This window comes from Chrysemys picta, chromosome 1 (assembly GCF_011386835.1).
Source record: "Chrysemys picta bellii isolate R12L10 chromosome 1, ASM1138683v2, whole genome shotgun sequence".
In the NCBI taxonomy this organism is placed as follows: domain Eukaryota; kingdom Metazoa; phylum Chordata; order Testudines; family Emydidae; genus Chrysemys; species Chrysemys picta.
Window position 1 is genome coordinate 334,631,705 of NC_088791.1, and position 288,358 is coordinate 334,920,062.

Below are 288,358 nucleotides of genomic sequence, written 5' to 3' on the forward strand. Positions count from 1 at the left end.
TCTCACTTATTTAGACTAGTCTACATTCACATTATCTACACAAGGTTGCAACAACTTCTCACACAGTTCTTTCCCATTCCCTTCACACAATCCTCGCTTCTACAAATCTCGCGTTATTAGGGTTAAAGTTAGCCTGACTCTTGCTAACAGAAAAGACTGTTTGCATTGAAATCCCCTTTCAATCCCTGTCAGGCCTTGCTCTACTTCCACAATCCCGACGGGGGTGAAGAGTTGCCCAGACCTCCCTCGCGCCCAGTCCTATCCTTTCCTTTGTGGGAGGTTGGAGACCGACCTAGCACCATCTTTTGGGGCTTCTTGGTCAGAGTCACAGATGGGGACCGGTGCCAGCCAGTGGATGGTCCGGGTGGGGTACTGCGTACCGAGGTCACGGTGCTTGGCACCAAGTTGGAGCACTGCTCCAGTGCCAGGGTGAGAGCTGACTCCGTAAGTAGCACTCCAACGAGTATCGCGCTCCTTAGTCCTTGGTTTGAAGGACTTGCAAATTTTGCACTTTTCACTAATGTGCCCTTTGCCCAAGCAACACAGACAACTGCTGTGTGGATCACTAATGGGCATGGGCCTCTTGCAGCAATCACAGGGCTTAAAGCCTGAGGATCGGGGCATGTCCCGTTCGGGACCTATAAAGCCTCTAACTATAGCTAAGGGATTTACAAATACTAACAGAAAACTATATACACTATAATACAAGAATTAACTAGTTCGTACGAACGAGCAACAACAGCACTAGCTGAAGCAGCAATGGTTCCAGCACTGTCACTGGCCGCAAGAAGGAACTGAGGGTAGGGGGAGTTGGCGGCGCCCTATATACCGTGGCATGTGCGCACCACTCCAGGGGGCGCTGGAGCCGGTCCCCTATGAATACTGCTGTGGGAAAAACTTCCAGCACCGGTGCATGTGATGAGCACACCCAAGTTGAATGGACATGAGCAAGCACTCAAAGAAGAAATTGGATTTATTTAGTCTGGAAAAGAGAAGATAGAGGGGACATGATAACAGTTCTCAAATATGTGAACGGTTGTTACAAGGAAGATGAAGAAAAAAAATTCTCTTAACCTCTGAGGATAGGACAAGAAGCAATGGGCTTAAATTGCAGCAAGGGAGGTTTAGGTTGGGCATTAGGAAAAACTTCCGGTCAGGGTGGTTAAGCACTGGAATAAATTGCGCACGTTGGTTGTGGAATCTTCATCATTGGAGATTTTTAAGAGCAGGTTAGACAAACACAGTCAGGAATAGTCTAAATAATTAGTCCTGCCACAAGTGCAGGGAACTGGACTAGATGACCTCTCAAGGTCCCTTCCAGTCCTATGATTCTATGATTACCCCAAAGCCCCTCATGAAATAAAGAGATTCAAACTCAAATATGCTTCATTCTTTCTATTTATTACATGTTAGAAATATTAACATCTCAAGGTATCCGGTTTATCATCTAAATCCAGTCATAACCAACAAAAGAAAAATGTTAACCATGTTTCAAAATGAGCACTCTTACATTCATTTTCTCCCCTGTAACTTAAAGAAAAAATTGTTCAGCTGTACTAAATTCTTACGTTTGACTATTTGAAAAAAGGCATTAAAAATCTGCTTTAACAAGCAATTATACTGGTTTGTTAATCAAATGTATGTTGGCAGTTGTAACCACGATCCAGCCCACAGGTTGTTTTACTAATTTTCCCTTCTATCCAAAACTGTCTTTTTGGTTACTTTTATTTTTATATCTGGATATGTATGCAAGTTTGTTCATCTAAATTTAATAAGAAAAGAAATTTAGGGTTTGCTGTTTGAGAAAGTTCCTGCATTGTTTTCCTTATAACCCTCCTATGAATCCAAATAACTTCCTTCAGTTATAATTCAGAATCCTACGTAGCTAGAAGTCTAAATTGAGGTCTCTGTTTAATTCCACTTAAGCTGAAAAAGGTACAGAAACTCTTCATTCGATGGTGTGCATAAATATTACACTCCATATATAGCAAAAATATCTTTTATTTATAATTTACATTTCCACAAGTGAAAATTGTACATTTTTTTTACATATACAATTCCATTCCGTTAAATTTGCACGCATCTACAGAACTTTCACACAATCGACACCTGAAACTGTGCAGGCAATAAGAAATTCAAATACAAAAATGTATTTATTAACCAAATAATAGCTGGGGCCCTGCCCCATGAGAACATTTTATTTATATAAAAAGTATTTGCCTTCTAGAGTCAACACAGCAGCTCTTCTGTTCTGTAAAAAAATCATACCTCTCAGTTTAGTTAAACTGGTTCACCCTTATCAGTTTCTGTTTTAATATCTGTAGACGCAGGTGTGCTCTCTTCCATACAAGTAGCAGGGGTGTCGACAGGTTCTTCTTTGACTTTAGGACTGTTACAGGGCTCCTGTATTTCTTGTTTGACAATGTTCAACATAATATTTAGTGGGTTTTCCACAGGGGTCTTGCTGGGGGATGGTGTACAATCAAATGATGATGTCTGCCAAATGAAAATTAACAATAAATATACAGTTTACATATCACTAAGACAGTTATTTCCTTTGTGACTAAAGGGGAGGGAGAAAAGTTATAAATGTTGCTTCACAGGATGTGTTAATTTTGGTATTGAAAATGCAAGTTTCCCCCCTCACCAAGATTCTTAGAGAGCTGGTTTGTTCTGTAACATTCTTACCTTAGCAAATATAGTTTAAAAACAAACCTAATGCTCCCTAAATTAAAATTATTACGTCAAACAAATACGGGACAAATATGTAGTACAGTGGTTTTCAGCCAGGGATCCGCAGACTATGTCTAATGGGTCTAAAAAAGATTGTCATTACCATATAACAGTGGTTTTCAACCTGTAATAAGCAGACCTCTGGGGTTCATAGACTATGTCTAAGATTTCCAAAGGGGTTCGCACATCCATTTGAAATTTTTTTCAGGACTCCAAACGAAAAAAGGTTGAAAGCCACTGATGTAGTATATTGCCATAAAGCACAGTATACTCCTCACTAACCCCAACACAACAATTTGATTTCCTATATTCATTCACAGTAAACAGCTAATGGAAGTTAGAAACTAAAAACACATCAGTATTAATTTACTCCAGCAAATTCTTCATATTTAAAAGCTTTAACCCCATATACTTGACCTATATATTCTACTTATGGCTTCTATTTACTGCTGTTTGACATGTAAGATGATATGTTATGGCACAACATCAGAGATAAGCAATAAGCTTCCCAGTTAGTTCTGAATTATAAATTTGCTATTACCATAATTCTTGCAGTTCCTTGTCTAGTCACATGTGACAGAAATGGGTAGCATGCTCTGAATACATTCTCTAGTACAAAACTATAAATCTCTCAACACAAAAATCAACTTCACAATAAAATATTTGAGCAGAAATAAAAATAGAGATGCACTTGCCTTTTGGTAATCTTCATAACATGATGGATGGTAAATCTAAAAAAAGAAAAACCATGTGACTTCTCTACATATTTGAATACACAAATGCATATTTTATAGCGGTTGCACAGGTTATGAAATTAGGTTTGCAGAACAGTTTTGATTATGCACTTCATTGTCTCATCCCCTCGCTTCCCTAAATATTCACTTCTGAACTAAAGTCTTCCATGCTTAGCTTCTAATGCCCAAAGGTAATCTGAGCAAAATATATTTTGTCCTTAATGATGACCATAAATCTAATTTTTCAACCAAAACTTAATGGTAAAGTTATTAGACTGCATGTTCCACCAACGTAAGGCATAAAGGGCAAGGAATGCAGTTTAAGCAGTTAATTCTCAAGACCCCAACTTCACTTATTAGCACCCCTTCTCCACCTCAATTATCTCCCTTCCCCCATCCAGAGACTGGGATAGTTATAATGATTAATATAGGGTTGTGGTGTGACTTTCATAGGTTCTAACTACATATAAATATAACTTAAGAACGGCCATACTGGGTCACGCTAAAGGTCCATCTAGCCCAGAATCCTGTCTTCCAACAGTGGCCAATGCCAGGTGCTTCGGAGGAAATGAACCGAACAGGTAATCATCAAGTGATTCCCTGTCATCCATTCCCAGCTTCTGGCAAAGAGGCTCAGGACACCATCCCTGCCCATCCGGGCTAATAGCCATTGATGGACCTATCCTCCAGGAACTTGTCTAGTTCTTTTTTGAACCGTTATAGTCTTGGCCTTCACAACATCCTTTGACAAAGAGTTCCGCTGACTGTGCAATGTGTGAAGAAATACATCCTTTTGTTTGTTTTAAACCTGCTGCCTATTAATTTCATTTGAAGACCCCTATATTTCTTGTGTTATGAGTAAATAACACTTCATTATTTACTTTCTCCACACCAGTCAGGATTTTATACTCTCTTAGTCGTCTCTATTCCAAGCTGAAAACTCCCAGTCTTATTAATCTCTCCTCATATGGAAGCTGTTCCATACCCCCAATTATTTTTATTGCCCTTTTCTGTTCCTTTTCCAATTCTAATATATCTTTTTTGAGATGGGGCGAGCAGATCTGCACCTTGTATTAAAGATGAGAGCATACATTGGATTTATATAGAGGCAATATAATTTTCTGTCTTATTATCTCTCTCTCTTTCCTAATGATTCCCAACATTTTATTAGCTTTTTTGACTGCCGCTCCACACTGAGTGGATGTTTTCAGAGAACTATCCACAATGACCCCAAGATCTCTTTCTTGAGTGCTATCATTTTATATGTATAGTTGGGATTATGTTTTCCAATGTGCATTACTTTGTATTTATCAACATTGGATTTCATCTGCCATTTTGTTGCCCAGTCACCCAGTTTTGTGAGATCCCTTTGTATCTCTTCGCAGTCTGCTTTGGACTTAACTATCTTGAACAGTTTTGTATCATCTGCAAATTTTGCCACCTCACTGTTTACCCCCTTTTTCCAGATCATTTATGAATACGTTGAACAGTTCTGGACATGGATTTATATCCTGGTGTAAGTGAGGTATGGTGTCAAAATATAAATGTTGACTATGGATTTTTTTCATAATGTTAAGGAAAAATTATATAAAGAGCTGAACTATGTTAGTGGTTATTGTAAACTGGTTAAATAATTGTATGTATAAGTTACTGAACTTATATCTACATGTATTTTATTTATGGTGCTGCTGCATGGTGTGCTGAAGTCAAGTATATCTGTGCTAACATATCAGCTCTTTAAGGGTACCCCCTATGGTGCTGACGTTTTGGTGCACCATGGAACCTAAAAAGCAGCAGAGTAAACTCTTCAAGAGTGAAGACAGACTGGCTGCCCTCCACCACATGCCCCTTTGCACAGTCATGCTATTTCCTCATCTACCCTGGCATTTAGTAACCCCAAATGTCACACATACAGAAGTAATATGCTCCGCATACCTTTTCCTCTACTCTAATAGCATTCTTTAGATGCCACTCTTCCTCTTCCTCGTCCCAGTATTGTTCAAATTGCTCTTGGCAAATTTCACAGCTCTGAAAGATGGAAAAGACACAGCTATGTAAATTTACAAACATTTATATAACACTTTTGTGCTTACCAGTTTCTAGAGAAGCAGCTAACTACAGTTTACTAAGAAAGGGGGACTTTTTGACAATCAAGGTAAATATACTGGAATACCCTGCATTCCTATGTATGCACTGTAGAGTTAAAAGGGTAACATAAATGGACACTAATTACTTATTTAATTGCAATTTGTGAACTATGGACTAATTGTAATGGACAACTAGATTCCACATTCTCGATTAACTGTTAGCATCGCATGAAGTTACTACGTTTTCTAAATTAAAAAATGAAATCTCCAAGTTTAGAGAGGCTTTCATTCAGGGAAGGGATAGCCATCACAACAGTTTTCTGCAAATCCTGTATGTAGCCGGTAGCCAACTGTTATGAAATTCAAAAGTATTAGCTAATCCAGGTAACAAACTATTGTCCATCTTGCTATTTTGCTAATAAAAACAGCTCATATTTGATTACATAACTTCCCTCCCTAAATAGAATTCAGAGGTCTGTCATGATTTCTCAAAAACCAGTGGGAGAACACTTTAACCTGTCTGGTCATTCAGTGACAGACCTGCGGGTGGCTATATTACAACAGAAAAACTTCAAAAACAGACTCCAACGAGAGACTGCTGAGCTAGAATTGATATGCAAACTAGACACAATCAACTCCGGTTTGAATAAGGACTGGGAATGGCTGAGCCATTACAAACATTGAATCTATCTCCCCTTGTAAGTATTCTCACACTTCTTAACTGTCTGTACTGGGCTAGCTTGATTATCACTTCAAAAGTTTTTTTTCTCTTAATTAATTGGCCTCTCAGAGTTGGTAAGACAACTCCCACCTGTTTATGCTCTCTGTATGTGTGTATATATATCTCCTCAATATATGTTCCATTCTATATGCATCCGAAGAAGTGGGCTGTAGTCCACGAAAGCTTATGCTCTAATAAATTTGTTAGTCTCTAAGGTGCCACAAGTACTCCTGTTCTTCTTTTTGCGGATACAGACTAACACGGCTGTTACTCTGAAACCTGTCATGATTTTGTTGCTATTCGGTTAACCACTTAGGTACTTAATTCTTACTCAGCCCTTAATAAAGCCTATTTCTATTGGCCTCAATGGGAATTTCTCTGAGCAAGGCCTGAACGAAAACACAAGTTAGAGAGCTTGTGATCTGGCCGACAAAGAATTTTTTCAGTTTGTTTGCCTCTATCATCTTTCCTACAGCAAGTCTGCTAAATACAAGCTTCAACTTCCACACAGGTACATTTCTAACCTGCATTTGTTAGATACAAGGATGAAACTCTACAGTTTACATAAAATACTTAGGGATTAAAAAAAACCTGTAAGATTGCTCAGAAATTAAACCATGCCCCCTACATAAGCTAATTAAATGTGTAAATTTACCTCATCCACTCCAGCTGGTCCAGCAGGAACACTTTGAAACTCTTTTTCTTTAGCAGCTTCTTGTGTCTTCAATACAACTTCTTCATGTACTTTTTCAAAGAACTGGCTCTTTGCACGTTCCTCTAGATCAGCTATTTCTTCAAATTCTATCCAGTCCTAAGGAAGTTAACAAAAATAACATTCAAACCATCTTTTCATTAATCATAACTTTTACGCATTTAAAAATACAGTTCCCCAAATTTGATATCTGAGAAGGTGTGAGAGCATTTTTAATAAAAGATGTCAGTTTGACTGGACTGAAAACTGAAGCTCTCTCATTACAGATACAGCATGACAAGTAGCAATGCAAGTTTCCCAACACTGCTCCATTGTGCTTCAAGTCTGTTCTAAAGGGACCACTCTTCGGAGCAACAATGTAGTGTAACATCCATCCCCATTTTAATCATTGCTCTTCACTGAGACTATCAAAAAAGGTGTCAATGGTCTTAGACTATATTAGTTCCCCCTATACCTTTCTTTTATGTTTTTATAGCCAGTGTCAGAAAAAAAGAGGAGGGAGAAATCTGAGAGGATTAATTACCAAAGGCCGAATTCTGTGCTGATTTACATTCCATGCAACAGAACTGAATTCAGTGCAATTGCACAGGGAATAATTTTCCTTCTATTCGTTCAGGCACATACAGAGAAAGATGATATTGCATTACTTACTGTTAAACTGTAGTACCACCTTCTGTGAGTAACTTTTCTGCTAATGTCCTTTTCAGTGCGATTTTGTCGGTAATGCCAGTCCAAATGATCTGCATATACATCAGTCTGTGAAGTTGTAAACCTCATTCCACAGGAGTAACACTGAATACCAGTGTACAATCGATTTATAACACTATCATAACGCCTACAAGAGAAAAAAATTGTAAAGTCTTAACATTTACCAGAAAGTTTGTGACAGACCTAAAATGGATTCAAATTGCAAAACAATGATCTCTAGGTAACAATACATGAAAAGCATACTAGCACATAACGTTAGCCATTTTAGATCTACTGGCTCCAGTGAGCTAAAAGCAAATTGATGTGAATGCTAAACATATTGGGCCCAAATCTGCAAACCTTTGTGCACACTGACAGTTCCATTGACTTCTATGTGCAATTAAAAAAATATGCATCTTGTCTAAGAATTAAATGTTTATAAATGTATTTCACACGGAAAGGTTTTTATGCAAATGATATGACATTAATGAATACAATGATGAAACTGACAGTTGTATCCCTTCTCCCTCCTTACTCTATTGCAGGGGTAGGCAACCTAGGGCACGCGTGCCAAAAGCAGCACGCGAGCTGATTTTCAGTGGCACTTACACTGCCTGGATCCTGGCCACCAGTCTCCATTTCAATTTAATTTTAAATGAAGCTTCTTAAACATTTTAAAAGCCTGATTTACTTCACCTTCAATAATAGTTTAGTTATATATTATAGACTTATAGAAAGAGACCTTCTAAAAACATTAAAATGTATTACTGGCATGGGAAACCTTAAATTAGAGTGAATAAATGAAGATTCGATACACCACTTCTGAAAAGTTGCCGACCCCTGCTCTATCGTGGTGTCTCACAATCTTCTACAATTAAGTTCTCAAGTTGTCTTGAAACAAAAACAATTAAACTACCAATATATTAGTGTCTTGATTACCCATAGTGCACACTGAGCCCACATTAGTACACGTACTGTTTTAGTTCTTCAACTGTAAAGTTAGTGAGGTCTGGGATGTCTTGATCCTCACTCTGCTCTTGGTCATCCTCCTCCTCTTCAGGAGCTGGCTGGGTAGAAGTTTCATTCACTTCTAGAAAGCATAAATGGAAAACTGTCAGTTTCCCAAGATGCATTCTGAAACAGTTCCACTTATTCAAACAATAAAATGAACATAACGCCAAATACAGCATTAACCAATTCAATTTGGTGCTTTAACAGCTTAAAACAAAGGTACACATTTTAATAACTAGGTCAACAATTTGAATTTGGGCAAGTGGTTTTTAACTGACTTCTCTAACTCATCCAAACCCTTGGTTTGGAAAGTAATCTATGAAAGACACAAGCTAAAGCAATTTCAAACACTGACACATTTTTAAAAAATTGTTTTGATTAAAACAAACAACTTGGGGATGGCACCAAAGATAGACTGACTGATTTATTTGCAAGTCTGACTATATTAGTCAGCTAAAATCTACAAACTAAACTATTCAATAGTGGAAGTTTTAAAAGGAAGTTACCAAACATAACTCACTTCATCATGTGCACCAAGATGGTCACTCCCAACTTATGGGACATCATAAAAACAAAAGCAAGTTCTTGGTTTTATATGCCATAAGAAAATCATTAAAACACATATTACATAGAAAATTAGAGTACTTGTATAGCAAGATTTTTACTGGGAGTTTTTCACTGCACTCTTGTGTTAAAATGGACAGTAAGAGCATAAATGCTGTACATACGTGCTGAAGTGGAATCAGTAGTTTTTGACACTTTGAGGATTCCTGTTGAAAGCAGTTTAGAGAACAACTCATTTACATCAAGCTGGCCAAGGTGATTATCAGGATATGAAAGTGGAAGGGACCCTGAAGGAAGAAAAACAGCAACGATCCAATATTTCTGATGCATTCAAGAAAATCAAGCCTTAATATACGTCATCCTGTTTATTTTAATGATACTCCTTTAAAATAATTTTTTTGAAAGAAGTCAATGCTTTAAAGAAAATAGAAGTTGCTAAATACAGTTCTCGGTTGTTCATTTCTTACTCAACTATATTCCATTCTATACATCACCACCAAGAATATTTATCACCCATGCCACATGCTGGGAGAAAAGAGTAGCCCTCAGACAGAAGCACCTCTATTTTGCCATTCTATTTATCTCATCTTTTTCCCTCCCCTCACTGCTCCCCCCATTTTTCAGCTTTTCATTTACAGAATTGTTTCCCTGTCTCTTCTCCTTTTGTTTTGTGCCTTCTTGGTCTTTTTTGTTAGTCAGCTTCCCTTTGCAGTCCCCTCCCTCCCCTCATAGTATTAAGATTTCAAAATGCTGATCTGTCTGCCACCCAAGGTACAACCAGCCATACTTGCTCTACAGGTTTTTGGAATGTGTTATTTTCTTAGTCTGACTCTAGTAAATATTTACGCTTAATTATTTGACTTTGTTCACTTATTACATTCTGGAAACCTTTAATTTTGGGCTCGGATGTGCAGGGATGAATTGCATAACTTGGCATATGCAAATCAGCCCTACTGTGTCTCCATTTGTCTTCTCATACCCACACAAAAGCAAACCATTTTCAGCATCATAGCATACCAAAAAACATGTGGTTACATAAACTAATCAGGACCAGGCCTGATTGATACTTGAATGGGAGACCTCCAAAAGAAATTCAAGTATTAAAGAAATTGTATTTATTAACAATTAAATGGCAATCTTTCTTGAGTTAGTACTGAATCAGGGCCACAGAATAGTGCTAAGTGGCAACATGCTGTTGAAAGTACTGTGGATTACCTGAGTAGCTAAATTCTGTGGTTTCTGATTAACAAAGTTTGAACACTAGTTTAAAATAGCCAGCACAAACTCTGTGTATATACCTGCTGGATTCTGAACAAAGCTTCCAGGATTTTGTGCAAGTACTGGTAAATACGTTTGTCCTTGACTGTAAGGTCCAGGTTGAGAAGATACAGATAGACCAGGAACCTGTAAAAGTAAAAAGTTATGTACTTATCTCATAGCTATTTGAATTACAAAATCTTCTTACATTTTACTCTTAACTACTAAAGTGTCCCCAGTATAGAGCCTTAGAAATGTAGGACTGGAAAGGACCTCGAGAGGTCATGTAGTCCAGTTCCCTGCCCTGAGGAAGGACTAAGTATTATCTAGACCATCCCTGACAGGTGTTTGTCTAACCTGTTCTTAAAAACATCCAATGACAGAGATTCCACAACCTCCCCACATAACTTGTTCCAGTGTTCAACGACCTGGATAATTTGGAAGTTTTTCATAATGTTTCAACTTAAATCTCCTTTGCTGCAATTTAAGCCCATTATGCCAGTGGTCCCCAAACTTTCTACCTCACGCCCCACTCTTACCCGTTTGTGTCCCTCCTCCCCCCGAGCTGGGAGCAGGAGCGAGACCATGGCTCCAGGAGGGGGGGACACGGACAGGACTAAGGGGGCTGAGGTTGGGGCCACAGCTGGGGGCGAGGCCAGAGCTGGCAGCCAGGGCGTGGGGCTGGCAGCCGGGGCCAGGAGCGGAGTTCAGTGGCACTCCCTCCCCGCACCCCATAGGGGCTGGCCCAGACCCCAGCTGCATCCCCCCGAACATTCTGCTCCACAGTTTGGGATCCTCTGCATTTACCTATTTATATCCATGAAGGGGGAATGTCGCGTACATTTTTGAAGGCTCCTTATAAATTGACAGCACAGTATTTCAAACTATATTTTTATTGCCAAGCATTGGAGGTGGGGGTGGGGGAGGACCTCCTAATGAAATGCACAAGTCCTTCCATGCTTACTTATTTAATAAGGGATATTTGTTTCTTTTAGCCATCAGGCCTGCACATTTTAAATTCATTTTCCAATACTGACACACCATTGCTTCTTTTAAATTGTTCCTTTTCACCCAAATTGGACTTTAAAATACAGGTGTTTGCCTACCCATCTCATTTTCAAGTAAACTTCAATATGAAGTAAATATACTCAGATTTTTAGCTGAAAATGTAAATTGTACTAGTTATACCAAAAAATAATGGAATCCAGGAGGTCTCCAAAAAAAGCAATAAATGCTAGTGAATTTCAAAGGGGAAAGTAATTTTTATAATTACTTCTGCTATAACTGCTTTCTGCGAACTGATTAGTAAATTCTTTCAGCATATATTTCTGGATTTATGCTTGCTGGCTTTGATGTTCTTCTTTAAAATTTTACCACTGTAAGTGGTAAGAGGACACCTAACTACTTGTATTCATTTAATTAGTAATTCTTCATGTCACATTCAACTTATACCCAGAGAATGAAGAATGTTTGTAGAATTCAAATTTTTTAATCAACTGGCTTTGTTATAGAAGTTTGACACCAACTCCACCTACTGAAAAGAATTTTTGCAAGACAATCATCAATACCGAAGCCAACTGACCTCACCCATGGATGAAAGATGTCTGCTAAACGGGCACTTTTTGTCCAACAAATAGTTTGAGTGTGCTAAAATCCCCCATTTCCTAACAACCTTCCTCCCTCATGAGGGCACTAAATTTTACAGCTCTAACAGGACTAGCTGAAATAACCCTGTGTGCACTACATGCCCTACACATATCCACACCAGCTTTGTCCTACTTGTTAGGTAGCATTTGGCCTTTACTTCTCTTGCAGAAAGATCAGGAGTGTTTATATGTACCTAAGTTTAACGTTTTCCATGGAATTCATTTTGTGCAAAGGGTAGTTAAAATACTGCACATGATTTATAACTCCAATCACAGCTATATTTGCATTCAAGTGGGTAGTGGAAATAGACGAGTTTCATTATTGTTTTAATCAGGTTACACTTTCAGGTGTACACACTGCAGGGGAACTTTTAAAACATGCTTGGAAATACCTGAACCTATTAAAAAAAAAAAACTTAATTTTTCTTAATAGATTAGGATGTTTCTCTAAAAAAACTTCAATTTGGAACCAAAATTCTCAGACTATGTCCCTTTAAAATTACGATTGTAGACAATTACTGATATATTCAAATTAAGACTTTTTAAATTTGAAACCATCTGTAGGGGTGCTGTGTCCTCAGCCCTCATAAAGTCATAAAATTTTGCTATACAGATGTAGTCAAGTTTAATACTAAACAATCTTACCTGCTGTGATTGCTGAGTATTTCCTACTGACATAGAATTAGGCATGGTATTGAAATTTCCATATTGAGGACCCTGAAGATTCTTGTCATCAAAATAATGTCCAGATGCTCTGTTAAGTGGATTGGGAAAGTTCTGTGCTCCAGGGCCAGGTGGCCCATTAAAATTTGGTCCTTGAGAGGCATCAAACATTTCAGGTCTCTGGAACTGCATACCATGGGATGGTCCATTGTAAGTCTGATTGGGATGTTCACTGTATGGACCAGTTTGCCCGTAAGATACTGTTTCCAGCCTTGAGGCAGGAGGGTTAGCTACATTTTCAAACCTTGGACCTTGAAGACCAAGGGGCATTGCAAACCTTGAACCTGGCTGGTGTTGAGGACCATCAAACCTTTGAGGTACTGGTGTATCAAATCGTGGCTGCTGACCAGGTGGTCCATCAAACCGAGGAGGAGTCTGTTGACCAGGTGCCCTTTCAAATCTTGGGCCAGGTTGTCCATGTAATCCATCAAATCTTTGCAAAAGGGATAGCTGACCAGGTTGACTATCAAATCTGGACGAATGACAGCCATCGAATCTTGGACCAGTCTGACCCAAAGGCCCTTCAAATCTAAGTCCACCCCCCGTCTGGACCGATGGACCCTCAAACCTAGGACCAAGCCCTGGCTGGACATGTGGACCTTCAAACCTGAGACCACCCCCTCCCTGGACATGTGGCCCTACAGACTGACCATGGGGCCCCTCAAAACGCAGACCTCCTCCCGGTTGACCATGTGGCCCCACAGGCTGACCATGTGGCCCCTCAAAACGGAGACCACTCCCTGGTTGACCATGGGGCCCCATTGGCTGGATATGTGGCCCCTCAAACCTGAGACCACTCCCTGGTTGACCACGAGGTCCCATAGGCTGACCATGGGGTCCCTCAAATCTGAGTCCACCCCCTGGTTGGCCATGAGGCCCCATAGGTTGACCATGGGGTCCCTCAAACCTGAGACCACCCGATGGCTGACCATGAGGCCCCTCAAATCTGAGACCGCCCATAGTCTGGCCTGCAGGCCCTTCTAACCTGCGACCACCCACAGGCCCCTCAAACCTTAAAGCACCCCCTACTTGCCCCAGCGGGCTTTCAAACCTTAGTGCACCCCCTGCACCTACTTGCCCAAGGGGCCCCTCAAACCTGAGGGTGCCTATCTGCCCTGGTGGCCCATCAAACCTCAGGGCACCCCCTCCCCCTGCCTGTCCTAGTGGCCCATCAAACTGAGAGGTAGCTCCTCCTCCCACCTGACCTAGTGGCCCCTCAAACCTCATAGAAGCTTGTACAGGTGGCCCTTCAATTCTAGGGCTTGAATTATTAGAAGGCCCATCAACAAAATGACCAGCTTGTCCATCTCCCCCTCCCCTTGCAGCAGGCTGTCTAGGTGAGCCATCAAATAGCGGTCTGTCTTCCATGAGTGCACTTAATCTCTGCTTTACGTCAATGCCCCCAAATCTTGATCCTGGACTCTCTATAAATGATGTTTTCTCTGGATCTTCATATCTAGGTCTCTTGAAACGTTCACTGAATGGGGATCTCGGTTCCTCTCGAACACCTAAAATTTAAAAAAATAGTTACTTACTGAAATTCTGCAAGATACCTAATCTCAAGAATATAAAAATAAAATATGTACCACTCTGTCCAACCATCTGTCTTTCTTCACGATTATCAAATTTGCAGAATCCATCTCCATCAATTTTTTGAAACTCTGGTGCACTTTTCCCTTGTTGCCTGAGTGCATCTCTAAATTCATCTGATTCTCCCCAGCTATCATAAGGATCGAAGTTTTTAGAACTTCTTGTTCCTTTGGAAGAATTTTGCTCATCATGTCTTCGCCGGCTCTCGAGTGGTGAAAGATCATCAGCATAAGGTCTACTGCCACTTATAGGAGAATGCCGTCTTGACCTTTCTCCAAATTGCTCTTTTCTGTCAAATTGTCCTCCACGTTTACCTTTTGTTTGCTCACATTCTATTCCAGAAAGCAATGCATCAGTCAAATCATACCCTAAAATATCATCAGGATCTAACAGATCAAGTCTTGGAAATGAATGCTGAACTTGTGTTCTTTTCAGTTTAGCTTTATGTTCATAATACGTTAATTCAGCATCAGACAGAAGGGGTTTTTTCTTCATACCACATTTTTCTTCTGTAGGACTATCCCACACATTGCATCTGTGCTTTCCTTCCTGATATTGGAACAGTTGACGAATCTGATGAGCCACAACAAGAAACTCATCTTGTGTTATTTCCCCAGATGTCAGACGTTCATTTGCCTATGTACAAAAAATGTAAACAAATTTTAGATTGATATCCAACACTCAACACCTGGTAATACCCAGACACCTGCGGGAAAAGAAATATGACAAACACAAAATTTCCAATAAGTTCTTGGAATGTCTTGGAATTAATTTCAGAAAGTAAGGCAAGTAACCAAGGGGACAGCCATTTTAGACTTAATAGTGACCAGAAGAATATGAATATGAAGGTGGTAGGCAATGCGTGTGAAAGTGATCATAAAATAACAGATCCAGAGAAAAGAAGGCACGAGAGCAGCAGAAAAAGGACAATGGACTTAAAAAAAAAAAATCAAACTTTAACAAACTCAGAGAACTGGTAGATAAGGTCCCAAGGGAAGAAAATCTAAGGGGAAAAGTTGTTCAGGAGAGCTGGCAGTTTCTTAGAAACAATACAGGTGCAACAGCAAACTATCCCAATGAGAAGAAAAGATAGGAAGAATATTAAGGAGTCAATAAGGCTCCATCTGGAGCTCTTTAATTATCTAAAAATCAAAAGGAATCCTACAAAATGTGGACACACGGACAAATTGCTACGGAGGAATACAAAAGAATAGAACAGGCATGTAAGGACAAAAACAAAAAGGCTAAGGCCATTTATACACTACTGGCTAAATCAGCACTGCTTCAATCAATGCAGTGGTGTCAATTTAGCGGGTATGATGAAGACATGCTCAATCAGTGGGAGAGTGCTCTCCTATGAATTTGTGCACTTCACCTCCCTGAGAAGCATAAGGGAAGTCGACGGGAGATCGTCTCCCATCAACACAGCACAGGGTAGACACCACAGTAAGTGGCTCTAGCTACGTCGACTTCAGTTATGTTATTCACGTAACTGAAATAGCGTAACTTAGATCAATTTACCCCGGTAGTGTAGACCAGTCCTAAGTCACAAAATGAGTCACATGTAGCAAGGGACATAAAAAATAGTAAGAAGAGGACCTCTGACAAGCTCTCTCACCAAAGGCTCTAAAGCAAAGTAAGCAGTCCTGGGATAAGAGGGAAGGTCCCTCATGGATCAGTAACTGGTTAAAAGATAGGAAACAAATGATAGGAATAAATGGTGTTTTCAGAATGGACAGACGTAAATAGCGGTGTCCCCCAGGGGTCTGTATTGGAACCAGTACTAATCAACATATTCATAAATGATCTGGAAAAAGGGATTAATAGGGAGGTGGCAAAATTTGCAGATGATACAAAAGTACTCAATATAGTTAAGTCCAAAGCAGACTGTGAAGAGTTACAAAGGGACCTCCAAAACTGGGTGACGGCAACAAAAGGGCAGATGAAATTCAATTTTGATAAATACAAAGTAATACACAGTGGAAAACATAATCCCAACTATACATATAAAAATTATGGGGTCTAAATTAGCTGTTATCACTCAAGAAAGAGATCTTAGAGTCATTATGGATAGTTCTCTGAAAACATCCACTCAATGCGCAGCAGCAGTCAAAAAAGCTAACAGAAAGTTGGGAATGATTAGATAATAAGACAGAAAATATCATATTGCTTCTATATACATTCATGGTACGCCCACATCTTGAATACTGCACGCAGATGTGGTTGCCCCATCTCAAAAAAGATATACTGGAATTGAAAAGGTACAGAAAAGGGCTACAAAAATTATTGGGGTATGGAACAGCTTCCATATGGGGAGAGATAAGTAAGACTGGGAGTTTTCAGTTTGGAAAAGATAATGACTAAGGAGGGATATGACAGAGGTCTATAAAATCATGACTGGTGTGGAGAAAGTAAATAAGGAAGTGTTATTTACTCCTGTTCATAATACAAGAACCAGGGGTTACCCAATGAAATTAATAAGCAGCAGGTTTAAAACAAACCAAAGGAAGTATTTCTTCACACAACACACAGTCAACCTGTGGAACTCCTTGCCAGGGGATGTTGTGAAGGCCAAGACTATAACAGGGTTAAAAAAAAAAAACTAGATAAGTTCCTGGAGAATAGGTCAAGCAATGGCTATTAACCCGGATGGGCAGGGATGGTGTCCCGATCCTTTGTCTGGGCTAGATGGAGCTTTGGTCTGACCCAGTATGGCCGTTTTTAAGAGGTTCCTAAAATATATTAGAAGAAAGAGAAAGATGAAGGAAAGTGCAGGTCCTCTACTTAGCGGGGAAGGAAAACTAATAACTGGTGACATCAAGAAGGCTGAGATGTTTAATGCCTATTTTGCTTCAGTGTTCACTGAAAAGATTAATGGTGACCAGATACTCAACACAATTAATATTAACAAGAGAGAAGGAACACAAGCCAAAATAGGGAACGAATGAATTCAAGAATTTTAGAGAAGTTAGATGTATTCAAGTCAGCACAGCCTGATGGAATTCATCATGGGGTACTTAAGGAACTAGCTGAAAAACTCAGAAATGTTAGCTATTATCTTCAAGAATTCATGGAAGATGATTGAGGTTCCAAATCACCAGAGAAAGGCAAACATAACATCTATCTTTAAAAAGGGGAACAGACAGGACCCTGGGAATTATAGACCAGTCAGCCTAACTTAGATACCTAGAAAAATACTGGAACAAAGTATTAAACAATCAATTTGTAAGCACCTAGAAGATAATAGGGTTATAAAGAAAAGCCAGCATTGCTTTGTCAAGAATAAATCATTCCAAACCAGCCTAATTTCCTTCTCTGACAGGTCTAATGGCCTAGCTAGTGGATGGGGGGGAAGGAGGGGGAAGCAGCAGGTGTGCTATATCTTGATTTTAGTAAGGCTTTTTTTAACAGTCCCACATGACAGTCTCATAAACCAACTAGGGACACGTGACTTAAATGAAATTACTATAAAGTGGGTGTACAACTACTTGAATGACAATACTCCAAGAGTAGTTATCAATGGCTCGCTGGCAACCTGGGAGGGTATATCAAGTGGGGTTGCACAGGGATAAGTCCTGGATCCGGTACTATTTAATATTTTCATTAATAACTTGGATTACGGAGTGGAGAGAATACTTCTAAAACGTGCAGATGATAAACTGGGAGGGGGTTGAAAGCACTTCGGAGGACAGGATTAGAATTCAAAACAACCTTGACAAATTGGAGAATTGGTCTGAAATCAACAAGATGAAATTCAATAAAGAAAAATGCAAAGTACAACACTTAGCAAGGAAAAAATCAAATGCAAAACTACAAAAGGGGGAATAATTGAGTAGCTTATAGTATTGCAGGAAAGGATTTGGGGATTATATTGGATCACTAATTGAAAAGGAGTAACAATGTGATGCAGTTCCAAAAAAAGGCTAGTATCTGGAATGTATTAATAGGAGTGTTATATGAAAGACAAGGGAAGTAACTGTTCCACCTTTATTTGGCACTGGCGAGGCCTCAGCTGGATTACCAAATCCAGTTTTGGGCACTGCATTTTAAGAAAGATATGAACAAACTGGAGAGAGTCCAAAGGAGAGTAACAAAAATTATAAAAGGTTTAGAAAACCTGACCTATTAGGAAAATGTTAAAAAACAGAGAAAATTTAGTCCTGAGAAAAGATGACCAAGGAGGAACCTGAAAACAGTCTTCAAATAACTGTTACAAAGAGTACAAGGATCAATTGTTCTCCATGTTCACGAAGGTAGGACAAGAAGTAATAAACTTAATCTGCGGCAACGAAAATTAGAAACACCTCTACCCCAATATAACGCGACCCGATAGAACACGAATTTGGATATAATGCGGTAAAGCAGCGCTCCGGGGGGGGGCTGCGCGCTCCGGCGGATCAAAGCAAGTTCGATATAACGCGGTTTCACCTATAACACGGTAAGATTTTTTGGCTCCCGAGGACAGCATTATATTGGTGTAGAGGTGTATTAGAAAAAAATTCTAACTAAGGTTAGTTAAGCTCTAGAATAGGCCTCCAGGGGAGGTTGTGGAATCCCCATCATTGGAGATTTTCAAGAATTGATTGGACAAATGAGTTTACTTGGTCCTGGCTCAGCATGGAGGGCGGGACTTAATCTGTTACGGTCCTTCCAGCCCTACATATGATACTAATTATAACATTACCTTTTTAAGTAGCTCTCGCTTGCTTGCAGAAGTCAGTTCTTTGGGAATCTGCAAATTGGCATCCACACTTAATCGATGCTGTTGCTTTGGGGCTCGAGGTGACAAAATTCCTTTACTGGCCGCCCAGATCTCCCTGTGCCTCTGATGAGGAGATTTACTAGGTCCTTGATGTTCGTCATTCTGTTGTGAACTGAAAATAATAAAATCAGGTTAAAATATACATTGTTTCTTTATACAAGAAACATTATTTACTACATTCACATTAGAATTGATTCCATCTAGATCTCATGTGCTGCTGCAACAATGGAAACTGAGCATCAATGATTAAACATTTTGACTGGCAAACTAGTGTAAAGGACAATCCCCTGTTGCTTTGATATCTGAATACTGCACACCAATCCTGCTCCTACTAGAGTCAATAGCAAAACTCCCACTGATTTCATCAGCAGGATCAAGCTCAAAATAACTTACTTTTTACTTTCCTCCCAACCAGATTTCCATCTTTTGCTTGATTTGGAACCTTGCCAATTTTCCACGTTCTCCTTTGGTTCTGGAGTGGACTTTGTAGAATGCTGATTTGCGGTTTCCTGTGGTCTGTCTTCCTGAGTTTTTTTCAGTCTCCTTGGATCTCGTGCATCCTGTTTAAGGTTCCTCTTATTAGAATTTCTTTCTTCCCTTGTAGTTAGTGTAAATTCTTCAACATGAGATTGCTTAGGCCCTGACTGGCGGAGCTTTCCAATTTTAGGAGTCGAGGAAGTAGGAGACAAACTCCTCAGTCTTCTTTTGGGTGATCTCCTCTCTCTTCTCTTTGGTGAATGGGTAGATGGTGATCGAGACTTAGGAGAGCGTGATCGGGACCTTTTTCTATTACTTGACCTCCCAAGTTTTCCACTCTGTTTTTCTGACTCTTCTGTAATAGAGTCCTGTTTTTGAACAATGCCATTAATTACTTTATTTCTGCTGCCAACAGGTCTGTGTTCAGATGTCTTATGTTCCTCTTTTTCTTTTCTCTCCATACTTTTTCTCTTTTCTTTTGTGTCATCATCTTTACCATCTGGCTTCTCCTGAAGATGCTTTTTTAATCTTGGATCTCTTTTACTAATTTCAGATACTTTCATACTCTCACATTCTTGGCTTTTAGCATCTTTAGTATGGGATAACTTGCTTTTCAAAGGGGATGGTGATTTAGATTTTGCATCTAACTGATCAAGTTCTTTCTTCTGTGTTTTCTCACTTGATTTTAACTTTTCTTGCTTTGACAAATTTTGTTTTTCAGCCTGCACTGTTTTGTTTGCCTTGATATCAGATTGACTTGTGGAAGATAGAAATTCTTTCCTATGACTTTGATCTTTAGCATGAGAAGAATGTTGAGCCATCCTATTAAGACGAGGATCTCTGTTTACTACTTTGACATCATGAAACTGAGAAGATGGAGATGGTCTGTTTTTTTCAGATTGCACAGAAGCCTGGTGAGGAGCTTTGACTGTCATATGAGGAGTCTGTGAAACATGTTGTTTGGAAGGTGCTTGAACTGAACCCATGGTGGTTGCCCCTTGTTGAACACTAAGAGAAACTGCCTAAAATGGGAGGGGAAAAGAGTTACCATGTAAAATATAAGCTCTACACCAGTGTTACTCAGCTGCACTGAATCTTGAAAATCAACTACAGAAGAAAAAGCTTTGAAAGTTAATGATTAAACTAGTTTAATTCAAAATAATCAAGCCTAGGACCAGTCCTCTAAGCACTTGTTCTGAAATGCAGTAGCATTACAGAAAACAGAAATGAAGATCAAGTGGAAAAACAATGCAATATCAATGCTACATAAAAGACTACTTAAAATATATATATATAATCTTTCAAAACATGAAGATTCTCATGATTGTATTTCAGGGTTTTTCCATATGATCCCAAGAAATCACGAAAAAGTAGAAATTCAGGATATGAACACATGATAGGCATGGTGATACTGACACATTTGAGTTTTGGGAAACAAACCTGACATGACTTGAAAATATTTATATAGGCTTCCTGCTCCAGTCTCTCTATGTTAGAAACAAATGTTTTGTTTTCAAAGAATGACTGGAATAAAGACTGCTGAAAATGCATGATTTATGTGCTTTTAACATGTATACAGTATAGTGACTACTACAAAAGATGGGAAGGTTAGCGCTGTGTTGCTAGACATACATCACTTTGGGAAAGCAAAACAACAAAAGCTGTAAATTGTAATAAAAAGTAAAGTTGCAATAAAAAGTCTTCCATCACTCCAGTTTTGAATTAAAAAACACTAAGATATTTTGAAGTAATACATATTTAATCCTAAAGCCCCTAATTTTACAATTAGCTCCACGTTGGAAAATACCACTGCAGGAGCAGGGCCTTATTCTAAGACAACTTGGATTTCCCAAAAGGGAGAAAACTGCCATACTCCACTACATACATAGCGAACAGCGCAGCCAAGATACTGTTTTATAAATAATTCAAAAAACAAAATATTTCCATTTGTCTTGTTCAAAATAAAATCCTCCATGTATGACAAAAATCTATAACTCCCTACTCACCAACTGTGCTTTAGTCTGTTCTAGCTCCAGCTCTAATTTTTTCTGTTGAAGTTCTAACAACTGTTTTTGCTTTGCCAGCAGTTGTTGTCTTATTAGTTGCTCTTGGGTCAAATTCTTTTGTATTTCAGGAACAGCTGGAGGAGTTGAGGTACCAGATGAACTGACTGTAGAAGCAGGTGCAGGAGATTCCTCAGGCTACAAAGAAAAATAATTTTAAGGACATTACAACTCTTGGCGGGAGAAACAAGTGGAAGAGGTTCAAAATTGTAACTGAATCTCATTTAACTGCTGAATGGATACTTTATTTAATCTGTATTACAATTTACCGACTATAAATTAGTTTTTAAGTTTCATGAAAAAATTCAGTAGAACATTTAAAAATGTTGCACAATTCAAATTTTCAAACAGTGATTGCTTAAAAAATATTATTTAATACAATTTATAAATAGGCAATGAATATTCAGCGTTTTAGTTAAACTCCAATTTTGACATGTGAAAGATAAACCCAATTAATCTTTAAATAATTGAGAACTTTGTCTTACCTGTCTGCCTATACAGATCATCTACTTCTTCAAAATTCTTTAATAATGGCTTAAAGTGTCAGCAAAATGGGACACATAAACAATAAAAACTGTGCATCACCATCTGCTCATGCAGAAATCATATTAAAACTTACCGATTTATTTAAAAACTTAGGATTCACATGGATGCTAGAAGTATTCACATTTGGGGGTAGAGGTTTAATTGGCCAAGCAGGATCTAATGAGTTGACTCTGACATCAAGGGCATACAGTTTCTTCAAAGGGAAAATTTCATCCCATGTGGAGCGTAATTTAAATAAACTTTTCCTAGTATTTTCATCCACCTAAAAACAACAGAACAATTCTATGGCTTGTTAAGTTAATATAAAACAACTTTAGCACATGTATAAAAAAATTTATAATTTCAGATATTTTATTCTATACCTGCACTAACTTGGAAACTTTATACTTTCGTTAAATCTTTAATGAACACAGCTGAATATTTAGAACTAGGCAAATTGTTCTAAGAAACATACAGATATACCAACAGGACCAAGTACAGCACCAGTCCAATGTAGGTTTTAACTGAAGAGCATATGTCAGTTATTCTATGAAAACCTTAAAATAGCACAAATGTGTATGTGGATATGCTGCTTGAAAGGCATTTGAGGGTTTCATAGCATATTACCATCCTCCTTAACAGGCTTTTCATTTTGTATATCAAAATGTTCAAATTTCTTAATTTTGCCCAATTTGTGTAAAAAAAAATTTAAATACTGACAGCCAAAAAAAACTATACAATATATAAATCTAAAGATATTTACAAAGTGGAAACTTTTAGCAAATCAGAGAACAGCCTTCTAAATATTCTGATTTACTGAGCTTTCAAGTCATTATTTAGACATTGGGCTTCTACATCACAATGTTTTGACACTGTTTTTGCTCAATAACATATCATTGGAAAACTATTTGAATAAATGTAGCAAAAATAAAATTACCTAGAAGTCAATTAAAGTTTTTGTTTAATTGTATAAGGACATGGATCCATAAACTATAGAGTGCTAAATCTCTAGTGTATCTAATCTTTTTATAAGCTCTTTCAATAGTTTCAAATATCCTACCATGAGGTGAATTAGAAATTTGTATTAAAAACATTCAACTGGTAAGTTATTTGTTTAATTAATAAATGTTTATAATATAAAGACCCTTAATTCAATGTACCACAACAGCTGTCCCATAGTCCATATGTTATTTAAGCCAATACATTTTTGCTTTTTAGACAATTTTTACTGCAGTGCTAAATTTTTCAAGAAAAATTGATACAAGACATAATTTGGAAGGTTGTTTTAAGTTTCAAACTAAATTGAAGCATTACAAAGAATTCCCATCAATAGTGTACTCTGTAATCCTTAAAGGAAAGATCTACCTATTTTTTCTTCAAAACAGTAGTTTGAAATTCACAGCAAAAATAGCTGCAAGGACTGAACTGAAAATCTGACTTCTCTTGCTAGTGACCATCTTACTAATAAGCAACGTTTATAACAATGTCAACACTGGAATCCAAGACAGTATCAACTGGCTTCTATCCATTTTAATGCAAATTTAACTACTAAATGTGATATCCATTTATTATTTAGGTATTAAATAAGCATTAAAACAGAATATAGTTGGAAGTGGTTCAAAGTAAAGGATGGTAAACCTATGAAGCTCAGAAATGTCAATTATAATCCACAGTTCTAGATTCTGTTGCACTGGAAAAGCATAGACAGCGCTTTTACTGGTGACCTATCATCATGGTTTAACTCACAAGACTTTACAGAACTTGGAAATGTTCCTTTAAATAGTCTACATTCATCAATGCAATCTATTCAACTATTCACACACAAAGTAAAAATTAACACTTAAAAGAAACATTGAGATCCTCAATGGGATGTAAAACCTGAACAGAAAATGCTAAATATCCACCAAAATGTTTGTTTAATTTTATCTGCTAAATTTATGGGATGCTATTTTATCTTGATATGCCAAAAATTACATAAGGTAACCACCTAATTTCCAGTTCAGTTTAAATCCATTAAGACCCAGTTCTTCAAAAACTTTACTCAGGTTTGCCTTTCTTCCTTGGGAGAATAGTCTCAATTATTTCTCGTGATTAAGGATGACAAACATGAACAAAGAGTTTGCAGCATTGGACCCATAACTTGGTCACAACATTGACTGAAACAAAACACTCATTTGTAACATAGTAGTTTTACTTTCTTAGAAAGCCTTTCACCATAGGCCACTAAAAAATGTCAATGTGTCACTGACTTGCATTCTTCATAGTTAAGCACTCATTTTTGCCACTCCAGGTGCAAAAAAATTAAAATGAACAATAAAGTCAACTTCAGCTACAAAAGGCAAAAATAATCGCCCTCTTTAAAAAGAAAAAAAAAGTGAGAATAATGTTGTCCAAGTACTTTCTTTGCATAAAGGGCATTCACTATCTTTAAAAAAACAAAACAAAAAGAATCAAATCAACTTGTACCACAGCAATAGATCTTACCAGATGTTATATTACATGACAGAATAAATGCTAATATGAACTTCTCTAGTGAGATATACCACAGAAGTATGTTCATTTAGCAAAACTTCACTTGATAATCACCATGAGCTGATAACCTCTATCTTAGGTACTTCTAACAGCTTTTCTTTTATGATACATAACAGTATAGTAGACAAATTTAAAAACATTCATTGTTATACTTCACCATGCAAGAAAACCCAACACTGAAAGGCAAATATTTATTTATACAGGAGACAACTTTGATTAGACTACAGAACTTTTCTGAAAGCATATGTACCTTTTCAAATACACAAATAAATGTTGCAACTAGGTTTTTAGTAAATGCAGTAAGATACTCTCTTCCAACGTTCTTGACAATGGAATCCATAAGGTACATAACAGGAAGCTTCTCTGTAGAAGGAGCCTGAAGTAATAAGAAGAAACTGAGAAGTTTAGTATAACAAACACATTTGACGTTTTTAAGATTAAAGGATAACCAATCCCAAAAATACAGGTCTCTATTTCTGGCTGACACTACAAATAAAAGGATTATTTTGTACACACTGAACTTGGAAAGTTTATTATCAACAAGTACCATGCTGTGTGTCTACCAAACAAAAACCCAAACAGTTTAGTTATTTGTTTTAAGTTTGTGTATGAAATGACTTGGGCAAAAAAAAAAAAAAATTAGCACACCAGACAGTGCTACTATTAAGTGTTTTGAATGTAACTGTTTCAGGTACATTTGATAGATTTTAAATTAACATGAAACCACTATTAGCTAGTGCTGGAACTTCTAATAATTATGACTTGTATCAACTTAAAGCTGTTTATCTAGATTTCATGTTAACGGAATTCAGACTTCTAGCAGAAAGGCCCCAAAAATTTAACTCTGTAGATGTAGATTATATGTTGAATACGACAGTCTTTTTGTAACCTACATTTGGAATAGACTAAAGTTACTTCACTGCAATCCAAACGAACATGAGGAGTCTCAGCCTTCTATAGCAGTTGTAGTTATTCAGTCGGCTTTTCGAGCTGTATGCAAAACATGCAGCTAAAACAAGAAGTTCTAAACCCAAACAAAATTCAGCTATGAGGCTGGTCATGGGAGTACGGATGAGCTTGTCTGGAAACCAAGATTTTCACTGAAGGTAGTCTTCAAACTCTGGACTCTCCATTGTCAAAGGAGCAGGAATTTTATTTTTAAGTTCATACACAAGATTGGTACCGACTTTGTGCAGTAGGACTAGTGTGGTGGTGTTGAGATTGGTACAGCAACTTCCAAAGCAAATGAAGCCTTGTTGGCCTAACCCCCAAAAATTAATTTTAATGTCTACCATTGGCTTTCACAAGCAGAAGGCACAGCAAACTTCCAGAAAGCATCAGCAGGTACACAGACTTGTTGAAAGGACAACATAAAAGGCATGTGTTGTGTTAACTGTGCTCCTCTTCCACAGGAACTTCCATTGACAAAACTTTTCCCATCTGCCATCCCACAAGTCCAGGTATAAAAGTCAGTATATATTTACTCATAGCTAAGTTTAGACTGGGTTGTCCAATGGGTCCATAAATCATTAATGACACCTCACTTCACAAAACCCATTGTCCAGACAAGCGTGTGGAAGTGCTCTTGCTTTACAGTTTTATATTTAGTACCTTTCCCGTTAGAGTGGCTTAAGAAAACTGCAGACAAAATTAATATAGGTCTACAAGTCTTGTATATGGGTAAATCAGAGCCAAACTATGTTGTGTTTTCACTCTTAAATGTATTTTTATTTACATTTTCAAACCATTCCACTACCATGACCTGAAGCTTGCTCAAAGAGGCAAATAGGGGGTAATTTCTTATTAAACATAGGTAAATATTCAATGTGGTAGCAGGCTACGCTAATTTGTATACATAGTGGAAAATTAAATTAGTAGATGGCATGTCTTAATATGTATTAGGAAGGTGCAGTTAAAACATAAAAACTAACTGTGGTAAATGCACAATATGGCTTACATCATCAGTACACTCCCTAATCTGGGTATTGAAAATGTGCATATTTTAACACTATCTGAACTTTAAATATGAGCTAATACAATATTGTGTGAAACAGATACACCTCTGGCCTTAGTAAGCCAAAGACTATGTGTCCAATGCTGCTTGATATTAAAATGGCTGGGATGGTTTCTTCTTAAGGTGGCTTGTTAAAAAAACTTTTTTAATTGTTTAAAAAGAAAACAGGAAGATTATAATCAAAGTCAGATTTCAGTGAAACACACACAGCTGTCTGACCAGCCCTTATTCCCAAGAGCTACTTATACAGTAGGAGCTATACATTTTTCCATTTCATCACTGAGTGTGTTTGCACACAGTCTCAATATACTCAGCTACGCTTAAAGTCCGAGATCTTCTGGATCCATTTAAACTAGTAGCAAAGTCATTTTAAAAAGTGTTTTAACGGTCACTTGCATTACACACCAGGTGTGAAGTAATCGCACGTGGAAGTACTTCAATCTGGTAAGGAAGTCAGCCTCTTTTACCATTGACTCGTAATTTAGAAGAGTTATATAGCAAACCCAACGCTGAATACTTCAGTCATTCAGGTATTACATTTTAAGAACCAGGGCTTAGATAAGGCTGGAATTTTTAAGTCTTCATTTCCGGAAGTGTTTATTAGGTCAATATAGTTATCAAGTACTCCATTAACCACAAAAGTGAATCCTAGTTTGGCATGAACTTTGGTTTTCAGATGCCAATACAGTTAGAATACAGCACAGAACTCTTTCTACTAGCTGAAAGATACCACAAGACACTACCCAAAAGCCCGGGGAGCTCAGCATAATAACCAGAACATTGAAGGATACTAACTATAAACTTGTTTGCATAGGGGGGTTTGGCCTTCATCAGAGAATGCTTGCTGTTCTCTTTCAATTAAATGTATGAAATTTGTTGCTGAAGATGTCCGTCTCTGTGGGTTTTTTTTTTTTAATTAGTTTTCTGAAGGATATGAACCTTAAACTCATTTTGATATCTGAACCCCCAGTCATGTCACTTTTAAACACTTAACAAATAACCATGTAAATAATAATGATTTTGGAAACAGATTCTGCACTAAACAATGGTAAATAAAAAGACAAATACATATTTCATACTTTTATTTACAAATTTTATAATACCAGTCACACAGTTCAAAACCATTTATTAAAATGTAAAGCAAACCACTCAGTTTTACACTGAACAGAAACTGTCTCCAGGCAACACTTTTTTTTTTCTTTTTTTTTTTAAAGTGGCTTAGTAAAGGAGGTCAATTTCCCAGGAAGAACTAAAAACTTGCCTTATATAACCAGAGTCACTAACAGTAACTAGGCAAAACTAACCAAAGATACAGGATTTAAAACATGTTTAAAAAAACAGGGAGGCTCTAAAACCACCCAAAAATGAAAAAAATTCACAGCATTGGTATTTATGACAAATCATTTAATATGCACATCCATTGCCCCCGTATTAGATATTATGATGAAATCTATTAGATTGTGAAATCACCTCCCCAAAGAAAAGGCAAAGCCCAGCCCCTGAAGACATTTAGAACTAGTCTGGACAAGGGGCTGGAGAACCCACTGAAGGAAGCCATCCTGCTCTGACTGAAAGACAGATTAAATATAAATAACTTTAGAGGCCTTTCCCTCCCCATCTAAATGTTACAATTTTCCCTATGCTAAACCTCAATTTAAAGCCACAATACAAAAGCCCTAGACCACCTAATAGTGGAAGGAACAGGGGAGAAAGAGGGTGTTGTGTTGATTGGGGTGGGGATGAAAAGGAGCTATTTTACTGGAATTAAATTCAGGGCTAGTTAAAATCCTCTGCTAAAAAAAAAAAATGTAAAAACCCAATGTGCCCATGGCTGACTGATGTCAGCAACTGCCTGGGTTGGGCTTTGAGGGAGCATCCTTTTTCCCCTTTGTATCATGTGCTCTCAGGCGCCATGTTAGGATCCTACAAGCTGCATTTCTTCTCCTCTGCCCTGACCAATAAGCTTCTCTAACCAAGTTAGATTACACCCACCCACCACACTAAGCTTCCAGTCAGAGCAGATAGTCTATAGCCTGAACAGACTCCCCACACCAAAATAAACTTCTCTAAGGAAACAACCCCATTACCACCACACAAACTTCTCTAACCAGAACAGATGTGCCTCTGCTTAAATAAACTTTTCTTTATCAGGGCAGATTCCCTCCTCCCCCTCCCCTGATGTCTTAAAAAGAAAAAGGGGGAATCTCCCTGGGTTTCAAACTATGAGGGAGCTGCATTTAGCATCCAAGAAACGGGAAATCTTTGTTTTTTTCAAAATTCCGATCTATTTTTACTTAAACTACCCAGAAAAAAAGCTACATTGTATTGTCCCCCGCCCCAGAACGTCGTTCTAATTACACTACAAATGACTGAACTGATGGGTTTAAGCGTCAAAACAGAGACACTGAGAGTATCATCCCCACGGCCAGGGGACCCCGGCTGCAGGGCGAGGTGGTCCTACCGCCCAGTCACTGCCAGGCCGCCATGTTGTGCCTCGGATTTACACGGGCCTTCACTCCCATTCTCCATACTCCGCTCGGGGCGGCTGCGTGGGGGGCGATTCCCGACCCCTCCCCGGACGTCAGGTTCCCTGTCACGATTACCCCCCGGCTCGGCCGCACGCTAGTGTCGTGGGGCTGCTCCTCCGCGGCCTGGAAGGGGCCTAGACTTCGTGTGGAGAGAATGAGCCCCCGGGGGTCTTGCTCCCTGTCAGCGTCTGGCATGGTGGCTCCCCGCCTGCCTCCTCCGGGCCCTTCGTCCCCTGATGCTGGCCCCGGACCCCCGCCCCAGACTCCCCGAAGCCGCCCGCCCCACGCCCCTCCTCGAGTCCTGTCTCCTCCGATCCGTCCCTTCCTCAAACCCCCAGTCCTCCTCCTGTCCTGCTCCCCGACCCCCATTGGCAGTCACCTGTCTCCAGCGCCCCCCCGCCCCATCTCCATTCCTGCTATCCCCGCCTCCTGCCTTCGCCTAGTCCCCCTCCCCCACCACCCAGCCCCCGCCCCGGGTTTCCCTGTCTCCCCTCCACACACACACGCTACCCCCCGCCCGCAGCCTGCCTGCCTCGCCCCTGCCCGGCCTGTCCCCCCAGCAGTATAGGTAGGAGTAGTAGTCGGTGGAATATAAAAACCTTGGCGATTTGCGCCTCGATCAGGGAGACGATGTCCTTGGCGAAGGGCACGTTCTCCTCGGCCAGGATGGTCAGCATGTTGATGTGCGGCTTGCTGTTGAACGTCAGGTCCTCCAGCGACGACTGGTAATCGCGGCACGCGTCCTCGCGGGCCTCGGCGCCGGCAGCGCTGCTCTCCGGGCCCGACATCCTCCTCGGACCGGGGCCCGCGCCAGGACCCGACCCACCGACCGAGAGCCCCCTCCCCGCGATCCCCCGCCGCTGCCGCCGCCGCCGAGCGATGCCGCCCCTCGCCGATGCCTTCGCGATCTTCTACCGCATCCTCCGGGCCGGGGCTCCCGCTGCTGATGGTGCCGCCGCCGCTGGTACTACTGCCGCCTCCCCAGCCGCCGCCGTCTCAGTCTCGCACACACAAAATGGCGGCGGCTGCGACTCGCGAACTTCTTCTTCCTCCAACCGTTGCGTCATGTGAAATTGTTCTAAGGGGAGGGGGGCGGGCGCTTAGGAAGCCCCTTTTGTTCCCTTACTGTGTTCTGGTTGGCTCACTCTTAGTCCTCGCTTTTTCTGATTGGCTCCCTATCGCCGTAACTACTTGTGATTGGTTACTTCTTCTCCTGATTGGTCCTCGCACTAAAACCAGGGTCCGGCGCTCTGAGTTATAATTGGTTGGTTTCTTTCTTCGCTCCCTCCTGATTCGTTGTGGTTTTTAATCCCGCCTCTCTTTACTGGTTTTCATTTTGATTGGTTCTCCTTTGTAAGCCCGCCTTTTCCCGAATTTCTAAATTATGATTGCTCCTTCCACGTAACTGCTCCGCCTACACCCCTAGTTTTCTTCAACTGCCTCGTCAAGCGCTGTGTACGATCCGAGACCTAGTTTCCTATTGGCTTGTCCATTCGCTCAGCTGTTGGCATAGCAACTCGGGCTGGTCTGAGGCCTACTTAACCACCCTCAAGCCTAGTGGCATGCAAATAACACCAATAAAGACAGCCAAGTGTGTGCTAGACGCGCTGTTATCCTAACAACATCCTGCGTGGTGTCAGTCGCCAGTTATGCGGGAGACACAGACTATACAGCCTGCTCTGCCCTATTGTTCTTTCATAGCTCAAGCAGGTTGGGATGGCGCCTACACTGCTTCCATGTGGCACTAATCACAACTCCTTCTTCCATCCTCATTCCTACCTTCCCAACAGGCCCGCAGGCTGGCCAGAGGTGCTGCACACGCCCTGCAGTTGGCCCTGTTTCAGTTGAACAATCTCTCTTTTCCAGATCGCCTTTTACTGTAATAACAGCACTGTAAATGATTGTAAAGAAACTGCGAGAACAGCCCATAAGGAAATCAATTTTCATACAACTCTTGCCCCTCTCATTTTGAACATAGTTTTGATCTACAGTAGTAAAGTCATACAGCTATATCTTGCACTGTGTCTATGCGAGCAATATACTGTAATGAGGTGGGTGAAACCATGTTATGGGTTGAGTTAAACCTTCTTCAGGGTCAGGCAGATGCGTGAACGAATCCTCCATTAAGATAATTGTAAGAGACAGTTACAAACATAAGAATGACCATACTGGGTCAGACGAATAGTCCAGCTAGCCCAGTATCCTGTCTTCCGCAGTGGCCAATGCCAGATTCTTCAAAGGGAATGAACAGAACAGGTCAATTATTATGTGATCAATCCCCTGTCGTCCACTCCGAGCTTCTGGCAGTCAGAGGCTAGGGACACCCAGAGCATGGGGTTGCATCACTCATGGACCTAAACAAAGCCTAATAGAGACGGCTCAGAAACTAGCATCATAGGAGTAGACTCAGGGTTCAATTGTGTATTGTGACCAGGAGGGTGTGGGTATGTGAGAGAACACACAAAAAAGAAACTGGGAACACACAAGACTGTCTGGGAGAGTTAAAAAGGCAAGAAAGCCAAGCACTAGCATGTGAGTATGGTGTGACCCTGGAAAAAGCCAGAGACTGAGGGCTTGTCTACACTTGAAATGCTACAGTGGCACAGCTGCGCTCTAGTGCTTCAATGTAGACACTACCTTTGCTGATGGGAGGGGGTTCTCCCATCGACGTAGGTAATCCACCCCAGAAGGCGGTAACTAGATTTTGAAAAAATTCTTCTGTCGATTTACCATTGTGTACACTGGGGATTAGGTTGACTTAATTACGGCAGTCAGTGGTTGTGGATTTTTCACACTCCTGAGCAATGTAGCTGGGTCAACCTAACTTTTTAACGTAGACCAGGCCTGAGAGAGCTTTTGGGTCTGGTGCTGGTTAAAGAGGCTTGGGCGGTTGGGGGGACTGGAAAAGCTGAGAAACTTCCTTTTTATTCTTGGCTCCCCTGCCTTCAGAGACACAAAACTTTTAACATTCCTTGTAAATAAACAAGATTGTGCATAAGGAAATACCAGACTCCATCAATTTCTGCTTCCAACTGGAACATTTCTATGGCCCCAAACTTTGACTAGCCACTCAGGTCAAAAGGGGCAATAATACTATACCAACAAAACACTCCTAGTGTGGATGCAGCTTATACTGGCAAAATTGCACTTTTACTGGTGTAGCTTATTCCACCACCCTGAGTGAAACAAGCTATGCTTTTGCCAATATAACTGCACCTACACTAGGGACTTCGGATGGGACACTATGTTGGTCAGGGATCACACTTCTTCACACCCCATCGCGACACAGCTATTCCCACAGAAATCTGTAGGGTAGACATGGCCATAGGCCGTTTAATACTTTTGTCGATATAGTAATGTTGGTTAGGGGTGTGACTTTTTAGTTATATCGTTACACCTATATAAATTATATGGATTTTTTATAATATTTTATATCAACAAAAGCTCTAGTGTAGATGCAGTTATATTAGCAAAAACTGCTTTTGCCAATATAGCCTATTTCATTTATGGAACTAGTATAAACTATATTGGCAAAAGCATTCTTTTGTCGATACAGAGCTGCGTCTATACTAAGGCCTGATCTACCCTTAAAACTTAGAGTGGTATAACTTTTCAGCTAGGAGTGTGATTGTTTTACTGACTCATAGCTATGTTGATATAAGACCTAAGACATATCTACACTACAAACTTTGATTGACGCAAGTTACATCAGTATTCAGCCACCAGTTAGTATATTGTTTGTGTGCATGCATACTTGGTTGCTTGCGTTGGTGCTACATGTACTCACCAGGAGTGCTTGTGTTGATGCAAAGTGCAGTACACCATGGGTAGGTATCCCAGGTCTAGTGTACACTATAAAGTTAGGTTGACATAAGCTACCACCTACCCAAGTGGCATTGAGCCTGCATAGCTTCTTCTCCCCACAGGTACAGGAGATCCAGTATCTCCTGTCTACTCTAGGCCAGAGCATGTCTTGACCAAGTAGCCAGCAGGGCTGGCTCGGCAGTTGCACACAACAATGGAGATCTGCTAAGAGTGCTTGCCAAGCTGGACTATCAGGAAAAGGTATTTCAAAAATCTGTGAAGTTTCAAAGGGGAGTGGGGGGCGCCTTCCAGTCTCCATGATACCTAGGCAGTGGAGTTCACAATTATGACCAAAGCAGTCAGTGTCAGGCATTGTGGAACAGCTCCTGGAAGATGATTAGGATCAACATAGGTAATGCAGTGACTGCACTCACGCCGTGTCGACCTCAGTACATCAGCCTTGGCTCAATGCCGCTCGGGGACATGATGTTACTGTGTCACCATAACAGGGTGTGTGCATTGGAAGGAAACAAATTTAAGTATAAAAACATATATACCTAGGACAATGGAAGACCGTTTATGTCAACCTAGCTTTGCAGTGTATACCATGTCAGAGAATACACCAATACTTAAATAGCTAAAGAAGTGTTGATGGGTGGTACAGATGTTACAGCACCACACATGCAATACTACTATACTTATGGATGAGAAGTCCCTGATCTTAGGCTATGTCTACCACTACACTTAGGTAAGTCAACCTAAGCTACGCAACTCCAGCTACATTATTCATGTAACTGGAGTCGACATACCTTAGGTCGAGTTACCGTGGGGTCTACACCGTGGGGGGTCAACGGGAGAAACTCTCCCATTGACTTACCTTACTCTTGTTGGGGGTAGAGTACAGAGGTCAACTGGAGAGCAATCTTCTATCGGTTTGGTGGGTCTTTACTAGACCCGCTAAATCAACCGCTGGTGGATCGATCTCAGAGCGTTGATCCTGGCTGTAGTGTAGACCTGCCGTTAGATGCTTCTGAAATGTTTACATACTGTGGTTGAAATTTCTCACCTTTTATGCCTGAGTTTAATTTTCTTGGGAAGTTTAGTAAAATTATTTTGGTCTGTTTTGCACATAGGCAAGTGAATAAATGGTGATCCATATGCATTCAGAAATAATCCTGTTCTTGTTTTTCAGTCAGGTAACTCTTAATTGGTTAAGTGTTAAAACATCATTGAAGATAAATAATGTGTTTGACATATTTGAAGAAGTGTGATGTAGAAGTAACAAACTTTACTGCATGAACTAGATTTAAAAAAAACTGGTTCAGAGAGGTGCTCATTACCTCTCTCCCTATGCCAGTTAAGCCCCGTGCTCTGGAGTGGAATTCTCCCTAAGGGAGGCAGATAGTGTTTCCCCCACTGCTTTCTCTTGGAGTTCCTACCAAGAGGGGGGAAAGCTTTAAACTCATATCAAGATTCTATTGAAGCCTCACATTCCTTAGTGGCCTGACTATATCCCCTGCCAGCCGGGCCACTTTGCAGCTTCCTTCACATTTATTCCCTTTTAGCTTTTGTGCCTCTGATGACCCTTGACCTGGCTCTATACGTTTGAAACTGATTACATTAAATTCAAGCAACAACAAACTCACATAACTAAATTATCTCACTTTTAGATCTAAGCACCTGATTTAATTTGAATGAAACTCATACAATGAGTATGCAATGAGTAAATACTGTTTTCATAATCACAGCTGTTTGTATTTGGGGTTGACAGTGTCAGTTATTTCAATACTCAAAAGCCTGACTAACGGTACGGTGCACTGCACTATGGTTAGTGCCCTGCACTGCTATGCAAGAAACATGGGTTTTGCCTCTTGACCTGGTCTGTGACTCCATCAGGTCAGCAGGACCTAGGAGCACTGTGAGGCAGTCTAATCGGTTTTGGGGGGAAAGTATCTCATGGTCCTTTGATGTAACTTGTAGCCAAGCAAAAAGCAGAGATGAGGGGAATCCCATCCAGTTTTCTAGGGCTGCTGAGGAAATGTAACTCTAGAGGCAAGATTAGTGTGGATGGGTGGCTTGTTCTGGGGAATAGAGGAGCTTTTTGGGAGAAGTGCTGGTGGATTTGTGGGTGAATAGTAGTGTTTCAGCATTTTGAGCAGAGTTTGATTTGTGGGCTTCTCCTGAGACCTGACTGAGGGTTTTGGTAGCTGGAGGATCCCATAAACACTGACCCCAGCTCTGTGACAGGTCTACAACCTTTTGTAATTTGCAGTCTTATTCAAGTGACTGTGAATAGACCATCCATTAGCTGAATGTTTCTGCTTTTATATAAAAGACATTTAAATTGACATAATGAATAGGATGTTCATTGAGATGAATAAGGTAGTTCACACCCTCTGATTGTCTGCAAAGTTAGTAAGGACTTGTCTCCAGAGCTGTTTTAAATCAATTTAATTACATCAGTGCAAACCCCTACTAAGTTTGATAAATCAGTGGAAGCTAAACCAATATATAAATAAATGGAGATATCCTATCTCCTAGAAGGGACCTTGAAAGGTCATTAAGTCCAGCCCCCTGCCTTCACTAGCAGGACCAAGTACTGATTTTTGCCCCCAATCCCTAAGTGGTCCTCTCAAAGATTGAATTTATAACCCTGGGTTTAGTAGGCCAAAGCTCAAACCAATGAGCTATCCCTCCCCAACCCCTATTTATAAACAAGTACCTGGGGACACTCAGGAAGATTAATCTGAATTAATGAAAGGGCTTGTCTACACGGTGGGGTAATGCGCTCTAAGGGGGAGTATTTTCGAAAGTACACTAATGTGTTGTACATTAATTTGTCCTTGTAGTAGACCATACTGCTGTGCTATTTGACACAATGGGCTTGTCTACACTTAAATCACTACAGCAGTGACACTGCAGCTGTGCTGCTGTAGTCAGTGGCACTGGAATAGAGGGGTCAGGGGGCCATGGCCCTCCCACTTTTTGAAAGTGAACAAGCCTGGCCCATCCAATTTTCAGCAGGGGCCACACCCCCGCCCTTCCTCTTTCCCCCGAGACCCCATTTCCCCCAGCCAGGCCGGCAGCTGGAGCCTGGCTGGGGAGTCCGGGCAGCTGTGAGGCACCACGCCGCGGACCCTCCACTTGCCTGGGGTTCAGGGGTCAAGAGCAGCTCCCGGCCCAGGGCCCTCCCCCACCCCACACCCAGGGCAGGAGAGTCTGCAGCTCCCCCAGCTGCCCATGCGCCACACATGACTCTTACCTGGACCCGGCTCCAATTAGGGGGCCGCAGCCCGGCCATAGTAAGCCATGCAGGCAGCTATGGGGAGTCGTGGACTCTCCACCTGCCCTGAGCAGGGGGCCTGCGGGGCGGGGAGATGGGCCAGGGGCTGCTCTTGACCCCCCCACCCCAAGCAGGTGGAGGGTCCGTGGCTCCCAGCCCGCTCCGGCTTCTAGCTTGGCCAGGGGGCGGGGCCTTGGCCAGAAGAGGAGGGGTGACGGGCCCTGCTCCCCCCCAACACTTTTGGGCAGGCTCTGCCGCCCTTGGCTGTAGTACTTAAGTATAGACACTACCTACGCTGAGCAGTAGCGTAGCTAGAGGGGTACAGGGGAAGTAGCCGCTTCCCCTCAGCACATTTTTCAAAAGCGGCGCCTGCTGGGCCGGCGCTGGGCTCCTGCAGGCAAGGGGGGGCAGCACGCCCGGAGGAGCCATGGGCGCGGCTGGAGGAGCGAAGGGGCCAGCTCCTCGGCCATCGCGCCCCACGCTCAGTACGGCCCCAACATCGCCGCAGCTGCCTCCTGCGGAGGCTCAGGGCTCGGCGGCCGAGCACTCCTGGCTCCTGGATGCGGCAGCAGCAGCATCTCCCGGCAGCGGCTCGCGGCCACCAGCCCCGCCACGCCGTAGGTCAAGCCCAGGCCAAGAGAAGCAGGACGCTGCCGGAGAGAGGGGGGGATTTGCCCGCCCACCAGTTGCTGCCCTCCCCACTGCTCCGCTGCCCCCAACCCCCGGGAGAAATGAGCAGCACCCGCCCGCCACCCCTTCCCCGTACCGGCAGCCTCCAGCCTGGCCTCAGGGCAGGGGGCAGCCCGCACCGCCTGGAGCTTCCCGCGAGCCTCTCCCCTCCCCCTCCTGCAGCGGCCGCCCAGCGCAGTGTCATGGCTTCCTCAAAGTCTGAGGTGGAAACTTTCTCGCCTCTTCTCCCCCCGCTTCTCCGACTGCACTCCGACTGCCACTCCATGCCCGGCCCGCTCCCCCCGGACCGAGCCCCTCCAAGGGGGGGCGCAGCATGGCCGCAGCGTGGACGGAGGAGCCGGGGGGAGAGGGGGATGCGGCGCGGCTGGAGGAGCCAGCCAATGTGGGGGGGGCGTGGAGCAGCCGGAGGTAGAAGCCAAGGGGGGGCGTGGCCAGAGGAGGAGCCAAGGGGGGGCGCCTTTTTTTATGTTTGCTCCCCCTGCACTTAGAACCTGGCTACGCCACTGATGCTGAGGGGAGAGTTTCTCTCATTGGCATAGGTAATCCACCTCCCCAGGAGGTGGTAGCTAGGTCATTGGAAGAATTCTACGTGGGAACTTAGGTTATTTTAACTATAGCGCTCAGGGGTGTGGATTTTTCTATGGATTTTTCACCCGGCCAACATAGTTAAACCAACCTAATTTTCTAGTGTTGAACAGGCCAGTATTACATTAAAGTTCACTGAGGCTACGTCTTATGTCTGTATAACCACTTATGTCTGTATAACTTATGTTGCTCAGAGGTATAAATAAGCCATCCTCTGAACGACATAAGTTACACTGACCTAAGCGCTGGTGTGTACAGCGTTATGTCAACTTCTTCCGCCGACATAGCTACCGCCGCTCATTGGGGGTGGATTAATTAAGTCAATGGGAGAGCTCTCTCCCATCAGCTTAGAGCGGCTACACTGGAGAGTTTGCATCGGTGCAGCTGTGGTGTTGTAAACACTCCAGTGTAGCCATTGCCTAGGAACCTTTAGTACTCAAAGGCACGTGGAGGAGGGGGTGGTGAATTTAAAGTGGATTAATTAAACCTCATTAAACCCCTGCGTGGATGCTATTATTCAGAATTAAAGTGACCTTAATTTGATTTATCTTAATTCACTGTTAAATCAAATTAAGGCCTAAAGGGCCCTGAATAACAGCATCCACATAGAAGTTTAATGTAGTTTAACTAATCCAATTTAAAAATTAGCTTGTATTAATTTTCCTGACTGTCCTATGTAGTGTAGACAAGCAAGTGTGTCAACACTAGGGAGTAGCAAACTGATCCAAAATCGGTGTGCTGACTAGTTCTGTGAGAGCACTGCATTGGTTCCTTCATAGTCTGAAGTTCAGCTTTGCAAGCAGATGTATTAGACAGTTATTTTTAAAAAGAAAACTAACATTCTGTAGGAAACATCAGAGATACCAAAAACTAAATCTTCAGACTGCAAAGAAATTGCTGATTTCTGATTATGAATGATTCGTCTTTACAAGAAGAGGCAGACAGATTGCCATGGCCCAAGGTTGAAGGCTAACAAAATCCCAGATGGGAAAACATCTGTTGGATTCACTTGTCCATACTCTTGTCAGTCCAGAATTGTCAGTATATTCTCTTCTCCAATCTCAGAACACTTAACATCCCTTCTTATTATTTCTGTCTTCACTGCTATGAGTTATATCTCTCAATTTAGCACCATCTGTTTGTTTAATTACTGTGCTATTTGCAGTGTCATCCAGATTGTTAATAGAAATATTTAATAAAATATGGTCTGAAAGTGATCTCTGTAATACCTCACTGTACATCTTCTTTCTTGAATCCAAAGCAGCCCATCATTCATCTTTGATAACTTTTTTTTGGCTCTTGAGAGGATGGGGAGGGGGTCAAGCCAACATACTTTTCCCCTTGGGACTTCTATGGAACTCCCAGCTGTGCATGTAAATATTTTTGGCTTTTCTGCATTACCTATAACCAGTCAGATGACGTTTTGCTGGGCAAGGATCTGTGTTGCTACAGAAACTGTCAGTACAAATCCATTCGATCAAACGAGGCTCTACTAACATCACTCATGCTTTCAGCAAGAAGGCATAAATAATTCACATTTTCCCTGGGCAGCTGTTCTCTTCACATTGAGGTTAAAGGCTTAGAGGAAAACACCAGTGGTTAGATGGGCACGGGACAGAACAGATAGGCACCACAGTAGTCTATCCTGTATTTATAGATGATGCTTTTAGTTCAGTTTCTAATTATGAGACTGCAAACTTCAAAACAGTGCTTTGGGGCACAGGAATCCAGGGGGCCTTGAATGAGCTATTGCTGTTGCAAGGGAAAGAGTTGTCCTCCAAGATGTGAGGAAGGGCCATCAGGAGTGGAGAGGGTGTTAGATTGGGAATGAATAGATATTTTGGGTGGATTGAAAAAAGGGCCACATTGGAAGCATCTCAAAATTACATAGATGGAACCCCATTTTGAATTTGTGCTTTGGGGGACCTTTGAATGTTGAGTATGCTACTGAGTCAAAATTGAAAGGTATTAAGTTTGTAAAAAATTTTGCAGGGAAATAGTCAAAAGGTTCCATTTTCCCACTCATTTTTATAATGTTGAAACATTTAGTGTTGATAAGGTAAAAAAATGTTGTTTCAGCTTAATTCTTTAGATCATTTTCATTTCTACTTTTACACCATATTAAAATATATTAATACATTATGCTTATTTTATATAATACATTATATGTAATATTTTACATTGTAACATTTCAATATTAATGAAACAAAACATTTTTACAATAATGTAAAAATGTTTTGTTTCATTAATATTGAAATGTAAAGATTTGACACTGAAACAAAATCTTTAATTAGAAAATTTAACATTTCAACTTTCCCATGGAACAGAAATTCCATTTTCTGATCATCTCTAGTCATTACCTTTTTCTTATTTCTATCTATCATAGGCTGGCTAGCCCTTTAAGGCATGCCTATTAATTTAATCAGGTGATCTCTGGTTATGTGAAAGGGTAAATCACACTTCCCTATTCACTTTACTTTCTCCATAATATTCATGATTGTATAGACCTCTATCATATAACCCCTTAGTCATCTCTTTTCTAAGCTGAACAGTCCCGTTCTTTTTAATTTCTCCTCATATGGAAGCTGTTCCCTACCCCATATAATTTCTGTTGCCCTTCTCCATACCTTTTCCAATTCTAATGTATCTTTTTGAGATGTGGCAACCAGAACTACATCTAGTATTCCAGGCATGGGCATACTATGGATTTATATAGTGGCATTATGATATTTTCTGTTTTATTATCTATCCCTTTCTGAATGGTTCCTAAAAGTCTGTTAGCTTTTTTGATTGTCACTGCCCATTGAGTGGATGTTTTCAGAAACCTATCCATGATATCTACCAGATCTCCTTCTTGAATGGTAACAGCTAATTTAGACCCCATTATTTTGTATGTGTAGTTGGGATTATTTTTTCCAATGTGCATTACTTTGCACTTCGCAGATGAATATCAATGCTGATATTTTGTGGCCCAGTCACCCAGTTTTGTGAGATCATTTGTAATTCTTTGCAGTCAGCTTTGGACTTCACTATTTTGTGTATTTTTGTAGTCTGCAAATTTTGCCACTTTACTGTTTGCCCTCTTTTCCAGATCATTTATGAATATGCTGAACAGCACAGGTCCAAGTAGAGATCTTTGGGGGACCCAGCTATTTACCTCTCTCTAGTCAGAGCTTTGTGGAATCAGGGCTCTGTGTAATTTCATGATGTATAGCTGACGAGCAACTACTTTCCATGTCATGCTCCCTTTCAGAACCTTTGGATATCCAAGCAGACATCTATGCCTAATGTTAATGCTCCTAGGAGCAACTTTAACTTAGGGCTTGTCTACACTTACATTTTATAGCGCTCTAACTTGCTGGCTCAGGGGGGTGATTTTTCACCCCCCTGAGTGCAGAAAGTCTGAGCGCTTTAAAGCGCTAGTGTAAACAGGCTCCGAGCACTGGGAGCCGCGCTGCCAGCGCTCAGCGCTAATCCCCTCGTGGAGGTGGATTACCAGGAGCGCTGGGAGAGCTCTTTCACGTGCGACCACACTCACTTCAAAGCGCTGCCAGGGGAGCGTTCGCACGACAGCGCTTTGAAGTTTCCAGTGTAGCGATGCCCTTAGTCTATGTGTCTACACCCTGCCCTTTCGGAGAATAGAGTTTTATACAGGCCTGGTGTGGGTGGCTAATGGGAAAGAGGTCAGGTTATGGCCAACGGGAGGAGAGGAGCCAATGCAGGCCTTTCCCACAGACCTCCAGTATTCTGTAACATTGGCAAGCCACACCTCCTAAATTTACTGTCTTTCAATTAGTTTAGAATGAAACTATGAGGAGAACCTGATATTCTCGCATGGACATTTCTGTGGGAAGGTACACTATGGCTCTTGGTTAGACATTCTTCCTGTCAGTGCATGTACTCCTGGGAGAGCTAATTTCAGGGTCCCGTCTACACTACTGAAATAACCATATCTATATGAGATGGTGAAACATGTTTGTGAGTGTGCTGTATTCTAAGAACTTTTAACCCTGTTAGAACAGAATCTGTTGTAAGCATGGTAGAGGACTGTATTTTAACCCTCATTTACCTCACATGGTTATAGCACACTTTCTTTCCTGTCCACACAGACAGGAAAAACCCATGCTTGGGCCATAACCATGGGTTATGACACTGTTGAAACATGGTTATTTTTGTAGAAGCCTGTGTCTGTCTAGGAATTAAGCAAACTGTTTATTATCTCAGTAGTGAGAGCTTCTAAGAAACCTGATCCCTTATTGGGCCTACTTCTCTGCCAAGACTCATGATGATTCAAATTCTGCTATTATTTACACGTGGGTCACCCTACTTAAGGTACAGGTGTAACTGAAGGCAGAATTTCTCTGTGCTGTCCCTCCCCTTGTTTTCCAGGATGGGATACTTACTTACTCATTCTTCAAAACAAGATTTTCCTGTTACACGTCACTGCCCATGCTGGAGGATTTAAGCACAGTCTGACTCTTCCTATTGCTATGATTGCAATCGGCTATCATGGATGCAGAGACATACTTTTTCCAGATGAAACAGGATCAGACTCAATGGCTTCCATGGAACCAATGGTCTTATTCCAGGTCCTAGTCGACAAGCGGCCATATTACAAAAAAATCACTATACTAAAAAACATTTTTGACTCAAGTATATTTTGGATCTTTTAAGAAGATTTAAAAAGTCAAAGAGAAAGGAGCTGGACTTTATCTGAAATGGTGAAATAATCTGTGACCTTCTTAGTAATAGGCTTGCGGCATATAACTTAGTCTTCATAGAATCACAGAAAGTAGAAACATCAAGTAATGATAACTGGCCAAGCTTACAAGGGCTTACCCTCAACTCAATGGCATTTCTCTGTCTGTCTGTCTGTGTGTAATGAAATAACTTTTCCTTGCTGCACTGATCAGTTCCAAAATTTCAGGGAATGTTCTAGGCACCAATGGCCAGAACCCTATTGATTTTGGGGGACAATTGGATCATTGACAAAGGTAAAATGGGGGACACCTGGAGCCACTATCATCTGTTGATGGTGCCCATTCACACCTTGCAGCATAACAATACCCCCGCTCATCCTCCCAATAGAATGTAACAGGATGACACTCTGAATGATCCAAGAAAAATAATTGCTCTCCCTAATGGGATCCTTGGGGCAATTACTCACTATCAGGAGCAGCCAGAGGGAGAGGAGAGAGAAGCTTAATGTATTCCTTCTTCTTTCCTAACATCCTGTTTTCTTAAAGCCTGCTCTAGCTGGGGAAGAGAGTGCACCAGCCACCCATCCTTTCCAATCTGGGGAGAAGAAAAGTGCTTTGGTGGAGGGTGGAGGAAGAATGTACACCACCTTTGGCATGCCGTGGGGAACTGGGGACACTAGTGTGCGGGGAAGAGAAATGTGAGAGGAACAAAGCCTCTGGCATGACATGGAGAATGGGGGACCCTGCTGTGAAGAGAGGAGGGAAGTGTGAGGAACAGAGCCCTTGGTATGATGAGTAGAAAATAGGACCCTGACATGCAGGGAGAAGGGCATCCAAAACTGGCAGTGTGAGTTGAGGGGCCCTAGTATAGGGGATGGGGAAAGAGGGGCATGTGAGGCACCTCTGGTGGTGGTGGGAACTGGGGACCCTGGAAGTGGAGATTGGGGGCATACAGAACCCCTGGTAGGGAGTGGAGATTGAGGAGAGTTCCAGGGAGCCTCTGAAATAGAGGGCAATGGGAACATTGTACACAGGGAGCTGGTGGGGTGGAATGGAGGAATGCAAGCAGCCCTGGGTGTGTTCAGTAAATTCAGCAGCCTGCAGAAACTATGAAGTATACACCTGCCTGTTAATAATCCCTAGTATGATGAATTATAGAATTGCTTTAATTATATGAGGCTCATTGGATAAATCTGAATATATTATTATAATCATAGTATGAATACATTCTAAATGAGATGGGATCTGGATACATTCCTAGCCGGATCCTGACTATTTGTTACTTTGAGTAGGTAGGGTTTATACTTGACCATATTTTATTTAGGTAGTTTGGGATAACTTTTAATGTACTTGAGTGAAGGATGAAATGGGAATTCCATCTGGTCTCTAATGAACCACTTCAGTGCTGTGGAACTTGCTAGGAGCAGTCCATTGGAGCAAAATCTACCCCCCATTGATACCACATGCACATTGCTACTGAAGAGCTTTTGGAGGATTTTTGGTGCTTTAAAAAATGATGCTTTCTTGTGTTGCAGAACAGGAACTGCAGTGGAACTCATCAGCAAAGCAGTCACATTACTATATTGTTAAAATTTAATCCCTTCATGTTGTCTATAGCTGGCTCTTCCTTTTGGTTTACAGAAACTCTTGATTCTCCTTTTTACACTTTTTATTTTTACCTGTTTCTATTTTGATGCTGCCAGACAGAGGTAAGCAAGTGTAGATATTTGGTCCACCCACACTATGTGGAACAGGCAAAAGTGAGGTACAAATACATTAGTAAATACCAGGGGCGGCTCTAGACTAGCTGCCAGCAACTGGTGCCCTAGGCAAACCATGCAATCGGCGCCCCCTCAACCCCAAACCCCAAGGGCAGATCTAGGCTGAAGTTTTTGGTAAACTGGGAAATATTTTGCCCCTTTTTTCCTTTTAATGTTTTTTAAGCATTTTTTTAAAACAGAGGCTTAATTATTTGGTTTGTGCATCGGTCCATCTGTCCAACCAATGTTTCTGAGATCAGATAAAATAGAGACACAAAATTTTCAGAATAGATTTGTACACGACAGCTAGATGATATTTCAGTCCGATTCAAATAAAAATGCATTAAAATTTTTAATTTTTATTATTATAAATCCAAAATCATCCATTATGCTATCCTGCTTTAACTGCCATTACCACCACATCCAATATAGAAAGAAATAAGAAAACTCTTCAATGAACTTTAACCTGTATTTACAAAACACTCTGAATAAAAAACACTCTGTGCTCTTAAAACATGACTTTTCTTGCTTTAAGTTTTGAAAATTCAGTCACTAGTTCTTTTAGATCTTTTTAGTTTTCCAGCTATTTCATGCTCTATTGACATTGTGGCAAGTCCAACAAGTCTCCCTTGCACCATTGTTGAACGCAGATGTTTTTATCAATTTTAACTTTGAGAAGCTACGTTGCCCACTAGCTACGGAAACTGGCAAAGTTAAAAGAATGCGTAGAGCTATAAAAATGTTTGGAAAACTGTGTTTATTTTCACAAATAAACTTCAGCACTTCTTCAGGAGTGGAATGTTTCCTAAGTTGTCTTGAAAAAGCCTGAAGCTCACTTCACAAATCTGTAGCATCAATGTCTTTTGAATTTTCATGAGTCAACGCTGACTCCAGTTTTATACAAAATTCTCTTATCTGTTTTGCTGTTTTCTTTTGCAAGCTGTGGATATCATATAGAAAGCTAAATACTGACTCTAGCTGCTGCATCTGTTGAAATCTTTTGTCAACTGAGTGAATAGCAGTATCAAGGACTGTGAAGTAGAAATTCACTCTGAACCTTTGTTTTGGGTTCTGAATGGGTGTCTCTCATCCTTCATACGAAAACTAATGTTTCTTTTGCTGAATGCAAACTGGCTCAACTTCTGTCAGAAAGTCTATTTCTTCAGCAAGCTCGAGAGAATGTACCAGTGTTCTTTTGAACCCCCCCTCCTTTTTTTTTTTCCTTTTCTCCAATGGAGATATCCTATCTCATAGAGCTGGAAGGGACCCTGAAAGGTCATTGAGTCCAGCCCCCTGCCTTTACTAGCAGGACCAAGTACTGATTTTGCCCCAGATCCCTAAGTGGCCCTCTCAAGGATTGAACTCACAACCCTGGATTTAGCAGGCCAATGCTCAAACCACTGAGCTATCCCTCCCCTTCATCACTTCTTAATTCCTCCAGAATATTTTTAGTTTGCTGAAGTTTTTGAATAGCAGAATGTATGTTCAAGTTCTTTTCCTGAAGCTGCTTACTGGTGAGGTTAATCTCAAATAGGATATTATACCACTAAATGAGTGAAGTCACAAATTTGGACTTGGAAAGGCCATTTGCAGAGCTTCTGCATCTGAACATGCCGTATTGCCAGATGATCCAGTAAAGGTAGTATCATCAGAAATTTCAATTAGGGCATCATAAATGTTTGCAAGTTCATAGCGAAGAGGCTTCAAAGCATCAATGCAACTCTCCCATCTTGTCTGACTAAGTGATTTTACAGTTAGAGAATTCACATGGCGAGTCAGAATCTCCCAACGGCGTGTTGAGCCTGAGAAAAACACATAAACATGTTGCACCAGGTCAAAGAAACTGCTTACCTCCAAACAGCATCTAGCAGCATCATTGACAACCAAATTCAGAGAATGTGCACTGCAAGGAACGAAAAAGACCCTAGGATTGATTTCCATCATTCTCCTTTGCACACCATTGTGTTTACCCTTCATATTACTCCCATTATCATAGCCTTGGCCACGTACATTTTCAACAGATAATGACATTGTTTCAAGCTCTTGTAGAATAGTTTCTGTCATAAATGCTCCAGTCGGCTCCTTCAGTGGTACAAAACCCAAAAAATGTTCCTTCATGAGCACTTCAACATTATCTTCATCTGCAGACTTTTCCATATCCACAAAACGAATGATCGTTATTTGTTCAACATGACTCACATCTGGTGTACAGTCCAGTATTATTGAAAAGTATTTTGCAGAATGGGCAGCTTCTACAATTTTCTTTTTAACGGCATTTGCTAGGATTTGAATCAGTTCATTCTGCATATTTTTTCCTAAGTAATGAACCTGTTTCATCCTCACTTATTTTACATAGATGCTCTTTCATGACTGGATCAAACAAAGCTAAGTATTCAACAAATTTGAAAAAGTTTCCATTACCTGGAGTATATAATTTTTCAGTTCTACCGCGGTCGCGGAATGCTAAATTTTGCCCACTGAGAACTCTCAGTTGTTGGGGAAGAGTTGCTCCACAGGAACCGGGCACTGGCATTGGGCTGAGAATCCTGAAAGATGAGATCGTTCTGCGTCTGTATAAGATCACCACTGTTCCAGGACTTGTATATGTGTGTAAATAAAACAAATTACACTTAGAGCATATCCAAACTCCATGTGACTGATTTCTCCTCCACTTGGAAGCCAATCTGCAAGGCCCCTCACATCTGCTAATGTTCATTATATGGGAAACTATATTTTAGATGTGTTTGTCATGTCACTATGTGTTTTTTCTCTCCTTTATTTTAGCAACTTTCATATGTGTATTGGTTGTTTTGCCCAAAGTCTATAACAGCTGAAAAGATCTATTGTAGAAGAGTAAATGAAAATCAGTTAATAACAAGTGATCACTAGAATACTGAGAGACAAGGTGGATGAAGTAATATCTGTTATTGGACCAACTTCTGTTGTTGAAAGAGATAAGCTTTCTAGCTACACAGAGCTCTTTGTCAGGTGACCTGTGTTAACCTGAAAGCTTGTCTCTTACACCAAAAAAAGTTGGTCCAATAAAAGTTATCATCTCACCCACCTTGTCTCTCTAATACCATGGAACCAACATGGCTAAAACAACACTGCAAACATTAGAATCCTGGTTTGTTCTATTGGATGTTTTAGCCCTGCAATATAAAATTATTGGATTATAAAATGTACACCCATAAGACATTTCTGGTTTGGTAAATCCTCATGTGAAAGGCCAAGAAAAAGAGAAACATCTTAATTTTGAGAAAAAGGCATTAGCAGAGAGCGTGAGAGAAGGATAAAACTTGTTTTGGGGTTAATGTGGATAACAAATTTATTTTCTAAGCAGAACTAGCCCCTCCAAAATTCTATTCTACTATGTCATAAATCCTCTATTGCTAAAGCTCACTTTTATGACTCCTTCCTCACTGACTTTGACAGCAAGTTCCTCCAATCAAGTAAGGTCCTGCTGTGAAAGTTGAATGTGGCTTTTAAAAGGAAAAAGCAGCATATCATATGCCTATTTCCCCTTGTCAACAACGCTGAAAACTTCCACATTTCAATAAAACAATTGTGAATTGTCAGCATCTCTAATGCAACCCATTCAGCTTAGTGAAAATCTCGAGCTGCATGGAAAATTGCTGGCTCTTCCCTTCCAGTGATGTCACACTTTCCCCATTCCATCGTCTTTCATTTTTCCTGTGGGAGCAGCTCCTGGAGCCTTTATGGAGGCTACATCTCATAACTGGCATCTGGATTATTCTTGAATTCGTATAGTATCAGCTACATACACTCCAATGATCAGCAAGACAACTGGTTTAATCATGGTATCATTCAAGAGATGAATCAGAAGGTTGTCCCGTGACAGCAAGAAATTAACAACCACATGTCTGGCATTGGGTCTCCAATGATTGCGTCAGTTTGCGAATCAACCTTGCTGCCTGTGTTCACACTCTAAATGCAGCCCTAGAACCAGGGCACTACAGAAATCATGATTTTTGCAGTGTTTAAGGTAAGCTGAAATAGGCCATTCTTGAACACAGATGAGTATCCACACAGGGTTTGCACCTGTTTTGTTAAACCAGTGTAAATGTGTTTGAAGATAAAAGATACAATTTTCAAAAGAGCATAAGAGTGATTTAGGAGCTTAAATCCCATTTCAGAAGTCACTTAGGCGCTTATCACTGATTTTGAATGAAAGTTTGGCTCCTAAGTGCTTCTTGAAAATGGGACTTTGGTGCTTTTGCAAATATTACCCAAGGCCTTAATCTGCTAAAAAATGGATTTAGCTAAAATGACCTAAAAGCGTTTACATGCAAACTTGCACCCAGTTAATGTGTAATTAAACCAGTGCAAAACCCTAGGTAGACACTAGTATTTTGTTTTTACAGTGGCTTATATAGAGTTAGCTTAAGTCAAACCTTTACCAATATGAACTAAACTAAACTAATAAACTGAAATAAATGAATCTACATAGGGTTTTGCACAAGTTTAACTAAACTTTTTTAAAGCTATTTAATTAAACTGTTGCAACTTCCTCATGTAGACAAGTCCTTAGGCTTGCTCCAAATTGGTTTATATTAGATGACATGATGCTGACAACTGTCAGTGGCTGATGACTGTACTTCCCGTGTCGCTAATAGTGGTGCAGCTGATATCAACTATCAGTGTTATCAACTATAGGAATTTTTTCAGATGTTTCCCTGGTGCAGACAAGGCCTTAGTGGAATGAAAGCCATATACAAGGATCTGAAGTCATTTGGAACTTGCATCCCATTTTCCCTTTATCCAAATTAATCATTAGTTATGGGTTCCACAGGATTCAAATATGGGCATAATAAACTGTCCCTGGAAATGAGATAGTGTGACGTCCTGCACACTGCCGGGAGATCTAAGTAAATGACTGAAGCGATCTTTCCAGGTGCTACTCACTGGGATGCAGGTCTCCACAGGTGAATTGTCTATGTTGAATAGAAGGATCAAGATTTACACTGCATTATAAAACAATTCAGTTTGTCTATGCAAATGGTACAAAGTCACGTTATAAACATGTTTTAGGGTTGGGTTTCAATCCTAACAGCAAGTTCATCCTTGATATAACTCCATTGATTTGAATAAGTTTAGTCCTAATCTTTACAGGACCTGTCTACCTAGCCAAGACAATCTGTTCTAACATGATTGAGGTGCTAGAACACAATTCCCTGATACGCTCAATCTGGCTGTGTAGAGGGATCTATGATTCCATGACAAAACTAAAACAACATCTGTAAACAAGAGTCTGCCTCCTGAAAAAAAGGGGAAAAGATAAAACAGTGGTATCATTTAACTTTGCTTGGAAAACTAAAGACCAGAGCTCGTAATGAACGCAAGTAATTAGTCACAAGAATTTAGTAATTCAGACCACACAGCTTGTTTCTAAGCAATTTATTATAGTTAAAATCAACAGTAGTGTAACCCAAACAATTTTTCCCTGGGAAAAGGCAATAATTCATTCCAAATTCATAACGTTGTGGCTTATTCAAGGAAAAATTTGTGGCCCAACATCATTGAATCAAATGTTATAGGTCTTAACGTATATAAGGAACAACCTGAACAGGGAGGACTAAAGGGTTCATAACTGATCATATACTTCACTTCATAATTGCCAATGAAAAACAGGAATTTTATAAATCACAGACCAGGTCAATAACTTGAAAGTTGATGTATATTAACAAGTCATCAGGGCAAGGGCACACAGAAAATATCCTCCAGTTTATGAACAGGGAACAAAAACAAAGTGCAGAACCAGTTAAAATATTAAACGAATACTGTAAACACTGCTGCTTATTTTCCATAGGTCTCTTTGGAAAACAATTCTGGAGGCGTCATTGCAAATTTGGATGTAAATTATACCCAGTGTAACCCCGTCACACGCACTTGTCTCTACTATAACCTTGATCTCCTGTCCCCTGCTCCTCTCATTTGTCTATTTATTCACATTTTGTATTTTGTTGTCTAAATCTTTGATTGTGAGCTTTGTGGAGTGGGTCTGTCTTTGTGTAATTTATTTCGTACAAGGAGGCCCTAACCACTGATTGGGGTCACTACTACAACAGAAATGAGTGATCAGCCAGTTATTTTCTAGCTTACCTCTGCTCCCCATGTGACCATCTGTATCCCTATGTTCACCCTTTTTACAAGACTATGATACATTTTGTACAACGTGTGCCTTGTGAGGTATCATGTGAAAACTCATCATTTGCTGATCATTATTGTCCTGGTAAAATATGTGTGGCAACACTGTATGTAAAGTTATAAAATACTGTTGTATAACATTATTGAGACATGCTCCTAGTTTAGAAAAGCAGCCATAAACCATTCCTTTAGAGACAAAAGGCAAATTGACATCTCAGCCAGTCAACAAAATCAAATGGATCATCACCTTGTTAAGCAGCCATTTGTTGGCAGGAAAAACAGTCTAAGTAAGAACTCTACATTTTGGCACAGAAAAAGCTGGCAGTTTCCATCCTCACAAACTTGCTGTCTCCTGAGCCCCAGCTGGAGATGATTCTCAGAAAAGAGGAAAGGATATACGAATGTAGAACAGATGCCCCAAATCACTCCTCCCTTTCTCTCTGCTCAGTGCTCACACCGTCAAAAACATCAGAAGGACAAGGAAATTAACACCGAATTGTGGGAGGGATCCTGGCTGAAAGGGGTACAGACAGTAAGACTGCTAGAGCATGTGGTGAGATAAACCTTTTCTTTGAATTCATTTAACTTGTTAAGTTAGATATAAATTGCATTTTATCTTTTATTTTCTAGTAACCAATTCTGACTTCTATGCCTTATTACTTGTAATCACTTAAAATCTATCTTTCTGTAGTTAATAAACTTGTTCTATTATTTTCTCTAAACCAGTATGCATTTGGATTGAAGTGTTTGGGAAACTTCATTTGGGATAACAAGATTTGTGCATATCATTTTCTATTAATGAAATGACAGACTTTATATGAGTTTGAATTGTCCAGGAGGGTGCTAGGCACTATAAGATGCACATTTCTGGGCAACAGTCTAGGACTGGGAGTTTGCTGGTGTTGTCTAGCAGTGTAATTCATGGCTGGCTGGCTATCGCACTATAGAATAGAGCTGGGAGTGATTTACATGCTGAATGCTGGGGTGTGTGTGAGCTGACCAGGAGTGGTTGCTCTCACAGTGAAGCAGTGTAAAAGGCACCCCAAATGGGAGAATTGAGGGGATACAGCTGTTCAACAGTCCAGATTGTACCTTGGGGACTGTCACACCCCACAATCCAAAATTGTGGTCCACTAACCACTGGCAGCTTGTGGAGCATTCACTGGTGGTTGGCAGAGAACTAGGTAGTCATATGGGGCTGCCTTCTCCTCCTTGTTTCAGCTGTTTTTACAGGTGTCCACTCTCTTTAGTACAAAGACATCCCTGAGAAGAATGCAGGTCTTACCTGCACTATTTCTACCTGGTGCGCTCTGTCTGTACAGATCTTCAACTTGCATATGTACCAGCAGTAGAAAGCAAGCAGATCAAATGGGCTGCTGAAAAGATACAGCGCAGGATGGCAGGTAGTGGAATGAAATGGAGAGCTAGTGGGAGATTATTTCCAGTTACTGTGAATGAGATGCTGCCAGTGCACAGAAGCAATGGGAAACTAGGTGCAAAGGGGTAGAAATCCACAGAAGAGGGAAATCAGTGACTCCATAGCTTGCTATCTTTGAAATCTCATCCTTGTATAAGCAGTTGATGCTCCTCATGCTTTGTGGAATGCAGAGCCAGAGCACATCTGCTGGGTGCAACCAATGTGGAGGGGGCATTGTAGTCTCCAGTATGGTGCCTGAACGCTCTGTGTTGACAGACCTATTCCTGACATGAACACGGTACGAATGTGATCTGCTACAGCAAGTTTAATGTTAAGGGCCAATTTCTGCTATTATTACAACTGAGTCCGTACTAGTTGCCCACAATGGGAACCACTGGATGCTCAGCGCTTTTGAAAATTAGGCTGATTATTTAGATACCTAAATATGGATTTAGGAGCCAACTTCTGGTATGAAGTTTTGAACACCTTGGCCTCAGCTTTTTGGGTAAGCATGGCCAATCTTACAGCTTCTTGTGCCCCCAATTATAATGGATTTTAATGACCACAGTTGGCATCTAGTATGGAAAATTTAGCAAATTTATTGCCCCTTCCATGCTGGTGACTGGTAACTAAAGTGAAATGTGGCATAGGCATCTTTGAATCTTTGCCTGAACTTTATTAAAAGACTTAAATTTTGTGGAAAAAAATCCTCAGTGGAACATAATACATTATACTCTTTATGATAGTATGTGATAAATTCTCCAGCAATGTTTCCTAATGCAAAATGCTTTAAAACAGAAAAGCCAACTTTCTAACAGCTCACTAGCCATGAGGAGCCGAATCCTGCAAACAGGTACTCATGCATGTGCAGTTACTTACTTGTGGAATCCCACTGATTTCAAAGGTGAATAATAGCAATATGTGCATGAGTAACTATATGCAGGACTGGGCCCCTGCATGATAAATCTGGCCTCAGAAGATGATTTTAACAGTACTTCCTCTTGGACTACAGTAACAATGAAAAAGTGTTTATGGAGATAATCACCCAATATTATTGATATTATAGAAGGGCTGTGTGTATAAATGATTTAATAATAAAGTACTAGTATCTAAGTTTCATTTCCTTATGAGCTGGAATACTGAAGATTGATTTCCTTGTTACATGGACATATATCATGCAGTTATGTTAGCCCTGCAATAAAGTAACTGATGAACTATATCACTGATCTCTCAACAGTCTCTTCTTAAATTTTTAAGTCTAAAATGTTTAACTTGAGAAGTTTCTATTCTTAGCTTAAAATGTCACTGTAACCGCAAAGTCAAAAGTAACATAAACATTAGAAAAAATAAACACTAGGAATGTTACACTTAGAAATACTTAATCTTTTAAAGGAAAAAAATTAACGTAATGTACATAAACTTCACACCTCCTTACAGCTCCGCTCTGACAATCATCCTCTGGTGTAAAGTCCCAAAGGGACCATACTCTCTCTAGTGGTGTAAGTTACAGAAACCACTAGACTATTCTAATGTCAGGGCTGGCTTAGGCTAACTCAGATGTAGGAAAGAAACTAGCACCATCAGTTTTAAAACCTAATGACACATCTCTGAGAAGTGCTTTAGCCTGGGGAGTTGTAAAGCTCTATGGGAAGATATTAAAAAGAAGATTTATGACTCTTAAAATGATCCATGTTCTCTTTGCTCTGTGAGGCTGGAGCTGGTTCCTTGCCACTCTTTAAGCAAAACAATTTGAATAGTAAATAACAGCCCCGGCCTTAGAGCACTGGCCTTGTAAACTAGCGGTCACGAGGTCAAACCTTCATCTTATTTGAAAATGCATCACCAGCGTCCCTAGCTTTAAAATGTCAGGGTATATTTTGTGAATCTGACTGCATCTTTTTAAGGCCCTGGATTTAACAATGGTGTGAAGCTATGCTATGCCTGTTCTCATATTCAAAGTGACATCCATAGTCATTGTCCATAGAAGATGAATTTTATGGGTTGTGTCCTGTGTCTCAATTGTTGGTCAACTTTTTATTTTGGTGAGGAAAAACACCATTGATCAAATTCACCCCAGGGCAGTTTGTCCATTGACCTCCCTGTAGTCACCCAAGGGGTGAATTTGGCTCTGGGAGGACTTGAGCTGACTAATGAAGATGTTGACAATTGAGAGAAAGATGATACAACAATTTTAAGAGCTTGAAAAAGCAAACACTATGTCTGTAGTGGTGCCACAAGCCCCCTCTGAAAATAGATCTCTGGCTATTGAAACTATGACATTATAGGAAAGTCCATACAGTACAATTCTTATTTGGGGGAATGGGATTGCTTCCATGATAAACTTTGAATAAAAGGACAAGCTGTAGTCATGTACGCTCATTAGTGCATTATGATAATACCCAGTCATTCTATTATTTTAATTCCCTTCTTTTGGCAAATTATTTGAAAACATTTGTAAGGACTGCAGTTGTGTATGCACAATGCTGTATGCCTGAGCCCACATTAAAGAGAAGCAACTATTGAAAGCAAGGCAGAGTTTGTACAGTCTAGTGAAAACTGATGCACTGCATTGCAACATCTATGGTTGGTGAGTTCCCAGCAAAGGTAGTTATAGTGGATCTTGACATTATAAACAAAGGTTTGCAAACCCTTTTTAATCAAGGATATGTAATATGTCATCTTCTTTCCTTTTTGAGGTTGGAGGAGCAGGAGTGCGTAGAATAGAATTTTGATCTTGCCATGTGTTTTAGTGGCATATTCATGCTCCATCTTTGATAGAAAACCAGGCATCCAAAAACTAAAGTTGAAATAATTACTCCCATTGTGTCAAAGAAACCCCACCCAGACCCTATTCATCAAAGGTTGCCTCAGCATAGCTGTATAAAAAGAACATCTAAATCTCTATAAACTGCCACTGATGATCAAGCGTGAAACTAGCTCTGAAATATAAGACCAATTAAAATTCTCATGGTCTATGCAGAGAAAAGAAGCCAAGTGAACATTAGGCAAGACACATTGTCTTCTAGAAAAGTGGGAGAATGATTCCAAATGACTGGGCACTACTGCATAAATACCTGAAGTATTTATAGTGGATGTGTTATGCCTCTGGACACTGGAGTGATTGTTCTACTTTGTGTTTGTCTATCTTTACATGAAGCATTTGAAACAAACGGCACCTGAGTTCTATTTAACGTCAAGAAAACAAGCTGCTTCTCCTCACACAGGTATCTCCAGTTAAGGAGCTGGAGATGCCACTACGGAATGTTTTTGATAGCCCAATACCAAAGATGCAAGGACTTAAGATACTCAAGTCCTGGTCTACACTACAAACCTATGTTGGTATAACTACGTCACTTAGGAGGCATGGATTTTCCACACCCCTGAGCAACGCAGTTATACTGTCCAAACTCCAAGTGTAGACACACAATGTCAACGGGAGGGCTTTTCCCATCGACGTAGCTACCATCTCTTGGAGAGCTGGAGTACCTACACTGATGGGAGGTTTCCCATCGATGTAGGTAGCATCTTCACTAAGCCCTACAGTAGCAGAGCTGCACTGTAAGTGTAGACAAGCCCTTCGCACATACATAGCACTTTTCATCTCCAAGTGTTTTTTCAAAGATGTTTAAGCATTATTAGATCCAGTTTACAGAGAGGGTTAATGAAACCCAGAGGCCAAATTCTTCCATTAAAGAGACGGGTGCAAACTTGGAATAAAACAACTGAGTTCAACAGAGTAACTCTGGCTTTGCATTGGTGTCACCAAGAGCAAAATTTGACCCAGCAAGGTTTAAAGGACTTGCCCATTGTTAGTCTATGACAGTTGGGAATTGAATCCAGCTCTGATTACTCTCAGCTTTGCACTTCACTGCTCCTGCAATGGCAACATTCAGTATCCAATCAGCCCTGGTCAATACTACAAATTTATGTTAGTATAACATAGCTCAGGCATGTGGAAAACCCACAACCTTGAGCAATGCAGTTATACCAACCGAACTCTCAAGTGTAGACTGCGCTATGTTGATGGGAGGGCTTCTCCTCCACCATCTTGGGGAGGTGGAGTACCTACACTAATGGGAGCTCTTCCATTGACATAGGTAGCATCTTCACTAAGCGCTACAGTGGCACTGCAAGTGTAGACAAGCCCTTACTCTTCACCTATCTAATGTGGATACACTTAGCTGTGATATAGAACATGAAAGGAAAATGACTAACTACTCAAAAAATTGAAAACATTATACAAATCTATTTGCATGAAAATAGTCATGTGGCAGGGTGGACCAGGCCATGAGGGCCCCTGCTGGTGGCCTTGAGGCCCTGCCAGACCCTACTCCAGAAAAGGGCCGTGGAGAGGGTCTTCCAAGCTGCCTAGAGAGGCTTTGTGGGACACAGCCAATCAGAAAGGGGCTGCAAGGAGCAACCAGTAAGGGCCTAGCTGGCCTCTATAAAAGGAGCTGCAGGGGCTGTTTGAGATCAGTTCCATACTAGAGCTAAAGGAGTGTGGATGGTGTGCCTGACTGGCTGAGGGAGCCAAAGGTCCTCAGACAGAGCAGTGCTGGCAGAGATTGGAGGGAGCAAGGAGCTCTGGGCTGGGACTCAACCAGGACAAGGACCTGAGGTAAGGATGAAGAACTTGCTAGGGCTGTGGGATAGTGGCCCAGGAAATCATAGCAGCAATGCAGCTCGGTTAAATTAACATGATGGCTGCTATCTTTAGGGACCCTGGGCTTGGACCTGGAGTAGAGGGTGGGCCCAGGTCCTGTCCCTCCGACCTCTGGGAAAGTGACCTGAATTTGGATGCACCCCAGAAACAGAACAGAACTTTTAGTGGCCCAGCAGGACAGCTGGGGCTTGAAAGGGCCAGAGAGGATGAGGACATTAGCTCCAGGGAGGGAGTCCTGGAGTATTGCTCAGTACCAGGGCTGAGGCTATTTTAAAGCCTGCCAGACTAATTAAGGGCCTGAGCCCAGGGGAGGGCTACAGGGAAAGAAAGGCCAACTGAGGGGTACTGGGATAGGCCCCCGGTCAGACTGTTTCCTTGGAAGAAATTTTTATTTCACATACAGAGTGTGGCTCAACTGGAGATCTGAGTCACTGAAGACCCATCACAGACAGACAGTGCAGGCAGGTGCACACACTCTGTCAGGGGGTGCTTGTGAGAGGTGAGTGTGACCCTATTACAGGTTATAATATATTTGTAGAGCATGTAGAATTTATAACCCTTATAACTATTATAGACTATAGGATTCCCTTGGAGGAAATTAATTAGCTAAACGTTGGGAAATTTATGTTCATTTAAAAATAAAAAAAGTCTGGACATGAGTCAAAACCAACACCCCTTTGGGGACACTTGAATCCCAACTGAGATTCAAGCTCATTTCTGGCTTATTTGTTGTCTAGTTTCACAAAGCGCTATCTAATCAGAGTCTTGTTATGACACAGGAATTAAACACCCCAGGTTTGCTATGGTTGGAACTATTTTGGGAATTTTATTGTCACTTGTTGCTATTATTCAAGAGTCTAGCAATTTAAGACTTTCTTCCACCAGTCAAGCATTGGTTAGTAAAAGGAACTACTGAATGTTTATTGGATTTGTCTTACACAATGCCCCTCCCCCAACACAAAGTCTACTTACAAGGAAAACTACACCCATTTTATCTAGCACTGTACGTCTTAAAGTTCATATAGTTAAGAATCAGTGTGTGCTGTGTTCATATTTAATTACACATGAAGGCAAAAGGCCTGATTGTTACAGCCCTTACATCAATGTAAAATAGGGATAACTCACCTGAACAAACCAGATGAATCAGGCTCAATTCTTTTAAATTACAATTGGCATCCATGCCCTTTAACCTCTGGAGACTAAGGGCAGATTTACCCTACAAATAACCATACCCCTAACCAACATGTCCATGCTGGTGCAAAAAAACAAAACAAACCCTGTTTAGATTCAGCTATACCAGCAACACAGCTAGGGTGACCAGATGTCCTGATTTTATAGGGACAGTCCTGATATTTGGGATTTTATCTTATATAGGCTCTTATTACCCCCTAAACACAGCCTTGTGCCAGCATAGTTTGTTATACTGGGGAGGTGGTTTAACTACATCCGCAAAATAACTTGTTTTGCCAGTACATGTTGCGTCTTCGCTAGAGGGCTTTGGCTGTCTGGCTATACTGGAATAGCTGTACCAGCAAAACCTTTGTAGTGTAGATTAGCTCTAGCGCTCATATCCCACTTCAGACAAGAGGGAAGCTCTTCTGGTTGGTCTGGGTCTTGTCCTCGGTCTACATTTTTCTGTCACAGAACTACCCCACAATTTGGCACAATTGTCAGTCTCTTCCTGTTTTGGATTGGGACTTAATAAATTTGAGTGTGGGGAAGCTTACACAACACAAGCCTGCTTGAACTACAACTTTGTCCAGTACCCATTTGTTAACTTTTTAAAGATGTATTTGTTCCTAAATGGAAGCCTTTTCACAACCCAGTCATTTAGCAGAGAAGTAAAATGCACAGTAAAATTGGATTATCCTGTTACCTTCAGAACAATGTTAAATGATGTGTAGTCAAAATACATAAAGCGACTAACACCTTAATTCCACTACCTGGCAACACTTCAGTCTCTTAAGAGACACATTATTCTGAATCAGAGTCACGAGCTCCAGCTGGCAATCAGATCTTGAGGGGCCAATACTTTTTTTATCCAAGACCTGGTGGCAAGCATTTTTGGAGTAGACTTTCACAGCTTTTCTTTTACAAGAAGAAGTAAAAAGTGGACAGTGGCCCTTTGTTCACAACTTTACTAGACAATGGGGAGAAACAGGTGAAGAGAAATAATACTTCTCAAACTCAGGTCAACTAACCCTTTCCATTCTTGGCCTTTCTGTGCCTGGCTTTTACCTTATAAATTCCTTGGGGAAGCGACTGTGTTAATAACCTATGCCATCACTTAACACAATGACAATATGCTGCAAACTTAAGTTTTAATAGTGTGCTTCAAATGAATCAGTTTGTAACTTAGCTAGGTCTAAACTTGGTCCAAATGATGTTATAAATGCATTAAGGAACTACGCTGTAGTGGTATGCATTTATAACCCAGTTTGGTCCCATCATCTACAAACGCAATCCATGTTATAAGATGGCAGCAGCACTGCCATCGTTAAATACAGTACCATTTAGCATAGATGGGGCATAAGAATGCATGAAGATATTTCTTAGGGCCTGTCCACCCTAATGTCTTTGCAACCAGTTTATGGCATACTCATCTGACCCAAGTTACAACAGGCACAATTTTGAACACATGGCAGGTTTTTCCATAGCACAGTCATGTAACACACCTAATCAGGTAGTGCACAGGGACTGGCCTAGGATCTCAAGGCATGCACCACTGCCTGAGCTCAAGGATCCGGTCCATTAGCACAGAGCCAGTAGCAAACTCAAACTTCTCTATGTGGCCTAGTTACAAGAGAAGGACAAAAAGCTACGCTGATAGTGTGGATTACATGTGCACAAACCAATTTTGTGAGTTTGTAGCCCCTGGGTGAATGTTATACATCCTCTTTGTGCCCAATTCACAGAGGATATGAGTAATTAAAAGCCCCTAATTACAGAACTTTAGCTCTATCTGGAGCAGCTCATGCTCTTAGTGCTGAAGCTCCCTGGTTCCATGCCTGGTATGTCAGCCAAGAGGGCAACCATCACATGGCCACAATTACATTGCTGCCGAACTATGTTTCTATCCATGCATTGAGGAAAAATGCACTGGGGTGGGGGTGGAGCCAATTCCATGCTTCCTCTCCAGCTACCTAGTTGCAGCAGGTTGTGTCTGAGACATAATGCCTCAGAAAGGTACAGACTGCCTGGAGGACATGCCCTCAAAGCAGCATCAACAGCATATGGTTCAATGGATTCCGGGAAGGCCTGCTGCACACAGAGTTGTGAGGAAAGGGGACTAGGCAAACTGGTTACACAAGAATAATGAGGGGGTCCAATCTGTACCGCAAATTAACAGTATTATGAACTAGTTTCAGGAAGATAATCCTGTTCTAGCCCAGGACTCTAGAGAAAGGGATGCCACGTAGCTACCATGGTAGTAATGGAGTATTCACCATGTTGCATGTGAATCCAAACGTATTACAAGCTTAGTAGTGTAGACAGAACCTAAGTAGTTCAGACCTAAATTGCATTTGGAGCTAGACTGTAACTTTACAATCTGTCCGGAATAAAGGGTAGGGTGTAGCTGCTCTGCCGCAGGAGCGGACCTGCGAACAAACCATGATTCATGATTTCTCCCCTCCCCCCTTGCTCTGGGGAAGGAGTAAGCTAATTCAATTTTTCATAGAGCCCTTGGTTCCTCCCGAGCTGCCTGAGTAGTAAAGGGTTGGGGAATGGGGGTGGAGCTAACTCCATGCTTCCTCCTCTCCAGCTACCTATTTGCAGCAGGTTGTGTCACACCGGTAGCCAGGGTGCTCCCCGGAGAGTCACAATTTGAGCAGGCTTAAACAAGAGATTGAGAAGGGCCTTATGCCATTTTGCTCCCCTGAGAGGTCTAGTAAGGGCTGTGACCACATAACCTTTGGTGCACAGGTACTCTAACTGATGCTCTCTAAATTAGTAAAAGCAATTCCAAAGAATTTTGTTTCATTCTGAAGCTGAAGATAGCCAAAGATCTGTATTTTCTTAGCACACTTGTTTTGCCAGACAGCCTCATTAGTTTCAGAGTAGCAGCCGTGTTAGTCTGTATCCGCAAAAAGAAGAACAGGAGGACTTGTGGCACCTTAGAGGCTAACAAATTTATTAGAGCATAAGCTTTCGTGGACTACAGCCCACTTCTTCGGATGCATATGCATCCGAAGAAGTGGGCTGTAGTCCACGAAAGCTTATGCTCTAATAAATTTGTTAGCCTCATTAGAGCAGTCTTCAAAACCTACCAATGTTAGAACCTGGGGGAGGCAAAATATTTGCATTGTGAGTTCACAGGTAGAATCTTTCACACACAGATGTAGCCCTTTGTCCATCTTTCTTTACATGTGACATTTCTTCTCCCACCCCCACACTTGTGCAAATTCACTTTCTCATCAGGTGGGAAAGTTACAGTTGGACAGAACCTAGAGGGGAAAAAAATACATAAAACTCTACTCTGAGACCACAACACCTACACTCTACCTCACTCATTCTGTAGCTCTCTGGGCATACATACACTGCAGCCCTAAGCTGACCAGTGGTAGGTTGACTTACAGCCACCACAGTAAGTGATGTCCACGCTACCCTCCGTCCGTCAGTGGTGCGCATCCTCACCAGGAGTGCTTCCACTGACTGAAGAGGGGCAGTGCCGAGGGCTGAGAGCCAGGCCTCTCAGCTCCACGCTGGGAGCCCATCTGCCCCCTGGCTTTCGCCTCTCCTGCCGACAGCACTGTCCCCATCAGCGTTTTTGTTGGTGAAACTTATGTTGGTCAGGGAGGTGGTGGTGGTGTCCCCCCCACCCCAACTGACAAGTTTTACTGAAAAAAGTGCTAGTGTAGACCAAGGGTTCTAAAACTGGGGATCTCAGGGGGTTGCAAGGTTATTATGTGTGGGTCACGAGTACATGCCACCCAGCTAGTTAGCAAGTCTGCTGTGAAAAGTGGTATCAACAAATCTGTTAAATATAAAGAAGTTTAATTTATAAACAGAGGTGTGCTGTGTGAAAGGGGCTGCCAGTACAAAAATTCTGAGAACCACTGGTGTAGACAAAGCCTTAAGTAATGGAGTGTCTACACACTGCATTCCCCTCATTACATTGACATAAGCCCTACAACTCTCATGGAGGTGGTGGAGTTATGTCTGTGTAGTAAGACACTCAGAGCAGGTCCACACTACTCGTCTGAATTGGCGGGTAGAAATTGATCTCTCGGGGATCGAATTATTGCATCTTGGCGGGATGCGACAATCGATCCCTGAATTGACACTTGTACTCCACGAGCGGAGGTAGGAGTAAGCACCGTCGACGGGGGAGCCACGGAGGTCGATTTGCCGCTGTCCTCACAGCGGGGTAAGTTGGCTCCGATACATCAAATTCAGCTACGCGAATAGCGTAGCTGACTTTGTGTATCTTAAATCGACCCCTCCCCCCGTGAGGACATAGCCTCACATCCGTGGGATAAGGGTGTATTGTACACTAACCTAATTAAGTAGAAGTAAGTTGCCTCAGGTCAACTTGTGTAGTGTAGACCAGGCCTCAGACACCTTAATTTGGTAATGAAGTGCCCACAAGTTTTCACCTAGTGATCTGCCTTGAATAGAGCTGTAGCCAACAGCCTCCAATGCTGTTAGGAGACTCAATTTTTCAAAGTATAATTGCAGGCTTGAAGACCACCAGCTGGAAAAATACTGAACAGTCCACTGGCTCATGAGTCAGATTTACAAGATGAGCATTAAAAAGACCCAAGGATGGGTAGAATGTTACCTAGGGTAGGGCAAGCTCTTCTTCACTCCTTCTCCACAGAGAGGTTTCTAAGGCCTGTTCTAAACTAGAAAATTAGGTTGGTTTAACTGTCCACTGGACTGTGAAAAATCCGTAATTAAGCTGACCTAAATCCCTGTGTAGACAGCGTTGTTGATGGAAAAACTCTTCTGTCAAACTAGCTCCCACCTCTTCAGTGTAGATAATCTACCTCCTCAAGTGCTACAGCAGCACATTTTAAGTGTAGACAAACCCTAAGTAAATATTCATCAGCATAACCCTACAAAGCAGCCGACTTCAGTAGCTGTTCGTGTTTGTTCATGTAAAGGAGGCTGTCATGGGTACAAAACAGCATTGATTTTGCTGTAACCAAAAATCCATATACCACACAAAAATAGGGTTGTGAGAATTACATACAACCTTGAATAAGCACATGGAAAAATAGCCATTTAGCTCTCTGCTCAAACTGTTAGGGTTATTTCTTACAGTGAAAAAATCCCCCACTAATGTTGATCAAAATGCTAGTGCTCTAAGCCATATTTTTTTTCACTTCTGAAAGTTTTTTTTTTTAAATTGCACACAGTTTAAGAGTGTCTCAAGGCTTTGCTCTTTTTAAAAAATGGTATGTTTGCTAAAGAGCAGAACAGAAATAAATGACTCTTGTGCCTCAAAACACTGAGAATAGACACCCCACAGTATGAAAGCCTAGCCAAACCAGTTGAGAATCAACCCACATCATTGGCCTCCCTAGTGTACACAGCCAACTCCTTCTCTCCCAAGGGAGGAGAGAATTGAGGATTTCTAAATCCCCTGCTGCAATGAGGTGTGTATATATAGCTCCTGGCTGCCATCCGGGCCTGATTTAAAGCTCATTGCAAAGACTCCCATTCATTTTAATGCACTTTGGACCCAATACTTAGAGTTGGAGGAATAGCATGATTCAGAAAATTCTGGGTCCTGCTGCTTAAGTGTGGGACTATAGGCTCACCTTAGATCTGGGTGAACTATGGCTTTAAAATGGAGCTGGGCTATTGGCATGAGTAGGCCCAAAGCATGTGACCAGAAAGACCAGGAGAGCGTTAAACTTGTGTCCCTCCAGAATTCCAGTGTTATCTATCTTGAGGTTTGGCCTGAAGTAACAAATAAGTTAATTGGATACCCTGTGCAATAAACAACTCTAATAAACTCCATCTGATCTTAGCTAACACCTGATACTGGCAATTAAATTACTTGACTGTTTAAAGGATATAAAAAAGTAAACTCTCAAATAATTCATTGCTAGCACTGACCTGATCAAGTTGGAGCTGACCAAAACAGGTCTAAGCGGCCATGACTTTAGTTAGTTTAAATATCCTGATCAAATGCTACTGTTTAGAGGTAATAAATTAATTCTTTGCCTTTTAGGGATATTTAGAGCAATTATATAAATAACCATGAACTCCTTTATTAAATCCAAAGGCTAAATGGTAAACTAGTGTCATGGTAATACCCTGCATAAATAATTCCAACACCAAGAGGTGGGGTAAATAAGCAAACTGGTTACTTCTCCCCCCGTTTTTTCAAATCTGTGCAAAGGCAGAACAGTAGCCCTTCTACATAAGGAGGCAGTGCAAACTGAAATAAACTACTGTAAGAGTAACCACTGGATAATGATCCCTGTTATGTGATAGCAGCACAACCACCTGTAAAACTGACTGAAGTGAACTGTTGCCAGGAATTAGCCTCTTATTCACACTCCTCTAGGTTACATGCTATTACATGGTATAATACTGCCAAATGAAACCACCTGAACTACTTAGCCTGTAAGGGAAGCTGGCAGAGAACCTGAGGTAGTGTCAGCAGTGCTTCCAAGCTTTCCTGGAAGCAAGGTTTTTATAAAGAAAGCACAAACAGGGGTGTGCAAAGAATCAAACAAGGGAATGGAAGCAGAAGTGGAATGGTGGGAAATAAGAGGTGCACAAAAGTAGAGACAAAGACATGAGTCATAGAAGTGATGTCTTCCTAGTCCCCTATAATGCAGAACACTAGGAGACAGTAAACAGAAGGGATGCACAGGACCAGCTATTATGTGAAAATTTCCCCCCCCCCCCAATTCCTTCCACTAGCTAGCTTCCACTCTTACACACCTCCCACAGATTTACTAAAGCCTGCCAGAAACCCACCTAATTTATACAGTCTTACCTTTAGGGAGGGTTTTTTGGGCAATTAAAAAACATCACTCAATATATTTTTTTAAATTAATGGCCTGACTTTCACAGGTGCTAGGATTCTGCAGCTCCCATGGTCATTAGTGGGATCTGAGGGCAGTCAGGACCTCTGTAAATCAGGCCATAAATGTGTAGTAAAGGTACATAATCTTATCAGAGTTACGTGTTTTTTCTCAGTGTAATGTGCTGGTGGAGTTGAGCAACAGCAGATAGGTGTTATGTAATGTTTTGATTTATGGTATTTTATATAAGTGTATGGAGAGTATGCAAGTTTAAAGCTAGTGTATAGCAAGAAGCATCTGCAGTTTAGTGGATTTTTTTTTAAAATATGTTGAGACCTGTGGCCTTAATCCTACAACTGGATCTGACAAGGCAGAGCAATATGGAAGCTAAGGGAACTTTGGCAGAGCCTGTGCTCTCCTAATATAGATAAGGGACTGTTGGAATATATTGAAAATGAATCCCTTGACTAGAATAGGATTTAGCTTTTGCCTTTTGTATACAGCTATTTGCCCCTTTACATGGATATCTTTGCAAATTTCAAGGAGTTAAGTTCAGTGGGCAGCAGAGGAAGACTTGCACAATAGCAGTGAAATGACTAGATCTCTTAACAGTTCGTTTGCAGACTATAACAATTGGGCTTACTTGAAGTTGCACAGGGGAAAAAAATAGAGGGGAGTTGTTAACTGGAGTTCCATGGGTTATTTTCAACCTTCTTCAAAATAGCTTTATGCTTAGCAATTTTGGACTTGAAAATAGTTCTTAGCATATCAAAACCATGGAATAGTTGCAATGTGCTAGCTCAGGATGTATCCATACCATCTTGTGTGGTCAGCCTACTAGATTAAAAGAGATCTGGAGAGTAACACTAGATCACTACTTGACTAGGGGACCTTTCTAGACCACAGTCAACTCGAAGTAATGTTGACAAGTCAGCATTTGGCACTCTTCCCGCTGCTTCAAATCATCTGTCTTGGAATTAAGGGAGGTAGAGTATAGATAAAGATTAGGCATGGGCCATGTACTGCTATTTTTTCCTAAGGGCAAGTGTTAACTGATGTTTAAAAGTTACATATCGCCTGTATCACTCTCCCTGAAGTTTCTATTGGAAAACATTGTAATGAGCTGACTTGCAAGTGTTCTGTCTGCTAGAAGGAAAAGAGCTTCACTATACAAGATAATCCCTCTACTACAAACATTCTCATCTAGCTAAAGTGAGAGGGGCTTGAGTTCTAGATCAGGAAGATCTCAGTTGTATCCCCACTGCTGCCAGGAAGTTCCTAGTAAGGGTCCACTGCAGCAGCAATAGCCATTAAGTTCCTAGAAATCCTAAGATTTGCAGTATATTTTACTTCCTGTTCTGTCACAACTGGTTTTGAACTGAGGAGAAAGACACATCCATGCTCCATGAAGAGAGATTCTTCTGTAGTTAAAGCACTGTGGTATCCTTAAGCTGAAAGAAACAAGATAATTAGTTCAATTCTAGCAGCTGACAACTATATTGAAAAATTTTAAACATAAGAGTTTTCCCATGCAAGATAATTATAGCTAGTCAAGTATCTGAGGGGTAGCCATGTTAGTCTGGATCGGTAAAAAATGACAGTCCTGTGGCACCTAATAAACTAACAGACTTATTGGAGCATAAACTTTCGTGGGTGAATACCCACTTCATCAGATGCATGTCAGAAACCAAAGCTTTTTCTGAAGTTTTACTTCCAAAATTGCCATTTTTCATTTTGACTTAATGTCAGTTCCATTTTTTTGGGCGTGTGTGTTTTCAGTATTCCCTTCTCCCCCACTAGAAAGAGGGCAGGGAAGAGGCAGTAGCTAAAGAATTTTGTTAAAATACTCCTCAGTTTTACAACTGGTAAAGTAGTGTTGGATTTGTTCTCCTCTTCCCTGCCTTTCAGTTTTCAAAAACCAAACTGCCGGCTCAGGTTGATTTAAAACTTTGTTTCAAAATTTCCTGCTGAGAAAACTGACATTGTCCCTTGGACATTTTCCGACAAAAAAAGTTATGGAAAAAATTGAGCAGCTCTAACTCCAAATTCTATGTTCCTTTGATATCTGGGATAAAAGACTCTGCACTTTAGACTTGGCACACAAATGAGCTGATTGTGTGTGGGTTTTTTAAAGTAGCTGTACCTGTAATTTAAAAAAAAAAATCTTTATATACCTAACAGCTGCATCTACCATGGCCAAGTTACAATTTGAGTAGGAACCACATCTCTGAATTTTCTATTTTTGTGCACATAAAGTCTCATCTGGGAGCTACCAAGTTACATTGGGTGTGGATTTGCTTCCATTACATGAGCCTGCAGTGAATTGTTAACAATTCACAAACAAGAATTTCCTGAAAGACAATAAGATTTTCATGCTGAAGAGCTGCAGTCTCATACTTGCATTTTTACAGATGAACTTGGTTATGTAGATTTCTGCTTACATTTTCATCTTAACCTAAATACTGCAAAGCCAGGAAGGAAGCAATTATACCTGTCCAAATGCCTTTGTTTCCTTCCCAGAAAGGCTCTACCTCCACACAGACCATTTTGTTCCATTTTTAGTCTATTAAGAACAGAGTATGCTTACCAGAAAGTTGAAGTTTTATTTTCAAGTACACTTTCTTCAGCTGCTCAGACAGTCAGATGAAAGATATGGACTACCACAGTGGTTTCCAAAGTTTGGTCGCAACTCAGTACTAGGTCACGGAATGCAAGGCACTGGATCACCTTGTTCAGCACCCAGGGACCCTGGTGGCCAGCCAGTAAAAACTAGTAGTCCTTACCTGTTCCGATACCGTGCTGCGCCCTGGAAGTAACCAGCAGGCCCAGCTCATAGGCAGGTGGGCCATGGAGCTCCACGTGCTTCCCCCACCCAGAGCACCAGCTCCACACTCCCATTGGCCGATTCCCAGAGCTGGGGGGGGGCGGGGGGGGGGGGGGGAGGCGTGAAGTGCCTGCAGGTGAGAGCTGGGAAGAACTGCTTGTGCGCCTCTGCCTAGAAGCTGGACTTGCTGGCCACTTCGAGGGTACAGTGTGGTCTGCATTGCCAGGACAGGTGGGAAGCCTACCTCTGCACCCCAGCTGTGCCGCTGAGTGGGAGCTGCCAGAGGTAAGCCCGCATCCCAAACCTAGAGCCCCTCATCCCCAGGCCAGAGCCCTGACCCCCTCATCCCCAGTCCCATCTGAGCCTGCACCACCAGCCCTGACCCCCTTCCTGCACCCCAACCCTCTGCCCCAGCCCTAAGCTCCCTCATGCCCAAACACCTCATCCCCAGCTCCATTGGGTCGTAGGCATCAATTTTCTTCAACTGGGTCGCCAGAAAAAAAGTTTGAAAGCCACTGGACTACAGTCACTTTAACAATTGTGACAGTCTAAAGTGTCTTCCCATCATAAAAGGTTAGATTACACTAACAGTGCAAGTACAGGCAAACATAATGGGGACTGAGGTGTTGTACAGACACTGGAATGAGTTTACTGACAAAAGCAGTATTAGAATAGACAGGATTCACCTACTTATTTTGAGAAGTGTCAAGCTCAGTCTTCAACTACAGAACCACTTAAACTTTTACCATGTTATCCAAAGTAACAGCACTTCCACTACTGCAGCACCATCTCCTGCTACACTACAGAGCACTAGTGTGAGCATGTTGTGTAACTTGGAACTATATCCTTAATGATTTAAAACATAGAAATTCTAGAAAATCACTTTACAGATCCAGTGTGACATGTATAAGTGAAACTTCTGAAGGCTATGGCAAATTGTGATTAATGAACATCACCAGATGGCTGCAGACTGACAGTAACAAAGATTGGAAAGTTCCACACTGGTGGGGGGAAAAAGTGAATTATGTAATATAGAATAGATTTTGTTGTATCACTTTTCATGCACCAGACTTACAAGGCAACTTGATATTGCAATTGCCCCCTGCTTTGTTTAAATTGGCCTTCCCTGGCAACTGCTGTGACCAGCATCAACCTTCTATGTCTTCGTAGGAAGAGGAAACCTATTTTCTTTAGGCAAAGAAAACATTGGAATCAAAGTAAATTGTATATTCCTAAAAATAGGGGACAGCAGTGAAGGTGTACAAAGCAGGCTTCCCACACATCATCCATTGAAGAAAGTTGTTTCTAGAATCTGCCCACCACACTTCGCTGTTTGCTGGTCAGGAAGTCTGTCGTAAAGATGAAAAAGCAGGCTGATTCATCTCTGACATGTTAGCAGATAACAAAGAACAGTCTTTCACAGAAGGAAAATCAAACATTATTTAAGTACTCCATCAAAATACTTACCACTTTTGCTTAATATGAAGAGGTTCCAGCTGCACAGATCTAGGCCAGATTTAATTTGAAGAGTTTAGACAGCTGTTCTTCTGCAATTCTATATCCCCAACCATCTCAAAAAACAAAACAAAACCCTCATTTCTCCTCCTTAGCACAAATTATTCCAGCAGATACTGACTCAGGCAGTGAAGAAACTAGGAAAAGAATGCGGCACTTGGTAAAACTGCTTTTTGTAACATCTGCATTCCTCTGAAAGAGGAACCATGAGGGGTAAGACATTTTTGCCATTTTGATCCAACAACGTACACCACATCATTTACCTTTTCTTCAGTTACCAACATGGCAATATTTTTATTTGACTCCAGCTAAAATTAAGGCCGGAAGTGCACCCCCTACATCAATCCCAACTGGTAGTTTTGTAGGAGGAGGGAGAAGGCAGAGTGTTGGCTCAATTCTGAGCATGGGTACCTGCAGCTTAAAAAAACGAGAGGCAGGGGAGGGACAGTTGCATTCCATTTCCTCAGCATCAGTATATCCTGAAAGAGAACAAATTTAATAAGTGCCTGATAAAGTTACCCAAGAAATCCATGTTCTGTACAAAGACTTCTCACCATACCCAGTCCCTCCCGCTGTAGCGCTCACACTATGGCAAACAGACAGGATAAAACTACCAGCTGCTATGAGGAAGGCCTATCTTGAACAGATGCCTTGGAAGTAGATACAGTACAAGGTTTTTTTTTTCCCCTTCCCCCATTTTTTTTTTTAAAACACCGACACCACTTTACATGGCTTGGCATGCCAACCCAATAAGGGATTATGAATGATTTACAGGGGACCTCTGCAACGGCTTCCCCCACTTGCTGTGAGAAAGCAGAGAGATCACCTGCATCCCTGATGCCCTCTTTAGCCACCAAGAAGCTGAGAGCAGGACCCAAAGCAACTATTGCCCCTTTGAGGAATTTGACAATCACAGGAGTCCAAGTGCAGGCAGGGCCACCTTCCTGCATGGTAAAAACAAACACCACTCTGGACCCCTAACTAACAGATGCTATGAACACTGCCTTTGATGAGGGGAACTAGCACCGTTTGCCCTAAAGCATGCAACAGTGGGACAAATATTAGAAGGAACCTGTGCTTGAAGCAGGAAGTCTCACAAATTACTACCCTACATCTAACTTCCCTTTCCTAAGCAAGCTAATAAAGAAGTCTCCCTAAAATGCTCAACTGCAATCACCACCTGGATGAAGAACATCTAATTAAAGCTGAATCCAGTCAAGCCTGAGAACGCTGGAAAGAAGAGGGAAAAAGTCTTCAGGGAACTGATCCCATGCACAGCATAGGGACCCTCTGCCCTCCGATGACGACGTTGTCCATTGCCTAGGTGTCTTTAGGGGCTACTAAATGCCCAAACAGGTACGGTGGGAAAAACACCTACTTCCATCGATGAAGGGCAGGAACATTGCACCATCTCGTACAGGACAGAGGCCTAGCCACGCATCTGTGAAACCCAAGCTCCATTAGTGCAACTCATTATAGGGCAATGAAGCCCCGCACGCGGAAGAAGCGAGGCGCAGCACCGAATACAGCAGCTTTGAATCACCGCTTGCCGTGCGCCTCCCCCGCTCCCCACCCAACCCTGTCAGCTCGAGGTTTCTACCCCCCCCCCCCGTGGCCAAAGCGGTACGGTCACGCGAGCTGGGCGAAAGCCTGGGCCTGCCCCGCGCCGGAGCCTCCCCCCCGCAGCGACCCACGCGAAGCTCGCGCCTCGCCCCCCCCCCAGCAAACCGGCCATTACGGCTCCTCCCGCTGGGCCTGCAGACGCCGAGGCTGGACCCCCCCGGCACTGCGCCACGCGGGCACCGCAGCCCCCGCGCCCTCTATCGCGGCGGGCTCCTGGGTGCCCCCGTACGCCACGCCACCCTCCCGCCCGGCCAGCCCCGCCCAGCGGGGGCAGCCATGGAGCGAGGCGCCGGGCTGTCTCCCCCGCTCGCTCACCCGCGGGCGTCGCTCTGGTGGGCCAGAGGCCTCGGGCCGCTGCCGTCCGTGGGGCAGATGGAGCCGGTCGCTGCTAGGGCTCCGGCGGGGCCTTTCCGCGCACGGTTCTACTCAGCAACCCCCCGCCCCCCCCTTCACCAAGGTTGACCCCTCCGCAGGGAGGACTTAGCACGTCGCACCGTCAACGCTGGGGGAGGGGGTGATAACCGAACGCACTGCGGGGTCTATTGGCCGCCGCGCCCACCCGTCCGTCTGGCGGGAGAAGAGACGCGACCCCCCCTCCCTGTTTCCTCCCTTTCCTTACTCGCCCCTGAGTATTCAGCTCCCGCCCTCCCCTTGCCGACATTTTAATCCGATTTCCCGGCCGCTCCTCCGAGCTAACGGCGAACCCACACCACCAACATGGCCGCCGAGCGCACCCTCTCCGTCCCCCTCCCACACCCGGTTTTCTCTGCGGCTGCGCGGCGCGGAACCTTATAGGAGTTGTAGTTCTCCATGCACCTGGGGCTTGCTGCTAGACGTGGGAGCGAACTACAAATTCCAGAATGCCGCTCCGCCGATCTTAAGGGGCCAATGGGAGGCTTCCCTCCTCCTCCCTCCCCCCCCGGCCATAGGGATGATGTCATTGCAAAACAGGCAGGGGAGGTTTCTGCACTGCAATTCATTGTGCTACGCTACAGCCTCCTCCCCCTGCTGCTGAAGCACTAGGGCAGTGACTAAATCTCAAGCAAAGGGGAGGGGGGACCATATAGACATCCCAAGGGAGCTGTAAGCCCTACCCCATGTCTAGGTGATTGAATCCCACGTTGTGTCTTGTTTTATGGTCTCGCAAGGGAAGGGGGAAAATCCCAAATCCAGGTGAGTTCTGTGATTTCTTCCAATCAACTTGTCTGTAATATGTATTTTTAAGTCAGAAAAGTGCAATTGATGGGGGGAGGTTCTGTGCAGGGCTATTTGTGGGGGCATGGGTACCATTGCAAAAAAAAAAAAAACCTCAGTTTTTTTCTGTGCACTGAGTTGTCTATAAGCTTGATTATTATTTGTTGGAGGGGCGGTTGCGTGTGAAAAATCCTTACAGAGCTAGACTTGACTGCAGAACGATTATCAGACAGTGTTGATTCCCCTTCATATACAGATGTTGGAGGGGGTGTGTGTCTGGTGTGGAGGGGAAGAAGCAACTGAGATGTGGATTTATTCTAGTTTGGTGCCTTTTGAAAAAAAATGCTTGATGCATTTCAAAAGAGCTGATTTATAGGGGAATAAGATAGTGACTTAATTTAGTTGTTTTGGAATACTTTATTGCCTTTTTTTCTTGTGTTTAAAAGAACAAATGGATGATATATTTTAAATAGCCGACTTACTACATATGTGAAATGCTTTCTTTTCCTTTCCCTATACCTTCAGGATAGCATATTAGAAATAACCACCGTAGTAGGCTCAATCATGTTATAATATGTGTGTAAAAATAAAAATAAATGCACAACACACATTTCACATTTCTATGTCAGTATTCTTTTTAGCCAGTCACAGGATGTTTAAGTCTGATTTTATTAAGAATATTCTCTTTTTTAAATATGGTTAATTCTGAGTGTCACTGAGTTGTCTGAAAAAGTGAACATCTGTAGATCTTTTTTAAAAACTCCATTGCAACTTTCAGCACACAGTAACAAATAATAAGTAGTAATTTGATTGTACTTCCCTGGGATACAGTATTCAGTAACAAATAACTGGAGGGAATCCTGGTCCAATTTGCCATCTCAATGATGAAAATAACAGCAAATGTGATTGACCTTAATTTGCTATTGCTTAATGATGCCAAGGTGCTATGAGATAGGAGTGTTTCTGGCTGGTGAGAGAGATCTGGGACTGGTGATGGAAAAGGGAAAACATAATTTTTTGGGGGGCCAGGGCTATTGTGTGTATTGTGGGTTTTTATTAGATCACTTCCTTACCTCTTTCAGGGGAAAAAGTGACTTGAATTGTGTAACTGGCTCTTAGCTATTTCAACTATTTCAGATTTATTTTTGATTAGTGTGAATGAACATATACTTTTAAACCAACAGCTGGACTAAATGCTATAGACAGATATACCCAATCTTAACTATTGAGATATCTTTTTGTGATCCACTTGGTTTTTCTGTTGTCATAAATAGAAGAAATGTGGGTGTTTTTAAAATTAACTCTGGAATCCAACACAGCTTCACAATGCAGTCCTCATTTTCTTTGGAGACAGTGCAGAGGGTCCTTTTCCCAGTTCTCTCCTTAGCTCTGTGGGGAAAGTCACTTGCTTCAGTTTCCTAATCTGTAAAATGGGGATAATGCCTGCTTTTGTTAAGTGCTTTGAGATGTTTGCATGAATAGTGCTACCATAACAAGCTGCAAAATATTATTTATTCTTTTCTAAAACTATATCATCACTGCAATTACAAGTATACTCCAGAGAAATCTACTTTCTGTTATATAATACGAGCTTAGCAGCACACACACAGCTTTGTTTCACTGCAGAATTTGTAGCGTCTCCCATCTGGGTCCCTTCAAAGTTTATCTACTCCAAGGACTGAATCTCTTTGGGGCACAGGAAGTGTGTGTGCAGCTGAGCTCATTTTTTCCCCCACTGCTGCATATTTGCTTCTGCGTTACTCTTGTGTAACTGAGACTGTTTTGTCCTCTGGCAGACTTTCCTTGGAATTGCAGTGCTAAGGGATGTGTGACATGAGTGCAATGTGGACAATGAAACTCCCTGTTTCTTTTGATTAAAGTGTTTGTAAACAGTAACACAATGGTTGTGGAGTCAGTGTGTAATGCAGAGAGCATTTTATGTGATCTTATCTTGCAACTAAATTCCTGAGGGGTAAACATTCCTCAGCTAAATCTCCTCGTATTTTTTTATCTCTTCTTTTTCCTTCCTTCCTTGTTGTTGCTAAGTTAAAGGAGAGGAACAGCAGTGCATGCAGTCCAGTTGCCCTTTGTTTTTTAGACTTTTATTTCCTGGAATGGCGTCCCTCTCCCCCTCTTTTTTCGGTCAAGGGAGTGAGTGCGTAATTTAATATACGGCTTCTCCTGTTGGCTATAAGAGAGGAACCTTTACAGCAATGATTTTGTAGGCTATGAAGAGCAAGCGCTGGAACTGCAGTGATAGTTTGAAAGTATATTCTGTAAATTAATGATATGTAAGTTATGCGAAACCTATATACCAGGGGATTTTGGTGTGTGTATGTACTACAGTTCCTTATCTAAATACCGTGCCTGTATATTTATTTTATGTATGCTTGTTTAATCATGTTGCTGTTTTAATGAATTTCTCTAAATAGTAATGAGTTTGTCCAAAGTGTTCGCACTCTGGTGCTATACAATAATATAGCAATAATTAGAGTTAAAATGCACTTCAGAAATTCAGACACCAAGTAGCATGCAGACAAATGCAATATTCACTAGGATGTGTTGCAGTTTTTCCCTTGCAGTGGCAGAAATGTAAAAAGATTTGAAAGTTGGGCATTCAGGAGGTCATCTGTCACCATATATGAGAAACAAGGTGGGTGAGGTAATATCTTTTATTGGACCAACTTCTGTTGGCGAGAGAGACAAGCTTTCGAGCTTGATCTAGTAAAAGACATTACCTCACTCACCTTGTCTCTCTAATATCCTGGGACTGACACTATTACAACTACACTGCATACAACCATGAATGAGCAAAGTCAAGAACTATCAGGTCATTTCTCCTAAATAGCTGGTTTGTAGAAACTTACTTATGTCCCGATCCCACAAAGACTTAGGCATGTGCATTTACTCATGCAAATAATCCCACTAGGTTTAATGGGACTATTTGTGTGAACAGAATTATGCACAAGTCCACATGACTGCAAGATCAAGGCCTTATTTGCTAAGCATCAGCAATGAGGTATACACTGTATTGGAGGCAAAGTAAGATGGTCCTTAACTGCAACTGGGATCTACTAGCATGCACACATTCTGAATCCTACCCTGATGAGGAATTGGGGTCTAAATACAGAGACAAATAAGAAAAAGCGGACTTGGAGACCCGAGCAAAGTGCTGACATAGATTTGTTTCAAGTTTTGCTCTTTCTGTCTTCTCCTCTGCTACAGTGCTGTGTGAGAGAAGTTATTTGACTCACTTAGGCTAGTGTGGGGGGGGGGGGACTTGTGGGAGAAATGAGCCTTTAGGAAAGATTTGAATGAAGAGAACTTGGTGCACTGGGACGTAAGTGGTTATTCATATAGGGGCCACTTGGAAGAAGATGAGAAAAATGAAGAGGGTGCTGAGTCTGGCATACCTGGTGTGCCTCTTTCTATTGTTCCTCGCATGAAACAGGTTTTTCCTCCATTTTTTTTTTTGACCAATGTAACTCACTTGTGAGTGTGTATTACCTGCCCCATTCCCCAGCCCCCTCTCCCCCCCACTAGTGCATGTGAAATGAGTCATGTACAGCTTGAGTGAGGGAGTCTTGCCTCTTTAACTGAAGCTGTAGCAACTCTTGTTTTTTGTTCTGGAAGTCCCCAGTTCAGTCTTAAGTGTGTTTAGTCAAGATGGCATCTGTCATTGGGAACTTCAGTCATCTGGTGTAACTGTAAGTTATGGTCTGTCTTATGCAGATTTATCTGCAGCTGTATTGTTTGTGTGCCAGGGGACCACTTACTTTTATTTTATGAGAAAAAATAAATAAATGAACAGTTACAATAGGCCTGATTCCACAGTGGAGATTTGGGTACAATCATTTTTGTTTTTAGTGGAAGATTTGCTTTTTTAGTAAATGGGTCCTAAAATATGAAAGCAAATGTTGCTGCTAATAGTTGCAGAAATGGCAGTCAGAAAATGTGTCTGAACCTACCTGGCTCACACAGGTGTGGTTTGTTTTTATGTGTGTGTCCAGATTACACGGATGTATGTGGCAATGTGAAAGTTAGAGAAAATATGCATCATAATATAAGTGTATTGATTATAGTACAACAGGAATTGCATAGGATGGTACAAGATCGGTTAAAACTGGGAGTAATGGGATAACATCTAAATCAGGGAAAATTGGGGCTGGATATCAGGCAAAACCTCTGAGAGTGATACTTACTTTTTGAGATTATTCCATTCTCATAAGTGGTGACAGCTCCATTACTAAATCACTAACTCAGTTGGAGAAAGCGTGAAAAGTAGATTATAGGAACCATTCTGCATTGATTGGGGGGGGAATGGACTAGATGACCTAAAAGTTCCTTTTTAGTGTCCAATTTCTATTATATCATCCTGCAGTAAATAAGTTAGTCAATTATTGACATAATTGGTGAGAGAAATTGTGCTGGTGTTTTAATGCATGTTTTATACTATGAAAAATTGTTCTGTCATGTTTGTGATCTAAACATTTCCTGGACTATGATGCCTTTCAATTGGACCATGCTTTAAGTTTAAGTGAAATCGAACAAATCGAGGCAAATACATCCCTGATATAACTCCATTTAATTCATTACAATTACACAAGCGATCAGTTTGGCCCATTAAAACCAATGTTACTATTTAAATATAATTAGGCTTGGAAGGATTTGACTTTTATTGGTAAATGTTGGTAGATGTAGATTTCACACACGCGCACACAGGAAAAAACATTTCCATTGATAAGTAAAATTTACAAATAGGCAAAATAAGAAAAATGGTGCTTGCGAACTTAGAGTTTGATTTTAAGGCTGTTTTCTTTGTATAGTGTGATGTGATGTTGACAATTTGTGTTTTTTCATGGTTATTTAATGTTATCGTCTTGAATCTCAGTGTCTACTGTCATGAAATAATTATCTGACCCCTTCTATTGTCTGATCCCTCCATAATTGTGAACATTTATATTGATAAAAATCAACATAAATGAATGCTTAAAAATAAACATTGATATTATCCATCAAATTTTATTTAAAAAAAATCACATTCTGCCAAGCCCAAATGTAACTGAGAGCAAACTGAAGTGTATCATTACTTCAGTTGGTTCTTCACTGCGCCTCATGTAGGCTACTAAAAACGGTCTATACGGCGTGTCTACACTGGAGCTGAAGATGTGATTTCCAGCTGGGATAAACATATCCACACTAGCTGTGATCGAGCTGGCATACTAAAAATAGAAGTGCATCCGTGGCAGCAGGATGAGCAGGTGGCCCTGAGTATGTGCCTATGGTTTCATACTCGAACAGCTAGCCCAGTGGTTCTCAAATTTTGTACTGGTGACCCCTTTCACACAGCAAGCCTCTGAGTGCGACCCCTCTTTATCAATTAAACACTTTTTTATATATTTAACCCCATTATGAATGCTGGAGGCAAAGCAGGGTTTGGAGTGGAGGCTGATAGCTCGTGACCCCCCCATGTAATAACCTTGTGACCCCCTGAGGGGTCCCAACCCCCAGTTTCAGAACCCCTGAACTAGCCTATCCTGCTGCTTGTTTTGCCATGGTTATGCTTCTTCTTTTCCATGTGAGCTCAATCAGAGCTAGCACGGATATGTCTATCTGAGCTGGAGATTATACCTCCAGCCATGGCTGGCTCCAGGGTTTTTGCCGCCCCAAGGAGAGAGGGGGGGGGGGGGGGAAAGCCGTGATCGGAGGCACTTCGGCGGGAGCCCCACCGCGCCGCTTCATAATTCAGCGGCAGGTCCTTCCCTCCCGACCCACCACCGAATTGCCACCGAATTGCCGCTCCCTTCCTTGGGCCGCCCCAAGCACCAGCTTGCTGCGGTGGTGCCTGGAGCCGGCCCTGCCTCCAACTGGAGATTATACCTCCAGCTCCAGTGTAGACAGAGCCACATGAAGGGCCTGTGCAAACTAAGTGTGTGGGGATTGTTTTGTATCGTGACTTGGTCTTGCCTGTGTAGGTGGGACCACCTGGTGGGATTAACAGTGAACCATGTTACTCAGTCATGCTTCGGTCCTGTTAAAGATGGGGGTAGCATACATCCAGTTCGTGTACTTTGCCTGTGGCAGAAATATTTTCCTGTAGCTTATTGTATTTAGTCCTATTAAATGCAACAATACGTTTCTTGTACTGAGACCCCTTTTTTTGGAATTTGAGGGGATTGGGGAAGGCTATGTTGGCTTGGAAAGAAATGATCTTGCGTGTGGCTTTTCAAGGGACTGTCTGTCTCCCACAGAATGAGCACTGCAGGTAAAAAATAGCATCTTAGACACAAACATGTACAAGAGTCAAATAGTCCTCCAGTAACTCTGTCCTAATTAAAGACACAATAGCAGAATGGAGTATTGATGCAAGCCCCTAGTAGTTGGACCCACCGATGAACATGTTTTAATAACAGTCACAGTCCCCTTCAGGAAAACTAAATTTGCTTTTTAAAGTCCTTGTTAGTGCAGAATATGTACTATGCAAAAATGTCACTAATCCAAAGTGCAATGTGCATATATAAAAAGGGAGCAGAGTTTCTCAATGTGAATTCATCTCTCCTGCATGGAAGCACCAAGGAGTCCCAAGACCCTATGGAATAGTAATAGGCCTTGACTTAACTTTATTTGTGAACACTGAAGAAAATCTTGTCTTATGTATTTACCACCCCCACCTGATATGGGAGAGGGATGACTGTGTAACAACCTCCTGTATGAACATTCAGTGAAGCTTGAAACTCAGACCTTCAGAGCCATAGAACAGACATTTATCACTTGAGCTAAAGGAGTTAACTCCATTAACTGGTAGCAATAGCAAGGTGTTTATTGACCAGCCACAGGGTGGGGATGTGACACATGCTCTGCCATTCTGTTTCTCTACCTTGCTTTGCAGTAAAGAAGCGCTTTCCTATTTTTCTCTTAAATATTAAAATTCAAGTAGCCAGTACATTTAAAATGTACTGAGGACTATGTTACAGAATCCTGAGAGAGGTCATGGAGAGGGACTTCTGGTTGAATATGTTTGAGTTAGGAATGAGGATTGTGACAAAAATATACCATTTTAATCCCTCACCCCCCTGGAAATACTGCTATTGAACCATATTGCTGCACTAATCTGGGGTGCAGTGAGGCAGCTGCCTGGGGTAATCAGACTGTCATGTAGGCTGCCACATCTGAGGAGTCACTGTTGGAACAGCATCGTTCATAATAGCTGAGAGGTATCAAACTGCTCCCTCCCTGTTGTGGAGTTTTACCTTCGTGATTCTTTCTTGTTTCCATTCTACTATAGTGCCCTTGTTTTTTTATATATATATATATATATATATATATATATATATATATATATATATATATATATATATATATATATATAAAACAATATAGTGATGTGCAGCAAGCTCCTTTGGGGCCTCAGATACTCGGGTGCAAATGATTCTGTGTAATGTTAGGAAATAGATGAGTATAAATGGAGACATCAGTTTGGAGGTAGAAGTAACACCAATAGGGAATAGGGTGGGTTGCTGGAAAGAAGGAAATAATGTCTGACCAAAGATCCAGTGCACCTATGCCCTGCCCTATTGGTAATTACATTAAGGCATAATGTCTTGGCAGGCACTCTGTTCCTGCTGTCGAACTCTGTTGGACTCTACAGAAATATGGAGGAGATCCTTATTCAGGTGTTAGACTAGCAACTACAATTTAAATTGTAGACTAGCAACTACAATTTAAAGGTGAATTCCTGTCTTCAAATCGACACATGTTCAAAGAGTTAGTGATAGAGACCCTGTCAGGTTAAAAATCATGATTTTATTTAAAAGCAGATTCTCTTAAAACCTAGGTTCTAAATAACCCCTTGGATTATAAAATTGGAAAATTAATAAAGAAAATTTACACTTCATTACATTATATAATTTATCCATTTCTGAGCTTGAATAATGAAACAAATCATTAGTTTAATATTTTGTTTTATGGTAAAGTGTATATGTGAAGCAAAATTTATTTTATAGCACAAAACCAGTTTCAGTCCTAACTTGGGACAGGGTCAGACTCAGGGCTCTCTCTAGTGGTACTCAGCATTTGGGTTCTGGTACGCAGTGTTATAACTAGGTTGTGAAGATATTTACTTAAAATATCTACTTAAATTTAAAGGTGTGTGTGTGTGGAGAAGTAAGGCAAAAATTCTGTGGGTCTTATTATAAAAGTTTTCTTAGAATTATAGAATATCAGGGTTGGAAGGGACCTCAGGAGGTCATCTAGTGACAGTCCAACCCCCTGTTCAAAGCAGGACCAATCACCAGACAGATTTTTGCCCCAGATCCCCTAAATGGGTCCCTTAAGGATTGAACTCAAAATCCTGGGTTTAGCAAGCCAATGCTCAAACCACTGAGCTGTCCCTCCCCCCCGAGTTCTGGGATAGTGACCTAATGGAATCCCTTTGTAGGCCTCCTGCAAAGAATAAAATATTGGGTTTACCGTCTTTTGCTGCTTTCTATTGGGTGAAGAGAGGTTTAAATTCAATTTATTTTTTCACACTAGAAATCCAGGCTTTGTCTACCCTGAAACACTGTAGATGACAGGAGAACTAATAGGATTGTGACATCTCACGTGTCCTAAAATCTCTTTAATCTGAATAATCAACAGGTGAAATGACTTTTTTCTTCAGATGGTTTAAAATTGTATCTTGTGTGGGTTTTTTGTTTTTTTGTTTTTCTTTTTTGCTAACAGCCATTTAATAATAAATGGTTGGGCTGAAAAAGCTTTCCTTACACATTTTAGATCTTCAGTAGATCTTCCAGCAGAAGCTGTTGATTCCTGCTTTGACATTGCTGATACTTCAAGGTGAAAATCAATCATGGTTTTTGTTTTTAATATGTGAAGGAAGGGGGGGGGAATATTTCAGACTTTTGGTACCTCATGAGAAAAGGTAGGAGAAATAACATTTCCCTTTTCTTTTTCTTTTTGCAGCTCCCCTTTAAGTGCATGCTCATGGGTGTCTTCATAGAAAAAAAGGTGCTGGCTAACATGAGTAACTAAAATGAGGTAAAATCCTAGTGAAGACAAGGCAGTTTAACATGAGTTAGATCAAAGTAAACTCTAGATACCCTCAGACCCTTTACCTCAACCTGTCATCTAGAGTTTACTTTGATCTAACTCATGTTAAACTGCCTTGTCTTCACTAGGATTTTACCTCATGTTAATTACCACTTCTTCGTAAGAACACGTCCCCGTCCCCTCCCAGTGAAGACAAGGCCTTGTAAGTTGTATTTCTCCATAGTGCAACAATGGGCTAATTCTTGACTCCAGATCTTCAGTCATGCCTCCCATGTTTCTGATAGTGGAACTTCAGAAGGGGAAGTACTTTCACTAAAAAAAGGAGTCATTTTTATCTGCTAACTGAAAACCGCTTAAGTGAAGCAAATTTCAGCAGCATCAGTTATTTCTCCCCTTAGGTGGAATAATTCTGTCTTTATAGCCTCTTCACATGGTAGCTAATAGGGCGAGAACTGGGTGCCTGTAACTTTTACATATATATCTGGTATGTAAAAGTCCCCAATGAAAATATTGGTGCTTGAGAACGTTATGTAGGTTTAGGGCATTTCCTGGAGGATTTTGGATCTGTACACAAAAAATTACTTTAGCACATTGAGACTGTCTGTGCTGCACATCCAAGAAGCCTGAGATTTCAAGAGTTGGCATATACATTTTGTTAAAAAAATTAAGGATGTATGTTATTTAAAGGGGAACTGTGCTCATTTTCTTCATCACAGCATTTTTTCATATTTCCAAACCATGGTAATATCTTTCAGCATGAATAGAGTGTGAGTGTGTACATACACAAATTTGCATTAACTATTGAACTTTCAGACTAATGAACAGAATGAGTAGAAATTTCTGTTAACTGTCTTGCAAAGAAAAGTGTAAGAACCTAACAAAATGGAAATTGCTTTATCTGAACTCTGAGACCAGAGCTGCTTCTTGTGACATGTGATTTGTTGTGATATGTGACTTGTGTTTAAAACATTTATACCCCATGCTCATCTCTTAAAGGATAAGTGCTCCCATGTTAATCCCTGACTCTCTCAATGTGAGGTACATTATGGGTCTGGGGGGTAATCAATCACCCCCAAATTATTGTATTTTAAAAATTAGAATGGGGGAGAAACTCCCAGGACTCCACTTCTCCCAACCTGACCTCTGCTTCAGTATAATAACGTAAGTACAGACTTAAACAACTAGATCCATATTCAGGTGTTGAAAAACTCCCCCATACCTTCAAACCCAAAGACGAAACTTCTTAGCGTTGGCATTGTCTGTGCTAGCAAGTTGTACCAGTAAAAAATTCTGTCGTCATAGTGCCATCACAAAACTCTTTCAGCAAAGCACCTACACAGTTGGCCAGTTGCATGGGAGGATTGTGCCCACACAGTCTCAAAATGTATCAGCAAAACTGTTGCACTGTGGGTAGGAACCTAGTGTCCTCCGCCCTGCTTCCAGAACCACTAACTTGTGGGAAATCACCGCTGTGTATTATGGGGCAGCTGCTGTATAATGTTGGATACACACTGGCCTCTCAGGGAATTGTGGATCAAATGTCCACAATTTCCTCTGTTCTGTCCTAGAATCAGCTACTCTTATGCACCATTTACAAACTTGTTCCGTGAATAGCATTAGCAGCAGCAACTGCACTAAAAAATACTGTGCTGCCATCAGAAATAACTTACACTTAAACTTCTGCCCCTTTCTCATGCCTCCGATGTGAATTGGTTTTATCTCCTTGTCCTCTTTTTGCAGTGTTCCTCTTCTCAGCCTGCTCCCCAGGGCTGGACAAACTTTCTGCTTGACCTTGTGAAGAGGGTTTTCAAGCCATGTGCATACTGGACCATTAAAGATCCTCACTTTATTACAAAGGGCTGGATTTTCTCCTTGCAATCCAGCCTGAGTTTGGGGCAACACTTAACCACACTGCCCAGGGCCGCATTTACATCTTATGCGCCTCTAGGCACAGCATCTTCAGTGCTCCCGCTGCCTACAGCTGACTTTGTTTTCCATTAAAAAATGAAACTTTTAACCCACTTTTAACTTTTAGGCGCCCCTAGAATGCCGGCGCCCCATGGCACATGCCTACTGTGCCTAATTGGAAATGACACTGCCCCAGGTACAGGTCAGGGAAACAGATTGTGACTGAGGACCCACTTCTGCAAAGCACTTAAGCACGTGCTGAGCTTTAAGTACGTGAGTGGTTTTGATGGGTATTTAAACTAAAAACTACTTCTTCCTGAACTAATATGCGGTTATGAAGAGAGACAGTGGAAGTAATGTGCTGGCTCATAAAAAGACAGAACGTCACCTTAAGCGTGGAAGAAAATAAACCTTATTCAAAAATTGAGTAGTTTTAGTTATTCTCCTTGTTGCAAGTTTCAAAATTGGAATGATTGAATCCAAAATAAATTGAACACAGACTCCTACAACACAGCCAACCAACAGAAAACAAACAACAAAAATCCAGCCAAAAATCCATAATCACTTTGGCTAAGATAAATGAGGATGATGTCTAAATAAATATTAAACACAGTCTCTCCTTTAAGGTCTGCCTTTCTGCTGAATTGGTCTCTGAAGCAAAATAACAAAACCAGCATTAATAGTTGTTTACTTTGACTGTCGCTCATCATATCAGTAAGTCTATTACATCAGTTCCGAAAGTAGCTATTAAGTAATCAGGTCAGCATCAGAGGGGTAGCATGTTAGTCTGAATCTGTAAAAAGCAACAGAGGGTCCTGTGGCACATTTAAGACTAACAGAAGTATTGGAGCGTAAGCCAACTCTGCCCACATATCTACACCAGCAACACCATCACAGGACCTAACCAGATCAGCTACAACATCACCGGCTCATTCACCTGCACGTCCACCAATGTTATATATGCCATCATGTGCCAGCAATGACCCTCTGCTATGTACATTGGCCAAACTGGACAGTCACTACGCAAGAGGATAAATGGACACAAGTCAGATATCAGGAATGGCAATATACAAAAATCTGTAGGACAACACTTCAACCTCCCTGGCCACACAATAGCAGATGTAAAGATAGCCATTTTACAGCAAAAAAAACTTCAGGACCAGACTCCAAAGAGAAACTGCTGAGCTCCAGTTCATTTGCAAATCTGACACCATCAGATCAGGATTAAACAAAGACTGTGAATGGCAATCCAACTACAGAAGCAGTTTCTCCTTCCTTGGTGTTCACACCTCAACTGCTAGCAGAGCACCTCACCCTCCCTGATTGAACTAACCTCATTATCTCCATACTGATTTATACCTGCCTCTGGAAATTTCCATTACTTGCATCTGATGAAGTGGGCATTCACCCACGAAAGCTTATGCTCCAATACTTCTGTTAGTCTTAAAGGTGCCACAGGACCCTCTGTTGCTTTTTACAGGTCAGCATGTTAAATGTCAGAGACTGTTCTGAAAATTTAAAAAATTAAATTAAAACTTAAAATGTAAATGACTTCTTCTTTTTGTCCTGTTAATATTCCTTTTGATAATGCTCTTCGTTTAGCCTCATGACTGATGTTCTGTGGGCTTGGTTCTGCAAACAGATGTGCCTGTCTGGAGTTCTGTTACCATTGGGCTGATTGAGAACTCTGCAGTCAGAGGTGATTCCTTTGTGAGTTATACAATTACTGTCTATTTGCAAAATATGTATTTGTACAACTGTGCTTTAGGCCATGTTGTAGCTTATTGGGTAAGTGCATGTTTTTGGCTTGCTAGAATAGAGTGAATAAAAGATTCACTCCGTTCTAATTTTTGGTATTCTAGGTACAGAGAATTCAGGTATTTAAAAAAAAAAAACTAATGCTTTTTCTCATTTAAAAATACATTGCCAACCAATGGCTAAACTAATGCAGAATTTTCAGTGCATATTTTTCAGCATTTGACTCTTGCTTATTTATTATTGTAATCTATTCCTACCAGAAAGATTATGATTTATTTCTTAAAAAGTTGCTTTTCAAACATTACTGTGACATGTACAACCAACCAGTCCCATTCTAATCCTTTTATTATTTGTGCTTATGACTTTAATTGTGTATCCTTTCAAGTAGGAACTGTTATTTGTGCAGTGAATGAAATATCGGTGTGAACTTTCCATTTACATGTTAATGAAGCTTTGCCTAGTAAGGTGTTACTGGACTCGTTCAGTAATATGAAGAGGTGGAGGAAAATAATGTGCCAATATGCAAAGGATTTTGGTTGCTGGAAGGTGACATGTCACCAACAATAAAATGCTCTTTCCCTATCATAGTTCAAAGACCCATTTCAAATGGACAAAACAATCTGTGTTACTTGGGAAGGGAATTAAGAAGAATGTATTCTAATTGTCAGCATATAGCTTGTACCAGGAAGAAGGGAAATGTAATTTGTGTATACATTCAAAAGAGAGGATATCTTAATCTAATGCTAATATGTTGTGACACATATGATGATGAAGAGCACATTGTTTTGGAAAATGTTGCATTCTGAAGCTGGCTATGGTTATCAAAGTGGTATGATTCCTGCCTTGCGGGGAGTACGAGTAACTTGCAATGTACAGTAACCAAAGTTGAGTACCGGATCTTCTCATAGTCTATGCTCAGCATTTTAAGATTCAGTATTTTACTTTCTATTTTTTCTGCTACCACTTCTAACAGATCTCTCTCAAAATCTTATCTGACTGCCAGATGCTGAGACTGGATGACAGAGGATGGATCATTTGATGATTGCCCTGTTCTGTTCATTCCCTTTGAGGCATCAGGCATTGGCCACTGTTGGAAGACCAGATACTGAGCTTGGTGGACCTTTGGTCTGACCTAGCATGGCCATTTTTAAGTACTTCAGTTCTTACAGAATGACAGACTGAGATTTTGGTTTGCCCAGGAGACTGATTAGGAGTAGAAAGGTAAATCTGTGAGTCCTCAGCATATTTGTGAATGAGATCACCCACAGAGTGTGTGTAGAGGGAGCAGAGGAAGGGGCTAAGTGTAGGACCCCCCCTGAAGAAGATCCTGTAAATGAAATGTCGAGGGAACGATTGGAAGTTGGAGGAGAGCTAGGAGAGGATAGAGTTATGAAAGTTGACGAAGGACACAATTGCCAGAGGGAAGAGCATAGTGGCCTGTGGGGTGAGTTGGAAGATTTCCTGGGCAGCTGCCATCAGCTTCTTGAGAAACCAAGCTTTTAAAAAAAACACATCTAGTGGCTATGGCTGTGAAAGACTTCCAAATAGAGTGAAAACCAACGCAGTACTGCCTTCCAAAGCCTGCAGACAGCTCCAGTGCTGCCTCTGCTGTTCAGAACTTTCCCAAGTGATAGTACAGAAAAAACTGACTAGCGTCTTTCCCTTCATCTGCTTCTGTTCAGACTCCTGTGGGCAGCAGTGGGGCTAAGAATCAGAACAGTCTCACTTTGGTGCTGTGTGAAGAAGGAAATGGCACTGTAGCTATTCACTGCAAACGAGGATTCAAACTGCAGCTGAGGTAGTAGTAGAACTGTGGAAACGTGTGACACTTTTTTGGGGTGTCTGGGGTTAATTTCTATCACCTGCTCACAGCAGGGGGAAGTCCTGTCTGTGCTCACCAGGGGAAACACTCTCCAGTTACTGGCTACTGGTAACACAGGAGCTCCAGGCTCCGCAAGCCCTGCTCTTTCCCTCTGCAGGCTAGGAATTTACACACCCCATTTTGTTCAACTTGAGTGCCCAGTCCCTTAATCCTCTGGACTCCCACAATGCACATAGATCCGCTGCCTCTGAGAAAGCAGTGCACCCAAGATGACTGGTTTCACCTCTGTTCAGGACTCTCCTTAGCACACGGCACTTCAATCTGGTTTTACTATAAACCCGTTTCAGTTTATTTACCAGAGCTTGAGATGAAGATTCAATGAAAAGCACGTATAAGGATTTGGAAACAGAAGGTTACAGAGAAAAGAAAGATATAACATGCAATCGATAGCCTATACTTATTCACAAATCACTTTCCTATCTAATGAGACCTCTCACCCAAAGGTCATTCCTTCCAAAATGGGTCCAAAAACTGGGATTCAATTTTCATGAGAGCCTCATGCTGTTGGAGTCCCTGCTCCTGTAATGGGGAGGAATTCTCTTATACAATTCCTGCCCATTGTTCCCTGTGATGGTGCATGCCCCATCTCGATCAGAAGACTAACCAGCTCCTCTGGGCTCAACCAGTACTAAATACACACACCTATAGAGCCTGCTTCAGCTGGAGGAAGCAAACTTAAAAAAGAGCTTGTCACAGGAAGGGGAGACCAAGAGGAAAGGTGCTGTGCCTCAGAAGTAGCTGACTCTTGCTACAGAACCACTGAGAGAGAAGCCGCTGACAAGCCTCCACCACCCACAAGGGCTTAACAGACCATGAACAAGCTGATCTCTGCGGGGCAGGGGTCAAAATCAACTCTCACGGGGTCAGCCATGCCAGACCACTGTAGCCAAACCAGACCTTTATAAGGAGTCTCAGACTGAACGTTCCCTTAAGTTGGAGATCCCCATGCCCAAGAAGCTGGAAAGGCTGGAGTAAAGTTCCCAAGCGGGGAAAGGGAATGAGACTCTGAAACTGCCTGAGTATGACCCCAGAGGAAGGCTCAGCCCATCACATCCCCTGACCTGGGGTACCCTGTTCAGAGACTTTTATTGGGGTTCTTTTGTCTTTGCAAATGCTGAAGCCTGCATCTCACTCAGTCAGTCAGCGGGGTCTGTCTCCACAGACGTTCATTATTCTTACATTGGTTGAGTCAGCGCTCAGACTGTCCCCCCCTCAGGTGATAGGTTTGACTCCAGACAGCTTTGGAACATAGTATCCTACGTGTTACATAACTCTAGAACTGACTTTCTATACAAACATCTCACAATAACTATGACAATCATCTACACTTTACCTTTCCTCAGAAATCACATACAACCCCCTTTGGTGAAATACTGAGATGATGGACTGACACAGGCGGAATATGCCTGTCTGGGTTTGTCTGTGTCATAACACGCACTGCCTACCTCTTGAGGCAGCCAGAAAACAGAGGGAGTGCTAGAGAATGGTGAATACTTCACTTCCCATGCCAGGAGGTAGGAGGCGACAGGATCAGAAGGGGGCGTGGGGAAGAAAATTTTCCTTCTCCATTCCAGCAGCTATAATTTTATCTGGCACTTACAAAGCAAAATACAAAAGCTGGATCCCCTGAACAGGATCCAGGGAGAGCCCTCGAGAAGGAATCCCGTCCCCTTTGCCTTTCCTGGCAGTGGGGAAGAGGTGGGAGAATAAGAGGCCAAATACAGAGGAGGAGGTAGAGGACGCAGTACAAGGACAGAGGGAAATAGATATGAGGGGGCTGAAATGGAGACGGACCCATGAAAGTGCACATTATGAGACAGGAAAAAAGTGAAACAGAGCCAGGAAGAAAAGGAAGTGGTGTAGTGGAAAAAGCCCTGAAGTAGGGGACAGGAGACGTGGGTTGCTATTTCCACCTCTGCCAGCAACCAACTTTGTGACCTCAGCAAGTCCCTTTGCTTCTCTGTGCCTCTGTTTCCCCTATCCTTTCTCTGTTTTGCCTATTTGGATTATAACCGCTCTATGTGGCAGGTACTGACTCTAGCTATAAGACACATAAGATGACACAGATGGTGCCTCTACGAGCTTACAGTAACTTCACTGATTACGCCTGCACTGTGTAAGTACTTACACAGCCCTTGGTATATTCCTCAAAATCTGCAAATCTGGTGTTCCACCTCGGTAGTCTCTTTCCGTGGTTGCTCCAGTTTCAGTCAGGAATCTGCAGGGAAGTTATTACTTGCCAACAAAAGATATGCAAATCAATTTAAATGAGAATCTGGGAGCTGCAAGCTTCACCCATAGGCGGTATGTGAGGCTACCACGGAGAAGCACTAGTCAACCAAAGGAGCAGATTAATGAACAGATAGCAAGAACTTTTTCTTCAGTAGAGACAAGGTTTTCCATCCCTAGGATTACAAAAATGCCTTTTTCATGTGGACAGTTCATTTGGGCTTGATTAGGTAGGCTTATGGCAAATATTGTATTTAAACCTGTCCTCTGTTATCACTACATAAGCAATGTTCTATCTAACATGAGGAATATAAAGGTCAACTGGGAGGCAAAATACCTGTGACACTTGACATTTAAACCGTATATTTCCATGACTCATGCTCTCTTCACCATGACTGTCCTATGATGTTTCCTAAACTCAATGGTGAATCCAAAGGCTATGTGTATCCGATAAAAGGATGTTTTGTTTCACAGTATGCGTGTGAGAGAAAATATTTTTATATATTATGGAGGCGTTGGTAGTGACTCCCTTGTCAAGGTTGCATTGAGATTTGTACTAAAATCCTTCTGATTCATGCTTTAGTGATTGAATTGTCTCCTGGCTTTAGCATAATAATTCTTCAGCAGATGACTGAATTTTAAAATATGTACTAACTCTGTGCGGAAACAACACTTTTTAAAAATGCTCCCTTGAAGTTTTATACTCTTTGCTTGCTTTCCAATAACTTGAAGATAGGCCAAGTCAAGTATAGCCATAGAAGATAGTTTGCACTAGTCTACCCTGCATTGTGTTCTTCAGCTCTGCTCACTCTCCCATTGTTACCTTCTGTCCCTTGCTACCCCACAAAGTTTATACCCTCCTTGGCTCATCACTTGCTGCCCCCAACATCCCCTCCGTGGTCACCACTACCCCAAACCTTCCCCTGTTGTCCTTCCTGGCTCCCCTATGTCTTCCCATCCTTTATTTCTCCCCACTGCCTGACATGTTTTTTTTAAAAATCTAGGAAATTCCTATATGAAAAATTTTAAGTTTGAGGTAAGGCTCTAAAAGTGCTTATCCTTTCAGCACAATCCAATAAAAATGAAGGAATCACCAGTTAAGACTATGTTAACACCCCAAAAACCCCTCAGTTCACCAATTCACAACCTATATCTCATCATGCACTCCTGGACTCGTCATCTCAGCAGCAAGTTCTCTTTTTCTTCTTGACACTCTACACATATCCATTTCCTTCGCACCACAATCCGATACACAATCTTGGCTAAATTTTGAGGTTGCTCTCTTTATTAGACACATTTAGATGTTTTGGTTTTTAAACTTAAAATACCTGCAACCCAGGAGAACAACCAACCAACACATGTTAAAATGACCTATACGTTGGTGGAAAAACAGAATCATTTGAAGGGGTTGTTTAGGGCTGGATTAATTTATGTTCCCTCAGAGGTGACCTAATATTGTAATTTGCACAAGTCTTCCAAGCTTTCCACCCTCAAGAAAAGGGATGGTGGTGAATCACTGGGTTTGTAGATTTGTCCTTAAATTTTAGTCCTAAAATAATACTCAAAGTGCTTTACAAACATCAGTGGATTTAGCTTTAAAACATCACAATGACATGGGTAAATATTACTATCCCTATTGTACAGAGGAGGAAGCTCCTGTGTCAGTTAAGTGACTTACCCAAGGTTATGCAAGAAGTCTGTGGCAGAGCCAGGAATAGAATCCAGGTCTTCTGAGTCCCTGTCCTGTTCTTGACCATGAAGTCATCCTTCCTGGTTCGATGGTAAATGTGTGCAAAATAGATGACACCCGGTTCTTCCATTTATATTATAATAGTGGATGTTCCATTGCTATATTTTGTGAAACCATCTGATAACGAAGTAAATTTTTTTTCCATAGGAGTCTTCATTATAATAGTCATTCCAGTTACGAGTAGACTCCAATCTGTACATTGCAACACACAACTTAGAACTTCCATTCTACCTCACAATACCAGGAGTTGCTCTGTGTGAGTTTAGTATAATGGGAATTGTGGTTGAATTTACAATGGATAAATGATAAAACAGAACCATTGAGGAGTATTTTGTTTTATCACATGAAGATGTCTTGTGATAAATTTTGATATAAAATTCTGCTGTAATTATTGTGCATAGTATTCTAGAATGCAGTTTAAAACTGCATTCTACATTTCTTGGATAAATACTGCTACTTTGAATTCATTTACATAAAATAATGGTACTAAAATAGACAATGCATAAGGATGTTGCACTCTGAAGTTTTTCTTTGGGAAAACTGCTAGTTGTGGGAAAGTCTTTCAGAAGTGTGTGTGTGTGTGTGTGTGTGTGTGTGTGTGTGAATGTTTTAAGAAGCTGATGATGATTATATTTGTATTATCAGAGTGTCTAGGAGCCTTGGTCATGGACCACGACTTTACTGTGCTTGGTGCAGTACTTACAATTTGTGTTAATATGTTATTTTTGTGATTGATGCAGTTAAAAGCTATTTCAGCGTTTGTCTGAGTATAACTGACCCATATTAGCCTGAGGATTAAGTCTACTAGCCAGGGTGAAAAATAGTTGCTCTGCCACATCCCCTGAACAGTAATTTAAAGGAATAGAATAGTTGTGTGATGTTTACTCTGTACAGCAGCATTGTCAATGGAGTGTTCTAATGAGGTAACAACATTCATCTCTTTTGGTTTTGTCCCCTTCCTAGCCTGGCTTCATTTTTTTTTCTTTCTCTCTGTATCAGAGATCACGATGTATTTTCCTCCTTCCTTGCCATTTCTCTTTCTCCATCTCCATTCTACCCTGTCCATCCCCAGAATCTCTAACAGTTCCTCACCCCCAACCATGCATCTACTCATGTAGGAATTGTAAAATGCACCAGGCACCACACCACCAGAGGACTAAAAGTACTAGTCAAAGACCTGTGTGGAAGAGGATGGTGTACTCTCCTGGGGCCACACCTAGGGAAGAAGTCAAGCCACACTCCCCTGTTGATAAGGGACGGTTTGGGGATTCCTATCAACTTCTGTCCCTAGAGCTTCCTTGGGGACTCAGTCTTCTGTAGCCTTTGACTAGCAGGTGTCTGAAGCCCCCCACCTCAACCTCCTCTGAGTCAAACCCCTTCTATCCTTCCAGCATCCATTCTGAGTCTCTGCTTCTCCCCTCTGTTCTCTGACCCCCCCACCTCAGTGTCTGTCTGTCTGTCTCTCGCTCTCTCTCTGCTGCCTTCCTTTCCCTCTGTGTTTAGATCCTTCCCCCTAGTGAATCTTCACAGCCTGCCTCTGTTGCTTTCCCAAGTGACAGCTGTGTGAAACTGACGGATTTTGAGTAGCAGCAGTGAAAACTGGCAAGGATCTGTTAAAAATTCTGAACAGCAGCAGAGTCCCTGGAAATGTCCTGGCTGCAGACTCTGGCAGAGAGCCGTGCATTCGTTTACACTTGGTTCCACAGATTTTAAGACCAGAAAGGGACCGTTGTGAACAAACAGTATGACTTCTGCTATAACACTATCCATAGAACTTTGATCCAATAATTTATGAGCCAAATAATTTATGGATGAAATAGAGGTTGTCTTCTAGAAAAGACATCCAGTCTTGACTCGAAAGACTTCAAATGATGGAGAATCCACTCTTCCAGTGGTTAATTACCTTTGCTTAAAAAAAAAAAAAGGGGGGGGGGGATTTAGTTTGAATTTTTCTGGCTTCATGTTCCAGCCATTTTATATTGTTATGCATTTGTCTGCTATATGAGATTCTTCAACTATCAGAAATCTTCCTTGCTTAGGGATTTATAGATCATGATCAAGTCTCCTCTTAACCTTCTCTTCAATAAGCTATAGTGATTGAACTCCTTAAAACTTTTTTGTTTGTTTCTTTTGGATTCTCATCTTTTGAAGATTACTAATTTATTTCTCAGTTACTATGTGATCTGAGAAGTCAGTAAAGCTCTCTGGGCCTTTCTTTCATTATCTGTACAATGGGGATAATATTAATACATGATCTCACTGGTATTGTGAAAATTAATTCATTAATGTTTTCAAAGTGTGGAATAGGTTATAAAATGTGATTTAATACTTAATCTGTTTGTTGTGAGAATGCTCGGACCCATGGGACTTATGCAAGTCATTTTGTAATAGGTTTGGCTGGTAGGGCTCTTTTGTTTTGCTTTTAAATTTTCATAATGGGCTTGGAATTGAATTTATGCTGTAGCTCCTCTGGTTTTCTGAACTCTGCAGTAATCTGGCAGGACTCTGCATTTGTATCTCTCCTCCCCCACACCCTCTTTATAGTAGATATAAAAACACTGATGCTATAAGGCCGTATTTAAAAGGAAGAAAAAAATCTTATGTAGGAAAAAAAGCATAATAAAATGGGCATATAAAGTTTGATGTGGAGATTCAGGATATTTCATGCAAGTACATAAAGCCTTTTGTTCCAAGGGATCCCAACATTTATTTGTGAACTATATACAGAGAATAGCACTGAAATGTAGTAAATGGGATGCCCAACAATAGGTACAATTTTGGCCAAGGAAACAAGGTTCAAAGCCTACTTGCTCCCTCCAAAATTCCCAAAGGATTTTGAATGTCCATGTAGAGCAGGTAGGACCTTGTGCATTTTTGGTGTGTGTGTGTGTGTGTGTGGTTTTTTTTTTTGTTTGTTTTTTGTTTTTTTTAATGATCTCATGGTAAACTGCATGCTACCCATTTTATCTCTGTTAGGATGAAGGGCCGAGTTTTGACTTAGCCACAGTTTGTAGCTATAGTCACAGGAAGTCTAGGGATTCCAAATTCTTCTGAGATCGTCCTCAAGTCAGTAATGGTTGTGGATGTGAAGGGGGTCATGTATAGGGCCCTACCAAATTCATGGCCATGAAAAACGCTTCATGGACCATGAAATCTGTTCTCCCCCTGTGAAATCTGGTCTTCTGTGTGCTTTTACCCTATACTGTACAGATTTCAGGGAGGAGACCAGCATTTCTCATCTTGGGGGTCCTACCCAAAAGTGCGTTGCAGGTGGGGAGGGGTCACAAGGTTATTTTAGGAGGGTTGCGGTATTGCCATCCTTACTTCTGCGCTGCCTTCAGAGCTCAGTGGCCAGAGAGCGGAGGCTGCTGACTGAGAGCCCATCTCTGCAAGCAGCAGTGCAGAAGTAAGGGTGGCAATACCATACTATGCCATCCTTACTTCTGCGCTGCTGCTGGTGGCAGCTCTGCCTTTAGAGCTGGGCTCCAGGCCAGCAGCCGCCGCTTTCCAGCTGTCCAACTCTGAAGGCGGTGCCACTGCCAGCAGCAGCGCAGAAGTAAGGGTAGCAGTACCTCAACCTCCCTACAATAACTTGCAACCCTCCCCCCCAACCTCCTTTTTGGGTCAGAACCCCTACATTTACAACACACTGAAACTTAATATTTAAATTGCTGAAATAATGAAATTTACTAATCATATGACTATGAAATTGACCAAGATGGACCCTGAATTTGGTAGGGCCCTAGTCATGTACAAGGACTGGAATAGGATTCAATGAGGTTTTACACTGAAAAAAGATTGTACAACTTTTTTTTGTCATGGAGCTTCATATTTATCACTAAGTGACTCGCGATCTAATATGCTCACTTTACAAGTGAAACGATGGTTCTAAGAAGCAGTACTGCTAACACCGCTTGGGCCCTGAGAGGCCAGCAGTGCTCTTTCCTTTTTTGTATATCATCAAAAGTAATAAAGGGTCACCAGGCCCAGTTATGCTGTTAGTTCTAGCTGTGGAACCCTATTGTCTTCGGCACCAAATCAACCTGATTGGAACTTAGTAAACAATTTTGTGGACAATGCTCAAGAAGGAATAGAATACAGCTGGCTTTCTCTAGTTACGTGGGCTCTGCAGGGCTAGCAGGAATATATAGCAGTAAATGCTTACCCTTGGATATTTAAGTCCACAGAGAGGAACCTAAATGCATGCACAGAGCAGATCTGCTAAGTAAGATGGTGCTGTTTTGTACATAGTTGCTTGTCACTGCACTTTAAGTGGAGGAGCTTGTGTTTCTCATTAAAGCACTGATTCCTTCCAGCTAATTGCGTGTGTGTGGTTGTGAAACTTCTACTGGTCTCACACGTGCAATAAAGAGGGGGTGGGGAAATTTTGCCTGAAGGAGAAAATAACCATCCAGAGGAGGAGGAGCATTGGAGACTACATCATATAATAAACATTATTCCTTAGGGCTTTGTTGTTCCACCAAGACAAAAGGCCTTGAATTTAAGCCCAGTAGTGGAGAGAAGGTTCGCGGAGGGGGCAGGGCGGAGAATGAAAACAACCGAGTAAGTCCTTGTGGTGCAATCACTGGCATAAATCTGTCTTTCATGAATATCCTGAACTTCCCAGGCATTCAATCTGCAGCCAAGGAACAAAAGACAAGACAGTTTCATTGGAAATAATCCACTCTCTAGAGGCCTGCAGATGAAGTTATAGCCCAGTTACCTCAAATATCTGTAACTTGAAGGTCTGTGCTGGGGAAAATGTACAGATATTTACCGTTCTTACACTGTTTTCTATTGCCGTTCTAGTGCAAGCAGGTTTGCAGGGCAGAGTAAAGGAGCAATGGCAGTGGGGAAAGCTGCATGTCCCCAGATCTGCCCCACCCTTCTACTGGAAAAGTCTTCCTGCAGCTGCAAGTAAAGGGAAAGGCAGCCAACAGTGGGAACGGCTCACGCGGCCAGGGCTGTGGGCTCAGGCAGCAGCAGCATAACGATGAACAAAGCCTCTTGTCTCATCTCCGCTTTCATGGCTTTACGTTCTATTGCAAAAGCATCATGTGGGCCTGGCTCCATGGCACCATCAATGGACCAGTCTCCCCCGTATGGGGAGTAGAGGAGGCCACCAGGGGACTGGGGAGCAAAGCAGTTAAAAGTAGAAATTCACAAATAGGACAAAACCAGAAAGAACAACAGGGAGGGAGAGGAGAAAATAGAGCAGCGGTGGGCAACCTGCGGCCCGCGGGCCACACACGGTTCGTCAGGGTAATCCGCTGGCAGGCTGCAAGACAGTTTGTTTACATTGACCGCCCTCAGCTCCCAGTGGCTGCGGTTCGCTGGTCCCAGCCAATGGGAGCTGCAGGAAGCAGCGCGGGCCGCAGGGACATGCTGGCCGCCGCTTCCCGCAGCTCCCATTGGCCGGGAACGTCGAACCGTGGCCACTGGGAACGGCGGATGGCCGTGCCTGCAGATGGTCAATGTAAACAAACTGTCCCGTGGGCCGCCAGTGGATTACCCTGATGGGTTGCATGTGGCCCACGGGCCACAGGTTGCCCACCACTGAAATAGAAGGTAGTAACTGTGCCTGGAGGTAGGACACTGAGTAGCTTCCATTACAGGGCATGCGTAGGGCTTCTGACTTTTGTTTTTAAGCAATAAATACTGATTTGGGGGTGTTTTAATAGGAAAGAGAAATCTCTGTTTATCCAACAAACATCGGAATTGATTACTTGTGTCTAAGAGCTTGTCTACACGGAGCAGTAATGTGGACTACGGGAATGTGATTTCTAAAGCCTGCTAATATGTTGCACATTAACTGGTCCATGTAGACCCTGTTGTGCACACTAAAGGTTTCCTAGTGCTCTTTAATATAGTTCTGTTTGAAACAGTACTATGTTAAAGCACACTAGGGAACATTACAAAGAGATTACTAATTACAGGAGTGTGTAAATTCTAATTTACTCATTACAGTATATACAAGGAGAGAGCCCCGAAAATCCCCAATTTCTGGAAATCTACATAAAACTCAAATTACTAAAAATAAACCCTGAAAAACGAAATTAATAACCGCGCCCCCAAAAAACAGAAGCCCTAGACAGGTGCAAAGAACAGATGGAGAACACTGCATTAATACATTGCCTCCATGTGGGTGTATTAGTGATTCATGCAATGTATTGGAATGGGAAATAACACTTATACATCACGATCTCTCTTGGTGGTACCGTCTCATCAGCTCCTTTGGTCATCCAGTGATATAGCCCTAATGTAGCATAGATCCTTCTGATTAATTCAGCACAATCTTTCTTTGGCAGGCAAGAGGTTGCACATGATTCCCATTACCACTGCCTGAATATCTGCTCATGCTGAATAGCCTGTATTCCCTGACTTTCAAACAGTCCTTTATTAAGTCAATCAGAGAATACAAACATTTACATATGGAAGGGACAGCTTTTTGGGTTGGTGGTTTTTTTGTGTGTGTGTTTTTGTAGACTATCTGGTGGTTTCACCAGCCGTTGTTAGGAAATGTTCCTCTCTAGTCCATGAAAAGAGGTATTTTCTCTCTCTCTCTCCCTCTCCCCCCAGAACATACACATTTGAGAGCGAGGGATTTTCATTTACCATGACAACCAAAGAAACTGCAGAACCATGTGGTTGCTTTGTCCTTCATATGATTTATTTTTATTTTAAAAATTCATATTGCTAATTGAGTTAGGAAACCTCAGTGGTTTTTTCACCCCTCTCTCATGAATTATATCCCTGTCTTACTTACATAGTATTTTGTAGGGAGCCATAGACAACTTGCTAGTGCTAATATTTTCATGATCCCTTTAAGAAAGTGATTTTAGCTAATAACCATAGAACAAAAAAAAAAGTATCACACTGAAATAACAATCTTAGTGCAGAGCCTAGCACAATGGGATTCTGGCCCAATACAAATAATAGATCGCAATAACAATGAATCACATTAATATTGTTTAACAATCAGAGTGATAGTGACTCTAGCGTGGAGGTAATAGTCTTTTAGTTCATGGGTTTTTTTCCCTCTGTACAGCAGTGCTACTCAGACTCGGGAGCTGCAAGTGACTCTTTAATGAGTCTCCTGCAGCTCTTTGTAGCAGATGATATTAAAACCCGGTGTCATTTAATTATTAACCAATCAGGATGCTTTTACTATATTATTAACCAATTGTAGAAGACACCTCTACCCCGATATAACGCTGTCCTCGGGAGCCAAAAAATCTTACCGCGTTATAGGTGAAACCGCGTTATATTGAACTTGCTTTGATCCACCGGAGCACGTAGCCCCGCCCCCCCGAGCACTGCTTTACCGCGTTATATCCCAATTCGTGTTATATCGGGTCACGTTATATCGAGGTAGCGGTGTACTTGCACAGTCATTTTGCTGTGAGAATATATAAAAAGTAAATGGAACAATGAATTCACACTACTGTGGCTCTTTTGGGTAATATTAATCGTTGATTTGGCTCCTGGACTACTGAGGTCTGAGTATCACTGTTATAGAGGCTGGTGTTTATATAGAATCATAGTGGCCAAGAGATGGAAAGATCTGTTGGGTCATAGAGCCTATTCCCATGCCAGAGCAGGATCTAGCAAAGACAGAAGATGTATCTGACAATTAACAGATAGGACTCTTGGCAGGACCTGCTCCCATTGAAATCAGTGGTAGAGTTCCCATTGACTTCAGTGAGAGACGGCTCAGACCTTCAATCTTAGCTGAAAGGCAAGAAGAAGCATTGATACTGTCTGCCTGTATATAGCACCAGTATTAATCCTGCCTCTTAAAAATTGTTGTAATCTTAAAACAAAAAACAAAATCAAACACTGCTTTGTTATTAAGGCATAGAAATAAATGGTCACCAGTATGGTGCTAACACCTCAACTTCCACCTGTAAAGCTGTATGTGAGCGCCCTCTATAGCACCGTAGCTGAACTGTAACCGTTCCCAGAGTTGTGCACACTCATGCTGACATCAGTGCTCAGGGAGAGAAATTAATTGGGTAATGTTTACTTTAAGTAAACAAGATGGAATCATTTAATTTTAGTCAGGCAGCTCTATAAATGCTTACAAACGTTTCCCAATCTCGTGTAGGCTACTCTAAGAATGCAGAATTAGTAAAGGGAAAAGTCTATATAAATGAGGCTGTGATGTTATATTTATGTAATGCTCTTCATCCAGGAAAATCCCTAAAACCTCAATATGCATAATGGGTATTTAGACACCCAGTTCCCTCTCCTATCTAATGAGAATTGGGCTTCCAAATCCCATGGCTTAGAAAGTCTCAGTTGTAGTTCATAAGGCCAAATATTGGCACATTGTGAGGACCACACCAACATGGGTGAATTTCAGTGCCATGAAAGAAGAGTTATTGTGCCCGTGTTCCTGCCAGCAACACCCATCTGTAGCCTTCTGTGTATAAATTAATCCTACCAGGAATATAAATAATCTCTGTGTATGGAAATGCATAATAGCTGAGCTAAGAGTATACATGCACAAACATGAAGATGTGACTTACTTAGGTTGTACAGTCTCTGGGATAGAGATGATCCTTATGGGGTGTGTGTGTGTGTGTGATTGCGCGCTCACATACAGTACCTCATGCAGTGGGGCCTCGATCCCTGATTGGGGCCTGTGGTGCTACTGCAGCACACGTCCTAAATAATAAAAATAATGGCTGTCCACAGGCCCTGCCCTGGAACATCTTTCCTCTACTCCTCTTATGGAGAGTCTACAGAGTAAGATTTCTGCAGCGGGTTGGACCCAGAGTGGAGAGCTTCCACCCTGTGCTCCCTCTTTGCCCTCAGATTTTCTGATGTGCACAAAGGCAACCAGACCTTGACCCAGAATTTACACTGAAATGCAGCCATCTCTGAGCTGAAATGTGACAGCTGTTTCACAGCACACAGCAGCACTACATGAGTAACTGCACTTGTACAGTGGGTTAGGACAAAGTGAAGAAGTACCATAGCAAAGTGAAATTGTAAGGGGGGGTTTAAAATAACACAAATATAATTACCTGAGCTGAAATTTGACTAGAACATGAGGAGGTTGGGTTAACGTCCTTTTGCTGTTGTGAAAAGAGCCCTAGCATCTTTTATAATGAGCACAGTTAGATATCTCATCCAACAGTAATTGTGATATGTAATAACTATAACAGAAGTATTAGCTATAAAATTCTGGGACACAGTAGTGTAGATCAGAAAACTCGAAGTCGGGGTTGACTCTGGCTCAAATCCTGCTCTGGATTTACTTCCATTGAAGACAGTGAAGTCACTCTGGATTTACACTGGTATAACTGAGAGCAGAATCTTCTCTCAACCTCCATAATTTACATTGTTTGTAAAATTAACAAATATGGATACAGTATGATTTATGGATCAAGACTCTGCTTCAGCATTTAATTTCCTAGTTCTTCAGTGCCATATAATGACTCACTGTAACTATAGTGTGTGTGTGTATATGGATATGGGGAGAGAGAGAGAAAAGGAAAAAAAAAGACATTTTAATGGTCACTGAAGACTTCATGGTTCTTGCTGTGCTCCACAACATAGCTAGTTGGAACGCCATGGTGACAGCACAGACAGAACTCGGATCCTCCTGCTCTAAAATCACCGGTCCTTCCCACTTGAGTTAATGGAGAATGCCCGTTGCTATTAGCAGTAAAAGGCTGAGGATACCCAAAAGTTCATATTGCAACCAGTAGAGGAGAATGGTACCCGTGCAGCAACCAGTTCATTAAATCTCTCTCTCTCTAAATTCCGAGAACTAATCTGACCATTTAGTGTGTTTGTCAAGAATAGTTGAAGAGAGGCCAATAGGCCGTTCTATGACACAGCACGAGGCTGCTCTCCTTCTCATCACTGACAACAGATTCCAGTACGCAGTGTGGTCTGCAAGTCCCAGCTGTAAATTCCTCTCCTCTCTTGAAAAACATGGTGCTAGCAGACTTAACTAAATGTATTTTAACTAGTGTGATGTTAAACACAATTTTACTCTTCGTGTAGGCAGGGACATTTAAACACAATGATTTGTATTTAAAATCATCAAGGTTAACCATGGCCTGCTAATGTTTTTAAACACAACTGTCCCTATCTACCCAAAGGGCAAAATTGTGTTTAACATCACACTAGTTAAATATGTTTAGTTAACCTGTTTGCTAGCATGCCACTTTCCCCCAGTGTAGATATGGCCCAGATGCTGCAAAGGTGGACGGGGGATGGATATGCTGCTCCGCTTCCAGAGGACTGTAGTGATTTGTTATGTAAAAGGAGTTCAGTGCTTGATGGATGCCCATGATGCAGCCTCGCATCTGGTCAACAGAATGTGAGTCTGAACACAACACTCTGTTCTTGGAACTTGAGTTCAAACCCCCTCTGTTACAACGATGCTCTGTGACCTTGGCCAGTTCAGTTAATCTCCTTGCCTCTGATGATGATATGGGTTGTGGATGCAAGTACCTATCATTTCTTTTCTTTGTATTTCACTAAGTGGGGGCTGGGCACTAATGAAGGATCAGAGTCCTGTTGTGCTAGATACTATGCAGATACTCAGTACAAGGACAGTCCTTGCTCCAAAGGAGCTTGTAGACTAGGTTATAAGAAAACGCAATAGGTGAATGATACAGACACACAGAGGGCCACAGAAAGGAGAGGATAAGTTAAAAAGTGAGCAAATTATCATTCAACCAAGTATCATTCAGTTACTCCATTTGCCTCTACTTCAATTTCTAAATGCAGGCATTTGAATGCCTCCCTCCCTTACAGGGGGGTATGAGGCTGAATTAGAACTTCAATAGCTTTTCTCATCTTGGAAGCACTTTACAAACATTGTCAGTTGTATTCTTCTCTGAACCCAGAGTGATGTAGGAGAGCTCCCATCCCTGAGAGAGGAACCTAGCTATGAAAAATACATAAATAGAGAACAGAGGTTGAACTTCCTTTTTACAGGATAAATGAATTATGTGCTATGAATTGCCATCCCTCCTATCCCAATTGCAAGGAGATGGCCTATAATTATGGTTGGCTAATTTCCTGTAGTTGCATTGAGGGGAGGCTCTTGTATCTCTGTTTCCTCACACGAGCATTTTTTGATTTTCCCACCATTACTGCCTCGACAAGGCATGTTGTACGCACACCTGAATTTATAGTAAGTATTTAACTGGTAATAGCATACATGAATCTTGCTTTTTCCTTCTTGTGCAAATTGTAAGAGCAGATGCAAACAAAAGATAGAAACAAGTATGACCGATTTTTAAAAATGAAGTACATCTTGAACTAGTCACTGTTGTTCTCTGTCCACTGTAGTAACCTTGGACCATCCCACCTTGCAGATGAAATATTAAATACTTTGCATCTCCATAGTGTCTGCCATTTTGGAATCTCAGAGAATTCTACAAATATCCTTATCATTCCCCTGTGAGAGACCAAGCTGTAAAACCATTGTTATCCCCCTTTCATAGATGGATTACTAAAGTGCTGAGCAGTTAAAGGACTTGCCCAAGGTTATGTAGTGAGTCAGTGGCAGGACTTGTGTCCTTATTTCCAGTTCTTGTTGTACCCACCAGATGTTTCCTCTGTACATGCAAATGCAAGAGCCAGTGTTTCTCCGTGTTCCCTGTGTCAGAATGCACTTGCATTGACACCTGTGCTAACAGAATGCTGTGCTGATCCAGAGAGAGAATTTCCCAGCGGGCTTGTTTTGGGAAGGAGTCATTGCTGCACTTCAGGCTATGTTATAAAATACGTGTGAGTGCTGCTAATTAAGGGGTCCAGTTCTGCTCTCATTGAAGCCAATCACATAATCAGACTGAACATTTCAAAATAAAATGGCTTTTTTTATTGTACAGTGCACCTAGGGTTCTTACAGCTGTAGCATCTTGGCTTTTGCAGTTTCGACTTTGATTTTTGTTACTGGAGGAGAACTAACACAAATGCATGTAATCCTCTAATAGGGCAACCTAGGAACGCTATTAAAGGAAATGTCTATTTCTCTTTGGAGAACTAAAGATGCAGGAAATCAGGCTGCATTTGGTGTCAATGAATAAGAGGTATTGTGGCTACTCTTCGGGAGGTGCAGCTGTCCAGACACTCTTGTTATTAGCGAGATCAAATAAGGAGATAAGATGTTTGGAAGAATCAGTTACAATGTCCAGAAAGGTGTTGAAGGCAGGGGTGCCTACTTTTACCTTGCCTGTTCGCTCACCTCCTTGCTGTTATTGCTGAAACTAGCCAGTAATGTTTGTCAGGCAGGCTCCCCCCCTACAGCCTGTGAAAAGTAACCTCTTCGGTTTGGCAGGCCTGAGGGCAAACTGCTGAGCAGTCAGCCAGGACCTGTTGTTTTTTTTCTGCCACGGCTCCTGTTGCTCATTTTGAACAAATGGCATTTCACCTTAATATAGCAGCAGTGAATTTTAACCTCTCGGTCCATATAAAAAGGACAGATTGATTGCTGGTCTCCACCTGGCCATCCGTTTGCTGGCACTGAATTTTTAGTCTGTGACTAAAAGCTCACAGTGGTACCGCATTTTAACTGCTGTCAGAGTTCCAGCTGTGAAATCTCCCCCTGAATTATCAAAAGTCAGTGAAGCTAACTGCAAAGATCATGGCCGTCCTACTGCTCCAAGGCTGGTGTTTGTGTAACTCACTGTTCAGTATATGTCCCGCTCTGTGCCCAATCCACAGATACCTGCTACAGAACATAGTCCTTTAGCTCCAGCTGCAGAGGGTGAGGCTGTTCGTTCTGGAAGTCCCTGGTTCGGTGCCTGTTATGACCAAGATGGTGGTCATGCTATCTGTCTGACTTTAGGAATCCGATGTTATGTCTCTGGAAGACCAATGCCTTCCAGGCCAAATTTCTCAAGGGCATAAACTCCACTGACATAAGCTCCTGCTTTTGCATGGTGAATTTGGCCTTATGCCAAAGTTTGTGATTAGTGCCTGTTACTAGGTTCTGTTGCTGATCTTCGGAAAACTCCGTTGTACTGAGCTGGGTGCATTATCTGATTGACACCTCCCAAAGAGAGTCTGCTATGGTCAGCTAAGATGGTCCTCATCGATGCAGGAACAAACAACTTTCACTTGAAAGAGTGTCTGCAGTGCTTTTTAAATGTGTGAACGCTGCCTCAAATAGCCAGCAAGACCCCAGCAGCTACTGGAGTTGAAAGGAGAATTGTAGTCAGAAAAGGATTTGGAAGAGACCAGATGCAAGAACCTCATGCAGAAGGAGATTTGTGTCAGTCTCTGGGCATGCCCGTATCTTTTTCCATCCCCTTTGTGCCATGCCTAGTAGAACTATAGCACAAAGGGGTGTCTCAGTCCAGCGTATCTTGGAGGCAGTGGACTTTGAGTAGCTACTGTGATATAGTTCCCAAACACCAATAGGGGAAAGGAATTGAGAGACTGAGGAGATAACAGTAGTAAACAATGGCAGTTTCTCTGGCTCATTTACCTGTGGCAGCATGATAGCCCGTATTCAGAAACCTACAGCTTTTTAAGGGAAGTTTTACTTCTTGTTGAAGAGCTGCCCACATGAAATTCTGCTGGCTTTCCACACAAGACACATTCCAGTTAGTGTTTTTGGCTGTAGTTTTTGAAACCTTCTCATATTTTTTTCCTTTGGGGAGGAGGGAACAGCTTTTGAGTAGCTTAAAAGCCATTTTTGGCTGGCGTTTGGCAGCAGTTTTTCCACAATTTTAAGGTCCGTCTGTCTGACAGACGTTTCTTAACCCTTTGCATGCTATTCCTGTAGAATTGCTGTACAAAGTACAGTCTTGTGACTCTATTTTTGATTGTGTACTGTACATCAGTTGGTTTCCATGTCTAGACATGCCTTGGAAGTCTACAAAAGTTGTGTTCGACTATTCCAATTAGTTTGAAGTTCAGGAGTCAGAACCCAGACCCTATTAGATGGAGGTAAACAAAAGTGGGTGGTTGTTTTTAAGCATAAACATGTCTTTCTTATTTTTCCACTTTCTATCAAAATATACTTTATTTTTCAAAAACCATACAAGAAGAAGCACGTACCAAAGAATTCCCAGGACACATTTGCATATGCATTATTTGCTCAGTCACCATTACGTACATTCACTTCAGCTCTACTTCTGATACCACATGAAAAATTAATCTTCTCCATGTCAACTTGCAAATGGTCTCTCTCTCTCTCTCTAATAGTCTCTCAGTAACATAGAAGCTGTTGTAACACCCCCCCCCTCAGATATGAGGAAATGGTGTCCCAGATGAACAAGCGCAAGCCTGAGTTGTATTTGATAGTGCTCTGATTTTTTTTTCCCTATACATAATATTTTGCTCTTAAAGGAGCTTCTATTTGTGCAACCTAAAGTATTTTACAAATTTCAGCATGGAGCTCCTGTGTGTTGTGGAAACTCTTCACCCTCATCCCTTATTAGTACATCTCCCATCTGACACAGCAGCTGAGAAGCAGTGTGGAGGGTCCAGGTCTCCTTTATATCCTCCGGGGGGAAAAATCCCTTTGACTTTTCCATGAAGCTGATGAGGGAATTGAACTTTGCCAAAAGAAAACATTGCGGGGAAACTCCATGCAGTTTATCCACGTGGGGGCATGATCTGGGCTTACATTTGGATCCCACAGCCCTTTGCAAATGAAAGATATTCTATTTATATATTATGTAATGCAACTGCATGTCTGGACCTGAGCTCTTTGCAATACATAGGCCTGCAGGGGATAATTGTATGGCTGAAGTATTTAGCCTTAGCTTTGAATTTGTATTAACTGTAATATTATCTGTATACATAACTACTGCTGTTTGAACTTTGTTTGGGTTAATTTCCTTTATTTATGGCAGATTTAAAAAAAAAGATGTAATGGAAAATCTCCCTATAGCAATAGAAATTATGTAAATTCATTTTCTTAGGGAATCTTTTGAGTCCCCCTGTGGCCTATTAGTTAAAGAGCTAGCTGGTAGAAGTAGCCTCTCGATCTAGTGCATAGATTGACACAACAGGCCTTTTGAATTCTAGAGGTGCTGAGGTGGATCAGGTGGACAGCACTGTGCACTGAATGTCTGGGTTTGTAGCTTTACCATGGATACACTGTGACCTTAGGCAAGTCATTTTAACTCTGTACCTGTTTCATGTCTGTAAAATAGAAACAGGACTTTTCACCTGTGGTGGGTATTCTGAAAAATCTCACTAGAATTCCCACATTTGTGACAACCTTCCCAGGGGCATCATATCAGTAGTGGGGACTGAACTCTGGATCCAAAAGCATGAGCCTATTCTCCCTGAGCTAAAACCCAGCTCTGATAACTCAAAGGCCTTACAGACTCATGACCTTTTATATGGTCTAGCCACTAGAGGGGGACAGAGTTACACTGTGTAGGTTTGGGTTACATAAATGAGTTATTGCTGGTTCAAGACTTCTGAAAGTGCTGGCTCCTGACCACTTCTGTAACCATTGTATTCTGCCACACTGAACAATAGTAATTTATTTGTATTGCGAGTAGCTGAAAGCTCATGTTGTGAGACAGGTGTAGCAATGGGGCCAAGTAACCCACCATCTGTGCAGTCTCCCTCATATAACCAATGAAATTGTTGCATGTGAATTAGCTGTGGCCTAAGGGTGGTAATTGGTCGAGTGACCTCTGATATCACAATGGGCTAGGACATTTGGCATGGCATAAAAAAATGCCGTACTCTAGCTGAAAGCCAGTAATGTTGCACGGGTGTAATTTGTAAAGTCAAAATGGCTGAGAACGTAAAAATTGGATGGTAACAGACTGCAAATCCCAGTGATGATTGAACCTGGTGATATTCTAAACAAAAAGAGCTCTGAACCATGCTGGTAACTGTTTTGATTGCTTCACACTGACTCAATAGATATTTTAGGCTTCAGAGTGACACACAGAAGGTGACAGTCCTGGAATCTTGTTATATAGAGGCTAGAACCTAGAGGCTCCTGTCATGCATCAGGGGACCATTGCACAAGGCACTGCGCGTAACAATAATAGTAATAATACCACCTAGCTCTGACATAGTGATTTTCCTCAGTAGATCTCAAAATGCTTTACGCGGGAGGTTAATATCACCCCCCTCTGTAAAATGGGGTTAACTGAGGCATAGAGAGGGAAGTGACTTACCATGGTCACTCAGCAGGTCAGTGGCAGAGCTAAGAATGAAAGCTAGGTCTCCCGAGTCCTTCTCCAGTACTCTGTCCCCTACAGACACCACATTGTCTCCCATAAATATAAAGTATAAATAAATGCATTTTATTTTATATATTTGTAAAATATAAAAATAAATCACAATGTAAATGTAGGTTTCAGAGTAGCAGCCGTTTTAGTCTGTATCCGCAAAAAGAAGAACAGGAGTACTTGTGGCACCTTAGAGACTAACAAATTTAATATATAAATGTAAATTTAAAATATAAATGTAGGCACATAATGAAAAGACTATCTCTGCCTCAAAGAGTTTACAATCTAACCTTGGTTAATAGATTTTTGGTCTGAATAGACATTGATGTCTACAGGAAAAATGCTGACCTGTTGTGGTGAAGCAGTCATAGTGTAGGCTGTGGTGATTCTGTGATCAAGATCCTTAGATGTTCTTTTTTTGGGTGTAGGGTGGGGGAATAAGGGTGAAGTTAGGGGGCATGTTCTACATTCTTCTTTGTAAAATCCCTTTACAATACAAATGTTGCACTCTATTGAAGTGTTCCATGTTGCAGACTAGAATTCTGGAAAATTCACCTTTTTCACAAACACACCCGTTTTGGATTTAGAAGACTGCAAATAGCATCTAACTTTTTTTCTTTTTTTGTTTTTCCCCACTCCTACAGTAAAGGACAATATGAAGTCACCTGAGACAGCCCTAAGTGCTAAAAACCTCACATGCCTTGTTTTGCTGAATTTTATTCCCTCTGTACTATCTAATAGTATTTTCTCTTTATATATAACAAGGATAGTTAACAGATGCACCATAGCTGATCTCATAGATAATTTAAAAAGTCTAATTTATTCTTCATTTACTTTTTTTTTTATTTCACTCTTAGGCTGGTCAAGTTTTACTTTTTCTCTCTGTCAGTTTCACACTCTGGTTCTATTATATACTATAATCTCCCTTGGGAAATGATAGAAGCTCTGTCACTTGAGTTATCAAATTCTAGACTGGACAAAAAGACCCAAGGAACAGTCTTGCAGTAGCAAGAAGGTTAGACGCCCTCAACCGAGTTTTGACTCTTAAATGTTGTGAAGAGTCACTATTTGCCTCTTGGGTTCAGAACGCTGCAGGGTGATATTGATCTGATCAAGATAACCCAAACTACTGTCTCCCTTAAATTAAAGGGATACTTTTCCATTTGAAATTTATTTAATTAATAAATGAGTTTAAAGTAGTTTTCAGGTACCATCTCTGCCCCTTAAGTCCTCCTGTTAATAATTTTTTGATCCCATTAAAGTCTGTCATCAAGCAGGGAAACCTGACTGACCCTACAGGGAAGACTGTGAAACTTACTATATACAAGTGCTATCAGATACATACATTAAAAAAACTGGGGCAGGGAAACCAGAAAATGTTTGTTCTAATCTTTTTAATCATGATGTTAGGTTTTATTTGATATTATAATGGGGAAAAATATTCAGGTAGAAGTTAGATTCTTTCCTTCCACTCCTGACTATTGCTTTTATTCTTTTTTTTTTTTTTTTTTTTTTTTTATATGTAGGGTTTTGAAAACATTGGCAGTTCTCCTTAAAAATGTCTAAACATGTTTGGTTTAATATGTTGTAAAGCAAACCAGCTGTGCTCCAGAGCTGAGATTTGAGACACCAATTGCAGCCTGGAACTAGTGTTGTTTGAATTACATCTTCCTAAATGTAGTGGGGGTTCTAATGGAACTGCCAACACAGCATTTGGCTGCTATAATAGAAGAAAAGTGTGTGTGCGTGTATATATCAAGAGGAGGGTGTGCATTGACATGCAGAGAAATGGGTGCTGATATGGCAAACACTTCAGCACGCACTTAACTTTGCTCACATGTGTAGTCCTGTTGAAGCTGGGTTCCATGTAGGAGTAATCAGAGTTTTTTTTTTAATATAAATACTTCAACATTCTGTAACTAGTTTGTAATTGTGTTCCAACTACAAGGCCAAATTTTGTCCTCCCAACTAGTGAGGTTTTCTGTAGTCAATACACGTAGTCTACAGCAGAGGTGGGCAAACTGCAGCCCACGGGCCACATCTGACCCACGGGACCGTCCTGCCCAGCCCTTGAGCTCCCGGCTTGGGAGGCTAGCCCCCGGCCCCTCCCCTGCTGTCTCCCCTCCCCCGCAGTCTCAGCTCACCATGCCACCAGCGCTCTGGGCGGTGGGGCTGCGAGCTCCTGCCGGGCAGCACAGCTGCAGGAGCTGCCGGCCTGCTCTAGTGCTCTGAGCGGCATGGTAAGGGGGGGGGGGGGTTGGATAAGGGGCAGGCGGTCCCAGGGAGCAGGGGGTGGTTGGATAGGCGTTGGAGTTCCGGGGGGCCTGTCAAGGGGCAGGGTGTGGATAGGGGTCAGGGGACAGGAAGGAGGGGTGGTTGGATAGGGGGTGGGGTCCCGGGGGTTAGGGATGGGGGTCCTGGGAGGGGACAAGAAGCAGGGGTGGGGGGTGGATGGGTCAGGGCTTCTGAGGGGGGCAGTCAGGGGGCGGATAGAGGCTGTTTGGGGAGGTACAGCCTTCCCTACCCGGCCCTCCATACAGTTTTGGAACCCCGATGTGGCCCTCAGGCCAAAAAGTTTGCCCACCCCTGGTCTACAGTGTACCATTATAACCCTTGCAGTCCCTTCTGACCCTATGGTTCTATGATTCTATTATTCTAATATTGGACAGATATAATGTAAATGTGCGTCAATAACCTTTTAGTTTATATTGTCTATCTATTTAGCTGTGCTCTATTGTTCTTCTCTTTGTCAGTAGTGGGGGATGTTTAATAAACAAAATTACTTACCCATGACACTTCTGTCAATAGGACATCTTCATACTATTTAACGGACTCCAAGAGTGATATTTATCTTTTTCCTGCCCTTTGCCTGGCAGTGCCTCCCTCCTCTTGTGGACTGTGCACCAACACCACCCTCTTTCAGATCTCCCTGCATAATTCACTATCTCTGTGCTACAGTCGTGCCATCTACTCTAATCCAGCACCTAATCATCTAAAAGCCAATGTTAAGAAAAGGTACTAAATAAAATAAAACAGCTAGTATGATTGGCTGGGCCCATAAGGAACAGCCCCCCTCAAAGCTGTAACAAAGCGGCCTTTGGCGGGACACTGCTGAGAATATCAATTCAGGACAAATTGCTTAGAGCAGGGCAGTCACAGCCGCAGGTCTTTCACTACCAAGGCACACCAAATCAGCCAAACAGAGAGGACTTCGGTTTCACCCCACTGGCTAGCCAGAAGTCATACAAGCAATTCCCTCAGACGCTCCAGTTTCCCAGCACCACCACCAGCACCACTCCTTATGGGGATGAATGGTTATGAAAACCAATACCTCAGTAAAAGAAAAAGGGTTCTCCCGATCCCAAAGGACCAAGCCCCAGATCCAGGTCAATATTCAAGTCAGATCTTACCCACAAATCACGCTGTTGCCAATCCTTTAGAATCTAAAATCTAAAGGTTTATTCATAAAAAGAAAGAAATATAGATAAGAGTTAAAATTGGTTAAATGGAATCAAATACATACAACATTTGCAAAGTTCTTAGTTCAGGCTTGTTTCAGGCTGATGGGATTACTGCTGATTTTAAACCAATCAAGTCTATGGAGTATAAACATCCCAGCTTGGATGGGTCGTTCAGTCCTTTGTTCAGAGCTTCAGTTTCAAGCACAGGTCTTCCAGAGGTCAGAAGCAGGATTGAAGACAAAATGGAGATGTCTCCCAGGGGCCTTATATAGTTTCTCCCATGTGAAAGATCCCCATTGTTCTTTCTGGGCAAAGTCACAGGAGCAAGATGGAGTTTGGAGTTACATGGGCAAATCACATGTCCATGCATGACTCAGTTTGCAGGTAGAGCAGCCATTCCTCACATGCTACCTTGAACGTTCCCAGGAAGGCTCCTCAGATGTGGATTGGAGTCTCCCAAGGTCCATTGTCAGTTAAGTGTTTCTTGATTGGGCACTTAATCAGAAAAATCCTTTCTCAAGAAGCTGAAAGATCCTTTCTCAAAATGCTTCATTAATGCTACTTAGAATCAAACACATTGAGATACAAGTACATAGCCAATATTTATAACTTCACATACAAAAATGATACACACATACAGACAGCATAATCATAACCAGCAAATTACAGCCTTTTCATAGACCTCTCACTTGATCTCCTTAGTACAAGATTTGGTGCAACTATAGGACATTGGTTGCAACAATGATCTATATGGTCACAGTTTATATCAATAACGTCACAAAAGCTCAGTATTCCCTTCCTTTTGTTTTCCAGTGAATTTGCGCACTCTCTCCTGCAATCCTTTTACCCATCCTGGAGATGGATCTGCTGTCCTTGTTATTATGTTGTTGTCTATGGCACCCTGATCCAGCAGAGTGATCCATACCGGTTAATTCTTAAGCCTAGGTTGAATCCTATGGATTTTAATTATTCTCTGTGTGGGCAGATCCCTCTGCAGGATCAGGGCTTAGTTTTTGGGACCCGAATCTCTAGCAGTTGAAATACTACACTTTTTTGATTGAGGTCCATGGGAATTTTGCTGTTGAAGTTCTTCAGGACAGAGACCTATTTTATTGGTTTTATTTTAAAGCTCTGAGAACACAGTTCATTGTTACTGAGGACACTTTTTGTCTTGATTCCTGGGGAAAAGCTTATTTCCTGATCTCCAGAGTGTGTAAAAGAGTAGCTTAGGGTAACTCATCTTCTGGCTGATCTGAGAAAGGCCTGGCCTTTTTGAACCTCGGTATTCACTTGAGGTTTCCTTGGGAAGAGTAGTGGGTGGAAATCGCTGCCATTGTACATGCTTACACCAGGTCTTAATTTGGCCTCAAATGTAAACCCTGCCCCAAGCAGAGTTGCTCTACCTCAGAGAGGGAGAAGAGCCAGAGGCTCCATGAAGTTTATTAAGGACACTACACTTGCCCATCTATTTTGCGTGGGAGGTGCTCAGGTACTACCAAGATTGAAGGTTGGCGTTAGCCTAAAACTCTAGGATAGGAAGTTCATGTGAAAAGCCCATGGGGCAAATACATGAGTGTGAGGGCATGTCAGGCTTGCAACGTCACTCCTTTTAAAATGAGAACTCAATTGTCTCAAAGCAATTTCCCCGCTGGCTTTTGAATCATTACCCTGAATTTAGCCTGCTTATTCTGTTACCCTGAGTGACTGTGCATTGTATGTTCAGTCGTCAGGATGTCAAAGATAAGGAGGAATCTTCTGTCCCCATCCAAACAGACACATGGAAGAGCAGTGCAAAGAGCAGATAAATGAAACTATCCAGGCTGTAGGAAGCACAATGGAAAAATACTAGAGCGGCAAACCAGGCTCGGCTTGGGAGAACTAATATGTGAAGTGAGCCAAATGCAGGGAAAATAAAACTCACTTGGAAAGAAACTAAATAAAACTGGAAATTAAATTCCCTGGGGAATAAATCCCAGGGCACTTATATACTGCAGATAAATTCCTTGTCCATGGCACATGCTGAACAAAATACTAACCCAGAAAAATATCTTAATCATCCACAAACTCGGCTGTGCCTCATGCAGACGATTGGGGGGGAAAAAAGTCAGGCTCAAAAAAAAAAAAAAAAAAAAGGTAGGATTCTGCTGACTTTACTCCCATGAGTAGGTCCCTGTGAGGGTCCTGGCAACAAGACCAAGCACAGAACTTCCCACAGGAGCTGGGTGGGGTGGGCAGTAGGTCTCTGTCAGAAGGGAGCAGTCTGGGGGGCAAGCACACCATGCTATCCCACTAATATGTTTCAGAGACGATAGAGCTGCCTGTGGCCCCATTGTGCTGGGGTGCCCCCTTTAAGATATTTCTTTGGGAAGTGGAGGATCTGGTTTGGAGAAGGTGTTGGAAAGAGATGTATGCACTGGGACTTAAAGTGAGGAGGCCCATAGATTTCCCCTGCCCTCTTTTTCCCCCTCAGGCGTTCCCCTACCCCCAACCAGCAGCCTGACCCCCTTGGTCCATGAGCCCCTACGCACACCCTCTCCAAATTTCAGCGAGTGGCATTGTGACTTGGTGCATGGGGTCGCAGTGCCACTTATGTCTGGCTAGGTCCAAAAGTGGTTGGATCATGGCCCAAGTGGTACCTCCGCTCCCGGCTTCATGGCCCTGGCTATCTGTAGATAACCATACGGTTCATAATATGCTTCTGGGAAGAAATAAAGTCTCGCCCTCTGACAGTGATTTGTGGAGCGTTTTTCTTCCCTTTGTGCCTCTTCTGGATTTCACTATGGGTGAGTGTGATGCAACTCCTACTTATTAATTTTAAGTAATAATGTTTAGCAGATCACAACTGAATAATGAGTTGTTTTACTCTGAATCAGTAAGTAAAAAATACTAAATGCCATGTCAAAGTTCCTTTGAGATCCACTAGTCCCTGGCCAGTGAGAACAACAATTATGGTGGTTAAAATACACTTGCTCGGTTAAGAGAGAAAGAGGAAAGAAAAATTTATTAATATGCAACTGAGTCCTCAGAAAAAGTCCCTTGGCTAAAAGTTGCAGAAGCAAGAAAACTTTATAAGAATAAGGTAACTTTTTGATTAGTCCAGTGCGGATAGTTTTAGGATCGGTGCACTGTGTTTAGATATAATGCCAAGAGTTCATAATCGAAGGCCCCAGTCCTGCAAGGAGCTCTGTGCAGGTGAAACCCCACACTATGGGGACCCCACTGAATTCAGTGAGATTTGATGCAGAGGTCTGCATTCAGAGCTCCTTGCAGGTTGTGGGGGTTGGGATTACTTAAGGCCTTTCCTAGGCACAAAAGCTGCTGTACTACTTTAACTAAATCAGTATTCACCTACAAAAGCTTATGCTCCAATACATCTGTTAGTCTCTAAGGTGCCACAGGACTCTTTGTTGCTTTTTACAGATCCAGACTGACACGGCTACCTCTCGGATACTAGATCAGTATTGTTAAAATGGGCCAACTTCCCTAGTGTGGCTGCAGCTCTACTGCTATAAAGGTGCTTAGGCTGGTATTGCTTACACCTGTAAGGGAACGGGATTAAGCTATACCAGTATTTTACCTCCGTATAACTGTGTTCACGCTAGGGGTTGTATGAGTATAACTATTCTGGTAAATCATTCCCGTACCAACATATTTATATGGTACAAAACTGTGTATAGACCTGACCTAAGTGAGTTAGGAGTACAAATCCCGTTGACTTGTTTTCTTGTGCTCCTAACTCATTGAGGCACTTCAGAAAATTCCACCTAGGGCCTAAAAGTTCGCCACGTTGAGATCAGGACACACTGGGAAGTCTAGAGGTGCCCTTCTGATTTTTATAAGTGGGAAATGAATGAAGAGAGAAATGGTTTGATAAACTGGGAGAAGGCAGAGATTTTTAACTCCTCATGTCTGCCGTGTACATTGGCCAAACCGGACAGTCTCTACGCAAAAGAATTAATGGACACAAATCTGACATCAGGAATCAAAATACTCAAAAACCAGTGGGAGAACACTTTAACCTGTCTGGTCATTCAGTGACAGACCTGCGGGTGGCTATATTACAACAGAAAAACTTCAAAAACAGACTCCAACGAGAGACTGGTGAGCTAGAATTGATATGCAAACTAGACACAATCAACTCCGGTTTGAATAAGGACTGGGAATGGCTGAGCCATTACAAACATTGATTCTGTCTCCCCTTGTAAGTATGCTCACACTTCTTATCAAACTGTCTGTACTGGGCTATCTTGATTATCACTTCAAAAGTTTTTTTTTTCCTCTTAATTAATTGGCCTCTCAGAGTTGGTAAGACAACTCCTACCTGTTTATGCTCTCTGTATGTGTGTATATATATCTCCTCAATATATGTTCCATTCTATATGCATCTGAAGAAGTGGGCTGTAGTCCACGAAAGCTTATGCTCTAATAAATTTGTTAGTCTCTAAGGTGCCACAAGTACTCCTGTTCTTCTTTTTGTTATTTTTTCTGTATTTCTTGCTCGTTCCATCCTTGTTTATTCACATCCTTTGTTTAGTTTTAGTTCTGGTATTTAATCTCTTCGTTTTGTTTGTTTATGGCTCTGGCAACTGGCTTGTCTTGTTTCAGTTTTGGGTCATTATCTCAAACGATTAGTCTTGGAGTCTAACAAAGAGGATCAGACATAACTCTAGGGTATGTCTGAGCTGTTTAGCATTCATAAATGTAAATATGAGAAAGCTACAAACAAGTTTATCTTTATGTTTCCTGAGAAGATAAGTTTGAATGTTGGATGGCTTCAGGGAACTGGCAATGGGAGTCAGATATGACCGGGTGAAATATATCCCAGGTCTTGAAGGACCATAGGGATCTCTGGTCCAGAACCAGTGCTAAGGAAGTTTTTACTGGTCCGGAAAGAACTTGCGTTGATTTACCAAAGTTTTCTAGCTTTGGCAAGTCATGAAGCGTGAAACATTTTAACAGTGGTGTCACTCATTTAATTTTAAGAGGGATGTCAGTTTTTCTTGGTATTGTTGCTGTTTGTGACGGGGTCTGCTTACCCCGCACTAGCCCAGACAGGGTTAAGCCCATATTATTGACAGTGGAAGTCCCGCTTCCCAAGCGGGACTGGGCATGCTCCAAATGCTCTAGCGGTATAAAGGGAGGGAGCCCAGCTCATTCTGGGCTGGAGGCTGCAGGGGAAGGACCTGTCTGGGAAGTTCCTGCCGAGGACCAGCCACAGCCCCTGACTGCTCTGGGAACCAGAGCCTCCCTGGGCCCGGTTGGACCTTTGCAACCGGAGGAGCCACAGGAGGCGACCGGCACAACAGACCACGGAGCATCCGAAGCCTCGTGGGAGATCTCAACGTGGATACTGGTAGAAAGTGACCCAGGGAGGGTGACGGAGTGGTACCTTCCACCCGGGAAACCTCAGTGTGTTTTCGCCCTGCTTAGTCAGTGGCAAATTGCTACGCCACTGTTAGGGCCCTGGGTCAGGGCCCTGTGGAGTCAAGTGGGCCCAGAACCCCCTACCGGGGCCGCCACACCCCTTGGTGGGCATCTCCCCCCCCCCCCCCCATTGAACTCTGACCACTAGGCCATGCTGCCCTGCACCCAAGGGTGGTTCTATTGAACTCCGGCTGCTAGCCCATGCTGCCCCGATCCTAGGCCCATCACCTGTGTTTTGGACTTCAGACCCTGACCCGGTCATCTGGAAAGCCTGGGAGTGGACTCGTAGGTGGTGCGCTTTCACTCTCTACCGTTTGTTTGTGTGACGGGAGGGGGGGTAGACCACCAGACATGGTGGAGAATGTGGGCATTGACCAGGACCTGCTGAAAGGACCAGGGGAAGGAATCCAGGCGATGGGAGCCCTACTGCCGTCCAAGATGGATACTGAGAAGCTTCTAAAGTGGATGCTGGAGAGTCAGCAAGAGCAGGCGGCCCAACAGCGGCAGCAACAGGCTCAGATGATGTAGCAGATGGCCAGCAGCTGCAGATGACCCAGCATCAGGAACAACAGCAGCAACTCCTTCGTGAGTTCGCTGCACAGCAACAAGTACAACAAGAACGCCTGGTCCAGCAGGTGGCAACTCTATTATGTCAAGTATCAGCGGGGTAGCCGTGTTAGACTGGATCTGTAAAAAGCAACAGAGTCCTATGGCACCTTTAAGACTAACAGATGTATTGGAGCATAAGCTTTCATGGGTGAATACCCACTTCGTCAGATGTATGCTCCAATACATCTGTTAGTCTTAAAGGTGCCATAGGACTCTCTGTAACTCTGTTATGCCCACTGGGAGCCCCAGCCCCCACACTCACAGGAGCAGGATCCAGAGAGACTTTGGTGGGGCTCGACCACAGGCCATGGCCCAACAGGTACGGGACCACTGTTGGAGATGGTTGGACCTGGAAGGCTTGACTGGGCCCCAGGTGGCAGAGATGGTGGCACTAGATCAGTTCACCCAGATCCTCCTGGCAGGAGGAAGAGCATGGGTGCAACGCAACTGCCCGGTGACCCTGTCAGCAGCTGTGAGCCTGATGGAGGACTATCTGGCTTCCGAGGGGGCTGAGGCACCAACCCGGGGATCTGGAAACGTGAGCAGAAGGGACGGGCCAGGCAAGGGAAGCCCACGAAAGCTTATGCTCAAATAAATTTGTTAGTCTCTAATGTGCCACAAGTACTCCTGTTCTTTTTGGATTTCCACGGGGAGTGAGGCCCAGGAACCCCCGTCCATCGCCTGCCCTACACTCACTAAGCCCCCCAGCCCCAAACCCAGACACCGGGTCACCTGAACTCTGATTTGAAGTTATCGGCACCCACAAAAGGGACCAAGCCCGCCAAAAGAAGGCCCTGGGCTCACGGAAGCCTGAGATCGCTGCAGAGAGTGTGGCCAAGAGGGGCATTTTCGACGGGAATGTCCGTTCATGGACTTCAACTATGGGCAAGTCTGGGTCATCGGCCAAAGAGCTCGGAAAAGAGGCCTGGGAAAGTTCTTGGTCCCCGTACAGGTCGAAGAGACCCCCCACAAAGGCCCTTGTGGACTTGGGATGTAGCCAGATCCTCATACGGGAGGGGCTGGTCCCCAGCCTTAAACTCTCTGGTGAACAGATGCACTTACAATGTGTCCATGGGGATATCCACCCTTATCCCACAGCGTGGGTGAGGATTGAGATTTGCCACCGGGAGGACGTCCTCCACGTGGGCGTGGTCCCCAGATTGGCCTACCCCATTGTGCTGGGGCAATCTTGCCCGGAATTTAGGGAGATCCTCTGGAAGTATGACCCGCCCACCCCGCGAGCAGAAGGGGCTAGGTCTCCAGGGAAGGGGCTACTCGGACATGCAACGGAGGCAGACCCCGGGGAAGGAACATCTGCAGCTAAGAAGGCGCCCGTCAACCCCCGCACCGTGATGTACCCGTCCGTGGAAGATGCGCAGGTAGAGCTGGAATGAGATATAGATTTCGTACAGTAGCAGAGAGAGGACCCGACCCTCAGTAGGGCCTGGGAGCAGGCCACCACCCCAGGCTCGGGGGGAACACACCTTCAAGTCTTCCACGGGGGCCCCGATTTGAGATCTGGCGGGATTGCCTATATCGGGTGGTACAGAAACTGCAAACACCCAAGCCGCTCCGTCAGCTGTTGGTCCCCTGGAGGTTGCGACGAAGCCTCCTACAGTTAGCCCATGCAAACCCCTGGGCAGGACACCTGGGGTGGGAAAAGACTCTTCAGAGGGTGGCCCGCTGTTTTTTTGTTTTGTTTTGTTTTTTGTTTTGGCCCAGCATTCACCAAGAGGTCCGAAACTATTGTGCATCTTGCCCGGAATGCCAGCGGACTGGCCCAGGTGTACCCCGGGCACCCTGATCCCCCTGCCAGTGGTTATCATACCCTTTGAATGCATCAGGATGGACCTGGTTGGCCCTCCGGAAAGAAGTAAGACAGGGAATCGATTTATTCTAGTGATCGTGGACTATGCGACACGTTATCCCGAAGCTGTCCCCCTTCGACCAGCCACGGTGCCTGTGATTGCCGCCGAACTCATGAAGGTCTTTGCTAGGGTCGGGATATCCCCGAAGATCCTGACTGACCAGGGCACTAATGTATCCTCTAAATTGATAGTAGAGCTGTGCCACCTCTTGAATATATGGACACTCCAGATGTCAGTCTACCACCTACAAACGGACGGTCTAGCAGAGCGCTTTAACGGTACCCTGAAGTCCATGTTGCAGAAATTCGTGGAGGAGATCCCCAGTCATTGGAATGCACTATTGCCAGCCCTGCTGTTCTCTATAACTCTTGTATGGCAGGCAACCCAGAGAGATCCTTGACCTCCTGAGAGAAGACTGGGAGGCACAAGAGACATGGGTACTCAAGACTACCCAGTATGTGCTATGCCTCCGAGAATGGCTCCGGGCCCTAGGTGCTTTCACCCAAGAGAATCCGATGTGGGCCCCAAAGACACAAGAATGGCTCTGTAACAGAGGAACCAAGCAGGTTGGACCAGTAGATTATGAAGTCTGGCTGCCAGGACGACAGAGGGAGACCTGTATGTACTGCGTGAACCTTTTGAGGGCCAGGGAGGCCTTGTTCATTGCCCCAGGCCCAGAACTTGGACTCCTAATGGGGGAACCCCTGGATCCAAGGCCGGCTACGCTCAGGGAAGACCTTGCCCCTGCACAGCAGGAGCAAATACAGCAGCTCATAAGGGATTTCCCTGACGTTCTATCAACCCGCCTGGGATGAACTAACCTTATGAGCCATCACATTGCGACAACACCCGGTCAGAGAGTGAGGGACGACCACAGACCGCTGCCCTGGAAGATGTGGGCTGCAGTATGACAGGAACTGGATACAATGCTTGAGATGGGGGTGGTCAGGGATTTGAAGAGTGAATGGTGAAGCCCAATCGTTCTGGTCACAAAACCAGATGGGACCACTCGATTCTGTATTGATTTCCGGAGGTCAACGCTATCTCCTGGTTTGATGCGTACCCAATGCCCCATATAGAAGAAATCATAGAACAACTCGGGGGAGTGAAGTATTTGTCGACCCTAGATTTAAACAAAGGGTACTGGCACATCCCCCTAACACCAAACTCTCCGGGGGGTGTTGGGGGAGAAACGGCTTTTCTGACACCATTCGGCCTCTTCCACATTCAGGCTACATGGGACTGCAGCTACTCTTCAGCGGCTGATGAATAAGATCTTGCTGCCTCACGATCAGTGTAGTCTACAGTAGTAACTGGGAGGACAACCTACAACACCTTGGTGGGGTGTTCCAGGCTCTTAGAGAAGCCGGCCAACCCGGTGAAGTGCCATCTCGGGCAGGAAGAGGTAACATACCTTGAGTACATAGTAGGAGGCGGGAAATTGCACCCCCTAATTAATAAGGTTCAAGCCCTTATGGATACACCCATGCCCAAGACGAAGAAACGTACGCCAATTTTGGGGACTGGCCGGGTACTATCTCCGTTTCGTACCAGACTTCGCGACCATAGCCGCCCCCATTTCGGACCTGACAAAGAACTCTCAGTCGTGACAGGTGCGATGATCTGACCAGTGCAATGAGGCCTTCAAGACTCTGAAAGAGCGACTGACACAGGAACCTATCCTGCGACACTCCGACTTTGCAAAGGAGTTCATACTCCAAACAGACACCTCAGAGGTGGGCTTAGGGGCCGTACTCTCCCAAGAGCTGAAGGGGGAAGAATCTCCAGTACTGTACTTGAGTCGCAAATTATTTCCTCGGGAACAACACTACTCAACATCAGAAAAAAAGGCCCTGGCTGTGAAATGGGCAATTGATGCCTTACACTGTTACCTGCTGGGGAACACCTTTAAATTAATCACAGACCATGCCCCCCTCAGGTGGATACACAGCATGAAGGACATGAACCCCCGGATTATGCGCTGGTACCTCTCACTCTAACCCTACGATTTCTGTGTTTCATCATCCGGGTAAGACCCATGTTAATGCGGATTTTTTTTCTAGACAGGGAGGGGAGGAAGAGGAGACAGACCACCCTCGGAGGCTCCTCTTAAAGAGGAGGGTGTGTCACAGGGTCTGCTTACCCCGCACTAGCCCAGACAGGGTTAAGCCCATATTACTGACAGCAGAAGTCCTGCCTCCCAGGCGGGACTGGGCATGCTCCAGATGCTCTAGCAGTATAAAGGGAGGGAGCCCAGCTCATTCTGGGCTGGAGGCTGCAGGGGAAGGACCTGTCTAGGAAGCTCCTGCCGAGGACCAGCCACAGCCCCTGACTGCTCTGGGAACCAGAGCCTCCCTGGGCCCGCTTGGACCCTTGCGACCGGAGGAGCCACAGGAGGCGGCCGGCACAACAGACCACGGAGCATCCGAAGCCTTATGGGAGATCTCAACGTGGACCCAGGGAGGGTGACGGAGTAGTACGTCCCACCCGGGAAACCTCAGCGTGTTTCGGTGGGACCCCCCCGCTGAGTCAGTGGCAAATTGCTCCGCCACTGTTAGGGCCCTGGGTCAGGGCCTGGGGGAGTCTGGTGGGCCTGGGCCCCCCTACCGGGGCTGCCTACACCCGGTAGGCCATGCTGCCCTGCACCCCAAGGGTGGCTCTATTAGACTCTGGCCGCTAGGCCATGCTGCCCTGAATTCCAAGGTTGGCTCTATTGAACTCCGGCCGGTAGGATGCACTGCCCTGATCCTAGGGGCCATCACTTGTGTTTTGGACTTTAGAACCTGACCCGGTCATCTGGAAAGCCTGGGAGTGGACTCGTAGGTGGTGCGCTTCTGCCCTCTACCCCCTGTTTGTGTGATGAGGGGGCAGTGTAGACCGCCACACTGTTGTTTGTTACCAGGTGTGTAACATTTGCATAGTTCCACAAAACTTTAACATTTAAAAAAAAAAAGGCTTAAAGGGACAAGATTCTCTGCTGTTCCAAGTTCTCACTCTGAAGATGGGGCTGGAAGGACATCGTGGAGCTTGTTACACTTTTCTTGGCCCTTGTGCAGGGTAGACTCAAGGGACCATCCACCAGACCTGAGTTAAGTCACAGCAGATCTATTAGTGAGTTATTGGCAACTGATGCTGTTTGGCCCTGGCAAAATGAGTTGTCTATGAAATGAATCAATCCAGTTCATCTTGACCACTTGTGTATGTCATGCAAATCACCATCCCATTAGTCGCTAACTGTTGACGCCTGTTGGTTTGTTGGCTTGGTGGAAAGGCCAAGGATTAACTAGATGCAGCAGCTGAGCCGGCCTCTCATCTCCTTTGCCATCATGCCTATCAAAAACTCCACAGTGGTTGGGCAGCCCTTGTGCTGTGACCAGTGCCTATCATGCAGACCAGTGCTGTCTCATTGTTAACTTGTTCTGCCCTTGTCTGTTGTATCTGCCTGTTATCTCTTGTCTTCAACTTCTATTTGGGTTGTAATCTCTTTGAGTCTGGGGCGTCTTTTTTGTTCTGTTTGTTCAACACCTTGCACAGTGGGGCCCTGAGCAGTGGTTGGGGGACTCCCAGGTGCTGCTGCAACACAAATGATAATCTCAGGACTGTTCCCTCCCGGTGGGGTGGAGGCATAGTGGCAGGCTGAGGGGGAGAGGCTTGTGTTGCTCATACTGCATTTGTTTTTTGACTCAGCCCCTCCCCTGGGGCCACCCATCCAGGCCATATCCAAGCTTTGCTATTTCTACCTGCATAATGTTTCTAACAGTCAAGCTCTTCCACCTGTCCAGATTCCCAAGATTCTTGTTCAAACCTTCATCTCATGCCTTGACTGCTGTAATCTCCCCCTCTGCTGGCCTTGATGCCAACCTTATTGTCTACTGAAAAAGTAGGTGCAAGGATCATCTTCCTGTCTCATTACTCTGACCACATCACCCTCCTCTTTGCATCCCTCCGCTGGTTCCTCCTCCTACCCCACCAAATACAGTTGAAGGACGCTTATAAGGCCTTTCCCCATTTAGCCAATGCTGTCTCTGCTCTACTAGCTTATTAGGCTGTCAGCCTTGCCTTCCCCATGCCAATGAGGGCAGGCTTGATTGTCAGCTTCTCTGTTGCTTCCCATGCTGTCCCCTGTGCCTGGGGAAACTCCCTGACAAAAATAATAAGCCTTCCACCTTATCCTGTTTTTAAAACCCTCTTTTAAAATCTTTCCTCAGCCATAGTGCCACCGAGTTGCTACCTCCTGGCATTACTTAGGCAGGTGGTGAGCTACGATTTTGGCTTTATGCCAAACTCTGTTCATTTTATTGTTAGCTCATTTTCCTATTTACTAACCCCTTCTCCTCCCCCCCCCCCCCCACCGCATTCCCCCAATTTTTTTCCATTTCATCCACTTGTTACATGCCAGATGCAGACTGTGCACTCCCTGGGGCCGGGATGTCTCCTGTGCCATTGGTCTGCACAGTGCCTAGCACAATGGGGCCCAGTTATCAGAATATGAACACTAACATGTTCTCTTTAGAAAGCGAAAACTAGTGGCTTAGTCCAAACCAGATGCATTGGGAGCAAAATGTTTAATGAAACTTAGGACCTGTCTCTCCAAGGCTTACGTAGTAGCGCGTGCAGGGTTCCTTACGGAAACTGAGCAAGGCAGGCTCATAACCCATCTGTAATTCAGTACAGTTGGCAGCCGGAACACTGAGGACCCCATTGAATGGAGTTAAAGTCCACACTCAGTCATCTTTTTACAACAGATTTTTTTTTTTTGCCAGACAGGATGGCAAAGGTTGAATTGGCTCTGCCGGCTTGTGGTCAGGTTTGTGGGCACGCGAAATGCCTCCGTGTCAGGAAGGTAGGAGCCCTCTCCCCGTTATAAGTGCAATTCCCTTATCTTATCAGCGGTGCAAACTCTGTAACGACCTTTGTCCTGAGTATTTGGAGGAGTAAAGTTCACCAGTAAGTAAACTGATTGCAAAGGCGCTTACTGTTGCAAGGGAATCTGAAAACCGCATTGATTTGTTAGTGGTGCCCTGCAGGAATATCACATGCCGGCTCCTGAGAGTAAAGCGACAATGCAGAGCTAGCACTCTTACCAGCTGGTTGAACCTCAACTGATGCTTCCCCTTTGGTTTATTTATATTTCTCTTTCACTTGCAGCTGTGTAAATGAGTATGGAAGATTATGATTTTCTGTTCAAAATTGTTTTAATTGGCAACGCTGGCGTGGGGAAAACCTGCTTAGTCCGACGCTTCACTCAGGTAGGATGTTTCTTCTCTTAATGGGGAAAATGCTTCTATGCGTATTGGGGCAGTTTTTGGTTTGTGTGCGTAAATCCATTTGAAGCGTAGCTCTCTCTAAAATAACTTGGAATCTGTGGCTATGAACTGAGGTGCACGCCCGCAACGCAGATCAGCTAAAGCACTTGGTTGTGATACCAACGTCCCCAGCACAAGTCCTAGTGCTGTAAGTGTACCTGCAAGGAGTTACGTCCTACAAAACTACCCCCCTGGTTGGCAGATCTAGCTGAGAGAAAAACGAGGAGATTATAGATGGGCATTATTTTGATGGGCTCTGGATCAGGCCTGAATGGGTCACAGAGACTGAAGTACCCTCGTGCTGCATCCCATTGCTCTTCTACCCTGAACCTGGCAGAGGGCTGGGAAGCTTTCAAAGCTGCTTGAAACTGCTGTCTGGATAGAGAAATTCAGTGTCTGGGGTTGTCAGTGCAGCACCTTCCATCACACTCCCTTTAAAAATTAGGCTTTGCAAGCGTTGTAAAGGCCATTTAATGATGACTTAAAAAGGGGGGGGGGAGGGGAGATGAGACCATATGTTGCTCAGCAAACCTCTCAACCCCCTGCTTTTGTTGTCTTCTGTGACCCATACAGCTAAATCCTTAAAATAGAAATGGGGGTTGTGCAAGTCCCTGCTTGCCTTGCAGAAACTTAAAAAATCACAAGTGTTCAGGCTGATTTCCTTTTCTGGGGAAAAGGAGGGGCAGGATTTCTGTAACTGAGGTAAAGGGGAAGTTTGCATGATACAGTATGTAACACAAGTTATGGTTTCTGGGCTAGTTTCACTTTGAAGTCTCAGCACTTTTTCCCTGTGATTGGTTTTAAAAAGAAGTCTCTGGAAATCTTAAACTCGCTCTCTTCCTCCCTCTCCAGCTGCAAGCAAATAGCTGACAGCACTAAAGCTAAACCCAAGGGGCTAAACTGTAAAATCTGCAGCCAATTCTGCTGCTTTCCAAGCTTTGGCTTGCTGCTGGTGGTAGCAGAGGCAGATATGGCTAGAAATCAATGTGGCTTTGTGTAGATCTACAGGCCTAGAAACCAATAATTGAAAAGCTGCTATTATTTTATTTATTATTTATATAATAGTACCACGAAACATAAGTTGAAGCCTCTTGACGTTGCTACTGTCAAGACAGCAGCTGACTGTTCGTTCAGTCACACAAACCTTTGTACAAGAATGTGAGAGTATCGCTTGGAAAGTGGCTTTCACAGAGTTGCAAGATAGTGTTGGGGAAATGGAAAGCTGTGATAACAAAATGTTCTCTTCTAATGAATGCTCCTGAAGCTTTTGCCACCACTCACTCCTAGGAACTGAGAAATTGACATGGTGAATCAGCTAAACGGCCAATCTAATCCAGTGCCCTGTCTCTGACGTCAGTCAATACCAGATGCTTCAGAGAAGGGTGTAAACATCTATAGTTCTTTTTTCTTTTCTTCCTCCTCTTTCTCGTTCCCCTTTTCCTCTATTTTGCCCTCCCCTTCCCTGCCTCACAAGTCAAGTTGTCACATTCCTTACTCTATGGAAAACAACTGGAGAGACCTTTGTACAGCAAGAGACATGATCAGTTATTCTTTTGTCCCAGGTAACGTAAGAGTTGATTTTGCTGCCACTCCATGCATTGGATTCCCAGTGCAATCAATTGGAGATTTGTGTATGGACTGGGGGGAGAGTCCAGTCCTCCATTAGCTAGGGTGGCAGAACAACTGATTGCATCTCCTGTGGTACAGAGGTCTCTCTGAATTCCTAGATCATAGATTCTCAGGCCAGTCTGACCTCCTGTATAGCATGGGCCATAGAGCTTCCCCAAAATAATTCCTTCAGCGTATCTTTAAAAAAACCCATCCAGTCGTGATTTAAAAACTGCCAATGATGGAGAATCCACAACAACCCTTGATTATATTGTTCCAGTGGTAATTACCCTCATTGTTTAAAAAGTTGCACAATATTTTCAGTTTGAATTTGTCTAGCTTCAACTTCCAGCCGTTGGATTGTGTTAGTCCTTTCTCTGCTAGACTGAAGTGTCCATTATTAAATATTTATCCCCCATAGGTACTTATGGACTGTGATCAAATCACTCTGAGTTGTTTCCCCATCTATTGATACTTCTCTCTGGTGGAAAAGAACTGTTTGGGGGAGAGGGGAATAGAATTAAAGAGGAAGAAGGATGGGACAAAAACCTGGTGGGGATTCATCAGCAGGTGACGTCTTCTTTCTTATCTTATTGCAGAATCTGCTTTAACCAAACTGCTTTCTTTGTAGGGGCTTTTCCCACCAGGTCAAGGAGCCACTATCGGAGTTGACTTTATGATTAAGACTGTGGAGATAAAAGGTGAAAAAGTGAAGGTAGGAAACTACCAACTTGCTTTGTTGTGTTCAGCATTTACCATGAAACAAACCGTGCTGTGGCACAGGGCCCCCAACGACAGACAGGCGGGCCCCCAAAATGCAGGACAAATATCATCTGACAACCTGTCCCTGAGTCCCGGCCCCGGCAGCGCAGCAGGGCTCAGGCAGGCAGGCTGCCTGCATGACATGGATGGTGGCCCCACACCGCTCTCGGAAGCGTCCGGCTGCTGGCACATCTCTGTGCACCCCTGGTGGTGGGGAGGCGGCTCCGGGCGCTGCTCCCACCCCAAGCAGCGCACGGAGACCTGCTGCCCCCGTTCCCCTAAGGGGCGCACAGATGCGCCAGCAGCAGGGCTAAGGTGGCTTCCTGCCCTCTCTGCCTCCCTCGCGGGAGCGGCACGGCACAGAGGAAGCCCGCACCTCTCACACCCCAACCCCCTGCCCCAGCTCAGAGCCTGCACTCCTCACCTCCTCCCAGAGCCTGACCGCCGCACCCCTTCCTGCACCCTAACCCCCTGCCCCAATCAAAGTACCTCACTTTATTTTCATTTACTTCCTATTACTTATAGGAGGAGGATGAAGGAAAAAAAGAATGAAAAAGGGGGTGGGAGATAAGAGAGAATGTTCTTTTTCTTGGCTGGGTACTGAAGGGGGGGCCCCCAAAAATGAAGCTGTGCACAGGGCCCTGCTAATTCTAAATCCACCACTGGTTGTGTTACTGTCTGGATTTAGGTGAACCATGCAGTATTCATTTCTCTCTTCGTAATCTGTGGTGGAAGCAATTGTCGGGTGTTTGAAGATGTGATGACATATAGGAGAGAGAGGGTGTTTGTAGCCTTATTGCCTGGAAAAGTCTGGATCCTTGAGTCCTATTCCTGGCTCTGACTTGTTGAGACCTTGGGCATATCATTTCAGTGCTGTGCCTCTGTTCATCTGTGAGGATAATAATAGTGCACCTTTGAAGAAGGGTGATGCAAAACTCAATCCATATTTGCACAGCGCTTGAGTATTAGGGTTTATGGACGTGCAAAGAACTATTTCAATTCAACCTCCATTTACTGAACTCTGGTTAATTCAGTGTGGTATGCTCTCCCCCGCCAGCTGTAGTCATTGCAGTGCTGCCCCTGCAGAGCTCCTGAGGTTGACAGGTGTGGACCTGCAGGCTTGTGGAGTTCTGCAGGACTGAAGGGCCCTAGAAATGCCTCCAATTTTGGTTGAGCTGGCCGGCCTGGGAGAAACTGGGTGACTAGTGTGACAAGGTAGGTGGGAAGCATGATGATCCATGCCTCCAATGTTATGAAGGTTTCAGGTGACCCCTGAAGTTTTCCTAGAGTTCAATTCCCTGCTACATTAGTACAAGCTCACAGACAGAAATGAAAAAATAGTTGATTTCTCTTCTCCCCCTTCTGATATTCCAGTGGGTACTCAGATGAGAGAGCCAAGGTGATGCAAATTACTGGCTGTCTGGATTAAACACACAAGGCAACGTTTTCAAATGTGGGTGCCTGAAGTCAGGTACCTAAGTCTATTTAGATGATGAAAAGTGGCCTGATTTTTATCTGATATTCTGAGAACCTGCAGCTCCCATGGGGTCCTCAGCTTGTCTGAGAAAATCAGGCTATAGTTTGCTTAAATAGGGATTTAGGCACCTAATGATCGACTTTTTTTAATTATAGGAGTGTCTGGAGTCCCCAGCTCCATTGTACTAGGGCTTGTACAAGTCTCTGCCGTAGGAGCTTACAATCTCTACAGAAAATACTACTTCCTTTCTTTCACCCTTCATCTCAATTTTATAAACTGGAAAAGGAATCGCAAAAAGACTAAATGACTTTTCCCAAGGTCACACAGTCAGTCTGTGGCAGAGCTGGGATTTGAGCCCGGATCTCTGAAGTCTGATGCAGTGCATCAACACAAGACCATCCTTCCTTAGTTTGAAAAGTTTTTGCCTTGATGTCCCTTCTGCTCTGTAGAGGGATTACAGTTCTCATGGCACTTTTTAGAAAGAAGGGCATTTTCCCATACACCTCCTACCTGCCTGTCATGCAGAGGTGTGTTCATTCCTACCCTCAAACTATGGGTGGCTGCAGGCCAGTGGTGGTCTATGTGTATAATTTGTGATTTCGGTTCTTTATAGGGGTGCTGTATAAATGTACATTCATCCTCTTAGAGAGAGATGGAAGTCATGAGTGGGGCTGATAGACTCTTTGCTCATATAAGGTGAAGGAAAAAATGGAAATCCACAGGCGTGTCGGTCAGAAAAATCAATTGATATACTTGGGGAAGGGGTACCAGGCAGCTCTTACTCATGTAGCCTGTACTTCTGTGTCAGTAAGCCCAGCACTCACTGACCTTGGCTGCATTAGAAGGGACATAACCTTTATGGCAAGATAACATATGGGAAGGAGGGTGCAGGAGGGGTTCGGGCTCCGGCGTTCGGGCTCCTAAAGCGGCTCCAAGGTGGCAGCGGCGCGCATCAGGGCCAGGGCAGGCTCCCTGCATGCCTGCCCTGTCCCCAGCCCCGCGCCGCTCCAGGAAGCACTGTGGCCCGGGGGGAGGGGGTGCGGAGGGCTCCGCGTGTTCTGCCCTTGCCGTGCCTCCAGGTACCTCTCCTGAAGCTCCCATTGGCTGCGGTTCCCCGTTCCCGGCCAATGGGAGCTGCGGGAGGTGGTGCCTGGAGGCAAGGGCAATGCACGGAGCCCTCTGCCCCCCCGCCCGGGGGCCGCAGGGACGTGGTGCTGGCCGCTTCTGAGAGTGGCATGGAGCCTACGGCATCCCAGGAGGCAATCCTGTGGGCCGGATCCAAAGCCCTAAGGGGCCGGATCCGGCCCGTCGGCCGTAGTTTGCCCACCCCGATGTAGGAGCCTAGTTTTAGGCAACAGTTTTTTGAAAAGCTTGGGCCCATTCTTCTCAAAGTTGGGAGTTTCCTGTTTCTCTCTTCCAACTTCTTTTTATACTGGAAAGTCACCCTGAAGGTTGTCAGTGAGGTGCTGGTGCAAACCTGTATCTTGTGGAGGTTCTTTAGTAAATACTAAGCAGCTGATGGTAGCAAAATATGATCTGAGCACAGGCTTGAGAACCAGTAATCACCGGAGTGCTAATGCTGGCTCTGGCGATGCCCCCATTTTGAGGCCTTGATCAAGTGACTATCGCTTTTTGTCTCCATTTTTCTATCTGTAAATGGGGATAATACTTACTTGCCATAACAACTGTGTTACCACCAGGATTAACTCGATGTTGTGCACAGTGCTTTGAAGCTAGGGAGGGAGCAGCAGGAGAGAAAGCATTATGTACTAAGGTCTTGCCTGCATTAGGGATTTTTGCACCCTGGGTTAAGTGACGCTGACACAATCCTTGCTTTATACCAGTTTGGCACACTGGTGCAAAAATCCTTAATGTAGACCAGCCCTAAGTAGTAGTATGCCACCATTGTACAGTGGAGAAGACTTATAGGCCAAGAATCTGTACAAAGCAGACAGAGCCCAGTCTATCCAGATAGGGTCACCTGAAACATTTGAATTAATATGTGTGTGTCTGTGTGTGTGTGTGATTAGATAGCTAGCTAGATCTCTCTCTCTCTCTCATACACAGTCAACCTTTATTTCAAGCAGCCTACAATTAGATAGGGTTGTATTATGTTTAGCAGTGCTATGGACAGGTGACATTTAGGAGTGAAGCATTCTCATGTTCATTCCCTATATGGTCCTGATCCCAAGATGCTGAGCCAGATTTTTCTCTCACACTGGTGTAAATCAAGAACAACTATGTTTAAGTCAGTCAGTGGAGCTAAACCAGTGTGAAACTTGTGTAAGTGAAAGGGAAAACTGGCCCTGCAGATTTAACTGTCAATCACTACTTGGGGTCTGAAAGTCAAGCTGGGTTCTTTCTGCCTCTTGCATCAGCATGGGTAGTAAGAGATTCTGCAATCAGAACTTAATTGATTTTTCTTGATGTGTGAGGCAGAATAGAATCCACCTTACTCTCCCACAGCTGTATTTGCTCAACAGTGCTAACGGGAGTAAATACTTGCATATTAGCAAGAAAAGCAGGTATGACTCAGGCCCTCAAAGTAGAGATATAAACATGACATGTCACTCAAACTAGGGACTTCTCTGCCTATAAGCTCATTGCAAAGCTCCCATGTTGTGACTCCACCCACCTCCTGCACCACTGTTAAGAGCTAAGATGAGAGAGCAGCACTATTTATAGAGCAGTTCTTGGTATTCAAGACTGCTTGGGAAAATGTCTTTAGAGCTTTTAGGACTGCATTCCAAAATCTGTGCAGACAGACTTGCTAATGTGAGACTTCTTTACAAATCATCTCAGTTTTGAAGAATAGCAAAGAAAGATCAGGGAGAGACGTCAGTGTAAAAATCAAGACAAGGACGTTCTGAATCGCTTCATATTCTTTTATGTGATACAGCGTATGAAACGCTCTGTGTGATCCAAGGCTAGTTTTTTGGTCTTCCTGATCTTTTCTGACAAAATAAAAATAAAAAAACACTCAAGCCACACCTACTCTATGTAGTTCTGATTAATACCTAAAAAGTTACAAAAATAAATTCAAGCTAAGTGGATAGCAGCTAAAGAGGTAATCAGACATAACCCCAATCCTGTAATCATTTAAGGATGTGCTTAACTTTACACACAGGGGTGGTCTCATTGAACTCAACGGAATTATTCCTGTGTATGAAGTTAGAGATGTATGTGAGTGTTTGGAGATTTAGGCCTGTAGCAGAGGCACTGACTTCCCCAGTTCCAGGGGGTGCTCGACTCCTGCTCCACCCCTTCCCCCAAGCTGTCATCCCCGCCCTGCCTCTTCCTGCCTCTGCCCCTTCCCGCCCCTTCTGTCCACTCCCCTGCCTTTTCCTAACACTGCTCCCCCCCCCCAAGCACCTCCTGCTTGCTGCTGAACAGCTGATCGTAGCGGGCAGGAGGTGCTGGGAGGGAGGAGGAGCTGATTGGTGAGGCCTGCCAGCAGTTGGGAGGGTTTGGGGGGAGGGAGGAGTTGATCCACGGGGCTACTGGTGGGTGTTGAGCACCCACTATTTTTTTCCTGTAGGTGCTCCAGCCCCAGAGCACCCACAGAGTTGGTGCCTAGAGCCTGTAGGATGTTTCCCCAAGAAATAACATCCAGATAACTTTGTGTTCTCATTTGTAAGTCAGGCAACATCCTTTGACTTCCCTAGGAAGACCATACAATGGAAAAATATAGATGGTAAATTCACTTACTTTGGCAGAGATAAGCTGAACAGTGATAAAAACAGACACACACATTTTGGCTGAAAGCAGATTTTTATCACCAAACACAAATTCTAGGGCTTTTCTTCTAACTTAAATATCCAGCAAGTGGGTTGAATGACAGCTAAATCCAATCACAGGAGCTTCTGTCCTGTTGTTCCCCAAAGCAGTTTCTTCCAATTTCAAAGTTCATCATGTTGGTGTGATAGAACATCCTCATCAAAAAGCCATTTTCAGTTCAGAGAGATCATCCTAGAATATCCTGCAGAAATACAAAGTGTATCCACATCAGTAAACCATTATTAAAGTAACCGAAACATCAAACCCACAGAAACAAAAACAAATTACAAAGACCCTGATTTTTAAAGCAGATCCAACCTGACACCTGACTTGCACCCGCAAAGAATTGTGCTTACAATTTTGCATCCCACTTTACTGCCGATCTGAATACTTAGCCATCTAAACACCATGTGCCAACAGACCAGGCAGTGTGATGCCTGAGTTCTGGGAATTGGTACCACAATTAATTTTCTCTCCACAAAATCAAAGGCAGCTTTTCAAAGTCAGACCCTAAGGCCTGGAATCAGATAATGGGCTAAGTGGGGCTCTCATCTCTCAGAAGCTAATATAATATAGATTACCTGTAATGCTGTGATTGACACAATTTAACTTCCATGTTCCCCTTGAGCTAGAATCTTTTAAGTTTTGTTCACTCTGTCGTGGTCTGCTGAGTACGGGAAAGATTCCCATTGACTTTTAACTTTTCCACCAAAGGTAGCCAAAATGTTGGTCTTTCTGATCAGATTTCAACCATTCAGATGTTCAGATATGGTGATAGGCACTTTAAAAATCAAAGTCTGAAATAGAGAAGTGCCCCATTGAGTTAAAATATTGAAATTTAAGACATTCCTTCATTATGAATCATTGACCACATTTAATCAAAATTGGCTTTTATTCTAGATCACCAAAAGTTCATCAATTTAACAACTGATAAAAATTATACGTTTTTGTTTCATGAGGCAGTTATGTTTAGGCATGAGACCAATGATTTGGAGAAATTTTAAGGTCAACTGATATCTCTAGATTTACTTACTAGAATTTAGTCAAGAAATGTATTGCAGGCGTAGGCAAATGTGCTGCAAAGGCAGATGTTGGTGGCCAAATCCATCCAAAGGATATTTTGTAATCTCAATATATGCAGCAGAAAACAGCCCACTGTGTGCTAGTGGTGGCAAGCAACCAATGCATGGCACCCTGCACACCAGTGGCGGAAAGGAAATATGGCCATTAGCATTCTGGCATTACTTTTATGAAAAGTGGCAGGAGGTCATCCTTGTTTGTGTAGAGCAGACAGGACTTCCAGTTTTTTAGGTCTTTTCTCAGTAGAATATACTATAATCATGATTTCTACAGGGCCTACAACGTCTCTTCTTTCAGTAACAACGTAGCTTTGCTAACAAAACCTTCCTAAATTTCTGCTAAGCCGTAGGAAATTCCTTGTAGTTCTGGCTGCATCTACCGTTCCACATGTACTTGTTTGTTTTTTTGAGCTCTTGGCATCTTGCTACAGAGCTTCACTTAAGAATTCAGAATCTTAAAAGCTTTGCATAGAGTGGAGAGGTAACTTAACCCAAACTTCAGACTGGTTTGAACACTGGTTCAGCTGTAGGCTATAGTGATTGGTACCATTTTGATTAGACTGGCGTTTGAGCAGATTTACTAAACCTCTGTGAAAATGGTTCTGTCATCTGAGCCATGTTTACATACCTTTTCTCCAGTTTAATACCAGATTAGCTGAACCACGTTAGAACCATTTTGAAATTGTTGGTTAGTTTTCCCAGTGTAAACATGGGCTGCAGTGTGGGTCCTTTTTGGTCATGTTCCAATTAAGCACTTCTCTGTTTTAGTGTGGATTGAGGTCACGTGTTATCTTGCAACTAATCTGAAATGCCATTGACCAGCGAACATGATTTTAGGGACCCAATCCTGCAGTGATCTCTGTGTAGGCAGACCCGTGGTCAGACACAGAGCTCCCTACAGGATCAGGGCCAATGTTATTTTAAAAGCCCTTTCTCCTCCCCTACCCTTGAGATGATGGTGTAAATGATAGTACTTTGTGCTTCTACTCTGTGTCGCCTTTCAAGATGTCAAAGAGCTTTAACAACCCCTTTGATGTAGGTAAGTGGTTATATACCCTTCCTTACAGTTCCCGACTGGGGACAGACAGCAGTGAGGTGACCTGGGCAAGGCTATGCAGAGCACAAACCTTGAGATGCTTGGCTGAAAGTTCATACACAAGCCCACGCTGTTTATTCTTTCTTGTGGTTTCTCTCCTCACCCCCTCCTCCCTCACACTCTTCATTTGAAACGGGATAACTTTGTTTGCAGCTGGGGGAGATGTTTTGTCTTTGTTTTTCAGCTGTTGTCATTGTCCTCAATGCAGGGGGCATTTGTTTTCTCCCTGTAATGCCAGCATTAGAATTCCAAGCCAGCATGGCTTTCTACTTCCACTGCTTCCTGAAATGCTCACAGTCACATGAAAGCTTCCAGACCTGCTGCTTCCAAGGGAAATCAGCTGGAATGCCAGCTGACTTAGTGCCTTGAATTTAAATCTTTAGATGCAGGAACAGAAACAAAAAGGGGGGGGTGGGGTGGAAGAGGGAGCCAAAGGGATTGAAAGTGACCTGATTTCCCATCAGTGGGTTTCCCCTGAAAGCATTTAGGTGCTGCCCAGTTGCTAAGTAAAGGATGGTTTAATGGTTTTTTAAAAAAATATATATTTTCTCCTCCCCTTTCTCCCCTTCCTGTTGTGCCAAAAGCTGCAGATCTGGGACACGGCGGGGCAGGAGAGATTCCGGTCCATTACGCAGAGTTATTATCGCAGCGCTAATGCATTAATATTGACCTATGACATAACCTGTGAAGAATCCTTCCGATGCCTTCCCGAATGGCTGAGAGAAATAGAACAGTATGCCAGCAATAAGGTCATAACTGTGCTAGTGGGTAAGTGAGGACTGTGCTTTTCTAAGTGCTCATTTCGCCAGGAGAGAATAATCAGCCATGTCCATCTGGAGTTTCACTGGGGTCATTGGCAGATAGAGATATTAGCAGTGAAAAATACTGCATTTATTTTATCTCATAGTGCCAGGATCTCCTCCAAATATGCTGGACTGGACACCCCTTGATGCCAGTAGGTTCTGTACCTATATCTCTATAGCATCTTACTGTAAAGCCATTCACCTGAGTGAAATTGCCAGGACAACTTCTGTATCTGAATGACTCCTCCAATGCACTAATAACATAACTCAGAATAGCAACTGCTGCTTCTCAAAGTGTTGGCCATCTTAAGCCATATAAGGTTGTTCAGCATGGAGGGGTGTATTTAGGTCGAAAGCCCAAACAAACCAGGAACCATTTAACAATTGTTTCACTTTCCCTTCCACTGTGTTTGGTTATTTAGCCCCATGGCTTTGACTGTGCAGCTGCAGTTTACAAAGAGTAAATGGAGCTTTACACCTCTAGGTTCCCAGTTCATATCTAGATCAGGTTGGTAGTGGCTGAAAGTTGTTATGCTTTGAAGGCCCCAGTCCTGTTGCAGTGACATCAGGTGTCGACATCACAAAAACTACCATTCCAATTGGCATTCTCAGCAGAGAGGTCAAAGACTCAGGGCATATGGAGCCTGGAGTGTCTTCCTCCTCTCCCTCATTACTGAGGCACAGCGCCGGCAGTGGAGAAGAGCATGTGCCGCTGTCTGTACCATCCCTGTCCTCTGAATAAACAGAAGGCTTCTGTCTCCAGGGCCATGAGGCTACACCTTTCACTGGTACTAACTCAGAATTTCACATGGATTTTCAGAGAATTAAAAAATATATAAATGAAGAAAATGCCACGAATAACGTGTCTTTGCTTGAGATGAAGCAAATCCAGCCATCAGACACCAGTTTGCTACCACAAATGTGCACCAAGGTATACACAGTGATGAGGCCCATTAACATTTTTGCAATGCTGCACTTTGTTTTCCAAATCCGGTAGTCAAAACACCACTTTTCAGGGACTTGGTCCAGGGACTAGGTCTCAGCATAGTCGAAGAATGATGGACACATAATTTGGGGAAAGGGTTAGTCAGCTGGTGGGTTGACTGGTTATTCAACAGCAAGACCTCTCCTCTTTTAAATAGCTTAACATTTAAAGAGTAAATAGTACAATTCTACAGAATAATCTTGTGTATTTAGTCTTTATTTGGATTTAAAAATAATTAAAAAGACCCTTAATCCCAGACTCCAGGTGCCCTAATGCACACTAACAATGCAATCTAAAATACATGGAGGTTCCGTGACAAGAAACCATTCACACTGTAGATTAAAGGTACAGTATATTGTATAAATAGTTTATAAAAGGTTAATAAACAATAATGTGCTAATAAATTGCTAGAATCCAGTAGGTTGCTTATGACCCTCTGTAGCACCTTCTACTGCTGTGCTTATAACTTGGTAAGATGCTTATATATTCTAGTAATCACTTATTAACTCTCTATAAATGTAACTTCATATAAAGTATGTCCATGAACCATTACATTGTAAAGGAGAGGTTGTTGGATGGAAATGATGGCAGTGGAAAGTGATCCTTTCCTCAACTCCCACCTCTTCCCAAACCAACTGCAGGTAATATCAGATTAATCATTAGTTGGTTTATTCCCTACACGAATGTTGATCTGTTCCGCCATAAGCTAAAAATGAAATCTCCCTGAGGGGAAGGGTTCCTCACCTCACCTAGTTCTAACAGCTTTCCAGCACCCATTCATTCCCCATGTTCAGTAACCATTTAATGAACAAAAATATGTAATTAAAACTGGAGAGCAGGTCTCTTTTTAAAGCTCATAATTATATGAAAAAAATATTGCATTTGGCGCCCCCACATGCAATAATTGACATTTTAAGTGCTCCTTGGAGCAAGAACCAGTGATTGTTCAATAGACATTAAAAGGGAAATCCTTTAATGCCAATTGATATTAAACAGGTGCATTAGCACTAAATTAATGCTAAACCGCTTGCGTGTTCCTGGGGAAAATTCCATTAAACGAGCTAATATTAAAAAGGCTTGGTTGTCTATCAGAGAATCCACTTTTTTGGGGGACAGGAGAGTGAGCATTTATTTTTGTAGCTTTAAAAGATGAATAGTTCGTTTAAAATAAAGAATCTAACATGAGACACATGGTGACAAATGGTTCCTTTCTTCCAGATCAATATCTGTTGGTTTTGTCTTACAAGTCAAATTAATTCCCTTTCTTAAAATATTGTATTGATGCAGGTAATAAGATTGATTTAGCTGAGAAAAGAGAAGTCTCCAAACAAAGAGCTGAAGAATTTTCAGAGGCCCAAAACATGTACTATCTGGAAACTTCTGCTAAAGAATCGGATAACGTGGAAAAACTCTTTCTGGACTTAGCTTGCCGGCTGATCAGTGAAGCAAGACAGAATACGCTTGTGAACAATGTGGCATCCCCGTTACCAGGAGAGGGGAAAAGTATCAGCTATTTGACTTGCTGCAATTTCAATTAAGGGCTGGCCCAAGATTCACCCCAAAAGGGCCAAGAGGTTTTTTGCTGAGATTTATCTCAGTGAAGGCAATTCCTGCCACTTTGACCCATCTGACTCACACCTAAGTCAGGTTCCTGATCTTAAAGCATGGCAGGCTGGCCGCTCCACCTGCAAGTCAACATAGCAGAATATATTATGGTTTAATCTTTTTTGCAGTCTCTGGAGTTGGTTAGGAAAAATAGTTTGCACAAGGCGCTCATTCAAATCCAGAGCATGGGCTGCTACGTCACTTTCTGTTGGAGATTAGAACAGCCTTCCTGGATGATACGGAAGAATGCAGGATCTCTTTTGCAGCACGCGTTTGGTCTTTTTAAAAAAAGATGAACTTTAAGTCTTGGACTATACAGTACTGGCATTCCTCCAGGCTGCCAGCCAAATGAATGCTTAGGATGTGTATATGCCCACAGCATCCTGATGCAGGACTCAATTGTATGTTTTGAATTAGTGTTATATCTTTCATCCGCAGGCACTTTCATGAACTTGGAATTAAAAACATATATATCAACATTTCCAAACAAACAACAATTTGGAAAAAGATATGGATACTGGCTTAGTCACTCCGTTTGGTGCTAGTACTTCAGCTGAATATTTCATAGACCAAACCTAGTTTTATTACATGACTGTCCTCTGAATGTGTAACTTAGAGTAAGTAGTGAAAGTATGCTAATAAGCACTGTCCATAAAATATCATTACCTCTTTTTCTCAGCCTGAACATAGTGGGTAAGGACTGTGCTTCTTTGATGTCAATTGTGGGGGTGAAAAGACTTTTTTTTTTCTTGAGTCAAAAAAGCTCCGTAAACAGTAATTTCCTAATGTAATGAACTAGTTTTGAGAATACTGACTGATGGAGTTGTAAACAGATCAGATCTGACCAAAATATTGTGTGTGCACTGATCATGTATAAGGGTTCAAAGGCAGAGCACAGTTTAGATGGCAGTCCAGTGTGTTTGAGTAATGAAAGCTTGTAGTTACAGATCTTGCTTGAGAAGCAAGCATACAATTTTGTATGGTTTTTTTAAGCTTAAGTGAAAATGGCAGCAAGTGGTGGTGTTAATCATTTTGTGTCTTACTCATCCAGTGATCATCTTATGAAACTGTACCTTGGAGAAGCAATTCACGGTACCAGTTTGGCATCGACTCTGTATTATAGTAGCTTTTGGATCCATGACCATAGATTCATTTAATTTTCTTGTTACTTTGTACTCTTAAGTCTCCGATTCCAATGTATGTATAATTATTTGCCTAGGCAAGTTCTTTATATAAAACCTCTAATGTGGAAGCACTATGGTATTTGTTATATTACACCTCTAGTGCCATGTTCTAATAATACATTGGACTTTACACATTGATGTTAAAGCAAAATTGGAAAAGAGGTTGGACGCATACATAGCAAATCATTCTTAAATGTTTGGTATCCGTTTTATTGACCTGAATGAGGCTAAAACTCTTGGTAACTTTGTGGCTGTGATACATTGTAACTTAGCATTAATCAGCTCGATATCATGTATTATTTGCTGAAGATGTTGACTGGCCTTTTGTATTAACATGAAAAAAGCTGCCAATAAGTAAATCTTGAAAATAAAAATGGCCTTTTAAAATGCTTTGTCACATTTTCCTAAAGAGATTTTGGGCTCTATCATACGGTGCCTTTAATTTTCGATGGGAAGTGTGTGTGTTGTAGACCAAGATAGCCACTTTGTAATGCATATTTTCCTGCTGTCGCATGTCAGTTTTTTCCCTTAAAGTGTAATCAACGGGAAAATTTGTTTGACTCGGCGGTTTCTCTTGTGCTAGGTAATACAGTGAAGCCAGCACTAAGGAGGATCTCCAGTAGGGAGGATTCCTTTCTTAACTGACTTCCTTTAAAAATACCCCTTAAATTTCCAATACAGTTTTGTTTGACCTCTTAAAGACCATCCAGCTCCTACATAGCTGATTTTGCAGGTCACTTAAGTGTTGCGGTAAATGCCTCATGGGATAATGCTGCCATCTCACTAAAATACCATAGTATTTTTTAAAAACATTCTTACTCTTCACGTCCTGGATTTTTCTACATAGTATATCAACTGCTAAGGTAGAAGTACTCGATAAAGTTGCCAGGAGGAGTGGAGTAACGAAGGGCTACAAGTGCCACATTACGCTTGTTTTTCATGTCCTGTCATCCAAGGATGAAATGCTCAAGTATTTTCCTCAAATCTCTCTTTCACATTGCAAGTCATAACCAGTGCATTACTAGACCACTTTGTATTGTATGATATTAAGGGGAGGGGAGATTTTTAGTTTCATACACTGATCACATTCTGACCAGGTAAACCCCACAGTCGCTACTGGAAAGAAAAGTATTCACTGTGTCTGTAAAGTGGTTTTTTTGTTTGTTTGTTTGTTTGGTGGGTTTTTTTTTAAGATTATAAATTTTAACAAAAGTTTTCACCATCACATTGAGCAACATCAGAGCCAGCTGAGTAAGGAGCTGAGAACAAATTAGCTAGGCCTTTCTGTGGATGCCCTTAACAGTATGCTCATCTTTTAGCGGCCAGAATCAAGAATAATTGAAAGTAAATAAGGAAGTGTTATTTACTCCTTCTCATAACACAAGAACTAGGGGTCACCAAATGAAGTTAATAGGCAGCAGGTTTAAAAGAAACAGAAGGAAGTATTTTTTCCACACAACGCACAGTCAACCTGTGGAACTCTTTGCCAGGGGATGTTGTGAAGGCCAAGACTATAAGAGGGTTCAAAAAAGATCTAGATAAGTTCATGGTCCATCCATGGGTATTAGCCAGGATAGGCAGGGATGGTGTCCCTAGCCTTTCTTTGCCAGAAGTTGGGAATAGGCAACAGGGGATGGATCACTTGATGATTACCTGTTCTGTTCATTCCTTCTGGGGCACCTGGCATTGGCCACTGTCAGAAGACAGGATACTGGGCTAGATGGACCTTTGGTCTGACCCAGTATGGCTGTTCTTATAATACGTTTCTACTATTTAGGAAACACATGTTTTAAAAGTGAGTTAAGAACTTCTGTTCTCTAAGCCATCTGTTTTGCTTCAGGCTCTAGAGAATAACTATCTTATGATACAGTCCTGGCTTATAGATCCAACAGGCAAAATCCTTAGCGGGGAAGATGTTCATCTTCCTGGCTACAAAATAGTGTTGCATAATAGGAAATGCTGTGATTAATGGAAACAGGTCGCCAAAACGGAGGTGGTAGACGACACGCTCACTCCTTTGTCTAGGTTGCTCCCTTCTCTGAAGGAAAGTTGCTTGTGGTTATAGACTCCATACCTTCAGCATGTAATAGTCAAAGAATTTTGTTTTTTCTTGGCCCATCAGTTCTGGAAATGATTGCATGTCTTTGGCATTGTGGCTGTCCTTGGGGAAAAGGAGGAACTCGCTTTTCCTCCTCTATGCCACCCACAGTGTAACTGTCCAAAGTAGGAGCTGGTTAGAAAACAAGTTACTTTTTTTCCAATATTGAGAAATGCTGCCCAGCTGTAATCTGAAGTCATTTTAGAGACATTAGGCCTCTATTCAGTCTCTAGAACCCCTTGCTCTTACCCTCCAATGTCTGAGCCACATGTGTCAATTTATGGACTAAAGGTCAAACCTCCGTGCTTTCTCAGTTGTGACCCTTGCATTGATGTTGGTCCTGGATACACTGGTGCTGGAAGGCCATGTGAGTGGCTCCCCTTGAATCATCCAACGGGGTGCTTGTAAGTACAGCCTAAACGATTGTGTGAGCTACACCCAAATAAGACTAGTATTAAAGCCCACAATAATCACATCACTAAAAAATACTAGAGAGACTCTCTTAAAACAAGACAGAATTAAATGCAAAAAAAAAGAACCACAGCAGGTAAAGATGAGACTTCTTCTGAATCCTGGTGCAAACGGTTGCTGCTCTTTACTGAGAGAAGGGAGCTCTGATGGATACAGGAAGGTACATTATAGAACTCTTCCAGCCCTGTCCACAAAACCTCCCACCAAGTACCTAATGACTTAGCTTGGAAGGCTCTTCACTGAGCTATAAATCACTTCCCACGTGGCACAGGATCAGGGATCCCTATAGAATACTTTACAGTAGACTTGATAATGTCTGTTTCAGTGTAACAGAATGTACTATTGGAGCTAATGTTCCAATAAGGTATCTTCAGCCGTTTGGGGTAACAAACCCCACATTCATTCTGCCCTGAACCGTTTAAAGTCTGGCTTGAGTGAAGGATATATTTGCAGCCTGTTAGAAGTTGAACATAAACGACGTTGCTTTGTTAAACATTTATGCAAAGCGATAAACCAAGAAGGTGGTTTGCTAGCAAAGTGTTAGATGAGTGTTCAATCACTTACAGTTTAGTAAACAGTATTTTATTGTAATAGCTTATTGCAGATTTATTCCCTTTTAATACTCGGCAGCTGTGAAGGCGGATGAGGGCTGCAGCAGGAGGGAGGCCCCTGGTTGTCTTGGATCTCCTTGCCACTGGATCAGGGTTTTCCTCCTGCCGAGTCTCGTGTGGTCACCGCCTGCGCACTGGTTTCCCCATGTTAAAAGCTTTCACATGCAGGCCTCTGCCAAAGGGTTCACACCCACGCAAAGCCCTGCGGCGACAGACAAGTGGCAGGGAAGACAGGAGCAGTGATCTCTCGGAGTCTTTACTTACAACTCTGCACACAGGTGAAAGCCGTGGGATGGTCGTCTTGTGCTTGGATGAGACAGAAGTACATTTCGGCGGCTATGACTGAGCAGGTCTTTTCAGGATCCCCTCTGCTCACCCCAAATCAGGAGGGGGCTAGAAAAGGTGCCCCAAACATAGGCTGTCTCACACTCTTCCTACTGGATGGTCATATCCAGTGGGATCACTCAACTCCGCGGCTGAAACAAGAGCTGTAAGACAATGAATTTCGCCACCTGGAATGTCCGCACCCTTATGGACTCTCAGCACAGTGAATGCCCAGAAAGAAGAACTGCCATAATTGCCAGAGAACTGGCAAGACTCAACATTGACATCACAGCTCTTAGTGAGACCCACCAGGCCGATGAGGGCCAATTAAAAGAGGAGAGAGGTGGCTGCACCTTCTTTTGGAAAGGAAAGCCACCTGAGGAGAGACGCATTCATGGGATTGGCTTTGCCATGAAAAATAAGATCGCCAGTCAGCTTTTGGAGGTTCCTGTGGGGACCAACGAGCACCTCGTGACTCTTCAGCTCAAGCTCAGCAACAACCAATATGCCACAGTCATCAGTGCATACACCCCAACACTCGATGATGAGGAAGACAATAAGCAGTTTTATAGCGCCTTTGATGCAGTCCTCACCTAAGACAGACAGACAGACATCCTCCTGGGAGATTTCAATTCCAGAGTCGGACGGGACTCCCAACTCTGGAGCTGCACAATAGGCAAAGAAGGGGTGGGAAAGGTAAACCCCAATGATGTTCTCCTCTTCAGCAAATGTGTGGAGCATGACCTGCTCATCACAAATACCATCTTCAGGCAGAGTAAAACCTGGAAACATCCTCGGTCCAAACACTGGCACCTCCTTGACTGTTATAGTCAGAGCTGGAGATTACGCCGATGTCCGTATAACATGAACCATGAGAGGTACAGATCACTGTTGGACAGACCATCGATTAGTAAGATCAGTCATGTCTCTGCAGCTCGCTCCACCACACCGCAAACACCCAAAGACTAAGTGAAAGCAGTACAATGTCAAAGCACTTCAGGACCAAGGTTGATTTAGTTGGGGATTGGTCCTGCTTTGAGCAGGGGGTTGGACTAGATGATCTCCTGAGGTTCCTTCCAACCCTGATATTCTATGATTCTCAGCCAGCTGCGAGATGTCTCAGACAGGGATTGCTGGAAAACTCTCTAACTTGCCTGATAACATCATGGACGTTCAAGAGCACTGGGATCAACTTAAAAATACCCCCATTCACAGTGCAAGTGCTGAAACTATGGGATATTCCACTCATCGGCACCAAGACTGGTTTGACAAAATTAAGGAGGAAATCCTAGCATTAATTCAACAGAAGAGAACTGCATTCTGTGACTGGCAAAATAATTCCTCTAACCATTAAACAACGCTGGAAGGAGCACTTTGAGAGCCTCCTAAACTGCGAATCCACGGTCTCTGAAGACATCATCGAGTCTATGCTATAGAATACCTGAAGTGACTCTCTCTTTAAATCCCTTGGGTTGCCTGTGCTATTCACTGCTGGGAAAACAGCTCTTGCTGTACCCATTGCAATTGGCTCCTGTAAGTCTGGATTTAGTGGCTAATGGCTATTGAATTTCTTTAGCATTGGTAAAAATGGCTGAAGGCTGATGTCCTGGCTGCAGACAGTGGTTTGCAAAGATAGAAAGCGGTAATTAGTAATGTAGAAATGGGTGTGTGTGTGTGTGTGTGGGGGGGGGGTGTATCTGTCCCCACGTGGGACAATGGGCCTTCCAGATGTTCTGTTGATGAGGCTCACAATTATAGTCAAAATTATTGATTTGTGTATTGTTCACAGAAGTCACTTTATCCCTAAGAACTGATGCTTGTTCAACTTCTCATGCTGAATGAAGAGGACAAGTGGAAATGCTGGGCATGGCATGGCATGTTGAGTATTCTGGATCTTTTTTGTGACTAGGAAAGAAGATTGCAATAGAGTGGAGCTGAAAATGCAAAGTGTCAGCTTGGCTCTCTTCCTTTAGAGCAGTGGTTCTCAACTTATGTATGCGGCCCACAATGTGTTACCTGGGCCACTGCAGCTGTCCTGACCGCCTGTCACGGCAGCCCCTCCCACCCCCCGGGGCCAGGCTGGTGACCCTGGGCCCCTGACTCCACTGCGCTGGGTGGCGAGGCAGCCCAGGAACCTGGTGGACTCCAGCATGCAGGCCGACCTTTAGCACACAGCTGAGCTGGGCTAATTGGGCCATGGGTTGAGAACCGCTGTTTTAGAAGGACCCTATTCCTCCGTGCACAGTCCCGTTTTCTTAAAAAAAAAATCTCCTGTCTCTGACTTCTGATTGCTCTGTGCTTCTAACAATGTGAGGGCTTGAATTTGACTCTTTAATATTTTGTGTGTGTTGGCTTTACTGGCTTGTTTACCCAATATCCATCACAGACAGATGTATGACCTAGTACACCAGGGGTCGGCAACCTGCGGCTCTTTGGCTGTTCCCTTGTGGGCAGCCATTTTTTGAGGGGGTGCGAGATGCAGGCTCTGGTTGGGAGGCGCTTATCACAGGAGGCTCCCAGCCGGCGGTTCAGCAGGGCTCTTGGCCCCACGCTGATCCTGGAAGCGTCTGGCTGTTGGCACATCTCTGCGTGCCTCTTGGAGGGAGGGGGGCAGCAGGTCTCTGTGCGCTGCCCGCGCCTGCAAGCATCATCCCTACAGCTCCCATTCGCCGGTTCACGGGCAATGGTAGCTGTGAGGATGGTGCTGCGGGCGGGGGCAGTGCACAGAGCCACCTCCCCTCACCAGAGGCGCACAGAGACATGCCAGCAGCCAGCCACTTCCAGTAGCAGTGTGGGGCCAGGGCAAGCAAGCAGCCTGCCTGAGCCCTGCTGCGCCGCTGGCCAGGAGCCACCTGTGGTAAGCACCTCCCAGCCCAAGCCTGCACCTCTTATCCCCTCCTGCACCCCAACCCTCTGCCCCAGATCAGAACCCCCTCCTGCACCCAAACTCCCTCCCAGACGCCGCACCCCCTCCTGCACCCCAATCCCCAGCCCAGAGCCTCTTCCTGTTTATATTCAAATTCAAACAGCAGAAGTCGCATTAAAAGTATTGTTGAGCAGTAATAACTTTAATATGTTCAAATATTATTAGTTGACAAATTCTGACTCTCTATAAGTAGCTTTTGTATGTGATGTGATTCTCGAAGTATTTTGGTCAAAGACAAAAAAATGGCTGTTCTTCTTTGAAAGGTTGCCGACCCCTGTAGTAGACCATCTAGTGTCTCCACGTAGCAGAGTTGTTCCATAAAATGAGAGAGACTCCACAGTCGTAGCGCCCTCTGGTGGCAGGTGGGCCAACTACAGCAGGGTCACGCCTCCGTTTCCTGAGTCTCTGTACTAACTACTTCAGAGACAATTCTGTGACCTGTTTAGTCTAACACTGCCCCTTCTTGAGGTGATTGTTTATGTAACATCAACAAATCCAGCCCTCTTCCAAATTCTAATCTGCCTATGAACCTCTGGCTCCTCTAGGGCTTAGTCTTTACAAATCCCTCTTCAACTCTCTCTTGGCTTGGCCAAAACACCCTTGTGTCTGGCTCCCTACTACCTTATAAGCGCCTCTGGTTTTAGACTTCCCAGGCTTCTCTTGCTTTTCAGGCTTAGCCTGAGCCTCTGCCAAAGGCTGCAACGTCCACCCAGTTATTTGAGCCCCACTAGTGCAAGTCTGTCTACCCTGGCTAGGAGGCTGGCTCGCCCGGAATATTTTTCACTTTTAGGTTAGTTAAATGTTCCAAGAGATGGGAGCTGCAGACCAAAACCCCTCCCCTCTTATGTGGCATTTGGAAGCACAAATTTCCTTTTGCAAATGCTGCCTTTTCTTAGTTTTTCTCTGTACTTGCTTTAATGACAAGTTACAGAAATAAAAAATCTGTCTGTACCACAGATGTGACTGAAAATCAATCAATTAGTTCCAGAGAATCCGTTTTCTAGACAGGTTAGGAAATAAACTTGTGCCCTGTTTGCAGTAGTTAATTAAATGAGGCTCTGAATCCATGGCTTAACATTACTTGATGCATTCTTTGTCTGATGAAGTAAATGCAATAACATTTATCAACAATGGGTTTCTTCCCCTCCACTTTCTACTTCTGCATGTCTTGTGGCAAAAATAACATGGATTTCACAGAGTCTTTGCAGTAAGGTCATGTCTACACTGAGCATCTTCCAAAATTTTAGCACTGGTGTAGGGTTACATGATATGGTACCAAAAACTCCTGCATCTGGTCTACATCGACAATTGCTGGCATTGTTACCAGTGGAGCTGAACCAGTGCTAGGCCAATGGTGGGAGAACTTCTGAAAGTGTTTGCACTGCTCAAGGTCTGATGTTAGAGGCACCAATCACTGATTTAGGCCTGCATTGGGCTAGGTGTTGCATGAACACATATTAAAGAACTCACAATCTTATATAGCACCTTTCACTAGGGAATCTGAGCTTCTCAGAACACTAATTATTCCTTGCAACACCAGCTGCTCCTCCCTGCAGGGACCTAAGCAATGTGAAGTAGGCTCTATGAGATCTACAGATGGAGAAATTGAAGCACAGTGGAGAGCAAAAAAAGCAAACTGGTGATTGAGGTGGGAATAAGCAGAACCTCCTGGGTAAGTGTATTCCAGTAGGTATAGACAGTAAGGAATGATGCCTTTTATTTGTATTGGGCCAACATAATCTACTCAAGCTTTCGCTTTGCATAGTGGGATGAATCATTAATATGCAGATGTAATAGTTGCCATAAACCTCTCAATTCAGAGATTGACAAACACTTGTGGAGTTGGCATTTGTGCCATTACTTCTGCAATGTTAAGAATATGTTTAAAGTCCAATGAGATACTGTTGGCAATAGATTTAATAAATAAATAAAATTTGGCTTCTGCACCAGGAGAGCTTTTGAGGGGGACATTTTTTTTGGCGCATTTCAATAGAGTGACAGCTAAACTTATTGTTTATTAAAGCGGGGGGGGCTTACTGAACTCATACATCACCCATTGCTCTACACTTGCAGAATATTTCAGAGATTCCTTATTCATTGATTCATAGATTCTAGGACTGGAAGGGACCTCGAGAGGTCATCGAGTCCAGTCCCCTGCACTCATGGCAGGACCAAAAACTGTCTAGACCATCCCTGATAGACACTTATCTAACCTACTCTTAAATGCTTCCAGAGATGGAGATTCCACAACCTCCCTAGGCAATTTATTCCAGTGTTTAACCACCCTGACAGTTAAGAACTTTTTCCTAATGTCCAACCTAAACCTCCCTTGCTGCAGTTTAGGCCTATTGCTTCTTGTTCTATCCTTAGAGGCTAAGATGAACAAGTTTTCTCCCTCCTCCTTATGACACCCTTTTAGATACCTGAAAATCGCTATCATGTCCCATCTCAGTCTTCTCTTTTCCTTATAATTGGCCTTCTTAGCAAACAGTGAGAGTTTACTAAGATTTCATTTTTCTTCAACATTTTGGGGCAGAAAGATGTCATCTGATAAGGTCAGCCAGAAGGCATGAATCTTGTTAATTTTCATTTTGAACAGGCGGCATATCTCTGATCATGAAACCAGAAATATTTTAATACATGCCATGAATTTTTAGCACAGTAAGTTGCATTACAGATGTGTTTCTATTTCATTTTTCACAGCTATTGACGAAGAAAAACTTCAACTGGAGCAGCTCCAGTCATTCCTGTCAATCTGCAGAAACAGATTTGCTCCTCTTTCATTTATGCTTCAGTCTTATTTTGCATCACAAATCACCTCTGAAATTGTACATTGAGGCTTTCCTACTTCATTTAATCTGTGAGGAAAATCTTTTGCTGCTAATATTTGAATTCATTAATATTTTGAGTCTGATTGTTTCCTTTTGTAATATTGCCTAACCAGCATGTTGTTGTTTGTACTTTACATGTTGCAAGTTCAGATTTTAGGGGTCTATAGTTTTTGCATAAGCTTGTTTCTTCTAAAGTGTCTATAGTCTACTATAAAAAGTTTATTTTTTTAAAGTAAGATCATAGGGTTTTTTTTTTAAAAAGAACCAAACTATCATCCGTTTTGATCAGTATTAAATCAAAATTGAAGTAGATAATTTTTAAGCATGAACCAAGTACCATCCGCTACAGTTCAACTTGTGCTTAAAAAGCCTCTTAAAAGCAAATAGCAACATTTTGCTGAAGGTGTCCATGCCAATAATGTTGAAGGAATTTCCCAAGTGGAAATATTTTTTTTTTTCTAATCTAAATGGCTCTGTAAATAACTGCTGTGTGGCATCTGGGTTTTTCTACGGATCGTGGACTTGGTACAATATACAGGATTTTAGGCGAGACCCTCTTTTTAAATGTCTGAATCTCACGGCCACAATGACGACAGGATGATGCATTGTTTGTTGACCAGGCACAAATAGTGAAATACTTAATTAGCCATTTCATCATAGAAAATGCATATTTTCTAAGACTACCCCATAAAACTCAAAGGAAGATAATGTCCTAGTCTGAAAAGGAAAGATACTATTATCAAATTGCCAAACTGCGAATCATAAACTACCACAAGTATTTGGCTTTTCTATTGTATTCAAGTTTCTGTTGCCAAGACTGCTAAAATGTGTTGAGTAAGAACAGTGTACAAAATGTCTTGTGTGTGACAAGGATTAACGAATGTATAAAGCTCCACAGTTTATTTGTAACTTAATTTTTGTACTTGGTGAAAAATTGCTTACACATGTATCTGTACGTAAATAAATGGTTTTAAATGGTTGCTTAGTTTGTTTAATCAAAATTAACTGTTTTTACATAAACCTAACAAAAAACTTTCTATCAATACAATGTTTATTTTGCATATCACCTTGTCATAGTGATCATCCATTTGAAAAACACTTTACAATACAAATATTATTTGGTTTGTATATTATTGCTCATATTACAATTACAGCAAACTAAAAGAATCAGATTCCAAAATAAAAAGTAAAAATTAAGTAATTAAAATTAAAAAATTAAAATAAAACACAACCAAACAATACATTAAATTAATGTAAAATAATTAAATTAAATTTAGGTAATTTGAATCTAACCATATATAAAGGATTCAGATGCCACATTGCTTTTTAATATCTAATTTGGTTTCACATTTTATTCATATGCTTTGTTATATTGCCATGTGGCTCCCTTTCCTATTTTTATAACTTGAAACATGGCTAGAGATTTGCAAGGTCACTTGGATAATAGTCCAAGGTTTAGTCTAAATGGTGTTATTTTTTTGAACAAGACTAAACACTCTCTCTTAGAATCATAGAAGATTAGGGTTGGAAGAGACCTCAGGAGGTCATCCAGTCCAACCCCCTGCTCAAAACAGGACCAACCCCAACTAAATAATCCCAGCCAAGGCTCTATCAAGCTAGGCCTTAAAAACCTCTAAGGAAGGAGATTCCACCACCTCCCTAGGTAACCCATTCTAGTGCTTCACCACCCTCCTAGTGAAATAGTTTTTCCTACTATCCAACCTAGACTTCCCCCACTGCAACTTGAGACCATTGCTTCTTGTTCTGTCATCTGCCACCACTGAGAACAGCTGAGCTCCATCCTCTTTGGAAACCCCCTTCAGGTAGTTGAAGCCTGCTATCAAATCCCCCTCTCTTTTATCTTTTGCAGACTAAATAAGCCCGGTTCCCTCAGCCTCTTGTAAGTCATGTGCCCCAGCCCCCTAATCATTTTCCTTGCCCTCCGCTGGACTCTCTAATTTGTCCACATCCTTTTTGTAGTGAAGGCCCAAAACTGGATACAATACTCCAGATGTGGCCTCACCAGTGCCAAATATAGGGGAATAATCACTTCCCTCGCTATGCTGACAATGCTCTTACTAATGCAGCCCAATATGCTGTTAGCCTTCTTGGCAACAAGGGCACACTGTTGACTCATATCCAGCTTCTCGTTTACTGTAATCCCCAGGTCCTCTTCTGCATTTGAGTGGGGTAAAACTAAGACAAACCCAGCACTCCTGGTCAGTAAAGGAAACTTCAGAAGACCACTAGGGCTTTTAACATTGCTAAAATATGCCCACGCAGTGTCCATCCTATATTGCACAGTAGTGTTATCTGTATCAGTTTGTACTGCTGCCTCATCTCGTACACCTTGAGGGGGATCTGATTTCTGCATCAACTGGTAATCAACAACCTCCTCTTGCAGCTTCTCTCTCTCAGGTGGAGAGAGATTGAATCTGTGCTGGTCTCTACTAACAAAGTGCTCAACCTGTTCAAAAGTGCAGTTTTCCTTAATATCAAGGTTCATAAATGCTGCTATCTTTAACATTTCATCATTCAAAGATAGCTTCTCACATGCGGACTTGGCTACACTAGTACAGAATGCTCTGGCTGCACAAAAGAGCTTCCATTTTGCAAGAGGACTAATATCCCCTTGCTCTGCCAACTACTGTACAACCTGTTTTGTGACCAAACCTACAAATGCTGTTGGTCTCTTTCAGCACCTGAGTTTTAAAGCTTAACATACTGACTCAAAAAGAGGGAGATAAGCTTAGGAATGTAAGAGTGAGATGGCATGCTAATGAATGAGTCTCACACCCAGTGAGCGAGACTTGACATGTGAAGTTCCCTTTCAAATATAAAAAAATAAACCAATGTACTTTAAGGGCATAATATTTAATGTTAATGTAACAAATCCATAGTCACCTAGGACTTCATGTTTGTTGCTATGTGGCAGAACACAGCCACTTAGAATTTCACAGAAAGAGCAGGTAGAGAGCTATCATCCTTGTGAGCATAGGTACATCCTACATGAGACAAAGAAGAATTTCTATTTGCATTTGAAAGGAGAGGGCCCTACAGCACTTAGTTGAAATTCCACTAATTTCCACCTGGACTTCAACAATTTCCACCCCACCATCAACCTCGCCTGGACCAGTCCACACAAGAGATCCACTTCCTGGACACTACAGTGCAAATAAGTGATGGTCACATAAACACCACCCTATACTGGAAACCTACTGACCGCTATACGTACCTACATGCCTCCAGCTTCCATCCAAGACACATCACACGATCCTTTGTCTACAGCCAAGCCCTAAGATACAACCGAATTTGCTCCAACCCCTCAGACAGAGACAAACACCTACAAGATCTTTATCAAGCATTCGTAAAACTACAATACCCACCTGGGAAAGTGAGGAAACAGATTGACAGAGCAAGATGGGTACCTAGAAAACACCTACTACAGGACAGGCCCAACAAGGACAATAACAGAACACCCCCAGCTAAAACCTCTCCAGCGCATTATCTACAATCTATCCTGGAAAATGATCCCTCACTCTCACAGACCTTGGGAGGCAGGCCAGTCCTCGCTTACAGACAACCCCCAACCTGAAGCAAATACTCACCAGCAACTACATACCACACCACAGAAACACCAACCCAGGAACCAATCCCTGTAGCAAACCTCGTTGCCTACTCTGTCCCCATATCTACTCTGGCGACACCATCAGAGGACCCAACCACATCAGCCACACCATCAAGGGCTCATTCACCTGCACATCCACTAATGTTATATATGCCATCATGTGCCAGCAATGCCCCTCTGCCATGTACATTGGCCACACCGGACAGTCCCTCCACAAAAGAATAAATAGACACAAATCGGACATCAGGAATGGTAACATACATAAGCCAGTAAGTGAACACTTCAATCTCCCTGGTCGTTCTATTACAGATTTAAAAGTACTATCACTGAACAAAAAAACTTCAGAAACAGACTTCAAAGAGAAACAGCAGAACTAAAATTCATTTGCAAATTTAACACCATTAATCTGGGCTTGAATAAGGACTGGGAGTGGCTGGCTCATTACAGAAGCAGCTTTTCCTCTCCTGGAATTGACACCTCCTCATCTATTATTGGGAGTGGACTACATCCACCCTGATTGAATTGGCCCTGTCAACACTGGTTCTCCACTTGCGAAGTAACTCCCTGCTCTCCATGTGTCAGTATATAATGCCTGCATCTGTAACTTTCACTCTATGCATCTGAAGAAGTGAGGTTTTTACCCACGAAAGCTTATGCCCAAATAAACCTGTTAGTCTTTAAGGTGCCACCAGACTCCTTGTTGTTTTTTTAGTTGAAATAGCAATTCCACCACTAGAGGGCAATGGTACACAGACACAAGACAGCTCTTGACGTTACTGTGTTAAAACTACTCAAATTGGCATCTTAGGGCATGTCTACACCAGGGATAGGCAACCTAAGGCACGCATGCCGAAGGCAGCACACGAGCTGATTTTCAGTGGCACTCACACTGGCCGGGGTCCTGGCCACCGGTCCGGGGGGCTCTGCCTTTTAATTTAATTTTTAAATTAAGCTTCTTAAACATTTTAAAAACCTTATTTACTTTACATACAACAATTGTTTAGTTATATATTATAGACTTATAGAAAGAGACCTTCTAAAAACGTTAAAATGTATTACTGGCACATGAAACCTTAAATTAGAGTGAATAAATGAAGACTTGGAACACCACTTCTGAAAGGTTGCTGACCCCGATTTTATAGACGTCAATCTTTAGCAACTGATTTTATACAGTCGATCGTGCGTGCCCCCACTAAGCACATTAGGTTGGGGGAGTGCGTCCTCAATACCGTGGTTAGCATCGACTCTGGAGTGGTGCACTGTGGGTAGCTATCCCACAGTCCCTCCTGCCCACTAGAATTCTGGGTTAAGCTCCCAATGCCTGATGGGGCAAAAACAGGGCCGGCTCCAGGCACCAGCCAGGCAAGCAGGTGCTTGGGGTGGCCACTCCGGAGGGGTGCGGCACATCCAGGTATTCGGCGGCAATTCGGCAGACGGTCTCTCACTCCCTCTCGGAGCCAAGGACCTCCCGCCGAATTGCCGCCGCAGATCGCAATCGCGGCTTTTTTTTTTTTTTTTTTTGGGCTGCTTGGGGCGGCCAAAACGCTGGAGCCGGCCCTGGGCAAAAATATTGTCGCAGGTGGTTTTGGGTACATGTTGTCAGTCACCCCTCCCTCCTTGAAAGCAACGGCAAACAATTGTTTTGCGCCTTTTTTCCTGGGTTATCCATGCAGACGCCATAGCACGACAAGCATGGAGCCTGCTCAGCTGCACACTGCTTTTGTGGGCATTGTAAACACCTCGCGCATTATCCTGCAGTACGTGCAGAGCCTAGCTAGGAGCTGCCGGGATGAGGAAGACTGTGAGGACGTGGACACAGACATTCCTGAAAGCATGGGATGTGGCAATTGGGATATCATGGCAGTATTGGGGCATGTTGATACAGTGGGATGCCGATTCTGGGCCCGGCCAACAAGCACAGACTGGTGGGACCACAGTGTTGCAGGTATGGGATGATTCCCAGTAACTGTGAAACTTTCGCATGTGTAAGGCCACTTTCATGGAACTTTGTGAGTTGCTTTTCCCCGCCCTGAAGTGCAGGAATACTAAGATGAGACCTGCCCTGACAGTTGCGAAGCCTGTGAAAGCTTGCAATGCCTGACTGCTACCAGTCAGTTGGGAATCAATTCAGAGTAGGCAAATCTACCGTGGGGGCTGCTGTGATCCAAGTAGCCAAGGCAATCAATAACCTTCTGCTAACAAGGGTAGTGACTCTTGGAAATGTGCACGTCATAGTGGATGGCATTGTTGCAATGGGGTTCCCTAACTGTGGTGGGGCGCTAGACGGAATGCATATCCCTATCTTGGCACTGGACCACCTTGACAAACAGTACATAAACCGCAAGGGGTACTTCTCAATGGTGTTGCAAGCACTGGGGCGCCAAAAAGCATGCTCGGGGAGGCGGTGGAGTGGTGGTCAGCTGGGGCAGGGGCCACGGGGAGGGCTGCCTGCAACAAGTAACTGGGGGAGGAGGGCATGCGGGGGAACTGCCCCCTGCCCCAGCTCACCTCCGCTCCGCCTTCTCCCCTGAGCACGCCGCCCCCGCTGTAATTCTCCTCCCCTCCCAGGCTTGCGGCACCAAACAGCTGATTGGCGCTGCAAGCGTGGGAGGCGGGAGAAGTGGAGCAGCGCCGGCATGCTCAGGGGAGAAGGCGGAGCGGAGGGGAGCTGGGGCAGGGGCAGGGAACTGCCGTAGGGGGGGCTGCCCGGGCGGAGTGGGGGTGAGGAGCTGCCATGGGCGGGCGCCGCGGGGGGGGGCTGGGAGCCAGCCTTATCCTGCTGTGCTGTGAGAACCCCCACTCCTGGGCTGTTCATGCACAGCCTCTGGCATGTAAGCTGCTCCTTGGATTGTACAACCGAACAACACTAGCCAATATCTCTGGTCTCAGACACAATCCTAGGAACTTCATCTTGCACTGCCCAGTTATGCCCGCTGGATGCTCCATCCTTATATGAGGATTGTCAATTTAACAAAAAAATTGATATGTACCAGGCTTAGAATCATAGAATATTAGAGTTGGAAGGGACCTCAGGAGGGCATCTAGTCCAACCCCCTGCTCAAAGCAGGACCAATTCCCAACTAAATCATCCCAGCCAGGGCTTTGTCAAGCCTGACCTTAAAAACCTCTATGGAAGGAGATTCCATCACCTCCCTAGGTAACCCATTCCAGTGCTTCACCACCCTCCTAGTGAAAAAGTTTTTCCTAATATCCAAACTAAACCTCCCCCACTGCAACTTGAGACCATTACTCCTTGTTCTGCCATCTGGTGCCATTGAAAAAAGTCTAGATCCATCCTCTTTGGAACCCCCTTTCATGTAGTTGAAAGCAGCTATCAAATCCCGCCTCATTCTTCTCTTCTGCAGACTAAACAATCCCAGTTCCCTCAGCCTCTCCTCATAAGTCACGTGCTCCAGCCCCCTAATCATGTTTGTTTCCCTCTGCTGGACTCTTTCCAATTTTTCCACATCCTTCTTGTTATCCCAAGGGGAATCTCTGACACGCTTCAAACCAAATACACTGCTTCAGGCAGAATAAACAAACAGATTTGTTAACTACAAAGATACATTTTAAGTGACTATAAGTCATAGCATAACAAGTCAGATTTGGTCAAATGAAATAAACGCAAAATGCATTCTAAGCTGATCTTAACACTTTCAATGCCCTTACAAACTTAGATGTTTCTCACCACAGGCTGGCTGGCTGCTCTTCAGCCAGGCTCTTCCCTTTGATCAGCGCTTCAGTCACTTGGTGTGGTGTCTGTAGATGTAGGTGGAAGAGAGAGGAAGGGCATGGCAAACGTCTCTCCCTTTTATCATGTCCTTTCCTCCCTCTTGGCTTTGCCCCCTCCTCCTTCAGAGTCAGGTGAGCATTACCTCATCGCAGTTCCAAATTGACCAAAGGAAAGGGGGTGACTCCCTCAAGAGTCTACAGATTCTTTTGTTGCTGCCTAGGCCAATCTCCTTTGTTCCTGTGAGGCTGGGTTTATCCCATCCACATCCTGATAAGGTGTGACTTGCCCCTCTGCTTCTGGAGAGTTTTTGCCTGGGCTTGCTTTAAGCCAGAGGTGGGCAAACTACGGCCTGTGGGCCACATCCGGCCCACTGGACCATCCTATCCGGCCCTTGAGCTCCTGGCTGGGGAGGCTAGCCCCCGGTCCCTCCCCTGCTGTCCCCACTCCCCTGCAGCAACAACACTCCGTAGGCAGCAGGGCTGTGAGCTCCTGCCGCACTGAGCTGCATGGTAAGGGGGTGGGGAGGAGTTGGATAAGGGGCAGGAGGTCCCTGGGGGGGTAGTTAAGGGACTGGGAGCGGGGGGGCATTGAATAGGGGGTGGGGTCCCGGGGGGGGTAGTCAGGGATGGGGGGGTCCCAGAGGGCAGTTGGGACAGGGAGTGGAGGATCTGGGGGAGGGCGGTCGGTACTGGGAGCAGGGGGCGGTTGGAGAGGCATGGGAGGGGGGCGGGCGTGTGGATAAGGGGCGGGGAAGTCATAGGATGGGGAACGGGGGGGGTTGGATAGGGGGTGGGGTCCCAGGGGGCCTGTCATGGAACAGCGGTGTGGATAGGGGTCGGGGGCAGTCAGGAGACAGGGAGAAGGGGGGGGTTGGAGGGGTTGGGGGTTCTGAGGGGGGCAGGAAGTGGGAGGGGGCAGATAGGGGGCGGGGGCCAGGCTGTTTGGGGAGGCACAGCCTTCCCTACCCGGCCCTCCATACAGTTTCGCACCCCGATGTGGCCCATAAGGATACATTTTCAGCCTCATAACTATATACATGAAATTATAACCTATAACATAACATTACTGTAACAATTACTATAACATCATTATAACAACTGTGCTCAGTGCATCATGAGCCTTCCAAAGACACTCCACATGACAAACTTTGCATTGGATACCACACACTCATTTTACATGAACGTGGGGGTGCTTGGTGTTCCCCCGAGGTACAGAGTGTCACAGAGAGGAGTGGGAGGGAAACATCCTACTCCCAAGGAAAACATCTGGCACTGGAGTGGGGCACACAGAAAATGCTGCTTGCAAGAGCACTAGCATTAGGGTACGTCTACTTGACGAAATTAATTTGAACTTATTCTATTTGAATTTTCATACGCGATTTTATACATTCGGTGTTGTGTGTCCCCAGTAAAGTGCGTGAATTTGGCGGAGTGCGTCCACAGTACTGAGGCTAGCATCGAATGTCGGAGCAGTGCACTGTGGGAAGCTATCCCACAGTTCCTGCAGTCCCCGCCACTCATTGGAATTGTGGGTTAAGCTCCCAGTCCATTATGGGGCAAAAACATTCTTGCGGGTGTTTCTGGGTGTGTGCCGTCACTCGCTCCTCCCTCCATGAAAGCTACGGCAGACGCCATACTGCTAGTAGATGGTGCAGTACGGTGCACTGCCTGTCTCCTGGTACTATGAATCCACCTCACATGTCCTCTTGTCTTTCTATCTACTCTTTGAGAGGCGAGTGGCCATAGCACTGTGGAAGCTTGCAATGCCCGACAGCTACTGGTCAGTCGGGAATCAGTTTGGAGTGGGCAAATCTACTGTAGGGGCTGCTGTGCTGCAAGTAGCCAACACAAGCATTGACTAGCTGCTATCAAGGGTCGTGACTTTGGGAAATGTGCAGACCATTGTGGATGCCTTTAATGCGCTGGGGTTCCCTAACTGCGGCGGGGCGATTGACGGAACGCATATCCCTATCTTGGCCCTGGCACACCGGGGCAGCCAGTACATAAACTGCAAGGGGTACTTTTCCATGGTGCTGCAAGCACTGGTGGATCATGAGGGACGTTTCACCAACATCAACATGGGATGGCCAGGAAAGGTGCAAGAGGTTTGCATCTTCAGGAACTCTGGGCTGTTTGAACAGCTGCAGGAAAGGACTTACTTCCCAGACCAGAAAATTACTGTTGGGGATGTTGAAATGCCTATAGTTATCCTTGGGGACCTAGCCTACCCCTTAATGCCATGGCTCATGAAGCCGTACACAGGCACCCTGGACAGTAGTAAGGAGCAGTTCAACTATAGGCTGAGCAAGTGCAGAATGGTGGTAGAATGTGCTTTTGGACATTTGAAAGTGCGCTAGTGCAGTTTACTGACTCGGTTAGATCCCAGCACAACCAATATTCCAATTGTAATTGCTGCTTCTTGTGTACTCCACAATATCTGTGAGAGTAAGGGGGAGACATTTATGGCAGGGTGGGAGGTTGAGGCAACTTGCCTGGCAGCCAATTTCACACAGCCAGACAACAGGGCAATTAGAAGAGCGCAGCAGAGTGCGCTGCGCAGCAGAGAATCTTTGAAAGCCAGTTTCATGACTGGCCAGGGTACTTGTGTTTGTTTCTCTTGAAGTTACCCGCCCCTATATATATATATGAAAGGAAATAAAGTCAAAATTGTTTAAAAACTGTTCTTTATTATTTGTTGCACAACACACTGAGAGAAATCAGAAGGTAGACCGGGGGAGGGGGCGTATTGGGTTAGGGGGGTGGAGAAGGAAGGAAGGACAAGTCCAGAAACCAAATCAAAAGTTCGCATATGCCAGCTTTCTGCTGCTTGGGCGATCCTCTGGGGTGGAGTGTGTGGGTCCCCGTAGCCTCCCCCCTCGTGTTCTTGGGCATCTGGGTGAGGAGGCTATGAAACTTGGGAAGGACGGAGGGTGGTTATACAGGGGCTGCAGCGGCAGTCTGTGGTCTTGCTGCCTTTCCCACATTAGATCTACCATACAGCAGAGCATGTCAGTTTGTTCCCCCATGAGCTTGACCATAGCATCCTGCCTGCTCTCATCGCACACGTCCCTCCTCTCTTCGTGTTCCTGTAATGCTTTACGGGACTCCGCAATTGTTTACCTCCACGCATTCAGCTGGGCCCTATCAGTGCGGGAGGACTGCATGAGCTCGGCGAACATGTTGTCCTGAGTTCGTTTTTTCCACCTTCTAATCTGGCCCAGCCTCTGGGACGGAGTAGATAGGGGCCACGTTGAAACATTTGCACCTGCGGGAGGAGAAAAAGGGAGGGTAATATTTTAAAAGATACATTTCAGAGAAGAAAGGGGACACTCCTCGGTAAACAGGAAATTCATAGTACACAGCACATGTTCTTTCTGTACAAGTTAGCATTTTGCCTCTTATACTGAAGTGCCAGCCACTTTGGTGTGAGTAAGCCATCACACGGCTGGGCAACAGAATTCAGCTTGCAGGCAGCCTAGGGGCACGTAGGGTTCTGCTTCTTCTACATTCATTTCAATGCTTTCAAACTGCTGGGCCCCCTTTCCCATAGCAAGCAATGCTTGGTGGATTTGCCATATAAAAGGAGGGCCTGCGGGCTCTCTGAGATGATCGCTTCACACAACACAACACCCCCCCCCACACACAAACTGTGTGGCTCCAATGAGGGTCTGAGCAGGGATGAGCCCTTTAAACTAAACCCGAACAGCCCAGCGCAGCTGGGTTTCCCCTCTGCCCCCCACTGCGTGGCTCTGATCAGGCTCTCACTCACCAGAAGTACCTCCTCCAGGGTCATGGTCCGGGAGCCCGCCTTGGGAGTGGGGGGGAGGCTATTGGCGCCAGCGTTAAGAGTAGTTCCTGGCTAGGGGGGAAAATGGATTCCCCACTTGCTCCCTGTGCACTGTCCTCCTCCTCCAATGACTCTTCCTCCTCACTCTGTGCAACTCCCCCCTTGCAGGTGTCCATAGACAGTGGTGGGGTAGTGGTGGCATCACCCCCATTAATTGCATGCAGCTCACGATAGAAGCAGAATGTATGGGGCTATGACCCAGAGCACCCATTTGGCTCCCTGGCTTTTTGGTACACTTGCCTGAGCTCTTTGATTTTTGTACGACACTGCTCTATGTCCCTGGAGTAGCCTCTTTCCGACATGGCCCTGGAGACTTTAGCGTACATATTTGCGTTCCTTTTTTTGGAACGTAGTTCTGCCATAACAGATTTGTCTCCCCAACATGCAATGAGATCCAGTACCTCCCATTCGGACCATGCTGGAGCTTGTCTGCAAATCTGGGACTGTGCGATCTCTTGTGATGGTGGACTCCGCATGGTCGCCTGTGATGGTGGACTGTGCTGATGGTCACCAAAAAGGAAATGAAATTAAAAAGTTCCCAGGGCTTTTCCTGCCCACCTGGCTAGTGCATCGGAGTTGAGTGTGTTGTCCAGAGCGGTCACAAGGGAGCATTCTGGGATAGCTCCCGGAGGCCAATAACGTCAAATTGCGTCCACAATACCTTTAACCCAGGATTGCAATCTTGATTTAAGTGCTACTCCACTTGCCGAGGTGGAGTACAGAAATCGGATTAAAGAGCCCTTTAAATCGAAAAAAAAATTTGGTTGTGTGGACGGAATCTTTTTTTTTTTTATTTTTTATATTAACTCAGCTAATTCTGAAACAACAGACTAGTGTAGACCAGGCCTTAGTGACTCCTGCTTGGGGGGGGGGGGGGAGAAGAGGAGGGAGGCTAGAGCCAGTCTTGGCCCCCCTCTCTATATCTGCATGGATGATAAAAGGGCTGTGTGAAGGGCACCAGAACTGGACTGTGTAACAGCAGGGGGTGCGGAGCACTCCAGGCTGGTTCAGCAGCATGCAGAATGGGGGTTCCTTACCCACACTGTACAGCTGTCTTTCAGCAGGGCTGCTCCTGCTGCATGAGGTAGCAAATGCTTTGAGAGTGGGATGCGTCTCCCTGCTGCCTGGGGGTGACAAATCCTTGTGCAACCTTCTGCCAGCAGCTAGGGTTCAGTTGCTGCACAGGGCAGCAGCATTATGTTTTTAGGCAGCCTCCTCTGCGACAGGCCTCACAACCCAGCTGAGACAGCCAGCAACTCAGCAGTGCGCAGAGCACCCCAGGAAGAAAAAGGGACCAAGTGAGGCAGGGACTAGAAACCATCATGATGGGGTCATAAGAGTAAAACCAATCAATCTTTCCCCTCCCCTCCTCTCCCTGAAGGGCTCTCAGTTTAATTCATTAACATGAGACACTCTGAGATCTCTACATAAGAGGTGCCAGGGAATTTCTTTATAAATGAATGGCTTGCATGCAAGTGCAAAGGGTGGGGGTTTAGGGCAAGTACTTGCTTTATCTACGCTTTGCACTGGTGTGCAATTTATTTATTTAAGATTTTTGCCGTTGGGCTCTGCATTGTTACCTTCACCTGTTTACATTTAGCTAAACGCCATGGAAGATTAGGCCTTGCCTTGTGAGTTCTGCCATCCAGCAGATGTGTTGCAATTAGCCATTCCTAAGACTTGGTGCCAATACGTGGCTTTGGATTCCACAGCTCAGCTGCTGCAGAGCAAGACATTGCAGGACATAAGGGCCAAATTTTCCTCTATTAAGAAAGGCAAAACCCTGCTGACATCAATTGCATTGTAGCTGTGAAATGGGATGGTCTGTAATGTATATTTGCATCACAGTTCCCCATTCGTGCAGACCCTGGTCTTTTGTACTGTTCTAAACTAGCATGGACATTGTATCCTTATGTAGATGTTTTCCCATAATGAACATCACGTAAGAACATTACAACTGGAATGGAGAGGTCCCTGAAGCTGAACTGTTTATTTCTGTGCCAGCTGGATACTTGCCTTACAGTAAGTGTGGGTCTATCTTCTACATACAATAGCCATGCTAATATGTATTTCTAGACATCCAAGCCTGATGGTCACACCCAACTGCACTGAGTGGCTGATGATGGGTAGATGCCAGCTGGCAAATAGGACTTAATCAAATATGCCAAACAACTTGTGAGGCAGCTCAGTGTGAATAGACAACATGGGCACAAGTGCAGACAGTCAAAACTCAGTATCGCACCCTCATCTGCAGATGAGAATTGCACTAGCATGACTGAACCAGCACAAAGCAGCCACACTACCCTGCCGCCTTCTGGTACTCCAACTGCAGCATGTCCCTTCCCCTTCCATCCCTGCCCAGAGTGCTGCAAGGCCTCGGGGCTGGTGCATCTGTCCCACAGGGAAAGGCACTGTTCTCTGCTGCAGGGGCACACCATCTATGGCTTTTACATCTCTGTACCTGCTCACGTTATTGGTGTGTTCCACTCACTGGGTGTTTTGAATAATTCTGTCTTGTGCATACAGCATGAGGGGCAGAGATTACACTTGTGCAGTGTGGAGAATCACTAGATACTTACTCACAAGACAGCTGGTTGGACAGCTGCCCAGAACCTGTGATGAAGATCACCAGTTTTTAGGTGGCACTGTTCAAGTAGGTAAAGAACTTCATTTTTTTTTTTTCTGTTCACTTAAGTTTTTTTTTAAATTCTATTTTGTGCTTTATGGTGTAGCTGAGCCTATGTGTTTTCTTCCTCTCAGACCTCTGTCTAGGATCCACAAATGGGATAGGGCTGGCAGAACATTCCTGTAGGCCCCTCAATGTGGCCCAGCCAGTTTCCCTTCACCACCTAGTGGTGTAGGACCCCCAGAAGTGGGAAGAACTCTTGTTCGGTGTCAGAGTGCCACAGTGAGTAGTAGAAGGTCGAGAGGAAAGATGGTCTGTCGAGGGTTAAGATTCTGCTCTGGAACTGAGGCAATCTGGGTTCTATGCCTGTCTGTCTACCACAGACTTCCGGCAAGTCGCTGAACCTCTGTGTCTCACTACCTGCACGTACAGATGGAGAATGACTCTGGCTCTGCCTCCTGGGCTGCTGAAGATCAGACTGTGAATGGGTATGAGGTCCTCACCTTGTACATCACAGAGCACAACTGAAAAGTTTTTTTTAAAGTGGATTTGTTTGGGGATATTACAGAGCCTTGGTACGTGTCCACTAACGGCTTTTCTTTTTTGGCTTTCGGAAACACTGCAGTGCCAATACAGTCAGCTCCTAAGAAGGAGGAAGCACCTTCTGCTAACTGAGTGACCCTTCTCGCCAATTACAGAGAAACAGCGAGGGGCTTCAAAGTCTTTGGGTAGGAGATGAGTGGCTACAATGTGGGAGCCATGAGGTAGGGTAGAGAAATGGGGGAGAGATTTTTCAGAGCTCCAGAGGGCAGATGGAATTTCCATGCTGAAAATAAAGGAAAGCTGCTGTTCAGGCAGATTTGGAACAGGAATCGATCTGCATTTACACACTGCTTTCAAGTAGCTCTCAGTGGCTGAGTTTTCTTTTGCAGATTGAAAAATCTAAGGCTCAGAGACAGTGGATGCCTTGGAGCCCATTCCACTAGCCCCTGAAATAATGAAAAGTCTCCTACTGACTCCCCTGACTGGGGACTGGATATGGTTCCTGGTGCCAAGACAGGTGCATTAGAAATATCATAATGACCTCCCTCACAGACAAAGCTAAATGGGTAGCAGAGATGGAACTGAATGCAGGTCATCAGATGCCTAGTTCCAGTCACAGGACCTAATGTTTTAGAATGGAATTTCTTCCCTCCTGTGACTTATTTCCTAACAGGTCCTAAAACAGCAAAGTCAGCCTTCCACAAAAGGATTTCACTGAAAGCAGAATCCAGGGCCTGTGTTTTGAACAAAGCAGGAGAATGGTGCATTCCTAGGGCTCTCTCTCTCTGGGGAGGATACAATTATTGGCTAGACAAACCTTTGCTTGAATAGGCTTGAAAAGTAAGGTTGCACAGTCTATTAATGTTAAACTTTTATTTCACTTTTTTTAGCTTAGTCATTTCATCCACAATAAAATAATGTGACAGCAGGGTTCTGTGTGCCCCAACCTCGGTGCAGGACAAAAGGCTTGCAGCTAGGCATAATTCATCTTAAATGAGACAGATGCTGAGAGACATATGAATAATTAAACTTTTTTAAAACGTCCCATTTCCTTCTCCGGTAATGCTGGCACTCTTCCAAAAATTAAACAAAATGAGGTAGAGTCATGTTTCAAGATGAGGCTTTTCCCCCCCAAAAGCCACATACTTAGAAATAGTATTTTTCTGTAAACAGTTCAGGAGACCAGCTAACTGCCTCATCCAGTCCACCCACTAAATAAGTTGCACATGAATGGCTCTTCTGGGTTTCTGAGCAGGCACAAGTACCAGTGACCGCATCTTTTAGAAGCGAGGCCGTAGCAGCATTTGCAGGTATAGGAGTTGTTGGAATTTCAGCTCTATTCATAGGATTTAATTTTCTGCTTCTTAAACACGTATCAGTTCTTGACTTTCCACTGTTGGCTTTGTTTTCAGAAATCGTTTTTTTGTCAATGGGTTTGCAGATAGCTGGGCTCCTGGCTTGCAATCCAACTGTTTTTAAATTAGAAAATGCAACTGGCTGTAACAATTTTGTTGCTGATGGAGGGATCCATTCTTTAGAATCATTCTCTGGCACCTCACTGTTGATAAACGACTCTTGTGAAACAGACTTCTTGATGGCTGTGTTACTTGATCTTTTGTGTTTCAGGAACTTGCTGGTAAGCTGTCTTAATAAAGTATTTTTAAAAGAAGGCCTAGACTGTTTACATTTGCAGTGGATTTTAGTAGGACTTTTAGATGTCAATTTAGGGAGAACTGATTCTCTCCCCCTCTGGGATCTGAATTTTTGAAGAGGTCTTGCAACAGGAGTTGACTGTGAATAAGGAACAAAGTTCTGGGTATCTACCAGATCAAGTTCTGAATCATAAAGTGAGTAACTTATGGGTGTACTGTGTTTACCAAAAGGAGGTGGTAAACTAAGTGAGGATCTGCACTCAGAAGAGCTGCAGCCAACATCTAATGGACTACACACTAATTCAGATGCTGTGTACTTTTCAGTCAAAACATCTTCCTGTGCTGAAGAGTTGTGAGACTTATTTGAAAATTCGACCATGGTTTCTATCTCTCTGGCACTAGCATCAAAGAGGTCAGCAGAAGCATTGTAGCTGCTTTTGGAGTTGTTCTGTAGCACGTCATTCTGGTTTATAGCTCTAACAGTATTTTCTTGCAATTCAGTTAATGGTTCTAATTCTCTCTTACACATATTTTTAGCTTTGTAGGGAGCTGCTGAATCACAGCCCAGTTCCTGAGAGATTGTAAGATCTGTTCTTAGGTTTGGTGGATAACTACAATTTTCTTTATTTTCCCAATTGGCTACACAGCCATCATACAGAGAATGTAAATGGGCAGATTTCTCTCTCTTTTGTAAATACGAGATTTCTGCATCTTTCATAGTACACTGAAGGTTGGTGAAAGAATGGGCATTGTTTGAAATATTAACATTTGCTTTCTCAGATTGTAGAAAATTGCCCGCTAGCAGAGGTGGGTCAGGTATAAAGTCAGACTCTCTGCCTCCCTTAGTACTTGTAGATAAAATGCTGTACAAAGGCTCACATTGTGATACTTGGCCATTTATGGGAGTGAGGTTTGATTGATGGCAGGAGAGAATATGCTCTTTGCAAGTATTCACATTCTCTGCTAGTTGTGGGGACCTCCCTGTTGTGGTGGTTGATTTGCAGGCAGTATGTACAATGCCTTGCCTACAAGATGTTTTGCTATGATTTTCATCCAACTCATTTCTTTCACGAAGGGAACATTTATGAGCATTGAGACCTACTGGGGATATGGTGCTCTTGTTGTTTTCAATTCTGGCTATGAAATCATTTAGACTTTCAGAGAATGGCAGCTCGTCCCAAATCATAGGGTCATCCTGAGACATTCCAGCTGCACTTCCATGATTAGGAGACACTGCTGAGGAGCAAAATGAATCATCTTTTCTCTGGCAAAGCAAGGAGTTCCAAGATTTTTCTTGAAAGTAATCATGTTTGCTGATAATCTCTAGGCAAGAGTATTTTACCCCCAAATCCAATGGGCTTTGTAACAACCTGGAGCTGTTCCTGTCAGGTGACCATTCTCTCTTTAAAGAAGAGAAGCTCTCTAGTTTTTCAGTCACAGTGATTGTGTTTGACCTACTGGATAGTGAACTAAATTCATTATCTTCCTGTTCATTTCTCTCATTCACCGAGTTACAGAGCTGCAAATCTTGAATGGTTTGGTTGCTGGGACTTAAGCTGCATAGTTCTGCAGAGAAACCCCTCTCCTGTAGTTTACACTGTTCACCGGCAGCCTTGCCCAGTTCTAAAGATGAAAAATCTTCTGTTGTTACCCAATCAACAGATGAAGAAGTCAGGCCAAAGGACTGCTGCCAGGGTCCTGAAAAACTCTCTCGGCCACTTGACTGAACAAAACATGAGTTGCTGCCAGAGCTACACAAGCTGCTGAGCTCACTGCTAGGCTGATCTATTGCAATGAAAGGACAATCGGGTCGCTGTGAGCTACTGCAACTGCTCCTGAAATTAGCAGATTGCAGGAGCCGATGGAAGTAGCTGATAACAGTAAAGCCGGCAACAGCAGTGTTTGGCAGGAAGATCTGGCAGGCTGTAAGATCTCTTGTAAGTCTATTAATTCTGGAGCAGTTTGGCAAAGTGCTGTCAGAAACAGAGTGCCCTCCATCATGGTTTTCAGAACTCTGCAAAAAGAATTCATTAAGTTTATTAGTGTAATGATTTGTCTGGATACAGAGGAAAATTTTATGGGGACTGAGAGCAAGAAAGGTCCAAACAAGTCCAGTCCACAGTTCATTTTAAAGACCTTCTCTTTTCATCAGGGTCTTTGGGAAAGGGAGAAAAACCTGCTGTCTCACAGCAGCACACCCTAGCAAATGAGTGCTACTGAAGGCTATAAAGGACATCCCACCCAGAAGGCCTTTATGGCAATGATATGAAGAATTTTCAGAGTGCTTGGTGAAAACTCAGTAGGAATTCTGAGGGGAAAAGACGACACTTGGGCAGAAGAAAAACTACTTCACTAGAGAAGGCCACCTTGTGAGGAGGGACGTACTGCATAACTGACTAGGTGGCCACTAGACAGCAGATACCTTCCTTTGAACTATGACATACTGAGCAATGCTCAAAGCTGGGCACCCTGATACCCAGGGGTATGGATGGGAGAGGAATATTACCTGGACCCCCTCAGTTAGGTCTAGATAGTGCTGGAGCTGAATGGCCAGATTATCAGAGGCGCCTCACGTGGAACTCCATTTGCACCCCCGTTTATCACTCACTGGATGGAAACTGCAGGTTGAAATTTAGAGGCATTCTTGGAAAAAGAAAGGCATAAAGCATGTAGCTCATGGAGCGATTAAAACACCTGTAGTGTCTAGAGGAAATGCCACAGCTGAGCAACTGCCCAAATTATAGCTACCTGCAAGTACTTTGTGTCAGAAAACCCAGACTCTGCAGTTCTGCGTGTGGTGTTTAAGACCACAATTGAGAGGGAGGAGATATGGTTTAGAAGAAAGTAGTGTGTGTATGTATGTACTGGTGGAAGGTACAGATTGCAGAATGATTCACAGATTCCAAGGCCAGAAGGGACCATTATGATCATCTAGTCTGACCTCCTCAATAGCACAAGTCTGAGAACTTCCTCAAAATAATTCTTAGAGCAGGTATTTTAGAAAAACATCTAATCTTGGATGGTCAGTGATGGAGAATCCACCATGACTCTTGGTAAGTTGTTCCAATGGTTAATTACCCTCACTGTTAAAAATACATGCCTATTTCCAGTCTGAATTTGTGCTGCTTGGTAGATTGAAGAGTCCATTATTAAATGTTTGTTCCCCATGTAGCTACTTATAGGCTAGGGTAATCCCTTTGTATTTGAGTCTTAGTTTTAACACTGCAGAGTCTAATACTGGTGTTTTGAGCTGGGAGCGTGTATAGTTGTGTATACACCTGTACACAACTATACCCAGTCAGACACGCAAACATTTGAGTAATCCTTACAATGAGTAGCCTCATTTCCATCAAAAGGACTGTTCAGGTGCATAAAGAGTACTCACATATATAAGGGCAGGAGAACTGGAACCTTAGTGAATAGCTACTCTCACATAAAGCTGCTCTCCCAACTTCCAGTATTCAGATACCAGGGAGACAGGTGCACTAGAAATACACAGGTCACATAGAATTCCCATCACGTCTGTGGGAGTGGGAGCTAACCAGTATCTCTCAGGATTTAGTCCAGACATTTCAGTCTAGAGATTAACAAAACCTGAGATTACAAAGATATAAAATGTTTAAAATGAAAGTTTAAAATAAAAAATATAACCAACACCTCGGAGGTTTCTATTGAGCTATCAGTTTCTAGTAGTGTCTTCAGATCTGTGGAGATCTCTAAAACTCAAATGCATGAAGGTCTGAGAGTGCAGATGCTAAACTGTAGCAATTATAATAATATGTTTAACACTTTTCATCTTGCAGTGTCCGAATATTAAACAAAAAACAAAACAAAACCCCAAACACACACATGAGACATTTGGAGAGAGAGAGAGAGAAAGTTACACTATAGTCCAGGGGTTAGGGCACCCACTTGGGAGGTGGGAGACCTCAAGTCCAGTCTCCTGGCTCCAATGACTAAAATATTTATTCAAAGTGGACTAGCTTCATCAGGAGAGACTGAGATATATATCTCATGGCCAAGTGGTTAGAGCACTCTCCTGAGAGGTGTGGGAGACGTCTGTTCAAATCCTCTCTCCCCATTAGGCAGGAAGGGAATTGAACCTGGGTCTCCTACATCCTGGGTGAGTGCTCTAGCCACTAGACTAAGAGTTACAATGGTGGGTACCTCCTGGCAAGTTTTGAATGGGGCCCGATTCAGTAGGCTTGCTCTGAGCATGCCCATTGGATCAGACCCCACAGGCGAGATAGTTCTCCCAGTTCGTGGATTGTACTGGGGCTTAGGCGAGAGATAGACATCTGAATGCCTAGAGGGAGGCAACAATGCATGTGGCCAGAGGCAGAAATTTAGGTGTCAAGGGAACCTTACCCTGAAAATTCAGGTGCCAAATGGCCTAAGGTCCTACAGATAACAGCCGAGCGGGGGTTTTGTGGATGGCAGTGGTGCCTAACGTAGATGCCTAAATCTGGGGTATAGGCTGCTAAGTACCTTTGCGGATCTGGGCCTTACTCAATTACATGGGAAGTTAGTAGCAGAACTGAGAGTGGCACACAGGTCTGATTCCTCATCTTGTGGCCTAGCCCCACTGCCTTCTTTGCTGGATATTTCAGTCCCCAGAAGACATCATACATGCTGTTCTGTTACTGTCAGTGTGGGAACAGGATATATTAGACTCTCAAGACTGCTTAGCAAAATTTGCACGATTCAACTGGAAGCTAATGGATCAAATGTGGAAAGTTACCTTCACTCCAAATATAAATCTTTTCCCAATGAAACAAGTTTTGACTGCTTGAATTAACACACGTGGAGATGCATCTCTGTCCAGCTCTCCTGATACTTGGTTAAAATCTTGAATATACCTTCAATTAAGAAAGTTAAATGTTAAGTATTGACATGGGGCAGAGAAAGCTTTACGTAGTATTTAAATTGTAATGATTAGGGCACCCACACTAAAGATGGGGTATTGGGTTAGGTTTTTGAGCTACACATAGAATGAAAAGATGAAATCAGAGTAGGAAGTTAGCAGTGACAAAGCAGTGATCTGCAGAGAATCAACTTAACTATCTGTCATTTCCAGATTATTCAGAAGAGAAGTAAGGACACACATACAACTGGAAAAAAAAAATATCAAGTAGGGAAATAATGGAGTAAGCAGAATCAGACAACTACATAATTTGCTTTAGAACTGGCCTGTACACAATTTTTACAGTAGTATAAGTATTTCTGTTAAGGGTGTGTTTTTATTGATAGTTAGATCGGTACCACCCAGTGTGTGGATGCAGTTATACTGGTATAAAGGTGACATACCAGAGTAACTTGTTCCCCTTCTGGTACGGGAATAGCTATACTGGTATTAAGCACACTTATAACAATATAACTTTGTCCACACTAAGAGGGGGTGAGAGTTCTGCCATTTCAGGTATAACAATATAGTAAGAGCAGTACAATGTTCTACTGTAGACAAGGCCAAAAATTAAAGCTAGCACCAAGTTTGAAGTATAGCAATAAATTCACACCACACTGGGTGGATTTTTTTTAAAAATGAAGTATTAACGATACATTCTTCTGCTACAAAGTAATAAAAATGTACAGAAGCATGTGTGCACACAGACTGAGCCCTGGTCTACACTACAAACTTGTCGGTATAACTATGTTGCTCAGGGGATTTTCCACACCCCTAAGTGATATAGTTATATCAACTTAACCCCTAGTATAGACAGTGCTATGTTGATGGGAGCGCTTCTCCTGTCAACATAACCATCGCCTCTCGGGGAGGTGGAGTACCTACGCCAGTAGTTCTCAAACTTTTGTACTGTTGACCCCTTTCACATAGCAAGCCTCTAAGAGCGACCCCCTTTATAAATATATAAAAAAGTGTTTTTAATGTAACACCATTATAAATGCTGGATGCAAAGTGGGGTTTGGGGTGGAGGCTGACAGCTCACGACCCCCCCATGTAATAACATTGTGACCCCCAGGGGGGTCAACCCCCAGTTTGAGAACCCCGACCGATGCCAATGGGAGAAGTTCTCCCGTTGGCGTAATAAGTGCCATTGCGGCACTGTCAGTGTAGACAAGCCCTGAGATGCTATACACTCCCTATTCATATCATCTACTGCTGATAAAGGAACTAGAAAACATGGAATTGGAGCATGAGAATGTCAGTTGGTAAGAAGATGGTACCACATATTACTCTAATGATGGTGCCTGCCTGATGGACAGGTTATTCCGGGTGGAATTCTGTGCCAAAAATTAAAAATGCTGTGCACAATATTTTAAAATATGCTGAAGTTTGCATACTTTTATTTGGCAAAACACAATATAATCACACCAGTTTCAATTATTTTTGGTCATTTATTTCCAAATACCTGTCAGCAAGTATGTCTGTAACAATACAGACAACAAAAAAGATTCAGGAAATGTTTTTTGACAAATAGATTCCTTACTAGGCATATTAATACAGAACTCTGAGTAATAATTCATTTAAACTACAGTACAGAACCATTTTCCCAACACCCCTCAGAAACAGTGCAAAGGTTTGTGGGAGTCAGAGGTAAAGGAGGAGCTGAAGTAGAGGGAAGTAAATTGCTGCGAAGGAGCTTGGGTGTGAACTTGGAGGGTTGTTGAGTATGGGTGGGAAAAGTATGGAACAGATTTTTGGGGGGGGGGGGGGGCAGGAAGGAATTGTTAGGGCTCTTCCCCATGCAGACCCCTAGCCTCTTCCATTCAATCAGGCACATCTGCCCCTGCCCCCCATGTGTCTTTCTGCCCCCACCCAGCCACTCCTCTGTCCCCATGTGTGTCTACACCTCCCTCCCCACTATGGCCCTGTGCCGCCACTCCCGTTCAGCCCCTGCCCCAGTCTGTCCTCCCCCACTAGCCCTTATGAGCCCCTTTCTGACTCCCCCTAGCACCTCACGCTGTCTGTCTTCCCATAGCCTGTCTCCTGACCAGGCCTGACAAGCTCTGCGAAGAAGGCAGCTCTCTCTCCTCTTGCTGGCCATGAGTTGTAGCTTTGTTCTAGCGCCACAGTGCCCTATGGTGGGCAAAAGGCGGAATTGCAGAAGTTATTTTCTGCTGGGAGCTGCTGCTGTTTTTGCGCCACAGTGCCCTCTCGTGGGCAAAAGGCGGAATGGCAGCAACATTTCAGCAGAACCTTTTTTCTGCGCAAAAAATTAGAAATCTGTGGAGCTTGTTAATTATGCACACACGCAGTAGTGCCCAATTCTCCCAGGAGTAACAGGTGCCACACTGGGATAAAAAAGAAAGAATATTTTCCTAACCATTCAGAATGTAAAACAAAACAACCTGTCTGTAAGACAATTTCAACTTGTGTGTGAAATTTGAGAGAGGGAGAGGTCAGATGATGGTCTTGAAGCTGATGAACAAGCTGTAAGTATGTTATTAGAGAGTTAGCAAAGGATAATACAAATCAGATGGGTGGGAACGTATTCCCTACCTACAGAAGCTATTAAGGTGGTGTTTGCAGAAATGCTTGGCTTAGGTCCAACTCTGCTCCTACTGATCACATGCATAAAATTCTCGTTTAAGTCAAATCAAAATAAGATTTTTATAGTGAGGATTTTTTATGGCCAAAGGGTGAAGCTTGTAGGGCTGGTGGTTGAGTTCTCAGTAGCAAGCCTGGGAATTCACTCCTTGCTAAATGCAAACCTGGCCACTTCAGTGAAGAGCTAAGACATTTTCTACCTCAATGTCCAAAACACAAGGTAGTGCAAGAGAGATATGCCCCCAATGAGGCATCTAAATGATGCAGAAAAGTGTGTCTAAGCCAGAAGAAAGCTGTTATTTAGCAACTTGCCATCAGACCAGGAATGATCACTAATGACAAAGGGATATAAGGGACCAAACTCCAAATGCAACGTGAACCTCACAAAGGGCAGATAATACCTACCTTTAATAGAGATCCTTCAGGTCTCTCTCCTACACGTTGGCAACACTTGTACAGCTGTCATACCAATCAACTGTTAGTGAAATGGAATTGTGAGGTGCACCTCTTTGACAAGATCTTCTCAAATGTTAACACCTGGTTTCCTAGTAGATGGATTAAGTTGCAGGCAGTAGGATTCATAGGATTTGGTCTCTTAGAAAGATCTTTAATGTCTCAACTTAAGTCTTTTAAAAAGTGTCCAGATAATATGGTGATAGGTGCCAAATAAATGCTTATAACAAGTGGATATTTTCCTGAGTTCTCCCTTACAAATAAATCACCATCTACCCAGATCTAATTTTTTACCAGCTTTCTGAGGAATACTGCTCAGATACCAAGTTGGTAAACAGTTCTAAGAAAATATTTAGAGCCACGAATGTAGCCACACACATTGCAGAGCCACGAACATTTAGAGCCACAAATGAAGCCATATCCCCTCTATTCCCACACACCCCTCTCCAGATTCTGCTAGGCTGAGGTTGGGGAGGCAACTACATAATTAAAAAAAAAAAAAAAAAAAAGTCATCCTTTACCTCTGCAGACTTCCTGCTGTGACCCCAAAGAATGGCTCTAAAGAGCTTCCAAACACGGTAATGTCAAATAAATCACTAGTGCCAGCAACTTTTAGGGACAGCTTATACCTGTAGTTTGCATCCTTAGCTTCACCTGTGCAGCCACATTTTAGACAGTTAAACCTGGTAAGATAGTAAGAAAAATGAGCACACATTGTTGTTAGTTGATGTAGTAAGAATTTCTATCCATCAATAAATACTACCAGCATCATACACCTCGTACCAAATCAGAAATTTAGAGTTTTTTTGTTTTTTTTTCTCCTCTCTTATTCTTTGCTCTTTATGGCCCCAATCCTGCAATAAGTTCAACAAAGGCAGATTCCTGTGATCATGCAAAGCCCCATGAACTTCAGTGAAACTCTTTTACACATTTAGTAAACATAAGCTTAATAGACGCTGGGGGGGGCAGGGTGTTGGGGTTATTTTAATGTTTTTTGGAGGGTTGACGGATGACTGACTTTACTTTGAAACTCCTAGCACAGCAGTTTTTGTATTTTGGATTTTTTTTTTAATTATTTACTCTAGTACCTAGAGTTTGGATAAATCAAAAAGAGATAACAAAACCCCCTTGGATGTTAGAAACCTCCAACATCTATCTTCTCTCCAATATCTGACACTATGGCGATATCGAGCTTCATAAAGCTGGATGTCTTGATTTAGTATTTACGGAATTCAATGTTTTCATGTGTTTTGGAATCTCAGTGCCCAGGGTTTGACAGCACATCAGTCTGGATGTTCCACACATTTGTGGGAGTTTCTTGATTTTACAGAACAATGGCACTGTTATTGCCAAATGCTGTGGAGTAGGAAAGGGCAAAATTTGGGCACTGTCTGGATATATGGTGAGGAGGAGAAATCACACAGGAGGACCCCATGTTATGAGAGGAAGGATGGGGTTGTCTACAGTCACAGAATGAGGACAGTCAAAAGGGTTCATGAAGTTCAAGAAACCAGCTCAGTTTTAGTCATGTTAAACTGAAGTTAAGACATCTAGGAGAAAGTGTCTATAGATGCATGATTGAGCCCATAGTTCCTACTGGCATAAGAAAGCAGGAACTAATGAATCTAGACTTCAAGGAATGTATGGAAAAGTAAAACGTATTATGTGCTCAGTGCCCCATATTCGGCCTCTTTCAAACCCCACCCCCCAAAACTCTTCATTGCCATAATGCATACAAAAAACTTGACAACAGTTAAGCTGCTATTGTGCTGAGACCACTGTTATTGACGATCATGAGAATTTTCTCATTGTGCTCCCCTTCTGTCTTTTGTCTCACCTGCTGTGTCATCTTATAATTACATTTGTAAACTCTTTGGGGCAAGGACTATTTTTGTATGGGGCCAAGAACAAGCGGATCCTGGTCCATGACTAGAGTTCCCAGGCACTAACATAATAGTTTTAAAACAACTTTTTAAAGGCCACTTTATGTTTATAGCTCCTAAAGTGTGCTAGGTGCTTTCCAAATGAACAATTAGCAATGCCCCAACCTTGACCTACCTATTAGAATCTAGTATCAGCTTAGAAAAGCAGTTTTGACAAGAAGGATACACAAAGCTGGAGTTTTGGACAGAAATTACAGAGGCAGCTAACAGTCTTCTCCTGCCATTCATGTGTCTGCAGTGGCACCTGAAAAGAGAGAAACACAAAATGATCTGATGAGATTCTCATTTATGAAATTAACACAAACTTCTTTTTCCTAAAAATAAAACTTTAGCTTTTTTAAAAAAGTAGTCTGTATCCCGGTTAACTTCAGTATATTTTTTACTGTTCCTTGTGAAAAAGACGACAAAGGCTAGTTGAAGATGTTTTAAAGAGAAACGTTTAATAGTTTTTCAAATGAGTACTGCAAAATACTGTACTGTTTGAGGTGGCATTATAACTATGCTTCATCCCAGCTTTAAAGCATAATTGTCTGAACTCTTTCTATTTAAGCTAGAGTCACAATATGGGGTTAAAAACCTGAGACACCTGCATGATGGTGTCGCATTATTGTGTTGAACTTCAAAGGATCAGGAGAGAGGCGGACGCTGGGCACTCAAGAGGCACTTAGAAAATCACTAGGTTGTCCTTTCAATTGAGAATGAAGACCATAATTCTGCATTTTGATCCAACAGTACAGACCAGCAAAGTGCACCACTAACTTCAATGAGGCACAGGTCTGCCCATGTGGATCTACCAGTATCAGGAGCTAAATAGTTTCCTAACTAGTCTTAATTTTCTCTGCAGAATTACCAGCGTACTCTATAGGTTAGGAGTGGGCAAACGTTTTGGCCTAAGGGCCAAATTGGGGAATATAAATTGTACAGCGGGCCATGAATGCTCAAAAATTGGGGTCAGGGTGCGGGCTCTGGGATGGGGCTGGGGTTGAGGAGACTGGGGTATAGTAGGGTGTTCTGGGCTGGGACCAAGGGGTTTGGAGGGCAGGAAAGGGATCAGGGTTGGGGCAGGAGTGCTGGAAGGGATGCAGGTTCCGGCTGGGGGGTGTTGGCTTTGGGGTGAGGCTAGGGATGAGAGGTTTGGGGTGCAGGAGGGTGCTCTGGCTGGGATCGAGGGGTTTGGAAACCGGGGGTGGGATCAGGGCTGGGGCAGGGGTGTGGGGAGAGGCTCAGGGGGTGCAGGCTTCAAGCGCACTTACCTCAAGCGGCACTGTACAGCTCGGCCCTGCTCTGGCCGGGGTGCTGGGTCGGTGGCCGCACCCCGCGGCTCCCGGAAGCAGTGGCATGTCCCTTCTCCGGCTCCTACGCGGAGGCATGGCCAGGCAGCTCTGCACGCTGCCCCAACTGCAGGCACCGCCCCTGCAGCTCCCATTGGAGCGCGTAGGAGCCAGTGCAGGGCCGTGCCGCGGCTTCCGGGAGCCGCGGGGTGCAGCCACTGACCCAGCGCCCCGGCCACAGCGGGGCCGAACTGTACAGTGCAGCTCGTAGGCCGTAGTTTGCCCACCCCTGCTATGGTTAAATCACAGAAGGCACCTCTGTGATAAATCTATTTTTCAGGGGACTGTAACTCAAATATCTTTCTTTTGAGCAGACATTTGGCACATGCAGTTTCAGTCTTGTGTTTCACCAAAATTAAAAAATGCAGATCTGGTTTGAATACATACATTTTTGCTTAGGCGCACTTTACTCTCAAAGCTGCTGTTTTCTCGAAGGGTCGTTTAGCCATTCATATATGCTTCTTGCTATGCAGGTTTTTTTAAAATATAAGAATCTATACCACAAGACTTCAATTCTGAAACTGCAGAGCACTCAATCATTTTAGTGAGACAGTCCATTTACAGAAATATTTCTTATGTATTTGACAGCAACAGCTCTGTTTCTTTATTTGTGTGGGTCTTTCAAACCGCAATGGAGGAGAGAAAAACATGTTTAGGAAAAAGTGATTGTAAAACTAAAGAGTTATCAGAAGGACTCATATAGATGAAGTCCCTCAAACTACTTTTAACATGAAATCAAATCATGTTCAAAAAACAAGTTGAAGTTTCTCTTTAAAATGTTTCATCATGATAAGCATTTTTAATCCAACAGGGCAACACTTGGAATTTTAATGTTGCTTTTGTAAAGCAACCTCCTCAGTATACTGGCATAGAGAGAAAAAGAGCCCTTTTAATCATATGGTGCCATGAACACCCGCTTTGTACCCAGACAATGGTAAAATTCCAAATTAAAACTTTATGCCCCCAACTATATTCAAATGTTATCTACCCTAAAATATATTTGAGGATTTTTTTTTTTTTTTTTTTTTTTTTAAGAGCTAGCACCTTATACTGTTTACAGTTTTAATTAAAAAAACCTAGCTCTTCTAGTTTTCTTCACTGAATTATCAATTTGTCTCAGCTGTGGGTTACTACATAGTAGAAATATCTTCTACTAATCAGTATGAAAGATGTGGTTCCAAACCTGTCAAATAGAAGTGGAGGACTTTGTTTAAGGGCCTTATTTAAGATGATGTATAGTTCTTCAGATTGTTAAAGTTCGTAGAATGGAGAATAGAGTGAATTTCTGAAACTGACAAACTGAAGTGTTCCTATAACTGACATAAGCATTTGTGCATTCAACCATTTAGGTATCCCCAGTGAGCTCCAAAGGTGCCATTTTTAAGCAAACAATTGATAATGGCAATGTTTAGGCACGATTGCTCACAATGAGCAATACCCTTCACACCTTAAATAATCTAATTAAAATCAAAAGGAATATCCAAGGGTATTCTGCTCCACAGAAGGGTAGAACCACCTGGTCTTATGACTTCAAACCAAGTCACAGACAAGCTACTTTTGAGCAGTGAGAGATGTAGAAATCAAGCTTCTTTAAAGGACTACACAGAGCTTTACAACTGCATCAGGAGAGCCCATAAAACTTCTCTATGCAAGATTCACTGTCATTGTACCATCCAAACCTATATATCCCTTTTCAAGATACACTAGCCACACCCCTCCCCCCAAAAACTTACAACTTTGAGAAAATGTTTTTAATAATTTCAATGGGAACTGAATTCCCAGATCCTACATTATCCACAGCATCAGCCTATAGCTCCTTCTGGTATGCGTGTGTATGACTTCAAGGGCAGTGTTTGCAGATATCGCTATATTAAAATATTTCAAAAGGATATCTATTTTGTAAATATTTAAGGCAAAGTATCTAAATAATTGATGACATCTCCTCTGGCCTTGGCCAGATCAGGCAGAGCGTATCTACCATTTTGGAAAAGATAATCAAGATTTGGAACAAGCACGGTTGTCATATTCAGGTTACAAGACTTGTTAACTTTGTTTTTGTTATGCACAGACAACATGTCCAGTGTTATGCAGATATCAAGATGGTCCCAGCCCCAGAGAGTTTAAAGTTTAGAAAACAGACATAGAAAGACAAAATACATTAGGATACCAAATGAGAAGACCGATATTATCCATAGCATTAATGAACCGGAGAAAGATTTGACTGTATACACATTATGTTCCGTAAGTGCTACCAAAACCGCATAACAGTCTTGATTTCAAGAATACACACACAATAGAGCTACAGAACCACACAACAGTACCAAGAAAATAAGTTTGGACATGGAATAAATTCGAGAGTGGACAAAGAATGAGTCTGATCTTGTAACTACTCCAAATATGAAATTCAGATAGAAATCAATAGGAGTTTCATGCAGAGAAGTTGGAAGAATTGGCACCATGCAGTCAAAACACCCTGTTACCTATGCACTTTCAGTCAGCTAGGAAATAAACACAAATGCACATTCTGAAATGGAGACAGGGTAAGAGGTGGGGTGTAACATTTGTATTTTACAGATTTTGTTGTTAATGCCTCAGGTGCAGTTTATATAGAAAAACATACAATCCGTATCAGAGGGGTAGCCGTGTTTGTTGCTTTTTACAGATCCAGACTAAGAGTTCTGTGGCACCTTCTAGACTAACAGACGTATTGGAGCATAAGCTTTCGTGGGTGAATACCCACTTCGTCAGACGCATGTAGACTACATGCGCCACTGCGACTGACGAAGTGGGTATTCACCCACGAAAGCTTATGCTCCAATACGTCTGTTAGTCTAGAAGGTGCCACAGGACTCTGTCGCTTTATACAATCAGTAGTTCAGTTCCTGCATGGTGGAAATATTAAGGCCACTCAGTAATAAGCATGTGAGAGACAGAGTCAGCTTTAATTGCTATTACCTGAATATCATTTTTGCCTCAGAGTGCTGTGTATCTAAAGGCTTCAATAAGAATTCCTGTTCTCCAGGTATGTTGTCCCCCCAAACCCTATAAATCAGTGTTTGGTGCCCTCTAGTGGGCCAGTTAATTCCCCCCCCCTTCAGCCACGAGTTGAAAGTGCCCATGAAGAAAGCAATACACCTGGATAGGAACTTGCAGTACTCCTGCCATTCTAAGCCTGAGACTCCTAAATGGAGCTCACTAGCTGTGCAGTTAACATTTCTGGCATTTTAGACCAATCTATTCCCCTTAGGGTGACCAGATGTCCTGATTTTATAGGGACAGTCCCGGTTTTGGGGTCTTTTTCTTATATAGGATTCTATTACCCCCCACCCCCGTCCCGATTTTTCACACTTGCTGTCTGGTCACCCTCATTTCAGGGGGGGGGGGAGGAATAGCTCAGTGGTTTGAGCATTGGCCTGCTAAACCCAGGGTTGTGAGCTCAATCCTTGAGGGGGCCACTTAGGGATCTGGGGCAAAATCAGTACTTGGTCCTGCTAGTGAAGGCAGGGGGCTGGACTCAATGACCTTTCAATGGATAGCTCCATTAATTTAATTTATTTTAATTTCCCCTGTTAAACTGAATGCGGATGAGGAAGGCTGATTAGGTCATGCAATGCACGCCCTTCTCGACGCTGCTCATCCCAATTAAGACATAGGTGAACAAGCCACACAGCTAGGATCTGGCACCTCGGTAGCAACGTGCAGTGCGTCATTCTGACACCACCTTCCGTACTGCCCAGTGCTGTGGCCATACGGACAGTCTCTTTCCCTGCAGGAGATCCGGGCCCAGGAGCGAAGGGGGGGGGGGGGGAGCCCCTTAATCCAGGTCTGAGGGGACGGTCAGTGAACTGATGGGGGGGGGGGCGGAGAGGGAGAGAATTTGGACACAAACATCGTCAGCTCCCGCCCGCGTTCGGCGCCCGCTCCCGCGCTGCGGGGACGGATCCGAGGCGGGTGGCCGGGAGCTACACACAAGCAGACACCGCCTGTCCCGAACGCGGGGGCGGCGGCGGCAAGGCCATTGCTGGGGCCCGGCTGGGCGGAGCGCAGCCCGGCTGAGGCGGGGCGGCCGCTCCCGGGAGCTTGGCGGGCTTGGTGCCGGCGTGGTAACGGCGGGCAGGAGGCGCGATGCCCGGGACGCGGCGGGGCGGCCGTTCCCAGGAACGGGCAGACCGTTGGGGGTTGCTGGACTCACCCAATCGCAGCCCGGCTCAGGGAGCGGGAAGTCCCCCCCCCGCCACACTGCTCCCAGCTCCCTCCGCCCGCACACACCTGGCTCGCTTAGCCCGAAGGGGAAGTGACGTGACACGCCCAGGCTCGTTCTCACACACCAATTATCGTGCACAACAGCAGCCCCCTTCCCCTCGACCCCCGGGATAACAGCGCGGAAACGGATCACGTGAGTGAAGCATCCTCAAGGAGCCAATCGCCGCCTCCCAATATCAGACCAGGTAGCCAACCGCTGCTCGTCGCAGAGACCAGTCAAAGAATCATCTGAGCCCCATCAGGCAGCCAATCACCGCTTCCAAACGCAACAGCCAATCAGTGGTAGCCATCCCCAGCTTTGCAGCCAATCACTGCAGTCAAGCCAGAGAGACACTCATTGCCCATCCCCGGAAATCCAACCACATCCTGGCATGCCCGGCCCGCCGACCAATCAGAGCCGCAGAGCAGCACGCTGGAGTAGGCCCCGCCCCCTGGGTTCCTGAGGGGGCCCTAGGCAGATAGCTCCGAACCCCTTTCCCTCGCTAGGCCTGGGGGTGGGGCGCTGAGGCTCCCAACAGCCCCCCCCCCCCGGACTCGCTCCTTCCTCCGCTCACGTTCCCCGCCCCCGGGATTCCCCTCTCGGCCTCTCCCGCCCCCCATGCGGGGCCGGGCAGTGCCCGGGGAGCCGCGGCCGGTATAAAACGGGCGGCGCGCAGGCGGCGCTGCTCAGAGTCACTATGCTGAGGCTGCCGGGGCTGCTCCTGCTGCTTAGCCTGGGCAGCGTCTGCTGTCCTCCGGGGGCCCGCTCCGCCCTGCCCCTGGCCCCCCGGCGGGGCCCCCCGGGGAGAGCTCAGCCCCGCCCCACCGCCCTCTACCAGACCCGCTACTTCCCCCAGAAGGTAAGCGCCTCCGCTCGCCCGGCCGGAGCCAGCCCCGGCACCCCCGGCGTGAGTGTCTTGGGGGGGTCCCCTCTGCTGGGCCCAGCCCCTTCGGCCACCTCCCCCAGGCCCCGCCCCAGCGTGAGTGTCTGGGGGGGGGGCTTCCTACTGAGCAACCCCCTTCCCAGGAGGAGGTGTGTCCGTGGGGCTAGCTCAGACCCCCTTCCCCAACATCTTTGGGGTATGGCATAGCTCTGGGGGCTTACCCGCATCCCATACGTGGGGGCTGCCAACAGCTGTCTGGGTAGGGCCCCACTTCCTGTTGATCAGCACCCACTCCCTGGCACGAGGGTCATCTGCCTCCTTCTCATGGTGTGTCTGTTAAGGGCCTTCTTCTCTCTTATGTTTCTGAGGCTGTGTCTAACCTGGACAAAGGGAGACCTCAGGCAGTTGTGAAAGAGCCTTGGAGAGAATCACTACAATTAAACACCTGCAGCTGGCCCATGCCAGCTGACTCAGGCTCACCGGGCTTGGGCTCAGGGGCTGTTGGATTGCCGTGTAGCTGTGCCTCTAAACATCTGCATTGCAATTAAACAGCCCTTTAGCCCAAGCTCTCTGAGCTCCAGTCAGTTGGCTGGACCTGCCACAGATTTTTAACTGCAGTGTGGACAAATCCTAAGTGTCTTGTTGAAATACAGCTCAAATAGCTTTATTTAAAGTGGAAACTCCTTGAGGCAGGGACCATTTTTTTGTTCTGCGTTTGTCAAGTTCCTCGCATGGTGGGATACTGGTCTCTGACTAATGGTACTAGATGCTGAGGTAATACAAACAGTAACATAGTAGTGGTGCATAATCCACTGTGAGATTTTACCAGACCTTTAAAAGAAATCCTTCGCGGAGGTATCTGCTTAGAATTTAGGGGCACATCTGTATCTGTCTGTAGTAGGGGATTTTTTTCCCCCCCTTTAAACTTCAGAACAGGAAATCATCAGTTACATACTGTTGGCCTGTGGGATCCAGCAGTCTTGTTACAAATGGAAAGACTCTCTTACAAAATGCTGGATAATGCTATTCTCAATGGAATTTGTTCTAATTTCCTAGCATTGTGCAATTGGACATAAAGCATCTGAATGATAATCCTATTTGAGTACAGGCTCCCTCCCTTTCCACGTATAAAGCATTATCTCTGAATGCTTAATATCTAAAACTAATACAAATTTGCTCTAGCCCCAGCAGGACCTTCCTGGAAGAGTTGCAGCCTGCCTGGGCTGGGGCCAACTAGCTGGAGGGGGCACTCTGGACTGAGTGTGGGTGGGGCCACCTAGGCTGTTTGGGGGGGTACAGCCTTCCCCTGCCTATTAGATATGCTGCCCATAGACATAACCTTAGTCTCCTTTCCCCACACACAGGTCCCCCTCGGCTGCCCCCCCCTTTCCTCCCTATGACTGGAGGGGAATTAATGGGCCACTTCACCTTGAATGGCCTTTTAAATATGTGTTAAGTATGTATCAGTGACACTCTGAGACCTTGGGTACGTCTTCACTACCCGCCGTATCGGCGGGTAGCAATCGATTTATCCGGGATCGATATATCGCATCTCGTTAAGACGCGCTATATCGATCCCGAACGTGCTCACCGTCAACTCCGGAACTCCACCAGAGCGAGTGGCAGTAGCGCAGTCGATGGGGGAGCCGCGGCCGTCGATCCCGCGCCGTGTGGACCCCAGGTAATTCGATCTTAAGATACTTCGACTTCAGCTATGCTATTCGCGTAGCTGAAGTTGCGTATCTTAGATCGATCCTCCCCCCCCGCAGTGTAGACCAGCCCCTTGTCTACATTAGAACTTTCTTCAGTATACCTTATGTTGCTCAGGGGTGTAAATAATCCACATCCCTGAACAACATAAGTTACTCCGACCTAAGTGCCGGTGTAGATAGCGCTATATTGGTAGGAGAGCTTCTCTTGCTGACATATCTACCGCCTCTTGTGGGAGGTGGAGTAATTAAGCCGACAGGAGAGCTCTCTCCCGTCGGCTTAGAGCGTCCTCACACGAAGCCCTGCAGCAGTGCAGCTGTAGCGCTTCTAGTGTACACATAGCCTGAGTGAGTTTCCCAGATGTGAAGAGCTCTGTGTAAGCTCAAAAGCTTGTCTCTCTCACGGATAGAAGTTGGTCTAGTAAAAGATATTACCTCACCCACCTTGTCTCTAATATCCTGGGACCAACCTGACTATAACCATGCTGCATACAAATGGGGATAACAATGTTTCACAACTTTATAGGACATCAAAGTATGATGTTTCTGTTCCCTATTTCTTATTTTAGCTTCTTAGCAACAAAGATCCTGTTTTGATGCAAATGGTCTCTAACACAGGATTGAGAGGAGAAAAACAAGTTCAGCATAATGACTTCTAGAATGTTATATAAAAAGAGAAAACTGAATTTGTGAATACGGCAACAAACGTCATAGTGTAATTCACAAAGCAGACTTTCATTTTTAACCCATTTTTGTATATTCACCACTTCCAAAAATTCTCCTTTGGGGCTGAAACTTTCTATACTAGATCTCTGTCCAAAGAGGTACTTTAAAAAGTTTGAGCAGAATCCTTTCAACAAAGAGTAAGTTCCATTGTCAGAGAACAAACTTGATACTTTAAGCTTTAAAGACTATTTAATGGCATGTTGCAAATGGATAACTTCAGAAGAACCACCTTGAAAAGTCTCAACTTTTCATATAGTAAGTTCTAACTAATCCCTTGGGTAAATTTTTTTTTTGCGGAGGGGCGGGAAAGACTATTAAATAAAAAGTTGCAAATGACTGTAGGGGAAAATCACTTTTGCAAAGTACAGTATTTCTGTGTTTAAATTGAGTTTGACTGTGAAGCAGGTAAACACTTTATAGCACTGTTTGAAGCAGGATTTGTATCAGAAGCTTCATTGCTGAGATGCAACTATTGCTGAATATGCTCTTTGTGCAACTGGGGAAGTACGCAGTGGAATTATAAAGTTTAACATTAACTTCCTCTTTACTCATTTTTTCTTACTTAAAGTGAGATTAAGTGCAAAAAGCTTATGTTGATGGAGGCTGAAGTCCAGAATGTTGAGAAACAAATCAAGTAATGCGGCAGTGAATGTTGCTATGAGACCTTTAACTTGCATACCTTGCCTGTGCAGTATTGTGCGTATCAGTGGCTTTCAATCTTATTGGTTGAAAACCAAGCTTGGAATGGACTGGAGCAATGATGGCCATGTCCTGACACAGGTCTCTTTTATTTTTTTTTTTCTACCTATTATTTCTCCTTACTGTCCTTTTCCCCATCTTGTCTTTTATTTATTTTCTTCTTCACTTTTGCTCTCATACATATTTCTTTCTGACTTCTAGGTCTGATTCACACAGAATTTTGAATCAGTTTAACTATTTGGTTAGGTATGTGTCTTTTCTAGTGAAATAGTTAAAGTGGTACACCACCCCCACACCCCTGCGTGCACACATTTATACCAATATGAAGGTGCTAGATCGCTTAATTCCCTTCCATTACAATAATAAGCTATATCAGCATAAGCACTCTTATACTGGTACACTTGAATCCACAGGGGGAGATGTACTGCTTTAACTATATGGATATAGTTAATGTGGTACAATTTTTGTGTGTAGACAGGAACTTATCCTCTTTTCTTTGGTAGTTTTGAGCCCATTCTCCTACTCACTAGAAGGCTACATATTGGGAGTGTTCATTGATGCTATCTGAAGCTGAGCTGAGTGTAATGGAGAAGGGAAGCTGGGGGTGACAATCTGCAGCTTGCACCCACATTTGTGTGAGCTACTTTTATACAGCCAGCTATGTCAGAGGTCACAATAAGAGGCAGGTGTGGGTGTCTTTCAAGGAGCCACTTACCACTTTTATTTGCAGATTGGCAGCAGTTTTGCCATGTGTTGGAGGCTGAGAGGTGGAGAATCTGGAATCATGCAGCTTTCCAGACCCATAGTGATCCTCTGCTGCCTCCTAAAACTAGTCTGGCACCTTTTCCCGTTCCAGGAATCCCACATCCTAGATTGGAAACACTGGAATGTGTATTAAAGTACTGTAGCCCTTGCAGGAGCTTGTAGCCCGCACAATGGTTATAAGGTAAGGGACTAGGAACATAACGCAGAAATGCAAGGGGCCCATAGGCCTAGACCTATAAGAAGGACTTAAGCAGTTAGCATGAGTGTAAGGGCAAACAGCCTGTGTAGGAATAGTTGCTTAAAAGGGTTTGTGACCATGGTGCCTGGATGGGCCATGGTGCCTGGATGGGCCATGGTGCCTGGATGGGCCACGCTGAGAATGCCAACTCAGGGCAGACTGCAAGAGATAGGGCAGACAATCCCCAAGACTTGTGATTTATTCTATAATTAGATTCACCAATCCAGTAACAAAACAGCTTCTGTAATACCACACTGGTTAACCAGAAACCAGATACAGTCCCCTTTTAGGCAATCCAGCCTTTGGCTCCCATCTAGACAGCCAACTCTAAGAGCTTCTCTACACTACTCGCCGGATTGGCGAGCAGCGATCGATCCAGCAGGGGTCGATTTATCGCGTCTCTCCCGTCGACTCGGTACTCCACCAGAACGAGAAGCGCAAGCGGAGTCGACGGGAGAGCGTCAACTGTCGACTTACAGCAGTGAAGACACCACTGTAAGTAGATCTAAGTACGTCGACTTCAGCTACACTATTCATGTAGCTGAAGTTGCATATCTTAGATCGATCCCACGCAGTAGTGTAGACAAGCCCGAATATAATGAGGGGTTACTAAAAACGTTATTCACCATAAAAGTTTTACTTATCCCAAAGGACTGGACACATTGCCCACCAGGCCAGTGAATATTTCAGATTTCACCCAAATACATGCTACAGCCAATCCTTATTAACTAAATCTAAGATTTATTAATAAAAGAAAAAAGAGAGAGTTGTATATGGTTAAGAGCTCAATATACATACAAATGTGTGTAAAGTACTTTGGTCAATTTCATAGCAGAGATGGCGAGGCTGCTGGTTTGTAAAGGACTTTCTGGAATTCATTTAGAAGGTTATAGTCCAATAGGCAGTCCAGGTGTAGAATTTGTTCAAGTTCTTCCATGAAAATTCCAGGGTAGTCCAAGCTAACTTCAGTCTTATGGTTTAAACCTTCCCTGTTAAAGTTTAAGCAGACCCTGAGATGTCAAGATCAGGCCCGGGGCTTTCCTTTATAGCTCCCTAGCAAGCTGGCAAGCCACTGGTCACAGCAGGACCTCCCCGGAGGAAGAATAGGCAGTGCAGATAGTTGCTTTGAAGCTAATCGTCTATTTCCTAGGCATACACAGATAAACTAGTTGCATTAATTCTCATAAGGTGATTAGCCACTACTTCATTATGGCATAGATAATTAAGTTGAAGATAATATAGATAGTAGTATTAGTTTCCTGCAGTATCTTACATCTTTGATCTTAAGGTTAACTGAACCATCTGCATGTATAATATAAAGCACTTAAGACATGAAAGGGAATTAGCATCTACAAGCTGATTTCTATTACTGCAAATAAATGGGTTACTGATTGCTGGTCTAGTACATTTCTTTGAAATTCACATACAAGTAGATTGTCTTGATCACATTTCAGTGCCTCCTGTTAAGTTGTTATGGGTCATACCCAAGTTGGCTGATCTGTCAGTGTCACAGGGTTAGCATAAGTAAACTATTAGTGACCTTAACCACAGGATGGCATAAGACTTTGTTTTGCTTGTTTTGTAGTAATCACAAGTGCTGAAATTATGGAAAACTGCTGACAGGTAACAGCAAGAAGGCAGTTGGTACCAGTTTAGGGTGTTTTTGGAGAACATCAGCAGATGTCTCACTGCATGTAGTCCTAGTAACCCAATCAATGTATATGCTAATACATTTAAACTAATTAATATACTAACCTATAAGATAAGGACACTCCAACATTTATGGGGGTGAGGAATTTGGCATAGGAGGAGCTACTTATACATATGCATGAAGAACATCAGAACCTATAAAACATCTGGTTTTAGTACAAATTTAACAGCTGAACTGATGATCCAGAATGCCACTAATGGCCTGTATGGCTGAGGTGATATTACTCTGAGAACTTTAATTTTTGCATTTCGTGATGAGTCTCATTGTATAGTTCTTAATAACTTTTATAGTTTTTTCAGCAAAAGAGCTAATAAGATGTATGTCAGAGTTTTCTTTGATACATAGTGCTTCTGGGGGATTTGATGCATGTGTCTGATAGGCCCTGTTTCCCCCCATCACTCTTTCTGATTCCATCTTTCACAGAATTAAGCCTCTATGCAACAGCTTGTACTGATATAATGCATTATTTAAAACTTAAACTATTTTCCAGCATTGGTTTGAAAGATCAGGTCCTATAAATTCTATCAAGATTGTGAGACTACTATCTTTAGCAAGGGGTTTATATTTTCAAACTAGTGCATGTAAATTGTGGGACAGTTTTCAAAATGCGCTCTTTTTGCATGCAAGCAGCTTCAAGTGCTAATTCATACAGGCTATAAAATACACACACAAAGCCATCCAGTACATGTGTCATTGGTAATGCTCTAAAACACAAATGTTTGTGTCCATAAAATTGCACGTGCATAAAAGGGGAGAGTGCATTGAGACATGAAAATTTGTCTTTTTTTCAATGGGAGCAATACAACTAACTCAGTTCCCAGCTGGATCAGATGCCTTCAGTACCATGGCTTACATTACAGTCAGAAATGCTGCTAAACGTAGAAGAGCTGGGGAAAGAAAGACCTTGAGGTCAGAATTGCAAAAGTAGGGAGAAAAGAAAGAAAAAAGGAAAAGAGAAGACAAAATATTCCTTTGGAAGTAGTTCTTTCTGTCAGTCACAGAAGTTGCCCTGCCTCCAAGAGATGCATCAGGAACTCCCACACATTGACGCTTAATGTGTTCCTTTCACAGCAACGCACAAGACCTAGCTACAATCTGGATTATGATTCATTATCAAGCCTTCACGTTCACCTGGGGAAGCCCATGCATTCTGGGACCACCACCATGGGTGCTGGGATATGATGGTGCTGAGCATGGTCAAATGATTAGATAAAGAACGCAGTGTCAAAGTGTGACTGGCTGTTTAAGGCTCTGAAGCCTGGTCCACACTAAGAAATTTCGTTTTTGCTAGGGTTTTTTTGCGGAAGAGAGGGGGAGTGGGTTAAGCATGTTTGTTTTCATTACAATGGTGCCTAGCGGTCCAATGTTAGATCAGGGCCCCGTTGAGCTAAGCATTGTACACCTAGTAAGAAAGTGTCCCTGACCCAAAGAATACAATAGGAGTTGGTTTTGTTATTAAATTAGAAATTTCTATCTTTGCATGTGCCTGCATTAGGAAATTTCTACTAAAATTTCCCACTGGTGGAGCTGAAGTGGAGGGAAACTAAACATTTTTCTAGTTTAGACACAGCTCAAGACAGGTTTTCTGTATATATTTTTTTAAAGTTATAACATGCTTAACCCTAAAATGCCCTGTAAAAGAAATTGTTGTGGGGAGAGAAGCAGGAAAACAGCCATTAAAAGGGTGTGATGCTTAATAGCTGTTGCCTATAAATTCCACAGTTGAATTGTATGCCATCGTGGAGAGTAGTGTATGTAGCAATCCTTCAAACTATGTGTTTGGAAGGTAGCTAAGCATATCTTTCACTTCATTTTTGTAATTTATTTCTGACTGAGAATTTGAATGCTTCTGTCAGATCTGAATCTTACCACAGTCACTCCTGCCTTTGTGTCGTCCAGACTGGATTATTGTAGTGCTGTCAGTGTGGCTGCATTTGAAGCTCATTGGAAGTTACAGCTGGTTCAGAATGTCATAGCTACCTGGTATGTGATACTGTATTGGCCACAAAGACTGTATTACACCAATTCCTTGAGAGCAGCATTGGCTTCCTAGTAATTTCTGGGTACAAGGTATGGACTTCATCTGTCAAGCCCAATATGGCATGAGTCAGGTCTACTTGAGAGACAGTCCCCCTTCCTATGGAGCGCTAAGTCTAACAGTTTCTTGACCTGCCTGTGTACTGATCTCACAAGAAGGGAGTTTATAATTATGAAAACAAAAATGCCTTTAGCCCAAACTCTGGAATTCTCAATGCAGTATGATATTTTTGTATGGATTAGTGTCTGGCTTGTTTTTAAACAGAGCTGTATAATATAACTTGGCACGAATGTAGCACTCTTTATCCATGGGTTTCAAACCACTTTACGAGGAAAGATGTGTGGGCAATACCTCCTTTTTGAACTGATAAAACTGAAGCACAGAGGCTAAGCCTGGGCAAAACAATGAATTGATGTAGGGTGTCCTTAAATCAAATGCTCTTGAGATTAATCCTTTAATTCCAGTAATTATGGTGCAATATTTAATTGGTACTAGTGATGGCATCTCAGAATAGTAACATGTTGAGAACAAATAAGTTGGATCTCTTCTTCATCACTGACGACATAATACAATAGCCTTTTAATTTTTTTGATGAAAAGAAAAAAATCAGTGGTTTTTGAAACCCACTTAGTGCTAATTAAAAGTAGTGTCATTGGTTAAAAAGAAGTGATAATTCATGTCTGTGACAAACACTGTGTTGATTATATGTTTTATTCATCAAGTAGTATCGGAGTACTTGGCAACAGCTCTGCTGTGATTTCATAATGGGATTTAAACCAGGAGCTATAAGTGAACACAAGCTATAAGCAAAAACAATAGATCTTGTTCAGCAGATAGGCAAGTGCGGAAGTACTTGTTACAGCTTGTCAGTGAATTTTTATTTTTATACACTGTTTATCTACGGGTCACAATGCAGACATCAACTTTTCAAAGTAAGCAGGAAACACTTAATTTCCTCACAACTTGCAGCCTCTTCCTTCAAGGGAGCAGTTAATACAGTAACTACAAAAGGCAGCAATAATCACCACTGCCTCTGTGAAAATAAACACTTCCTCTTTCATGCACCACCCGTTTTAATCATTAACAAACTATAATAAGCAGAGGGTGAGAATTGTGGATGACAGTGTCTTGATTAAAGAAAGTTTAAAAGGCTAAACAAATGAAACTTCGAAGTAGAAAGAGGCCTTTCATGAACTCCACACACAAATTAGATTCTCAGATGATGTAAATCAGAATAGTTCCATTGAAGTCATTCTGATTTACACCACTTGAGGATCTGGCCCTCTGTTTAATGGTCAAACCAAAACTGTGAATTTCTCTGATGGTAGGGGTTCAGAGCCTGCTAGCAGTTCAACGTGGTACTTAATGTCAACATGTTCTGCATTGAATTCATTCTCCCGCTGAGAAGGATCAAGAACAGGGGTCGACAACCTTTCAGAAGTGGTGTGCCGAGTCTTCATTTATTCACTCTAATTTAAGGTTTCGCGTGCCAGTAATACATTTTAACGTTTTTAGAAGGTCTCTTTCTATAAGTCTATAATATATAACTGAACTATTGTTGTATGTAAAGTAAATAAGGTTTTTAAAACGTTTAAGAAACTTCATTTAAAATTAAATTAAAATGCCGAGCCCTCCGGACCAGTGGCCAGGACCCAGGCAGTGTGAGTGCCACTGAAAATCCGCTTGCGTGTCGCCTTCGGCACACATGCCATAGGTTGCCTACCCCTGATCAAGACCATATAACTGCTGGAGAGCATGTTTGTGATGAGACATCATTGTCGTATATGTAGATGATTTGTAGCACATCCCAAATTGGGAAGAGGTTAGGGACCACATGACTGTCTTTGAATCTGTTTCAAAACCTGAAGGAATAGAAAATGAAAAGAGAGAAATGGAATATAATTGAAACAATGTTTGTTCTGCTTGATAACTTTTCTTCCCCCCTACATTCCCTTGGTCTCCCTGTTTAGCTGATCTCCTCTCAAGAAAACCCCACCCAAAAAATTAAACCAAACAAAGGGTGAAAACATGGTGGGACTAACAGGATGTTTGCAAATCTTCTTTGTTATATCCTTTTCTCCTTAATCTTTTGTCTATTTTATCTGTTTAAATTGTAAACTCTCCAGGGCAGAGATTCTCATTTTGTTTGTGTAATGCCTAGTGGAGTTAGTCTCCTGATCCCAGCTGGCCCTTAGGTTATACCATGATATAAATAATAAAAATTTACTCTAAGCCTGTTAGTAGTCAGGACAAAAATTATTTTAGCTATACAGGAATTCAGTCACTTGAAATACCTATGTTAGTCTGCTCTTTTCTGCAGTCTTACAGAAACTAACTCTTGATTCTGAAACTTTGACCTGTACATTTTACATACTCACCTGCCCTTAACCAGGCACTAAATTACTGTATTCTGCAAACACTGCTCCACCTGTTGATTAGCGCCACTCTCAGACTGCAGCTGTGCAATAATCTTTATCTCATCACAACATGAATTTAATCCCAAGATTAAAATGGACCACTTTGGAATTTATTGCTGATTTTCAGATAAAAGAGTGGGTTAGCTTTTTAGGACATTGTGATGGGTTCCTTTTGGGGTGCTGGCTGGAAAGGGGTACCATTGAGCCCCCCAACCCACCAGCCTGGGCTCCCATTCACCCTGTAATGCTTTGACAAGCTGCAGACATGCTCCTGGTCTCCTACTTTCATCGGCACGCAGGGACACACCGAGCTGTAGTAACATGCAGACAGGCTTTCTGACCAGCCCCTACATGGGAAGGCTATATAGCTAGGGCACTTACCAGCTTCTCAGGCGCACACCCTCTCTGGAGGGTAAACCCAAAATTATACCATCTTGAGCTGCACAGGGAACTGTACAGCATAAGCTCATAAAATTCCCCCCCTTCCCTCAATGTGGAGAGGAATATACACAGCTTTCCGCCCCCAAGTTATGATTTCCACACACTGGTTTTAGACAAAACAAAAACAAGTTTGTTAACTACAAAAGATAGATTTTAAGTGATTATAAGGGATAGCAAACAGATCAAAGCAGATAACCCTGTAAATAAACAAAAACGCGATCTAAGCTTAATATACTAAAGAGATTGGATATGAGTAACACATTCTCACCCTAAATGATGATTGAGTAGGTTGCAGAGATTCTTAAAGGGCAAACTGCACTTGCTTGCAGATTAAAACCCCAGGTATTCCTTTCATAGGTTAGAAATCCATCTAGTCTGGGTTCAGCCCTTCTTCCCCAGTCCAGTCCTTGTTTCCCAGGTGTTTCCAGGAGTCTGTTTGGGTGGGGAGTCAGTGAAGAACCACAGTGATGTCAACCCCCTGCCTTAAATAGCTTTTGCACATGGCAGGAACCCTTTATCTCCAAACTTGGTTCCCACGGCCCGTCAGTGGAAAAACGTTGGTATTCCAAGATGGAGTCCAGTATCAGGTGACTTGGTCACATGCCCCTGTAGGGTCACAGCAGCCATAACTCAGAGGCTGTTTGTTGCATCCTCAGGAAGGCTCCCCCATGGGAGATTAGCTTCTTCTAAGACCTATTCTCCCTAATGGCCCTTCCCAACCAGCCATCTAGACTGATTGCGTCCTGCCTAGTGGGCATTTCCCAGGTGTAAACACATTTGTAATAGATGCATAGACAATATTCCTAACTTCAGATACCAAAATGATACATGCATACCAAAAGGATAATCATATTCAGTGAATCATAACCTTTTCAATGATAACTTACATGATCTATCTTGTACAAAATACATCATAGTTATGAAATAATCATATCATATAATATTACTATGAAGAATGTGGGGCATAATGCCACAGACATTACTTTTTTTTTTTTTAATGCCAAGATGAAAGAGGATCCTAAGGAGTTTAGAAGCACAAGTTCTATTAAGGTTTTGTCATATTTCAGAATGTTAATTTTGCAAAACAACAATAACAAAGAGTTGGCATTTAGGGGAAAAATACAGTTAACATGAAAAAATATTTTTTTCCCCTCTTTTAAATTACTCCATGGAGGCAGCCATGTTCCCAGAAGTTAGGACAGTGTAGGCCAGGGAGAAATTCATTCTGTATAGAAATCATTGGGAAGAACAGACTGCCTGAATACCTGCTGCGCACATGTGGATACCACTGCAGGTCTTGTGGGGCCTTTGTTTTTTATTTTAAAACAAGTCTCCAGCTGTCTTGTCTTGGTCTCTCGGGAAAAGTACAGTATTTCCACTCTGCATTTTGCTTCTGGCATTTCCAACTATAGGGCACCAAGTCTACTATAGCCCCAAATGTTCCCGCTCTCTCTACCGTGTTGAGCAGTTGTCTCCTTTACGGCTTTAACATAGCAATGTAGAGCCTGCTGCAGCACTGCCAGAGTGGCAGCTGATGATCGTTAATATTGTATGGCTGTATGACTAATTGCTGCTTGCTTGTTGAATTTTATGAAACCCCTTTTTAGCTGACTTGCCCAGTGGTTCATAGTCAAGCTGGAAGGGCATATCGAGAGGGATCCCGCAGGCATTGATCCTGGGTCCGGTTCTGTTCAATGGCTTCATCAATGATTTAGATTATGCCAGAGAGAGTACACTTATAAAGTTTGTGGATGATACCAAGCTGGGAGGGGTTGCAAGAGTTTTGGAGGATGGGATTAGAATTCAAAATGATCTGGACAAACTGGAGAAATGGTCTGAAGTAAATAGGTTGAAATTCCATAAGGACAAAGGCTAAATACTCCACTTAGGAAGGAACAGTCATTTGTGCACATACCACATGGGAAATGATTGCCTAGGACAGAATACTGCAGAAAGGGATCTGGGGGTTATAGTGGATTGCAAGCGAAGTATGAGTCAACAGTGGAAAACGCTTGGGGGGGCAGAATCATAATTCTGGGATGTATTAGCAGGAGTGTTGTAAGCAAGATACTTGAAGTAATTTTTCCGCTCTGATCCATGCCAATAAAGCCTCACCTGGAGTATTGTGTCCAGTTTTGGGCATCACCTTTCAGGAAAGATGTGGCAAATTGGAGAAAGTCCAGAGGAGAGAAACGAAAATGATTAAAGATCTAGAAAACATGACCTATGAGGAAAGATTGAAAAAAAAAAATGGATTTGTTTAGTTTGGAGAAGAGAAGACTGAATGGGGATGTAAATTTTCAAGTACATGCAAGGTTGTTACAAGGAGGAGGGCAAAATAGTGTTCTCGTTGTCCTATCCTCAGAGGTTAAGAAGTAATAGGCTTAAATTGCAGCAAGGGAATTTTAGGTTGGTACATTAGGAAACGCTTCCAGTGCTTAACTACCCTGACAGTTAGGAACAAATTGCCTATGGAGGTTGTGGAATCTCCATAATTGGAGTTTAAGAACAGATTAGACAAATGCCTGTCAGGTATGGTCTAGCTAGCTATTACTTAGTCCTGTCTTGAGTGGAGGAGACTGGACTAGATGACCTCTTGAGGTCCCTCCTACTCCTACACTCCTACGATTCTGAAAGTTTAGGTTGCTAGACAGAACCAGCAACTGTTTTGTAACTGATGTACCTGTTACTTGTAAAATCCTCCCTAAAGAAACTGGGATTCTGGGTCTAAAAGTTGTGTTGTGGAAAACCCAGTGCTGGAGCTTTAAGAACATATTAGTCAAATACCTATCAGGGATGGGCTAGGTATACTTAATCTTGCCTCAGCACAAAGGGGTGGGCCTGATGACCTTTAGAGTTCCCTTCCAGGTCTATATGTTTATGATTGCACAGTACCTGTTTTGGGATTATACAATAAAAGCTTCCTCGTGATGCAAAGCAGTTAACTTAATGGATATATGGGAATCTGCCATTTAAAATTCTGGCGATTCAGGTTTTGTAGGAGTGACAGCATTGCATTGTGTGTTCATAATGTATGGCCAGTCACTTACGAAACAATCCAGCTGAAAGGAAGTGTTTTGCTACCCTAAACCTATGTTTATGTTTTTGGACCTATGTTTGTTAATCCCAGCTTGTAAAATTTTAGCAAAGCCTGGGAGTAATAATGTATTATACAACATATTTTCATCATGTCCTATTCAAAAAGATGCATTTAGGGAGACTATTTCTCTTTCCTGGTTTGTTTTGAAATAGAGACTATGTAGTGTGTATTACTATCTAATGCTGATGTTTAACAATGCCTCCAACTGCTTCCCAAAACAAGCAACACATCCCTGTACCAAGCTGACCGCTTTTATCAAACGTCACATCAAGGGTGAGGGGAGGGGTACAAGTTCACTTTCCTCATTCAAATCCATCCTTAAGACTCTTATCATCTGTGACTCCCACAATATGAGTTTATCATCCCTACTATTAGCTACTAAGAAAAATACTGGTGATTGGTCGTGTCTCCATCTTGATTGTTCAATCTTCACATCAGTTATCCCGGCTGTTTTGTCCTGTCTAATATCCGATTGTAAACTGTTTGGGGTAGGGATTGGGTTTTTTCCCCACCTGTTGCCAGGTGCCTAGCGTAGCTCTAAGCGATGCAAAATAATGCACCTTGATTAATCCAGTTTGGACGCAGATAGTTGTTTTTTTTTTTTTCTTCTCGTAGAAACACTTCTCTCTGGGGCCATATTATTTATTTTATTTCAGACAGAATGTCCTAATTTAAAGTGTCACTGATGTTAATAGAAAAGAACATAAAGGCCATACTGGGTCAGACCAAAGGTCCATCTAGCTCAGTATCCGGTCTTCTGACAGTAGCCAATGACAGATGCCCCAGAGGGAGTGAATAGAGCAGGTAATCAAGTGATCCATCCCTTGTCGCCCATTCCCAGCTTCTGACAAACAGAGGCTAGGGACACCATCCCTGCCCGTCCTGGCAAATAGCCATTGATGGACCTATCCTCCATGAGTTTATCTAGTTCTTTTTTTAACCCTGTTAGTCTTGGTGTGACATTCCCCATGTTATCTGTACCGGTGATGTGCTAGGTCACTCCAATCCTCAACTCTGGGAGCCAGGCTTACCCTGCTCTGCTGGGGGGAACCCCCATTCTTGGGCTGTTCACACACAGCTGCTGGCATGTAAGTAGCTTGGGTTGTGCAACTGAATGACACTAGCCAATATCTCTGGTCCCAGACATAACCCTAGGAACCTCCGTCTTGCAGTGTCCAGTTACGCCCGCTGGACGCTGCAAGCTTATATGAGTTAATCAATTTAACAAAGAAATTGATATGTACCAGGCTTGTTATCCCAAGGGGAGTCTCTGACACACTTCAAACCAAATGCACTGCTTAAGGTAGAATTAACAAACCAACTTATTAACTACAAAGATAGATTTTAAGTGATTATAAGTCAAAGTACAAGTCAGATTTGGTCAAATGAAATAAAAGCAAAACGTATTCTAAGATGATCTTAACACTTTCAGTGCCCTTACAAACTTAGATGCCTTTCACCACAGGCTGGCAGGTTGCCCTTCATGCAGGCTCTCCCCTTTGATCAGCGCTTCAGTCGCTTGTTGGTGATGTCTGTAGATGGACGTGGAAGAGAGAGGAAGAGCATGGCAAAGTCTCCCCCTTTTATCATGTTCTTTCTTCCCTCTTGGCCTTGCCCCTTCTCCTTCAGAGTCAGGTGAGCATTACCTCATCGCAGTCCCAAATTGAGCAAGGGGAGGAAGGGGGGTGACTTACTCGAGAGTCCAACAGATCCTTTGTTGCTGCCTAGGCCAGCGTCCTTTGTTCCTGTGAAGCTGGGCTGGGTTTGTCCCATACATGCCCTGATGAAGTGTGAACTGCCCCTCTGCTCTTGGAGAGTTTTTGCCTGGGCCTGTTTTAAGCCATGAGGACACATTTTCAGCCTCATAACTATATACATGAAATTCTCCCTGCCTGCCCTGGCCCGCGCCGCTCCTGGAAGCGGCCAGCACCACATCCCTGCGGCCCCTGCGGGGGGCAGAGGGCTCCATGCACTGCCCTCACCTGCAGGCACCTCCCCCTTCAGCTGCCATTGGCCGGGAACGGGAAACCATGGCCAATGGGAGCTTTGGGGGTAGTACCCACAGGCGAGGGCAGTGTGTGGCGGAGCTGCCTTCCCCACCCCAGCCCCAAGAGCCACTGCCAGACATGCTGGGCACTTCCAGGAGCGGTGCGGGGCTAGAGCAGGCAGGGAGCCTGCCTTAGCTCCGCTGCATGCCGCTGCCACCCCGGAGCCACTTGAGCTAAGCGGCACCAGGCTGGTGGCCACACCCTGTACCCCTCCTGCACCCCAACCCCCTGCCCTGAGCCCCCTGCTGCAACCCTAACCCCCCTGACCCAGCCCTGAATACAATTTCCCCACCCAGATGTGACCCTCGGGCCAAAAAGTTTGTCCACCCCGGCCTATAATATTACTATAACAACAATGCTCAGTGCATCATGAGCCTTCTGAAGACACCTGACATGACAAACTTTGCATTGGATACCACACAATCATATTATAAGGATGAACATGGGAGTATAGGGTGTTCCCCCAAGGTACAGAACGTCACACATGGCTTTCATAACATCTTCTGGCAAGGAGTTCCACAAGTTGACTGGCCGTTGTGTGAAGAAATACTTCCTTTTGTTTGTTTTAAACCTGCTGCCTATTAATTTCATTTGGCGACTCCTAGTTCCTGTGTTATGAGAAGGAGTAAATAATACTTCCTTATTTACTTTCTCCACACGAGTCATGATTTTATAGACCTCTATCATATCCCCCCTTAGTCGTCTCTTTTCCAAGCTGAAAAGTCCCTGTTTTCTTAATCTCTCCTCATATGGCAGCCATTCCATACCCCTAATAATTTTGTTGCCCTTTTCTGAACCTTTTCCAATTCCAATGTATCTTTTTTTGAGATGGGGCAACCACATCTGTATGCAATATTCAAGATGTGGGCATACCATGGATTTATATAGAAGAAATATGATATTTTCTGTCTTATCTATCCTTTTCTTAATGATGCCCAACATTCTGTTTGCTTTTTTGACTGCCGTTGCACATTGAGTGGATGTTTTCAGAGAACTATCCACAATGACTCCAAGATATCTTTCTTGAGTGGTAACAGCTAATTTAGACCCCATCATTTTATATGTATAGTTGGAATTATGTTTTCCAATATGCATTACTTTGCATTTATCAACATTGGATTTCATCTGCCTTTTTGTTGCCCAGTCATCCAGTTTAGAGAGATCCTTTTGTAGGTCGTCGCAGTCTGCCTGGGTCTTAACTATCTTGAGTAGTTTTGTATCATCTGCAAATTTTGCCACCTCACTGTTTACCCCTTTTTCTAGATCATTTAGGAATATGTTGATTAGGACTGGACCCAGTACAGACCCCTGGGGGACACCACTATTTGCCTGTCTCCATTCTGAAAACTTACCATTTATTCCTACCCTTTGTTTCCTATCTTTTAACCAGTTACTAATCCATGAGAGGACCTTCCCTCTTATCCCGTGACAGCTTACTTTGCTTAAGAGCCTTTGGTGAGGGACCTTGTCAAAGGCTTTCTGAAAATCTAAGTACACTATATCTACTGGATCCCCCTTGTCCACATGCTTGTTTACCCCCTCAGAGAATTCTAGTAGATTGGTGAGGCATGATTTCCCTTTACAAAAAACATATTGACTCTTTCCCAACAAATTGTCTACGTGTCTGACAGTTTTGTTCTTTACTGTTAACCAGTTTGCCCAGTACTGAAGTTAGGCTTACCGGCCTGTAATTGCTGGGATCACCTCTGGAGCCCTATGTAAAAATTGGTGTCACATTAGCTGTCCTCCAGTCTTCTGGTACAGAAGCTGATTTAAATGATAGGTTACAGACCACAGTTAGTAGTTCTGCAACTTCACATTTGAATTCCTTCAGAACTCTTGGGTGAATACCATCTGATTCTGGTGACTTATTACTGCTTATTTTATCAATTTGTTCCAAAACCTCCTCTATTGACAACTCAATCTGGGACAGTTCCTCAGATTTGTCACCTGAAAAGAATGACTCAGGTTTGGGAATCTCCCTCACATCCTCAGCTGTGAAGACTGATGCAAAGAATTCATTTAGTTTCTCTGCAGTGGCCTTCTCATCCTTGAGTGCTTGAGTCCGTTGATCCCACAGGTTGTTTAGCATGCTTCCTGCTTCTGATGTTAAAATTTTTTTTGCTATTACTTTTTGAGTCTTTGGCTAGCTGTTCTTCAAATTCTTTTTTGGCCTTCCTAATTATATTTTTACACTTCACTTGCCAGAGTTTATGCTCCTTTCTATTTTCCTCACTAGGATTTAACTTCCACTTTTTAAAGGATGCCTTTTTGCCTCTCACTGCTTCTTTTACTTTGTTATTTAGCCCTAGTGGCACTTTTTTGGTTCTCTTACTATGTTTTTTTAATTTGGGGTATACATTTAAGTTGAGCCTCTATTATGGTGTCTTTAAAAAGTTTCCATGCAGCTTCCAGGGATTTCACTTTTTGCGCTGTACCGTTTAATTTCTTTTTAACTAACTTCCTCATTTTTGAGAAGTTCCCCTTTCTGAAATTAAATGCTACAGTGTTGGGCTGCTGTGGTGTTTTCCCCACCACAGGGATGTTAAATTTAATTATATTATGGTCACTATTACCAAGTGGTCCAGCTATATTCACCTCTTGGACCAGATCCTATGCTCCACTTAGGACTAAACCAAGAATTGCCTCTCCTCTTCTGGGTTCCAGTACTAGCTGCTCCAAGAAGTAGTCATTTAAGCTGTCAAGAAACTTTATTGCTGCATCCCGTCCTGAGGTGACATTTACCCAGTCAACATGGGGATAGTTGAAATACCCCATTATTGAGGTTTTTTTTTATTTTAATAGCCTCTCTAATCTCCCTGAGCATTTCACAGTCACTATCACCATGCTGGTCAGGTGGTCAGTAATATATCCCTACTGCTATATTCTTTTTATTAGAGCATGGAATTACTATCCATAGAGATTCTGTGGTACAGTTTGGTTCATTTAAGATTTTTACTTTATTTGATTCTATGCTTTCTTTCACCTATAGTGCCACTCCTCCACCAGCAATACCTGATCTGCCCTTCCAATACATTTTGTGCCCTGGTATTACTGTGTCCTGTTGATTATCCTCATTCCACCAAATTTCTGTGATGCTTATTATAGCAATATCCTCATTTAATACAAGGCACTCTAGTTCACCCATTTTATTATTTAGACTTCTAGCATTGGTGTATAAGCACATTAAAAACTTGTTACTTTTTTAGCTGTCTGCCATTACATGATGTAATTGAATGGGTGTTTTTTTCATTTGAGTGTTTCTCATCAAATCCTACCTGTATTTTATCATCTTCCATCCTCTCCTCCTTTTACTAGGACATAGGGGAGGATCTATTAAAGGAGATTCTCTAAGGGATGTCTCTGTCCAAACCACGCTCTCCTCCGCACCTGTTGGCCTTCCCCAAGCCCTTAGTTTAAAAACTGCTCAATGGCCTTTTTAATTTTAAGTGCCAGCCATCTGGTTCCATTTTGGCTTAGGTGAAGCCCAACCTTCCTGTATAGACTCCCCCTTTCCCCAGAGTTTCCCCAGTTCCTAATACTAAACCCCTTCTCCCTACACCATCGTCTCATCCACGCATTGAAACCCTGCAGTTCTGCTTGTCTAACTGGCCCTGCGCGTGGAACTGGAAGCATTTCAGAGAATGCTACCATAGAGGTCTTGGACTTCAATCTCTTACCTAAACAGCCTAAATTTGACCTCCAGGACCTCTCTTCTATCCTTCCCTATGTCGTTGGTACCTACATGTACCATGACCACCGGCTCCTCCCCAGCACTACACATAAGTCTGTCTAGATATCTCGAGAGATCCGCAACCTTCGCACTAGGCAGGCAAGTCACCATGTGGTTCTCCCGGTCATCGCAAATCCAGCTATCTTATGTTTCGAATGATTGAATCGCCCATTACTAATACCTGTCTCTTCCTGATAACTGGAGTTTCCTCCCCCAGAGAGGTATCCTCAGTGCGACAGGATACCACAACATCATCTGAAAGGAGGGTTCCAACTATGGGATTGTTTCCCTCTGCTCCAGTTGGATGTTCTCTTTCCCTGAGACTCTCATCCTCCTCAGCAGCACAGAGGCTGTCAGAGTGGGGATGGGACAGTTCTACTGTGTCCCAGAAAGTCTCATCTGTGTACCAGTTCCGCCACTCTGGTCTCCAGAGCCCGTACACGGTCTCTGAGGGCCAGGAGCTCCTCGCACCGAATGCACACATACGCCACCTGCCCAGAGGACAGGTAATCAGACATGCTACATTGGGTGCAATAGACAGGATAGTCCCCACTCTGCTGCTGGACTTCTGCTTGTATTCTCTATTTACTCCTGCAGCTCGTTCCTTTGTTGTTGTTTTGTTTTTATCAGGGGGTGGTTTTGGCTTTAAGTTTAAAGAATGTTAAGTGTATCTAGCCACCCTCACACTCCTTCTGTAAACTCCCTCGCAAAACTCCCCTGTTAGCTGCTCCTGTTATATATACCATGCGGCATATTTCAGTCAAGCAGCAAGCACAACCCAAACACACACACTACAGGCAACAAACTTACCCCAAGGGTCACGTAATTGCTCCTCCTTCACCTGAACTCCCTCACAAAACTCCCGTTAGTCACTCCTGTTCGCAAGCTCATGAAAACTGCTCATGTATTGGGACAGTGCTTTACAGCAATTTTACACTCTTATTTGGTTCTCTGCAGCACAAACCTGTCCATTGATGGAAGATGGATGTGGTGGGGAGTGCTGTGAAGGGAGTGAGAGGGTATGTCTGTGCTGCGGCTTGTGTCAGCTGACTTGGGCTTGCGGGGATCGGGCTGCTGGGCTGTAAAATTGCAGTGGAGGTGTTTAGGTTCAGGCTGGCACCTGCACTCTCAAACTCCATGAGGGTATTTTATTGCAGTGTAGACACACCCAGAGTGTGATCTTACTGTGATTTCCACAGGGTTTTTTCCTTAAATAATTAAAACCCAATTTTATTCTGACACTGCCTTACGTGGCATGGATATCTATGCTTTTAATCAGACAGCCAAGGCTGTTTCAAAGGAGCAGGGAGTTTTTGTCAAAGCGTGTAACCAAGATTGTCTTTCACTTCCCGAAGACCTTCACTGTGTTGCCATTTACATTTTAACTGTTTATTTTGATTTTATATAAAAATAGCCCTGCATTATGTTCTGCTCACTGGGTGACTTGTTTTTAACAGAGGCTAACGTGGATAGCATTTGCTGCTTTCCTACAGTTTCCTCTGGGTATCTGAATATTTTTCAGCCTGTTGTTTTCCAGCCAGTTTGTCTAAGCTGTGACACAGGACAATAGCAGAGTTCCTCTCCAAGATTTCCCTTTTGAGTGTTTCTAATCACAAATGAGACAAATGGGCACTAGAAGCGGGTGATTCATTTAAACAACGACCGCCTATTCAGAACAAGTATCAAGGCTCCGACAAAATAAAACAAGCCCTAGTGAAGCAAGTGAAAGTATAATAACTTGCTCTTATCCGCGAAGAAGACACATTAGCAGTCTGCTTACAATGGTACAGTCACAGTTGAAGAGTTGCTTCCTCGCTGAGTCCCTGTTCTCAGGGTTTTCTGAAAAAATTGGGTTGTAAATTCCCATGCCTCTCCTGTATTAGAGTAACCACTGGGGTAAATGAATACTGGCCCCTGCCATATGACAAGGTATTAACCCTGTCTTGGGTCAAGGAGCTGGGCCAGGAAGTACAGTCATATCTTAACAGCTCTCCTGTATGTCATGCTATTATAGACTGATTTCCTTTTGGCACTTCATAAAATGATTTAATTTCCAAATCTAACCTTTGAAAATTAAGGTCTTATTTAAGACTCTAGCTTATCCTTATTGCCATAAGGGCCCGCAGAACTAGGCACAAACACAATAGGAGTCGAGCCTTCTAGACTCTTCTTAAAAAATTGAAGCTGAGAGGAGGAAATTGAACACTAAAACCACTGAGATTTTACAAACTTTTTTAAACCAAAAAATGAAAGGCAAATGCAGTTATTTATCATAACTACTTTGCACTTATTTAGCACTTTAACATTAGCTAATTGTCCTTGAGTATTTCAAGGTTATTAGAAAAGTTCATGATGCAGTGCAGTAAGAGATGGAAATATATCCCAGTTCACCCCTTCTGATAAATGGCACCCGACTTTTCTCATTCAAACAGATCATACTTGGTATTTAGCTATGTTATTTAATCAATAGCATCTTCTACAAGTATCAGTGTTCTGAAAAGAATACAACAAACACCCATTGGAAAAAAAATTTTGGTGCACAAGTTGAAGCCCACTAACTTAAAACGGAAAATTAACTCAAAAAGCAGCGTTTCAGTATTGCCAGCTCTTGTGATTTTTTTTTATCGTGACTCTAGCATTTTTGGGGTGTTTCATTACCTGTCTCATGAAGATGTGTTCACATGTGGCCAACTCATGAATTTTTCCTTATTCAGCATGGCCACCATCTCATATTATTACCAATGGGTCACGTCACCACTTCCCTAAAGTCTATCTCAGCAGTTTTGAGTCGGGACCCCAAAGTGGGTCGCAACCCCCTTTGAATGGGGTCGCCAGGGCTGGTATAGACTTGCTGGGGCCCAGGGCTGAAGCCCGAGCGCCACTGCCCCGGGCCAAAGCCGAAGGGCTTCGGCCCTGGGTGGTGGGGCTCGGGTTGCAGGTCTCCTGCCTGCTAAAGCCCCACCTGAAGCCCCTTGAGCTTCAGCTTTGGCCCCACCTGCTTTGGCCCCCCAACCTGGGGCAGAGGGGCTGGGGTGGGCCAGGGGTCGTGATGTAATTTTTGTTGTCAGAAGGGGGTCGCGGTGCAATGAATTTTGAGAACCCCATGTCTATCTGCATCTGGAAGTGAGGCTGCCCCTAATAAAGTCCCACAGTTTGGCAGCCACTTTGCCCATGGGCATGGCTTCAGTCTGGTTCAGGGGGCTGAGCGGGACACAGGGACTGGGAGGAGTAGCCAGCAGAGACTCTGTGCAAGGTAGATGGGGGAAGAATGAGTGGAGCAGGAGATCTATTTAGGGGTTCAGGGGAATGTGGAGGCAGTAGGGAGGTTGAGTATGCAGAGGACAATGTAAGAGTAGGGGAGGAGGGATAGCTCAGTGGTTTGAGCATTGGCCTGCTAAACCGAGGGTTGTGAGTTCAATCCTTGAGAGGGCCACTTAAGGATCTGGGGCAAAATCAGTACTTGGTCCTGCTAGTGAAAGCAGGGGGCTGGACTCGATGACCTTTCAGGGTCCCTTCCAGTTCTATGAGATAGGTATATCTCCATATATTTAGTGGGAGATGGTGGGGATAGAATGGAAACTCCCTCTGTTTGGGGGTAGGTGGGTGAGTAAGTGGGAGACCCCTCTGAGTAGCCAGGGAAGGGCAGTGTTGCCAATTCTCATGAATTGATCTCCAGTCCCAGGATTTTGGAGCCCACCTGGGGAGCTGTCATGATGACACAAGAGGTTCCCATGATTCAATCCTATGATTTTCAGAGCTTGGCACATGGGCAGAACTCTGTGGAAGAGCCTTGGGGCTGAGGACACAGACCTGCCCTGCCTTCATGTGTGGCCCCGTAGCAGAGAGAGGGTCCTAGGGTAGCAGGAGGAAGGGGAGTGGGGAGCCGGGACAGTAGTGCTGCTGCATAGAGATGCCCCAGGGTAGCTGGAGGTAGAGAAGTGTTGCTGCTGCATCAAGACTGTGCTTGAGGAAATGGATGGCATTTCCCATCTTTGGGGTGAGGAGATGGTAAAGGGGCTCCAACTGAGCAGCCAGGGAGAGAGGGGTTTGTGTACATTAAAGGTTGATATTTCAACCTGACATTCTCTCACGTGCACACTCGTTGGCAGGGGAATAGAAGGGAGTTAAAAAGTCAAAAACAGATTAAAACCGTTTGATTATTTTTTCAAATGATGGTTTTTGATCTTGAGGTTGGCAGTACTGAAGTTTTAGGGGTAGATTTAAACAAAACCAAATTGGCACTGAGAAGGGAGAGAATTTCACCAAACCATGGGAGACACAAGGTGGCGCTTGATCCTTTATATGAACAAGAATGAAAGTATAAGCAATCTCAAAATGGAAATACAGAGTGAAATCCTAGCTATTGTAATATAAAAGCTTGATTTCTACCTAGCTTTTATTCCCTTTCCTTCTTCCTCCCCTCATAAATGGTAAATTGCATTTTATTTTGTAAACTACTGGTGTGTCTTGTTGGCATAGACTTGGGGATGGTATTTATTATTTGTATTATGGTAGTACCCAGAAGCCCTAAACAAGAGTGGGGCTGAGTTGGGCTTGATGCTCTACATATGCATCTCTACTCTGAAGAATTTATGGCAGTGGTCCCCAAACTGTGGAACCCACTTGCTGGAGGGGTGCAGAGGAACATCGGGGGGAGGGCCACACCGGGCCTGGGCCAGCTCCCACAAGGGGGCAGGGAGGGAGCACCCCCAGCCCCACTCTGCCTCCAGACCCACTCCTGGCCTGGGCGGGGGTGGGCACAGACACATTCTATTACTGGTAAGGGGGCGGCACAAGAGGAAGTTTAGGGACTACTGGTTTATGATCTACAGAGACAGGACAAGCAAAAACTGGGTAGGGAAAACAGGCACAGAAAAGCAAAATAACTTGCCTGAGGTCACACTGCAGGTCAATAGCAGAGCTAGGAATAGAATCCAGGTCCCACAAGTCAGAGGCAGGCCAACAACCACACTGCTTCTCAAAGCAGGAGGATATCCTCTGTCCTTCCTGTGTCTGTCCACAGTGAGGAAATAATTCAGACAGGATGAGCACTTGGAGGGTGTCTTTCTTTTATTTAAGTTCTTTTGGCTGTTCGCCAATGGAATCACTAAAGTAAACTCAGTTGCAAATGAAATATCCAACTATGTAAAACAAAGCTGTTATTGCATAGAGGAATTCTGAAATAAAAGCCATCACAGCAACGCTTTAGAGTCCTTCCAGAATCTCCAGGGGGTAAATAACATTGCAGTTTATACAGTAAAAAATGGGTATAATCTCCTCTGGAGGAGAGAACTGAGGTCCTGACTTTGTGGTCATTAAAGTTCAGAAACCCCATTTCATTAGAGAAAGGTTCTTAGTCCTGATGCTCTGTCCTGTTCCATATAGGTTGTTATACTATGTTTATCACAGTAGTATGTGATTGCCTTCCTGTAGTGCATTAAGCAATGTGACTAACATCTGCCACTTGTTTGTTCTCTCATCCTCTCCCTGGAGGAGGTGTGTGTGTGTGTGGGGGGGGGGTGAAGTATGGCAAATGGAGTATTTTGGTTTGGATAGCAACATGTGTATAATAAGGCAAGGTCAAGGAACTGTGCCTTGCACTTAGAGTGGAAGGTGGTGACGTTTGTGATGGTCTGTAGTTACTGGGGGGTTTCATTACGCAGTTTCTGACCAGCCCCCAAATAGGCTCTCACTCTTGCACAGGTGAGCGTTTACTCTTCTTGTAGAAAGTTCCATTGTGCCTAAGAAGTGAAGTTCTTGACTTCGGTCTTCACTCCGGTGCCTTAGCTGATCTTTTAGATCAGAGATTGGCAACCTTTGGCACGCAGCCCGTCAGGGAAATCCGCTAGCGGGCCGGGCCGGTTTGTTTATCTGCAGCATCTGCAGGTTTGTCCGATCGTAGCTCCCACTGTCTGCAGTTCGCCGCTCCAGGCCAATGGGGGCTGCGGGAAGTGGCGGCCAGCACATCCCTCGGCCCGCTCCGCTTCCCGCAGCCCCCATTGGCCTGGAATGGTGAACTGCGGCCAGTGGGAGCTGCGATCAGCCGAACCTGTGGACGCTGCAGGTAAACAAACTGGCCCGGCCCACAAGCGGCTTTCCCTGATGAGCCGCGTGCCAAAGGTTGCCGATCCCTGGTTTAGATACTCAAAATGGATATAAGCTAGGGTAATTATATTCTGTCTACCTACATTTTCATCTGGCGATTTCAAGTGGATACAGTCCTAAACTGTTTCTGTGCATTGTTAAATAGTTGCAGTGCTCCATCTGGAGGTGGCTGCCTTTCAGCTATAGGTGAAGTGTATATTTATATAGCTTTTGCCAAGTGCTGTGTGTCCTTCTGGATCAAAGGCGCTATGTAAACAATAAGATAATAAATATGTTATAATACAAGGATTTTGAAAATTCCTGACTTGAAATAGGGAGTCAATTCTCCTTCTTCTGAGATGTTGTTCATCGTGACTTTCCAAAGAACACAGTAGCAAGGGAGTTAACTTTTTACATATTTACATGTCAAACTTTATATATTTGTTCATAAACGCCTGCTATATAGCTTTCTTACATCCCAGGTGTTAACACTCGTTTCAGAAGTGTAAATTCAGTGTTGTGGGTTACCATGGCTATAGGTAAATGCTGAAGTCACACATGGATTACTTCAAAACGGTAAAATAGAATGCTGTTCTGAAGGTCTGGCTTGTACCACTACTGTTGATGACTAGGCTTGTTTCTAACCAAGTTCTCTTACGTTACATACACTCAGTAGAAACTTAAATGTTAAGCCTATGTAGCCACTCAGGATGAATGTCTTCATACATGTGCATTTAGTAGTAATATCCCTTCTGATCGCTATATTGTAATTATGGGTTGACTATCAATATAAAATCCTTACATACACAAATACACAGTGTAAGATAATATAGACCATCTCTAGATCAGCGTTGCAGATAACACTTTAGATGATGATTAAAATTAAAATTCTGCTGTATTCATTTCTGTATCATTGCTGCTGTTTTATTCCTTTGTGTTCCACACTGATAGGACAACAAAAGGTGAGGTTTTTTTTCCTCTCGTCATTTTCACTTTTAGATTTCCATGCACTAAGTGCAGTGTTGTTCTTTGGGCTGATAAAACTACAAAGGAAAACCTGTTTTCCTTCCATTGGAAAAAAATTCACACTAAATTTTTTTGTAAAATCTGACCAAAAAAACCCCACCTTAGTTGACAGGATCTGTAAATGTTTAAGCTGTGCCTTCCCTTCTAACCCTCTGTTGTCTGTCTATCTTGTTTAACTTTCAGGGATCTTTGTTTTGATTTACCTATTCTCATCCTAAAAGTGGATTTAAAAAGAAGTGTGCAAAATCTGAGTTGTTTTAAATTCTTTGAGTAAATCTTGACTTTAGCTTTTGACAGTTCGTTGTCTTCAGTAAGCCTGTTCGAAATGGATTATGTAATAGCTCCCTCTGGTGTTCTCAGATTTTTTGCCCCCCTTTTGGATCTAAATTCTTCACTTCTCTAATTATCTTAGCTCTTGATCTCGCACTCTTTTAATAGATTCCAAGGCCAGAAGGAACCATTGTGATCATCTAGTCTGACCTCTGTACTAGAGGTCATAGAACTTCCCCAGAAGAATTCCTGGAGTATATCTTTTAGAAAAATATACAAACTTGATTTAAACTTTGTCAGTGATGGCGTATCCACCACAACCCTTGGTAAATTGTCCCAGTGGTTAATTATCCTCACTGTTTAAAAAACTTATGCCTTATTTCCAGTCTGGATTTATCTCATTTCAACTTCTAGCTGTTAGATTGTTACCCCTTTCTCTGGTTGATTGAAGAGCCCATTATTAAATATTTGTTCCCCATTAGGTACTTATAGATTGCAATCAAGTTACCCCTTAACCATCTCTTAGTGAAGATAAATAGATAAAGGAAGCTCAATCTATTTATTTTATCACTGAGGCAGGCTTTCTAATCCTTTAATCATTCTCAAGGCTCTTGGCTGAACCCTCTAAAATTTATCAACATCCTTCTTGAATTGTGGGCACCAGAAATGGACACAGTATTCCAGCAGCAGTTGCACCAGTGCCAAATACAGAGGCAATATAACCTCTCTGCTTCTACTTGAGGTTCCCCTGTTTATGCATCCAAGGATTGCATTAGCCTTTTTGGCCACAGCTGATTATCCTGCACGACCTCCAGATCTTTTTCAGTCACTGCATCCCAAGCTACAGTCCTGTCTCTTGTAAGTATGGCTTATATTCTTTGTTCCTAAATGTATACTTTACATTTAGCCATATTAACACGCATTGTTTGTTTGCGCCCAGTTTACCAAGCGATCCAGATTGTTCTGTATCCCATTAATTACCACGCCCCCATTTTTTGGTGTCACTGCAAACTTTATCAGTGATGATTTTATGTTTCCTTCCAAGTCATTGGTAAAAATGTTAAATAGCATAGGGTCCAGAACAGTTCCCCACAGGAGCCACTTGCAACACACCTACTTGCTGCTCAAAAAGAGCAGGAGTACTTGTGGCACCTTAGAGACTAACAAATTTATTAGAGCATAAGCTTTCGTGGGCTACAACCTACTTCTTCGAAGTGATGCATCCGAAGAAGTGGGTTGTAGCCCACGAAAGCTTATGCTCTAATAAATTTGTTAGTCTCTAAGGTGCCACAAGTACTCCTGTTCTTTTTGAGGATACAGACTAACACGGCTGCTACCCTGAAACCTACTTGCTGCTGTTTCCCTGTTTGCAATTACATTTTGAGACCTATCAGTTAGCCAGCTTTTAATTCATTTAATCTGTGCCATGTTCATCTTATCTTGTTCTAGTTTCTTAATCAAAGTGTTGTGCAGTATCAATTCAAAAGCCTTACAGAAATCTAAGTATATTTCATCACCGCTATTACCTTTATCAACCCAATTTGTACTATAATAAGAAAAAAATCAAGTTAGTTTGACAGGATCAGTTTTCCATAAACTCATGTTTATTCGCATTAATTACATTACCCTCCTTCAATGCATCATAAATCAAGTCCCATATCAGCTGTTCTGTTATCTTGCTTGGAATCTATGCCAGACTGACAGGCCTATAATTACCCCGATCATCTTGTTTACTCTTTTTAAATATTGGCACAACATTAGCTCTCTTCCAGACTTCTGGAACTTCCCTAATGTTCCAAGACTTATTGAAAATCAATGTTAACAGTCCAGCAAGGTCCTCATCCAGCTCTTTTAAAATTCTTGGGTGCAAGTTACCTAGACCTGCTGATTTAAAAATGTCTAACTTTAGTAACTGCCGTTTAACATTCTCCTGAGGTACTAGAGATTCTTGTCTCAGTGTCCTAATCATCCACCTATAGAATCTCACTCTGTCAGGAAGGGGAGAGAGAAGTTTTGTGGAAACAGATTTCTCAGTGGATCTCAAAATAGATTTTCTGTTACTGCCAGCAGAGTATTCAGTATAGTAGACTATATTATTCTAATACTTCTTGGAAACTACTTATTAAATATGTTCCCTCTAAACCTGCTTAAATCCCCTCCCCAAAATCTATACACTTCTAAACCTGAGTTTTTTTCTGCTGCTGAGTCTGTTCTTGATTCATAGGAATCACTTTCCAACTACAGCACTAAGTTTTATTACATGTAAAATAATGGTACTGCAAAAAGTAGCAAGTCAAATATCCGTATACAATGACATAATCTATTGTCATAATTTGTTAGGGCTGCAACCCAACAAAGCCATTAAATGCATGCTTAACTTCAAGCATTCATATAGTCGCATTGACTGCAATGGGACAACTCGTGCTTAAAGTTAAGCACATGCATAAATAGTTAACTAGATTAGGGACCAAATTAGTTGTCTAATTTATGTGGGGGCTCCTAGCTGTGGATCAGGGCCCTGTAGTGGAAGGTATTGAACAAAAAAGATGGTCCCTGCCTCAGAGTTCATAATCTATGTATAAGACAAGAGACCACAGGTAGGTCCAACAGACAAGGACAGCACTGGTCTGGATGATCAGAGCACAGCAGTTGCCCAACTGCTGTTAAGTTTTTGATAGGTGTGACCGCAGAGGAGGTGGGAGGCTGGTTCAGCTGGTACATCTGTTTAGTCCTTGGCCCTTCCACTAAGCCTCAACAATTAAAGCCTAATCGGATGGAAATTCGTGTGATGTAGACAGGTGGCCAATAGGAACTGGATTGATTAATTTAATAGACAACTCATTTTGCCAGGGCCAAACAGCATCAGTTGGCAATAACTCACAAATAGGTCTGCTCTGACTGTGCTCAAGTCTGGTGGCTGGCCCCTTGGGGACTTTTGCCAAATGGGCCAAGAAAAGCATGACTAGCTCCCTGGTGTCCCTCCATTCCCATCTTCACAGAGTGAGAACTTGGAACAACGGAGAATCTTGTCCTTCATTCTTACTTTGTTTTTTTATGTTCAAGTTTTGTCGAACTAAGCAAGTGTTACACAACTGATAATGAACAGCAGCAACAATACCAAGAAAAACTGATATCCCTCTTAAAGTTAAATGAGTGATACCGTAGTTAAAATGTTTCATGTTTCATGACTTGCTAAAGCTAGAAAACTTTTTGGTCAACCAATGCAAGTTCTATTCGGATTGGTACGAATTTTCATAGCACTGGTTCTGGACCAGAGATCCCTGTGGTCCCTCACAACCTGGGATATAGTTCATCTGGTCACATTTGACTCCCATTGCCAGTTTGCTAAACCATCTGACATTCACACTTACCTTCTCAAGAAGCTTAAAGATAAGCTTCCTTGGTGTAGCTTTCTGATATTTACATTCATGAACGCTGAATGGCTCAGACTTATCCTAAAGTTATGTCTGATCTTCTTTGTTAGACACCAAAACTAATCGTATGAGATAATGACCCCAAACTGAAACTATGGTTTTGGCAGCTGCTTGTCTTCCAAACAAACAAATTGAGATTAAATACCAGAACTAAAACTATTCACAAAGGGTGCAGGGAAAAATATATACATCAAGGGAAGCAAAAGGTTCGAATACTTGACCACTTCTGATTTCATTTGACCAATGGTTAACCAGTCAATTGGCCAGTTATTTTTGGACCAGTCAAAACCCTAAATCTAGTTCATAAACTCTCAGGCAAGGACCTTGTCTCCGTTTTCCATGTCTGTAAGGTAAAATGCACACATATGGCATTATATGAATAGCAGAATGGGCCTGAGGCACATTGGCTCTAAACTTCCTCTATGTTCAGTGCTGCTAAGGCCCATCTCTAATAACAGCACCCCCAAAAGTGAGTGTGGCAAAAGACTTTTTGTAAACTTGTTAGGTTTTGAAAATAAACCATTTTAAAATCTTTTTTTTTTTTTAAGTTCAAATCCTGATCTTGGGCCCAAGCAAAGTCTGGGGTCTTATCCCATTCCCTCTTCATAAGTACCAACCTTTTAAACAGCTTGCGCACAAGGCCATGCAGTTTGCTTTCTTGACTGGAATATCTGGGTTCTGGTAGTCCGGAATTAGGCTCATCATTTGAGCTGCATGGGGAAGTTTGCACAGCAGCTGCTCATGCTACACATGGCTTGATCTAGTGCTCAGATGCCTCGCTTCCGTGAGCACTAAATCCGCTTGCAAATGTTTTCAGAACAAAGGCCATGTTAAAAGAGCCCAGGTTTTATTGGGCACATGAGGGACTGTAGAGGCTGTATGTTAACGACAGAAGGCAGCAGGAACAGATGTTCGTTCCAGCAGATGTCAGGCTTCTACCAGCAGCACGCCGTAAGCTACTGCCAATGGCCTTGTTCTACTGGTCCAGCAGGGAGACTGACAGAGAGATGAAGCAAAGATGCTGCTCTCTCCTAGAATAATTCAGAGTGATCCAGTTACAGGCTACCCTCACTCCCAGGGTGGAAGCACCAAGCACTGGTTTCTAAAGCAAAAGTGATGATGCTTTAGGACTTGGCTATGACTGGAAATTCACTGAAACAGCTACTCCAGAATAGTTATCTTGAGATAAGCCCCCATGTGGACACTCTTATACCAAAATAAGAATGTCGGTAAACTTCCCAGCAAGGGTGGTGCCAGCCTGGGGGAGAGGGGGTTGAGGTGGGCTGGACCAAAAATTGGGGGAGGGCCTGCGCTATACACCTTATGGGCATATATGGGAGCACCGAGGCTCCCCCGTCCCCACGCTAGGCCTGGGGAGAGCTTAAGGGCTTTGGCCCCTCGCAGCCTTCACCCCGGAGCCACCCTGGGCTCCGGATCTGGGGCTCGAGGTAAGCCCCGCACACCTCACGTTGCCCGCTGCCCTGATGTACAGCTTGGCTCAGTTCCTGGCAGCCCTCGGACAGACATGGCGGTGGGACCGGACCCCTCACAATGTCCGATGGCCCCTGCCTGCCCTGCTCGCAGCAGCAGCATCCCCTGTGCTCCCAATCATGTGCTGCTTCATCATGTGCCCGTCTCCTCTTTGCAGGGTGCCTGTCCATCTGGAACTCATCCCTTCACCCACATTCCCTCTGTTTGGGGGTCTCCGCCCCTCGTCTGTGCCCCCATTCCCTTAACTATGCCTTCCTCCCCTGTCGGTGATCCCTGCTCCCCTCTGCATCCTCTCCTCCCCTCAAGTCTCACTCCCCTATGGATCCTCCCCTTCTGTGAGCCCCTCCTGTGTGCATGCTCCCTCCCCCCCCAGGTGATCCCCCTCCCCATGCACGTTCCCCTTCCTTGTTCTGTGACCCCCTCCCCTAGCCAAGCCCCGCTTCTTCCCTCTGTGATCCCCCCTCCCTTATGCATGCTCCTCCCCGTCTCTCTCCCTGCATGCTCCCTCCCCTCCCATTTGTTATTTCCAGGCCCCGACCCATTCCTTGTGCTCAGTATGTCTCCCTTACTTCTCCGCTGCTGCTGGCAGTGGCGCTGCCTTCAGAGCGTCACCCCTGCTTCCCAGTGTAGACAGGCTCTCCAAAGGGTGGGGGGAAGGATATATATAAACATTTGTGTGTGTAAAGTAGCATAAATGAAGGCTGAAAATTTCACCTCTGTAATCCAGGGTAAATTTTCAACATTATAAATAGGGCTCTACCAAATTCAGGGTCCATTTTGGTCAATTTCATGGTCATAGGTTTTTAAAAATTTAAATCTGAAATTTCATGGTGTTGTAATTGTAGAGATCCTGACCCAAAAAGGAGTTGTGTGTGTGTGTGTGGGGTGGTGTCACAAGGTTATTGTGTGTGTGTGTGTGTGGGTGGGGGGGGGGGGGGTGTTGCAATACTGTTACCCTGAATTCTGCACTGCTGCTGACGGCGCTGCCTTCAGAGCTGGGCAGCTGGAGAGCGGTGGCTACTGGCAGGTGCCCAGCTCTGAAGGCAGAGCCGCTGCCAGCAGCAGCGCAGAAGTGAGCCTGGCATGGTATGGTATTGCCACCCTTACTTCTGCACTGCTGCCTGCAGAGCTGGGCACCCAGTCAGCAGCCGCCCCTCTCCAGCCGCCCAGCTCTGAAGGCAGCGCAGAAGTAAGGGTTGTAATACTGTGACACCCCCCCCCCCCCAAATAACCTTGCAACTCCCTGCAACTCTCTTTTGGGTCAGGATCCCCAATTTGAGAAACGCTGGTCTCCTCTGTGAAATCTGTATAGTATAGGGTAAAAGCACACACAAGACCAGATTTCACGGGGAGACCAGATTTCACGGTCCAAGATGTATTTTTCATGGATGTGAATTTGGTTGGGCCCCAGTTATAAAGCTAATACTACTGCTGTTTTATGTAGAAAAACATCTGCTCACCCCGTGGAAAATTTTGATGAAAAAGGGAGGAAAAATGTTTTATTGAAAACATTCAGTGGAAAACTCTTAATCAGAAATGAAAACGTTACCATTTTTCAGCTGTAAACTGTTGAAAACCAAAAATATTTTAGCTAGGAAAACTTCAGTTTTGGGTTTTCAGTATTCCATCAAATATGTTCTAGGAAACATAATTCCTTGAAAATTTTCCATTTAGTTGAAAAAACTACTTTGTATTTTTCCCCGCCACACCTCTCCAAAAAAACCTGTCAGAAAACTTTTGACCAGCGCTGCCATTTACCCCCTCACTCTTCTGCCTTCCACCTTGCCCATTTGTTTATTTCATACAGCTCTTCTGTCTTGCCATTACCGAGATGTGACCCTAACAGCATCCCAGTGCAAGAGGGCAAGGGGTTTACTGGTATCTGGAAGTGAGTTTCTGCTGGCCTGACCAGTGTACCCCAATTTATTAATGTCATAAATTGTATCTGATAGGTGTCACGTAAGGTATCATTGAAAAACGAATAACGTGCTGATCATTAATAGTCTTTCCTGAGGTAGGTACAGTAAATGCCCAAGGGACCATACAAATAATGAAGGAAATTCAGAACTAAAATATGTTTACCAGACAAGTCTGGGGACTGTATAAACTGGTTTCTCCTAGACAAAGGACAAGCCAGCATCTCCAGCCAGGTGTCATCACTCAATTATCATCACATCAGGAGGCCATTCATTTGCATCGGAGAGGGCAGGAACAGATTGATATACATTTTAGCAAATATCATCAGGAAAGAAACTAGCATGGAACTTCCTTTATCACCAGACCCCATGTCTCCTTCCTCACGGCTTGAATGAACTCTATTTTGGGGAGTAACCTTCAGAAGAATCCATTTCAAAGTTTCACTATCTTCGGGGAGAGATCTTGACTGGGTGGGGGAGTCAGCCATCTTGCTCTTTGGGCGTGCGGTAAGAATCTTACTTTGAATCAAGACTGTAGTTTTGTTAGTCTCTAGAAAGCATTTTTCATCTTTATTTGCTTGTAACTATTTCTAACTGTATTCTTTATACTTGAACTCACTTAAAATCCTACCTCCTTTTGTTAATAAACTTGTTTTACTTTTAATCTAAACCAACCCAGTGCTCTGTTTGAATTAAAGGGATACGCTGTGAATTTCCTCTCTTTAGAGGAACGAATGAACCTTATTATCCAGGAGAGGGCTGGACATTACAGAGCACGTGGTTTTGGGAAATCTTGGGACTGGGAGTGTCTGAGTCACTAGACTAATAATAACCATCTAATTAGCCACTAGGCTAATAGATACCAGAGTGTGGCTGGGGTGTAACAAGCAGATGGCTGGAATCAGAGTGCTGAGCCAGAGTTGCTTAATACACAGATGCTCAGTGCGTGCTTGTCTGCTGGGTGTTGCTGTCCAGGCTGTGAGCCACAGCAGCAGAGCATTTAAGGCACCTAGAGTGACGGCAGGCTGTGACGCAACCACTCACTGGTTTGGATTGCACCCCAGAACATGACACAAGACTGTAAGCAATATGGGACAAAGACTTTATTTTTACTATGTTTGGAGAGCATCTAGCAAATGGGGTTCTAATCCCTGATGCAGGTCTTCTAGATGCTACTGCAATATGAATAGTATGGGAGGCCTGAACTCTTGGAGAGCATCGCCTTTAAATAGGATGCTATTAAACTGCATATATCTTTTGTAACTGAGATTAAATTTCACTTCCGCCTTGAGGGTACAGCCTTCATCCAACCCTGGCTAACTGTCTCTTGGAGAGGAAAAACTTTAAATCAATTTCAGTGTATTAGAGCCAAAGATTCTTGGGTTTAAGTTTTTCAGTCTTGGTGAATCTCATCTTGAATGTCAACACTTTTACTCCTTGATCCTATTAGACCTTTCTGAAGCTATTTGATTGTTTGTTTGTTTTCTGTTCATTCCCACAGATTGATCATTTTGGATTTGATCAAGATCTTACATTCCAACAGCGGTACCTAGTAGCAGATCAGCATTGGAGAAAAGACAATGGATCGATTCTCTTCTACACTGGCAATGAAGGCGATATCACCTGGTTTTGCAATAATACGGTGTGTATAAAATAGATTTTTGTTCTCTAATATTCCTCTTACTTTTACAATGTGGCGTATTAGTGGGAGACAGACTCGGAATACATATTTTAAAATCCAAGTCTGCAATAATTTTGATTAAAATAATAGTGTTCCTTGAGGAACAGTGAGCTAAAAGAATAAACAAAATAAAGGAGTTTAGGGCCTGATTCAAAGCCCATTGAGGTAAATGCAAAAGGGTTGTCAATCAGGCCTTGAGAGGAAGGATGATATTGTGGTTGAGACACAGGACTGGTTATCAGGAGATTTTGGTAAGTCATCTCACATCATGTTGCTTTAGATTCCCCATCTGTAAAATGGAGTTGAGTCTAGATTCATTATTCTTTTTGAGGTGGTCTGATAGTAAGTTGATGATCACCATAGGAAAGTCTATTATACATAATATTAATAACTAAACATCCGTGCCATCACACAGACGTGGTAGTTGGGCCAAGTAATCCTCCATCAGTGCACTCCATACAAGCAATGAAATTGTTGCGTATAAATTAGCTTTAGAATTAGACTGGTGATTGTGATATCAGAGGTAGCTCAACCAATGTCTAGGACTGTCACCATGGGATAGATACATGCCTTGCTGCCGCATGGATATAATTCCTCAAGTCAAAATGGCTGAGAATTTAAAAAATGGGATGGTAACAGATTTCAAATCCCAGTGGTGATAGAACCTGGAGATGTTCTGAACAAAAAGAGCTTTCAATCATGCTTCTGGCTATTTCCATCACTTCACACTGACTCAACAGATAATCTAGACTTCATACAGTCACACCTCAGAATAACATTCTTGGAATCTTATTATATAGATTATAGACAGGGCTTCTGTTTTTCAGGGTTTATTTTTAGCAATTTTTGAGTTTTACATAGATATCCAAAAATCGGGTGAGGTGGAGGGTTGGGGACCTTCTCTTTGTATATACTGCAATATATACCTTACTCATTACAGTCATATATGCTTTAGCATGCAGCAGCAGGGACTACACAGATGAATTAATGCACAACTTGTGACTGTGCTTTAGAAATCACACCCCCATAGTATGCATTACTGCTCCATGTAGACAAGCCCCTAGATACAAGTAACCAGTTCCAGTGTTGTTCTAGTGTTTCCTGGATGAACACTGATTTCAGAGGGTTATTTATGTCAGGGATGTCTTATTGGTTTTTATCAGTTAAAACCGAAATCAGAAGCCCTATTTATCTAGTGTTTGCCGCAAAATGACGTTCATGTCACCTGTAACTTAATCAGAATCCTGAGATGTGTATATCTGTATTCATAGATTTCCCACGTCCCTTTTGCTACAGCAATTATGGCAGCATTGCCTAAACTGGCTCTGGCACAATATTGGTGTATAGCACTTTCCCTCACCTGATATGTTTCTCTTTTTGTGTACCTACTGGCCCCATGCAGAATTTTGGCCCTGTGAATATTTTCAGTGATTTACTAAGCCTCCATTACATGCTGTACCTGTCTAGTTCGCTTTACTTTTACTATCCTTAGACAATAGTTGAGTGACTAGTTACTGTGTCAGTGGCATCTTCCCTCTTGAAGAGTATGAATTTAATGGGTATATTTAAATGAAAGTACATAATAATTCAGTGTCTGCTCATTGTTTTAAACATCCCTTTTCCTCCCAGGGTTTTATGTGGGAAGTGGCAGAAGAGCTTAATGCCATGTTAATATTTGCTGAACACAGATACTACGGAGAATCCTTGCCCTTCGGAAATAAGTCTTATAGCGTAAGTGCCTTTTCCCACTCTGATCACCTACTGGTTTCAAGGCTGTTGAGAAGAATTGGCTGCTTCCTTTCTCCTTAAAATTCTTTTATGCTAGTGTAAATCCTGCTGGCTTGACTTGTGTGAGTAACCCTGTTGACTACATAGTAACTACTTGCATGAGTAAGGTGAGTAGGATTTGGCTCCATGTTTACTAGTATGTGTGGTGTGTGGCAGGAGAGTCACATTTTCTATAACTATTGATTCTATACAGTAGCTTTCAAAAGCCTCTAGGGATTTCTAGAATTACAAGCTACACTTGCAGAGATCAATTCAACTGTTGCCCAAATGTAGCCACCTCTGGTGTGATCCTCAGCAGCTCACAAATTACAAAGGGAAAAACAAAGATTGGTGTTTGTTTGAAAATCTGTCCCATACTATATAATATGTTCTTGTTTCAGGATTCCAAACACCTGAATTACTTGACGTCGGAACAAGCTCTGGCAGACTTTGCGATACTAATTCAGCACTTAAAGGAGACAATTCCAGGAGCCCTAAATGCCCCTGTGATTGCCATAGGGGGTTCCTATGGAGGGATGCTTGCAGCCTGGTTTAGAATGAAATACCCTCATGTGGTGGTTGGGTAAGTGCAGTTGCTATGCTTAAACACAGATCAGTAATGGCACATAAAAAATGACCTGGAAATAGAGGGATTTGTTAGAAAGACCTAATCCTTCTTTGCATTTATAATTTGCATTTATAGCTATGAATATCGTGGAGGCAGTCTTGAAAGCTCAGAGTTAAGATTGTGTTAAATTTTTCATCTAAAACAGGGATTCAACCTCTTACTTTATTCTTCAGCCAATAACAATCTCTTCTGAAATGTACAGAGCACAATCTAGCAGTTGGTAGATATAGGCACCCTTCAGTCTCGAGAGGCCATGGGTATGCGCCCCTGAGTGGTAACGAATTTACTCAGTTGGTTTTATGGCAGCTGTGGCTGAAGAGACCCACTCGAGAGACAATCTCTGCTGCATCTCTCACATTTAAAGACGATGTTTCGACCCTTTGGGCTCTGCCTTCTGTGAGCTCTTTTCTCCTCTGCTAGACTGGACTGCTTCCTCTCGTAACTACGGTGACCTTTAAGCTCTTCTTTCCAAAGGCTGTGGTCTTGAGTGTGATCTTCCCAGTGATCCACATCCAAGTCTGTTTCTTTTGAGTCTCGCTTGCACACATCCTTGAAATGCAATTGTGGGCGCCCTTTGGGTCTTTTTCCAGATGCCAATTCACCGTAGAGGATGTCCTTTGGGATGTGCCCATCATTCATTTGGCACACGTGCCCAAGCCAGTGGAGGTGTCTTTGTTTGAGGGAGTGTTTGCATGCTGGGTATGCCGGTCCATTTGAGCACCTCAGTGTTGGTGAGACTGTCCCTCCAGGAGATTCCAAAGATTCGAGGAAGGGCAATACATATGAAAGCTGGCAGCTAGTGTTGACTTTTTTCTGAGGATTTTCAAGTAAACCTGTTAATTAAGTTATAATTACTTTAAAATGATCCCTTTTAAGAAAGTTGACTTTTTGAGTCTTCTGATTTCTTTCAGGCTCCATTGTCCTTAAAAGTTGCAGATGGCAGATAAGATTTTTGTCTCTCTCTGGGGCGAGGTAACTTTTAAAATTTATTAACAAAAAGAAAAAAGTGATTGGGATTTTTGGCAAAACCCAAAACTCTTACTCAGTGAATATCTGACCAGTGCCAATATGTTTTACAATGGCTATTTTTGTTCCTTGACGCAGCAAATGTAGTTGCGCGTGGGACTCTCCTCACCCCTCAAGGCTTAAGGTGCAGGCAAGCTTTCCCTCTACTGGCTAGGGAAGAACTTCATATGGGACAGGCCAAGTCAGGACACTTCACTTGGCTGCCCTGTTTTTTCTGAAGGTCAGGTAGGGAGAAGAGCAAAGAGTCGCATTGGACTGAAAACTCAACACCTCTGTTTACATTCCTCTTCTCATCATGAGGAAAGAGAGAGGCTCCAGGATAAACTATGGTGTTGGAGGGTAAGGTTTCCCACAATGCCATTGTGAACATAAGCTCTCTTCTTGGTATCTAGAAGTAAGAGAAGCTCCTCTATATGCCCTCCAAATGCTTGAGCCAACCTTACCACCCTCCAGGAAACATGCAAGGGAGTTAGTAGAGTTGTTTGTAACTTACGTGGTCTTTGCCTCAGCAAGCAGACGGCCCAGCTGTCCCAAGAGTTGACTACTGGATGCTGTCTTTCCTTGGACAGCTTCACAGTTCATCATAGGAAGGTTCTTTTGGTGACTTTGCTTTGCAGCGTCTGATGCTCTCCTGCTACAGAGCCAGCATCCATAGCCTTCTGTGGCTTTTATGACCTAGGCAGCCACTGCTATTTTGTATTGTATCAGAGCCTATATAGGATTACTGTATAGCTGTTGGGAAAGGATTGTCTTGTGGTTATGGCACTGGCCTGTGACTTGGGAGCTCTGGGTTCAGTTCCCAGTTCCATAGTAGACTTTCCATGTAACCTTGGGCAAGTCACTTAGCCTCTCTGTGTCCCAGAGTCCCATCTATAAAATAGGGATAATAATTCTGCCACCCTTTGTCTGCCTTGTTTATTTAGATGGTAAGGTCTCTGTGGCACAGACTGTCGCTTTAGTGTGTGTGTGTGTGTGTGTGTGTGTGTGTGTGTGTGTGTGTGTGTGTGTGTATATATATAAGTGCCTAGTATACTGGGCCTGATCTCAGTTGGGGTCTCTAGACACTACTGTACAAATAAACACAAACGTGGACTAAGAGCCTGCAAAATTTTTAAAAATGTTTGAACTAGCATCTTATTCCTAGATTCTAGGACTGGAAGGGACCTCGAGAGGTCATCGAGTCCAGTCCCCTGCCCTCATGGCAGGACCAAATACTGTCTAGACCATCCCTGATAGACATTTATCTAACCCACTCTTAAATATTTCCAGAGATGGAGATTCCACAACCTCCCTAGGCAATTTATTCCAGTGTTTAACCACCCTGACAGTTAAGAACTTTTTCCTAATGTCCAACCTAGACCTCCCTTGCTGCAGTTTAAGCCCATTGCTTCTTGTTCTATCCTTCGAGGCTAAGATGAACAAGTTTTCTCCCTCCTCCTTATGACACCCTTTTAGAGACCTGAAAACTGCTATCATGTCCCCTCTCCGCCTTCTCTTTTCCAAACTAAACAAACCCAATTCTTTCAGCTTTCCTTCATAGGTCTTGTTCTCTAGACCTTTAATCATTCTTGTTGCTCTTCTCTGGACCCTATCCAGTTTCTCCACATCTTTCTTGAAATGCGGTTCCCAGAACTGGACACAATACTCCGATTGAGGCCTAACCAGTGCAGAGTAGAGCGGAAGAATGACTTCTCGTGTCTTGCTCACAACACATCTGTTAATGCATCCCAGAATCATGTTTGCTTTTTTTGCAACAGCATCACACTGACTCATATTTAGCTTGTGGTCCACTATAACCCCTAGATCCCTTTCTGCCGTACTCCTTCCTAGACAGTCTCTTCCCATTCTGTATGTGTGATTCTGATTGTTCCTTCCTAAGTGGAGCACTTTGCATTTGTCTTTGTTAAACTTCATCCTGTTTACCTCAGATCATTTCTCCAATATGTCCAGATCATTTTGAATTATGACCCTATCTTCCAAAGCAGTTGCAACCACCTTCCCAGTGTTTGCAGATGATTTCTTTAATTACTTGCTCCATTATCTTCCCTGGCACAGAAGTTAAACTAACTGATTTGTAGTTTCCTGGGTTGTTTTTATTTCCCTTTTTATAGATAGGCATTATATTAGTCTTCTGGAATCTCTCCGGTCTCCCATGATTTTCCAAAGATAATCTGACATGGCTAAAACTTCCACTTGCTTTGCACTCCATCTTGTGGAATATTTTTGCAAATGTACGTATTGTTCATGTAATTCTCAGTCAAGAATGTCACAGATGAATTATAAGCACCTATTTTTAGAAGCTTTTTAATGAGAAGACAGCAGCTGTGAGGAAAGTGTTGCCATGAGGACAGAGATTCATGGTTTTTAGAGGTGCTAGATGCACATGTTTCACCAAACAATCTTGTCTTTCTGTCTCCATCTACAGAGCTCTTGCAGCCTCTGCCCCAATCTGGCAGTTTGAGGATTTGGTACCCTGTGGCACTTTCTACAGTATAGTGACAAATGATTTCAAAAAGAGCGGGCAGTGCTGCTCAGAGAGCATCCTGAATTCCTGGGGGGCCATTAATCGCATCTCCTCCACAGGTAGGAAGTTGGCAAGACCTTTCAGAAATCCTGTTTTTTGAAGGATCACAAAGTTCAAGCAATTTGCCTAAAGAGAATCATTGTAAATTTGAAATTGCATAAAGTGTGAGTGATTGTCGCATATGTATCATTAATTTTTTTTAACATAGCCTTCATCAGCTGTTATGGATTAGCTTTTATATTTAAAAAATGAACTTTTAAAATGAGACCATTTGGAGTTGACTGTGAAGGTGGAATTGGACACAGGTAGACGATGCTATCATACCACATAGAAACAGGAGACATTTGTTTAAGTAAACAACTACAGACCAAAAAAAAAACCCACACACACACACAAAAAAAGCCAGATTTCCACGCTGTTTGAGTTCTAGCTTTGTCTACCTTGTTTTCCAGGGCCACACCTTGCAATGGCCTAACATAATCCATGACACATCTGCATGCTCAGTACTGTAGCTAGTTTTTCAAAGTAAATAACTAGGTTGTTTAAAATGACTAAAAAATAGCAAAAAGAAGAACAGGAGTACTTGTGGCACCTTAGAGACTAACAAATTTATTAGAGCATAAGCTTTCGTGGACTACAGCCCACTTCTTCGGATGCATATGCATATGCTGTAGTCCACGAAAGCTTATGCTCTAATAAATTTGTTAGTCTCTAAGGTGCCACAAGTACTCCTGTTCTTCTTTTTGCGGATACAGACTAACACGGCTGCTACTCTGAAACCTAAAAAATAGCAGACCTTAGTCTAGATTTAGAGAGTTATGCTATTTCCTCTATCTGGAATGGGTAAAAGAAAAGAGGTTAGCTACCACTGAAATGCTATTTCTGAAGTCCACTAGTATCAACCTTTCAAAAGGGGAAGGTAACTTAAAAATAGACCTTGCTGCTGGCATAGCATATGGTTTGTACAAGTTTTATAGAGTGGTTTAAAATCCAGGTCCAAACCTCCCTGACCACCAGGAAAACTTCAGATCTGGAGTTGGCTCCAGATCATAACTTAAGGAATCGCTATCACGTTCCAGCGCGGTGCAAACTAGGAAGGAAGGCAACATCCTTAATTTCATGAAAAAAGGTGAAGGGAAGAGGATGGGAGAGCAGACCTTAAAGGTAGTCTGCTTTTGTTTTTAACCTAGCTTAAAAATAAACAGGAAAGGAGGAAGGGAAAATCTTAATTGGCCATTGCACTATTTATCATTTAGCACTAGGGTGGAGAGATCAGAAGGGATTGCAGCCTACCTAGAGCACAGGGATTTTAAAATTTATTTTCCTGTTCTAGTTCAGGACCCCACTAGAGAAACCAGTATTATAAATTAGTCTGTAAAAATGGGAAACTGAATCCGAGGGATTCTTAACCAGTCAAAACAAGGTAGAGAAGGGCAAGCAGAGTCCTGTGAGTTATCTAGTGACAACTCTCGTACGTTCAGCCGGTACGTTCGATGTTTCCTTTCAGAAAAGAGAGGCTTGCTCTGTGATGTTCACTATGTTAATATGTCAGACACCATGTTCTCCAAACACCAGCCAGATTTACATTAACCTAATGTGCCTGATATGCACTATGCACGTACCTCCGAGTAGTCCATTCACTGAAATACTCGCTGGACCAGATTCTGCTCTCAGGAATGCTTGTGTACACGTGAAGAAACTTCATTGGCTTAATTACACCGAGGGAAGGGAAAAGGGTAAGAGAGAAGCTGCAGTAACAGGGGCATGTTTCGGGTCCTCACTATCCATAGCCTTTATGATGTATGACTGACTCCAGGGACATTAACCACTAATTTGTGTGTCTTCTTGCTTAGATGAAGGTTTGAAGTGGCTTTCCAGCGCATTTCACTTATGCAGCCCATTAAAAAGCAAGCAAGATGCTGCTGTGTTGAAAGCTTGGCTAAGCGAAACATGGGTAAATTTGGCAATGGTGAACTATCCATATAAAGCTGATTTCTTACAGCCCCTGCCAGCTTGGCCCATTCAGGTAAATGAGCATCTACATCTTCTATAACTGATTCAGCTTTAGGCTGGGACACGCTGATTTACTGCAAATTGCTGCTTTTAAAAAGTAAAGAAAACCCACATGATCTAGGACAGAAGTGGGCAAACTACAGCCCGCGGGCTGAAGCCGGCCCGCTAGCCATTTTATTCCAGACCTTGAGCTCCAGCCGGGGAGCAGGGTCAGGGGTCGTGCCATGCAGCTCCCGGAAGCAGCGGCATGGCCCCCACTCTGGCTCCTATGTGTAGGGGCAGCCAGTGGCCTCCGCTCTGCACGCTGTCCCTGCCCCAAGCGCCGCCCCTGCAGCTCCCATTGGCTGGGAACCACAGCCAATGGGAGCTGCAGTAACGGTGCCTGTGGATGGGGCAGTGTGCAGAGCCGCTTGAGGTGAGTGCCGCCGGGAGCTTGCACCCCAGAGCTCTGCTTTGCCAAGGGATCATGTGAAAATGGCTCTTTCTGGCTCATCAGATCTGCTGCCTGTGTGTATCGGAGTCGCAGCTGCTTGATTTTAGTGTCAAAAATATGTTTAATTCCTTTTTACTCATGTTGGCTCTGTAGAGCCAATCCTCCGCCCCAAACATTTTTTTTTTCTTTCATCATCTTGTTGGAAAGTCGCTATCGGTCTTTACTTCCCCCTCGGCTCTCCTCCTTATTCATACCTTCATCTGCTATGATCTCAGCTGTTGCCTTTCCTTCTTATGATCTTTCCAAATCCCTCTGGTCTTCAGAGGCCCAAAGTGCTAGAACTAGACTGTTTTTGCAGCTGTGTTCTGACCTCCTGGCTGCAGCTCTCCACATCCACTCCCTTATTTGCCAGCCTACTTATTTGGAATGCTTCTTGCCTCTGAGTCACTTCTTCTTGGTCTTGCCTGCCTCTACTCTGTTAACCCCTCAATGAATTCCTCTGAGTCACTTTGAGCTACTATGAATTACCAATGAAGTACAGTAGGTAAAATTAAAAGAAATAAAGTCAATACCAGTGTTTATCCTCCATTAAACCTAAATTCTGAACAGACAAACTGTTGATCTCCTTTAGTCAGCAGACTTGGTTTTATACGCCACATAAGGGATTGATCCTGCTGGAAAAATCTTGCTAATGTGGGTAGTGTGGTTTATTTGAATGGGACTAGTTACACACCCGAGCACTTCTGCTCCTACGGAGTAGTCCCTTAGGAATGGTCTCTTGGATTTGAGCATGAGGTACTACTCTGGGTGAGCAAGGAAAGCAGAATCTGGAGATGAGTAAAGGATTTGCTGAATTGTGCTTCAGTGTTGTTTTCTTGTCATGTCCTCGCACTGTGTATTGTCATGTTGTGTGCATAGGTGGGCCTGACTTGCTCTGGCTTGTTAACAAAAGCTGAAACATGCATACAAAAATAACCATAGACTTGACTGGTGGAAGGAAAAAGAAAGGAAAGCGGGGGAGAATGGAAATTCACCTGTCCTTTGCTGTTCTCCCATCAGCATAAATACCCTCAGTTCGATTTCAGTCTCTTATCTGTCTAAATGCAGCTTGAAGGATGCACATTACTGCCTCACTCCCATCCCTGAATTTGCTGTTCTGTTACTGATAGATGGAGCTCAAAGGTTTGAGTGAGCCACAGTGGCTCAGTAAGATATGCAATAGCAAACCCTTCCTTCTGTTTGTCTTGGCGCTTCTAATGTATGCGGCCTCTCTGGGTGGTTTAAGCTGTTTAGGTACCTTCTATGAAATGTGAGTTCTAATGACAAAACTAATGTGATTAGCTGAGTGAGAGTGAGAAGGGTATTGAGAGCTTAGGGGAAGAAAACTGTTAGAATAGCTGAATGTGCTGCATAATCCTTTCTCTAGTGTGGGCGGATGGTGCCCTCTGAGAAGCGATTGGTCTCTCAGCTTCCACCCCGGTGCTTGATCTACAGAAGTAGGGCTGTCTGCAGCTCTTTAGACTCTCATCTTTACCTTCTGCAGTGCACCAGGGCACTAGTGAATGAGCTTTCAGCGCCTTTAATTGCTCAGGGGCAGAGCTGGTTAGTGAACCTAGTCCGTGCTTCATTTGTAATGAAAGAGCTGCCGGGGCTCAAGCAACTTTTTTACATTCATAACTGATGCAACAAGCCCAGAGGTGCCGGGGCTATGAGCTGCCAAACCTAGTGGTGCCAGGCACAGCCCTGGCAAACCCTGGCACAAACTAAGCACTGAAACTAGCCAAGGCAGAAAGCTCTCTTAATAATGATGGCAGAAGAGTTGGTGACTTACACTTAGGCCTTGTCTTTACTAGTATGTTCTTGCCTCCTATTAGCTAACACAAGGTAAAGTCCTAGTGACGAAGCGGGAGTTAGCAGGCCGAGGTTAACTTGTGTTAACACTGCTATGGGGCAGCCTGGAGTTGCTCACTCATGTTAAAACTATGAACTGCCTGAGTTCGCAGGTCACAGACAACTCTAGGCTCCCTCATAGCCCCTACTTCAACCTGCTAACTTGTGCTAAAACTGGTAACTACCTCTTCTTCAGTAGGATTTTACCTTGTATTAGGCACTCTGTTAGCTAACAGGAGGAAAGAACACCTCTTTACTCCTAGTGAAGGCATACCCTTACTGAACGTTATGCCCAGCCCAAAGTGAGCTGTATTCTGCTGAGCACCAGCCACTCCCTTCAGCTTCAGGGGGAGTTACAGGTACTCTCCGTACCCTGCAGGGGGCTGGATTGCACACCTCTGCCCCCCATAAGTCTGTGGGAAGAGGCTAAGGGGAGAGGAAAGTTACACAAATAACCCCTCCCAGAGTTTCTTCCTGATTATCTTTTCATGGGGACGGGATTTGCACACTGCCTCCTCCCTCCAACACACACACATTCCCACAATGAGCTACGGAGCCTGCCCCCAAACCGTGTAGATCCCAGAAGGTCTGCAGATGGCCAGAACTGTTTGCACAGGAATCCATGTGACTTCACAACTGCTCTAGAGCCATGGTGCATCTCCTCCAGTCCCCGGCAGGCGCCGCAGTAACAGGGATTCCCATGGCCACCCAAATGAAGACTGGGTTGGGGACTGGGGTCTGATGGATGTGCCCTGGCCCTCCCCACACTTACCATTGGGATGCTCAGTCTCTGCCCTTCCTCATGTAGGTCCCAGACGTACTGAGAGCCCTCCACAGAGCAGGAGATAAGGGACTTGTGCTCAGGAGTCAGCTGCCACGTACCTCTTCTGTTTGGGAAGGGGGAAAATCGGTGTGGAGGCAGATCATGGTGTGATGTAGGCCAGGATTTAACCCTGAGCTACAAACCAAACCCAGCATTGATTTAATTCTCCAGCAGCACAGTGCCTCCTTCCAATATGTTTTCCAGAGCTGAAGAAATAAAAAAAACTGCTAGAGTGATTAAAAACAGTATCACTTTAAAAATGAGAAACTTCCCAATTTATGTTGATTTATTATTTATATTACAGTAGCATCTAGAAGCCCCAGCCATGGATTGGAGCCCCATTGTGCTAGATGCAATGAACTTACATTTTTAGGAGACATTTTTCATCCCAAAGGAACTCCAAATTATTTATTAACTTTTCTAACTAATTATAAAGCATAATCTGTTTTTATAAAGCAAGGGAATTGGATGCTGTCAAGGCCGATTCCCCACTCTGGCACTTTCAGTGCAGAAGGTGGGGGCCTGCAAGGAGTCTAATACTGGCTACTCCAGGCTTGTATTAAACTCCCAAGGTTACAGCTTTTCTCTGACCTTGGATGGGTAGATGCTGCCACCACCCAGATGCAAAACCCCTTGGAACTCAGGAAGGTCCACTTGGGAATTCCTTCCTTTGGGGTACCTTCAAGCCTTTTCACCCCGCTCAGGGGAAGAGCCGAGAAAGGAAAACAAAGAAATCATCTGTTGTCACCAGCTAACTAAAAAACATGTTCACAAACCTCTTCAGCCACACACATCCAAATCCTGTTAGTAAAAAAGGTAAATTTTATTAAAAACAAAAAGAAAGAAAATACATCTGAAACTTAGGCTTTTGCTAAATTTAAAAAACCCACATACAAAAATTAAACATCAAGAATAACCTTCTTGAGGTCCAGCCTAAAGGTTACAAGCAACACAAAAGCATTTGGGGTTAGCACAGAGGAGTCCACAAGCCTTACAGAAATAAAGGAAATAACCATACTCACGTCTTTCTAAACATTCCTGATCTACTTATATATTTGGGGGGTTTCAAATAAGTAGTTCTAGTTATGGTCTGATGATTTTTACATCTGGTCTCCAGCTTCTCACAGCACAACTGCTCCCCTCTTCCCTGGAGAACAACAACAGACCGACAAAGGGAAGTTTTTTTTCCCCATTTTAAAAAGTTCTAGCCTTCCCATTGGCTCTTTTGGTCAGGTGCCCACTCCCTTTCCTTCATTTGGAGACTTCTGTAACCCTTTACAGGTAAAGCAAGTAGAGAGCAGCTACCAAGATGGATTTTATAGCTAACGGGCTGGCTGGGTGTCCATAAAAGGGAACTACCCCTCCCCTTCATTTATCACAGATGCAGAAACCGCTAATACAATATTAAGATTGTACAGTTGAAATAAAATCGGGAAATTCAAAATGTTGGGTACTAGCAGCAAAATAACTCAGCTGCATTACACGTAATATTTTATATTTCTGTTTTTCTGATTTAATATAATTGTCTTGGTAACATATACCATAAAATTAAATAGGGTGACCAAGAAATGCTGTAGTTCAGATTGACAAAACTTTCAAAAGAAAGCAGTGCACCAGACCCGACTTGTTCTCAGGTTTGGTCAGTCTGTGTCAAGGGCATCATTAGAGACATTTCCCCCTTTCTCTTGCTATAGGTAGTTTGCAAGTTCTTGAAGAATCCCAAACTGCCAGACAAATTACTGCTACAGAATGTTTTCCAGGCAGTAAATGTCTACTACAACTACTCGGGAGCTGCATCGTGCCTTAACACGTCTCAGAGTGCCACAAGAAATCTTGGGCTGACGGGCTGGTACTATCAGGTACGTACACAAACCTTTTCCAAAATGTCCAAAGTGCCAAAGCTATTGTGAATTCTCAATTCATTCTGTCAGAATCTTTTAACTTGTGTTAATATATGGGTGCAGATCCTTGGTTGCTGTAAATTGGCATACCTTCACTGAGAAATCAACACAAGCTGTGCCGTTTGCACCAACGGACTGTCAGACCTCATTTTTTCCAAAATCAAGCTTGTCTAGAACTCAATAGGAATGTGTCAAGGGATTATCATTAGCTTTTGTGAACAGTCCTGGCCTTCCCAACAAAGGAGTTTGTGTTAGATGATTTCTATGAATTAGACTGTGATTTTAAAACATTATTTCAGTCTTTATTTGTGAAATCGGTTAACAGAACCTGAACGTTATCTTGAGCTTGTATGTATGGTGGTGAATTGGGTGGAACCTTTTTAATGACATGAGTAATACATCCTGGTGACCTGCAGATATGCGGTAGGGAAAATCATCAAGAATTAAAATAATGAATGTTTACAGCAGTTTTCATCTTTAGCGCACAAAGCACTTGACAATGGAAGGTCAGTACCATTATCCCCATTTTATAGGTGGGGAGACTGAGATATATATATAGAGGGAAAGAGATTTGCACAAGGTCACGCTGCAAGATAGTGGCAGAGCGGGGAACAGAACTTGGGGCTCCTGGGTGTTTGACGATTGGTTTAAGATTCACACCAACATTTTTATTAGAAGCAAACCATTAAGTTCCAGCAAAAAAAACCCGAATTTGAGTCTATGTAAATTTACAAGGGTAAATTGATTCTGGTTTATTCAAATAGAACCACTTCTGATGTGTCCTCTGGCTAGTGGTATTGAGGTCAGTGGGACAACTGGTCTGGGAAAGGCAAGCAGTTTGTGGCTCAGTGTCTGCATTTTAATATGTAGCAAATATCTATTGTTATGTAAGGCATTGAAAGGAATCCTCCTTTACAGTACAGCTGTAGCCACAACTAGCATATTTAAAGTCTCCAACAGAAGCCACAATTATGTTTTCCTGCTGTGCCTTCCAGGCTTGCACAGAAATGGTGATGCCCATGTGCACAGATGGTGTCAATGACATGTTTGAGCCTAGGAAATGGAACTTCCATGTCTTCTCTGAAGAATGCTTCAAACTGTGGAAAGTGAGGCCTCGCCCTTCCTGGATTCCTTCTGTGTATGGAGGGAAAAACATCAGTTCACACAGTAACATCATCTTCAGGTGAGCTTACTTCAGCTTCTGTAACAATCCCCCTCTACCAACATGGGTTGCTGGTGGGGATAGAATCTGGGGCTTTGAGCACCAAAACCACAAGCCTCTACACTTTTTGTTTTCATCTAATGTGTAGCCGTAGCCAGGAGTTCCCAGCGTTCCCCAATTCTCTCCTCGGTGCTCTTGCAGAAGTTGGTGGGAGTTGCATGTGCACCTCTGAAAGGTGAATTTGGCTTATGGCTTTGTGGAGTGTGGCTCTGTTTCTGTGAGGAAACATCTCTTCCCCGGTAAATGGAAGTCTAAAAACCACAAACTCCAACACCAGGAGTCTTTTGCCCTATCTGTCACCCTGAGTCACAGCCTCTGCTGTGGGCTGGAGCAACCTTCCCTCCCTCAGCTGGATGCAGGGGAGCTGCCACCCACCCTCTTTGAAAGCCTTAGCTTTGGGCCCTGAAAATGGAAGCCAGCATTTGGATCATGTCTCAAGCCCTCTGTTCTCTTGGCCAAGGCCTGAGTCTCTTAATTTCCCTCTGGGATGTTGGCTGCCCAGTCTCTCAGACCCGCTTGTTGGGGTACTCCAGGAATACTGGTTGTTGCCAGCCCCTGGGTCTGCCTGTCAGCTCTGTCACCAAGTCCACACCAACTTGCCCCTTCCCAGGGTTCCTTGCCCTTCTGTCTGTCTACTAGGTCTCCTTCTGGCCCCCTTTCACCAGTTTCATTCTCAGGCTCTTTTAGCAGAGATCCTGGGGACCTCCTGCCTCTTTCCCAGTCTACCTCTCAATATAGAAACCAGTAGCCTAATCTTTTACAGCCCATCTCCTAGTCTCTGTAACATGGGGAATGATCCTTCTTTTAATAAGAAAATGAGGGGAGTATAAATATAATTTGTAGTATAGACCCCAAACTCACAAACCGGCCCTCCTTTCCTAACACGAGACAACTCTTTCAGCAAACGACTATTAATCATTGTTTCTTAAGCAGCTTTCTAGATTTCTTCCCCCCTTTATTTTTAAAGAGAGAAAGCTAGGAACTCTGATAGGGAGATCAGTCTTCCTTCTGATGCAGCACACAGTGATTGCCTACCGCTGGCAGCTCCCCAAGAGACCTCTTGTGCTATCATTCAAATTGTTCAAGTTCCTTTAGAAAAGAAACTTCTTTAAACAAAAGTCAGAATTAGTCTTTGGGACCTAGTAAATAGCTGTGTATTTTAAAAGTAAGGCATCCTGGCTTGAATCAGGGATTAGTCTCAGGATTTCAGCCTCTGACTTTGGTTTCTTAGCTCCAAAGGCCTATTGCTTTTCTCTCTTATTGGTCTCTTGCTGTTCCTTCCCCAGCAGGTATCTGCTCCAAAGTGTGAAACTGTGCTTTGATGGAAATCTTTCTTTAAGTGATAAAAAAAGAAAAAAAAAAAACAACCCCAAATCTTCTAATTTAGTTCCTGCAAATTGTTTCTTGTTCTTAATAAGATTCCACAAAATTGTACAGTATGATTCTGCTTTAGAAATCTACAGATGAGCAAACAAACCTATTTAAAGCATGTTTAAGCATTTATGCCAGCTCAGGGCATTTGAAACTAGAAAAGCTTGAAAGCAACCAAATGAATGAAAAAGAAGTGCTTTACACACAATGCTGTGGACCACAAGCAGAGCTGTTTCCCTGCGGACGGACTGACACACACACACACACACACACACACACACACACACACACACACACACACACACACACACACACACACACACACACACACACACACCTACCTTTTATCCTGAAGGGCCACAAAGAATCCCTGCATCCACCATGGAGATGCAGCCCCACATGGAGTAAAATGCAACATCTGCTTAACTGCAAAGGGGGGAGGGATAGCTCAGTGGTATGACCATTGGCCTGCTAAACCCAGGGTTCTGAGTTCACTCCTTGAGGGGGCCACCTAGGGATCTGGGGCAAAAATCCGTACTTGGTCCTGCTACTGAAGGCAGGGGGCTGGACTCCATTACCTTTCAGGGTCACTTCCAGTTCTATGAGATAGGTATATCTATCTATCTATATTATTATTTTTTAACTCACAACAGTTTTAGGACAGTGAGTGAAACATACTATATTGGAATGGAACCGTTGGGTGGATTTTCTCCAGGCCGAATGTAATTACCCAGATTGGAATTTGGCCAGGATACTGGAACTGATGTCTCTACTCCTACAAAAAATGCCCTGAGATATATAAGAAACAAAAATGGTCATGACTTCTGCCCTCTTATCCAAAAGATGACACCCTTAGCAGCAGTGTCCTAGAGCACCGTGCTGAGGCATTAGTCAGTATTGACTCAGAGAAATCCCCAGCACCACTTCTGTAGCTCCTTGGAGATCTTCCATCAAACTCTCTCAGCTTGTGAACGCTACTGAGACCACAACTGATGTGGTATGGCTTTCCGGGAGAGTGCACTTTTATTACAACTTTAGCTTTGTGAGCTTGGTGTTTGCAGTGACTCTTTCACTCTCAGCAATTTTCATACCAGAGAGTCTTATTGGAAGCTATTCAGTTTTTCAGTTGGCATGGCATGGAAACCTTGCATCATGGTGGAAACCATACTTTAATCCCGTTAACACATGGGATTGTAGAGGTTTTTGTTGCAAGTGATAAGTTTCAGAGTGATGATGTTAGACTGTGAAGGCTCCTCCCAGCTGCTAGGAGGGGTGGGGGATGAGGGAGAAAGATGAGCCTGGTCTGAGAAAATGGGTTGAGAGCTTTCTCATAGGGATGTTTCTTTAGGGTCAGGGCCCTTTAGGAAGTTCTGTTTGTACTGTCCGTACTGGGCAGTGATGGCAGGGGTAAAGAACTAATGATGGAGGTGGGAAATAGGAACTTTACACTGGAAACTTGATTTTTTTTTTTCAAAGCCTCACCAGGATCCTTGTAGATGATGATTTGCTTTGGAACTTGTCCCTCAAGAAGCATTCGTAACCATGTAGCGAATGGAGAGGAATGGCTGACTCCTGAATATTATTTCACTTGGATAAAAATGAGTGTTTGCTTGAATTTATTCTCTTGTATTCTCAGACTCTTCAGTTGCAAGATGCTCAGCAAAGCACTTAAGCTTAACTTTAAGTCTGCATTGCAGTAAATAGGACTATTCATATGCTTAAAGTTAAGCACATGCTTAACTGCCTTAGCGGATCAGGATCCGATCACTCAGCACCTTCCAGGATAAAGCCCCTACTGAACATTGTTTCTCAATCTACATCAATGCTGCCAATGCCATCACTTGGCACGTTGGCCAGAACCTTGGATGGAGCAGCCAGACTCTCCCATGAAATCAAGGGATGGTGTTGTTTTCCTGCTGCATGCTTTAATTTCCACATGAGTGGGACCAAGAAATCCAAGTCCATGTACATTTTGGGTCTCTCAGCAACTCAACTTACTGTTGCTAAGGCACTGGGCTGATTCAGGCGACCTTTTAAATCAAATGCATTTTGCTTATTGTGCAGCTCTCTCTATGTGTTTTTGTTTTGCAAATACAGACTGTTTTTTTTTCTCCTGAGCCATATTAAGATGTATTGAAATTAGAGGTACCGGGAGAGATGCAAGATTTTCTGTATTTTTCCACTGAGGAAAAACAAACACTATAATACTATAGTTCAAACACAGTCGGTTTTTATTTGTAGTTCTTTAAGGTCAAAAGTTGGAGATGGAGACAAATGTTTTGAGTGTAATCGACTGTGATATTTTTATGAAACACAATGGCTGTGTGATATTAACAGACCCCTGTCCCTCTAGGCATCTGATCCTGTAACGCACCAGATTTGGCTCAGGACAGAACATCACGAAGGTGCACAAAGTGTTCAATGGCCTCTGTGCTGTTCCAAGCAACAGCATGAGATCTAACCTAACCTATTTCTAGCTGTGTGGTGACTACAGATGTAATAGAAACGTCTTTTGTGTCCCAGGAAGAGTATCTGAAAGATTTAACTTAAAACTTGAATTCTAAATAAAATAAAATAAAAGGGCCCAGGGCTATAATCCTTCTTCTTGCAACAGTTCCCCTGATTTAAATGGGAGTGAACAAATAAGGATTACCCCCAGAGACTGTGTTTATTTGGTGTGCTCTCCAAAGTCTCCTCCTTTCATCTGGAGAGATGGCACTAGAGATAACGTTGTCGAATGGAAGGGATGAGAGAAAAAGTAGCATACGTTAGTGGACTGAGCCCAGGATTGGGAATTAGACACTCTTAAATGCCAATCCTGATTCTGCCACTGATTTGCTGTATGGACTTGGGTAAATCACGTTGGACCTGATCCAAAGCCAGTGGAAAGCCTCCCATTGATTTCAATGGGGTTTAGATTGTTGCCTGTAGGGCTTGAATTTTCAGAAGTGTCCACCAGATGGTGTCTCCAGCTGGGCACCCAAAATTCTTGGGCACTTTGAAAAACTTGGACCTTTCCCAGTTGACCCATCTGTAAAAACAGGGAAGTTGCTCCATTATTTTTGCAGAAAAGGCATTAAAATAAAGGCATAAATAAATGAATAGCTTGGTACCGAAAGTGCAGAAGGGAAAAGAGAAGATAGAAGTATATTGATCTATCACTCTGCGACAGTCACTCTTTTTCTGTCTGGAAAAGGCAATCGGTGTGGAAAAGTATACCCATTTGAATGTGAATTTGCAAACGAAGCTGGCTCGATTCCCCCAGTAAGTTTAAGTGAATGTAGGCTACTTCAGTTCCTGTTTAAGCTGTTGCATGTTGTTGCTGAACTCTATGGAAAAAATGGCCACATTTTATCTCCTGAGGAGCTGGATTTCAGTGGGGGCAGAAATGGATCCCCAAGGAGTTCATACAAATCCTACTGAGCCAGAATGTGATACCCTTACTCCCCACTGAGTGGTAGGTTATTCCACAAGTAGCCCCGTTCACTTGGGTAGGACTGTTCATGGTATAAGGTGCTATAGGTATCACAATCTGACCCGTACACTCAGTGCCTTAAATTCTATACTCCCTGGATGAACAATACTGCGTAAGAGCATTAGCAGGACACATTGTCTGAGATGAATGTCCCCAAGGGGGGGAATGTGCTTAACTCTCACCAGTTGCACTGGCAGCTGAGGATAGTCTGTGCCTTGCAGGATTGGGTTGTGCATTTCTAGCCCCTATGAATCTGGAGAAAACCTTCAAAATGTGGAGGGGATGGGACATGGGGATGAGACTCCCCTCTGGCCCTGTTAGCTGGGAAAGTTAATACCGCCTCGGATTCTGAGCCAAAGCCCCCAGGAGCTGCCATTGTCTGGTGGGAGTCTGAAAGTACAGGCCCAAGGGAGCCCTTCTGCTAGGAGAGGGGGCAGATAGGGCCATCCTCTCCTTCCCTGTGGCTTCTTGTCATCTCCTGGGATCAACAAGTAAGGCCCCCCTCCTTGCGTGGCAATCTACAGTAACCTTTGCACTGAATTTTTCACTGAGTTGTCCTCATGAGACGTTCCTTTCTGTGGCTTTTTCGTGTGGGAGGGAACAGTCTGGGCCCTAGTTGGTGGCAGAATGCTGAAGCAGAACACCACAGAGCAGGGGGACTTTGTTGTAGAATTTGGGTCTATCCTGAATACTGAGCCTCTGATCGTAACAGTGGCTGTTGAGAGACCCCTAGCTTTATCACACCAGTACCGTCACTCGGGATAGTAACTGTAATCTAACTGGCTATATGGACTTTCCTTATAGCAATGGCGGATTGGACCCGTGGTCTGGAGGTGGAGTGACTCGGAACATCACAGACTCTCTCATTGCAATTGTGATCCCAGAAGGAGCTCATCACTTGGACCTGCGTGCCAGCAATCCCGGTGACCCCAAATCTGTGCTGCAAGCCCGAGCCTTGGAAGTTCAGTACATGAAGCAATGGATTGAAAAGTCCAGGCATAAGCACTAAAGTGGTACTGTAATAATGGTGGTTATTATCTCCCATTGGCTTCAATGGGAGCAGGATCAGGCCCTTATTACAGAGTTCTGTTCAAAACGTTGTTCACCCCTGCTTCCTCTCTTCCTTTACTAGCTGCTTGTCAGCACTGTGCCTTTCACTGGGAGGTAGAGGAGGTGGCTGTCAGTTGGAAGTCTGCTCCAGTAGCAAATCTCAATCAATAAAGTACATGGATTGAGTCACCCATGGTGGCATGCTTTCCTGTTCTGCTACTACCAAATGCTGCATTACATCCTCTTTCAACATGCTTGTGTGGGGCCTGATTCCTGCTAGGCCCCGTATAGCCTCACAAAATCAGTTTCCAAAGTTACTAGCGAAGTGTGTGCTTGACCAGACGCAGGGACCACTAAACTCCATGGCAAAGCTCTCACTGATTTCAACTGGATCTCAATGCAAGGCCTGCATCTCAGCTTGTGTAAATTGCCAGAGCTCCGACAGGAGCGCCCCAGCTGAGATCTGCCCTAGAACTTGCCCCTATCAACACAAACTGCACGTATGCTGTCTTCTATCAGACACAGACTAATTAGTTAATACTCTAACCCAGAGAGTGAGACACCACATCTGTCCAGTTGAGAAGTATAGGGAGACTTGCTGAGTATTGCCTCCTACAGGCAAACCCTTGTCTTTGGTGACTCTTTGCAAGTCTCTCCAAGCTTTCCAGGAGAACTTTTATTGTTTCCAACCTCCAGTTAAAACCAAACCATGATAGGGAGCTGAGTTTTGGTGATCCCTTGGCTTCAGACAGTTGTCACCTCTGTACTGGAGAGTTGCATGGGGATACAGTGCCCATTGTATATGCATGGGGATACAATGCCCATTGTTCCTACTCTAAAATAATTGCTCCTCCCTCCACCCCTCACCATATAAAAATGCAAGTCTCTCCAAGCTTTGTTTCCAACCTCCAGTTAAAACCATTTTTATATGGTGAGGGGTGGAGGGAGGAGCAATTATTTTAGAGTAGGAACAAAACCACATTGGGATGTGATTTCAAGACTTTTTTTTTAAAGCAGAATAGTAGGAATCAGCTAAATATTTTTCTTGTTTTCAGCAGCGTCTTAACCAAGTTGTCATATACTGTATGGTTGTTTCTATTCTCCTCTGCACAGAACAAACAGGACTGGCCCCTAAACACACATTTGTTGATTAATTCTCTAATTGATTGGCTGTGCACAATTTATCACTTTTCTTCCTCCCCCACTGCTTCCCTTAGGTCCAGGGCTAGGATATCTGTTGCCGCCAAAGAGAAAGGTGGGTATTTTCTTCCTTCTTGTTGCTTTCCCACAAACATTTTATTTTTGTTTTTTTTCAGAGCATCACTGGGAAACTTTCTTTAAACTCTTCTACTGGAGAGGGAACCTGACACAGTACTCATGCTAGCTAGATCGTATTAAGTGACAAATAATTGGGGCTGGACCTTGTTTTTTTTTCCCTTTTCTGTGTATTGATGAGATTCTGCATGGTCTGGTTGCTGATGGTGGTTCAATAAAGGCCTTTTAAAAATTGTTTGCAGGGCAAACTATTCAGAACGCAGCTAAACTGTTCAGACACCATTGACCCAAAGCGTGAGGCAGTGCTCAGCAGGGCAGGTGCACTAGATGGCTTTCTGTAGGGCTTCCACAAGAGACAAACTGCCCAATTCATGCAGACAGCATATTTGGCGTTAATAAATGGCAAAGTCCTCTCACTTTGCAGCCTTGGCTTTGTTCACACTGAAAGCCTCCTTCCAAAAGGCCCCCTTTCTAGGCGAACAGGACTAGATAATTTCATTTCAGAAAGTCTCAACGCAACAAACGGACCCAAGGGTCTCTTAGAATTCCAGTTTCATTTGTATTTATCAGCCTAAAATACAAAATTTCTTCTTACTCCAGGCTGCTTTTTACATTCCCACGCAATCCAGCATTTTCTAGGAACAAAATAGATCTTGTTCCGAACCTTTAATTTTTTTGATACACTCCAGTACGTCTGGTTCTCTTCTTGACAGAGCTCTCGGCATATCCTTGCTTTTGCTCCAGTGTTCTAGGAAAGGTTGATTTGAACAAGGAGGCCTTTATGTTCAGGTTCAGCAGTCTGGACCTTTCACGCTCTGTCTTTAGCAAGTAATCACTTTGGAGCCTATAAAGAGTGAGACCAGAGAAGCATCCTAGTGCAAGGGGAAGAGCTCTTTAGAACTGGACTAAAATCTGTCAGTTATTAGTAATCTCCATTCAAATGGGTCAATTTTCTAGCATTATGATGTAAATGTGTCCTTGTGTGTGTGTGTGTGTGTGTGCGCACTTTACAATAAAATAGTGGCCTTAACTTTTTTTGTTAAAACTTTTTAGATCAAATAAAAACTAACCACATTTCCTATGTCCACTGCCAAACAAAAGTTAAAACCTGAAGACACAATCGATAGTCTTAAGATAGTATCTAGGTTTATTTTTAACACACTTTATTGCAGGGCAAGAAAGGGAACTGACCAAGTAAATCTAAACATTGGGAATGCACAAACCACTCATAACCAAGGAGAGAAAGGATAAGGGCCTAATCCAACTACTTCCATTGACCGCAGAGGGAACATTGTCAGATCTAGAGATGATTGAACTAAAATGTCTTGAAAACACTTTGGTTTTCAAAAACAACTGTCTTTTAAAAAAAAAAAAAAACACTTTCATTTTTTTTCTTTCTCCTCCTCCATCTCTGCCTTTTTGCTATTTTCTGTAGCATTTTTGTTTTCATTTTTTAAAGGAACATTTCAGATTTTTTTCACAAGGTTGTAAAAATGCCCTTTTTTGACTCCACCCCCCAAATCTTTACATTAAAAAAAATATTTCCATTAGCTCTATCCAGTCCCTTGCTCAGACTTCTAGATAATGCTTCCATCTATTGTAGGCCGAACTTGTGCTGTACCATTCTTCTAGTGTCTAGGGGCTTGATTTAAAGCCCATCAACGTTACTGAAAATCTTTCCATACACTTCAGTGAGCTTTGGATCAGGCCCTTACCACTTTTCCTAGATTTTTAACAAGGTGACCAGTTTTCTATTCTGCTTCACAGGGCTTTTTTCAGGCCTTCATCCTAATCATTGAAACTGTAGGTCCAGCTACGTACTTATTTCCCTTAAAGGATCTTTCAGACCTGGTCCAAGAATTTATGTGCATTAGGGAATGACCATCAACAAAGATTGACTACCTCATTTTGAATGTAACTTTCCCTGCTTTTATGTCATGCACGTTAGACTATCAAGAGCTGTGATAGGATCGTTACTTTCTTTGCCCAGCTGTATTGTGATAGGACCATATTTCATGCCCTTCAAGAAGATATTTCCAGATACACTTTTGTTTTCAGTGTGTATTGTGAATTCTTTTGTTTTATGTATATGTTGCCTTTTGGGGGAAAAATGCATAAAATGAAGCAAATAATTTAAATTTCTATGTGTAGCACTGATGATATGTGAATCAAAACCCAGTAACAATAGATCTTACAGCTAGAAGGTTTTGAAATTGAAATCTGTATGACAAAAATATGCTGTAACAAGTATTAAAGATAAATAAATGTCAATTTCTGGAAGATGCTTGTTTCATTTCTAAAGTAAGCAGATTGCTGATATTAGACCAGGGGTCGGCAACCTTTCAGAAGTGGTGTGCCGAGTCTTCACTTATTCACTCCAATTTAAGGTTTCGCATGCCGGTAATACATTTTAACATTTTTAGAAGGTCTCTTTCTATAAGTCTATAATATATAACTAAACTATTGTTGCATATAAAGTAAATAAGGTTTTTAAAATGTTTAAGAAGCCTCATTTAAAATTAATTAAAAGGCAGAGCCCCCCGGACCCGGGCATTGTGAGTGCCACTGAAAATCAGCTCGTGTGCTGCCTTTGGCTCGCATGCCATAGGTTGCCTACCCGTGTGTTAGACGTTGGGGTCTGTCAGCATTTCTGTAAGTAAGTTTTCTAGTTTATGCTTGAGCCACAGATGGGGAAAGTGAGCTAAATATGCCGCTATTAAGTTGGCACCGCTTTGTAATATCCAAGAGGGGTCAGGTGTTCAGACGCCCCTGCTGGTTCAACTAAGAAAGCTGTTTTAATTCTTAACTGATTTGGGGGATTAGATGGCTCAAGAGCTTGGTAATGGGCAAATAACCCTTTCCCCTCTAGTATGCTGGTTTGAATCTAGCCAGGTGAGTATTATTTGAAAGTTGCCATCTGATTGCTGGCTTTTGTTAGTCTCAATCCAGTCCCTAATAGACAAATGTCTGCTCACATACTACACTGATATGAGGGTCATGTAAGTATCTGGATAGACAAGCATCATGGAAACCACTAGTATCCTTGGCACTAATTGACAGGCCCAAAAGGTGAAGATTAGCTAGGACTAAGCAGACTGAAATGCCACGTCACCCATAGGGCCATTCCATACAGGCTGGGGCTGCACGCTGCTGGGCAGAAGTTTGAACAGCTGCTGTCTATAGTATACTGTGCTCATAGGAAACTTTAACTACACCTCTACCCCGATATAACGTGACCCGATATAACATGAATTGGGATATAATGCGGTAAAGCAGTGTTCCGGGGGGGCGGGGCTGCGCACTCCGGCGGATCAAAGCAAGTTCGATATAACGCGGTTTCACCTATAATGCAGTAAGATTTTTTGGCTCCCGAGGACAGCGTTATATCGGGGGTAGAGGTGTACTTAGACCAGTGGTTTTCAACCTGTGGTCCGCAGACCCCTTGGTGTGTTGTAGATTGTCTAAGATTTCCAAAGGGGTCTGCATTTCCATTTGAAATTTTTTAGGGGTCCACAAATGAAAAAGTTGAAAACCACTGACCTAGATCTCTAATACAGTCAAACATGCATTGTCAAAGAGGCTACCAAAAAAATCTAAACTCCATCTTGAGGAGAAGCTATCCTGGCTGTGACACTCTGTACCTCAAAGTTACACCCTGGAACCCCCATATTCACCACTGTCATATAATGATGCAATTTGTACAAAGTATGCCTTGTGAGGTATCCTATTAAAAGCCTTGATCTGTTGAACATTACTATCGTGCTGTCATTGTATGTGAAGTTATGAAGTTATGAAGTATTGCTGTGTATGTTACTGAAATGTGTTGTAAGGTTGGAAACACCCACAGCCAGCCTTTCAGTTGCAACAAAGAAGGGCCAGGCAGCGTTGATGGCCCACCAAGAAAAGAATCCACTATCCCAGAGACGCCTTAGAGAAGGCATGTGCGCAGTGGAAACTGGTTGGCCAATAGGGGGCAGCCCGACCCCCACGTCACAGAAAGTATCTTTCTAGCAGCTGGAAGAAAGTATAAAAGAGGGACAGTGATATCATTTGGCCCCTCTCCTCCCCATCTCAAAACCTGGAAGAATGTCTGCAAGGAAAAGACTTTGAACTGGGGAAGTTTGGTCCCAGTGTGGAAAGTGGTCCAGTCTGTATGCAGAGGAACTGTAATCTGCTTTTACCATCTGTTAAGGTGAGACATTTAGGCTGCAGGTTTATTTTTGTTTCTAACTGATCTCTGTGCCTGCTACTTACAATCACTTAAAATCGATCTTTCTATAGTTAATAAATCTGTTTTGTATCTTACCCAGAACAGTGTGCAATAGTTGAAGTGGCTGGGGGAATCTCAGCTCAGGTTACAAAGGCTGGTGCATGTCCACTTTCCTATGAAGAAGTGGCGAACTAAGTAATGAACTTCCACTGGTCAGGCTTCTGTCCAGTGCAAGATGGTACAGTTCTGGGGTGTAAGACTGAAGACTACGGGGCATTGGCTGGAGCCTCTCTATTGATGGTTTATGAGTGGCTGAGAGATCATTCAAGTAACTCAGCTGTGTCCCTGCCTGTGGATGGCTCTGTAAGTGCAGAGCCTGTCAGAGGGCTTGCAGGTTCACACCAGCATCACAGTGAGAGACAGCCCAGGTTGGTGCATTTGGAGGGCTTAGTGGCCCCACAGTCCAGGTTGCACCCCAGGGACCCTGTCACACAGGCTCACCTACTTAACAACAGAGAGAAACTAAATGAGAATAAAGGGAAAGTTTGGAACTGATGGCTTGAATTTGTCTTAGTAAAGAACTGGGTACCAGAATGCGGCAGGACAAGGTTTATTTATGGAAAGAGTTTTGAGGATTTAAGATTCAAGTGGAGGAGATTTCCAAAGACGCAGAGGATGGTTAGGCCCAAATCCCAATGAGAGGTGCCCAACTCCCATGCATGTCTTTGAATATCACCCCTGCGGGGAATAAGGTCAATATGAGGAAAGATTGAGTTCACAAGCATGGAAGGAGGCTGGGGAACCCTAAATGAGGCCCTAATTAGAACATAACAGACTTCAAGTCCTCCAACAAGTAAGAAGGCAAGGAAGAAATGGCCGGCGTGCCTTCCTGAGGCTTTGCTCAGAGATCTGAAGGTGAAACATTACAACAACAATACAGCATTCTCCCCTGAAAGCTCTAGGTGAAATTTGTCACACGCCGTCAAATGGACTCATGCTTTACCCAGGCCAAGTTGGTAGGGAATAGTGTGTCCCACTGCTGGCTGACATAATAAATTTCTTCATTAAGGGCCAGAGTGTAATGCCCCTATTTTATCTTGACCAGTGTCCAACGTGACGAGCTATCTATCTGGTCGCTTGTGGAGTTGGACGCTTTCAATACGAGTCAGGGTATCAGAAGCTGGCAGTAAGAAGGGGCATGTTACCACCCCAGTGCCCAGGCTCAAGAAGGGCGTAAGATCTCCAACCTCTAAGCATCTTGGCAGCTACTGCCTTGTCTCCAGCTTCTCCTTCCTAGGCAAGATGAGCGAGAAGAAGATAGCTGAGAACAGTGCACTCACTCCAGCAGCATCTAAGATCCAAGAGCCTTTCCATTTAGGCTTCAGAGTAGCTTACAGCACTGCAATGACAGACCATCTCCCTGTGGCTACTGATGGGTTTGTCATCCATTTCTTACTACTCGCACTCTCTGTGCCTTTTGATAAACCCTTTGTGTCATACTAGCCAATCATGTGCAGTGTTAGGCACACACCAGGCATGTTCCAGATGGGCTATTTTACAAATGTCATAGAGGGTTTTAAATAAAGGGGCTTTTTAACCCTTCTGCGTCCAATGCAAGGGAGTTTAGTTGCTATTAATCCAACTGTGCAGGTCTCAGGAGCCATCATTGACCTAAAGTAGTTTTCTATACTCGGATGTTTTGTGAAAATCCAGCCATGTAAATTCCAAAATATAATCTGAGGAGCCTAATTTTAAGCTTTTATTCCTTTTGAGATTTTGGCCTAGGTATTTGTTAGGGGCCAACTTTCAAACTTTTTGCCCAATGTGCATTGGGGCGGTGTCACCCTCCAGTAACAGTGAAGTGTAGCTAGGTCTCACGTGGTGCCCGAAGTTTTCACCCTGTTGTCTAGACCTGTTCTGAGCAGGCTCGCGTGATGCAGTGCTAGAAATGTCTATGCTCCGGCTGCAGTAGATTGCTCACCATTTGTACTTTAGTGGTGCAGCTGCTAGAGTAGGATTTTAGAGAAAACCCATCTAGTGAGGACAAGGGCAGTGAGGAAGTGGATGTGCTGTGACAGCTCCGTGTTGCGCTAATTGTTAGAGCTGTCTGGCAATTGGAATTCCTGTTCCACAGGAAATTCCAAAACAATAATAAAAAGAAATTTAGTTCAGAAAAATCCAAATTTCCTGTGGGCTCGAACTGCTGAAATGTCACGTAGAAAAAGCTAAAGCACTGCTTCATTTAGACATTTTTGAAAGATTTCAGAGCTACCCCAGCAGGTAGGGTGGGGGGGGGGAGGAAGAGGGGAGGGCAGGAACCAGCAGCTCGAGGAGCCTGAGACTTTGAGAGCTGGGAATCCCAGGTCCTGGAAGTCCTGGTTCTGCAGCAATCTGCCTGGCAAGCTGCCCCAGAAGCCTGGAAACCTGCGTGTTCCGTGCTGACAATGAGCAGGGAAACTGCAGAGCTGGCAATAATTTTCTGCCTCCCCTCCCACCTGCCCCCCCTCTCTGCCCACAAAAAGTGAATTTTTCTGGATGAAAATAATCTAGATGGAAAATTCCCAACAACCAACTCTACTAATCATAATCGTGTTGCATTGTGTCTGTGTGTTACAGTCTGTTGCTGCTCAGCAGACACTTTGCGGCAAGGATGGACTTCTCACGATATGCATGTACCCTGCTGGGTGCAATGGGGCTCCTACAGTGGATTGGGCTTTCGGCGCTACACTACTGCAAGACAAAAATAAAGGAAAAGGTGAAGCCGGCGTGGCCAACCTGTGGCTCCGGAGCCACATGCGGCTCTTCAGAAGTTAATATGCGGCTCCTTGTATAGGCACTGACTCCCGGGCTGGAGCTACAGGCGTCAACTTTCCAATGTGCCGGGAGGGGGGGTGCTCACTGCTCAGCCCCTGGCTCTGCCACAGGCCCTGCCCCCACTCTACCTCTTCCTGCCCCCTCTCCTGAGCCTGCCATGCCCTTGCTCCTCCCCCTCTGAACACAGCACATCACAAAACAGCTGATCGGGAGGGAGGGGGAGGTGCTGATCAGCGGGGCTGCCGGTGGGTGGGAGGTGCTGGGAGCGGGGTGGGGAAGCTGACGGGGGTGTGAGGGGGTGCTGACATATTACTGTGGCTCTTTGGCAATATACATAGGTAAATTCTGGCTCCTTCTCAGGCTCAGGTTGGCCACCCCTGGGTTAAGCCATGGTTCCCTAGTACGGTTGTAATGTATTTCGGCTCACACGGGCAAGAGTAACATATGTCAAAAGTTGGTTAAACTGAAGTCAGGATTCACAAGCTTGTTTGAACATGCTGGCTCAACTGGGGTAAATCAGCATAGTCTGGAGTGTAGTGTGGACAGTGCTCTAGGTTTCCGTTTACTTGGCTTTCAGCCTCTTTGTGTTATACCGAGTGTCACCTCAGTGGGGAGCAAGTGTTCCTCAGACAAGGTTCTACCCCACTGTTCCGTCCTCTGCAACCTCCCAGAGCCTCCTTTCTGATGCACTTCTTCAGCATTGAGCTGGGGTAGAGGCGGGGCTGAGGGCAAAGCGGCCCAGGACTCGGCTGCTTTACCCTTTGCTGATAATTTGCAAAATCTTTTAGTTCAATCTCCTGAGTTTAGAAAGTAGGTGCAGTGAAACGCTGAGCCCGGGAATAGCAAATCCCTTCCGTTTGGCTTGTTGTTTTCTAATGTATGTGACCTCTCTGGGTGGTTTAAGCGGTTTAGGTATTTTCTATAAAAGGGATCTTTTAATGACAAAACTAATGTGATTATCTTAGTGAGTGTGAGAGGGGTATTCAAGGCTTAAAGAAAATCTGTTAGAATAGCTGAATGTATCTGCTTAATCCTTTCTCTAATGTGGGTGGACAATGCTCTGGGAAGCAATTGAGCTTTCTTTCTTAGAGTAAATGCCTGGTCTCCAGAGGTAGGAACTGTTTGCAGCTTTTTATACCCTTACGCTTCACCTTCTAGAGAATACAAAGGCACCGTCGAGAGGGGGAGAGTTTTCAGAGGCCAAGTGTTGCTGAGGCTGCCTTGGGCTAATTCTGTTGAGCACCCTCAGCTCCCCTTGACTACATCAAGAAGAGAGGGAACTCAGCATCTCACAGGATATGGCCCACTGTGGGTTAAGAAACCCTGGGTGTGTTCTTTTCCCCCACATCAGGCAGCAGTAAATATATTAACACTTTCAAAAAAGAAAGCTATGAATACAATCTTGACAGGTGTATGAAATCTGACCAGGGTTACCTGAATGGACAGATGATTTTCTGTATTACAAAGTTGCCTCCTTGCACGGGAGTCTGACTTTTTGTCTGGGTCCTCAGTACAGGAGCATTTCCTGTCCAGAATAATCGCAGCATTGCATGGTCTGGGAACAGGAATGCTGGGAAATGGAATTCTCCACAGCCCACATTTTCCAAAATGACCACTGATTTTTCAGTGCTTTGAGTTTTGGGTGCCCATCTTGAGAGGTGCTGAGCCGCCACAAATCCAGCTGATGTCTTTGGGAGCGGTGGGTGCTCAGTGGTTGTCACGAGATAGGGAACTGCAGTCTGCCTTAACCAGGATGCATTAATTTGCAGCTGTTTGCTTTAATAACAGATGTAAACAAATAGTTTTGAGTTTCAGCTTTGCCTCCCTTGTTTGAGTGACCCCATCCTGTCTAGAACTCTGGACAACACATGGAGACACCTAGAGCTGAATAATATAGTGCAAGTTGCTATATTGTTAAAGAACCTTTGGAATTAAGGCCCCAGAGGTCTCAAACTGGGCACCCGAGGTGGATGCTTTTAAATCTGCTGGTTCTTGATTCTGTTGTGTTCCTTGATGGATCCTAGGCTGGGTCTAGCATGACCAGACAGCAAATGTGAAAAATCGGGACAGGGGGTAATAGGAGCCTATATAAGAAAAAGACCCAAAAATCGGGACTGTCCCTATAAAATCGGGCCATCTGGTCACCCTAGCTGGGTCCCTTGGGCCCTAGGCTGCCTGAGAATGGGTTTCCTGCTCCTCCAGTTTGGCTGCTGCATTGGAGAGTCAGTGAGTTGTCTCCTCTCTCCCACCCCCACAGCAGAAACACAGAGAGAGGGGAGTTACTCCCAGCCCTTAGTCCCTCTGAGAGAAAGACAGCTAGCTTTATGAGCTGCTGAGGTTACATGTAGGGTGTGTGTGGGGATTAATTTTTGTAAATAAGGCAATATTCAAAGACCTATGACAAAGCCCCAATGGCGTCAAAGTATGAGACAGTCTTAGGAGCACCAGAAATATTCAGAATCTCCCCCATGGGATACTTGCACAGTCAGTAACAAAGCTAAAAAAAGCCAAATCAGCCAAAAAGAACTCATAATCTGGGAATGAAATGTTTTCTTTTTGAACACTGTTCTAGAAGCTCTGCTGGGAAAAGATTACTGGTCCTGAAAGCACTTGTTCTAGTCCTCCCTTTATAACATGTTTCTGGCCTCGTCAGGATGTTAGATATTGGGCATTAAAAATGTCATCATTCTGATGACCTTCTTGCTATCTTACTTCAAACTTCAGTTCTTACACATTTTCTGCAGCGGCCATCTCACCAACAGCCAGGGCTACTGATTAATGCTTTATACCAATTTGCTTTCAGATGACATTGTATATAGGATAGATTTTGGGGATGGGTAGGTGTTTGTGTGTGTGTGTGTGGGGGGGTAGGGGATAATAATCTTTGGGGTGCACTGATTGTAAGTGTGTGTTAGTGTTAGGTAACCACTAACCTCCTGCGGCAGGAGAAGGGTTGTCTATGTGCTTGTGCTGGAGTCCAGGCACAGCTTCTAACATTTAGAAAAGTTCTGTAAGAACCAACCCTGGGAGGGCAGGGGGCTGAGTCACTCAGCAACAGCTGAGGAAACTCTTAAGAGGAAGGTGATATGGAAGGTGAGCGATCAGCTGTTGGCACAACCTGCACAGGTTGTGCCATGTTTGTCTTTCTTCCACAGGACAGAAGCGACTCTGTCTGTACAAAGTGCAAGCTGGTCTCCATATTGGAAGAGAAGGTTCGAGGTCTGGAGAAACGAGTATCGACTCTGCGTTGCATAAGGGAAAAAGAAGATTTCCTGGACAGATGTCAGGAGATGCTTCTACGGCCACAACGTTCTGAAGATTCAGAGCAGGCGCAGCAGGGACAGAAGGATGATGAAGAAGTTTGGCAGCATGTGACCTCCAGAAGGAGAAAGAGGAATGTCCATGCACCAGCAATGGAGATACAGGTGAGCAATCGTTCCCATGTTCTCTCTACAGGTACTAATGTGGAGAGTGGACTAGATGACCCATCTGAGGGAAAGGAGCAGAAGGAGACTCCACCAATTGGAAGGCAAAAGATGCACTGTCCTAGGGATGGGGGTTCCACAACCACCACTCCCAAGAGGAGGAGGAGGGTGGTGGTGGTCGGGGACTCCCTCCTCAGGGGGACTGAGTCATCGTTCTGCCGCCCCGACCGGGAAAACCGAGAGGTCTGCTGCTTGCCAGGAGCTAGGATACACGATGTGACGGAGAGACTGCCGAGACTCATCAAGCCCTCGGATCACTACCCCTTCCTGCTTCTCCACGTGGGCACCAATGATACTGCCAAGAATGACCTTGAGCGGATCATTGCAGATTATGTGGCTCTGGGAAGAAGGATAAAGGAGTTTGAGGCGCAAGTGGTCTTCTCATCCATCCTCCCTGTGCAAGGAAAAGGCCTGGGTAGAGACCGTCGAATCGTGGAAGTCAACGAATGGCTCGCAGGTGGTGTCGGAGAGAAGGCTTTGGATTCTTCGACTATGGGATGGTGTTCCAAGAAGGAGGAGTGCTAGGCAGAGACGGGCTCCACCTAACGAAGAGAGGGAAGAGCATCTTCGCAAGCAGGCTGGCTAACCTAGTGAGGAGGGCTTTAAACTAGGTTCACCGGGGGAAGGAGTCCAAAGCCCTGAGGTAAGTGCGGAAATGGGATCCTGGGAGGAAGCACGAGCAGGAGAGCGCAAGAGGGGAGGACTCCTGTCTCATACTGAGAAAGAGGGACGATCGATGAGTTATCTTAAGTGCCTATACACAAATGCAAGAAGCCTGGGAAAGAAGCAGGGAGAACTGGAAGTCCTGGCACAGTCAGGGAACTATGATGCAATTGGAATAACAGAGACTTGGTGGGATAACTCACATGACTGGAGTATTGTCATGGATGGATATAAACTGTTCAGGAAGGACAGGCAGGGCAGAAAATGGGAGGGAGTTGCGTTGTATGTAAGAGAGGAGTATGACTGCTCAGAGCTCCGGTATGAACCTGCAGAAAAACCTGAGAGTCTCTGGATAAAGTTGAGAAGTGTGAGCAACAAGGGTGATGTCATGGTCGGAGACTGCTATAGACCACCAGACCAGGGGGATGAGGTGGACGAGGCTTTCTTCTGGCAACTAGCAGAAGTTGCTAGATCGCAGGCCCTGGTTCTCATGGGAGACTTTAATCACCCTGATATCTGCTGGGAGAGCAATACAGCGGTGCACAGACAATCCAGGAAGTTTTTGGAAAGTGTAGGGGACAATTTCCTGGTGCAAGTGCTGGAGGAACCAACTAGGGGCAGAGCTTTTCTTGACCTGCTGCTCACAAACTGGGAAGAATTAGTAGGGGAAGCAAAAGTGGATGGGAACCTGGGAGGCAGTGACCATGAGATGGTCGAGTTCACAATCCTGACACAAGGAAGAACGGAGAGCAGCAGAATACGGACCCTGGACTTCAGAAAAGCAGACTTTGACTCCCTCAGAGAACAGATGGGCAGGATCCCCTGGGAGAATAACATGAAGGGCAAAGGGGTCCAGGAGAGCTGGCTGTATTTTAAAGAATCCTTATTGCGGTTGCAGGAACAAACCATCCCGATGGGTAGAAAGAATAGTAAATATGGCAGGTGACCAGCTTGGCTAAACAGTGAAATCCTTGCTGATCTTAAACGCAAAAAAGAAGCTTACAAGAAGTGGAAGATTGGACAAATGACCAGGGAGGAGTATAAAAATATTGCTCAGGCATGCAGGAGTGAAATCAGGAAGGCCAAATCACACTTGGAGTTGCAGCTAGCAAGAGATGTTAAGATTAACAAGAAGGGTTTCTTCAGGTATGTTAGCAACAAGAAGAAAGTCAAGGAAAGTGTGGGCCCCTTACTGAATGAGGGAGGCAACCTAATGACCGAGGATGTGGAAAAAGCTAATGTACTCAAGGATTTTTTTGCCTCTGTCTTCACGAACAAGGTCAGCTCCCAGACTGCTGTACTGGGCAGCATAGTATGGGGAGAAGGTGACCAGCCCTCTGTGGAGAAAGAAGTGGTTTGGGACTATTTAGAAAAACTGGACGTGCACAAGTCCATGGGGCCAGATGCGCTGCATCCGAGGGTGCTAAAGGAGTTGGCGGATGAGATTGCAGAGCCATTGGCCATTATTTTTTAAAACTCATGGTGATCGGGGGAGGTCCTGGATGACTGGAAAAAGGCTAATGTAGTGCCCATCTTTAAAAAAGGGAAGGAGGAGGATCCGGGGAACTACAGGCCAGTCAGCCTGACCTCAGTCCCTGGAAAAATCATGGAGCAGGTCCTCAAGGAATCAAGTCTGAAACACTTAGAGGAGAGGAAAGTGATCAGGAACAGTCAGCATGGATTCACCAAGGGGAAGTCGTGCCTGACTAACCTAATTGCCTTCTATGATAAGATAACTGGCTCAGTGGATGTGTTATTCCTTGACTTTAGCAAAGCTTTTGATATGGTCTCCCACAGTATTCTTGCCGCCAAGTTAAAGAAGTATGGCTGGATGAATGGACTATAAGGTGGATAGAAAGCTGGCTATATTGTTGGGCTCAACGGGTAGTGATCAATGGCTCCATGTCTAGTTGGCAGCCGGTTTCAAGCGGAGTGCTCCAAGGGTCGGTCCTGGGGCCGGTTTTGTTTAATATCTTTATTAATGATCTGGAGGATGGTGTGGACTGCACTCTCAGCAAGTTTGCAGATGACACTAAACTGGGAGGGTAGGGATCAGATACAGAGGGACCTAGACAAATTAGAGGATTGGGCCAGAAAAAACCTGATGAGGTTCAACAAGGACAAGTGCAGAGTCCTGCACTTAGAACGGAAGAATCCCATACACTGCTACAGACTAGGGACCGAATGGCTAGGTAGCAGTTCTGCAGAAAAGGACCTAGGGGTCACAGTGGACGAGAAGCTGGATATGAGTCAACAATGTGCTCTTGTTGCCAAGAAGGCCAGCGGCATTTTGGGCTGTATAAGTAGGGGCATTGCCAGCAGATCGAGGAACGTGATCGTTCCCCTTTATTCGACATTGGTGAGGCCTCATCTGGAGTACTGTGTCCAGTTTTGGGCCCCACACTACAAGAAGGATGTGGAAAAATTGGAAAGAGTCCAGTGGAGAGCAACAAAAATGATTAGGGGTCTGGAGCACATGACTTATGAGGAGAGGCTGAGGGAACTGGGATTGTTTAGTCTGCAGAGGAGAAGAATGAGGGGGAATTTGATAGCTGCTTTCAACTACCTGAAGGGGGGTTCCAAAGAGGATGGAGCTCGGCTGTTCTCAGTGGTGGCAGATGACAGAACAAGGAGCAATGGTCTCAAGTTGCAGTGTGGGAGGTCTAGGCTGGATATTAGGAAACACTATTTCACTAGGAGGATGGTGAAGCACTGGAATGCGTTACCTAGGAAGGTGGTGGAATCTCCTTCCTTGGTAGTTTTTAAGGCCCGGCTTGACAAAGCCCTGGCTGGGATGATTTAGTTGGGAATTGGTCCTGCTTTGAGCAGGGGGTTGGACTAGATGACCTCCTGAGGTCCCTTCCAACCCTGATATTCTATTATTCTGATTGATTCTCCCACCCAGCAGTGTGTGTGTTCTGACAAATGTTAGCACTATAGAGCTTCGTTCACCTGAACAGCTAAGGGTCCCAATGACTCTTTGTGATAGGTGAGTATGTACTATTGCCACCATTTTATTTATGGAGCAACAGAAACAGCTGAAGACCCTTGTGTGATGGGTTGGATCACAGAAACCCCCTTGGGAGCTGCCACCTGATGTGCAAAAGACTACCTCTGCTCCTGTTTTCCCTGCCAGCTCAGGACTCCAGCACCCTGTCTTGCTGAGCCAGACATTCCCGTCTGCTGCAACACAGACCCAGGGTCTGAATCACTTGTCCCAAAGCTGCAAGTTTACCTGAAAAGAGCTCACAGAAGTGTGCTTGTCTCTAGCACTCAGATGCCCAACTCCCAATGGGGTCTAAACCCAGATAAATCTGTTTTACCCTGCATAAAGCGTATGCAGGGCAAACTCATAAATTGTTCGCCCTCTATAACACTGATAGAGAGATATGCACAGTTGTTTGCTCCCCCAGGTATTAATACATACTCTGATGCCTTGGCTACACTTACCCGCTAGTTCGACGGCTGGAAATCGAACTTCTGGGTTCGACTTATCGCGTCTAGTCTGGACGCGATAAGTCGAACCCGGAAGTGCTTGCCGTCGACTGCGGTACTCCAGCTCGGCGAGAGGAGTACCGCGGAGTCGATGGGGGAGCCTGCCTGCCGAGTGTGGACCAAGGTAAGTTCGAACTAAGGTACTTCGACTTCAGCTACGTTATTCACGTAGCTGAAGTTGCGTACCTTAGTTCGAATTAGGGGGGTAGTGTAGACCAAGCCTGAGTTGCAGCTCAGGTGGTAGCTAGGGGATTCTTCATGATGGCTCCTCTATCCTCTTTGTTCTCTTCCACCCCTTTATATATCTTTTGCATAAGGCGGGAACCCTTTGTCCCTCTGGGTTTTCACCCCCCCCCCCCCACTGGAAAAGCACCAGGTTAAAGATGGATTCCAGTTCAGGTGACATGATCACATGTCACTGCAAGACTTCATTACTCACTTGCCAGCACACACATATACAGGCAGACTCACAGGTAAATACAGCCATCTGCAGACAATGGGAGTCATCAAGATTCCAAACCATCATTAATGGCCCACACTTTACATAATTACAATAGGCCCTCAGAGTTATATTTCATATTTCTAGTTTTAGATACAAGAGTGGTACATTTATACAAATCGGATGATCACACTCAGTAGATTATAAGCTATGTAATGATACCTTACAAGAGACCTTTTGCATGAAGCATACCCCAGTTACATTATATTCACTTATCATGTTTTTATAAAACCATATAGGCTGCACAATGTCACCCCCCAGAGGGCTGGATTTTGACTTGAATGACGTGCCCCTTCTGGCTGAGCAGGAAGGAGCAGGAAGCTTCCTTATGTCCTGGTGGGGCTGCCCAGATGTTGGAGCTAGAGGTGGTGGAGTAACAGGATGCTGCATTTCTGCCTCTTGGAGCAGGTGGGCAGAGCTCCGAGTCTGTCCCTCCAGGGGCTGACAAGCACAGCTGAGCAGATGTAGGGAATATCATGATTGGTTGCCAAGCCAACAGCAAATTACTGCACCTCTTCTCCTTCCCCGCTTCCCCGACCAAGGGCACCACTCCCTGCTAAAATTGTGCCTCTGGGCACAATCTAGGCCAGAGGGAGTCAGTGTGAAATAATATTAATACCTTAACACAGTGCAGCCAATGCAAAAGTGGGGCTGGGGCCTTAGTTCAACAGTGATTGAAAGTGAGGAGCTCTCTACCTCTTGAATGATAGACATAATTTCCTACAGTACTTAGTTGTTCCTTTGAGGTTTCCTCTCTACGCGCCCAGCCGCAGGGTGGAAGAAAGAATTAGCCCCATTTTATAGGCAGACGACTGAAGAATAGAGAGAACAAATGATTTGCCCACGGTCCCACAGGAGCACTGTAGCAGAGCTGTGAACTGAACTCAGATCTCCCGAGGCCTAGTTCAGTGCCTTATCCATCCTTCTGCTCATAGATCTGTATGTCTCTTTGGGTGTGCAGCTTTGAAAACTGGTCTGCTCAAACTTGCCCTCCAAGATTGAAACACACATCTTAGTGGAAACGTGGATTGAACGGTACAAATCCAATGACGACCTTTCCCTACAGACGAAAGTCTGAGGTTTTTGATTTCCACGGTCAGGGCCTTTAAAAAGCTCAGGCTCTTGTGAACCAACTTTGATGAGAGGGGTGCTCTTACCTTTTCTCCTCAGAGATAAAGTCAGCATTCTCTGTGTAAACGAGACTAATAAATGTCGGGGCAGCAGGAGGTGAGTGCAATAAAGTGAGAGAGCCTGAGTTATAGTGGTAACCTGCTGAATTCCTAGGTCACAAAGTAATTTACAGAGCAGCCCTAATGTCATTCAATAATTATTCAGACAGCCCAGGCCCCAGGGTGCCCAGCCTCCCGTTGATTATATTATTAATACCATCAACAAACAGCAGGATGTTGGTGTGAAGAACAGAAACACGACACAAGAATCTGAGCTAAGGAACAAATGGAGACCGATATTAACGGGTTGTTTGTACCAGCACCAAACGAGTAAAGAGAACACCAAAACCCTTTCCTGACAAGTCATTCAGCAAGTATCACCAACTCTCCCTTATGTCAACAGCGAAAATCACTCACCACCGTTTGCAGGGGAAGGGGGGTCAGGGGGCAAGAAACTGGTATGTCAGTATCTGTTCATTTATATCAAACGCTCTCTGTGATAGTCCCCATGGAGATGGTGGGGAGGGGGGAGGAAGAATGGTTTCTAGGCACCCCCAGAATAATTTAAATTAATATCCAATGAACAATGTAAACCTTTTCTTTGACGTGGCGTGGGAATAGGCAGTCACAACACTATAACTGGGTCAGCTGAAATGGAAGGTAATGCCAAAACCTCGGGATTTGACCAGCAGAGTATGCCAAGGTCCTGACCTCTGCTATCTCAGTCACTTGTTAAATTTCTCTTCTTTCTTCATGCTCTCTCCTGCCCATCCCATTAAAAAAAAAAAAAGTCTAGAAAATGGTGGTGGAAATCTTTCTTTATAAACTGACACTTGTTGGATGGCACTAATGTATGTAACCAGAGTGTGTGTGCACAGCGAGTGACCCTTTCCTATATCAAATGTACTATGTATATGTTTATATATGTACACACATACATATATATGTATGCTTATATATGTATATTCATATATACGTGTGTGTGTGTGTGTATATAAATGTCATAGTAGTGACCCTATAGTTAACATTTTAAACCTTGTTCCATTATAAGACTGATTTTGACCTCTCTCTTCTAGCAAAGCTCCTCTCGGCCTGAAATTTGTTATGTGCCCCCGCCCAGGGGTGTGTGTTAGACAAAGTCTGGGGTTAATTGGCCAAAGTTGTCTCAGAGTTAGGAGATGAGGGATGAGTGCTGCTTTTCTACTTTTTGAAATTTGTTCTGATTTTTTTATTTTGTACATTCAGAACTAAAACTATATAAATGCACTACTCCTCCCCCCACTTTTTAATACACTATTTTGCAGTGGGAACGTACGGTTTAGCATTTTGCATTCATTCAACAAGCCTATTTCATTTTTTCTTACCTAAGTAATTCCCATCTGAAAACTGCTGGTCTTGGGAGATCAGCTGCCCGGCTTTTTTAATTGACATGTCTTGAGAGGACATTGTTTGAGGATTGACCAACATATGCCTAACCATCATGCACTGAGTACTGGGGGGAGAGAGATGGAGGATATCAAACTATGAGATGTTCTTGGAGTGCTCCTACCTAGTTACCAAGAAATATTATAACTCAGATTGCCATCAAGTAAATAGAGAACATATAAGTGATATTGACTCAAGGGGAATGTAGCCTCAAATGCTATTTGAGGCTGTGCTACCAAGCTGAACCAAGCAATAAGAAAAGGAGCTGGTAACATAGATGCAGCTTTCTGCCTGTTTAGGAGTTGGGGCTCAGACAAAGAACTTTCTACCATATTTGACTTTTGTGTTACTTAATCTCTATTATGTAATTGAAGTTTAATGCCAGTCTAGTGGTGCTTTCCAGAGGATCCAGCTAGCCTGGGGCTCTCACTAGCAATGCTTCCCATGGGATCCAACTAAGTGTGTTTATCCCTGTATTTATATTTGATTGGCTGATTTTTCTCTCCAATTAGATTTTCACATTTGAGAGGTGACTTGATTACAATGTACAAATACCTTCATGGGGAGAAAATCCAAGCTACTAGATGGCGCCTTAGTCCTGTGGAGAAAGGCAAAACAAGAACTGATGGCTGGAAGCTGAAGCCAGACAAATTCAAATGAGAAACAAGGCACATTTTTTTTTTTTAACAGGGAGGGTGATTAACCACTGGAACATACTACCAAGGGAAGTGGTGGATTCTCCATCTCTTACTGTCTTCAAGTCAAGGCTGGGTGCCTTGCCGGAAGACTGGCTTTAGCCAAACACAAGTTATTGGGCTCAAGAGAGGGGTAACTGTGTGAAATTCTATGGCCTGTGAAACACAGAAGGTCAGACTAGATGATGTAATTGGTCCCTTCTGGCCTTAAAGTCTATGAAACTAGAAATCTCTTTCTGTAAAATTGTGCAGCAGATGGGAGTTGACCAGGTTGAGCCACTGAGTGGTGGTGTGGCGTGCAGTGCTAGTGACCAACACATTTATATTTTGTTTCCCTTCTATGGGCATTTGGTATGTGTATGGTACACAGTGAGGGTACCTAGTCTTGCTAAATCCTGTTATTTGTACAGGGCCGGCTCCAGGGTTTTTGCCGCCCCAAGTGGCGGGAAAAGAAAAAAAAAAAGCCGTGATCGCGATCGGTGGCAGCTCCACCGCGCCGCTTTCTTCTTCGGTGGCAATTCAGCGGCAGGTCCTTCCCTCCGAGAGGGACCGAGGGACCCGCCGCCAAATTGCTGCCAAAGAGCCGGACGTGCCGTCCCTTCCCCTTGGCCAACCCAAGCACCTGCTTGCTGAGCTGGTGCCTGGAGCTGGCCCTGTATTTGTATGCCATGATGTCCTCACCATATTTGCCAGCTAGCTTATCATGGCAAGCTATTGTAGTAAGAGATGGGATCAAGAACAAATGGACTGATGCCGGATGTCCCTGATCTGGAGAAAGTAGTTGAAACAAAATAGCCATCAACATTATGAGTACTGTCTTTGCTGGATTCTATGCCATGTTGTTGTAGCCATATTAGTCCCAGGATATTAGAGAGACAAGGTGGGTGAGGTAATATCCTTTATTGGACCCACTTCTGTGGGTGAGAGAGACAGAGCTCTGTGTAAACTCGAAAGCTTGTCTCTCTCACCCACAGAAGTGGGTCCAATAAAAGATATTTCCACACCCACCTTGTCTCTCTTTGGCTGGATTCTCACACACCAGGAAGAATGTGCCATTGTAATGGTGATGGGAACTATGAGGTAAAGCTCTGGGTCACTTCAAGTAGGAATCAGAAAGCGGATCCTTTTGGTGCAGAAGCATTTCTGCACAACTAGCTATGCCCCCAATGCAGCAAATCACTTAAGTATGTGAATAGTCCTGTTGGTTTCAATGTTAAGCATGCACTTAAGTGCTTTGCTGGATAGGGCCTGGCTAAGCATGGTCTAAAAGTCTCCAATCCTGCCAAAAAAGCTTTACATTCTTGCTGCTCAGGAAACAAATTACACAAGGCTGCTCTAGTTTTCCAGTGTTCTTGGCTACCACAGGGGGTCCATGCACTACTTTTCATTTGGGCCATGCCAGGAAGCCCTTTTGGTGCACATGAATGACCCTGGGTTGTGACAGGGCACCATCTTATGCCCCCTGCTAGGGGGTCTAGGATTGTGGTAGGGGCTTATAGAAGGATGCTCTTGTGGCTGACGCACAGGGCTGGTACCTGGGGAACTAACGTTTGGGAGATGTGAGCTGGAGAATACCAAAAAGATTGCTGCCTCCCAGAGGAGACTGAAGCAGGGCAGAAGTGATGCTCAGTGACAGTGATCTGAGGGCATCTCCTAAGTGCACTGTAGGATATGATTACATCAGGTGGAAGGGAGTAAACAGAGCAGCTTGAGTCTTCAGAGTGTTGCGGTGGATGAAAATTCTCCACCTTCTTGTGCTGGCCTCTTTTAGATTTTTGGCCAACGGTTTTTTCAGTGCCAAGTTTCCCCAGAAACCAGCCCTTTGTTCTGCAATTCTGCCACCCCCCACCTCCATCTTGGCCTGATCATAGACATGGAGGCTATGGCAGAGCCTGGTGTCTGTGTAAATAGGGAGGAACAGAGAAAGGATTTCAATGACAGCTCTCCTCACACCACCTATCCTTCTGCTTTTATTTTCCAGACATTCACCAGGAGCTTGGGGACATCGAAAGGCTCCTTCGCCTCATTAATACTTGGCCTGGGCTGTGGTGACTCACTGAGCTGCTGATGGCACAATCACAGGGATGGTGGGGTTTTTTTTTTGAATGCTGCCAATGGACAGTTCATTTTTAACAGGCTCAGCAGGCAGACTGTCAGACCACAGATAGTACAGCTACTTCCCCAGACACCAGTGACTTGGAGGTGCACAGGCAGTGGGTCCTTCCCCCGATTCACAGCTTAGAACTTAATCGCTGGTGACATCCATTCCCTATTCCAAATGCCTCCTTCACCCCCCCACAACTGAAAGCAACTGTAATTTTGTCTATGTTGTTTTTCTTCCCTGTGGGATCTGGAGAGAAAGGGAGAGAGCTGCATTATTCAGACACTATCACTGTAACTGCCTAAGCCCAGGATTGCTGAAATACTTTTATTCTCCCTTTTGTGTTTATGCACAGATGTTGCAGATGATATTTCCTGAATTCCACTGAAAAATAAAGAGTGTTTTATCAGTATTCCCCAAGTGTCCAATACAAATGCAAATCAGCTCTGGGCGGTAAATGTTCTTTTGGTTTTTTATTGGCTGCCCAGCGTTAACTGGCTGATCTTTTCTCACTTCTCTCTTTTCTCTCCATTTCCTTTAACCAATGTGTTTGAAGTGAGCTCCCTCCAAGGTTCTGAAATGTTCTCCCTTTCCAAACTTTTTGTTCTCCCCTTGGTCAATGCATTTGCTTAAGGTTGTTTGTTTATTAACCCTTTACAAGTTTTTCCCCCTGTGCAGGGTATATTGAGCTAGCTTGGAATTCTTTAAAAGACTAACAGAATTCCAAACAAGACCCATTTGCGTTTGATATTACTGGCTCATTGCCTATCTTCTTTACCACGCTCTCCTCCTTAGCTGAATCAAACAAGACTTCATGGCCAAAAAGACAGCTCTTGTCACCACGCGAAGAATCAAGTTCTGAGAAAGGAGGTTGTTTCTGACCTCACTTACTGCTTCAAACGTGCAAAAGCTTTTCCAATTAAAAACAATGAGAAGAGCAGAATCGTGGACAAAATTATCAGACTCGGATGCTTAAAATTAGGCTCCTAAATCCCTATTCAAGGAATTAAATATGTGGCTTGATTTTTCAAAGGTGCCAAGTCCCCAATAGCTCTCACTGAGATCAGGGAGAGTTATAGGGGTGCGTGCGCAAACCTTTGTAAATTAGGCCAATGTTTCTGTAGGTGCCTACACCCTGAGGCAGCTGTACCTGTATTATTTTAAGTGTCCACATGTAGATGTTGGTGCCTATCTTAAGCAGCCAGGTTTGAATGCATTTGGATCGTTACTGTGTTTTGACATTTCTTCTTTTGGAATTTTCAAGTTTTCCTACTCGCCCCAGTTTACAAACCAACTCTCTAGGCGGCCAGTTTCCTATTGTTTGTGTTTGGTTTTTTAGAAATGATGTTTAGTTGTATTTGAAATCTCCAGTAGAACAAACATGCAGGTGATGTGTAACACGTATAATAGATCATTACAATGAAAGAAAAATTAAAAATTAAAAATCACAGTTGCCTTAATGAGCAACATTCTGTTTTAATTACTCAGGGTTTATCTAGAGACGAACAGTTAGTACGTGGCAAGCCGGGGTGTAAATCTACCTCAGGCTAGCCTGCTGCGCTCTAACTGTCCATGTGGACCTTGCTGCTGTGCTCTAAAAGTGCTGTCGTGCGCTTTGATCTCCTTCGCTTTGAAAGGGGAGTTGTTCAAGGTGCACTAGGAAACTTCTAGTGAGTGGCAGCAGGGTACATATGGACAGTTAGCACACAGCAGGCTAGTGTGAGGTAGATTTACACCCTAGCTTGCCATGCACTAACTGTTTGTCTGCACAAACCCTCAGTAAAATACGGTGTAAGGGCCAGATCCTGAGAACACACCCGCTTAACTTTACTACCATGGATAACCCCTATGACCCCGATCTACCACCCCTTCTTAGGTTGAGCGATTTCCTCACTATGGTTCTTGCTCTTGTGAAAGTGAAATGAATTATATTAAAGAAATAGAATGAATTAAAGAATGCTGTATGTACCTTTTAGTAGCAATGAGAAATGCTGCAAGCCAGGGGGGCAGGAAAGCAGACATTAACTGCTTAACTTGCCACTTAAGGGCAATTGGTGAAGCATTAGTCTTAGATTGATAAGAGTTAACAAGGAAGCAGGATATGCATATTGTGCTCCATGCATATTTTACAATTTTGCTCTCTCTGTCCCTTTGTTTAGTTCGCACCCTTTTATCTGTATAAATAAGACTGTTTGAATCTTGCATGGAGGCTCACATTATCTGAATGTATTAGCAGAGCGCTGTGCTAATAAAACAGAGTGGTCTGACAAACTATGAGTCCTGAGTCTAACTTTGACAATTTGGAGGTTCCACCGAGATGGCAACCGTCTTCACTGGGGCTGTGTGATTCCTGACCGTTTTTGTAGGATGACCGTGGTAGCCGGCACCTGGGCATTTGGCCCGAGCGGTCCTCCTCCTGAACGGAAGGGTGCACGACCACAGTGAGGTCTACGCCATCGAACCTGTTGGTTCCCACTCTGTTCTGGTAGGGATCCCGGGATCTGACATCAGGAATCTGGTCAGGTAATTATTTCTGTGTTTTGTCCGGACTGAGGACTGTCCTGTCTCTGTGTCTATCCGTCCTCCTGTGGAGTGTTTGAGTCTGGGTGCCATCTCCGTCCGGGGATCGGCCGACCAAGGGGTTCCTGTCCCCGCGGTCTGAGTGAGTGAAATCTGCACAATCGCAGCCGCACCGCACCTTGGGTAAAACCCTTGGTGTGAAAGCAAGGGCGATTGAGTCAGTAGCCTGTGGGCTCCTTTTGTGTGTTGCACCGGGCATCGCTCTGACGAACCCGAATTTCCTTCTTGTGTGATTGGTGTGTGTAAAGTCCTCCTGTATTGGTAACCAGACGTCTAAGTCGGGACAGTTCCCTAAAGGAACGCCGGCTCAGTTTTAGGAAGGGTCCGGACTCCTGTAAATTTCTGGAAAAATGGTCTAGGCTAACTCAGGGAGATCCCAAAACTCAGTGGCCACTGTTAAAACCTTGGAACAAGGACCAAGTGGACATCTTAAAAAAAACAAACTCGGTCAGCCTAAAACTAAATTGGCTAAAGGAGAGGTTAATTGTTTCATGCAGTGGTGGGAAGAGGCAAATCGTAGGTGGACAAAATCAAAACTCACCTCTCTCAAATATTCAAATAATAAATTAAAAGCTTTATTAAAAGCCTCCTCTCCCACCACCAGACTGAGCGCTCCCCTTCACCCTGTTCTCTGACAAAAAAAAAAAACAACAACCCCGGATCGATCCCAACTCCCTTCATACTCCCCTCTCATTGTAAAAAGGATAAAATGCCCCTTGTTCTGTTCCCCTTCGTTGTCTGCCTCAGAAACTGATTCTTTAGTGTTCCATTACCAATTCAGCAAGGAGGGTGGGCTCCTCAACTAGCCCCCACCCTTCCTGGGCCCTTTCCTTAAGCATTTCTTTCAAAATTGTGAAATGACCACAATATCACTCACAAAAATGGTTCATTGGAAAAAGCAGGATTGGGCCCAGACAAGCAGGCAAGCAACAGATAAAGAAAAAAAAAAAAAAAAAAAAACAGGTTGGAAGCCCTAAGGGCATAGTGTCAGGAGTAAGTGCAAGTATGAACCCCTGGAACAATACTTAAAATGGTGAAATCTGAGTTGATAAAGGTGTCATTTTGGGAAATAAACAAGTGATTTAAGGAAAGAGAGTGAAAAGTTAACTCTACAGAGGCTGGAGAGAATTAAACAGTTAAATTTTGTGAAAATGTTAAAAAGGATCTTGTTAAAAGAATTCTTGGTTTCTTTGCAGCCATTCTAAAGGAAAAAATGGGCCCTTTTCCAGAGGAATGTCTGTAAATAATCCAGGTAAAGAGACTATCTAATTAAAATCATTTGACTACGGACAATTGAGTCAAATTTGCTAAAAGAACATAGGGGGGTTCTATTGGAACTTAACTGCCCCAAATGTATAAAGGTAATGTAATCTATGTACAGCTATGTAAAAACAAAGCAGTGTAAGAGGGATGTTAAGGGAGAGAAAATGTGTATGTATCTGTCTGTCTGTGGGAATATGTGAGGTTTGTAAAACTCCTGTTTTGTAAGTTTAAGATAAATTGGTTTTGTTTTGTTTATAATGCCACTAAAAATCCATTTGACTCTTTAATTCAAAGCTGCAAAACTGACAGACCTTTTTGCCAGACACAGGTAATCAGTGTTGGTTGACTTTGAGATTTGGTATTTAACCCTTAAGGGGTAACTTGATTCTTTACAAAATTTAAATGTTCTCAAATAAAGACCAAGTCATGACTGCAGCAGGACAGTCAAAATCAGAAAAACAGGGAGAGATTCTGGATTCTGTTTTTGTAACAAAATAGCAAATGAAAGCTGTAGGAAAAGAATAAAATCAGTGGCCCTCTGAAGCAACAGCAGGGGTGAGGTGCACAAAACAAAAAGAAGAAATGTTAGAAACACTGAGCCTTAAAATGGCTCTGTGTAATCAGACTGTCACTTTGATAAGGGTAAATAAAACTCTGTAAGAACAAAAGAAACAGTTACACTTATGTAAAAATTAATATGGCTAATGTTTTAAAAGTTAAAGTATAGAAGGAATGTGCAGACATGTGCAGTGTATATTATAGAGGGGGTAAAAGAAATGCAAACGAAACATGCTACTTAATTAAAATCCTATTCGGGCTCCAAAGGAGCCACAATAGACTGTTCTTTTTCAGATCTATGTGTGTTTTGGAAGCAAGAGTTAAAAGTAATCAAAACTCTGGTAAAAGTTAATTGTGTTCCTTTTAAGACAGAGTCTCTGAGCTCTGCTAATGGTTTTGAATCCAAAAGCCAAGCCTGTGTGGATGCAAATTATCTAACTGATAAAGGAAGTGAGAGAACTGCCAGCACAAAGAAGTGGCAGATAAAGAACATACCTGGTCAGCAAACAAATTGTCTAAATAAAAGGCACGGTATAACACGATACCTTTAATTAAAATAAATTTAATGTTACTACATACCCCTGTAACAATGTATAGTGTGTATGATTTTTGAAGAAAAAAATCCTTTATGGTAATGATGCTTTTCAGCTGTTACCTGTGAACAAACTTAAAGCTTAATACAGCAGGAAAGACATTGTAACCTTGGTCTGCTGTAAAGGGAAAACTGAGGTACACCACCTCATGGATTTAATGACTGAACAGTGGGATAATTTCCCCATAACTCTTAAAAGATAGAAGCCATTAAAACCTGGCCTGCCTATAGAACAAAAACACAGGAAAATATGGAGGTAATTCCTCTTGTTTTGCCTGCAATCAGCAAGGGTATTTGTAAAAGAAAGGAATATTTTAAGCAATAATGAATGCCACCCCAAAAAGGGTAGAAAAAATATTATTTTTGTCTTTCAGGAAAAGCTAATATCAGCTACAGGACAACCTAATAAGAAACAAATAAAAGTGGGTATGCTTATCCATCCATGCCTGTTGCTCCAAAGCCCTGTAGTAAAGACATCTCACTAGGATCCTGTATGTGGGATAAAATTAATAATGAGACCAAAGTACTGTATAATGGGCTATGTGTATGTGTTAATTCTTGGGGGGGAAAGTGTTTTAAAAGAATGGAAGTGTTAGCAACCTTCCAATAGACAAATGTAAATGTAATGTAAGTACTGTGTTTACAAAAGATAAAAAGGTAATATAGTTCCTAAAACAAACAAAAGGGCAATGTGGGAAACCGAACCATTCATATTATACATGCAAATGGCAACATGTTAAGAATTGCCACTGCAGAAAGACATAACAGCTTACCATTGGTATAGTGTATTTTCTGAATGGTCTCCCACAACTACTGGCATACTAATGTTACTAACCCTAATTGGTTTTGATTTTAAATTGTATGTGTTTAATTGTAACGTTTAAAATGTGCTGTTGGATAAAACAAATGTATGCAAAGCTAGAGCCACAGGCCCAAATCACCTCCCAGTATTTTCTATTACGTGGACTAAATAAGAAGTGACACTGGCGATTAATAATCTTGGTGTCAAAAGGGGGATATGTAGGAGCAGGATCTTATAATGTCCCATAGGAATTATGTAGGAGCAGGATCTTATAATGTCCCATAGGAATTAATGTATGATTTGATTTCATCCCTGTCAGCCACCCTTTTTGAATAGCAGAAAGGAATGACAGACCAGAACAATCCTTATGACTGATTATGGTCACCCTTTTGTTTTAGAATAAGTTATAATGTCTACTATGGTTTCCTATATGTATTACAAAGTAGGCCTCTAGTTAAATATACATATTGTGTCTATGTTAAGTAGATTAGAGGAACATTGAAGGCCTGGGTCTCAATGTAAATTGTCTTGGTTATTGACTGTAAAACTTAGCAAGGTTTAATTTGCAATGCCTTTTTGCTCCATATAAAATACTACTGTTTGTATTCTCAATCTGTGTGAATAAGGAATGTATGCATCAGGAAAAGATAAGGTGTGAAGGCCATTGTTATAGCCAGAGTCAAGGAAGAAGAAGTAAAGAGACTTAAAGGACATCAAAAAAATCATCAGGTACTGCTTACTATCCAGATGGCTGTTAAACTGTCTGGCATCACAGCGTGCATACATGCTTCGCAGTGTAACAAGGCACCCCCCAGCAAACCAATCACCTCAGGACCATGCAGAGTCAATTTTGACTCCAGAAAAAGACGTAGAGGAACAGCCTGCAATACCTTACCATCTACGCTCTCGTAAGGGTTGCCAGAAGCAGACGAGGACCTAAAGCAAGGCCCAAAAAGAAGCAGTAGTGAGCCTAGCGCCTGCTGCCTGGTGGATGTAAAACCGTGACTGCGGTTCCCTCAGTTGAGGTTGTCAGAACTGGAAGGGCCTTGCCTCCAACATGTGCCTCTGGTGGCGCCTGTTCCTCAGCTGCTGGTGTCTGAAGGTCTGGGGAGTCCGCAATGACAATTCTTTTATCCAGCAGCAAGTGTGGATAGCTCAGACTCTTAATATTTCTAATTGCTGGGTCTGCAGCCACATCCCAGCCCACTCTCAAGCTGGTGTTCCTGTCCTGGCAATCCCACTCAATTCCCCAGACCTCACTGGAGGACCTCGTCCATTTAACAGAACATGGAACAATAATGACACTTGGGAAGCAGTGGGAATAAATGTATCTAAATGGATAAGTGTGGTGGAGGGAAAAGGTCATTGGTGTTGGGTGTGTAATGGGACAGGGCTGGATCTGGGAAAAAGTCATTGCCTTCAGCATATTGTGGTCAATGGTGTATGGGATTATTCAAACAAAACTAAAGAGTGGTGGGCCGGGTATGGGGATATGAATTTTTTTCTCAACCTGGGATCAAACAGAAAAATCAAGCTCATGTTCCCCCTACAGTAATCTTAGTGAAAACAATACAATCTTTCAATGCCATGCAAATAACACCACTCCTCGTAAGGAGAATTACCCTGTGCCCTTCGGAGGATATTACTCCTCCTTTGTAGGCACCTATGTGACAAATGGGTGCAACCGACCCTTCCCAGCCTTAATAGGCCATCATTGGGTTTGTGGGACCAAAGCTTATACTGTGTTACCAGCTAACTGGTCAGGTATCTGTTATCCCGCCCGACTCTTCCCACAATTCCGAGTGCTAGGGTCCTTCCCACGAGAACGCCTCCGTAATTTCAGGTGAAGAAGAAGGGACTTATCAGATGCCCAATGGTATGTAAATAACATAAGCCCCTTGACCTGGGAAGAGGCCATTGGCGGTTCCCTTATCCCACTTGGGGGAGTAATACACCATGCAAAAAGGCTCCTAAGGTTACAAGCAGTAGTTGAAATAATGGCAAAAGAAACCGGAGAGAGTTTAAAGACCCTGGCCAAAGAAACAGGGGTGATCCGACAGATGGCCCTCCAAAACCGTCAGGCATTGGACATAGTGCTGGCAGCCAAAGGAGGGACCTGTGCTCTCATTGGAAAAGGATGTTGTGTGTTCATACCTGACGACACCAATGAGGTAATAGATCATGCTAGTCACTTAGAACAAATTGCATATCTTCCCCATGAAGAGCCAAGTTCTTTATGGAAGTGGCTAAGTAACCTATTCAATTTCTCTGGCACAGGAAACTGGTTGTTTCAGGGAGCCCTGACTATCCTGTTTGGAATCCCAATGATTTTTGTATGTTTTCAGTTAATCTCCTGTTGTATCCAGAATTGTGTAAGGTATGCCACCCAGGTGACTACCCCAAAACAGAGTGCTAATATGATGATGTTAAATATCACTGATGAATGAAGAGATAAAGAACTATTAATATGTGGAACCCAGTAATTGTTGGTCTTTGCGTAAGCTTGACCAAAAGGAGGGATTGTGAAAGTGAAATGAATTATATTAAAGAAATAGAATGAATTAAAGAATGCTGTATGTACCTTTTAGTAGCAATGAGAAATGCTGCAAGCCAGGGGGGCAGGAAAGCAGACATTAACTGCTTAACTTGCCACTTAAGGGCAATTGGTGAAGCATTAGTCTTAGATTGATAAGAGTTAACAAGGAAGCAGGATATGCATATTGTGCTCCATGCATATTTTACAATTTTGCTCTCTCTGTCCCTTTGTTTAGTTCGCACCCTTTTATCTGTATAAATAAGACTGTTTGAATCTTGCATGGGGGCTCACATTATCTGAATGTATTAGCAGAGCGCTGTGCTAATAAAACAGAGTGGTCTGACAAACTATGAGTCCTGAGTCTAACTTTGACACTCTGCAAAACACCTAAATACATGCTTAAAGTTAATCCCATCCCTGTTCAGCAACATACTCTAATCTTTTGCTTAATTTTAAGCATGTGCTTAAATCCCCATTGATTTCAATAGGACTTAAGCACATGTTTGAATCTGCTTGTATTGTAAGGCTCAGATTCAGCAAGGTATTTAAGCACATGCCTATCTTTAAGCAGTTGTGTAGTTCCATTAAACTCATTGAAGCGAGGCTTAAGGTACGATTCAACATGACTACAGGTGACAAAATCTGACCCTAAATAAGAAGCCCACATTTCATGATGAAACATCTAGCCCAGTTGTTCTCAACCCAGGGGTCCACGTACCCATGGGATATGCAGAGGCATAGGCGTTGACTTCTGCTTCCGCCGGTGGCTGCTCGACCCCTCTCTGGCCCTGCCCCCACTTGACCCCTTCCCCCAAGTCCCCACCCAGCCCTGCCTCTTCCCACCCCTGCTCCACCTCCACCCTGCCTCCATTCCATCCCCTTCGCAAATCCCTGCCCCGCCTCTTCCCTGCCTCCTCCCTTGAGTGCGCTGTGTCTCCGCTCCTCCCCCTCCCTCCCGGTGCACCGCCAAAAAGCTGTTTGGAGGTGGGCAGAAGTGCTGGGAGGGAGGGGGAAGAGCAGGAATGCGGCGCGCTCAAGGGAGGAGGCGGGGAAGAGACGGGGGGAGCTTGGCTGCCGGTGGGTGCAGAGCATCCGCTAATTTTTCCCCATGGATGCTCCAGCCCCGGAGCACCCAGGCAGTCGGCGCCTATGCGCAGAGGTCTTCCAGGAGGTACATCAACTCATCTTAGATATTTGCCTAATTTTACAACAGGCTACGTAAGAAGCACTAACGAAGGCAGTACAAACTAAAATTTCATACAGACAATGACTAGTTTATACTGCTCTATATACTATACACTGAAATGTAAGTACAATATTTATATTCCAATCGATTTATTTTATAATTATATGGTAAAAATGAGAAAGTCAGCCATTTTTCAGTAACAGGGTGCTGTGACACTTCTGTATTTTTATGTCTGATTTTGTAAGCAAGTAGTTTTTAAGTATGGTGTAATTTGGGGTTACACAAGACAAATTCCTGAAAGGGGTACAGTAATCTGGAAAGGTTGAGAGCCACTGAACTAGAGACCATCTATGCTGATATGTTCTGGGCCGATGCACAGACTTACACTGGGGTGGTGTGGAACCACATTATCCCTCCACAAATGCCTTCCAAAGCTCTCATCTCATATGTGATGAGCTCCCCTCTGAAGCAAGCAGCTCAAATGAGTTTAAGGACTGTGATTTTTGCCTTACTCCTGGCTAGGAGCTCAGGTAAGAGCAGGCTCTCTGCAACCTTTCCTCATGGCACATCCATGCAGGAGCCAGGCACAACTGGGCCCTATTTGTTCAAGAGGAGCATATATATCAATTCCCTTTGCCTATCCAGCTCGAGCTGGCAGTGGGTCCTTTATCCAGTGCCTCATTCTAAATTGGAATGCAATGTCCCACAGTTATACCATACATTTGACTGGCTTTTTTATATCTCATGCCTGCTGCTTGTTATGTAGCTTGAAATAACCTTCAAATAATTCCAGAAAAGGCCATTTGAAATAGCTGCTGTTTCCATTGTTAATTATTGTTTTGAAATTCTATTTTAATAATACCTAGCACTTTAAAAAGGAGTGATTTTTATTTCACAGATGGGGAACTGAGGCACCAGGAGGGAAAGTGACTTGCCCAAGGTCACCCAGCAGACGAGTGGCAGACCTGGGACTAGAATCCTGGTCTCCATCAAGTACTCTAGCCACTTGGCCCATCGTTCAAAGTACATCCTCCCATTCAGCTACTCTGAAGTTAAATGCAGCCCCTCTCTTAACAGCTATTTCCCCTAACAGACTTGTTTTTCAAAGCAGAAAACTACCCAGAGCAGATTACTAGCATTTCCAGGACAATAGCGTCTACACAGCTTGTTTTGTTGGAGAGGCAAAATAGTACTTTGAGGGTAGCGTCACACATACCACATTTTCATAGGCTAATGATATGGTTCTGTATTAACAAACCCAGAAATGAAGCAGTTAATTGCCCTACGGGGGAGGAGGAAATTTCTTGTAAAAATCCAGAATCTCATTAAACAATGCGCCCTTTTATTTTTCAGCCTTGGAATCAAGCCTGGCTGCCCATGTAAACAAAGAAAGGAAAGAATCACTGAACCAACCCAACACATAAAAAAGTGACCATGTCTGTCTTTGAAGGTCCCTTTATGTTGCTTGGAAAACTTAGGATTATAGGGTTTTTTTGGAGTTTTTCTTTTTTTTAAAAAAAAAAAAGAGGAATGGGAGTTAAGGGAAACTTTCTCTTAAACAGAGCAGAAGTCATTAATTAAGTATCCCATTCATTCCTCTGGCACCGGCTCATCAATCAGATTTCTTATTAGCATTCTGATGACCTGTATGACCCCCAGTCTCTGTACTGTCTGCATGACGAAACAGACGATCAGACCACACACCAAACGAGGGAGGATTATTCTACAGTTTTCCTTGCTCGGGGACGATAACTCAAGTCGTTATTTCGGGTTGGGGCATTTTAATAAGCAGGCCAGTAGAGAAGCCATCACAGATATTTCAGAGACTGCTTAGAGAACATTTCTAGTGATTTACCGATATATATACTGCTCTGGTCGCGGCAATGGGAAATGTAAGAGATTGAGTCAGGAACTGAGCACCGTTGAGATTAGACTAGAGGAGCACAATGGTCCCTTCTGGCCTTGGAATCTATGAATAAAAACTTTGTGCCAGCACAGTGCCGCAGGAAGAGTCCCCTTGGACTTGGGTGATCTTCACAGGGCCAGAGATGGTGGCTTTAGGGCAGCTTGAACATGGGTAAAGAGAGGCAGGAAGAGTCCAAGGCTGTACAGGAAGTCAGCGGCAAAGGTGGGAGTAGAACTCGGGCATGCTGGCACCTAGTCCTGTGCTCTGACCACTAGTTAACTTCCTTGTCAGAAAATTGATTATGCGGGTAGACCCCCAAAATGGGCCCAGTTTTAGGGTCATTAAGTACCACAGATGTAGCAATCTGCTTAGTTTTTCACTTAGATTATTACACCATAAGTGATAAAATATTTCCAAATCTGCCTTATTAAAAGGGTATTTACTTGTAAAGCATGTAAGGGAATAATGATAATGACAGTGCTGTAAGTGCACATTGTGCTTAACCGACAGTTCAACAACAACAGAGCCCTCCTCGCTCCAGGAGCTTACACTATAAATAAGACACCACACAGCAAGGTTTGGCACGAAACAAAAGGCAGGGAAAGGAGTTTGTTATGGCAGCAGGAGGGATACAGCAGTGAAAGATCACGAGATGCTCCCAAGTACATTTTGAAACACGTTATGCAGAAGTGCATTTTAAAGATGAACCAATCAAGGGTGAATGATTGTGTGTGTGTGTGTGTGTGTGTGTGTGTGTGTGTGTGTGTGTGGTTTAAGTGATGCTAGAAACAAGACAATGAACACACAGTATGTGACTGAGTCTGTGACTTGGGGTGAGCATGGATCAGCTGGAAAAATATCATGGACTCGTGGACCAAATTAGTGGAAATCACTGGGGGTATAATTCCATATGCTGCCTACGTTAAACTGTAACTTGATCAGAGGGCATGGGAGGAGTGACTTCTTACAAATGAAAACTTTGTATTTTTTTTGAAATGTTGAAGGTTTTTTTTTTCCAACCAAAAATGAAAAGTTTTTGTTTTTCCTTCTCCCCCTATTTTCCTTTTCATTCATTTTTCTTTTTCTGCCATTTTTCAGATGCCAAATGGAAAAAAGCAGGGGAGGAAAAGGAGAAAAAAAAAAAAACAGAAAAAGTTGGTAAAAGCATAGTGCAATCAGTTCTTTCTGAAAACTTTGAAACTTGTCAATTTAGTTTTTCTTTTAGACCAGCTCTAATTATTAAAGGTTTTTATTCCAGCAGGTGCTACCTATCTACCTAACATCTCAGCATGTTTAGTGTATTTATCTTCACAACAATGCTTTGTGGCAGGGCAGTGCCATCATCCCAGTTGTACAGATGAGGAACTGGGGCACCGACAGACTAAGTGACTTGTTCAAGGTCACACAGGAAGTCTGGGGGAGGAAGGGAGGGAATTAGACCCTGCAAGGTCTTCCGAGTCCCAGGCTTGCATCCTAACCACTAGGCCACCCTTCCTCGTGCTTTTAGACAGGGGGACACCGTCCCTGCCATGCACCTAAACAATCCATCCCCTGTCGCCCATTCCCAGCTTCTGGCAAACAGAGGCTAAGACACCATCCTGGTCCATCCTGGCTAATAGCCATAGATGGACCTATCCTCCAGGAACTTATCCAGTTCTTTTTTGAACCCTGTTATAATCTTGGCCTTCACAACATCCTCTGGCAAGGAGTTCCACTGGTTGACTGCATTGTATGAAGAAATACTTCCTTTTGTTTGTTTTAAACCTGCTGCCTATTAATTTCATTGGGTGACCCCTAGTTCTTGTGTTATGAGAAGGAATAAATAACACTTCCTTATTTACTTTCTCCACACCAGTCATGATTTTATAGACCTCCATCATATCCCCCCTTAATCATCTCTTTTCAAGGCTGAAAAGTCCCAGTCTTATTAATCTCTTCTCATATTAACAATGACTGAGGGGAAGCGGCTAGGGAAGCAGGGTCATTGACCTGCAGATGCGGGAAGTGCATACAGGGTGAAGTATGGCATACTATTTGTGGTGCTGAAGGAAATAAACCAGAGCTAATGGAAGGGGAAATGAGAGTGATGGTGAAATGGGGCAGTGGATGGAGCAGCCCCATTCCTGGCTATTCAGTCCCCAGATCTGCCCAATGGGACCCCACTTTCAGCTGGTTCTTCCTCTCCCCCCATCTAGGAGTCTTTGATTTCCTGATTTGGGGAGACACTCAAGAATGTCTCCATGGTTGTAGTTGCTTTAGGTGCTGTCTCTTATAATTAGAGTCTCTAACCATAGACACTAGATGGGAACTCTCCAAGTGCAGAAACAGAGCCTACAGTGTAGTCTCCCAACTCAGCCATGGCCTTAGACTCAGAGCTACCGCTAGAATGATGCCAGGCAGTGCTCCTGCCACGTCTCTCTGGCCTATGGACGGGGGAGGGGCAGGCTGATTAGCCGAGAAGCCGGAGCTAGGGGGTCAGCAGCCCAGCCAAAGCATGTCCCGCTCATGGCAGGAAGCAGCAGGTCCACCCACCCCCGGACAAAGAGCAGCTGGGGCAGAGCCTTAAGGAGCTGTCCCATGACTAGTGGAATTGGAGTCCGAGGGCCCATGGTCCCTGGAGGGATTGTTATTGTTACGGGACAGCGATGGAACAGGGAACGTGGGGAGTTAGGCTGGAAGCAATCCAGCCACAGGAATAGAGCAGCCCACCGAGTTTAATAAAGTGTCATGTCTTCAACGTAACCTGCATCCAGATTAACACTTTGCTAATGAAACAAGAGCCAGCAGAGCTACCTGGAGACCAACCCAGGGAAATGCCAGAGCCAGGTAGGGGTGGGGGGATGCCCGCATTCCTAAAGGTCAATCCCTGCGGCCGCATTCAGGACATTTCTGATCTTTGACAAGGATTAAGGTATCCAAATGATTGCATTAAGTCATTTGCCTAAAACCTCCAAATGTCTGGATCTTCAGTCATAATACCTGGGTCATTTAAAACTTGACTGTCAGAGCAGGATGGTTTCTATTGTTCTGTTCAATGTCTTTACTTTGGCAGCACTTTGGGCCTGATCCAAAGTCCAGGGAAGGTAGTGGAAAGACTCCCACTGACTTCATGAGGTGTTGGATCAGCATTTTTGTGGGAAGCCAGTTGCACTGTTTTCCCCAGTGAGCGGTCCCTGTTGTTTATGTGCGTCTTTGGGTCTGGTGCATCTTAAAAGGTACATCTGTCTTCATGCTTCAAACTAGCAAGTGAAATGAGCTGCAAACACTGAAGCAGACGATCCTCAGATTTGGACATCCAACATAGAAACATAAGAACGGCCATACTGGGTCAGACCAAAGGTTCATCTAACCCAGTATCCTGTCTTCCAACAGTGGCCAATGGCAGGTGCCCCAGAGGGAATGAACAGAACAGGTAATCATCAAATGATCCATCCCCTGTCACCCATTCACAGATTCTGGCAAACAGAGGCTAGGGATACCATCCCTGCCCATCCAGGTTAATAACCATTGATGGACCTATCCTCCATTAATTTATCTAGTTCTTTTTTGAGCCCTGTTATAGTCTTGGCCTTCACAACATCCTCTGGCAAGGAGTTCCACAGGTTGACTGTGAAGTGTGTGAAGAAATACTTCCTTTTGTTTGTTTTAAACCTGCTGCCTGTTAACTTCATTTGGTGACCCCTAGTTCTTGTGTTATGAAAAGGAGAAAATAACACTTATTTATTTTCTCCACACCAGTCATGATTTTATAGACCTCTATCATATCCCCCCTTAGGCATCTCTTTTCCAAGCTGAAAAGTCCCAGTCTTATTAATCTCTCCTCATATGGAAGATGTTCCATACCCCAATCATTTTTGTTGCCCTTTTCTGTACCTTTTCCAATTCCAGTATATCTTTTCTGAGATGGGGCGATCTGCACACAGTATTCAAGATGTCAGCGTACCATGGATTTATATAGAAGCAATATGATATTTTTTGTCCTATTATCTATCCCTTTCTTAATTATTCCCAACATTCTGTTTGTTTTTTTCACTGTTGCTGCACATTGAGTGGATGTTTTCAGGGAACGATCCACAATGACTCCAAGATATCTTTCTTGAGTGGTAACAGTTAATTTAAACCCCATCATTTTATATGTATAGTTGGGAGTATGTTTCCCAATGTGCATTACTTTGCATTTATTGACATTGAATTTCATCTGCCATTTTGTTGCCCAGTCACCCACTTTTGTGAGGTCTCTTTGAAACTCTTTGCAGTCTGCCTGGGACTTAACTATCTTGAGTAATTTTATATCATCTGCAAATTTTGCCACCTCATTACCCCTTTTTCCAGATAACTTATGAATATGTTGAACAGCCCTGGTCCCAGTCTTAGACAGATTCCTGGGGGGCACCACTCTTTATCTCTCTCCATTCTGAAAACTGACCATTTATTCCTACCCTTTGTTTCCTGTCTTTTAACCAGTTAGTGATCCAGAAGTTGGGGTGAATGCATTCTCAGTGGAAAGCCCTTGGCGCTGGAATTCACTTTTTCCTATGTTCTAACCGAGTCCTGGTGAAGGAACTCCTGCCTTCCCTGTCCCACTGCTGTTGGCCCTGGTCTGATGAGAGTTTACAGACCAAGATTGTGCCTGTCCTCTGTATGCATGGAGGAGGGAAGGAAACTGCCCTTTCCTCCTGGACTCTTGAAACCATCCAGGGTCAGACACAGCCTTTTAGTTTTACTGGGATGTATTTTGAAGCTGGGCAATCCAGAAGGACGTTAAACATTGTAGGTGATGGGTAAAGAAAATGATCCAGGTTTGGTTTAGATATGTACAATTAAGTCTACTTTTCATGGGTCCTTGTTAAGCGAAGTAGCAATCAATCTAGTTCCTCTCTGAAGTATACCTCTGTGTCCCAGGACTGTCAGTTGTCTTTGTGTGCCTCGCCGTGCTATTCAATGCTGAGTGTACTTTGAATATAGATCAGCTGAAATGTCGGATATTTCTCTGCTGATGTCATTTTTCCAACCAAGTGGCCTTGCTGATGGGAAGCAGCGAATAAAAGCTGGAAGGGAAGATCGATGAGTTGCATGTGGTAGATACTGTTACAAAAGAGAAGCAGATAAGATGATACGTGCTGCACCGCATATCTAAGAAGTGCACAGAAAAGCCAAATTAGAATCTTTAGGTAGGGAGTGAGGGCCAAGTCCCCTCCATTTCGACCCAATGCAGTAAATTGGGTGGAAGGTTGGAAGTTGCTGATTTGTTGATGGACCATCCGACATGGTGATCAGATGTTGTTTTCAAAGCCTGAATAAATTAAATTCTCTGTCCATGCCAAAAATGTAAACAGGCTTGTTCATGCCAGCAGCTTCTCTTATCGCTTTGTAGCCTGTTTACATTTGCTGGCAGATAATCACCATGACTAATGTTTATCTGACACAGCCAATTTTCCCACCAAAATCTGTTCTCTGACCTTAACCAATTGTGTTCAGAAATTATTAATGAAAACCATGAAAAGAGTATCCTATGCTACAACATCTCCCAGCCCTTAATACAAACAGAGAAAGTATGATTTCTGGAGACACTTTATAACGTAAAAACTAAAAATTCAGCCAGTCCAGACAGCAGTGCAGAGCTGAACTATATTCCTTTTATTTCTGTGATACAGTCAATGCGTTTATGTAATTCTCTTACTTTTCTTTCCAATCACTGTATATGTGGTATTTAGTTATGGAACTGATCTCCTTTGTTCACTGTGTATTGCATTGTAAATATCTAAGGACTCTGCTTTCTACAGAGACAGACAACCACTTTGTATTCAATTCAGCACAGATTGTCAGAGAAGAGGCACACATTGTGCTCTCTCATGGTGACTTTACTTTAGTTCTTTCTTGTTTTCTTAGATTAAAATAAATGTCATTCTGAACATAAGAACAGCCATATTGGGTCAGACCAATGGTCCATCTAGCCCAGTATCCTGTCTTCCAACAGTGGCCAGAGCCAGGTGCTTCAAAGGGAATGAACAAAACAGGGCAATTATCAAGTGATCCATCCCCTATTGTCTAGTCACAGCATCTGTTGCTTAGGGACACACAGAGCATAGGATTGCATTCCTGACCATCTTGGCTAATAGCCATAGATGGACCTATCCTCCATGAACTTACCTAATTCTTTTTTGAACCCAGTTATAGTTTTGGCCTTCACCACATTCCCTGGCAACCTTCCTTTTGTTCCAAAGGTTGATTGTGCATTGTGTGAAGAAATACTTCCTTTTGTTTGTTTTAAACTTGCTGTCTATTAATTTCATTGGGTGACCCCTACTTCTTGTGTCATGAGAAGGGGCAAATAACATTTCCTTATTCACTTTCTCCACACCAGTCATGATTTTTAGACCGCTATCATATCTAGGGTGACCAGATAGTAAGTGTGAAATATTGGGACACTTTTTTGGGGGAGGGTGGGTGTTAGTTGCCTACATAAGACAAAACCCCTAATATTGGGATGGTAACAATCCCAATGATTGGATGATAATATCGGGACGTCTGGTCACCCAGATCCTCCCTTTAGTTGTCTCGTTTCCAAGCTGAACAGTCCCAGTCTTTTTAATGTCGCCTCATTTTGTTGCCCTTTTCTTTACCTTTTCCATTTCTAATATCACCTTTTGGAGATGGGATGACCAACTGCACCCAGTATTCAAGATATGGGCATATAATCGATTTATATAGTGGTATTATGATATTTACTGTCTTATTATCTATCCCTGTCCTAGTGGTTCCTAAATTTCTGTTAGTTTTTTACCTGCTGCTGCACATTGAGTGGATGTTTTCAGAGAACTATCCACAGTGACTCCAAGATCTCTTTCTTGAATGGTAAAAGTTAATTTAGACCCATATTTTGTATGTATACCTGGGAGCATGTTTTCCAATGTGCATTATTTTGCATTTATCAACCTTGAACTTCATCTGCTATTTTGTTGCAAGTCACCCAGTTTTGTGAGATCCCTTTGTAAATCTTCACAGTCTGCTTTGGACTTAACGATCTTGAGTAATTTTGTATCAGCTGCAAACTTTGCCACTGACTGAAATGTCTTGTTTGTTCATTGCCTCTGGAAAAACAGCCAAACGCCCAACCCTGCAGCCCGTGCTCACATGAGGATGGGTGCTATCATAATGTGAATACTGCAGGATCAGGCCCTAAATTAGGTTTATTAACACTGCATAAAAAGTGTAGTTTAAAAAATAGTGGCTATGTGATGTAATTCACTATTATAATTGAGCATAGTTTCGATTCTATTTTATTCTATGTAGGTTCATAAGGACCTTCTGAAGCACTACTTTTTCATGACTCAAGGCTGTTGTTCACAATTAAAACAATGGCCAAGATTTTTAAAAAAGGGGCCCAAAATTTAGTCTCGTAGGTCCATGTTTAGGCTCCCAGCTCAAGGGCCTGATTTTCAAAAGTGTTCAACAGCCTCAAATCCCATTTAGGTCAATGGAGCTAGTGGGTGCTCAGTACTTTTGAAACTTGGGCTGCTGACGTGGGTGCCTGAATATTAGGGTGACCAGACAGCAAGTGTGAAAAATTGGGATGGGGGTGGGGGGGATAATAGGAGTCCATATAACAAAAAGACCCCAAAATCGGGACTGTCCCTATAAAATCGGGACATCTGGTCACCCTACTGAATATAGTCCTACGGAACTAACTTTAGGCACCCAGTTTTGAAAGTCTTGGCATATATGCAACATAAAATCTTGATTGGAATGAATATAAAAGGAATATTATCAAGATTCCTCACACATCTAGTGTGACTTTGCTTATAAACGTTTGCAGGATTTAGGCCACAGGAAGTACAATGGAAGGAAATGTCTATTTTATAGCTTTGTGTCTAGCCACTCTGTTATTGTGGAGATTGCTGATGTCACAATGAGGGGCAAACACTTCTTAAAATTCAAAGAGCCACAGTCTTGCAGAAAGATGAAAAATCTGATGGAAGCCCATAGCCCCAGAAGGTTCACCACACAATATTTTGCAGCAGCTGCACTTATGACATGAGTCAGTGAATAAAGCAGAGGCACAAACATTTACAAGTGAGATGCATAAGCTGATGGCTTCCCTTCTTGCAGTAACACAGCCTCAAGCCCTTACTTGTATACTGCCACCTGCACCAGCACCTTTTTACAATGGAGCACTTGGCAATTGAGTGTTATATCTCAGCCCAATACCCTACTGTATGGTCGCCAGTCCATTGTGACACCTAGAGCCTGGTTTTCAAAGGTGTTGAACACTTGTGGCTCCAACTGAAGTCAATGGGAGCTGCCGGTCTTGGAACCTTTAAAAAGCAGGCTCAGGCTCTGTAGGCAGCCAAAATCACTGGCCAGTTTTTGAAAATTTGCCTTTAAGAGGTCATATCTGGCAACCTTGTGTCTGTTCTCACATTCCTAAGTCTGGCAAAATTCCCATGGACCCAATCATAGTTATTCCTGAGTGAGATCTGCAGGATCTGGTCTCTGGTTGACAATTTCAGCAGTGAGACCAGTTATTGAATGGACATGAAAGCTAAACTGCCATGCCATTCAAAGAAGTGGTCTTTCAGGTCAGGACTGATGCAGTGTTGTTGTAGCTGTGTTGGTCCCAGGATATTAGAGAGAGAAGGTGAGTGAAAAGAAGAACAGGAGTACTTGTGGCACCTTAGAGACTAACAAATTTCATTCCATACGGCTAAATGCAGTGCCTTGCATAATGACAGGTTTCAGAGTAGCAGCCGTGTTAGTCTGTATCCGCAAAAAGAAGAACAGGAGTACTTGTGGCACCTTAGAGACTAACAAATTTAAAATTCCATTCCATACGGCTAAATGCAGTGTAAAATTTGTTAGTCTCTAAGGTGCCACAAGTACTCCTGTTCTTCTTTTTGCGGATACAGACTAACACGGCTGCTACTCTGAAAGGTGAGTGAAGCTTCTCAACCAGGGGCATGTAACCCCTGGGAGTATGCAGAGGTCTTCCAGGGCGTACATCAATTCATCTAGATATTTGCCTAGTTTTAAAACAGTGCTTTTTACATAGCCTAACTATGTCAGTACAAACAAAAATTTCATACAACTTGTTTATACTGCTCTATATACTATACACTAAAATGAAGGTACAATATTAAAATGCCAATTGATTTGTTTTCTAATAATCTGGTAAAAATGAGAAAGTCAGCCATTTTTCAGTAGTAGTGTGCTGTGACACCTTTGTATTTTTGTCTGATTTTGTAAGCAAGTAGTTTTTAAGTGAAACTTGGGGTACGCAAGACACATCAGACTCCTGAAAGGGGTACAGTAGTCTGGAAAGGTTGAGAGCCACTGTGTTATTGGACCAACTTCTATTGGTGAAAGAGACAAGCTTCTGAGCTACTCAGAGCTCTTCTTGAGGTCTAGGAAAAGAACTCCAAGAGTCGCAGCTAAATACAAAGGGGAACAGATTGTTTTGCACAGGAGCTAGCACATATTCTAAGGCAGTGTCTACACTACAGTATATGTTGGCATAACTTATGTTGCTCAGGGGTGTGAATAAATCACCTCCCTGAGCAACATAAGTTACGCTGGCATGAGCGCCAGTGTGAACAGTGCTATGTCGGTGGGAGAGCTTGTCCCGCTGACATGCTACCGCTGCTCGTTGGGGTGGATAAATTAAGTCGATGGGAGAGCTCTCTCCCATTGGCATAGAGCGGCGGAGCTGTGCCTCTCTAAGCTCTCTAGTGTAGCCATAGCCTAAGTAACCATTCAAGGTGGTTAGCCCCTTAACGTCTCTGCAGTCATAGGACAAAAAAGGGGGTTGGGTGTTAACGGGTTACAGATTGTTGTAATAAACCATCAATCCAGTGTCTCTGTTCAGTCCATGATTGTTAGTGTCCAGCAGAGTTCTGAATTTAAGCTTCCAGGCTCGTCTTTTGAAAGTGTTGTGCAGGTTTCCTTCGAGGCTGAGGACTGATAGGTCAGCTATAGAGTGACCTGAAGAAGAGTGGTATGTAGCTTGAAAGTTTGTCTCTCTCACCCGCAGAAGTTGGTCCAATAAAAGGTATTACCCCACCCACCTTGTCTTTCTAAAGAGAGAACTGAGGCATATTGGCAGGTCAGCACAGGGAAGATTGCATTGCTATTTCATGTGCTGTACCTGTTCTGTAGATAAACACAAGACTTCAGTGTTCTGGGCTGGAACCTCTCATGAGCACTAACATTCCCCAGACAATCTTTAAAGGAAAAAAGGCAGCGCTAAAGTGGGAAAAGAGATGCCTTAGATTATTTCTTTCCTTGAAAGCCAGCAGTTCTCACTCAGCACCAAGGGCACTTCCACAATCTAAACTGCCCAACGGTGTCTTTCAATGAACCACAAGCTGGTTGAGAACTTTCTGCAATTTGTAGTGTCAGCCCAAAGGAAACCACATGGATGGCAATTTGAACATGTTAAGCCAGAGATTGCATCTTTCAGCATTTCCACTGATGTATGGTCAAAGATATGATAGCTTGCCAGAGAATCATTTGCGCTTGGGGGGGAGGAGCACATGGAATAGTATTTAAAGTGTGGTCTAACCTTCTCTGCAAACTGAAAGCAAGAAAAATGCTCATAAAACTGCTCTTTGTGCACAGGAAGAAGTCTGTTTTTATACTGTTGCTAAGTTCCTTATTGTTTTCTGGCTGTTTTTTGTGTTTCTGTGGCAGCCTTTTCTGTGGGCCCCTTTCAGTGACTTGGCTATATTGGCCTGCAGATAATTAGATCAGTGCTATCATTTTCACTGTCCTTTTTCCTCTGGGCCTATTTGCATAATAATGGCAGTTTGTGCTACTCTCTCTCCTCTCTCTTAACAAGACACCATTTTCAAACATGAAATAATTCATTGAATAATCTATGAATGCTTCAGTAAGAAAAGACTGAAAACATCGGGTTAAGAGAAAATATTTTCAGGGCCCCATATTCTCTAATCTAAATATAAATGTTTTTATTAGCTATCTCTTTCCTAGTGAGTTTATTTTTACTGTATTCTTATTATACTCAGGATGCATTTCCTATAATAGTAATAAAATGCTATTATCCTCTAACATGAATTTAATTTTATACATGTATATGTAACGTGTTACATGAAGAAAAACAAACTCTATGTATGTATGTATCATAATTTAATTTTTGTACAGCCAGTCACTTTACAGACAGGTAAGAAGTTAGGTTCCCTGCCCTAAAATGCTTTCAATCTAAATAGATTTCATGAGTAGGATGGGATAGACGAATATTTAAAAGGTAACTTTATCCAATAAGGTGGTTTACAACAGGGGTTCTCAATCTTTTTTTTTCTGAGGCCCCTCCCAACATGCTATAAAAATTCCATGGGCCTGCCACAACAACTGCTTTTCTGCATATAAAAGCCAGGGCTGGTGTTAGGGGATAGCAGGTAGGGCCACAGGGGGCCCCACAAAGCTAAGTTGCTCAGGCTTTGGCTTCAGCCCCAGGTGGCAGGGCTGGGGGCCCCAGGCTTCAGCACCGCACGGCGTGACGGCAGCTTTCTGCCTTGGGACCCAGCGAGTCTAACGCCAGCCCTGCTTGGTGGACCCCCTGAAACCTGCTTGTGGCTCCCCAGGAGGCCCCAGAGCCCTGGTTGAGAACCGTTGGTTTAGAACACCGTTTACTGTGAATTAAGGCCTCTGTCCAGCAAAGTACCTTGAGCACAAGCCTGAAATCCAGGGGCCGACTCAGGTGCTTACGGTTAGGTGTGGGCTCAGGTAACTTGCTGAATTGGGGCCTATATGGTTGGGAGTTTTTAAGGTACAGGTTATTTGAAAGAAATTTCATGTAGAAGAGGAGAGAGATGTGTCCTCTTCTCTGTGTATCCTGGCTAAGTAGAGAGGACCCTGAACCTGTCCCATTCCTGAAGATCCTACCTCATCCCCATGAAGGGTATCCTTGTTATAGGAGAGAGAAGCTGGCACCAATCCCTGTCCCTGAAGGGAGCTATAATCTCCACAGCCTTCCCTCAGCAGGTAACCTATGTTGGAAAAATAAAGGATGTTAATAAAATTGATGCTGATGGGCTGTACGGGCTAAAAATACACCCTGCTCCCCTGAACAGTGGCCACTCCCGAGCTACTGGGAGGGTGGTGACATCTGAGGAGAGACAGACAGGTGAAGTGGAAGAGGGCCCTGGTGATGAGGACACCAACTGAGGACCCAAGGTGGACCTATTTTGAACAAAAAAATGTATTTAAAATCTTCTAACATGCAGGATATTTTATTTGGTATTTAAAAAATACCTCTCCTCCCTGGGAATCTGCTTCCTGCAGAAATACAGTTAAGCAAGAACTAAGTCACTTAGGAAGGTGTGTTTTGCGGCAAGCAGTTCAGCACTCCAGGCTCTGCTGGTTTCCGCGTTGCTTGGTGAAGGTGAGGAGCAGACAGGGTAGCAGGGGAGCATGGTGATTAATCTCATATTTAGATCAAGCATGTCTCGTCCGCTTAAGCCTTGGAAAGCTCCCAGATACCATGTTGATGGGGGCCGAGCATATCGCTATCGTAGCATTAACAATAATAATGTTTGTAATAATAAGATTTTTTTCTTAGGGAAGAGCCCTGATCCATTTTCTTTCTTTCTTTTTTTTTTTTTTTGCTTACCCACTTTTGCTTGGCTGGCTACGGATCTGCACTCCTGACATCTGAATGCATGATATTTCTAACTTAACATTGCATATAAATAGAATACATCCTGGTGAGGTGGTGTGCAGTATAAAAAAAAATATATCAATGTGAGTTTGGGATGGGATGGTTACACACCAGTGGCAGTCATTTTCCAGAAACTGGTCTGTAAGACTGCACATTCCCAGGAGGAACGATATTATGGCATGGCTAACCAGGGGTGGATGCACAAGTGAGGATTTGGAGCCACTCCCAAGTGAATGTTTTTCTCAGAGTCCATAGCTAATAAAGCAAATCCAAGAAATTGATAGCCAATAGAGTGAATCACTTCACAGACATCAGTTACCCTTTTGGGAATGACATCATGTTTCCAAACCATCAGCAGTTCTGGCACTTTTAAGGAGCTATGTCCAAGGAATGACAATCAAATAGGGCAGTGCCTGCACTTGCTCGGTAATATTGGCCTCAAGTTCTAGAGCAAATCTACCATATACTCCAGATCAGGGTTTCTTTTGCTTGACACAGATTTTCCATTTCTAGTAGGCAGCATTAATAATCCAGCCGTAAGCCTGTCTTCATCTAGCTGGAGTTGCATAACTTAGGTCGACATAACTCCTTAGTGTAGACCTGCCCTTAGTGTCAGGAATCAGGGTCTGCAGCAGAGTCAGTCTCAAGGCTACCTAACGAGCGCAGCTGGCCTGCAGGAAGCTGCCTGATTGGCTACACTGTCTGATTGGTTGGAAGAGTCAGCAGACCATGCTCATGGTTGTTCCTAGCCTTGCCCTTGCCTTGGATCCAGCCTTAACTCACTCCAGGTTACCCAGCTCTGACCCTTGGCTCGAATTCCTGACTTCTTGTTCTGATCCTCTGCTCCGATTTCTGGCTTTGGCCTCTGACTCTGGCACTTACCCTGGGGTCCTAATTCTTGCTACTGACTCTGGCTCCAACTGCAAGGCCTGACTCCTGCTCCAACCACTAGGCATGACCATCTACATCCCAATCTCTGACATACAGCACTTCTGAAAATCAGGTCAATTAACGGGGAATCCAGGTCCAAGACAGGTCAATGGAAAGACTTACATTGACATCGCTGGGAACTAGAATGGCTCTTTATTTGGGTGCCTCAATAACGATTTAGGAGCCTATTAGTCTCCACTTGGTGAAAGTCCTGGCCTAGTTGTATAAAATGAAGGAGTGAGATCTATTCGACAGAGCAGGAGCTTGGGAATCAGGACTTTTGGGTTCTTTTCTCACCTCTTGCTATTGATTCATTATATACATTTGGACAAGTCACTTTGCCTAACACTTTCTTTGGAAGCCTGAGCTTTAGATACTGACTTGAGGCAACTGAGGCCTGATTTTCAGAGGTTCCGTGGAGCATTCACAAACCCTACCATCTGGAATTTGTGGGGGCTCAGCACCTGTAATTCAGACCTTTGGTGTGTCATGTTATCCAGTGAGCCATGTTTTTTGTTAAGCAAAGCGGGATTAGCGTCATCCCGCGGTAGTTAGTTTGGGATAAACAAGCCAGCATTTTACATTAATCGTTAGATTTTTCATTTAAAATCTTCCCTTTTTATTTGCTACCCCTTTAAAAATTTACAATCAAAGCCACTATCAAACAATAACGGTAAGGGGAATGGGTTTCATCTCAGAGCACATACATTTACATGGAAAACTATCTGTGCATCAAGCTATGAAACTGTTCAAAAGCTGGCAAATTTCACAGGGGAGCCAGGGGGTGAAAATGAAAAATTCTCCTATGTTACAAAAGCGCTAACAGTGTCATATCAGTTTACAAATATTTATAGATTTTTTTTCTAATGAATATTTATCCTGCAGCTGAATGCTGGCCTGGGAGCAGGATTTACAAATCTGTATTAAAATGAAGCAGCCAGATAAAATAACAATGATTCCAGCCCCTAACACTCTTTTTCCTAAAGGCAAATGGTGGCTTTTATGCATCTCTTTGGTGGTGCTGGAGAGCCAATGGCAAGCCATCGATGCCCTGCATTCAATAAAGCTGCCCACAAAAGTTATCAAATGCACTATTTTCATGGCAGACACAGAATTTCATGGTTTTGTGACTTTTGTGACATTGTGATTTATACCAGGCCATTTATAATTAAGCCATGAATAATTATGCAGACTCAAAATGGAAGATTTATAAAATAAAGCCAATATCCTCCCCGAGTTTTTGTGTTGTTAAATAGTTGGGTTTTTTAAAAAGTCTAAACAATTTAAAGTGGAGAGCTGGAAATCTATTGAAGTGGCCTTTAAAATGTTTCTTAAAGCTAGAGAATTTAAACAAAAGTTGCAATACAATGCAGGAAGTGAACATAAATGCTTCTGAAAGGAAATCCTGCTTTCCAAATAAAAAGTTCATACAACAAACCTACAGGCAGCTACAGACTAAACCAATGAAAAGGACACACAATTTTAGATTCTGAAATTGAGGTTTGCTTTCTCACAAACTGTTTCAGGAAATGCTTTCTTTACTACTGGATGGTTCTTTTGATTTTATTCTAGGTTTCCCCTCTAACTTCCCAAGATAGATTTCACTTACATAAGAAAGTGTGACAAATTAAATGCATACACTAAATGCATGACACGGGCATGAACTAACAGTTATATATATGACTATTCGGGTGACAGGGAAAGACACATGACTAAGATGGAAAGCCGGATTCACCACCATATAACTCCAGTTTTATGCTGGAGTTATTCTATTGAAACCAAGGAATTATATTAGTGTAAAACTGCAGTAACTCGGGGGGCAGGAGGGGACAAAGCCGTGTCCTCATTTGAATTAACGATTTTGTTCCTCACCAATAAGACTGAATATTTTCCCTCAGTAGAAACTAGTAGGGGCTCAGTCTTGCATTCTTTACTCAGACAAAACTCCCATTGGCTTTAAGGGGAAATCTCCCTAGAGTAAGAGCTGCAGGATCATGCTCTATAAATCCTAAGTGTCTTTACAAAACACTAAAACACACAGGACATGATCTTGCACTGACATGTGGCTGCATTCTCTGCACACCCGAACATTCCCTGATGCCAATGGGAATTTTGGGTGTGCAAAGAATGCCAAATGCCTTAAATGACCTAGCAGGTCTTTTTCATTTCTAATTGCCATTTACTTTCTTTTTATTGTATAAAAGAAAAAAAAAAAGGAATTCTGGGACTTAGGGCCGGATTCTGACATCCTTATTTACATTACCCTTACACTTCGAACACTCCTACTGAAATCTCTGGGAGTTATGTGGAGTATTGGTTTCAGAATCTGGCCCCACGTGAGCAATGGTGTCCAAACCTAGCCCTTATAAGCTCTTCTTGATAGAGTTCTGATCATCTACATGGCAGTGACTCAGGTTAAGACTTCGTCTTTATGCAGCTCTTGCAAATGTGATGCACTGCTTACAAACACTCGTGTCACCCGGGCATAAGCATCCCTTTCCCCATTCTTCTGCAAGGAGTATGTTCTGGGAGAACATGAAATGGACAACACGATCAAAAGGACCAGGGAAACTGAGACAATAGCACCCAAGTCCCTGAAAAGAAAAACAAATTTTCTCCTTGCATATTGTCAAGTCCGCAGTACAACCCCCACTAGATTATCCTGAAAAGCTGATCCTTTAATAAAAGAAAAGCGTATATATAAGTGATTGATTGACTTCAATGGAGCTACACTGTTTTACACCACCTAGGGATTCAAGCCCATATATATAAATATATACACCCACTTTCTACTACTCAGGTTAAATATATGCCCTTCAGTCCTGTGGCTAACTTAGTAAAGCATTTTATTGTGTCAAATACTTTCTTTAGTAACAGGAACACAAACCCGTCGGTTTTTAATTTCTCTAACTGTTGCAAGTATAAACGTCCTGCAAATTTTAGACTGTTTGCCTAGGTTCAATAAAATGAAGATTTTTTAGGTCAACATTTTCTTCTGGCAGACTGAGCCTGAAGTGCACTTTATTTCCCTTTAATTTAACAGCTCCAGCAGCTTTTCCAGTTAAATCGACTGTTCATTATTGAGCCCCATTTATGAAGGGCTGTGCAGTGCAGTTTAATGAATCCTTGGCACAAAGCTCCCTTTCAGTGTCGGGAAAGAATAGCAGCCTATTTAGGTCCTGTAGGGCTGTATGTCAAAGGCTGCCCATAATGCTTGTCAGGGAAGGGCAGAAATTCCCACTGATATAAGAATGTGCAAGAAATCAACTTTCACAACCAACTAGCAGATTAAGACACGATCAGGAAATGAGACTGTATGCTTAGAACAGTGACACCTGTTTTGGCAGAGAGATTTTCCCATAACTTGATAACCACATAGGTCTGTACAACTGGGGGGGGGGGGGGCAATTCCCTCCCCGTGCTGCCACAGAGAATTTCCTCCTTTAATGCTGCCTTGCTGAGGCAATGGTGAAACAAAAACAACTGCCGTTAATTCCATGTACTGAAAATACCACAAACGTGATACTTAAAACTCTCAGGCTTTGATGGGGGATGGTCCTGCTAATAAGGGGCCAAATCTGGTCTGTATTTAGGACCAGGTTCTGTTAACCCTTATTTGTGTTGTGTAGTATCTTGCTCTGTGAGTAGTCTCAATGGGTCAGACTAGGAAATCTTCACTCACATTAGTGGGAGTTACTCCCAGACGTAGCCCCCTGGAGGTCAATAGGACAGAATCTGATACCCGTTCTTTGGTTTTATAACTCTGTAATCCTTCTGCAGGCAGAGTTGACAGCAGCAAGGGCTGGGTTCAGTACATAGGGGTTCCCTTTCAACAATACAATGCAAAACTGGCTTGAGCCCCCCCCCCCAGTGACCTGGGAAAATCACACACCCACCCCTCGGCGTCTCAAAGAGGCAATACTTCCCCTCTCGCAAGCACAGAGTCTCGGTGTAGTAAAAATCTTTAATGACATGAGGTAAACAACTCAGCATTAGATTGGGAAAACACCACAATTAGGGTTCATAAACACAAATCATGAACCAGAAGATCCACCCCCAAGCAGCTTGGGCTGTGTTCTTTCCCTTTGGTTTTTGAGTCCAGCAACCCAAAAGTCACCCCTCTCACAGTTTCTGTCCCTGGTCAGTGCAGCCCCAGAGTGGTTCTTGAATCCAGCAACCCAAATGTCACCCATCCCACAATTTCTGTCCTTGGTCAGTGCAGCCCCCCAGAGTCCAGGAATTCATCTTCAGAGTTTACCTCTCAGGCGGGGGAAAGGTATAGGGGCACCTTACATGCTCCGCTGCTCGGGTCAACGGCCAATTGCCACACCTCTCTATGGAGGTCTGCCGCACTCTTTACTGCGAGCCACGCCTCTCCACCAGCTGTCCAGCTAATCACTTCTCTCCACTAGCCATCCTGCTAGCCACTCACCAATATGTTTTCAGCTGCCCCCCCCCCAACTTAATACAGCACTCAGTGATTTCAGCTGTTAGTAGGGGAGCTTCTGTGCTGGCACACTCAGAACCACTAGCCCAGAGTAGGTCTAATGCTTAGACCTAGGTATCAATGATTTCAGCTCTGCAGCATATAACAAGACTCCTAATGGAGTCAAAATTAGCTCTGTTATTACACAGTGGCAAGAGGCAGGGTCAAGATAGTGTTTGGAGCCCACACTGCCCAGTACAAATGCCTCTCAGTTCATTGGGTTTTGTAACCCATGTCCCTTGCCTTAGTTGAGGGTGAGTCCCCTAGTCATAAAATGCCAAGTACAGTTCTACTGTCCTTGATTCACATAACCAGGATAACAGCACTTTATTACTCCTGCCCCAATAACAAAGAGACTAGGGATCCCACAGCAGCCAAAGTGACCATTTGGGTTAGCATCATGCTAGGCAGGGTGGGTGTGCCCAGGCAAACGAGATCAGCCCCTGAAGTCTTTTTCCACAGCTCACCACCAGATGTCAGGATAGAGCTCATTCTGACTCTGCTTACAAGTCCTTACTCTATAGCAGGGGTCGGCAACCTTTCAGAAGTGGTGTGCCGAGTCTTCATTTATTCACTCTAATCTAAGGTTTTGCGTGCCAGTAATACATGTTAACATTTTTAGAAGGTCTCTTTCTATAAGTCTATAATATATAACTAAACCATTGTTGTATCTAAAGTAAATAAGGTTTTTAAAATGTTCAAGAAGCTTCATTTAAAATTACATTAAAATGCAGAGCCCCCCGGACCGGTGGCCAGGACCCGGGCAGTGTGAGTGCCACTGACAATCAGCTCGTGTGCCGCCTTCGGCCCGCGTGCCATAGGTTGCCTACCCCTGCTCTATAGCTTCAGTGGGGCTACACGGGAAGGAAGGTGCTACTCAGCATGAGTAATGGTACCAAAATCTGGCACTGCAAGGCATTATTGCTCATTTGCTGACACCTCTGAAGCAAATGACAATATCTGATGCCTGCTCTGCTAAACTCAATGCTCAGTTTTTAAGGATAACATTGTGCTTATGACTAAGGGCTGGATTTATGGATTGCGTAAGAGTACAGCTACACAGCAGCTGGGAGATAAAATTCCCAGCTCGGGTAGACACTAGCTTTGGTTGAGACAGCAGCTAAAAATAGAAGTGTAGCTGCAGCAGTGTGGGCAGCGGCTTGGGCATGTACCCAATAGGGTAGGCGGGACTGTACTTGGGTGGCTAGCCTGCGCTACTGCCTATGCTGCCATGACCACGCTGCTATTTTTAGTTGCTAGCTTGAGAAGTAGCTACATCTACTCAAGGTGGGAATTACATCTCCCAGCTGTTGTACCCTATGCCACCCTAAGTTACTTATCTCCATCAGTGCTCAATTCAGAGAGGATGTGGCCCTGTTACAAAGCCTGACTCTGAAGCTGCAGACACTCATGCTTTCAGTTCCAGAGGTTCCCCGGTTCAGTCCCTGGCATTGGCCAAGCCATCACAAATGCACACGTGGAGATGACTAATGGAGGATACGATAGAGGTCTATAAAATCAACTTGTGTGGAGAAAGTAAATAAGGAACTGTTATTTATTCCTCATAACACAAGAACTAGGGGTCACCAAATGAAATTAATAGGTAGCAGGTTTAAAACAAACAAAAGGAAGTATTTCTTCACACAACACACAGTCAACCTGTGGAACTCTTTGCCAGAGGATGTTGTGAAGGCCAAAACTATAGCAGGAGTCTAAAAAGAAGTAGGTAAGTTCATGGAGGATAGGACCATCAACGGCTATTAACCAGGATGGTGTCCCTAGCCTCTGTTTGCCAAAAGTTGGGAATGGGCGACAGGGGATGGATCACTTGATGATTACCTGTTCTGTTCATTCCCTCTGAAGCACCTGGCATTGGCCACTGTCAAAAGACAGGATACTTGGCCTGATGAACCATTGGTCTGACCCAGTCTGGCCATTTTTATGAGTTCATCTTCTTAACATGTTTCAGCAAAAAAAACAAAACAAAAACAAAAACAAACAAACAAACAAAAAGAAGAACAGGAGTACTTGTGGCACCTTAGAGACTAACAAATTTATTAGAGCATAAGCTTTCGTGGACTACAGCCCACTTCTTCGGATGCATATAGAATGGAACATATATTGAGGAGATATATATACACACATACAGAGAGCATAAACAGGTGGGAGTTGTCTTACCAACTCTGAGAGGCCAATTAATTAAGAGAAAAAAAAACTTTTGAAGTGATAATCAAGATAGCCCAGTACAGACAGTTTGATAAGAAGTGTGAGCATACTTACAAGGGGAGATAGAATCAATGTTTGTAATGGCTCAGCCATTCCCAGTCCTTATT

At 43.4% G+C, this 288,358-nt stretch overlaps 4 protein-coding genes and 1 long non-coding RNA gene across 17 annotated transcripts; 2 read left to right on the forward strand and 3 right to left on the reverse strand.

Moving 5' to 3' along the window:
• Positions 1-1,380: 1,380 nt before the first annotated feature.
• PCF11 (PCF11 cleavage and polyadenylation factor subunit) lies at positions 1,381-30,433 on the reverse strand. The gene is made up of 16 exons (XM_005287572.5): positions 29,966-30,433; positions 25,075-25,200; positions 22,387-22,575; positions 21,711-21,905; positions 19,621-20,726; positions 19,150-19,339; positions 14,462-15,101; positions 12,798-14,383; positions 10,548-10,653; positions 9,414-9,536; positions 8,650-8,764; positions 7,639-7,822; positions 6,931-7,086; positions 5,403-5,495; positions 3,429-3,464; positions 1,381-2,496 (listed from the first exon to the last, which is right to left on the reverse strand). Exons 1-16 carry the CDS (start codon positions 30,152-30,154, stop codon positions 2,281-2,283), a joined length of 5,250 nt encoding a protein of 1,749 aa, XP_005287629.2. The 5' UTR covers positions 30,155-30,433; the 3' UTR covers positions 1,381-2,280.
• Positions 30,434-49,591: 19,158 nt separating this feature from the next.
• Positions 49,592-70,481, reverse strand: LOC135983508 (uncharacterized). The gene is made up of 2 exons (XR_010601185.1): positions 60,678-70,481; positions 49,592-60,479 (listed from the first exon to the last, which is right to left on the reverse strand). It is a non-coding gene; the product is annotated as an uncharacterized LOC135983508 (long non-coding RNA).
• On the forward strand, positions 56,373-137,770 carry RAB30 (RAB30, member RAS oncogene family). Of its 7 annotated transcripts, XM_065595809.1 has the most exons (7): positions 71,128-71,559; positions 80,353-80,415; positions 84,139-84,235; positions 122,850-122,950; positions 125,247-125,330; positions 133,391-133,574; positions 135,882-137,770. In XM_065595809.1, the coding sequence occupies exons 4-7, from the start codon at positions 122,858-122,860 to the stop codon at positions 136,130-136,132; spliced, it is 612 nt and encodes a 203-aa protein (XP_065451881.1). In that variant the 5' UTR covers positions 71,128-71,559; positions 80,353-80,415; positions 84,139-84,235; positions 122,850-122,857; the 3' UTR covers positions 136,133-137,770. The 7 variants fall into 7 exon arrangements, with proteins under 7 accessions (XP_065451876.1, XP_005287631.1, XP_065451882.1 ...); XM_065595810.1 differs by lacking the exon at positions 80,353-80,415 and having other exon boundaries at positions 70,709-71,559; XM_065595804.1 differs by lacking the exons at positions 71,128-71,559; positions 80,353-80,415; positions 84,139-84,235 and adding an exon at positions 56,373-56,391.
• Positions 137,771-161,878: 24,108 nt separating this feature from the next.
• On the reverse strand, positions 161,879-179,324 carry DDIAS (DNA damage induced apoptosis suppressor). 6 transcript variants are annotated; one of them, XM_005287578.5, is made up of 6 exons: positions 179,254-179,324; positions 178,176-178,480; positions 172,691-172,819; positions 171,154-171,315; positions 167,414-167,531; positions 161,879-164,686 (listed from the first exon to the last, which is right to left on the reverse strand). In XM_005287578.5, the coding sequence occupies exons 3-6, from the start codon at positions 172,801-172,803 to the stop codon at positions 162,167-162,169; spliced, it is 2,913 nt and encodes a 970-aa protein (XP_005287635.2). In that variant the 5' UTR covers positions 172,804-172,819; positions 178,176-178,480; positions 179,254-179,324; the 3' UTR covers positions 161,879-162,166. The 6 variants fall into 6 exon arrangements, with proteins under 6 accessions (XP_005287635.2, XP_005287634.2, XP_065451875.1 ...); XM_005287577.5 differs by lacking the exon at positions 179,254-179,324 and having other exon boundaries at positions 178,235-178,477; XM_065595803.1 differs by lacking the exon at positions 179,254-179,324 and having other exon boundaries at positions 171,262-171,315; positions 178,235-178,474.
• Positions 178,605-238,237, forward strand: PRCP (prolylcarboxypeptidase). Of its 2 annotated transcripts, none has more exons than XM_042855973.2 (9): positions 178,605-178,623; positions 214,380-214,520; positions 216,189-216,290; positions 216,728-216,909; positions 220,406-220,563; positions 222,358-222,530; positions 227,358-227,522; positions 228,560-228,747; positions 234,437-238,237. In XM_042855973.2, the coding sequence occupies exons 3-9, from the start codon at positions 216,195-216,197 to the stop codon at positions 234,639-234,641; spliced, it is 1,167 nt and encodes a 388-aa protein (XP_042711907.1). In that variant the 5' UTR covers positions 178,605-178,623; positions 214,380-214,520; positions 216,189-216,194; the 3' UTR covers positions 234,642-238,237. The 2 variants fall into 2 exon arrangements, with proteins under 2 accessions (XP_042711907.1, XP_023963285.1); XM_024107517.3 differs by lacking the exon at positions 178,605-178,623 and adding an exon at positions 178,654-179,008.
• Positions 238,238-288,358: the final 50,121 nt, after the last annotated feature.

Excerpts from the sequence above, each read along its gene's own strand:
- PCF11 (XM_005287572.5), bottom strand. The coding sequence starts at position 30,154 with ATGTCGGGCCCGGAGAGCAGCGCTGCCGGCGCCGAGGCCCGCGAGGAC. Across the intron at positions 14,384-14,461 it reads ACAGATGGTTGGACAGAGTG|GTGTTCGAGAGGAACCGAGA; the intron begins GTACATATTTTA and ends TTTAAATTTTAG. Across the intron at positions 2,497-3,428 it reads GTTATGAAGATTACCAAAAG|ACATCATCATTTGATTGTAC; the intron begins GCAAGTGCATCT and ends TTCATTTGGCAG.
- RAB30 (XM_065595804.1), top strand. The coding sequence starts at position 122,858 with ATGAGTATGGAAGATTATGATTTTCTGTTCAAAATTGTTTTAATTGGC. Across the intron at positions 125,331-133,390 it reads TAAAAGGTGAAAAAGTGAAG|CTGCAGATCTGGGACACGGC; the intron begins GTAGGAAACTAC and ends TTGTGCCAAAAG. Across the intron at positions 133,575-135,881 it reads GGTCATAACTGTGCTAGTGG|GTAATAAGATTGATTTAGCT; the intron begins GTAAGTGAGGAC and ends GTATTGATGCAG.
- DDIAS (XM_005287578.5), bottom strand. The coding sequence starts at position 172,803 with ATGAATGGCAGGAGAAGACTGTTAGCTGCCTCTGTAATTTCTGTCCAA. Across the intron at positions 171,316-172,690 it reads CTGATACTAGATTCTAATAG|GTTTAACTGTCTAAAATGTG; the intron begins GTAGGTCAAGGT and ends CTATCTTACCAG. Across the intron at positions 167,532-171,153 it reads ACAGCAGGAAGTCTGCAGAG|GTATATTCAAGATTTTAACC; the intron begins GTAAAGGATGAC and ends TCTTAATTGAAG.
- PRCP (XM_024107517.3), top strand. The coding sequence starts at position 178,847 with ATGCTGAGGCTGCCGGGGCTGCTCCTGCTGCTTAGCCTGGGCAGCGTC. Across the intron at positions 216,910-220,405 it reads TACCCTCATGTGGTGGTTGG|AGCTCTTGCAGCCTCTGCCC; the intron begins GTAAGTGCAGTT and ends CTCCATCTACAG. Across the intron at positions 228,748-234,436 it reads CACAGTAACATCATCTTCAG|CAATGGCGGATTGGACCCGT; the intron begins GTGAGCTTACTT and ends CTTTCCTTATAG.